Source organism: Cydia splendana, chromosome Z, assembly GCF_910591565.1.
Source record: "Cydia splendana chromosome Z, ilCydSple1.2, whole genome shotgun sequence".
In the NCBI taxonomy this organism is placed as follows: domain Eukaryota; kingdom Metazoa; phylum Arthropoda; class Insecta; order Lepidoptera; family Tortricidae; genus Cydia; species Cydia splendana.
Window position 1 is genome coordinate 12,855,666 of NC_085987.1, and position 246,401 is coordinate 13,102,066.

General features: G+C 37.1%; 5 protein-coding genes and 1 long non-coding RNA gene across 9 annotated transcripts; 2 read left to right on the plus strand and 4 right to left on the minus strand.

The window, feature by feature from the left end:
* Positions 1 to 11,305: 11,305 nt before the first annotated feature.
* LOC134805102 (potassium voltage-gated channel unc-103) lies at positions 11,306 to 52,941 on the minus strand. Of its 3 annotated transcripts, XM_063778400.1 has the most exons (18): positions 42,373 to 43,061; positions 35,731 to 36,242; positions 28,352 to 28,438; positions 27,843 to 27,990; positions 27,571 to 27,752; positions 19,031 to 19,185; positions 18,838 to 18,951; positions 18,646 to 18,767; positions 18,341 to 18,459; positions 18,068 to 18,258; positions 16,919 to 17,061; positions 16,545 to 16,738; positions 16,134 to 16,262; positions 15,065 to 15,209; positions 13,607 to 13,684; positions 12,967 to 13,373; positions 12,617 to 12,862; positions 11,306 to 12,522 (listed from the first exon to the last, which is right to left on the minus strand). In XM_063778400.1, exons 2-18 carry the CDS (start codon positions 35,980 to 35,982, stop codon positions 12,346 to 12,348), a joined length of 2,889 nt encoding a protein of 962 aa, XP_063634470.1. In that variant the 5' UTR covers positions 35,983 to 36,242; positions 42,373 to 43,061; the 3' UTR covers positions 11,306 to 12,345. The 3 variants fall into 3 exon arrangements, with proteins under 3 accessions (XP_063634470.1, XP_063634471.1, XP_063634472.1); XM_063778401.1 differs by lacking the exons at positions 35,731 to 36,242; positions 42,373 to 43,061 and adding an exon at positions 52,383 to 52,941; XM_063778402.1 differs by lacking the exon at positions 35,731 to 36,242 and having other exon boundaries at positions 42,373 to 43,059.
* Positions 52,942 to 62,486: 9,545 nt separating this feature from the next.
* LOC134804450 (ATP-binding cassette sub-family C member 4-like) lies at positions 62,487 to 105,366 on the plus strand. 2 transcript variants are annotated; one of them, XM_063777488.1, is made up of 26 exons: positions 62,487 to 63,127; positions 64,147 to 64,278; positions 65,766 to 65,970; positions 67,568 to 67,726; positions 68,234 to 68,459; positions 68,939 to 69,036; positions 70,495 to 70,692; positions 71,419 to 71,545; positions 73,719 to 73,847; positions 79,251 to 79,435; positions 84,077 to 84,241; positions 88,672 to 88,809; positions 90,291 to 90,458; positions 91,042 to 91,155; positions 91,269 to 91,513; positions 91,706 to 91,752; positions 93,588 to 93,797; positions 93,946 to 94,176; positions 95,844 to 95,950; positions 99,556 to 99,679; positions 101,580 to 101,753; positions 102,751 to 102,878; positions 103,302 to 103,424; positions 103,805 to 103,927; positions 104,029 to 104,189; positions 104,764 to 105,366. In XM_063777488.1, the coding sequence occupies exons 1-26, from the start codon at positions 62,910 to 62,912 to the stop codon at positions 105,041 to 105,043; spliced, it is 4,215 nt and encodes a 1,404-aa protein (XP_063633558.1). In that variant the 5' UTR covers positions 62,487 to 62,909; the 3' UTR covers positions 105,044 to 105,366. The 2 variants fall into 2 exon arrangements, with proteins under 2 accessions (XP_063633558.1, XP_063633560.1); XM_063777490.1 differs by lacking the exon at positions 67,568 to 67,726 and having other exon boundaries at positions 104,764 to 105,365.
* An 18,287-nt stretch (positions 105,367 to 123,653) lies between these two features.
* Positions 123,654 to 150,215, minus strand: LOC134804453 (ATP-binding cassette sub-family C member 4-like). The gene is made up of 25 exons (XM_063777494.1): positions 149,992 to 150,215; positions 147,634 to 147,765; positions 146,868 to 147,072; positions 145,158 to 145,383; positions 139,627 to 139,724; positions 136,929 to 137,126; positions 136,705 to 136,831; positions 136,126 to 136,272; positions 135,491 to 135,657; positions 135,193 to 135,357; positions 133,926 to 134,063; positions 133,611 to 133,778; positions 133,258 to 133,368; positions 132,353 to 132,594; positions 129,265 to 129,317; positions 128,954 to 129,163; positions 127,028 to 127,258; positions 126,829 to 126,935; positions 126,510 to 126,633; positions 126,262 to 126,435; positions 125,970 to 126,097; positions 125,491 to 125,613; positions 125,147 to 125,269; positions 124,580 to 124,740; positions 123,654 to 123,952 (listed from the first exon to the last, which is right to left on the minus strand). Exons 1-25 carry the CDS (start codon positions 150,183 to 150,185, stop codon positions 123,685 to 123,687), a joined length of 4,020 nt encoding a protein of 1,339 aa, XP_063633564.1. The 5' UTR covers positions 150,186 to 150,215; the 3' UTR covers positions 123,654 to 123,684.
* Positions 150,216 to 151,811: 1,596 nt separating this feature from the next.
* Positions 151,812 to 153,984, minus strand: LOC134805244 (uncharacterized). The gene is made up of 2 exons (XM_063778556.1): positions 152,541 to 153,984; positions 151,812 to 151,831 (listed from the first exon to the last, which is right to left on the minus strand). The coding sequence occupies exons 1-2, from the start codon at positions 153,892 to 153,894 to the stop codon at positions 151,812 to 151,814; spliced, it is 1,374 nt and encodes a 457-aa protein (XP_063634626.1). The 5' UTR covers positions 153,895 to 153,984.
* A 4,541-nt stretch (positions 153,985 to 158,525) lies between these two features.
* LOC134805246 (uncharacterized) lies at positions 158,526 to 177,353 on the minus strand. Its single transcript, XM_063778559.1, has 7 exons — positions 177,158 to 177,353; positions 169,679 to 169,801; positions 169,056 to 169,169; positions 162,924 to 163,109; positions 160,179 to 160,421; positions 158,917 to 159,171; positions 158,526 to 158,786 (listed from the first exon to the last, which is right to left on the minus strand). Exons 1-7 carry the CDS (start codon positions 177,344 to 177,346, stop codon positions 158,526 to 158,528), a joined length of 1,371 nt encoding a protein of 456 aa, XP_063634629.1. The 5' UTR covers positions 177,347 to 177,353.
* A 19,746-nt stretch (positions 177,354 to 197,099) lies between these two features.
* Positions 197,100 to 199,310, plus strand: LOC134804477 (uncharacterized). Its single transcript, XR_010146129.1, has 3 exons — positions 197,100 to 197,240; positions 197,589 to 197,687; positions 199,140 to 199,310. It is a non-coding gene; the product is annotated as an uncharacterized LOC134804477 (long non-coding RNA).
* Positions 199,311 to 246,401: the final 47,091 nt, after the last annotated feature.

The window sequence follows — 246,401 nt, forward strand, 5'->3', positions numbered from 1 at the left end:
GCACCAAGGTCATTGTGGGACGCACCCATAAGTAAGAGGGAGACAGCGATATCTCTTTCTCCCTCTTACTTATGGGTGCGTCCCACAATGACCTTGGTGCGGTGCGATAGTGTGTTAGCTACTTAAGTCATAATTTCATAGAAGTTTGAAGTTTAAAATGACCCTTCCACTGCGTGGGCTATCAAAATCACTGTAGACTTTTCTCGGTCTGACTCTAATAATAATACTGGTGCGCACCGTACCAATTTCCCTAGTGTGTAAGCTGCATCGCACCGTTTGACAGCTGTCATTTTCAAATTATGACAGTGGATTATGTCAATGTCAAACTGGACGGCAATGTAGCCAGTTGATGAAATAACAAAAATGCGGAAGCAGTGCTTTAAAGACGCAGATTTCCAAAGTTTTTCATGGAAAAAGGTGGATTATATTATCTCCAGCCCTTCATCTACCTCTAAAAAGCGGAGTCACATTAATTTAAATAAAATCTTACAGGATTCCATGGCAAAAATTCATTGAAAAACACGGAAATATGGGACACTTGGCAACACTGGCGCACTTGGCGAGTGCGGCAGCCTGTAAGCTAGGATCGCACCGTTTTGATGGTTCGGTGCGATAGTGTGGAAGCCCACGTCAGTACGAGCTATTCCTAGAACCGCTCCAAGGTCCGGTGCGATAGTCTGTTACAGCCTTTACTGGCACATCCAAATTCTAAATTCCCTTTTTAAATTCAAATCCTTCTTTAAATTCCATTCCATGATTTTTATTTTGAGTTCTTGACTTCTTGTTCAGTTCGATCCAATACTTCGATTGATAAACGTATTTTTATTTTAACGGACTGTACTTCCTTTCCTACATAGTTTTCTAAGTTTTATTTTATCGTAATTGTGATCTAAATAGTTAATACAATATGAAAAGTGAAGTGACTAGTGTGCACGATTACCTAGTACCCAAGCGCAACTCCAGATCTATACCCACACATTAATTGTAAGTTTTTAGTAATATGTAAGTAATTTACGAAAGTGTTTTATACATATGTGTAACTGCATCACAGGGCTAACCCTTGACCTGTATTGTTACAGGTGCCTTTTTATTTAAATAAATAAATACCCATCGTCGTCCTGGATCCTGCCTTTGATTTCCAGCATCCCATGTGAGGCTCATTATCTGCCCCCTCACAATTATCTTACCATATCTGTAGGGCTAAGATGGTTGGCTCTTTATCATTTGTCACCATGCCTGTCACGTTCTAACAAATAAGTATGTGCGAAAGTGACGCAAGGCATGACAGGTGATAAAAATGCGACCATGATACCGTTTCTGGATCCATTTTTTCTGCCGAATGAGCCTCCCCCCACCGAGTGGTGGCACTACTAATCTCCTCGACAAAAATTTTGGTGTTTAGACACGTTTAATAACTATATGTATAGGTACCTACTCGCTACACGACTAAATTACTGTAGTTCGAACCAGCCTTTCATTTTGAAACTCTACCTCACTTACCCTTTGTCGGGTTATTCCCACTAGTTACCACCAAGTTCTTACCAGTGGTAACTACTGGGAATTTTTTCCCACCTTTTACCACTGGTAACTACTGGGAAAAAAAAATCCCAGAAGTTACCACCAACTCGGTTTGGTACCAACCGCAATTTTATTATGTTACTTGCTGCTACGGAACCCTTCATGGGCGACTCCGACTCGCACTTGGCCGCTTTTTAAATGGGCTGTGACGTGCAATTTGACTGGTCTGATGTTGATATTTGTATGGTAGAAGCATTTTTTTCGCGATTTCGGTATTGGTTCCACGGTAAAACTTGTTTAGTATGACCTACATATCCTCCTCGTAAATTATTGCAGGTGACTATAAAAAAAAACCGGACAAGTGCGAGCTGGACTCGCCCACCGAGGGTTTCGTACTTTTTAGTATTTGTTGTTATAGCGGCAACAGAAATACATCATCTGTGAACATTTCAACTGTCTAGCTATCACGGTTCGTGAGATACAGCCTGGTGACAGACGGACGGACAGCGGAGTCTTAGTAATAGGGCCCGATTCGGATTTTGACATCTATTAGACATCTTTTAGACATCACCAAGATACGATAACGATATGTTTAAGATCTAACCTGTCAAATTTGACATTTGCGCGATTTTGGAGATACTGTTGAACGATTTCCACAGGATATGACTTAGAGATCCAATTCACATCTAATAGATATCTTACTCTATCTAACGTAAAAGTGACATTGGTTGCCCGAATTGCGCTGCAAAAGAGAACTAGTTGATATAACGTATCCAGAATGGATCTAGTACGTGTCGTCTCTTGTGAATATCTTGAAGTTCGAATATGGCAGATAACCCGGACTCGGACCCGGACTCCGACCCGGACTCGGACCCGGACTCGGGCCCGGACTCGGACCCGGACTCGGACCCGGACTAGGGTCCCGTTTTACCCTTTGGGTACGGAACCCTAAAAAACACCCTGTACATATTTATACTGTTTTTATTAGTATTGAACTGTAGCAATATTTTGGTGGTAACTACTGCCTGTCAGTTAAACGCAAAATTTGACAGCTCCGAACAACTGACAGACTGATATCGTCCGGCGAACTGGTAATCTGGGGGTGGGGGCCCCTTTAATTCCGCCCTAAGGCGGTAAAGTACACAATAAATACTATAATAGTACATTACACACCCAGGGCGATGAATTCGCGAATGCCCCAGATCGCAGGTGTTATGCGACATACATAAATATGCGATCTGGAGCTTTACGAATTACCGCCCGTGGTTTGTCTAAAGTTTTACGTCTTGCCTTGGTCAGGAAGTGAGATTTTCTGCTCGCGTAGCAGGCGAAAAATCCCACTTACGGCCTAGGGTGACGTAAAACATATTAAAGGCAGGTATTTGGGTCGTGTACTCGTCATCGAGTAAATAAAACAACACAAATGTCGCATGTGCGTGATCTTTTATTAATTTCACTGAACTTTATACTCCACAATATATTTGCGCTGTTCAATGAAGGCAAAATTTCAGTTAACTATGTGACTAAGTAATGTGCTTTGTTTAAAATGACTAGTACATACAAATGTTTAGCATGTACGACTTGTATAGGTACTCATAACAATATTTATTTAATGAACAATTGTTCAACAATAATGTTGTATAAAAAGTATAAAGCATGATTTTTGTGATTTATTCGTAAACAAACTATTACAATTATCGTTTCCAGTCAGTTGATAAATTAATTCTGAATATTATTCGTTAGGGAGCTACCTAACCGTGAAATGAAGTAAGTAGTTGAACAGTTAATCTAGCCACGACTCAATTACAAAATACCTAGATACCTACCTCATAAGAAAGCGTAAAATAGCATCGTTGGTGAATCCCTTATAGTTACTTAATGAAATCCAGCACCATGCAGGCACTACTTCTTGACATCTAAGTAGGTATGTGCGCATGAGTAGGTAACTAATATTTTGATAATGGGAAATACAGCAGACCGAATAGGTACCTGAAAATCCTACTCTTCCGGGTTACATGTACAAGGTTGTAGAACAGAAAGGAACAGGTAGTAGTTTCAAAATTGATATGATACAAATCTAGTGATAGTGATGTTAACTAGTCGCAATCTACACTACTTGATAGTCCAACGAATATTATTAAATTACTTCCTAAATCGGCAACCTGATAAGAGAAATTAACATGGTTTGCATTCTGTAAGTACCAGAAGTACCTACCTATACCACGATAGTGTCAAACTATAAACATCGGCTCTTCTAATTGAAAAATGGTAGGTATGCTTCATAAATATGTACCACATACTGAATTAAAACAATATACCTATGTAATACAAGGCTGCAAATCAATTAGTAGACGAGAAGTATTCACTAGTTAGCATTGTATTGTCAAGCAAGCGATGTTTCCTGGACACAATAAAAAATGACCAACTTTGCTGAGCTATTTACCAACTTTGACATTCAAAGATACGATATGCTAAATGTACCTAAATATTAACATTGTAGCCGTGCAAATAAACATTTATTTCATTTACCCACTGCAAATAATATACTGGGGGCCGATTTTTGAATTTCAATCGCTCGATTTCGTCACTCAAAAATCGGTGGAAAACGGCGAAATGCTAATATTTGAAATACGAGCGATCGAAATTGGGAATCTAGTGTTATTGACCATTCGATTTCAATTCAATTAGTAGAATTTAATCGCCTAGTAGTGGAGATATCCTTTAACGAAATACACGAAATCGAGTGGTCGAATTTCAAAAATCGGCCCCCTGTACAGTAGATATTAAATTGGAAATTAGGTAAAATTTGTCCTGATCCGTGACTAGTATATACATATAAGTACCCGGCAAGTTTGGACTACGCAGTTATAACTAACATTATAGTAGTTTAATAGCAACACGCAACATGCTACGATACAACATTTTTGTAAATAACAAAATATTACATTGTAGGTATTATTGCCACAACAATAATTAGAGAGATTTAATAATTCGAAGTGTTCTCCTATGATACCTAAGTAAATAATTCAATCGATATACATATATACATTCTGCAAGTTTTGACTTACAATAGTCTACACGCTTTGCAAGCGCTTGACAAGGTGATCAAACGTAGCCGAAGCTATAGAGCCAGCACATACAGAGAACGGTCTGGAGTTCCGCGTTCTGCGTTCTTGGCAATGTAGGTCGCACCTAACTAACTACTTATAATCCACACTGGCTTTACTACTTATATTCATTTTTGATCGTTTGACTAGAAAACAGACAGATTGATTTGGTACAAACTTGATGCTATAACGAAATAACGTAATCATAATCAATTTGTATAATTACTTCAAGTTTCTATTTTTAGTTTTAAGTTTTGTTATGAGAGACTCAGCATTCTGCAAGACTCGTTGCTGTTTGGCGAAACACTAGCTAAACAATTTTTCATTTCTCATGCTCTGAAAGAGGGTCATTGTTATTCTAAAAAGTGTGCAGAAAGTGATACGTTTCTGCACTAGAGCATATTACTTTCCAGAACTACGTAAAAAAATTTTCAAATAAATATAATTATTTTCCAAATCGGTTCAGAAATGACGGAGTTTGATCTGAAATCTGATGTACCTAACATACGTAAAACATACGGTAACAATTGATGGGCTCTTTCTTTTCTTGAAGTTGCTACCCGAGGCTTTCATCGATTTTTGACAAGTTTTGAATCGTATCTCCTTTTTTTGCACTACAGATAGAATTATAAGACAAACGGTTGTCGGTTCTTCAATATTTTATCTCCAGTTTTGTCTACCGGATTTTGAAAGAAATGAATAGTAGGTACTTGCTTATTATTTTTATGAATTTTTAAACATTGTCTAAAAAACACTTTTTTCGTATCTAGTTTGCTGGGAAGGATCTTACATGTAGATAGACCTTACATCTACATATTTGGGTTCGTCTTTGACGTCTCGAAAAACGTGTCTCAGCAACGGCTTTAAGCAATATAGTATCCAATATTTACTTCAAAGTTCATTGTCTTCGAGATATTAGGCTTCAAAGTTGAACAATTTTAGGCTAAAAACTGGTTTTCTGGCCATAACTTTTGTGTTAATTAGTTTAAAATTAAAACCCTGGACACGTTTTTCGAGACGTCAAAGACGAACCCAAATATGTAGATTTCGTACATATAAGATCCTTCACTGCTAACTAGATAGGAAAAAAGTGTTTTAGAGACAATGTTTAAAAAATTCATAAAAAAATAAGTATTCATTTCTTTCAAAATCCGGTGGACAAAACCGGAGATAAAAGATTGAAAAATCGATAACCGTTTGTCTATAATTCTATCTGCAGTGCAAAAAAAGGAGATACGATTCAAAACTTGTAAAAAATCGATGAAAACCTCGGGTAGGCCCTTAAAAACGGAACGCAAGATTTGCTTTCGTAAATCAAACGGTCAGCAGAACGCGGAACTCTTGAACGGTGTGCGCGAGTTCTTATTATTACGTGCAGGTATTTTTTTTAAATTATAATAACCAACATAATATCAATCTGAGTCCGTCTTTTTCACACGAATATAATTATATATTAGGTCTAATAGAACGCATAGAGAGATTGGCATTGTTTGGTAGGTAATGTTGGTATCATAATATTGTTACAGTGTGAGGATTACCTGTATGTCCTCTTAAAGGACATACAGGTATAATAGGCTAATAAGATTTGAGCATAGAGGAGTCCTCTATGCTCAAATCTTATTAGAAACCGGACGAAGCTAACACTGCATGGCTTTAGCAATGACAGAGTATGGCAATGTCATCAGTAATGTCACATTTCTGTTCAAGTCTGTGCAAAGTTAGCTTAGCTTAGACGTAAATTAAGCATCAACTCACAGAATGTAGGTATAGGCATACAATGTTTAGCTAAGTATCAAAACAATAATCGGTATAACGTGCGCTTAGTCTTCAGCTTAATAATATAAAATTTCGATCACAGACAAAATTACATTTTATAATGATGCACGATTTAAATTTGCGCATATTGTTGAAATATAAAACACTTAACGTATCGTTACAATATTCTAATAAGTATAATTGTGAGATCATTCAAAGCTGAAACAACCAGTCCTCGGTGACTAGATAATATTTCAAGGCAACAATTTCCAAATGATTAAGCGAATAACTTTTCGCTAGGTGAAATAGGCGACTTTACGTTAACAGTTATGACGTAATACATTAACTTTAAGAGTACTTAAGGATTACTTTATAGATAGGTAAACCTATAGGTTTTAATAAGAGCGCCTGCTAGAACCGCGATGACTAGGTATATCGATTTATACATTATAATATTAACATTCAATAATTTTCTTAGTACAGAAAGATCATCAGCATTCGATGAAACAAGACAATGAGCATCTCTTCGCACAAGTCGTCAGCGATGTTCTTCTACGTTCTGCCGAGACCAGCCCGGGCCCCCGGGCCTCGGGGCCCGGGCCTTGCACGGGGCCCGTGCCTCGCCCGGGGCCAGCGCCCAAACTCGCTCCTTGCTATGTACACTGCTCTATTACTATTAATGCGCCTAACTTACCTTAATAGTAAGTGGTAACTGATTTCGTTCCTTTGTAAAATTTCTACTAATGCACATGAATGACTCTTCGATTATTAAGCACGCTAGAAAGCACTTTTATTGTATTTAGGGTTAAGGTATATAACGTTTCTACTTTTTAAAGAATGAGTATTTACATGAAAATTAGATACTATGTTGATATATTCAATAGAGTACACAGGAGTGTTGCGTGCAGGCCAGCTTTCTAATTAGAGTAAATTTCTACGAGAAGCAGCGTGTTAGTAGAATTATTGCATATAATTAAGATTCCTCTAAAAACTATGCTAAAATTAATAATATTATTCATAAAATTAAAACACTGACAGCGCAGCGCAGTAGCTTAGCTAGGCAATCATCGGCGTTACTCGCCATGGCAAACATCGCCAGTTTGTAGTCGTAAGCTTCAATAATGTTGCCACGCCTTGCTACTCACGCCACATTGGTGAGCAGACAAGAGAGGATTAAGCAACGTATTAACGTTGTCCCTTTTATGTAGAGAGCAGGAAGCTTATAATTTAATAAGGCTATATGAACTCATTCATGTTCGGTGGTCGTGAGCAGTCAAATGCAATAGTAATAATATCACCTAATTGATTCTTGAAAGTTACATATATACACAAGTTCTAATTCATTAAATTAGGGTGACCCAGTGTAATGAACAACTCCGTCTACAGCCTTACTCCAACGTCAATATCAAAAACATATAATTTGTTTTGTCGCTTGTGAAAATATAATATAGTTCTAAACGCAGAAGAACAACTTTGCAGATCAACGGAAGTGATTCAAAATTAGGAGCCCTATAGAGTTTAACACACCGTCGATTAGCGCGCATGTTTCGAGCAAACCGATGTACGCTCTGAAGTAAATAACTTCAGCGGGAGCTGTCACAGAGATTATCAACTATGTTGACTTGTATATTTTACAACATGATATTAATACCTGGGCGTTCCTCACCTACTGGGTGCGAAGACAAGATGCCAATCGTTAGCGCTCCGTAGCGTAGCGTAGCGTCGCCAATACTTGTGTCAAAATTTCGTATTCTTGCATCTTCACCTCCATTTTACCGGTAACTAGCGACCCGCCCCGGCTTCGCACGGGTTAACAAATTATACACATAAACCTTCCTCAAGAATTACTCTATCGATAAGTGAAAACCGTAAGAAAATCCGTTCAGTGAGTTTATCGCGAACAAACACACAAACAGACAGACGCGGCGGGGGACTTTGTTTTATAGGTGTAGTGATATCGGTCATAATCGTCATATGATCGTCAGTGAGATATAGCCCAGTAGGTGACACATCATATTATAAGTTTCTGCTCCGTTTTGAAATGCTTTACTTAGTTTACCTATTTTTATTTATATTCAGGTTAGGTGTGACAAGCAAGTAAGCAAGCTCCTAATTACGAACAGTGAGCAAAATGATTAATGGTATTATTTGAAATTTGTATATTTACAAATTTTAAAATAACATTTGTGTGGAATTATTAATTAAAAAGCTTTTAAAGCCTTCAATCACTTTGAATTAAAAATCCCACCAGTACTTACAGTATTCAGATCGATTGGGATTACACACGGATTACAGATCGAGTCGCGTATCATGATCATGAATGAAAATAACTAAGTACCTATTAGTTATTTATTTTTCTGTTCTAGGTTAGTTTACCTTGGTGATGTACCTACTACTATTTTGGCGGATCCTGGACCGAAGCAGTAGCTGAGGGTGCAACAGTGGGACATTACGCTATGGAAAATGAGAAAGAGAGGTGATTTTTAGTTGTCAATCGATTAGGTAGGTTTAGTTATTAGGTACCTACCGACTATCAAATTGCTGTCGTCCTGCGTAACGCAAGGGAGGGTATGTGTAAATATTTCTTAATTTCTAGCTGAACTAATCACAAATCTGGAAGTACTTAACGGTGACTCAGTCTTGCTGTGATCAAGAATTTAAGTAAATAGGTACAGAAGTAAGGGGTAAAGCTAATTTAACGTGTTTAGCTACATTTTTGGGTAATCAACTAGGTATACGTATCACTGTTTAATTGGAAATTATATTATGTTCATGTTTTATAACGATGAGTCAAATGAAAGAGAAAACTATGGTGGTGACAGACGAGACGGCAATTGACAAACTTACGAACCTATAATGTCTACTACTATATACATTATTTAATTATTTATAAATAAAGCAATAGTAGGCATCGCTTTATTTGTTTGTTTTGTTTGGTGAAATGATGAAGCTTATGGGTAGCATAGTTCTAATATATATTTTTAATTATTCGTATTGTATAATTTACATAAATCTTTCAAATTTAACTCACTGTTAAGCGGAGGTAAAAGCCAATGTGGAGATACATTTTTAAATTTAGTATTGTCAACTTAAACACTAAGCAATCATTCTAATTCGCTTCCAACCGTACTACATCCGTGGCATTCATAAATTCATATTCAAGATATGTTTTAATCTAGCGGGTGGTGACCCTGACTCGAGTCAGACTGCAACATCACAGTTTTAACGTAGGAAGGTACGCGGAATTCTGTCTTGTATTCCACATTTATTTTCGATAAGTACTTCCTCTCTATATTTTTTTTTAATCCAATTATCCAATATACTTAAACTAATTAATATATAATATATCTACCAACAAAAAACCAGGTGTACCTACACTTAATGTTTGCAAGAAAAATTTATCACCGTCTAATTCATTTCAGTTTCTTTGATATGAACTGATTACCACCGCTTATATTATGAGCACATATTGTCACAAGTAGGTAAATAAAATTTAAACAAGAACAAATATAGTAATTTTAACATCCCGCAGGAAGACAACAAGTAAGTAGGTATTATTTTATGCATGCATACTAGGATAAGGCTCATACCCGATCTTAAATCAATAATCGGAATCTAAGGTTATTGTATAAATGTTAGGATCATTTTATTACATAGGTAATATCGTGTATCGTGTGTGGGTAGAATAATATCGTGTGATTTGAGCATGACACTAAAAGTTTTTAGAATATTAAAATATGGATTTATATGGCATCTAGTCTGCGGGAAATTCATCTGCATCTGCATCAAATGTTCTTGCCTACGCCTAAAATATTCACGTAGAAATTTTATTCTTTGACTCATATAGGAAAACCTAGGACTACCCAGATCTGACGATATGCAACTCCTTTGTTAGTCTCTAATTAATTCCTATGTAATTAATAAGCAGGTGTATTCCATGTTATTTTCGGTCATCGCTAAGCTAAAATGAAGATCGTTAAGGCCGCCTTTCTCAATCGCCATATGTAGTAGGTAGTACGAAAGATTTTAATAAATAGTAATGAAGAAAAGAACAAAGAACGACAAAACATTTTGCTGGACCGGAACACAAATTCCTTGATTTGCTCCCACTTTTACTTGTATGTGGTGTACCTTTTTGACAAAGCGCTCGTGCTCGACTGACGTGAAACTTATGACCAAGAGGCGTATTCTGATGATCTTCAACCAGAAACGTCACTTTTGACACTGACAGATTAATATCCTTAACAAATCCAGATCAAATTGACAACCTGTTATTACAATCAAAATGCGCCTCCAGTACTTACCAATATTTTCAACAAGTAGGTAGCTACTTGTTGAAAATATTTAATACAGCGTATATCTATAATTAAAAAGGGTACTCTATATTTGTTATTAGTGCCTACATAGCTGATGTTGATATCACTTGGAAGTTTTATTTTACTAGTAACAATACAGGTAGTAAGAACTAAGTAATGATTGTACCTAGTATGTAGGTATAGCAATAGTTCTAGCTGTTTTCTTAAATTAAATTATTAGGTACAGATGTTAAATAAGATAGTAATATTCACAGTGAACCCTTAAAGTATGATGGATTTATTATTGCTTATATGACATATTATTGGCAATTTCTTAATGTACCCGTAACTAGGTTAAATTAGAACATAAGTGTTGTTGAGCTGCCTCCGCAGGCGCGCGAGCGCCTGCGCCTAGTCCCCGCCGAACGGAAGTGTGGTTATCTAGTTCCTTATAATAATTAAATAAGTAATGCACTTTGATTTAAATTTCGTCGGAGCCTTAGAGTCTGTACTCAAACGTATGCACAGACTGTACATACCTCGAGTTATCATAACATACCTACTTCTATGAACATATATACTCGTATAGTAACCTGTTTGTTATTTTTATCGAGTACCTAGGTCAGATAAGATAACCGTGATTCACAGAGGTGAGGTTTTAAGATTAGCCATTAAATTATAGAGTTTAGAAGTAAAAAATATGTTCATATCATATTGTTAGACTATGTAAGCATCTTTGAAGACATCTTTGGTTAATACGAGTATACGTTATATGCGAATTGAACTTCATTTGCACGTAAGTATTACCATAGAGAAGAAGACTTTACCTAGCTATATGTAAAGGCAAGAAGCAAGGACGGGTAGAAAGCGTTTATAGTTCCTCGCTTCCGGAAAAGTTCACGGTAGTTACGTAGTCTCTCAGTCTTATTAGCCTCATTCTGATCAGCTGACATCTAAAATTATTACATGTATTTACCTAACCTTAAATAATTTGAAACTTTTACATTTTTTGCTGGTACTTAGTAAGCCTCATAAATGGTCACCATGTCGACGGATAATACTGTCCAATAAGTGCTATTGTATATGTCATTTCATTTTATTTAAGTATGCATACTTAATTTTATTGTGTAAAGAGCTTTCTTATAAGCCATTTAAAAACCAACAAAACATAAAGCACTCAGTTTTAGGTACTATAAATACCTATTCACCACTAATCGTAACACTTCTGCTACATCACATAACAAAGATGCTTCCTCAATTAGCTCCAGCCCGTGATTTTTTTAGGTGCCTACCATCAACAGAGCTTTGTCACTGTATGTTTTTTTTTATTTAGGTACTAATCGGTTTTTGAGATATATTAGTCCTATACTTTATTACAAATGGACTTGGTACGAGTGTATCCACCCGCTCGCACAGTGCGAGGACGTGTTTATTTAGTTGTAATGGAAGTACAAAATTGGTCCATGGTGGGGGCCGGAACGGCTTCAGAGGAAGCCGCGAGCGTCATCATGGCGCGCGCGCATGATGCGCCTGCAGAAGTGGAAGCGGGCGCGCGGCAGCGGGGGCGCGGGCGCGCCGGGCGGGCCGGCCAGCGAGCCGCACGACGCGGACTCGGCGAGCGAGCGCGTCGAGCGCCGGCAGCGGGAAGCGCTCGTCTCGCCTGCCTCCCACTACCTATAGAAGGAGTGCGAGTGCGGGGGTGGCGGCAGCACCGGCGGCACGGGCGCATGCGGCTCAGACGCCGACCGCTGCACTACCGGCGTGCGCTCGCGTTCTGTTCGCCCGCCGCGACCGCACCGTAAGCTACCCTTCTCGCGGTCACCGTTCCAATTCCAATCCCATTGATTCTGTACACAAAATTACGCAAACGATGTTAGTAACTTGATCACTTTGTTGATTGTCGGTTTCAATTGAGTCTCAAGCCCTTTTTATGATACTTACATCATGTGGCACGGACAATGAGGTCTTTTGAATCGGTTGCGATGGAGTGTGCACCGGTTGAGAGTTCTGATGCGGCGCCTGGTCTCGTGTCTGCAAAAGATGCAGAATCCGACGCACGTCAGCGGTAAGGCCGCTTTCCAGTGTGGCTACTCGACGGCTCAGTTCATCCAGTCTCGTCAGAACCGTCGCTACCGACGCGGCCGTAGCTGCGGTACCCACGTTCTGATATTGAGGCGAAATACTATCCTGCAATAAATAAACAACATTTGAAACGAACAGCAATATAGGTACCAGCTCACGACACGACTCACTATTAACGAGGTTAATCGGCTTGTGAATTTAACACTGACCTGTAAAGAGGCGTTTTGGCGTTCGGCTGTGAAGATGAGCGCTGTAGGACGCCCGGCTTGATGCAGGTTAAGGGCGGAATGAGGCGCAGATCTAGAAGAGGGCGTGGGTGCAGTGGGCGGTGGCGCCGCCGGCGTGAGGATGTCGTCGCAGGAGATGTGGACCGGCGCGGGCGGCGCGGGCACGGCGGGCGGGCTGGGAGACGCATTCGTGTAGTAGGAGCTGGGGTTGGTGCTGAGGCTGGAGACGGGCAGCGTGGCGCTATGCGCGGGCGTGCTCACCGCCGCCTCCCCCGCGCCCGCGCCCGCTCCTGCCCCGCCAGTCAGGGGCGAAGTGTCGTTCAGTGGCCCCACTGACGACTGCCGCCTGACACCTGCTCTACTTCTATAAGTTTGCGGCGTAGATTGGGCTGAAATTGTGAATACAATTGGTAATTGGTAAAATATTATATAAGTTAGTCTTATTTAATAAGTATAAAAAAGGTGAATCACAGTTTAAAAAATATATTAATTTAGAGTAATGTATTATTCTGGTAAACACATATAATTTTGGAAAAGTAGGGTTGGTTGCAATCAATGTATGGCGAAAGTCTTTAAGGTGAATTTGAATTGAAACATGCACTAACAGGTTATGCATACTTACAGTACTTGTTGTGCAGCGGCTGATGTGTTTTATGGTGGTACAGGTCTGGGAAGCTCCGTTTAAGTTGCGCTAGCATGCCTGCACACAAGGGCCGCGCTCAGAGCGGGCACGGGACAGGGCGCGCGGCAGAGGGGGCCGGAGCGCAAAACCATTTTTTATAGATACTTGGCTCACAGATATTATTTATACTTTTTATTGACCAAAGGGTCACATTTACACAGTGCTCAAAGTCCTCTCCGCTTACCCTTTGCCCACGTTGCCCATAATCAGGAGTAAACAAATAATAAGTAGTAAGAAATAAGCTTCAAACATGCTGCTGTTAATAAGATTTTATGACAATAAAATTAGTACCCTTTTGATCACTTGCATAATACTACAGGTTTCGAATTTTTAGCAGGTACCCCATTAAAGTTATGTTCTGGCGATTATAATCGGTCATTCGATATGAGTAAAAATACTACTACGAGCAACAGAATAAATGTACGAAGACGGCACTGAAAGGAGGAAGTTCTCAATTCATCGGAATGTTTTTTATTAGTAGGTATGTATGTTCGCTGATTATTCGGAGAAAAATACTAGACCGATCTTGATTTATTTTTTGTTTGAATGGGTATGCTTTCTAGTTGGTCCCATTGATTGTCATCAAGTTAGTATCTGATCACGGGATTCTGGAGAAATCGAGGGAATTCCTCAAACTTTAATTGGCATACCTATAGCGATTTCAATATTCTTTAAAGTACCACGCACTTTGCTCTCAAAAAGTACCAATTTGCGATGTAAACCTGTTCAAATGATGGCATTTTAAACTGTTTAGTGAAGTAAGTTCTTATAAAATAATAATATTTTAAAATATCAGATAGTTGACTTAGGTATGTACTTATAAGTTTTTAACGTTACCCGTTACGTTACGTTATTTACATGTATATTATATGCAGAAGAATTTTTGTCTATTTTATTGTAAAAAATATTCTATTGCTCGCTATATACCTACACATTTTTTTAATAAAAATGGTACATAAAATTTCTTTAACTCAAATCAATGTATGTTAACAAATAAATAAATTAAAAAAAAGTTCGAACTATTAATAAATAAATGTCTCTAATTTTATTTAAGTTCTACCTTTGGAGTGTACATTATATTTGAATAGATCGAACTTTTTGATTTATCATTTTGTAATTTATGGTAACATTGTTCAAAAAATGAGAAAAGTATCAAATCTGAAAAAAATATAAACAGAGGACAGAAAGGATTTGTTTCAAAAGGGTTTGCCATCTTACATGTGTAACTACTCTATGAGAAGGGTCGCATTATATTGAATAACACCACGAATTCCTGGGAATTTATTAATAATTATTACAATTTATTAAAAGGAATGGAAGTGGTGTCAGTTCAATATTGAAGTATATTATTTGTAAAATAAATGATTTCATTCCAGTAGTTTGGGCGGGAGGTCTCACCGGTGATGGAGTTGAGCGTGGTGGAGCGCTGCTTGGAGAAGTTGAAGTTGAGCGGGGTGACGTCCTGCCCCGCCTTCTCGGCCGAGAACTCCAGGATGCCGCGGCTCGGCGGCGACTCCGTGTCGTCGTCACTGCACTGCGAGTCCTGTTTGGTAAGGTTAATATACCTTTTACGCCGGTATTTCATCTGCCGGAAGCCAATTTACTTCCAATTCTACGAATCAATCCTAATTCTTGGAGTCAGTTAAAGCGTATGTTTTTTAGAAACATTTATTAATTGGTTTATCGTATGCTTGTACAAGAAACTGCTTAGTTATTCAAGTATCAAGAAGTGCCTATTTACTTCGAATGCATTGAGTTTGTGGCGAACCTTTTTCCCTTCGAAAAGTGTACTGAATCTTTTTTGTTCAATATTTTGTGTAGATTATTAACGTTTAACAACATTTTTTGATATTGGCCACCGTTTATGAGTTATTTAAGAAAAACTAAAAAAGGGACCTTAGAAGTGATTATAATTAAATTTCCCGCGTTAATATCTCTTTGAATATTGATCCTAGCGAAAAATTGTACTGAATCTTTCTTGTAGGCAATTTTATGCAGATTACTTATGTAATATAAAATTTTTTGCTATGCGCCACCGTTTAAGAGTTATTTACGAAAAACTAAAAAAAGGGACCTTTAATGTCAAATATCTCATTTCCGGTCAAGATTTCGATCGAATAACCGGAAAATTCGGATTCAGCCGGGTCTAATTAGGTTAAGAAATCCGGTTGCTTAAAAGTAATATGATTTGCCAGTCGCATCAAGAAGGAGAGCGATTTTGATTTTTTTTGTCTAGTCTAACTCGTATTTGTAGTTCATTTTTGCGTCTTTTGAAAGATTGAATAAACAACCTAATCGTTAAGGTTAGGTTCAGGTTAAGGGTGAAGCTATTTTAAAATACCAATTTTTCGTCAACGTCGGCTTTACTCTGAAATTAAGAGCTCATTGGGGATCATCTTTCGACCCACGTAGAGACAAATCCTATTTCCGTTTGGCTAAGGATGGAAATGTGGCATACAGAACGCACCACCTTTTCGGCGAAAGTCTCGGTGTGCGGGCGCCGAGTGGTGCGCGCGTATGCCTCGCGCAGCAGACGCGCATCGCACGGGTTCTCATAGCGCATGCGCCGTCGAGGCTCGATACCACCCAGCTCCTCCTGCATCCGCAAAAGTTGCAACATTAACTAATAATATATTTTTTTAAACATTTTAGGCATTTTTACATAAATGTACAATCAGCCTATTGTTTAAACTAAAATATGCGAAAGGCGAGGCGAATGCGAGTGCATGTCTAAATTGAGAAAAATTGGACAACTTGCTTCATCAATCGTCTCCCTTACGAGTGTGGAATGTACAACTGTCATAAGGCGTCAAAGAACGAGTTTGAATTTTACCTTGGCACATATTATAATGTGACTATGTATAAAGTATGTACTAACGTCACGCATGATGTAGGATATATCGAGATTGGTGACGAAGGAAGCGCGGAACTCCGGGTAGAAGTCCAGCACGTCGAGCAGATCATCGCGGTGCACCCGGTGCAGGTCGCAGTAGGTGAGAGCGCGCACGCGGCAGTTGCTGCGCCCGACGGTCGGGTACACGCATGGGTTCTCACCGAAGATGTCGTCCTTGCCTGTGAACAACAAGCAGGGCTGTTAACGACAACGCTTATACATTGCTACCGGTGAAACAAGTTTATTTGCACTAATTAGTATTAAGCTCATTTCAGAAGTAAAAAAACAATATCAAATCTAAAATAACACAACATTTTTGGATAGGTACCCTCTAAAATTCGCTACCAACTATTTCTTACCTAAAATAGCCATAACGATGTCATCTTTTAAAATTTCTATAGATCCTCTTGAAATGAAATAAAGAGAGGTGAGGACGTCACCCCGATGAACTAATGTTTCGCCCGGAGGTGCGTGCGTAGTTTTAAACCTCAGGGACAGTGCTCTGAAAACAGATTATAATTAATGGCACTTTTTAAGAACTGCATGCGAGGTACCAGTATAAGTATTTATTGAATAGTATAAATCGTAATCGTGTATCGTGGTATAAGGTCATTTTAAATTTAGAATTCTTATTAGTTTACCCTACTATTTGTACTCGTACAAATAGCAACACTCCTAACTGTACATCGGTGGACCTTATTACACAAGGCATAAGGTCCACCGATGTAAAGTTAACAGTGTGGGCTATGGTACAGTCATCAGAAATAGTATGTTACACAACTAGGGCCGCAAAAATATATAACGCGCTCTTATTGCGCTCCAAATAAGAACGTGTCACATATTTTTGCGGCCCTAGTTGTGTAACATACTATTGCTGATGACTGTACCTGTGTATGATTTTTTTACCTACTAGTAATATATCCTGAGCCCCCCGGCGAAGACCGTTGTAAGTGAAGGATGTAATATGTACTTAGGATTTATTATATTATTTTACTTAGTAAATAAATATTTTACCGTTTTATTAAATTCGTAAACTGGCACTTAGTAATACTTAGTATTTATTATATTCTTTTACTCAGTAAATAAATATTTTACCGTTTTATTAAATTCGTAAACTGGCACTTAGGTCGTGGCTGTGGGCTCTTTTACTTAAGAAATTAAAAGGAAGATATAAAAGAAAAAAAAATAAGAACGTGAAAAGAAAAGTGAATAGACGTTATAAATGTCTTGTCTTAAAATAAACAGTAAATACTAGTAGCGATGGTTTCTTTCCTAAAAATATTTAGCCTTAGTTGGTCTTATAAATTTGCTCATGAACAAAGTCGATTGACTCATTTTATGACACATTTATAGACGGGTCAATCGCGAATAAATTTGATTACCTTTATTTACCGACGTTTCAACACAGGTTTCACTGGTCTATAAATGTGAGTTAATATGTGTTCAAAACGCGAAAGTTTTAAATATTATAAAGTCGATTGAGTTAAGGTAAGATATAAGAAACACACCTTAGACAACCGGGGCTAGCACCGTCAAAAGCGGAACAATTGGCGAGTAGATTGCGATTAAGGTGCAAGCATATGTCTGCTTGAAGGCACTCCGGGAATCCTTTTAACAGGCTCGAGGTATCGATGCCGTTCGTGTAGCTCCATGCGTGTTGGAAGTACTCTTCTAACCTCTGCCGCAGTGGATTCGCAATCTATTTGCAAAGTGGAAGAAAACATTAGTTTCACCGAATTTTAGACATATTTTTTCATTACAATATAATAATTAGCCTTTACCTGATGAAATCGAATGAATTCTCTCACTCTTAATATCTGTGTATGATATCTAGCAGTCCCTGAGTACAATCGCTGTATAATCGCTGATACGTTTCCAAATATGCTGGCGTACATGAGAGCTGGAATACATATCAATAATAGTAAGAGGTAAAAACACTCGTAATAATACAATGCAATTGACTTTGACGTTAAAGCTTTTTGCCAGCGACACCCTTGCAATGAAATCGCTTTGCATTAAATTATTAAGAACTAGAATATATGTACAAGCTGGCAGAACGCTATAGAGTAAATAGGTAATTACTAACATCCAACCAGCATCACAAATATTGTGAAGCCCTTTTCCATGTCGGTGTTTGGAGCAACGTTCCCAAAACCGACACTCGTCAAAGATGTACAAGTGAAGTACAAAGCGGTGATGTATCGAGATCTGAAACCATAGAAACCTTCAATGTATTATTTATCCACAAGCAAAAAGTAAGACACCTTAAATTAATTACCTCATAGACGGGCCAGTAGAATTGTCGTAAGTAGCTTGGACATCGTTAGCGAGGGCATCCAGCCAGCCAATAGGAGCGTGAAGCTGAGGACGCTCCCAGCTGCCTATAGCATACCTATTGCGAAATAATTTCATAATTAACACGATGCGCTAGAAAACGGTGTACAATATGTTATTTAGATAAATGATCTCACCACAAACATGCTAGCCAGTGCGCAATGAGCACAAAAGTGGCCATAAGCAGAAGAAGGACGGCAGTGCCATATTCGGAGTACCGGTCAATTTTGCGCGCCACCCTCACTAGCCGAAGTAGGCGCGCTGTCTTCAGCAGACCGATGAGCGTCGTCGTCTGCAACCACCACAACCACACCTGAGAACCTGCGCTAGCGCCCCCAGCAAACTAACTTAGCCGCAAACCGAACTCAAGCGTTGTATGAATCGTTTGCGTATATTACTATAAATAGCATCAACGAGGCTTTGCAGCGAAAACCACGCTAACCAAGCAAGGTGAGAATTATTATAAAGTTGCCTATGATTATGCTATGCGAGAGTTTCTCGAGCTCAACCAAACTTAGACTTAAGGTTTTGCAGTAATACAAGCGATTAGTTCAAAACTATAAAATTAGCTGGCTTCATACAGAATGCAGTGCATGTAACCGTATTGTACTTGACAAACATTATGAATAAAGTTGTCTGTATTGGGTTCTGATATGAAAGAGTTATATGGATCGTATGGGCGGGGCGACTGAAGTTTATCATAAGCGGTTTTACTAAGTTTTGATATACATTTAGTATAATAGTGTTTTTATAGGTACTAATAAGGGATAATTACAATCAGTTTTGAATACAAGGAAACATACATATATTACTTAGGGCGGATAATATATATTATATTATAAGTACACAGCGGTCAGACCAAAAGATGACGGCTACTGAGACATTCAATATAATGATTAATTAGTTTTTTTTTAAATACATCCTGTTCTGTCTCCTGTTGTCTCTGTTCTGTGTGTTGTTAAGCAGATACACAATTACGATATTTATTATCAAATACAAAGGTGACTAACAGAAGTCGTCGATTAATTACTGTACTTTGCAATGCACTATCATTAATATCAAGTGTATCAATATCGGTTATATTGTATTATTTACCTACGCGTTTATTTAATATCACTACACATGCCGATGTAGTGCTCTCACAGACTTTAGGCAGAGACTGCTCATTTACCTGTGTTTTTGTAAGAGAGTTTTATTAATTAAATTGGAGAGAACTTTTAGGACCTGCGGTTTCAAAATATTCCTAAACATGTTGCTTTTGTCGTTGAATTGGTTAGATAAATATAAGAGCAGAGGCATTACCGCGAAAAATGGATATCGAAATTTCGTGATCTACCTCTCTATCACTCTTTCATATTGGTGCGGTAAAGACGCAGATAACGAAATTTCTAATTCGATGAAAAGTGATATTTATAACTTGGTCTTGCGCAGGTTTTAATTTTTAACTCACCAGCGTGAGAAATATTTTACTAGGTTATATAAAAAGTATTATACTTAGAACCTATAAAACGGTTTATTACAACTAATATCACCAAATTCACTACAATTTCGATACAAATAAATTGTGATTGAAACTCACGCCATAATCAACTATCTTCTTTAACAAGTCTTCTTCAGAAAACAAACCATACTTTCATATGTACTTTGTATAAGTCGATAATTTACATAGAGCGGAAAATAGGTGTGCCCACTTTTTTAGTAAAGCCACTATTCAGTTAATAAACAGAACCCGACTTAAAGAAATCGTAATCGTAATTTTTATTCTCAAATTCTCTTAATAAACAGTAGTTTAAAAGATTTGTTTACTCAGTTGATTGGATATCTGTAAACAAAATAGTTTAAGAAATGCTTCTTGTCCCAAACGCAATAAATTATTTAAGTAGGAAATCTTACTGTATTCTCGGTTCTGTACAAAATCTCTCATGTCTTATGTTATTAACAATCTTGAGCTTGTATTACCAGACAGCATCTATAAACTGACACTGCGCATTTCTGTGTTGTCTCTAGTGACCAGATTAATCACTATTAGTCCAAAGTTTGCTTTATAAGATTGAATGTCTTACAGGGATGTTGTTTTACATCTCATACTTGAAATGATACCGTTGTGATGTTTAGCTTGTTTAGCTTCTTGTGATGGAAGTACATATGAATACGGAATACTTACTAACAATTTTAGTAACTTTATTGCGTTTAAATATATAAGCTTGATAATATTAATAAATTTGACAAAAAAGTCACCCTTTATTATACCAAACCGAAAAAGTAACAAATATATTATGAGTTAAGTTAAACACTTTGACAAGCAAGTGTTTCCATCGGTAATAGTACTGCTTTTAGTAATTTTAGTAAAATTTATTCGACATAGGTACCCCGTCAAAGAGATAAAAAAACTACCTAACGAATCATAGTACCTACCTATTCCTTGACCTCGTTCGGTTCACACCCGGAGGCCAATTCAATCTTACATTTTGATGTCAAAATAATGTCATTTTGCTTTCATTTGCATGTTGCACGCGCGAATGTTAGCAAAATGACAGCATTTAGATATCATTTTGACATCAAAATGTATTTTCGAATTGGTCTCCCGGCCTCTCCGTCGACATTGCGCTTCGTTTTTAAATATTGGGTCCTTACCTATGAAATTGGCGTTTTTGTTCATAGATATAAGTCTGATCCTAGTTTTTTTTTTTTTACAAAAGTACATACACAATTACAATAAAACTACAGTGCACTCAATAAACAACGATTTTACATACAATTAATTGTTATTTTTTATTGTTAAGTGTTCAGAATTAAGCCTTGAAAATAGGTCTTTTCATGTGCTGTCGGTTCGAGTATTAAAATTACTTATATTTTTCTAATGGTACCAATTTTCAAGAAATGGAGATATTGAAAACATACCTTAAAGGTGTCAAAAATTACTGGAAAAATTTTGTTTGGTTTGAATTAGCCATCAAAAAAATATCCGCAAAATTAATTGTATGGAAATTCGTGTTTCGTTGAAATTCTCCGAACAAAACGCCAATTTCATAGGTAATGACCTAATATTAGTATTAGTGGATCTACCACCCAATTGACGCGCTTGATAAAAAGTAAAATTGTTTAACTGCTACCTATTCAACTGTTTTGTATTACGTTAAGTAGGTAAGTCAAAATATAACACCTAAACTAGATTTAAGCTAGGTTACTTTCTACTAGAAAATACCACGCAACTTGTTTCCACCGCCTGATATAGAGTCGTAGACCTATACTTATATTATCTAAATCCAAGTTTTATAGGTACTCTGTGAGATGAAGCGGTGGCAAATTTAGCAACCAGCCAGCCATTTTCTTAATTTCCATTAAATACATCCTAATAATAGCAACAAATAAAAAAAAACAAACTTCGAGATGTTCCTGATGCGATTCTTTTTTAATGCGCAACAATATTTGAAATGAGTTTGATAGAAAATATGTAGGTAACAAGATTTTAGTAAAAAAAACTGTAAGTAATGTAAAGATAACAGGTATGTCATACACGTTTATCAAACCAGTAGGTAACACATGAAAACCTAGTTTTTGAGTAGGTAGATCGAGTAATTAATTGTTTTTGTCTGGCATCATATGGATTTACGGAAAACCTTTTCAGTAGAAGGTACCTACATAATTACAAATATTGAGACTTTTTACTTAAAGATTTTTTATGGTATTAATTTTAGGGGTACCAGATACAAATTTAGAATTTCCTAACAAAATTCCTGATTTCCGAATATTTTTCCTGACATTCATATTTTGACGACGACAACGGGGGGGTCTAGCCGTTAGCGATGGCCACCCGATTGAGCCGATAGCCGCGTTTTATTACTTTAAGTTAATAAAAAGGTAGTATTCAAATAAATTCCTGACATTTTCGTGTTCCGTCCCCATTCCTGACAAAAGGCCAAAATTCCTGACATGTCAGGAAAATTCCTGTCATCTGGTAACCCTAAGTGGGTGGCCCTAAATCTACGGAGGCTTTCAGGTTGCAATTCCGATATAGGATAGGATAAATGTGCGAACGGCCCAATATTTTTCCCTGAGCTGTGGATGTTTTCAACGTATAGGTATAAATACATACTACATACTCGTATACGTATAACGTTGTTTAAGTACCCACAATTCGAGACTTAGTAAGCGTAATTAGAAAATTCATAAAACTAAATTCTTAGTGCTTAACGTCCGTACTTTATGTACAATACAATCAGATATTCAGACAGTTAAAAACGTAGTTTGATGAGGTGTTAAAAATGTTAAGATAGCCACTAAATTTGGGATAGTAACAAATGGACCAAAACGCCACTGGGACTCACTACGATTTTTCATAATCGGTAAAACTGTCGAGCCAATTAGGAAAACTTTTTAGGCTCTTGCGATTGCCAGTGAGCTCGGTTTATATTATGTAAGACAAGAGACATTTGTGTCCGGTTCAATATTACATATTATCCCATAACCATAATGAAATATAATGTTTTGTTTCGGGTAAAGTAGTTACAGTATTTAACAGTAAGTTACCTTAGGATACTATTGCTCTAATCAGGCATTACGTAGTTCAGATTCTCAAACATGCTTTGTATTATTTTGATACCAGCAGCCGCAGCAATTAGCCAGAATAAATATATATCCTGTTCTATCCAAGGCATCCAAATGCATCTAAATTAATACATGGTGGTCTGGAAGTCGCTGCAGCTGACGGTAATGTACCTAGGTACTAGAGTTTTCTTGGTTCGAGTAAGTACATACCTACTTATGTATAAGCGACTAACGCTACCAGAACATGCATAGTCGAGCAAACACCTTCTTTGTCGGTCTCTAAATTAACAGAATAATTCGGATTTTTTAATATAAATTGGTTTGATATGCCCAATTAAAGTTCTTCGTATAATACTCGTTAATGTTTGGCGAACCAAATAATAAAATGATATTTCAATTAAAAAGGAAAGGAAAGGTGTAAAATAATCGAAGATTTTAAAACAAAGGTTTATTTCGTTAAAATAATCTAATCTAAATAATACTAAATGGACTAGGAGACACTTAAAATAATTTGCAACTAAAATATAGTAATTACTTAATATATAGTGGGATAACAGCAGACTGTTTTCGTTTGCTGCCGCTCTCTTCTTGCAGCTCATAATATCATTTAGTCGTGAAAAGTAAGTGAGCGACGTGTTGTTTGTAAGTAAGTAATGCTTGCTTAAATCTTTAAAAACAGCCGAGAAGCTAAAGAAGCAAAAGATAATAGTAAATTTTCTGGCAGTGCAATGTTTTATTTATATATACCTATTTTTTATTAACATGAATGCGTCATTTTGGTTAACAGTCAGTGTGATGTGACGATTATAATCATAATGACTGACTATTATGTTGTCAAAAGAAATGAGAAAAAATATTTATAATTAACAAATGAAAACTATGTTTTTGGTGGAGTCTTGGGCAGTATGGTGCCATATATTTTAAAACTAGCAGAAATTAATGAAACGTCAAACTTGTACAGCTCTATGATTCTTGTTTGTGGTAAACTGTTGCCATAAACTGATGTTACATACTTATTTTACAGAATTTGTGAAATAGAGTCTGTGCGGAAATTAAGAGAATAGTCGTGAAATGTATCCCATACATTCCATGACTCTTCTCTTTCCGCACAGACTCTACCTACGTTAATTATTGCTGCCATTATAGAGGCTGTTCATTATAGAGGCGTTTACAATAGTTAGATAATTTGAAGAGTTCCCTCAAATTCTTCAGGTTCGCATTATCTGCTCCAGATGGGACGTGGGTGAAGTACGTATGCTCTTTTAAACAAAATATATTTAATCCCAAACTACCCAACCGCCTATGATAAAATGAGAACAAACAAAAAATATAAGTATATTTCATTCGGAAATCATGATAACAAAAAAACTGAAGCTTCTCAACATGTCGAAATATTTTTGTCTGATGTTATCCCCGTAGTAGAAAATTCCAATTGAAAAAACAAAACCGATTTAGTTAAAATAACAAACATGTTACAATATCGGGGGTTTCGGAAAAAAGTGTAGCATTTACTTTTTTTTTTTTTTTTTCGAAATTTTGGGTTATTTCGACGAAGAAATTCGTCATTGTCTGAGAATATGTCTGCGGTTGCATCTAATTTCTACGACTCTTTTATACATTTTGTATGGGTCATGGCAATTAGACCGCAGACATATTTTTTGAGAATGACCCAAATACGAGGACTAGTATTGAAACAAAGAAATAAAGTGTTCGCATGTATGTGAATATGCGTCACAAAACTGATATTTTTTCCTTTTTGAAACCTCGCGGTTCTGAGTAGAAATAACCCCCAAGTTGATTCGTTATTGGTTATTCGAAAAAAAAAAGTAAATGCTACACTTTTAACTGATAACTTCCATCTACATAACCTTAATAATAATACCACTTCGAAGGTGGGTGGGTACGTGAAATGTTGTCGAAATGCAGGAGCCAGTAGGTACTTATCGGGATACCCACTTCCACTAGAAGCTCACAGGCCGGAGCGGTCGGTCCAACCCGAGCTCAAGGAGGAAGTTTTATTTTCTTTAGTTTGAGGGTCATGTACAAAGATAGACAGAGAGGCTACAGGATAGATATTGACCTGCAGATATTAACACGGCGACAGTTTCAACACACATAATTATAAACGCATCAGAGTAAGCATTGATAGTGTCAGCGTACATCTAACATGGAAGAGTGATAGGTAGGTATTAAATTAAAACGTGTGGTTGAAATTGTTCTGCAAAACACTGTTCGCATAACTTGTGCTTTTTCATGTCGTGACTGCAGGCGACCGTATCGATTTGTACAAACAAAGGATCGTCTGCTGGGAAGTGTGAGCGTATTTGCTACGAAGCTCAGTGCGGTTTGTGAACTTGGCACTTTAACAAAGAGAAGCCCATGATGATGTTCCAAACTGTAGGTATATATGTTTAAAATGTGAACTCACTGCATCAAATATTTCAAATTAACAAGTAGATGTAGAGTCGATGGTGATCCATTAAATACGTAGGTTCTTGCACTTATTTGCTCTACATAGGCTCCTAGTATTGCTATTCCAGAACAATGTAGGTAATTCTGATGGTGTAGAGTTGATACGAAACTAAATTGTTATTCACGTATGCGTGAATTTAAATGAAAAGGTAAAGGCCCTCCCGCGGTGACCTTGCCTGCGACAGTTGCGACCGCGACGATCGTTACCACCCCGCCGCGGCCAAACTTTAGCTGTCCAAGTTATTTGAGTGTTACTCGTGTACGTACCTATATTATATTAGGCACCTACTTACTACACCAACCAGGTGCGTATTTGTATTATTTGATAATTTCAGTTTGAGATGATCTCTCATAATAACTTGTAAGTTTTAGCGTACAGATACGTGAATCGCACCCACTGATATTTAACTTTATACTCATATCTACGCTATCTAATTAATTAGGTATGTGCTACTCTAGTGAGTTGGAGTACAAGGCATTCTAACTATATAATTATAGTTGAGCAGTACTGCAGTCAAATAAGTACAAAGGTAAATTATATTAGTTCGGGAGGTGTGCGCCGCCGAGCGCGGGAGTAAGCGCAGCGCAGGAGCGGCCGAGCGCTGCTGCGGCGCAGTCCGCGCTGGCGGCTCGCGGGAAACGTACAAACATGTTGCTCAAGGGAAGCGTCCATATCTTCCATTAACGAAATGCTTAGTGGATTTAAACGGCTAGTGGAGATTATGAATAAAATGTCAACTAAAACTTATGTAAGAAAATCGAGTGGCAGCAACAAAAAAATAATTCTCAAAGATGGTATACCTCATCACTTTCCAGCCCCTGCTGTAACAAGAAATGGTATTACAAATTCAATACGCACCCACCTTTGGGTTTCACCACGAGCTTAACACCTAACATGAAACATCACTCAGATCTCTGCGTCCAAATCAAATAAAATTGCGTATTTATAAAATGGACGACTACTTGTAATAAAAGTACACTACTACACACAAATTATACAATGTTGCATACAAACAAAGTAGACACTGCTGATAAATAAAAATCTAGTGACTAAAGTTACATATTTGATAATTCATATATTATTAAATTGCCATAAATAATCAGTGGTATGAAGTGAATAACTGATATCGATTGATTTATAATAACTTTAGTTTTTGGATTGTGGTTGATTTTGCAAGGTGATAGTTGCAGAATATGCATTCACTACGGATACCTACGTGGTTATCATAACATCCAGAGTTCCGTTTGTCCGAAAACGCTCATTAATTTAGATTAATATGATTGCAATAAATTAAGATTACGATAGAAACATTCAGAAATGCATTGGGTTCGCCACCTTGTTGACCTAGTTTAAGTAGCGGGCCTTGCGACCCCTTCCTCCGTCCGGCGCATGAATCGCGAGCACCGCGCCGCGCTGCGTTGCCCTTCCTTAATCTTGTTGCTACTCGTATGGCTGCAGTTTTTAAGTAGGAGTGTTCAATTTGATTTAGAACTTATTTACGTAACTACGACCTCCATCGTGTACCTATTCAATCGTCAATCAATATTTCGGACAAAAGACAGTCTGGTGAGTTGCTGTCATCTAATTCTAATGTGTGTTCTGTGTGTGATATGAACTTAAAATGGTAATGGGTGGAAGGATGGAAATGCAGCTCACTTCGTCGGTGTCCGTGCCAAAGAGCAGCAGGTCGAAGGGGATGGCGGCCACCAGGTCGATGAGGAACCAGCCGCGCAAGTAGTGCATGGCGATCTTGGCCGGGTCCGACTCCACTTCGTCGGCCGCGTTCACATACGTAGTGCGAAAATTTATCAAAATGTCGATTATGAAGGTCACGTCCACTGTAAGCATATTAATACTCATTGAAATGGAGCCAAAAAATCCAATCTAATCCATTTTACGGTGTCTTAATTTAATGAAAATAATCATACCGATCATATCAATAATGACAATAGGATCCTCGCCAAAGCTCCGCGAGCGCTTATCGAAGTCAGGCTCGTTAAGTTGAAACGCGGCTACGTATGGAGTAAATATTGCAGTGTAGATGACCAATATTAGGATCAACCAATCCCAAGCGGCCTGAAATAAAAGATTATAAATAAAGTCACATAGAATTTCAAAAATATCGACAAGTAAACACTGTTCTTTAAGGTAAGGTTACCAAAGTTCTGTGAATGCGTGTAAGGATGACTCACGCTAGACCGGGCCGGAGCTACCGGAGCATCGTTTTCTATGGAAAGCACCACGTGATCTCCGATTAGCCGTCATAGAAATTGACATATCGGACGCCTCGGCCCGGGCACGGATCGGTCTAGCGTGAGTCCTCCTTTAATTGGCTTTGCTAAAATAAAATAAAAACTATCGAAAGTCTTCGATCATCACTATCATCAGTCAAGTGTGAAAGAAATGGAGGAACTGAAACATTGCAACCCTTACTTACCTTATAAGGAGAATGGTGAAGTATAGTACAGGGAGGAGAAGGCTGAGTAGTTCCCTTGTGGCCGGCCGCCGTACCCAGTGACAGTACCTGCGAACAATATCATCGCTACTTCATCAAGTATTATTTACTCAGTGGCGGATTTGCAGTCTTCGCCGCCCTAGGCCCCAGCCCCTATAGCTGCTCCTTTCGCAGCACCCATCATATTGACTACATTTTAAGTTATTTCTTGTTATCATCAGCAATTTTATTGTCACAATTTGCCGCCCCTAATTTTTTGCCGCATAGGCCCGGGCCTACTGGGCCTTAGGGCAAATCCGCCACTGTATTTACTCGTGTGACCGTGTTCTTGTACACGCTTAATTCATTTACGACTAGGATATATGCTCTTGCGGCTGAAACATTATTTATATATCAAAATTCTGTTAATGTATTTTATATATGAAAAATAAATATGTAACACATTCCTCTAATCAAAACACTACAGGGTATGCTAATTTTTACAGCATGCTCGCCTTAGTATGTTTACTGAGGTTTCATTATATACTAAATAACGGTAGCGAGGAGCGAAACTTAGAAATTTAAATATAATTACTGAGACTAATAAAGTTCAAAAACTTCAAAAACATTAATGAAACTCTATAGATTATTAAAATATAACGTTAAAAAACGCGAAACTAAACCTAAGCTCATTCTTAAAGGTACACAAAACTTAATAAAAAATGTGGAATTTTTATTGTATTTTTATAAATATGAATTATATGTAACTATTGTTTACTTTGAGATTACGCTGCAGGATTGTGAACCATTACACTTCACTAAATGGAGTGATAATCAGTGTAACACTAGTCAAGCACTTCTCTTAATAAGAGCATATGTTATTAAATACATTTAAGTAATTACGTTAAACAGTACTGTTCAAAACCAATAACACTTTTTAGTAAACCGCGTAGATTTGACAGCCATCTATCTGCTATCATCAATCTATAATGTAGGTAGATAATCATGTCCAAATTATAATTCCTTCTATGACGCTGGTTGGGCCAGCCAAGCTCGCTGTGCCCATACCATTTTCCTGAATAATAACTACATTGATTGTAATTATTAATGGAAATTAAAGATTCGTATTTGTAATCAAACCGTTAGTTAATCATTGACAATGGCATATACGAGTATTTCAGTATCTTACAAAACCTATCAAGTATAGTGCGTCAAGCAAATCTTGTCAGTAGCAATGTAAAGCAAACTAAAGTAGGGCAACACTCAAAGAGTAGTATTGCGCTAAGAAAAGCAGCAATGTACAATGTACATCGAACCAAAACTTTTTTTTTCCGCTGAGCGCGCCCGTCAATTCAAATTGTCACTCGCGGATTCTCTATTGAAAATGTTTGAAATTGTTATTAATAGGTATGGACGGACAATTTAAAAGCGGTGTGTGATGTTGATAAAAATGATTAACTAATTTGAAGATCTCAAAATAAAATTAGAAGTGGACTATGCAGAGGCGTATTTACAAATTTGGCGCCCCGGGCCATTTTGATTTGCCGCCCCCTTCATCAGTGACGATAAAGTACAATTTTATTTAAGAAAAAATAAACCTGCAACAGGTACCTTTGGGGTGTGAAATAAAAAAAAACTAAACATTTACCATTTACTCACATAGGCATTTACATTGTTTTCCTATGTACAAATTGGTTGACAAAATCATCATAACGCTAAAAAAAAAAATAAGCGCTGGTGGCTTAGCGGTAAGAGCGTGCGTCTTTCAATCCGGAGGTCGCGGGTTCGAACCCCGGCTCGTACCAATGAGTTTTTCGGAACTTATGTACGAAATGTCATTTGATATTTGCCAGTCGCTTTTCGGTGAAGGAAAACATCGTGAGGAAACCGGACTAATCCCAATAAGGCCTAGTTTCCCCTCTGGGTTGGAAGGTCAGATGGCAGTCGCTTTCGTAAAAACTAGTGCCTACGTCAAATCATGGGATTAGTTGTCAAGCGGACCCCAGGCTCCCATGAGCCGTGGCAAAGTGCCGGGATAACGCGAGGAAGTTTATCAATAACGCTGTCGTAATTTAAAACGTTTGTCAGCTCAGCTTCTATATTAAGAAGAGCTAAACTATTCAGGCGCTCTCCGCTGATAGTGGAACGTAGATAATTTTTTTATTCTTTTGAGTGCAGAAAGGTGACGTCACTAATGTCACTATTCTAGATACGGATTTATTTTATATGGGCCGTTTTTGTCACTCAATGACGATGCGACCTCGTTATATTTGCCTGATCTGATCGGTGACCGGTGGGTACTGCTGGGTTTTGGCCATTGAGAATCAAGGTGAGACATGGCAGTCAGGCTGGATATAGCTAAGGAGTTCGGTCGGGTCTGGCATCGAGTCTGCTCGAGGGACTATGTTATACAAATGGATCGCTAGCTTTTTTTCCGGTAGACGCACATGAGCCGTATAGTAGACGGAAGCTGCTCCGATAGTGTGGACATTACCGCTGGCGTTGCACTAGGTTCTGTGCTGTCATTGCTGCATATCAATGATAATCATTGCTATGCAGACGACAGTAGTAGGGATGCGTATTACACAGGCCGTACCATTATCCCTCATTCTGTGGTGCTGGAAAGTCATGAAAAGTATTGTATTTGTACCTGATATCGAGAGCACTCTATCTGTACTGAGTTTCGGCATGGGATCGGAACACTTTAGTGAGATTCAATACCACGAAGACACAAGAACCGCCCCGCCCGTATGTATATAGTCAGATGGGTCACAAATAATGTTAGGTACGTAAGTGAAAACGCGAGCGTAGCGAGCGCGAAATTTTTTCGAGAAAATAGTAGGTAAATTTTTAGGGTTTCGTACTTTAAAAGGAAAAAAACGGAACCCATATAAGATCACTTTGTTGTCCGTCCGGCCGTTTGTCTGTCTCAATATAAAGGGTCTTGACATGACAGAGGTCAGCAAAATCGACAAGGCTTGTTATTTAAATTTTACAAATAAATAGGGGAGCGACAAAATTCTGGTCGACCCTATCTGAACAGCTAATAAAATATTTTTTTGACCCAAATTTGCCGCCCCCTAAAATCTGCCGCCATAGGCTTCAGCCTACTCAGCCTAGTGGTAAATCCGGCACTGCGCCGTACTAATACTTCTTGAACGAAAATGTTGCTTAATTTAGGTACTTGTTGGTAGATATTTTTAGCAATTGGTGGGGTTTGAAGCGTTCGTTTGTTTATTAATTTAAATGTCAATTAAAATATAATAAAAAATATAGCTAAGTTTGATTATAAAAGGCGCCCAGAAAAAGCCGCAAGGGGGCGGCTTCGCCGCCCCCCTGCGGCCTGCCGCCCCGGGCCATGGCCCCCTTGGCCCTATGGTAAATACGCCCCTGGGACTATGCCGTTAAACAAGAATGTATGAATAAAATCATTGCTTCAGCAGGTAGATGTCCTACTACTGGATTTTAATATTTTATTAGATTTCTCAGTTGGCACTGTAGGCATTGTAGGCATCTTAGCTTTGATTAAGCACAATCTTATTTAATATATTGGTATTTAATGGCGACACAGCAGAAATATGTCTTGAAATAGAATCGATTCAGAATGTAAACAAAGATGATGGCTGTCATTCGCGATCCACATTCCACAGATAAAACACAGACGACACGCGATTTTCGAATTATTCGAACACAGTGTTGCTAACCCGCGATTTTTCAAATTTGCCGCCGTTTGCTACTGACAAGATTTGCTTGACCCAGTATACATACAAACGTATAACTAGCTAATAGAAAACATCGCTAGCGGCTAAAGGGGCCCACTGATTAACAGTCCGTCGGACGGTATCGGCCTGTCAGTTAGAACAAAATTTTGACAGTTCCGAACAACTGACAGGCCGATACCGTCCGGCGGACTGTTAATCAGTGGGCCCCTTAAGAACTTGATTATTTTTTCTTGTTTTATTGAGAATAAGTATTTTTAGTAGGAAGTATTTACAAGTTCAGTGTAATAATATACTTAATATACTGTTTTTTTTATCTGAATGCATTCAAACTTTTTTTATTTATCTAACTGGATTCTTAAAAAATGCAAATGTTTAATGATGGAGGCAGGGAGAGAGGGGCCCACTGATTAACAGTCCGCCGGACGGTATCGGCCTGTCAGTTGTTCGGAACTGTCAAAATTTTGTTCTAACTGACAGGCCGATACCGTCCGGCGGACTGTTAATCAGTGGGCAGTGGGCAATCTTTACAAATCACAGAAAAAAGCGTAAAGACGTTTTTCCTATTATAAACTATACTTTTATAGTTTATAATGTTTTATGGTGTCCGAGTGTTACGAGGAACTCTTTGAACTCTTAAGTAAGGTAGGTAAGTACGTGAAGGAGAAGTTAGAATGAACACTTGAACATTTTGCCTAGTCGAGGCAAAATGGTGGAGGCAAAAGTAATGGTTCTTTTTTAGCATTTAGTAAGTACCTATATTTTAGCAGTTACCTAGCGCATATGTTTCTATACGAGTAAGTACTGTTTGGCACGCTACATAAATATTTATCCCACAAATAGCTATTACATTTCACCATAATTTAACGCAGCTGGGGCATTCCATGAAAACGGCAAGATTTTTATGTAGCTTTTTTAACAAAATCCATTATTTAACCCTTTATAAGGCCCCAGTTATACAGATATGCTACGTGAAAGTTAAATACACTACCATGTTTGTAATGTACTGGGGAACACATCTACGGCAAAAAAAAAAACGAAATCATTAATAAAAACATGTGGTCAATATATGCACTCAGCCTGTTAGTGCACTTGAGTTTTCAAATGATCTGTTTCCAATACACCTATTCATTGACATTGACATAACAAACATAATGCTATTCATGTCTCTATGTTCATGATTTTAATTTGTTTTATTGTTTATTGATCTTTAAATTAGTATATTATCTCTTTGCCTGAGATACAGGATTATATTCCTAGTTCAGGCGCACGTAACAATGTACGTAAAATGTAAAAGTTCACGCATAATGTAACATTAGCAATAAGGTTTTCTTAATAAATTATTCTTATTCTTATTCTTATTCTTATTCTTATAACGTGCTCTGTACAGACTGGCGTTTAATTGACTACATACGGTAAATCGAACATTATTGTGTATCTTGTAGTGGGTAGGATTAATATACGAATATCACTGAAAAAATTATAACCTGTGGCCCGTTTCACGATACAATTTACAAGCGGAAGTCTCTTTCTATCAAGGAGTTAGAAAGAGACTTCCGCATAAAGTTCTAATTACAATACTTATCGATATAGCATGTAACCTTTTATAATTTTATTAATCTTAAAGTGGCAAATGATACACTTTCCTGACACTACAAACAACGTAGTACAGTTATTGCAATTCACGATGGAGAGTGAATTTATCAAAATTAGACCTTGTCATCATACCAATAAGAGTCTCGCCACTCGCCATCGTGAATTGCAAGAGCTCTCATTCAAATTATTAGATACAGCGACGTGTATATTTTTAATAGTATAATGGAAACAATGACGATAGCTTGCTTCCCTTGACAGGCATAGTGCATAAGTTGACCACATACTATAAATTAATTAATTACACTAAAATTAAATACTGACCGAAAAAGTATGAATGAGGAAAGAAAGCCTGATGTACTCGCTATATAATACCATTATAGTTAAATAAAAAAGAGGATGTTCTTCTCCGTAAATGTTTATTAACTAAGTGGTTTCCAAATCGTCTCTGCCTTATAAAGGGTTAAGCAATGACTAATTGTAGCTCAAAGTATTGGCGCAATTATGTGTTAGAGTCGCTTACGTAACATTTGCTTTAACGCCGAATTTCTTTGTCAACTTACGTATTATAGTAAAAGTAGGTTATAATTATAAGGTTTCTTAACAAAACAAGCTGCTTTAAGATAATACTAATAATAGGTACACGATAAAAAGACTAGCTAAGTCTCTAAAATAGTATTACTAGTCTAGAAAAGTCAAAAAAAAGTGTGCAGATGTTGATTTCGTAACGGTGGAATGCTCTAGCAGTGGTGATATTCCTACAATATAGGTGCCCCTGATGTTTACCCCAGGTTATTTAGGTACCTACTTGATTAACATAAAACATTTTCAACTATCTTCAACTGCCTAGTTAAACTAAGAAGTTTTTTTTTTGATGACTGTTAATGATATTTTAGGGTACCGTAAGTTAGACGTCTGTTTAAAAAAATCGGGCAAGTGCGAGTCGGATTCGCGCACGAAGGGTTCCGTACCATATAAAAAAAAAAACAAAAAAAAAGCAAAAAAAAAACGGTCACCCATCCAAGTACTGACCACTCCCGACGTTGCTTAACTTTGGTCAAAAATCACGTTTGTTGTATGGGAGCCCCATTTAAATCTTTATTTTATTCTGTTTTTAGTATTTGTTGTTATAGCGGCAACAGAAATACATAATCTGTGAAAATTTCAACTGTCTAGCTATCACGGTTCGTGAGATACAGCCTGGTGACAGACGGACGGACGGACGGACGGACGGACGGACGGACGGACGGACAGCGAAGTCTTAGTAATAGGGTCCCGTTTTACGGAACCCTAAAAACGATTATGGTATCACTAGCTTTTGCCGTCGACTTCATCCGCGTGTATTTATTTCCCGAATCCCACTTTCAACCACCTTTTAACCCTTTTACTCGTAGGGACCGAATTTTCTAATTGTGCCTTAGATTATTTTTTCGTATTTTTTAAAATTATCTGTTCCTACTAATTTCAAGTCCCTGCTAAAATCGTTCTCGTTACAAACTTTCAACCCCTTTTTAACCCTATTAGGGGATGAATTTTCAAATGCGCTGAAATTACTTTTTTAAACTTATGAAAATGTCTTAATCGGATAGTTTTTAATTTAATATACAACTTGATTCCCATACAAATGTTCATCCCCTTTTTGCTTCCTCCCTTAGGGGTTGAATTTCCAAAAAATGGTGCAATTACTTAACTTTTATTTTAATGTAGGTTGAAGAAGAAGTTTTAAGTTTCAAGTTCCTAACTTAAAATAAAACTTGATCCCCATACAAATTTTCACCCCCCCTTTAACCCCCTTAGGGGATGAATTTCCAAACACGCTGAAATTACATTTATTTTAATATAAGACTTGAATGTCATACAAACGTTCAACTCCTTTTTAACCTCCTTAGGGGTTGACTTTTTCAAAATCGCGTCTTATCTCTTGTACACTTTATAAATGCAACTTAATGTGCAACTATCCAGCTTTTGTAGCTTCGGCTCTGCGTTGATGAATGAGTCAGTCAGTCAGTCGGGACACACGCATTTATATATATAGATTAGGTAGGTAGTAAGCAAAGAGATTTCTATTACCTCCTTGCCGATAGTGGGTAGCCCGTTGAGACCATTACAGGGTGGTTCGAGACGTACGACGCTCTTGCGAGAGCCGCGGAAACCGGTGTCGCGCACACGGACTGAGGAGCGCCAAGCGGAGGGCAGCTGGTCGTCTCGAGAGCCGCGCGCGGACGCGGTGCGCCGCGAGGTGGTGAGCGCGGCGCCCGCGCCGGTGCCCGCGCCCGGCGGCGTCACGATCAGCGGCACGTCGGGGGGCCCGCGCTCTTCCATACCGCTGCCGCGCCAACGCTCTCACCGGAACCCCCCGTGCTCGGACGCCTCCAGGTGCTCACATTCCAGCACCGCCCTCTCGAATGCCGTGGCCGACTCCAGTAAAGCGATTGCCGAGTTTTGCATAGATGCGTGACTCGTGTCTCCGAATACTCACAAATTAAGTGTTCTTTAGTTTCTAGAGGATATTAAATCCCCAATGCTTAATGACCAGAACAGTGAAACTGAACTGTTTTTATACGTTTTAAAGTTTTTTGGCTCTGACAACAGTGATATTATGTATGTTTACAATGGTATGGTTTTATGATTCGATACATAAAATTTTCTAAAAAAAAATTGATTAGAAATGAATAAACCTAACCTGACTGTCCTGCACTATGACTGGAAGGCCATAGAGGAAGCGAGTTGCCCTGTCGTTTTAGAGAGCCTAGAGAGAGCAAGAATAAAAGGAGCTATGTAGACAATCTCTTCTTGGAAGGGGCTGTATGCCGGAAAACAACATAAAGCTCCATTGTTTACGGACGTTTGTCCGGTTTAACTATCTATGCGTACTATTTCAATAATATATATACGAGCAATGAATACACATGTCACTCAATATAAACATTTGATGTTTCTATTCGAAATGATATGAGGTACATACCTACGTTTTATGATATAACTAGAAATACGGTAAAATAATTATAATAATAACCTAATCTGCGCCAGTGGCTAATCTTAAACTGATTTATATAATAGCGACAGATTTTCTTTGATATAACTAGTGTACCAATAATATCTGGGTGACATATATGGCAACTCAAAAAATTAATTTTCTCTATAATGAAACTTTGGTTTTATGAGTATATCAATGCACACTACACATCAATACACATAAATACATTGTTTGTATTTTCAAGCATTTACCTATATTTCTAAGCTATATAACATAAGAGCTGTTTTTGAGAACTGATCATACTATGTAGAGAGACCTCAAAATTTTGAGAACTGATCATATGTAGAGAGACCTCAAAATTTTCTCCACGTTGATACCTTTGTTTTGTTATGGACGTTAGTAATTAAATAAGTTTTGTTGGTGGTTACCTAAGTAACTAGCATTTAATGTCAAGATAACCTATTATTTTTCCTTTTCATCTTTCAAGACCGTAAATATGTATATTAAGGCAGGTAAGGTCTTCTATAATTTGTGTCAGAATTAATGCGTCATATTTTAAGAAATGTCACGATAAGATATCTATTGTAGGTATGTTCAGTTATAAACCTGGTTGGCAAGCTGCCAGTAGCCAGTGGTGACACTTGTGGTTTCTACACCAAGATACAAATCGATTAATACTAGCCTGAGAGGCTGCAGATCTTTGCTGTTCATTTCGCGGTTTTGTGGACTTGCTGTCGTCATCTCTCACAATACATACTAAACGACTTAAAGGACTTGTAATCAAAATATTCACTTGAATGCGACGACGCATATTATAGTTATGACGTTACGTACACGCACATAGTCGCTACGAAGTGCTACGCCGTAGATGCCCATAGTAAGTATTTGACCGTGAAAACACGTTAAATCGTATATTTTTGTTATCTTAAGCCATTATTATAAATATTGTGAATTTTCAAAATATTGCCCTTTTCGAGAATTGATTTATTATATATATGATACATTACGCGTTATTTAGGTATATTATTGTGTATAGGTAATCATAAAGTTATATCAAAGATAATATGAAATAGAGAGTTACTATCATGGTAAATTATGTAGCTACAGTACATTTACTGCCATCTTTCGACAGACGATTAAAACTGTTAGAACGCCACTTGACGTTTATATTAATATTTAATAAGTTAACACATATCAGTGAAAGAATAAGGATCAAAGTCAAATGGCGCACGGTGGGCTGAAAATCGACCTCCATAGAAATAGAAACCTAAGTCTTAAATTTGGATTTTTTTTCTTGGAATAGCTTTTGTTGCGTATTATTATGTCCCAAAATGAATCTTAGTTAATTTGGTTGGAAAAATAATTAATTATATTTTTTTTTTCAAAATTATTGTATGTAGCGTATCAGAGAAATAAAATTTGCTTCGAAAATAATAAGTTAACCGTAATATCCTCGCAGATGCTTTTGGTACTAATTATTTATGATTTTTTGACATTATCAGAATCTTGCTACAGGGTGCACTTTTTTTTAAATTGATAGTTTTAATATTTTTATTTATTTTATATTTTTTATTGAAATACATTTATACTCATTATTTTGACTATAAGTAAAACATGAATCTGATTTTGTTTGAATCAACTAATCATAAGATGCAAATTAACTTCAAAGTGATTTTTAATTAAATGCCAAACAAATTCATTCTTAAGGCTTCTACAGACCTTGCATAACTGAAATAAATAAATAAATTAAATAAATTATGGTTGAAAATTATTATGCTACAAAACGTTATACATAAAAATATTATAAGTATCGATAAATATGCTTTTAGCTGGTATGACATTTAATTCATTATTATAACTTACGCGTAGTGAATTGTTGTTCGAATCAAATGTATAGAGCGTATGAGTAAAATGGTTTTATTTTCAATTGACTACTCTTAACTCTCGTAAGTTTATGACTCAATGATTCTTTTTAGTCAAAATAATGAAAAATTATATTTCAATATAAAAAAAGTCTTCGTTATTTTTTAATAAGTGCACACGGTAGTTCTGGTTATGTCAAAAGATCTTAAATGATTGGTTCTTTACACGGTTAACTTTAAATTTTTGAAGAAAATTCCGTTTTACTCATAGGGTGCACTTTTTATTTCATCGATGATTTTAATTTATTTTTATTGAAATACGTTTATACTCATTATTTTGACTAAAACATGAATCTGAGTTTGTTTGAATCAAAAACTTACGCGTCGTGGATTTTTGTTCGAATCAAATGTATGGAGTGTATGAATAAAACGGATTTTTCTTCAAAAATTAAAAATAATCCGAAATTAGTTGTCAATATGTTAATTTGTCAAACACCTATCTCTTTCATTAAGTACACAGATAATATAGAGGTTACATAGTAATAATGTATAAGGATTTAATGGTTTTATTTTCAATTGACTACTCGTAACTCTCGTAAGTTTATGACTCAATGATTCTTTTTAGTCAAAATAACGAAAAAAGCTATTTCAATATAAAAAAGAAAATAAATACGGGATTTTCTTCACAAATTTAAAGTAAACCGTAATATCCTTGCAGATGCTTAAAGTACCAATCATTTAAGATCTTTTGACATAACCAGGACTACCGTGTGCACTTATTAAAAAATAACCAAAGACTTTTTTTATATTGAAATATAATTTTTCATTATTTTGACTAAAAAGAATCATTGAGTCATAAACTTACGAGAGTTAAGAGTAGTAAATTGAAAATAAAACCATTTTACTCATACGCTCCATACATTTGATTCGAACAACAATTCACTACGCGTAAGTTTTTGATTCAAACAAACTCAGATTCATGTTTTATAGTCAAAATAATGAGTATAAACGCATTACAATAAAAAATAAAAAAATAAAAAAATATATTAAAATTATCGTTTTTTTTTTAAAGTGCATCCTGTAGCAAGATTCTGATAATGTCAAAAAAACATAAATAATTAGTACCAAAAGCACTTGCGAGGATATTACGGTTAACTTAATATTTTCGAAGAAAATCTTATTTTTCTGATACGCTTCATACAATATTTTTGAAAAAAAATATATAATTAATTATTTTCCTAACCAAATGAACTAAGATTCATTTTGGGACATAATAATACCCAACAAAAGCTATTCCAAGAAAAAAATCCAAATTTAAGACTTAGGTTTCTATTTCTATGGAGGTCGATTTTCAGCCCACCGTGCGCCATTTGACTTCTAGCTATTCCAAGAAAATTCGATTTTCAGCCCACCGTGTGGCATTCTAACAGGTTTATGTTCTGTCGAAAGGTGGCAGTTAATTTACAGTGGCTACATAATTTACTTTGACAATCCGTCTCTATACACTCTATTCTCTTTGGTTATATAAACACTAGAGCTGTTGCCCGCGATTTCGTATGCATGGATTTGTATGTTGGTGGTTAAATAACCACCAACATGCTCATGCAGAATAAATATTCTGCATGAGCATAGAACATTATGCAGGAAAAGATAGTTCACTATTTAGAAAAAAAAATCGTTTTCGATGGAAACTTTCAACCCATTTTTCACCAACTTAGGGAATGAATTTTCAAAACGGTGAAATCAGTTTTATTCCATTTTAATATAATGCCCTTTTACCAAGTTTCAAGTTCATAGCTTAAAAAAGAACTTGAACCCCATAAAACTCCCTTAGGGGTGGAATTTCTCAAATTCGCTTCTTATCTCTTGAACACATTATAAATGTAACCTAGTGTGCAAATTTCAACTTTCTTGCTTTTGTAGTTTCGGCTCTGCGTTGTTGAGTCAGTCAGGACACACGCATTTATATATATAAGTACATATGTAGATTTATTTCGGTTCCTAATGATTTCATACTTTCATAGTTCGTATTTTCCAAATTATATACCTACCGGCATAAAAATATTTAAGATTCTGAATTTCATATAACTTATTAAATTATTCATCATACCCCGACTGTTTTTACTTTTCTTTGCAACAATATACGATCAATAATTTATTTAAGGTACTGTTCTCAAGTTATCATTTGAAGTACCGTAGACCGGGGTGACTTTGGAAAATTTGGGGTTATTTTGATAGATTTAAAACGGGCATATTTTTTTTTTTTTTTTTTTTTTATTAGGGGACATCTTACACAGATCAACCTAGCCCCAAACTAAGCAAAGCTTGTACTATGGGTGCTAAGCGACGATATACATACTTATATAGATAAATACATACTTATATACATAGAAAACACCCATGACTCAGGAACAAATATTAGTGTTCATCACACAAATAAATGCCCTTACTGGGATTCGAACCCAGGACCATCGGCTTCGCAGGCAGGGTCACTATCCACTAGGCCAGAATGGTCGTCAAAATAAAAGCAAAATAATTACTATTATTCATTATTTACTGAAAATGTCCCTGTAACTAGTTAGATTACTATATATTCATATTCACCTACTGCAAAAAATCTCGCATAATTATATATTATGGATTAAAAACTAGAATTTTAAAGTCGCTCCTGCATTTGAAAGTCACCCCGGTCAATGGTACCAATAAGAGCAGTAAGCGGTAATTGTGTAAGCATTGCTAGATAAAGTTTTAGGGTTGATGTCGTTGAGTGGATTTACAAGCAGCAGCTGAAGTACTTAGTTATGCTTTAGCGAACAACACGATATGATAGGTATGAAGAGCAAGTGTACTTAGATAATTTTGAACGCCTCGTTCATTCAGCTGCATCTGCTGATTGTACCTCGCTTCTATAACTTCAATTTTATAAAGTACTATTATGTTATGAAAAATGCTACTATATGTAAAGATTTTGGCAACATGAATTGTGTGGTGGGAGTAGGGTGTGATGTATGATTGCGTAATGTTAGGCCGGGCCGGCGTCCGCGCGCCGCCAGTCGGTCTGCCAGCTCGGCGCCCTGCGACGCCATCGGCGACGCCGCGACGCCCGGGCAGGGGAGGACATATACCCGTTGAACACTTGCCAGCTCTACTTAAACAAGACGTACTAACTTGTACATTTCTTGCATCCACTTCGATATAAAGCCCTGAATGTCCGAATGCCTTGTTAAGTTTCGAAATTGAATGTTACACACGTAGAGTCTGTACGGAAAAAGAAGAGTCGTGGAATATAAGGGAAACAATATATTCTATGACTCTTCTCTTTCCGCACAGACTCTACACATGTGTTCTAAACGGACAAATGCTTTGACGGATGCAGATTTTGATACAACTTAGCAGAGCTTTGATGTGTTCTGTAGGCTGAGTAACTCCTTAGTATAGAAAAAACCTACACGTGCATCCAAAGAATTACTGAAGACCACCCCCTAAGCAACAAGCTGCATGATAACGTGCCTAGGTATATATCATATAGTTATCTATACCTAATATTAAATACGTATATACAATTAGAATAAAAAAGAGTAGGCAAAGTAAATGTATGGATATAAATATTAAATATGTGCGGAGAGTTGTTGCAAATGAATGTTTGGCTTCTATAATGCACACTATGTATTATGGATATATTAGAATAAACATACTTATACAAAATACAGTACTTTTATAAATCACGAGAAATGCAGTCCATAACTAATCACAAGGCCTATAAAATTTAAATAGATTTTATTTTCTATGGCGTAAGGACAAAGTATGACTAGATAGTGCAATAATTTCTCATGGTTTAAAAATCCTACATAACATAGACAAAGAAAACCATACCATGGTAGTCATAACTCCAAGCATGGATCGCGTTTTTCACAATTAAAGCAAATCAAAATAAACGTTAAACAAACGGAAAAATAATCGCTTAAGCGCGCAAGTAAAGAAACGACAAGGCAACGCTCTCGAGCTTTGACGCACTGAACACAGCCTGAGCTTTCACTGAGTCAACTAAGCACGGGACGACGCACTGGTTTATTTCTTAGATTCGGGCACACATCTCAATGTGTGTAAATAAAGTATTAAACGCCTATCGCAGTGCAACAAAAACCGCAAAGCTCGTCTGCAAAACGATAATAACAGTTTTACTTTTCAATGCGGTCGATCGATTAAGCACTTGACTATTTTAAGGTATGTTTTCACTTTAGAATTTGTAATGTATAATAAATTGTATAAATGCGTGGTAGTTAGCGTTAAAGATCGCGTCCGAGTTCTCTGGAGGCGCCCGGCCCAGGAACGATTTTTGATAACAATTGGATGGCAGTGTAAGAAACGGCGGAGTCCGGCAGCGTGGTCACCGGACGTAAACTGGAGGGAGGACTGTGGAGCTGGCGCAAGAGGTCGCTGCCGCGGCGCGGACGGGGGCGCGAACGGGGGCGCGACGGGCGCCGACGGCCGCCGGGCCCGCCCGAACAAGAGCGCCACGGCGCAAACTCGCGCTTCACGCACTCGCACTACAACCGATATTTTGGACAATAGGTACCTGCATGTAGCTATTAATGTTGCCATGTCAAACTGACTAGGTTTTATTTATAATCCTTTTAAGTAAACTAGGTCTATTAAATGGATTGCATAGTGCTTAAATTAGTTGTTTCAATTTGTGTAGTTACACTTTAGATTCTTGCCAAAACTGCATTAGGAACATGATGAGATTGAACAAGAATTTTACATTGATAAAATGCTATTTAATATGACATTATAAGTACAATATTAAGTAATCTTACTGAAGGAACTCAAGCTAGCCTATAAAACGTGATTGTTTCAGAAAGTATGAATCAGAGGATTAAATAATCAGGATGTCAGAATCTAGAACATTTAAATCCCTAAATGCGTACGGTACAAATGGTACAATACAGTTTATACATAACCAAAACATCAAATTATATTCGAAATTAGAACAATAGTTATTGGTTCAAACCAACAACCTTGCCAACAAGGCGGAAAAGCTGTTGTTTAACCCCTCGTGCTAATATTGATACCCGAGCAATCGACTGAATTTCAAAATTGAATCACGAGCGTAGCGTGTGATTCATCAATGTCACATTCAATAACGTCTATGTCAATTTAGGATCGAAGTACAGCTCGTAAGACGTTGGTCACTTCAAGATAAACGGTACGCGTAGGTTTAAATACGTAAACTTCTGTACAAAATGGGTGGGCAATGTTACCTAACCGATTTTCCTCTTTTTTCCTTATAAGTCGCATACAGCATTGCAAAAGTGTTAGATTTGTCACAATTGAGAAAATGTGTTAGAATAGTTTAATGGAAAACAATGAATTATGAATGAACAATGAATCCTGTATTTTTCACACGTCAAAGAGATAAAACATCTAAACGAAGGATAACGAGAGAAATGAAACACAGTATATTTATAAAGCTACTTTGGTGTACAAACATTACCTTCTTTTACTCACGCAGTTGTGTAAAACATTCGAAAGTGACAACCCGAAGCCGTTTTTAGTGATGGGCAATGTTGTCATTCATAGATCTGTAAATTACTGGGTTACATTGCACGCCGTCACCCTTTTGTGATTTTAGGCCTTTTTCGTTTAAACCATAAATATAACTAATCTACGCTTCATATTTTATATTTGAAACCCGGGAATATTTATCAAAGGGTTCTCCTATTATATACTTGCATCCAATGTTTAAACAAGGTTTTTTCCTCAAAAATTACCTTACATTTGTCATCTCGCTGAAAACTTCCAAGTTAAGCATGTGTCTTAGGGTAACATTCCATTTCTGACCGCAGCTGCACTACTAGTAGGAAACGCGTCGGTGTTATTGTCAATTTCCATAGTAAAATGAATGGTAGTGCTGCTGTCGTTGGAAATGGACTATCACCTTAACTCGTACATAGTGTTGTCACAAATTTAACCTACGTTCTGCTAAAAGTTACACATTTATCAACCAAAACGAATTTGTTTAAAAATGTGTTTTTTTTTCGTTTAGGTAGGTACATCAATGTAAAAAAACGGCAATACTACTTATGTTATGTATTCTTACCCTGTAACCTTAATGTATCAATTCAAAGTGTTGTGAATGCTAGCTTAGTACCAATTATGATGGCGTGTGAGTCAAATTATTGGGGAAGTAGTGGGTAACAGAAAAATGGGAAATTGTGGTACTTTAAACTCAATAAAATATTGTAGCTATGACAGGGTACGAATTCGAACTCATTTATTTATATTCGTGGATCTGTAGGCCTAGCACATGATTCGCGCCCACCCGTCTACCCAAGACTACCCGTCTATTTCTAACTATGTTAATTAAAGAGGGACGGGTAAGTAGTCTATCTCGCCGCGAGATACTGTCATGCCAATCATGTGCTAGCCCAGCTAGAGTTAGACCAAGAAAAGTCTGCAACGATTTTGGTAGCACACACAGTGCAAGTGTTAATTTAAACATCAAACTTCTATGAAATTATGACGTAGAAATAACACTTGCACTGCGTACTCTATCAAAATCGTTGCAGACTTTTCTTGGTCTAACTCTAGTTATGTTTCCTTACGCGTGTTTCTACAGTCGCGTCTCACAAATGTCTGTCTTAAAATCACTGTTTAATTGGTCAATCATTATCATAATATAAGTATATAGGTTCGCAGATTGAATAAGAAGTTAACGAATTTATCGACAAAGTAAGTTTTTAGTATATCGTATAATGTAGGTAACATTTGTTTGAAATGAATATGTATAATATTGTATATATATATTATATTCTTCAAATGTTGCTCCCCTTATAAAGGAAAAATCACCTGACCATGCTTGTTGTAAATGATAAGCTTTTTTTTTTTTAATAAACGGTAATCTCACTAATACCGGTACTAAACAGATGCTTTAATGTACTAACTATCTAAATCTCCTGAATCACCCTGAATAGTTTCTTTATTCGTATATAATAGATTTCATCATAATTAACTTTGCACTTCTCTGTCGTTGATAATGTATTTATCAGATATTTTCAAACTTTACTTGTAATATAGGTTAAAGATGCTTGTAAACTGATACATTCTTATCTGGAATGATTAATTAAATAGACATACGTGTGTGTATCTTAGATTACCGTCTTATCAATACTACGGTTATAAAGAAATAAAATAATTATCTGAACTGTGTAACGTCACGTCACGATGATATTTAAAATAAATTATTCGTCCTAAAAATGAGACATATATTTTTTTAACTTCTTCTTCTTCCTAGCCTTAATACCATCATTTGGGGTCGGCGCTCCTAGTAATTCTTCGCCAGGACTGTCTGTCCCGGGTCGTCTGGGCTGATATTTTTGATTTATTTAAGTCCCTATGTCCCTAAGTGATACCTTCGATTCGCAGGCAACGTTTCGCCGAACATCGTTTCGCAGAATGCTTTGCATTTGTAGATGTAACTTTTGATTAACTAACGTTTGACGTAGAGTCAGACCGTGAAAAATTTGCAGCGATTTTGATAGCCCACGCAGTGCAAGTGTCATTTTAAACGTCAAACTTCTATGAAATTATGACGTATAAATAACACTTACACTGCGTGGGCTATCAAATCCGCTGCAGACTTTTCTTGGTGCGACTTTAGACTCTTGACTCTTAGTTCAATTATCGGTCAGGGGCCGATTTTTGAATTTCGAGCGCTCGCTTTCATGTGGCTCCCTTCAATATATATATAAGCCATTCAAATTCTACTAATAGAATTGAAAACGGTCAACGGTTGGTCAATACCACTAGATTCCCAATTTCTATTGCTCGAAGGTAATTCAAAAATCGGCCCCGAGTTCGCTTCTGTGTAAATTAGCAGAACTATTATTGGAAAAATTACATTTAGTAGAGTACTTTTTTCGTTTAAGCAAATAATACAGTTTTTTTATGTTTTCATTAAGTACTCAAGTTATTTTCGATTGAAATATGTTGCACCTAGGTCAGTAATGTATCAAACATCGCATGCGATTTGTTGCAAGGTCTTTCGCACGAAAGATAAAACAATTTACGCTTTTAATCAGGTGCTGCCCCTACACTTCACGATGGCTCTATTTCGCATAGTAGGGCCTGTCATCTCGTGGTTTAAAACAAAAATGGAAACTTGACATAATGCTTCGCGCTAATGAATAGAGGGCTTCTGTGCTGCCATCTACAGTTCATGCACGCTCCTCATACTCTTGCAAAACGGCTAGGTACTCTGTGCAATGAAATTTTGCCAAACGTTACTCTGTTAAAGGACACGTCTGCGAATAAGTACTTTATTAATGAAATTCGGCCAAGTGCAAGTCTTGTTCTCGGCTCATGATGGATTCCAGGAGCACGCCCTAGTTTCCGTACCATAATGTAAACGTACTAGTGCTCGACATGCTAATGCCCAATAGATGACACCTTGCTGTCACCTCTATTGGCATTGACTTAAGTTTCAAGATGACACGTACTGGGACCGCGTCGAGCACCAGTACGTTTACCTTACACAATTTCAAACTTTGTTAATTACTGGGGTTACTAATGGATTACCGAATTTTTTTGCCAGATTTTCATATCCCAAACAATTTATCCCAAAAATATAAAAGTCAACTAATCATTTCCCAACTAAACAAGTCGCATTTAAATATTTTTCAAGAGAACGATATGCAAAAAAAATTTTGACATTTCCTTACTTTGGCAACATTTATTTTACCAAATTTTAATTACTTGAAATTATTAGTTGCCAAAGAATACAAAAACCATAACAAAACATGACAAATGTAACAGTTATCAAAAAAAGAAATAGCGAATTTTTATTTGAATAAATTTTAATTACTCCAAATGAGTACTTACCAAAGAATACAAAAACCGAAACAAAACGTGCTTTCTATTTTTTCAAACTTTCTTTTTTCTGCTCTGAGGAATACAAGGTAACTAACGAACCTATCTAGGTAAAAATATAGGTAGTCCTGTAGTGTTTTTTTTTCAATGCGGGGGCTCCGATAACAATACCTTTTTTTAAAGCAAGTGAGACCCGGCAGCCGGTCGACGAAGCCCCGCTTCGCGGGGCTTCTATTTTCTGCTCTGAGGAACACAAGGTAACTAACGAACCTATCTAGGTAAAAATATGTATAGGTTTTATTTTTGGTAGCTTTCGGGCTGTTTAATTTTACCAAACCAAACTAAGCACCCACTTTACCTAACCTAGCCGTAACACATTTTTAATACCTAACATAATGTTTGGGATAGACATAATTTGTCAACTAGTGGTTTTCTAAATTTTCTAATACATTTATTTGAACAAACATTTTTTAAGTAAAGATATTTTTGGACAAAATAATTTTGTCCAATGATTTATTTGACAAAAATAAATTCGAGCGAACATTTATAGTTTAAGTAAAACATTTGGGGAAAAAAATGATCTTATAAAAGATGTAAAGTAACAGTTTGGGAAATGATCATTTTTCGGAATTTAAGTTTGTCAAATGTTTATCTGGGTAAGATTGAGTTGACAAACGTGCAGTTGGTAAAATTTGGTTGGGAAACGAAATTTGGCCAAAAAAAGTTTCGGTAAATTAAAAGGATCCCTAATTACTGATATACTTTTCTAATATACATATAACCTACCTAAGCGCAAACCGGCATGTTATTCTGGTATTTATGCCATATCCCGTAATAGTTGTCCCTGCTATTGATATTGGGATTATGTATTTTTAGGGTCTAGCCAAGTTGACGATCACGCAAGTATTTCATACACTTTTTCATTTCTTTCATTACAAATTATTTTTTAATTCAATTTGGACTTGATTGTTTTTTACCAATATTTTACCATTCACTAAGGTACTAGTGCTCGACATGCTAATGCCCAATAGATGACTCCCTGCTGTCACTTCGGCTTAGGGATCGCGTCGAGCACCAGTACCACCACCTTATTGAAGTTTCGTTAGGCGATTTCGTACATAAATATTATGATGTAGGTATAAAAGCAAATGGTTTCACAGCTATTCTAGGACCTATGCAACGATAACTCCACTGCACCACACGATATGGCAAAAAGTCTCTGCAGTCTCAATGTGCAATAATTGGATAGCGTAGTTGGCGCGAGTAGCATAAAGCTCATATTATACTGAGGTACAAATGCACTCGGATTTACCGGTTCTGGTTTCTGGCAATATTTTTTGTCGCAAATACCTCGTCAACGTTCTGTTGTAAAGTTGTAAACTTAAAAACAGGTTGGGTTATTTCTACTTTTTTATTGACCTAAATTACGAATATACGAATAGAGAGAGTTAAGCAATTTAAGCATACAATAAAATGCGTATATGCCAGGTAAAATTGAAACTAGTTAACGTTTTCGCCGCCATTGAGTTTATATAAAGTCTGTGCATTTCGTGCCCCATACGCCACGACTTGATATGTTATACGGGTTGTCCACGTGCAATTTTTGACGTGGCGGCGAAAAGTTTAATCTCAACCTAGATTAATTTTATAGGTACAATTTGTTTCGTTGGTTGGTAAACTTGGTAACACATAACTTTCGCTTGGCAGGCAGAGAGGTAAGTCAGTTAATAACAACATGTAAATTTAGCAAAGCAACACTAAATTTCCTTCTGGAATTTATAGTTAAAAAAACACGTCGAAATTGATACAACAGGCCAAGTCGAACGTACACTGATATCAATTTATTTATAAGTTTTTAATTTAAGTGTTTTTATTATGTTTCAAAAATGACATCTAAGTAAATAATGTTATTCAGTTATCGTGCATTTCGCTCGTACTTGTCCGTACATATATTGGTGCGAGCGAGTCGCACGATAACTAAATGACATCATTCTGATGCAAGTGTACCTTCGAATTGGCCTGAGAGTTTGTGAAATGATAGTAACATACATAACATTTTTAGTTACACTCCGGTCACCTAAAGTGATCGTCAGTAGGCATAAAATTATCGCAGTGTTTTATTATTAACAACTACGTAAACATGTTAAGGTTTACCCTTTTTTACAGTTCTGCGCCAACACTTATTTTTCAAGAATGAAATCTATCTCGGTATTTATGTTTGAAAGACTTATGCTGAAAATTTTATCAATGTTGTCCATATTATTGTAGATATACAGTACGTACAGTCGCCATCAGATATATCGGAGCGTCCAAGGCGCTCACAAAAATCTGAACACGCCTCTGTTATCAAGGCGTTAGAGTTAGAGTGCGCAATAAAATTTGTTGGATAGATTTAGTAAATCGAATCAATATAAATTTTCTTTTTCTCAGTCACAACACGGGATTGTTATGCCATTTAGGGTTCTTGCTAAATTGGAAATTCTATAGCGTAAGTATTGAAAAACCAAATTAGCTAGGACCCTAAATGGCGCAACAATCGCGGAGCGTGATGGTACTAGTGAAATTATTAACATGAAAGATGTGTAGGTCGAATTGTGATATTTTCGATTGGTTTTTCATATCGATTAGCTAGTAAAGTCGTTAGTCAGGATGTTAAATTAGAGACATACACGATTGCATTAAAGAAATATATTGAATCGATAATACTATAAACCGGCTTGATACCTCACCCTAAGTAAAATAGCTAGGTAGTTGTTTAATAGTATGTATAGGTATACATACTTAAGTAAATTTTGTGAATATGTACTCAATCATGGTAAACTGGATCGGATTAAATATCCGCTGTAAGCTTAATAGCTGGAATCACATTTGTCTGATGTGTCGTGACGCATTCACATTTCTGTGATGCACGCTGCGTCAGAGAAATGTAAATGCAACCATAGTACCTAAATGTAAAACCGATTACCGTTATGCATCACTACACAACACATCACACAAATGTGAACTAGGCTTTAGGTTTCCAACTAATTATAGTAATCTTATTACGTCTAATTTTCTTTGACGTTTCCGCTATCACAAATAACTACTTGATAATAGTAGGCACTTTATCTGTAGGTAAGTAGGTAATGTTAAGTGTTATATAAACGCCGTTCAAGGATACTTACCAGGATTGACTGCAATGCAACACATTTAAATTATGCATACAATTTTATCTTCGCCAAGCAAGCACGCTATAGTACCTATAATATAGTCACGGTCTTTAATTGTTAATCCATTTAAGTTTTCTTTATATCGAATATTTCATGAAAAAGTACCTTTTGAACAACGAAATTACCGTTCACCCTAAATGGATCCACAATTAAAGAAAGAAATACCAAGTTGTCAGCTGGTAGATACAAAATTCGCTTTATAACATCGACCCGTTAGATTTGACGTTATATGTAAAATAGTGATGTTGCACAATACCTACATTAATAGTAATGTTGCACTTACGCCGGCGAAAACCCATTTTGCTATGTATAAAGGTTACTGCTGACTTATGATGGTCGCAGTTTTATCATTTGACATCGTAGCCATCACACGATAATAAACTTTTCGATATGATTTCTTAATGCTCTTTCAGTATCTTACTTGTCAGTGATTACCTACTGATTAACTGCCGTATTCGAACTTCAAGATATTCACAAGAGACGACATGTACTAGATCCATTCTAGATACGTTATAGTGTAGATATCAACTAGTTCTCTTGCAACGCAATTCGGGCAACCAATGTCACTTTTACGTTAGATAGAGTAAGATTGACGTGAATTGGATCTCTAAGGCATATCCTGTGGAAATCGTTCAAGAGTATCTCCAGAATCGCGCAAATGTCAAATTTGATAGGTTAGATCTTAAACATATCGTTATCGTATCTTGGTGAATGTCTAAAAGATATCTAATAGATGTCTATTTCAAAATCCGAATCGGGCCCTAGGTCAGTGTATGTGTTGTGTATACCTATTAAGTAGCATGTTAAAAATCGAATCTTTGAATTAAAACACAAAAATATTACAATTTATATATAACTATATTTTAAATAGAAGGAAAATTACCACAACGGGTAAGTGTAGGAACATTTTGTTAGACATCATATTTAAATAGAACTTACCTACGACCTACGTCGATACTAAAACGTTATCGACGACGTCTATTAGCTTTTGACATATATATTAGCGGGTAAAGGGTTACGGCTTGTACTTAAGAAATCAATGTAAAGTGGTGTTATGCAATGCTGTACTGTGGTTAATCTGCGCGAGGTCAGTGAGGTGTGCGAGTCCTTGAACTATGGCGTGCTAATCGCCACGTTCAGTGCTCATCCCTCTTCGATACCGCCGAGCGTAGGCTGCGTGACGTAGCCTATCTTACGAGTTGCCGACCATAAGTAGAACACTTTCGTTTATAACTTTCACTTAGCAATCCATGAATTACCCGCCCGAGCAAAGGAACTTAGGTAATTTTAATATAAATATTGTTTTCTAAAATTTAGATACCCTTACGATAGTAGGCGAGTCAACCACGTAAAGAATAAAGGTACTTACCTACGTAAGTGATGAATAAATCGATAGTTAAATAAACATAAATTGTAATCGTTAAAAAGAACCCCAAATTAATGTTGAAGCAGAAAAATAAATGGATTAGACCACTTGCTTTTTTGAAAATGATGTTTAAGGAAAAATGGAAAAAGACTTAGGTAGTAGTACCTACTATAAATCTGAATTTAAATCGTCCTACTTATGATTTATGAATAGCAAAAATCATTGCAGCATATGAAAAGACCCTTATGAGCCTGAACAATGAGCCTAACGGATGTTGAAAATAATAATTCGTGTTTCTTTTTTCTCGAAAACCACTCCTTCATAACTTTTGATAAATTTGACCTACAACCCTAAACGTAATGCCACTGTTTTAAATGAAAAATAAAAGTGTGACGTTTAAAGAAATGGAATAAATATGAGTTGTACTTGGTTGTACTCACCACCTTCTCCTCCGCGATCTCGTTATTGTTGTTGTTGCTCCCATATTTTAAGGCACCGTTTTCCATGACCACAACTGATCGTCGGGTTCCTTACTTATGTTTTCTATTAATACAGTATTGTATTCATGTGATATTTTTATTTAGGCAGTCTTTCATGTTTTACTTGTGAACCATGTGAATTGCGTTCGTTGTAACGACGTTTAGATTGATTACATTTTTAAACTAATGAAAAATCACTGAGCCTTCCAGTAGGTACATCAGCCCCTCGCGACTCCACATCGGCTTACCTAAATGTGATCTGAACTTAACTCACACGTTTTAAGTAACACACATATAATTAATAGTCATTTTTTGCTTAATATCACAGTTGACCCTAAAACTCTTCTGTTACCGAATTGAGGTCAACGAAGTTTGGTTCTCGTGGAACTAATATTAAGTAAAATAGAAGATGGAGTGGGCGATAAGGCCAAGTTCCTCCATATGTACGGTGGAGCATATACAACATATTATGTATATATATGTGTACAGTGTGTTATGAAATTCTTGACAGTAAAACCTAGATAATTTATATTTAGTGTGGAATTTTGCTACCTTGTGCGTGGGGAGATTTTTGCCCAATAGTCACCAAATTATGAAACTTTATAACTATATTACTTATATGTTAATTTATCCCATTGCACTTAAATATATTATGAATTCCTTTATTTTAATTGTTTGATAGAGAGGTAAGGTCAATCATGGACTTGTAATCTCCTACTCTGATATTTAGTAATAATATTTTATTGATACGATACTTATTTAAAAAACTTAAATGTGCGTTGCTACGTTACTTCCTTGTAAACAATGTCCTTTGTTCTTCTATAAGTAAATTATATTTACACATTGAACGGACAAATTTGTTTTAATTATTTAGCGTTTTTTATCAATTTAAGTTAAACACGTTACGTTAAAAAGGCATCTAGAAGTGGTTAATATTTAATATTCATTTAGAAAGCTTGTTGACGTGAATGATTATCATTAGCTTTTAACTGGAGTGATAAGCTACATTGAAAAGTTATAACATAGTAAATTAACTGAATAATGTTCAATATTGACAGAGAGTTTTCCACCGAGCTGAACTTTCTTAACTCTGCAACATGTTTTAGAAAAGATTACGTACCAGACACAGTTCACAAGATAACTTAACTACGAGCTTTTAGTTGTCTCAAGAAGCTAATGTTTCGTTGTATGTAACGAAAAGGCACTATTCCTAAAATTGTAGGCAACATGATAATTATAATATAAGGTCGTATCGGTTAAAGTCCGGTAAATGTTTATGTGGTAATCGCGCGAGCGAGGGCGGGCGGGCGACTCGCGAGCCGCGTCATACTGCGGCGGGCAGCGCCGCGCGCCGCCGCCGCCGCCGCCGCGCGCCCCGCCGACACGACCTCCCGTGCCTATGCTGTTCGCTACCCTACCCACAGCACAGCGACGTTTCGACCTGCGAAGTTACACCGATACACAAGACTTCTACATCTTAAGAAATGTTTCCAAGTGTATTGAATTACTATACCACTTGGTAACTACTTAGTTATATATGTATTTATATACAATTATACATTCATAGCACACGGTACTAGTGCTATATTAAAAGTTACGAAAAGTATTCATTAAATTGCGCCTGATTTACTTAAAAAGTAAAATTTCGGCAACATATGAGTTGTAGTATTCTTTTGGATGATAACGACTTAAGTTTAACTGTGGTAGAAAGAGGGTTGAAGGCAGCAGAGCAGGGCGGGGCGGGGCGGCGCGGGGCGCGAGCCGCATGCCCTTACTCGCTGCCACCGCCTGCCTATACCATCGCCGCGATACGCACCATCACTTTTTTGTATCGATACACGACCTTGGACTATATTTTAATATTAATTAGTTTACATTTAGGTACCTTTCGGTCGCAGGGGGTAAACGAGCGCATTATATTTGGAAACAAAAGTCCTTTCAGAAAAATATGTTTTTGTGGTAAATTATTATAATGTACCTATAAGTATAGATTATGTAAAATAATGTTTATGTTGGAATTTTTATAATAAGCAAATAATCTTGAATAGATAGAAATCTTACTAGGTAGGCACCTACTTCTAAGAGTGTAAATTCTGTTTTAACCATTATCGTAACTTATTTTTATCAACAATTTTTTATGTGATTTATATTAAGGTTAAAATAAATACTAATAGTATTGATACCAGAAACCAAGTAATTTTCAATAAAATGAGTAAGATCAATACGACTATGGCTGCACCACTTGTGTTGGTTACATATCAGAATACCGAAAGTTGATTTACCTAATGTCGAATCACCTATGCTCGATTCACCTATTTTTTTAAACACCTAATGGTTTATTAACCTAAGCTACTACACCTAATGAACGAATTACCTAATGCACGTTTCACCTATAATTGTTTTACCTAAGCTCAGAATACCTATGGTCGATCTACCTAAACTTGATACACCTAATGCTTAAAATACCTAAAACCGATTTACCTAATACATGAAATACCTAAAGTTAATATACCTAATACACGAAACACCTAATTTTGATATACCTAATGCACAAATTACCTAAAGCTGACATACCGACTGCATGAATTACCTAAAGCTGTTACACTTAACGAACCAAACACCTAAAGTCGATATACCTAATGCACGGAATACCTAAAGTCGATATACCTAATCCACGTAATACCGAAAGTCGATATACCTAATGTCCGATATCCCTAAAGTTGATTTACCTATTGAACGAAATACCTAAAGTTAATATACCTAATGCACGTAACACATACAGTTGATATACCCATTAGGTACAGTCAACTGTAAAAATATGGGTGCACAAATCATCTCAAAAATATGTCCCATAGCTCTTATGTCAGCGAATTAAGAACTATGGGACATATTTTTAAATAAGTTGGCTACACCCATATTTTTACAGTTGACTGTATCTAATCAACGAAATACCTAAAGTCATTATAAAAAATCATTTACTGCAGATAATTTAAGTAAATATAGCATTAAGAATAAAAATAAAAATAATATTGTAATAATGTAAGTAATTAATAGATACCTATAATAAAATTATTAAATTAAAAATGATAACATCTATACATTTATTAATTAAATTTAGATTAAAATTAAAAACTCTAAAACAAAAAGCAAAAAATAGTTTAAATCGTATAATGTTACGCGCAGTCAAAAATAAATTAGAATGTCAAACTTAAATTAATTTATAATACAATCCTATTTTTTAGGGTTCCGTAGTCAACTAGGAACCCTTATAGTTTCGCCATGTCCGTCTGTCTGTCTGTCCGTCTGTCCGAGGCCTTGATCCGTGATCGTTAGTGCTAGAAAGCTGCAATTTGACATAAATATATAAATCAATAAATCCAACAAACTCGTAGAAAATAATCTTTAAAAAACCTCGTCTACACGTAAAGTGGGGATGGAATTTTTTTTCGCTTCAACCCTATAGTGTGAGGTATCGTTGGATAGGTTTTTAAAACGAATAGGGGTTTTCAACCAACATTTTTTGACAAACTGAATATTTTCGGCAATAACCGCTCCGAAACAAAAAATAAATGTGTCCCCCTCTAACATTTGAACAATGAATCCAAAAAATATAAAAAAAACCGTGTAACTAGAGCTTAAGAAAGACATTCAAAGAAAACTATAGCAAACATGATAAATTTATCCGTTTTAAGTTATCGCAAAAAGTCTCCGCTTCATAGTAAAAACTAGAGATGCCACGAATATTCGGCAACTATTCGGTATTCGGCCTATTCGCCCATTTTGCCGAATATTCGATATTCGGCCGAATACCGAATATCGAATTGCACCTACCTAAAACGAAAAATTACATAAAAAATAACCAAAAGCTAGGTATATTTAATATTTAAAATGAATTCTTGGAAAGTAGTTAAATACGAAGACACGTTTGTTAGCATTTATTTTGTTGATTACAAAATATTTTATTTTTAATATGGATCTGATTTGATTGACTCTAACTACATTAATTAATTCTGTTCAACATAAAAATATATCTTCGCAAACGTTGTGCTTAGTTGGCGAACAGTTTTCATAATAATTGTGACTCAAAATATTCGCATGTCATGCCGAAAATTCGGTCGCCCAATATTCGGTATTCGGTATTCGGCCAAATTCACTATTCGGGGCATCTCTAGTAAAAACTTAAAAAGACGTAATGCCACAGTTACACGTTATTATGGCATCAAATGGTGGTGGCAGCTGAGCCCGCTGGTATTTCCATTTAATAGGTCATGGTAACCGTGGTAACCAATATGTCACTGTAAACGAAGTCATTCGGCCATGTTACAAAACTTACAGTAGGTATTTTCGTTCGTTAAAACATATACCAACCTTAGGTATTTCGTGCATTAGGTATATCGACTTTAGGTGTTACGTGCATTAGGTATATTAGCTCTAGGTATTTCGTTCAATAGGTAAATCAACTTTAGGCATATCGTCCATTAGGTATATCGACTTTCGGTATAACATGCATTAGGTATATCGATTTTAGGTATTCCGTCCTTTAGGTATATCGACTTTAGGTATTTCGTTCGTTAGGTATAACAGTTTTAGGTACTTATGTTATCCTTTAGGTAAATCAACTTTAGGTATATCGTTCATTAGGTATATCAGCTTTAGGTGGATCGTCCATTAGGTATGTCAGCTTTAGGTGTTTCATGCATTAGGTATAATAGCTTTAGGTAAAACGTGCGTTAGGTAAAATGTGCATTAGGTAAAACGTTAATTAGGTGTTTCATCCATTAGGTTAATTGAGATTAGGTATTATAAACTTAGGTCATTCAATATTTAGGTAAAATGATCGTTAGGTAATTTAAAAATAGGTGAATCAAGCATAGGTGATTCGACATTAGGTAAGTTAATTTTCGGTATTCTGATATGTAACCCTTGTGTTTAGTAACAAATTTATGAAGACAAAATAAACACTAATATATACTATAAACGGGCCCCAATGTGAAAACCAGCCACACGTATCCCACAGCCATACTTACCCGTATTGACCTCACTTCTAATATAAGAGATGGATGCAGTGGCAGAGGCTGGATCTTACAAGTTGTTAGCTGTAGGTACAACTTCGACTTCTGTACACCGTAAATGAATACAATAGCAATAGTAAATTGTAGAAAATTGTCACTGTAATGACACATCGTCTTTCTCTTTAGGTGTTTTATACGGAAACTTTCTTATCGTATTGTATTATGTATTTACGAATTATGATGTGAAAATTACTAAAATAATTGGTGGATTAATTGGATGGAAATATTGTCTGCTGAGATATATTACTAGCTTCGCACGGGTTACACAAAACCATTACAAATTACACACCTAAACCATCCTTAATAATCACTCTATTGATAGGTGAAATCCGTTTAGTAGTTTTTGAGATTATCGCGAACATATACAGACGCGGCGAGGGACTTTGTTTTATAAGGTGTAGTTATTTAGAGGTTTTTATCGTATAATGTATAATTTAGAAATGTTACTTATTGAATGACATCCTAAATTGCATTATAAAGAACCATTTATTTAATTTTTTTGTCGATTCAGTTATTAGAAATTTTTCAAAATGGCGGAGCCTTACATTTGTTTAGTTATAATTAATCAAATATATATAATTAAAGCTTAATTAAGGCCTTGCATTGCACATCGGTTGACGAAAGCTGGCGCGTAATTTCAATGAAAATATTGATAATTCAGTGCAAACACATCTCAACCCAAATCTTATAATTCCCAGATTTTCAAATATCGCAACAAAATATCTGACATTTAAATAAAGCCCCTATTCCATGTAACTAAGTGTGTAACAAAAACGCATTGGATAAATTATTTAGCAACAATGACAGCTTTATACTGCATTGTTGGTCTGGCAAACTGTAGGTAAACTCCCCTGGCAACCGCAATCGCGACATAGTGTACATACATAGCCTTGACAACATACTAGGTACTTATTAAATATTTACAAGTGCAGGTGTGTTATAATCGATACGAACTTAGATTTCAGCGGTTATTTTTAATTTTTCAGTTATACTATTTGTGAATAATTTATGATGTTTTTTTGGGAATGAGTAAAAAGTAGGTATGCATTAGATACATATTAAGTTTCTAATCTAGTATAGTGAGACTCCAGTAGGGTTTAAAATCTAGCTACATTACCTATGTATGTACGGAATATCCGTCGGATTTCAGCACAATTTTGGATATTTATTTCCAGGTTGGATAATTGATCCTAACTTGATCCTAACACTCCACTAATCAACACATTTCGACGAGTTCGCCGCGAGCGCGCAATGATTTCGCAAATAAATATACTGGGATTCTTTGAAAATACGTTGCGCGCTCTCGGCTAACTCACTGCGCGCTTGTCTCGTTCGTAAATCGCCAATGTGATAAGGCCCATACAGCGGCTGGTCGCATAAAGGAAAAGTGGAGGGAACCAGATCGCGCAGAAGGCCACCAATGTGCTAGACTAATCAAATAAAATCCGCAGTTGGAAACCCCATATCTGACTGTGCCAGACAGTCTACCCACAGGGAGAGATCCCAGGAGATTGCGGGAAGAGCTGCGTCTGCTTCAACAACCGATGCGGACGCCTCAACGTTGCCACGACCGCTCTGTCAAGAGCAAAACGACAGAGAAGAAGAGACACACAATACCCCTATAATGGATGTGGCGTCAATAATGAGACGTAAAACACAAATCATGTAAATAAAGTATTTAACATCAGTTTTTAAACACTGGTAACATTTTACCATACCTATGTACATAAGAATCTTAGACGAGTAATAAGGGCTGATTTAGACGGCGCATGAACTCGCATGCGATTTTAGTTACATTGCGGACTGTTGGTTACGTCGATTTCAACCGACCGATCAAAACCCGCTTTAGTTTGACGTTTTATTAAATTATTTCTATTTAAAAAGAAATAACGACAAAATCCATGGCTGGAGAAATAAAAAACAATTTTAGTTTGTTAATTATGTGGAAACCAATTAAAGTATCAGGGGGCCGATTTTAGATAATCGGGCGCTCGATTTCGTATCTCGAAAATCGGTGGAAAACAGCGAAATGCTAATTTTTGAAATACGAGCGATAGAATTGGGAATCGAGTGGTATTGACCACTCGTTTTCAATTCTATTAGTAGAGTTTAAATGCCGGGTACTGGAGATATTATTGAACGAAATACACGAAATCGAGTGGTCGAAATTCAAAAATCGGCCCCCATGTCTTATATATCACTAGCGACCCGCAGCGGCTTCGCACGGGTTACACAAAACCTTAACCAAATATACATCTAAACCTTCCTCAACAAACCCGCGTGAAAATCCGTTCAGTAGTTTATCGCGAACATACATACACACAAACAGACTGACGGGGCGGAGGACTTTGTTTTTAAAGGTGTAGTGTTATAATGCAAACTTTATATATTTTGGGGAGCTCGGAATCGGTTCGTAGAAATTTGCTATATGGGGGTTTTCGGGGGCGAAAAATCGATCTTATCTCTGGGGAAAACGCTCATTTTTGTGTTTTTATGTTTTCCGAGCAAAGCTCGGTCTCCCAGATATTATTATTTACCACCATACAATATCTCGCGATACGCATGTGAGGATCAAGTGCGGCTTAGGACTAGATATGAGCGCCGATAGGCATTTAGCCGGCGGCGGCGCGCCGGTCAAAATCGGTCGGCGGCGGCGGCGAATCGGCGGCGTGGCCTTGAAACACCTTTGATTAATGAAAAAATAATTAAAACCAAAATTTTACCGAATTTACACGTTTTTACTGTAAGAAAGTTATAAAATAAGTGCATTTTTGAATTGCAAGCAAAATTTATTGAATAAAGGTACGAAAAAAGTTTTATATATAAACGGTATCGAGCGGCATCAGAGGCGGTCTTAATCTTGGCGAGGCCCTGGCCGGAAGATCTTTGCGAGGCCCTTATCTATTGTGCTAAGGGGTCATCCATTAATTACGTCACACGAATTTCTAGGTTTTTTTACCCCTCCCCCCTCCTTGTCACACTTGGTCACATTTGGCAAGCCCCTCCCCCCTGGTGTGACGTCACATTTCTTCAACGAAATCGGCAAATATTTATTTAATATTTTATCAAAATATTTTTGACAAAAGAAATATTAGTAATTTTATAACCCAAACTGATTAAGAAATAAAATTAAACGAATAAAAACGATTCTCGTTTCAAAAACTTGTTATTTAAATGTATATTAGCGTATAAAATAATTTAAATAAATTTTCGATTACTGATGAAGTTAAAGTGACGTCACAAAGTTTGTGACTCCTCCTCCCCCTTGTCACACATGTCACATTTTCTTGACCCCCTCCCTCCCCCTAAACGTGTGATGTAATAAATGGATGACCCCTAAGTAAAAAGTAGCGGATTGACTGTATCAGGAAACATCTGGTCGACTGTCCAAAGAGCCGAAGTGAGGAAAATCAAGCTCCGTTATTAACCAATATCGACCCAACAAACCGGTTTATGTCAAAAAGTGAGGCCCAAGGCCGAGCTCCACCTAACACCGAAGACCAGATTCGGACGCCTTCCCATCCGAGGCCAGAGGCTGAGCTGCAGGTAAGCATACAGCTTAGAATCGAACGCCAAGTGTGAGCTTGGCTGACGGCCGAATGCGCGGAGTGCCGATTACGGCGCGCTTCTGTGCGAGGACGAAGGCCAAGCTGCAAGAGGGCAGAGCTTGGAATTGGTCCAGTGTAAGCAAGACCGAAGGCCGATAAAGACCGTGGCCACAGTGTTAAAGACGTCTGGGGCTCTCCTGTAGCTGCATTCGTGGGAGGCCAAAGGCCGTGCTGCAGTGGAGCTAAGATTGGAGAAGAACCAAGCATTTTAAAGGCGAGGCCAAAAGTTACGCTCCAAACAGGGCCGAAAACTTGGAGGTTCAGATAGCGGCTTACTTCTATGCGAGCGATGCGAGGCCAAAGATTGGTCTGCGAGAGAGCAAAGCTTGAAATTTGAACAATGGCCAAGCTTAAAATGAGACCTGATTCCGTTTCCGATGCCTTCCGTGCAAAGCCAACGGCCGGACCTTTGGGCGTGAAAACGCTTAATATCTGAAATTAACCCCCTTTTACACCTTTTTAAGACATTTAAACCATGCTTGCAATAATTGAATTCGCGGTGAATGACGGATGAGCTAGCCAGCTGGCAAAATTAGTCATTTCGTTGCTCTAACACTAGTAGCGCGGTTACCAAACAGAAAAGTTTGAATTTACCATCGATATTTTAGAATTATATGGTCCTAAAATACCTTTTGAATGTCTATAAGCTATTCAGACTGGCGCCGTTAAAGATCTAAACTAGATAAAATATATATTATATGATTCTGAAAGTAGTAGTATCTAACAAGGTCACGCCGATGTCACGCCGATAGCGCAGCGTCGGCGGCGGCGGCGCGTAAATTTTGTCGGCGGCGGCGGCGCGCCGGCGCGGCGCTCATATCTACTTAGGACAAAAGAACATATATAAGGGTGTGGCTTGTAACACGAGCGAATAATTAAAACATAGATTGTAGGTAGGTACTCCTCAAACGGTGACACTTTCGTTCAAAAACTTTAAATAATTATGAAATCTTTAGACTTCCCATTTTTCATACAAATTAAATATTATTTTCAATGTAGGCCATTATCATTGTGATTGACGTTGCTTGTCGCCTTGTCGCGCCTTAAACATGACAAAATTCGCAATACATTGCGTTTTAGAATAAACTTGAAAGTGTACTAGAAATCAAAACAAAAGTTATTTTTAAAAGTAGCTGAACAAATATTAGTCAGTATGAGGAGTACAACCTACAGTTTAATTTTTTGCTTGTATTACAGGCCACAACTGGTATACGAGTACTGGGTGTGTCAAATATAGTACCAAGGTTTAACCATTGTTTAACTTTCCGGTTATTATAAACGTTCTATTTATCTTTATTATTTTATGATGTATAACAAATCTATAATTTTACACACTCTTATAATGAGTTTCTCTACCTGTGTAAGTATTATTTGGTTCAGCGGCGCCGGGAAACTGACATAATCGTACTACATAACGTGTTATCACTCAGGCGAACGCCTTGTACTTATCAATGATAAATAATAATTCAGGCGCTACCTACGGAGGAATTTTCATTAATTATGATAGTGATGAATTACGCGTGCTTTATGACAATCTGTATCACATTAACATTATAACGGCGAGGTTGAACCAGACGTGAGCACACGGCAAGGGCGTACAGACGTGTGCCAACTCCAATGTTCGGTTACTGAAGGGTCATTGTCTCAGAACAACAATATAATGTAAAATTTAGGGAAATTTGGTAGATATTTTTAATTTTCTGACTATGGTTTTCATGATAACGCCTACTACATAATTAATTATACATAACTGAAGAAATTTGTACAGCGTTATAATAATATTTGTGAAGTGCTAGATTTTGCCTAAAATGACCAAGAAACAAAAGGAAGTGAATGAACACCCGCCGAAAAAGAAAATGGAGGAGAAGACTTCAATACAGGATCCACCCGGGTTAATTGCAAGACTTGGGTTCTTCTGGATGATACCTGCGTTTTTTAACGGTAATCGCAGGGACTTGGAAGAATATGATTTAATAGCAGCAAAGAGCATTTATGATTCAAAAATAGTTGGAGACAAACTGGAACGGTAAGTAAATAAATACATATTGGACAATCTTACACATATCGACCTAGTCTCCCATATAGTTTAATGAATACAATATACATAATACATATATACACGGTGGCTAAAAAATAACTGCATTCCTGTTGCCAGGGAGGTTTTGGGATTATGAAAAAATCAACGATGGTCAACCCTGGCCAGCGTGGGACTCGAACCCACATCCTTGGATTGACGGTTGATCATCGTTTATTTTTTCATTGTGATTGACATCTGTATTTACAATTTATAGATTGTCATTCCTCTTTCTTTGCTTATCCTAGCTTATCTTAATGCAGCGCTTTATACTTATCTCCAATCCTTTTTTTTTTCAAAAAGAATTGCAAAAAAGGTTTTACAGGCTGAATATATTTCATAATTCAGCCTGTAAAACTGACTTACTTGATTATTTAGTGATTTTTATTGAGACATTAAGGAGCAAATAAATATAAATATTGTATAAAAACTAATAAACTGAACGTAACTAAATTATAGTATCCTAAATTGATAAAAATAAAACATTCCTAAAGGTGTCGTAGATGGCACGATTATTAATATTTCATATGTGATGCATTTACACACATTTTTTTGTCATTTATTTCCATTTTTTAATGAAATGTAATAATGAGAATGATTTTCGTTTGTTCTATGTCTGTGTTACATTGAATATCTACGAAAGCTTAAAAACTTTTAATATTATTTTGTGCAATATATAATGCTATATAATTTTGAGCATAATAAGGATCCTTAAAATTCAAGGGCCGACGTTACAAAACTAGACGAAACATAAATAGATGTCATTTAAAAGCCACCCAGTGGTGATAAACGTGTCAAACCATTGTAAATAATCAAGAATTGTTCTCGTTTGAGTACTTACCTAAATCTTCTTTAAATATTATCTACATTAACCTTTGGCAGTATACTTCGTTAATGTACAAAACAATAACAATCCGATTAACTCTCAAGGATGACTCTAATTATGTCGACATTTGTTTTCAATTCAACAGGGTGTGGTACGAAGAGGAATTCAGAGCAAAAGCAGCTGGCAAAAAACCGTCCTTCTTAAGAGCACTCATTAAAGCTTTTGGTTGGTCTTTCTTGCCCGGCGGGTTAATGCAGCTCACCGCTGAAGCTATAAGGTCCGTATAACTAATTTTCATCATAACATCTAGCTAACTGTGTACCGTCTATGGACACTTGGACAGTTGACATAAATATGTAGTAACATACTTTTGTACCAACTGATACGATCGACGGTATAAAATATTCAGCGTCTCAACGTATGATTCTTAATGTTTCTAATAATTCCAAAGGGCTCTCCAAATATCCCCAAGTAATCTATTATCGCTTATTTAGATGTTCTTACCATTGTTGGTAGAATACATTGTATATGTCACCGTAAAATTGTAAACACAAGTCAGTTTACAATCTCGCTAGTGAAATTACACTGACAGTAGGAAGATTACATACTAACGTAACCAGATATAAATGTATTCAGAATAATGATAATATGTACTACTCCTTTTATACAACGAAACCCATCCATCTTTTATCAATCTGTCACATATTTGCAAGGAACGCCAACCTGAAATAAACCTTATTATTATTTAAAGAAGTATTACAAATAATGAGGCTAGAAAATAACCTAAATTATTTAATGAATAATTAAAACAGAGATTAAATAACAAAATAAATAATTTATAAATCTAGCCCTAAATTAGCCTGAGGCATTGTTCCCAGGACGCTGGCCGCGTTCCCCCTATGCACAGTGAGGCTGAGTTTTAGTGCAAAAAATGCGCCAGCTCGTAGGTCGCCAGACACCCAGACTAGTTTGGTAGAAATTTCTTTTACTAGTTTTTTGGTGTCTGACGACCAAGGACCGAGAGTTTCAATTGCAAGTGCCGCAAATACATAATTCGTTTTCAAGAATGCATATTTGCGACAATTGGTAATTTGGGCGTCGTCTGCTGCCGTCCCTGGCCTCCTGGCAGAGCCCCGGACGTGGGATGGGGCCAGCGTATCAACACATGTTACATCCCACGCCAGGGGCCGCCCCAGGAACCAAGGTACGAGCGAGCAGCCGTCGGGCCTTTTGCCATCCGCCGCAGATAGACCAACTGGCTCCAGGGTTGCTGGTATGGAGGCGGTACCGAGTGCTCTGCGGATTAGGTCGTTTAGAGCCGTGTGTCTATAAAATCGGCCGGCGCTTGATTGGCAGTGGAGTCCGTGGTGCCCATAAGCGTTAGATTATAGACTCACGGACGCACAAATCTTACGGTGTTTCTTAGCCTAACATTATTTTAACCGATAAGTGGTAACTTAAGAAACCAACTATCTTGTCTTATTTCAGTTTTTGCAAGCAAATGGATCTCCATTCAAACAGGCTAGGCTGTTTTAATTGAACTGGCCAATTCGAGTTTTAGTTATTAGATCTGTTTCCAACATGACACTGGCAGATCAGTATCATATCGGAAACAAATCTAATAGGTAACTAAAACTCGAATTGGCCTGTAAGAATTTGTTTTCCTGGTTTGGAAACATGAGCAAGAGCGGTGCGTGGTGGTAGCGTATTGTATTCGTTCTAGGTAATTTTATTGTACATACATATATTGCCTGTTCCAAACAGAACGGGAACCCCGCTTCTCTTCGCGCAGCTGCTGAGCTATTGGCAGGTGGACTCGACTATGACCGCACAAACGGCGTCATACTACGCCGGCGGCGTGATCGTGGCCAACTGGGTTGCAGCCTTCTGCAATCATCACGGGAATTTGTTCTGCCAACAGTTTGGAATGAAACTTAGAATTGCGACGAGTTCTTTGATGTTTAGAAAGGTAAAGGGATATAACTAGTTAAAATTAGTTATGCAACGAATAGAACATGATCTTGTACTAATACGAATATGAATAATGTCATTTATTTACATACAAGATATATACAGTGGTATAATCTTGTAAACAGGTGGTGGTCAAAAAATAAGTGCATTCCCGTTGCCAGGGAGGCTTTGGGATTATACTGAGCAACTTTTACTATGGGACCAACCCCGAAATCGCGAATAAAAAATTTGGCTGTTTCATACATTTTGGCTGGTCCATTTTCTATGGCCAATGTCATACACTCTTTGCCGTTGTCGTGATACAAATATCTAGACACGCGGTAGCGTGTCCAGCCAAGTTCAAAGAAAAAGGAACTGGCGACGCAGCAACCGTGTGTAATATTACACGAACCATTTTGAGCTACTTTTGACCCCTTCACAACTTGAAACTTACTTAACCTACACACATGAAATTTGGCACATGTATTCAAGCCCCTTAGCTTGTCCAAAATACAAAATTTCATAAACGTAGCTCAAACAGTTATTGATAAATTAACGTTTAAAAACCGGCATTTTTGTGACTGACTGACATATAGATCATAAACCTAACCCACTTCCAGATAATCTAGAAACTTGAAATTTGGCATCAAGGTAGACTATTAGGTGTATATAGAGGGAAAAATCTGAAAACTGAAAATTATTGATATTTCGATGGAAAAAAAATAATTAATACTTATAGACCAAAAACCTAACCCATTTCTAGATCACTTAGAAACTTGATATTTGGCATCAAGGTAGACTATTAGGTGTATATAGAGGAAAAAATCTGAAAACTGGAAATTATTGATATTTCGATGGAAAAAAAATAATTAATACTTATAGACCAAAAACCTAACCCACGTCTAGATCACTTAGAAACTTGATATTTGGCGTCAAGGTAGACTATTAGGTGTATATAGAGGGAAAAATCTGAAAACTGGAAATTATTGATATTTCGATGGAAAAAATAATAATAAATACTTATAGACCAAAAACCTAACCCACTTCCAGATAACCTAGAAACTTGATATTTGGCATCAAGGTAGACTATTAGGTGTATATAGAGGAAAAAATCTGAAAACTGGAAATTATTGATATTTCGAAGGAAAAAAAAAATTAATACTTATAGACCAAAAACCTAACCCACTTCTAGATCACTTAGAAACTTGATATTTGGCGTCAAGGTAAACTATTAGGTGTATATAGAGGGAAAAATCTGAAAACTGGAAATTATTGATATTTCGATGGAAAAAATAATAATAAATACTTATAGACCAAAAACCTAACCCATTTCTAGTTCACTTAGAAACTTGATATTTGGCATCAAGGTAGACTATTAGGTGTATATAGAGGGAAAAATCTGAAAACTGGAAATTATCGATATTTCGATGAAAAAAAAAAGAATTAATACTTATAGACCAAAAACCTAACCCACTTCTAGATCACTTAGAAACTTAATATTTGGCATCAAGGTAGACTATTAGGTGTATATAGAGGGAAAAATCTGACAACTGGAAATAATTGATATTTCGATGGAAAAATAAAATACTTGATGATATCCTGTTATCCCTCATCAGGGACATAGGGCTCTCAGAAGGGATTTCCATTCTTCGCGGTCCAGCGCGGCCTCTTCCAGCTCCGCCCAGCCGAGGCCAACTGATGCCGCCTCTTTTTCCACTGTGCGCCTCCAGGTGGTACGTGGGCGACCTTGTCCTCTTTTTCCGGGAATTTTCCAGGTCAGCCCTTGCTTGGATAGGTGATTGTTTGGCCTTCGTAAAACATGTCCTATCCAGCGCCATTTCCGCAGAAGTATCTCCTTAGCTAAAGGGTTTTGGCCAGTCAGTTCCCATAGTTTAACATTGGAGATGGTCCGTCATCAATAAAATCAATAAAATGAAATATTTTGATATCAGTGACAACCGTACAAAGTTATTTACATTTTAAATTGACACATGTCATGTCATACTATAGGATCTACTTGCTAGGGTTGAAACATACAAATTTTTGCACTAGTGTTTAACAAACTGTATCTCAAAAACGGTTAGAAATATTAACGTGATTTATAAGTGAAAAATAAAGTACGTAGCCTAAACAATACCCCGTTTGCGTAAAAGTCCTTCGTTCTGTTCCACCCGATATTTAGAAGAAGAAGTTATAAGACATTATGCGCAACATGCGAGATTCGTGGGACAACTCAACTCACTATCCAAAGGACGCTAAACAAAGCGTTTATATACTTTTAGGTCATGGTAATGAATAACGGCGCCCTCGGCGGGACGACTGTGGGTAAAATCGTCAATATTTTATCAAACGATTTGCTGCGTTTCGACTTGGCGCTCCTCTTCCTGCACTATGTTTGGATTATACCCCTGCAGTATGCTGCTGTGTTGTACCTGGGCTATTTGCAGGCAGGATCTTCCGCATTTGTCGGTTTCGCCGCGTTACTGATCATCGCCATCCCCATACAAAGTAAGATCTTTGATTTTTAAATACATATATGCTAAAAAACCGAGAAACAAGTAGGTGAGGTGCGGTGACCTAGCGGTGAGTCATGCGACTTGCAAACCAGAGGTTGTTGTGGGAATCCGGTACGAATCGAAAAGCTTATTGATCCATTATCAATTATCATTATGAAATATTATTTAATATTTACGTATTCGATGCAGGAAAACATGGTGAGGAAAGCGGATTAATTCCGATAAAGCCTAAGTAGATTCGCCTTTAAATTGGAAGGTCAGATTAGATGGCAGTAGATTTAAAATACTTTCGCCAATCAGACCTTGGGCTAATCTGGGATATAACCGGGAATACGCTACGATAAGATTTTACTTGAAAACAAATTGATCCTTTACTTAAAGTTCGTGATATACGAGTATGAATATTTAACACAAATCTTTAATCTCTACTTCCTTTTACTGATGATTGAATTATAAAATTGTTTGTTTTAGGTGGCCTCAGTCGACTCATAGCCAAGGTTAGGTTCCGCACAGCTGAAAAAACAGACGACAGAGTTAAGACAATGAGCGAAGTTATTAATGGAATACAGGTAAGATGCACAGGATAAGTATCCCTTGAAAGTATATATAAATCTTCATCGACGTTACTGTCTCTGTACTCGGGTCGGAACTACTTTCATTTAATAGTATGGTTAACTCGTTCGCGTCTTTCCTGTAGACATCGCAAAGTTAAGGAAATCTAAATACTCATTTTTAAGCTGCACTCTGACATGCGGGGTATATTATTTCGGTACTTAAGACTCAAATCAGAAAAACGGGATAAATAAGTACCAGAGTCGATAACTTTGTTAATATTGTCAACAAAAGTGACTTTTTTCTAAAATTGTTACTCCTGACGATTAATCCCTGTAATTTTTGTGGATGAGACGGCTTGGGCTAAGTATATGTAGTTTGCACGCTAGCCCTAATCCATCCATAATCAGGGTGGAAACTTCTTTACCATCTTTTAAATTTTTAGCATTTATGTTCATTTAGCTTAACCGATACCTAAGTTTGTACACATACCAAATTACCTATAATCGGAACATAAATTAAAGCTATAAGATAAGTCAGAATTCAAAATCATGGCCTTCATAATAATAATAAAATGTATTTCGGTTCCTCTCTCTGCGGCCCTGACCACACAGCTTAGGCCCTGCTCCGCTGCCGGCGGCACCCTAGGTTAGGTTTTTTATAATGTGTTTAGGTATATGTATTTTTTATTGTTTTGTTAGTATTTTCATATTTTACTTTTATATTCATATTATAAAACCCTAACCTAAGACCCAAAATAAATAAGGAAATGTATTTCATCGTTAAAATAAAAAAATATATATATATATGAACTAGTCAACGATGTGCAAAAGCTGCTAGATAATCCAATGTTTACGATGTCACGATAAAACTACAAAGCACAATAATAATCACGAAACTAAAACCCATCAATGCACTCGATACTATCTCGTGTTATTATGACTAGATTAATCTCAGTCAAATAATATACTCTCACTATAAGTGATCTACCAATACAGGTGTTCAAGTAATCAACTTCTATATCGGTATCTAAGCGTGATAACCAAAGCTACCATAAATATATTGATAAATAGGACTTGAGTTGATTATAATTTTAAACGATGGATAAGTCACCGTGAAATTTGAGTTAGCAACTTTAGGTAAACAAAATGTTACATATATTTTACAGTAGTCAGCGCTTACTCTTCTTTGTTACAAAGACTTCGAGTTATGACGTGCAAGTAACTTATTTTACTTATTTATTTAAACGTTATTACAAAAAATATATAGGTACAACAATGTACAAACGTCGGACTTAACGCCAAGTGGTATTCTCTACCAGTCAACCATAACTTGCAATGAGATATCTCTCATACAATTGGTGCGAAGGAAATAGGAAATTGAATGAAATGAAACAAAACGGAAATTTTCATGCATGGTTAATATGAAAATACTATATATATACCTACCTACAAATATCTTATATAATATTTCAGGTGATTAAAATGTATGCTTGGGAGATACCATTCCAAAAAGTAATTAGTAAAAAGAGAAGCTTAGAGTTAAAAGAAGTGAGAATTGCAACCATTCTGAAGACAGTTTTCCTTGGCTTCTTGATGTTCACGGAGAGGACAGCGCTGTTCATCGCTATCCTAGTGTATATCCTGCTGGGGAACACGATGTCGGCATCTGTGGTAAGTTCAATATGTACTTAGTATATACCCACTTTTACATGTTGTATACATATTTACACTGCTCTTATCTCTCGCGCCACATTTGTATCGATTTCTATTGAAGATATTATAAGATATTTATTTTGTTTTTGATGATCATTATGAGTATTATAACATTGCAATATATCCACTCAATTAGTAAAATATCTACTATAATTGATGTAGGTAGTATTTAGCTCGGCTATGCCGTTAAAATGATAATTATCGATTCTTGATGACAACCGTTAATTTGTGTGGTTTGGATTAATCTATCCAGGTTATTACAATTTCTATATAGTTAATAGTTTCTTCAATTACATTGTCGCGTAAACATCAGCATACAATAAAATGGCTTAATTACGTAACAAATTGTATTAAGATATAAAACCATGATGTTTATGATCCTCAAGAAGTATTACGTACTGTTTATATATGTATATAAATAGACGTATATACCTAGACACAAATAATATGTTGTTGGTTGGCTAGTTAGTAAATATTCTTCGTTCTTCCTGCACATCATTTTTGGCATGCTTAGTTATATGCCAGCTGGTAATTGCTCTATAATATTATGATTTCAATAACCAGTTTCTAAAATATCCAGATTATCCAGAAGCATATAGCGATACGGGCTGAGATGAGAGAGGTGTAAATGTAGTCAGGAGCAGTTCGGGCGTTCAAATGATTTTAATTTCTTGGTCTTGTCAGATATATCCGCTGCAGCAATTCATGAACACAACGAGCGTGAAAGTGACTCTGATCCTGCCTTTGGTGCTGTCCTTTACGGCCGAGATGCGCGTCACGATTAAACGAGTCGAGGAATTCCTCGCATTTGGTAAGTTCCCAAATCTGCCTTTAAAATAAAGTGCCTTCAATAACCTTAAAAATAACCGAGGGCATTTACTTAGGTCTTAGGGTTAATGTCAAAAATTTTGTAGTAGTTCAGGAAAAACTTACTCTGATCCAGGCGTTTACGTACTTAGTTTGACTGCTGATAGTTAGCACACGAGCTATTGTTATTTTTTCATAGTGCGAATGTGTATAAATACCTGCAGTTTTCTAATTAATCCTTATACGTACAAGTTTAAAAAGTATGGGTAACTGTAGGGTTAAACGGTTAACTCTGAGTTAGTTGGCTAACCCGGGAACGCGCAAGTGGCTCTAAAAGAATTCTGAATTGCAATTTATAAATGGTATTTTCGAAAAAGTAACGGTAGCATTTATACATATTCGTTTGTTTATATACAATGTCATACTATGCTTAATTTAAAAGTTAGGTAAATTACATTATTAAAATCTGATTTTTTTAAACGTTGTTTAACACTTTGACAATATATCTACCTCATATGTGGGTCACCGGTAGCAACTATTTAAAATCAATAAGGTCCACACCTTTGGCACGCACATCTGCACGCACTGCGTTAACTACTTTCTGAACTCTCTAGGCTATTTATTGGTTTATAAATTCACTTATATTGAACCTTTGACTCACAATATATATATACAGTGGTACTACTAAACGAGGCCCTTGAGGCATTGTACCAAGGATGCTGGCGGCATTTCCTCGCTGTATCGCAATGCTGATACGTTGTGCGAGGTAGCCGCCAGCTCTTCGGTCACCAGTTACGTCAACCAGACGCTTCGCGATTTCTGCGAACAACTTATGCGCGCTGGGACCCCATTGACTCTATAGATGAGAAGTACTTTGGCGGTAAGAAGGTACCTACTACCTAGCTGAGTATTGAGACTCAAAGTAGTTAAAAAATGTTGGAAACCAAAAACATAATTAATAACAAAGTTAGAATAACATGTATCCTAAAATAAAAAGAAAGTACTTACAAAACTAATACCTAAAAAATAAAACATTCAGCTTGTAACATAAATACTGGTGATCCATGATTTAAGAATATACTTTCAGTATGGTGTTCTGATTAAGAAAAACTAGAGGAAAAATTAAACCACTATCTTTGTTGCACCTTATAGGTCACCACAGTTTATATTTATGTATAAATAATTACGGTCTCCAAAAAGTTAAAAAAATGCATAATCTAGATAGCTTGTCAGAAGGTTTACCTACGTTCTGAAAGTGACGAATCTATACATCGATTGTAGGACAGCATAAGACACATGCAGCACTAACGCAATCAAATTGGGTTACATTTGTGATTCGCCAGAGTGCTCCTGGGAATTAGACCCGCATTCCAGAATACCAATTCTTGGGGTTGTTACTTGTTACATATATGTATGTAAGTACCTATCTGTTTACTACAAGCTGCTTAATTCTCTTTGCCTATATGCACTCGTAACGTACCTATACATTCACTCTTTAAGTACCCAACAAGCCGCGACCAAGCCAGTCAATTGGTTTTTTCTTATGAGTTAAAGTACCTAAGTATGTACTTAAAATACATCATAGCTGTGGATATAATAAAATAAAAATTGGCTTTAAAGTACATTTTTTTTGTCGCTATACCTCGTTTTTTTCAGCATTAGAAAAATAGTAAACAATTTTAACTTGTCTTTTTATTGAAAAACGCTTTAAAAATTTTGTGATGACTAGATACTCGTACTTATGAAACCAAAAGAATGTAAATAGATATCCTTACTATTATAATTGTTACTTATTTGCTGTAACTTCTTTTTCAAAAGTGTTTTTCATTAAAAATACACATCAAAATGTTTACCTTTTTTCTAATGCTAAAAAATCGAGGTTTATGGCACATTGTATATTTCTTAAAAGTTGTATAAGGAAAGCCTTAGAAAATTGAACCAGTTTCGTTAACTATCGTATTGTCCACAGACTCTCATTTTCCAGAACGTTTTTGACCCAATTGTTCTTAACAAAGAGTAAAGTAAGTAATAGATAGGTCCTTAATTTGAATGACCATATAAAAAGTTACGTATCGCACTAAAAGCTTGGATTACTGTACAAAGTTTTGTTGTTTTAAAGATACAAGACACTTCTGGTGCAGTTGCCAAATGCAGTAGGTACTTACATATATTTCCAGAGGACCGGGCCGACTTGGTGGCGAGCCAGCCGGCCACGCAGCTCCACTTCCCGCGCCGCAAGAGCGAGCGGCCCGTCAGCGCGCTGTCCTACCGACTCACCACTGACGACTTCCTTGATCCTTCCAACGGTAAACTCTCAACGTAATTTGTCCATTAAAGGGGCCCACTGATTAACAGTCAGCCGGACGGTATCGGCCTGTCGGTTAGAACAAAATTTTGACAGTTCCGAACAACTGACAGGCCGATACCAAGGCGACGGTAGCGGTGGGTAAAATATCAGATTCTGTCAATTTACCCCATTTCACACACAAGCGCACTTCACGCACACTACCTCACTTTACTGGGACAGGTCAGTGACCCATCATGTTTTTTTAAGATTGGACTTTTAGTTTAGTATTGACCACTAGCCTCCTTTGAGGGTAAAAGCATTCCATTTAAAGATGAAAGAGAAACAATGCATTTAATCTTGCTTTCCTTGTCTGTTCATGTCACACGTGACGTACCTATTTAATTCATTTGATTGTTGACTGTTTTACTACCTACTATTGCTTTGTCGAGATACGCGTTTTGTACAATTAAAGCGAATAAAACAAGATGTCATTAAGTCAGATGTAAAATGTTATTTACTACTCTATACGGTTTTTCATAAGGTGCATAATCCATTCAATAGGAATTTAAATAAATAAAGTTTCAGCAGGGTGGCAATTCCATTTTGGCGGATAAAGCGAAACAGAATAGTTCTATCGAACCTGCTTACAAATTTTTACGAGAATCTGTTGAGAAATGTGATCTGCAAAGGAGAACATACAAAAGCATTTTTGCCCAAGCTGAAACGGAGACCTTTGCTAACGCTCGGCCAATGATGGTTTAGGTACACCTATAAAAAATGATTGTCCCTGCTGTAATTTTAATATCTTTATATTTCAACCGGTATAGTTTTACCTTCAAAAATAATCGGTATCGCTAAACAATAGCGGTACCTTACTACTTATACGTTCACGAAATCGGTATCTGCATAACTTGATTGTTAGTAAACTAACCTGGAAAATAATCTCAAAATCACCGAAACATTTATGTACAGTCACCTGCAATAATATGTTACGTCATTAGCGCCAACTTTGCCTCCAGGGAAACTTTGCCCAAAACGACAATTTTAAACAAATTCGTTAATGTAGAAAAATTGATAATAGTTATGCCCTATTGATATACCCTGCTGTTTTTAGTAGAAAATTGGTTATATTTCTGACAAAGTATATGCCAAACTTGTGCATAACTTGACTTGGGAATTTTGAGTTTGAGCGAGTTGTCTAATATAGGGTATATTTCGGCGGGCAAAAAATTGATAAATAATGAATGCAAGTAGAAAAAATTGAGAACCCTTTGACAAATATTTCCGGGTTTCAGTTATAACACATGAAGCATAGATTATGTCTATTGAGATTTAAACTAATAAGGCCTAAATACACAAAAGTTTTAGCGGTGGGCAAAGTAATCCGGTAATTTGGCATCCATACCAACATTGCCCACCACCAAAAACGGATTAGGGTTGTCACTTTCATCTAATTTACCCAACTTCGCAAGTAAAAGAAGGTTATGTTTGTACACTAAAATAAGTTTATAAGTATATACTGTATTTAATTTCTCTTATTATCCTTTATTTAGATGTTTTATCCCGTTAAAAATCATATTTTTGGTCATTAAACTATTGTAACAGATTTTCTCAAAAGTGACAACCCTAGCCTTTGTAAAATGCTTAGGCGAGCCTTATTTGGAAATGGGCAAAAACGGGTAGGCAACATTGCCCAGCAAATTTATTTAAAAGTTTTTACACTTATCGCTAAGTTATTAACAGGGAATGGTAGGATTGCCCAAAACCTTTAAGTGATCCTTAGACATCATCATCATATATACGAGCTGTATTTGAATACCAAATTGACGTGGGCAATGTTGGCGAAAACCCCGGATATTTTTTTATTTGCCCGCCCTCTAAAACGCAAAAAAATGGGTAAAAACACGATAAAAAAATGTTTTCTTCACATAAACTGATGCGTTTGATCACAATGGACGTGCTGAGCAAAAAAAGTCATATGATGTGATTTTTTTTGAGAAATTCGTTTAAAAAAAAAAAGCGTTGTTTAAAAAAAAAGCGGGCAAAGTTGATGATAATGAGTAATGACGGTACCTACTCTTCGAAGGTCGCAAAAATATGTGACATGCTCTTATGGTTCTACAAATAAGATCGTGTCAGATATTTTTGCGGCCTTCGTTGTGTAACATAAATTGCAGGTGACTGTACATCTGGAATAATTATTTTATTTAGTTTCAACGAAAGTTTCAAGTTTAGTACGAAAATACTTCAGATATGCAATATGCACAAAATGTAGACCTAATCGAAATAAAACATTGCTTTTTATGGTAAATTTATAAAACATTCGATACATAGGTATACATAACAATAACCAGGCCACAACGCTATTGGCCTGTAAGCTTCATCTCGGTCTCCAAAGCCGCAAAAACTTGCTAGTACTTAGTGCTGGTCTAGCCTTTATTTTTTCTTGAAGATTTTCAGAGAACAGCCCGTACACGCATTATACATATAGACGGAACGAACGGCATAATCATAATAATTTATTCGTCGCAATCCATGGTATTACAGATCTAGTTACAAGACTTTCAGGTATTACTTATACGAATTACATAACTCTTCCTGTTAATATAGGCAATATTTTAATATAAAAGTTCTATAATATAATACAAGATTACAGTTGTCATCAAAATTCATTGACATACAGAAGTCAAATACGTTTTTAAAATGACGCAAAATGATACCAGCATAATAAAAATTGATCCCAATCAGTAAAGATGAGTCTTTAAACTTTTTTCATTTTAAGCGAGTTTTGAAGGAAGATAATACTTAAATTCGAGTGTAATCGTATTATTTTAAGATAGTTTACTGCGGTTTTCAACAATAATGACCCGTAAATAACAGCAAATGAAATTTAAATGAGACGCGAGCTGATATTTATTTACCCTATTTTTTGAAATACATTTTATCTACTGGTATGGTTTCTCGTGTGCGTATATGATTTAATGTCAATATAATTGTCAAAAGCAAGAAAATCAAGCTGTCATTTTCATTTGAAGAAGTACACGTGTGCTCCGGTGTAGCCCCAACGGGCATCTGACTTGAAGAAGAATTTTGAGTGATGTCGTCAATGTATGGAAACTGTTCGAAAGTTTACATTTGAGATTGAATTTCTGTGTTGTCTTTGTGAGTAAAAATATAAATCGATAATAAATTGGTAGCTGAATTATCTAGCTTCCAAAATCATACAATAATTCAATTACTGTCAAAGACAAAATTGTTTTGCTTCTGTCTCAAACGGAACTCCATATTTTGATTTTTTGATACTTTTAGTGTCGATTTGTAGAGAATAACAGCAAATTAAAAATATAATGGCATAAACAGTCGGTACACGGTTTCTTCGTGAATAAATTTACGTGTAATTTAATGCAATTATCAAACATTTATTGAACAAATTATGGTTACAAAGTGAGGTCTAAATCGAAAACGTCATATACCGGCCCCTTAATCAGTGGGCCCCTTTAGGATGACTCCCGTTAGAACGGCCCGGGTTCGTTACACATCTTTTTGTACGACAGGTGACCGGTGATCACGTGATGCATTTTATAGAAAAATGAAGTGTCGGTGCCTCGGCCGGCATGGACCCGGGCCGTTCTAAAGTGAGTCAACAATTCCGTCGGATTTCGTGATCATAATTAGTTTATATAGTTTAACTTTTTAGGCATCTACTCCTAACATGCGCGGGAATTAAATAAAATGAATGCTTTTAGAATGCTTTAAATAGGTACCTAGTAACTTCATAAAAAATGGTTGTGTTATATTATAGCTAACTGTGTTTAAAATACACGGTGGCTAAAAAATTACTGCCTTCCCGTTGCCAGGGAGGTTTTGGGATTATACTGAGCAACTTTTACTATGGGACCAACCCTGATATCGCGAAAAAAAAATTTACCCTCCCAAATGGACCAGCCAAAATGTATGAAACAGCCAATTTTTTTTCGCTTGTTCGGGGTTGGTCCCATACTTAGTAAAAGTTACTCACTATAATCCCAAAACCTCCCTGGCAACGGGAATGCAGTTATTTTTTGACCACCACCTGTATACAAGATTATACCACTGTATATATCTTGTATGTAAATAAATTAGTTAGACACTTTAACTAGAAACGTTTCTAAATATACTTATTTAAACAAAGAACCTTCGGTAGAAATCGAATCGAAAACACCTCAAACAATTCTGAGTCAATCCAGCCTAATAGTGTGCTCGAGAAACTGAAAACAGTGAAAAATAGAGATACTAATCCTAAAAATACGTGTGATACCTCATTAGATTCATCATGATGCCTAGAAAAATGTATTCGAAGCGTGTATTAGCAGACAAAAAATATCAAAAGTTATAAACAAAAAAAGGGGGAAAAAAGTAGATACTTTTTATTTCCCCAATATCTCAAAAAGTATTAATATTTAAGAAACCATAATTAATATTATAAAAGAAGAGGATATTTCCAATAAAACATTCCATACTTCCAGAACCGTATCTCTTTTATTTATACTTTTATTCAACGCTGAACACAGCCCTCCGCGCCTCATTTTCAGGAAACGCGCGCGGCGTGAAAAGTTTCAATAAAGTTAATACTTTGCTTAAAATAAGTTTTAGAATAACATAGAAAATTGACAAAAATCGAAAAATCTAGGTAAAATTAAAATTGTAAAATATAAAACAATATTATATCCAAACTATTATTTTTTTCTGAACTTTTATAACGTAGTCTTATTAACAATATATATGAGAAGGGCACTAGAAACCGGCAAAATTTTGCGATAGTTATTTATACATTTTATATCGTTTTCAACAACGACAGACGAGGTAGTTCGACAAAATTTTGTCAATTAAAAATTGCCTAACTTGTTGAAAAAAATACTTTAAGATAAATTACTGCAAGTAGTACATTTGTTTTAAATACACCATATATTTTTTAAATTTATCTATGAATATTTAGTACCCTTAAAATTATATTTAATGTTACGTACTCGCTTTTTCACGCCGCGCGCGTTTCCTGAAAATGAGGCGCGGAGGGCTGTGTTCAGCGTTGAATAAAAAGTATAAATAATGGAGATACGGTTCTGCAAGTATGGAATGTTTTATTGGAAATATCCTCTTCTTTTATAATATTAATTATGGTTTCTTAAATATTAATACTTATTGAGATATTGGGGAAATAAAAAGTATCTACTTTTTCCCCCTTTTTTTGTTTATAACTTTTGATATTTTTTGTCTGCTAATACACGCTTCGAATACATTTTTCTAGGCATCATGATGAATCTAATGAGGTATCACACGTATTTTTAGGATTAGTATCTCTATTTTTCACCGTTTCCAGTTTCTCGAGCACACTATAAATATGTGTCGTGCCCTTTTAGAGTCAACTTACTTACCTTTTTTTAAGGCTTCGCCCCGCACGACAGAAAGTTCAGCCGAAGCGTGTCCCAGCTGGACGACGTGGCGGTTGACGTCCGCGATGTCAGCGCCAGTTGGACGAATGATCCCAATATGCAAGCTCTTAAAAACATTACTTTACGCATTCGAAAAGGAAAGTTGTGCGCGATCATCGGATCGGTTGGGTGCGGAAAGGTAACATAATTAAATAAACTAGTATACTATTTTGTAGGCCTTAACATTATTTTTCTTTCATTGAATGTTTATTTAAAAACTAGGTACCGTAAAATGGGGTGAGTTGGGACAAAACTGACATTCAAACCTCGATAAAACTTTATTTATACATGTGGAACACTGATTTTTATACATAATAAATGTTCCAGTCGTTTGAATTTTAGTTTTTTTATGATAAACACGAAATAGTAGGAAATCCCAGCTCACCCCGTAGTTGGGGTGAGGAGGGATTTCCTACTAAGGTGAGTATTGAAAATTGTTGGACTGACACTTTGGGATTATGAACATTATAATAGCTTGATTTGTTATTAGAATATATAATTTACGTAGCAGTAGCCTGTTAAAACCAACTCACCCCTCTGTTATCCTTTCTCACCCCATTCATAACCCAACTGCCCTCGTAATACCTACTCACCCTTCGAGCAACACCGGCTTCCGACACATCGGAAGGGAGGGGCCCAAGCGATATCTCACCGTACAAATCTTTCTGCCATTTTTCGCGGGGGGAAAGGTGCACACAGTCGCACTTCTCACACACTTACATACAAAATCCAATCTGTAATGACGACACAAATACATAGAAAATGACACACGTCAAAGACAAATCTTGCAAACCTCGATCTCTTTTTGTGTACGGACGAGTGACAAGTGTCACAACACGCACACTAACACATTTTCGTTGAAGTATGTTATTGTATTCTGAGAGATGAGAAGTCGGATTTGTCGCTCGACCGATCCGCAATTTGTACTGTGCGAGCAAAATCGATAAATCCAACAATTACATGAGACTAAAATATAATAATTGTGTTTGAATGTAATTAAACGTATGATATGTAAAAAAAATATTACATGTGAAATGTAACACTTTCTTTTTGTAAATTTGATGTCCCCGACTTCTTTTTATAACAAAAAACCGAGCAAACAGCCATTTTTGTGCAGCAGTGTTCACGCGCGCATCTGGACTCGGTCTAGTGAAAAATCCAAGTGTCACTAGTTTTATTACCCGCGCTAGATTAGATTGACGTGCTAATCTTGTACCTCGGCAGAGGGGAAATAGTGCGAATGCCGCCTCCCTTCCGTGTTGCTCGTAGTACTCACCCCATTTTACGGTACCTACCTATATCAAAGATTGAAAAACTCCGTAAAACAACATCATGAGTTGTTCGCTTGTTCGCTGGCCTACATGCATTAGTTAATAGTACTAGCGGTTGACCAAAATCAGCTGCAAATGGTGTTAAAGGTATGAAAATCGGCTCGATTAATCTTTAGGCCATTTGAATCAATTTGACCCGAAGCACCAAAAAAATAAAACAAACGGAAAGGAGTTATGACGTCATCTATTTTTTGTATGGAATAAAAAAAAAATGTTCAGAAACCTATCGTGTGTGGTATTAAATGAAAGGGCATTTTGAGCCGGTTCTAAAAATATATCACATTATTATATTTCCGTCACTTGCATTCAATTAAAATAAAAATAATTTTCAAAACATACCAAGTTTGGCTCCTCCAGATACGAAACCGTTGAATTATTTTTTGTAAAATATACCTCAAGTAATACCCAATATCCTCATATCTAACCCCAAGAAATTAATTTCGAATATATTTATTTTTAGTATTTTTTTATTATTACGAATTGTGATCTATCAATTTATCACCGAAACGGCCTCCTAGCCTAGTCGATAGTGACCCTGCCTATGAAGCAGGAGGTCCCAGGACTCCCAGGTTCAAATCCTGGTAAGGGCATTTATTTGTGTGTTCATCATCATCATCATCACACAAATAAATGCCCTTACCAGGGCTTGTATATATGTGTATATTATATATATCGTCGTTATATGGGAACCATGATGATGATGAACACAAACAAAAGCCCTTACCAGAATTCGAACCTGGGACCTCCTGCTTCATAGGCAGGGTCACTATCGACTAGGCTAGGAGGCCGTTTCATTGATAGATTGATAGATCACAATTTGTAATAATAAAAAATAAAAAAAAAATACTAAAACTAAATATTTTCGAAATTAATTTCTTGGGGTTAGATATGAGGATATTGGGTATTACTTGAGGTATATTTTACAAAAAATAATGCAACGGTTTCGTATCTGGAGGAGCCCAAACTTGGTATGTTTTGAAAATTATTTTTATTTTAATTCAATGCAAGTGACGGAAATATAATAATGTGATATATTTTTAGAAGCGGCTCAAAATTCCCTTTCATATAATACCACACACGATAGGTTTCTGAACAAAAATTATTTTTTTACCATACAGAAAAAAATTGACGTCATAACTCCTTTCCGTTTTTTTTTGGTGCTACGGGTCAAATTGATTCAAATGGCCTAAAGATTAATCGTGCCGATTTTCATATCTTTAACACCATTTGCAGCTGATTCCCGAATTTCAGGGTGTACCGCTATCGCTATAAGCTTACATTTGTTTTTGCATTACTCGTTTTAAAAGGTTACAAACATGATTTATAAAATATTAATTACTCTTCTTTCTCTTCGACGAGTATACCTACTGTTCGAGCTTCATAACATCATAACATTCCATGATTGTTTCTGCAAAGTCGTTTACAGTCATTGTTTGTAAGGTAATTTTGAATCGATCCCACAATGTTTTACCCTTATACAGGATGTAATCGTTAAGTGTAGCCAGGCGATAATTCAGTAAATATAACAGATATCAGAAAACTTCAAATTGATATCGAAAGTGAGTTACCCAATGAGTAAAATTACATTAATAACTTTTTTAAATAAAAGCAGAAATATCCCAAACTTTAACTTCAAACCCTCCCACACATTTAGTACGACGACTCACCCCTCAAAGAACGCTGTCGGTGTCGTAAGAGATAAAACTGCTTGAGATTCATTATTTGCGATAGTAAACTGTAATAAAATAATAAAACTACCGTTTATGAAATAATAAATCTAACATTTAACTTTTTTTTTAAGGAAGTACATTTTTTGTTTACAGTAGTTGCTCGAAGTGACGCCCTTCTTGTGCGATACATTGACGGACTCTCTTAAATGTTTCTAAATGAACTTTTCTTAAAATTTACGTTGTGATTAAAAAATAAATGTTAGATTTATTATTTCATAAACGGTAGTTTTATTATTTTATTACAGTTTATTATCGCAAATAATGAATCTCAAGCACTTTCATCTCTAGGGGTGAGTCGTCGTACTAAATGTATGGGAGGGTTTGAAGTTAATGTTTGGGATATTTCTACGTTTATTTAAAAAAATATATTAATGTAATTTTACTCATTGGGTAACGCACTTTTGATATCAATTTGAAGTTTTCTGATATCTGTTATATTTACGGAATTATCGCCTGGCCACACTTAACGATTACACCCTGTATAACATAATAATATTATGTTTTTGAAAGGTCTTGATATGTTTAGAAAGCCATATTGAATCGCAAAGTTAGTATTCAATTAAGGCGAGTGTTTGTTTGGCTCGCTCTCAGAGCACGAGGCAGCTCAGGTGGCGCGTGGTCTTATCATGCGGACTCCCAGCCGCAGACTCCATATTGATTAAGTGCCGCCGCCTTTATAACCCTCACTGAAGATACGTGCCTTTAAATTAGTTTTATTAGCAAGACCTAGATAAAATACCTATCTACTTATAAAGTTTAAGATTAATATTGTCCGCCCGTGTTTCATTTAATCTCACCGGCGTAGCGGCCTTTCATTTAACGGGATGGCCGGGCGCGCGAGAGGCCTGTTTGGTCATTTATATGCTCATCCGGATGGCCATGTTAATGACCATCCCTTCTGGTTATGGCCTCGAGCGTGAAACGAGAAGTCAAAGCCTCATCGTAACCCAGTATAATGTAATAAACACAACATTAAACAATTAACGTTGTTAGGTATATTATTATGACAAGCTATATCTTGGTTAAGTATTCTTCTTTAGTGTTATTAGGGATCTATTTATCAAAAAGTTTTCGTGGTATGTTTGGTGCGAAAGGCGGTTATCATTTTATTTTATTACATTTATTTCATATATATATAAACCTCCATATACCTATATGTTATATTTTATGAACCTCCAGGTCTTTTCAGTATTAAGATTTATGTGCGTATTACGCACCTCTTACATATGTATCTTGTTCATTGACTGTATGTGTTCTGAATAAATAAAATAATAATAAAAATATAGTGCAATTAAGATAGATACATACAATCAATCGATCTCAGTGTTTGTTTAATTTTAACGTTCAAACGATTATTTTGTATGGAACCCTGTATTCACACCAGTTAATCATAAATCATAACATATTAATTTATGTTTATACATATATTTGCGGGGATTCATGTATAATTTGTTGATTTCCTACTAGATGCTAAATACTATAGGCCCGCCGTTCAATTGAAGCGGCTGATAAGAAGCTACGGGCTGGGTGAATGCTCGGTTGTATAAAGCTGATTGTATTATGTTAAGTAAATATAATGCCAACTTCTTTACCAAAGGCCTGAGATAAGAAATACAACTGTACATAATTATTTATAAGTCGTTTATCAATAGTTATGAAATAAGGGCAGCCTTAATTTCATACACATTCTTAGTGCAACAAATATGATATATTTTCCAGTCGTCGTTCCTGCAACTGCTGCTGAAGGAGCTGAGCCCGTCGTCTGGCAGCGTGTCAATATACGGCTCGCTGTCCTACGCGTGCCAAGAGGCGTGGCTCTTCCCCGCTACGGTCCGAGATAACATATTATTCGGATTGCCGTATATTCCAAGCAAATACAAAACCGTAAGTAGTTAGCCTATTTAGATACGTACAGCTATAATTCACTATCTAATAACACATACCTACGTACATACTCGTACAAACTGAGACACAATAAATATAAAGAGTAACGTTAAGCAAGAATAGTAGGTAGTATTTTTATCATATTATACAATTTTTTAAAATAATTACTGAATTTGGATTGGACGTCGATGTTTTGCGCCTTAAAATCAAATTAGGGCGCGTAGTGTTATAAAATCATAAAAGTAAATCTCACTTCTTGCCTGGAAGAACAATACAAGTGGTATTAATAAATACCACTTGTAATAACATTGCAATAATTTATGTAGGTACATCTTAGTTTACACACGATATATATATATATGTTTAAGGTAAAAAACTTTACTGAAGCCCCTCCAGCATGTGTGAGTGTTCGAGAGAATAGACATTCCATTTTTTTTATTTGTAAAATAACGTGTGATTTGCAAACACATTATCACAGAATTATAAGTACTTAATAGTACTACCGTACAGAAACTGTTATTTACGACACAAGTGTGATAAATAGGAAACGAGTGGAGAATTTAAAACACGACGGAAGGGAGTTTCGCCCCCTGACATTATTTACTATCCAATTGCTATCCCTTCAAGCTTGATTACCTATTTCTGTCGCATAATTTTATTGTCATGATAAGATAATAGTATTTTATACAATCGTGATATAATATAGAGTTTTTCAGTCGAGTACCGTGTTTAGGCAACGAAGCTTGCTGAGTTGCCTAAGTACCTAAGGTACGAGATTGAAAAACTTGGTTATATCACTATTGTATACAATACTTTTTCTACGAGTTAACTAAAATAAGTTATCAATAATACCATACTTTCTACTTCTACTACCTGACTTATTTTACTCAAGTTAACAGAAATAGTAAAACAGTTAATATAAAAAACTACTACGTACATTTTTTAAGGTGCATTGGGGTAATTACGGAAAAAAAACAAAAATATAGTGTTACCAAAATTAACCCAATGCAATACTTAGTTCTACTACTGAATACATAATGAATAATGCAACACTCAATCTAATCACGTTTCCTGAGTAGTGGGCAACATATTTTCATCGCTGTCACTCATTTTCATTTAGTATTTTTCACAGTTTCACTCACAAAACAAAAATTCACAGATTTCGTGCCTCACACGACTATCGAGCACATTGGAAATGAATCTACGGAATTCGAAAAAATATTGTCGCTGAGCGACGAGAAAGTCCGGATAAGGAAAAAGTTACAAAATAAAACTACAACGTTGAATGATAATTATTTTATTCTTAGATTAACACAAGTATCCTGGACATAACGCATGTGAACAAACAAATTGCAAAATTTCCACACGCGTATCGAAGTTTGAATAATTGTCGCCGTGGCGCATAAGTATAGGTACATATTTCATTTATCGATTAATAAGCAGGATATATTAATGTTCAAAGTACAAGAAAATTATTACACGACAAATCCGTAGTCAACTCGAGAAGTGGTAGCCACATCGCCGTTATCGTCACTCGAGTCTTGATCGGCAGCGGCCCATTTGCTGCAAGATATGAAATTTTCTTGACAGCAGTTTGACGCGACGAGAGATGACCATAACAGCGTTTGTCTATGTTGCACCAAACCTGAGTTCCAATAGGTACTACCAGGGTTCAGCATCAGCTATCTTGGGTAATGCTCTACCATGTGATCATCATGACGAATCGGATGTCCAAAACAGCGCGTGCCTATGTTGCACCAAACCTAAGTTCCGCTAGGTACAACCAGGGTTCAGCATCAGCTCTATCTTGGGTACTACTCTCCTAAGTGCTCATCAAGACGAGTCGGATGACCAAAACAGCGTGTGCCTATGTTGCAACAAACCTGAGTTCCTTTAGGTACAGCCAGGGTTCAGCATCAGCTCCATCTTGGGTACTACTCTCCTAAGTGCTCATCGAGACGAGTCCGATGACCAAAACAGCGTGTGCTTATGTTGTATTAAACTCGAGCTCCACTAGGTACTGCCAGGGTTCAGCATCAGCTATCTGCTAGCAGCCGCCAGCAACATGCTGAGGTGAGACCATTTCGGGGCACTTTTTCTTTTTTATGTTTCTCTGTATAAGTTTTTATTTTGTGTTTGTGCTCACGAATAAAATTATTTCTATCTCTATCTCTATCTCTATCTCTATCTCTATCTCTATCTCTATCTCTATCTCTATCTCTATCTCTATCTCTATCTCTATCTCTATCTCTATCTCTATCTCTATCTCTATCTCTATCTCTATCTCTATCTCTATCTCTATCTCTATCTCTATCTCTATCTCTATCTCTATCTCTATCTCTATCTCTATCTCTATCTCTATCTCTATCTCTATCTCTATCTCTATCTCTATCTCTATCTCTATCTCTATCTCTATCTCTATCTCTATCTCTATCTCTATCTCTATCTCTATCTCTATCTCTATCTCTATCTCTATCTCTATCTCTATCTCTATCTCTATCTCTATCTCTATCTCTATCTCTATCTCTATCTCTATCTCTATCTCTATCTCTATCTCTATCTCTATCTCTATCTCTATCTCTATCTCTACCTCTACCTCTACCTCTACCTCTACCTCTACCTCTACCTCTACCTCTACCTCTACCTCTACCTCTACCTCTACCTCTACCTCTACCTCTACCTCTACCTCTACCTCTACCTCTACCTCTACCTCTACCTCTACCTCTACCTCTACCTCTACCTCTACCTCTACCTCTACCTCTACCTCTACCTCTACCTCTACCTCTACCTCAACCTCTACCTCTACCTCTACCTCTACCTCTACCTCTACCTCTACCTCTACCTCTACCTCTACCTCTACCTCTACCTCTACCTCTACCTCTACCTCTACCTCTACCTCTACCTCTACCTCTACCTCTACCTCTACCTCTACCTCTACCTCTACCTCTACCTCTACCTCTACCTCTACCTCTACCTCTACCTCTACCTCTACCTCTACCTCTACCTCTACCTCTACCTCTACCTCTACCTCTACCTCTACCTCTACCTCTACCTCTACCTCTACCTCTACCTCTACCTCTACCTCTACCTCTACCTCTACCTCTACCTCTACCTCTACCTCTACCTCTACCTCTACCTCTACCTCTACCTCTACCTCTACCTCTACCTCTACCTCTACCTCTACCTCTACCTCTACCTCTACCTCTACCTCTACCTCTACCTCTACCTCTACCTCTACCTCTACCTCTACCTCTACCTCTACCTCTACCTCTACCTCTACCTCTACCTCTACCTCTACCTCTACCTCTACCTCTACCTCTACCTCTACCTCTACCTCTACCTCTACCTCTACCTCTACCTCTACCTCTACCTCTACCTCTACCTCTACCTCTACCTCTACCTCTACCTCTACCTCTACCTCTACCTCTACCTCTACCTCTACCTCTACCTCTACCTCTACCTCTACCTCTACCTCTACCTCTACCTCTACCTCTACCTCTACCTCTACCTCTACCTCTACCTCTACCTCTACCTCTACCTCTACCTCTACCTCTACCTCTACCTCTACCTCTACCTCTACCTCTACCTCTACCTCTACCTCTACCTCTACCTCTACCTCTACCTCTACCTCTACCTCTACCTCTACCTCTACCTCTATCTCTATTTATATTTCCACCACCACAAGAATGCATAGATTGTCGAATAGTGCGTTCTGACTTTTTGACTATTTTAAGGTTAGGCTACAGGGCAAACCCTTAACCCGATCGTCTTTGTTTTAGGCTCAAATTGTAGCTGACTAAATTGTCCAGAGCCGTTTTTCTCAAATTTTTGATATCATTCTTCGTTTCCAAATTATCGAGCACCAAAATCAAAAATTCGGAAAAAAGTGAATTTTATTTTCACTATTTCGACCATAACTTTTTTCGTTTTTGACTTTCTCGAATAATTATTTTTGCACCTTACAGCTCTCGTGATTATGCGTCTTTTGAGCCTATTTTTTAATATCATATCTTTACAACTTTTCCGAGATATAAGGGGATCGCATTTTTTCGTGAAATCGGACCCTATACTGGAGCGAACGAAAAGACATTTCCAATGTCAAAACTTTAATACTTACAAATGCAGAGTAAATCTCGTGGGCGTCCATTGTGGGAACGCGTCCATTCTATTTCTCTATGGTATAAGTTAGTTTATTTAAAAAAAATCTCGTACCTATCAAATCTGTTTATAAGAGCGCTACATTGTATGAGATCTATCGTTGAATGTACACTTAGGCCCACTTGCACCATCCCACTAACCCGGGGTTAAGCGGTTTAACCGTCAACCCAGTGTCTAATTGTACTAGTAACCATGGTAACTCTAGGTTTAACCGGTTAACCCCGGGTTAGTGGAATGGTGCAAGTGAGCCTTACATATATTACATGATACAGGTATGCAAAGTGTGCGCGCTCGAGAAGGATTTCAAGCAGTTTCCGTTCAGCGACCAGACGCTGGTGGGCGAGCGCGGCGTGTCGCTGTCGGGCGGGCAGCGCGCGCGCATCAATCTGGCCCGCGCTGTCTATCGTGAGGTAAAATAGTTAAAAAAACCGGGCAAGTGCGAGTCGGACTCGCGCACGAAGGGTTCCGTACCATAATGCAAAAAAAAAAGAAAAAAAACGGTCACCCATCCAAGAACTGACGACGTTGCTTAACTTCGGTCTTTTGTTGTATGGGAGCCCCACTTAAATCTTTATTTTATTCTGTTTTTAGTATTTGTTGTTATAGCGGCAACAGAAATACGTACATCATCTGTGAAAATTTCAACTGTCACGTTCGAGATACAGCCTGGTGACAGACGGACGGACGGACGGACGGACGGACAGCGGAGTCTTAGTAATAGGGTCCCGTTTTACCCTTTGGGTACGGAACCCTAAAAATCAGCTAAGTGCTAGTCGGACTCGTCACCTAAGGCTCCGTATAAATTAACCATTTTTTATTTTTTTACATATTTATAGTGTTCAAATTTTTTCCTGTACTTGTATGTAGTGTAAGACGATATTACTTGCCAAATTTCATACTAATAGGTCAACGGGAAGTACCCTATAAATTTTGATTCCCTTGAGAGTTACGAAATAAACGTTTTTTACGGCATAAACGGCTCTATCTTTTTTTTTACGTTAGCTTAGGAGTTGGATTTTTTGACAGCTTCAAGGGGCTGTAGACCTGAGTAACCTATATGGCTTTAATTTTAACTCGAACTTGTTTTAGGTTTTGTAAAGTCAAAATTATTCGTACCGCTAAGCAAACGGTGTGTCTCCAAATGTTTACGTGCACTTTAGTCACTAAACCTTAAGCTAACCCTCACCTAAAATTGAATTATATAAATCGCATTAGGTATTTTATCGCGCACTGCAAAGTGGATTTAATGTTTCACTAAACGCTCAGCTAAATTATGGTACACGGAGCTCGTCAAGTGGCTACGCCGTCGCTGATAACTATTGGCAGTAGGTTACGATTAATACTAAGATAATTTAACCCTTCGAAAAAATCTACATACCTTAAGACGATAGTTGACGACCGCTTCTCCATACAAACGTCGTTCCTCCCTGGGTATTAACATTACAGAATTTTTTTTACAAATTTTAATGTATATTTGCCACAGTTATGCTCCTTCGTTTATTTTTTTTTCTAATTTTAATTATTATAAGAGTTAGGTTAGTTTAGGCGGGCTAGTCCAACGCTCAAATAACCAATGTATTTATGTGCGCTCTCCGATAACGCGCGAATGACACATTTTAGACTGGTTCTGTAGCGTTTGACTCGCCGGCACTCAGTAACCGTAGAGTGACCTCATACAGCCTCGCAAAATATTTTTCCAGTAGTGCATTTTGAATTTTATTCCAATTAATATAGAGTCGTAATTCAATAACCGGTTAAAGCGATCCAACCTTTTTTTAAGCAGGTAAGTAGCACGTGCGGTTTTACTTAACAATAGGCAAAGGATTAGCCGTTCGGGGCCAGCTACAAATCGAACGACTATACATGAGTTTAATCTATTTTTATTTTGAAGGCGGACATCTACCTGCTAGACGACCCGCTGTCCGCGGTGGACGCGAACGTGGGCCGGCAGCTGTTCGAGGGCTGCATCAACGGCTACCTGCGCGGGCGCACACGCGTGCTCGTCACGCACCAGATACACTTCCTCAAGGCCGCCGACTACATCATCATCCTCAACGAGGTGGGATACAACATACACTACTACGAGAACATGTACACACCCGACTATTACTAAAATTCAACTTGCTTTCTAGTTTTACTTACCACCATGATAGTGGAAAACAAACTTACGATCTGCATGATGCTAAACGGAGTTTGTAATAATTTATCTATAGAATAAAATCTATGAACAAGATGATCCCATACTAATAACTCCACGGCCGATTCGGCCACGGCGACTGTTATCAACTCCGTTGCTGTCTCTGGTGTGCCCGCAAGTGGCTGACGTAGCCTATCTTATTACTTAAAGTTCGCAAACATTGCGGGCATGTGAGCACACCATATTTGTGTAATTATAATGTATTGCCGCAGGTGGTCTGGCTTTTACTTCGTCGCGCTTGGCATCCAGCTCTAAGCGCCGTCGCGATTCGTGGGATTGTATGATCCCATACAAAGTATACAAACACAGGATAATATTAATTATATGTATGACGCTGTATAATAAGTATAACTAGTAAAGTTGGGGTGAATATATGTAACACTAAAAGCATTTGCAATGTTGAATTGAGTATAAACCAATAATTTAGAAAATTTCCTTATTTCAGGGCAAAATCGAAAATATGGGAACATACCAAGAATTAATAAAGAGTGGGAGAGACTTGACAAGATTTTTGTCGGAAGATAAAGAAAAAGACAAAGACTCTGTCAATCTCAGCGCAGTAAGTTTGTCATCAAAATATATAGCTTTCAAAAATCAGCTTTAATTGAATTGAAGTTAAATTACTTAACTACTTAGGAAATACTGTCTCACAGATTTGTTTTTTTTTTTTAGAAAAGTGAGGACAAAGCAAGCTTGGTTAAGAGAAGTATATCTAGAGTGAGCGAAGCCGAAGAGCAGCCAGAATTCAAGGCTCAGGTAGCCGTGGCAGAGGAGCGGCAGTCGGGCAGCTTGCGGCTGGAGGTGATCGCCGCTTACTTCCTGTCCGGCAACAGCGTGTGTTACGTCCTGTTCACGGTGGCCGTGGTGCTGGCCGCCACCGCGGCCGCGGCCTCTGCCGACTATTGGGTCAGCAATTGGTAAGCTTATAATTAATATTAAAGTGAGTGAGGTCTAGTGTTAACTTACTCGTATATGCTACCGTTATTAAACATTAGATTTTATAGCAAACCGTTAGGTAGACTATTGTAGCTGTAAACAAGAAGATATCTAAGTAACTTAATGCATGTATAAATAGAAAGCAAAATTCAGTTATTTTGTCATTCTTACAGGACAAATGAAATGGCAAGATATGAAGCGGAAGCAGGAATCGACACGGGTAAATAAATTTGTTATTAAAAAAATCCATCTAGAAAAAAGAGAAGATTGGGGTCCCTTCATACCAAGCAAACAATTGTTTTATAAGTATGTCTAGCTACTAATTGTAAGTACTCGTAGTTTGATTTGTACATATCTGTGACAGCAATCAAGCAGATTAATTTCTGATTTTACGTTCATACCTATCATAGTAGGGGAGCCCATGAGGGGATTTTTGTGTTTACTCGAGCGCGTCAGATTAGGATATGAGTGATATTATATATATTATATATGATATATTAAAAAACAAAATTAAGATTTGGTTAAAATGATTAAGTTATACTGAAGCAGAAGAGCTATTACGAAGCGTGTTCTAGTACATACAATCTAAAATAACCAGACACACACGCGCGTAAACACACTGAAACACACACATATTCTAAAAATCAGACACACAGAATAGTCACACGCGCGCGCACACATCATCACAGTTTCATATTTCTTTAAATTTAATTTTAATATTGTTAAATATGTAATATAAAATGTATAACATTGTAACATTACCTACGCTTGTAATTGGAAAGGAACTGGCTCTTGAGACACAGGGAAACCTACTTTGAGAGCCAGGAACCAATGTTATGTAACAACTCAAAGTTGCAATAAAGATTATTTTTTTCACCACACCAGCTTGGAAAGGCTTACTTTGCACTTCAAAAACTGATAGCAAAGTTGCATTTTATTCACATGTGAGGCAAAGTAATCAAATGCAAATTCTGAGTTGTTTTGTTATGTTTGCTGGTAGAATTTACTTTTAAATGATGATTTAGGATGATAAATATTTAATAACATTCATTTGGATTTGGTTGGGTTTGATTTTGTTTGATATTTTACATTTAATATTTGCTTCGGGTCGGTGTGGTGAAAATTTTTGTGTTTCACTCAGGGGCAAATTTTGTTTAACCCTCGTGCTTTGAAACCCTCGCAACGCTCAAGATTCCATTTTTAGGCGTCAAACTTGTGTTTGTCAGATTAAGAAAATGCCTACAAATTAGGGTTATATTAAGATATAGAAAAAATATAGCATTAACGTGGACAAAAACGACCAAACCCACAAACTGCTTAACGATTTTTTAATCCTCCACCAACCTCCCGAAATTAAAAAAAAAATTGTAGACTCTTTATATAACTTTTTTTTTTCTTATCATCTAATATTTCGATTCCAATAGGTCTGTACGACGCTCGGGTAAGTACACATTTAGCATCGTCGGCTCCCCAACTATCATAAGTTATAAAAAATATATAAAGATGGCAGTTTTCGTACGCACAAAGCTAAAATACGAACCTAACAAGGATGATTGACAAGGCACGCGACGTTGTATGGTATCGTGGTTAATTGTCTCCAGATAAAGTTCTCTTGATTTATTTTATTTTATTTTTCATTTTTCAATATATTAAGCATTGACGACTGAATGGCCATAGATCGCGGATTCCAGTCTCGTACATGGCATACATATGCAATGAGTTTCTCGAATTGTCTACTATACCTACTATATATATAGTATGTACTTGTACGACGTTTTTGCTAGTAGACCGGGGGGCCGATTTTTGAGTTTCTACCGCTCGATTTCGTGTATTTCGTTCAATAATATCTCCACCCGGCATTTAAATTCTACTAATAGAATTGAAAACGAGTGGTCAATACCACTCGATTCCCAATTTCTATCGCTCGTATTTCAAAAATTAGCATTTCGCTGTTTTCCACCGATTTTCGAGTGACGAAATCGAACGCTCGAAATTCAAAAATCGGCCCCCAGGTAGAGACGTAGCATTAAGTTTGGTAAATGTTTGATCGTACAGATGGCGGGCTGGATGAGCAGGTGGGTCGGTTCACGACGCGGCAGTACCTGATCGTGCACGGCAGCATCGTCGCCGTGCTCATACTGCTCGTCAACGTTCGCGTGCTGCCCTTTGTGCAACTCTGCATCGCTTCATCCCGAAAACTGCACAACAAAATGTTTTCAGTCATGTTGAGGGGCATCATGCGCTTTTTTGACACTAGCTCTTCAGGTAACCCACATTCTAAGTACTTTCACCGTTTTATCTTCAATTTGCTAAATATATTGACGTTATTAAAAAACAAACAAATATTAAATGTAGCTGTGAGACGGGGGAGAAAGGCGCTAAGCTACGAGTATTACTTTGGAGCTTTTTGCAGGGCGTATCCTAAATCGCTTCACCAAGGATATCGGCGCGGTGGATGAGATTCTGCCGCGTACACTCCTCGACGTGTTCCAGATATACAGCACGCTGGGCGCCATCTTGACTCTTAATGCCATCGCCCTCTACTGGACTCTTATACCTTCTGCGGTGCTCATTGCCATATTCGGGATCTTCGTTAAAATCTACTTAAACGCTGCTCAGAGCATTAAGCGTCTAGAAGGCACAAGTAAGTAGTATTATTAAGCCGTAGGTATCATTGAGATTTTAGGGATCTAAGCAATGGTCACGATAATACATATATGTTATTCTCTCTATCTTTTAGCCCATATATCACGAAAATCAAACTTGACTTGCGAGTTTAAATGAATTGTTTTTAATACTTTTTACCTAACCCCCGACGCAAAAAAAGAAAGGTGTTTGAAGCCAACGTCTGTCTGTGGCATCGTTGCTCTCCAACGGATGGACCGATTATGATGCGCTTTTTTACGTGAAAGCTATTTTTCTCGGTGGTTCTTAGCTATGTTACTGTTTGATAGAGTCAGTCCATGAAAAGTCTGCAGCGGATTTGATAGCCCACGCAGTGCACGTGGTATTTTAAACGTCAAACTTCTATGAAATTATGACGTATAAATGACACTTGCACGCAGTCGTGGGCTATCAAATCCGCTGTAGACTTTTCTTGGTCCGACTATAGCTCTTTTCCAAAATTATATAAGGCATTTTTGTCATTTTTTTTGGCATATAGCGTAGAGGGCTTTTAAAATTTATGATTGAATAATTATTGAAACCTAATATAATTAGGTTTTAGGTACTTAACTTAAATTTGTATGTTTGAAGTAGACAAACTTGTTAATCTAAAAATATATTAAAACCTTATGCAACTGAGATGAAAGCATTGTTGAATTATTATTCTGATACTGATAGGTATATATATCAAAACCAGTAGGGCTACCGCCAATACCGAAAATCGTCAATTGCGGGCATTTTTCTCTGTCACTCTAATTACGCCTTCATTGGAGTAAAAGAGTAAGATCCCCGCAATTGACGATTTTCGGTATTCGCGGTAGCCCCACAGTACTTATATCATCGCTCTTCACTTATTAATGGTTCACCGTCCACTCGATATCGATACCACAATTTATATATTGCCAAAAAATCTGGAAACGCTGCACTCATTGGTTGTGTCCGTTGTAAAACAATGCAAATCAATACTTTGCTCTTGCTCCTTGGTGCCTTATAGCTCGTATAAGCTATATCGATAACAGTTTGGACGCATTGTTACAAACTAGGTACCTACTTAATAAGTACTACTTAATAATAAGGGTTTGTTATCTTTAAACTGTAAATCTAAATGAAACATTGAGAAAAGAAACATCGACAGATCTGTTAGCGATGAGTAATTAAACGTCACGTCATAAATGACTTTAAAATACTTATTAAACGACATCATATAACACTACGTCGCGCTTAGAGTTACTTAAAAAAAGTGTGCCTATTTTGATATGTTTTATTTTATCTTTGACATTAAAACTCATGTCAATATTTAACAGGTTTATCGATGTTTTATTTTATCAAGTTGCACTCGTTTCTGACAGGAAAAGTTCCAGCTAATTATGGTTATATCACCATAACGTTAATCATATAAACGCGTGATAGCTTGATTAGTTATATAAATTCGTTATATGTAGGATAGGTTTGTATGTAATTCGTTATGAATAGGTAACACGGTAATCGATTTTAAACTGTCGTGAGTAATAATACTACACTAATATAGTAATATTTTTACCTAATTATATGGTTTAACTCACGTATTTTAGTCACTCGCGCGATATGTTTTGGAGTGACACAGTAGATCTTGGGTAACACAGTATTTATTTTTTCGTTTATTTGCAGCAAAGAGTCCCGTATTCGGCTTAGTGACGTCTTCTCTTAGTGGCATTTCAACTATAAGATCTTGTGGAGCCCAAAAGAAACTAATTGAAGATTTTGATCGGCATCAGGTAACTGTTCAATTATTTAAAATATTTAAATGTTTTAGGAACCTACTTTAAGTAGTTTTTTATTTAAGCTTCAATTTTAATACTTATAGCAAAAATGAACCCGACCATCCTACCTATCCGTACGTCACAGCGATCTTACTCAACAAAATTATATATAAATGATATAAAGTATATGTAATTTGGAACATATTTTATTTATTTCAATTTTTGACCTTTGATTGCTCATAATTATACCGATTAAATAGGTACATAGTACAAAAAAAATACATAATTTAAATTTAATAATATCTATGACTAAATATTAAATGTTAATAGAATATTTGCCCTTCATATCAAGAGTTATATGTACTATGGTTTTCAAAAATTATACAATATTTTTGACCGAGCGTGCGCAAGGTGTCTCCGTTTCAGATTAGGCAAAAATGCTCTAGTATGTCTGTCCGACTGTCCGGCTGTTCTTCAGGTCTAAAGGTCGCATGTCTTAACCGTCATTACGAGTAAATTATTTCCTATTAAATTAAGATTTTAAATTACATGCCTGACTTAACTTATGTGAATTTTTTGGCTATTCTGTTTTTGAGATTTTTTTAGTGACGGCTACAATATCGTACTTAATGTTTGCGCGCGCTTCGTACAGTGAGGTCCCTTGTTTGTGCTAGCCCGGCAGAGCTGAATATGTGCCCAGGGTATCCTGTTGCTGACTATGTTTCAAAGCCAGTAGCTTGAAATCGAATATTGCGCCGTCGGCAATACCCTTTGTATGGAGTTAAATAAAATTGCAAAATTGAAGAGAAACTAACTGCGTGTCCGTCCAATATTTAGTTTACTGAGATAAAAGTCGTGCGTTTTATTCATACATTAACCCACTTTTGTGCTCAGTGCTCACTTCAGTGCTTCTTGCGTTTTATGTACCCGTAAAGCTAGGCAATTGATAGATGCCGTTTCAAGGTTCCTTTCGGATGTTAGGAACATGTATTTAAATTTTTTGAGTTACATCTAAGCATCCGTAACTTTGCTTACTGTTGACAGTTTACAGCCGTAACAAGTATCGAGTCGCAAGGAATCATTTCCGTAATACAACGGTATGTATGAGATCTTCATCTTCCTTTTTGTGGTTTGACAATATGCTGCCATGCGAACGGTTTGCACTGAGTCCCTCTTTTGTTATTTTAAAACTTTGTTGTAAAATAAAATAACTACATTGTAGAGGAAAATAGTGCGACGCGCGCACTCGCACCAATTAGAGCTAGGTACCTATTAGCTTTTAGCAGGGCTAGCACAATTGTCAGGGCACCAGTCTTTTCTTTGTCTAGCTTGAACAGATAAAATAATAAAACGGCCAAGTGCGAGTTGCATTCGCGTCCTAAGGATTCAGAGCCAACACACAATTTTTAATTCTTTTTTTAATTTGTTGCCTTTGTTGTTGGTTAGTAACTTATTATGCGGTATATTTCTCTACACCAAGTTTGAGGAGAGTATGTTTAACCGCTAAACATATACAGATTTTTTTATATTGTGTCTTCCTTGATGTTTAATGTAATTTAATTTTTATATTTGTTGTTGTATTAGGCATAATAAATAAATTTCAACTTTCTGCTTATTACCTCATGAGCGTGACCCCGCTGAGCTACACATAATAAATAAGAAATACTAAAAAATCTCGGTTTTGTTTGTTGTTTGTTAAAGCGATAATAGAAAAATACACACAGAAAATTCCAACTACCTATCTAAATAAATACTTATAAAAGTGATTGAGGTAGAGCCCGCTAACATACAGACGAACGGACGGACGAACAGCGTGAGCTTAGTAATTTCCTAATACGGTTCAGATTTTCACCCTTCAGGTAAGAAAGTATGCTGTAGAAAAAGCCAGTATGTTTTGGTTTAAGTACCTAAAAAACTTTGTACCACCACTTCCTACAATGTCAAATCCCAGGCATTAAGTCCGCCTGTTGTACTTTTTGTATGTGCAATAAAGTTTAAAAATAAATGTCCCGGGGGTCAAATTCAAATATTTTCTTCATGTTCAGACAGCGTGTTACAGTTTTACCTACGTTTAATGTCTTTCATAAATTGATTACGTAAGTCCAGGCTCCCACCTTCCCCGGGTTGTTTCCGGGTATTTTTTATTCAAATCCCTCCTCTTATTTGCAAATCGTAAGATTTTATGATCAGTCTGCACCGGTTTTTATTTTATATTTTTCAGTTTGCGATTGTGAATCGAAATGAAATGTACAAATATTAGAAACGTTTCGCTCTATAATAACTCTGCTTCGCACGGAATAACAACTTATAGTAGACTGAAAAACGTATATTTAGTGCTTATTAAATACGTACTTAATTTTTCAAAGAAACCAATAAACAATACACTCAAATTACTCGTCTTTATTGATTTGATCCTCTGAGGACAAAGCTCTCTAAATTGCATTGTGATCGTTGCCCTGAGGCGAACTACATATTTCGTTCGCTGTTCAATTACGCTGGTCGTTTGTGTTTGTGTCATAGTAGTAGCGGTTGACCAAAATCAGCTGCAAATGGTGTTAAAGGTATGAAAATCGGCACGATTAATCTTTAGGCCATTTGAATCAATTTGACCAGACCAAACGGAAAGGAGTTATGACGTCATCTTTTTTTGTATGGAAAATATAAAAAAAATAGTTCAGAAACCTATCGTGTGTGGTATTAAATAATTTTTTTATTATTACAAATTGTGATCTATCAATCTATCAATGAAACAGCCTCCTAGCCTAGTCGATAGTGACCCTGCCTATGAAGCAGGAGGTCCCAGGTTCGAATCCTGGTAAGGGCATTTATTTGTGTGTTCATCATCATCATCACACGAAAAAATGCCCTTACCAGGGCTTGTATATATGTGTATATGGGCATTGATAGATTGATAGATCACAATTTGTAATAATAAAAAATTTAAAACAAATACTAAAACTAAATATTTTCGAAATTAATTTCTTGGGGTTAGATATGAGGATATTGGGTATTACTTGAGGTATATTTTACAAAAAATAATTCAATGGTTTCGTATCTGGAGGAGCACTTGGTATGTTTTGAAAATTATTTTAATTTTAATTGAATGCAAGTGACGGAAATATAATAATGTGATATATTTTTAGAACCGGCTCAAAATGCCCTTTCATTTAATACCGCACACGATAGGTTTCTGAAAAAAAATTGTTTTTTTCCATACAAAAAAAAAGATGACGTCTTAACTCCTTTCCGTTTGTTTTTTTGTTTTGGTGCTACGGATCAAATTTATTCAAATGGCCTAAAGATCAATCGTACCGATTTTGATACCTTTAACACCATTTGCAGCTGATTCCCTAATTTCAGACTGTACCGCTATCACTATCATATATTTACTTCCAATCTGAAGCGCAACACAAAGTGGTTATATTTATTTGTATTTGACAATGAAAATGGTGGTTCCCTAGCACCCAAACTTTAGGATTTCCAGTGTTAAGTTTAAGTAGGATTTAAAAAATCAAATATTTAGCTAGAATGAAGCGACCCGGGCCACACCCATTAAATTTATAGGTTCAGTCTTCGATCTGTTGTGAGCAAAAAGATTAATATAGTAATAATAATTTCAGAATTTGCATACGGCTGCTTGGAATGGCTTCTTAGGAGGGGGTGCAACTTTCGGCTTTTATTTGGATACCCTATGCTGTATTTACTTGGCAACTATAATATTTGTCTTCTTATACGTTGACTTTGGTAAGTATCGGTTACGTTATCGCATTAAATGTCCAATTTTGGTAAATACAGTCACCACCCGGGATTGTTATGCCATTTAGGGTTCTTACTAAATTGGAAATAGGGTATTTTCCTACTAGTCAAATCAGTTACTTTTTTAGAATGGTCAAAACGATTTGCTAATATGGAATTTATATGAAACATTACATCGTGACGTCACGGTCAAGTCACCTACTTTTTATATTTCTATCCGATTTATTAAATAGAACTTGTGTTTAAAAATAACTTCTATCTGTGTTTTTCTAATAATTATCTGGTGCTTTATTTCATGCATGGTGTAAAATAATTTATTTTAAATGCAGTATAATACCCTATTCTATAGCGTAAGTATTGAACAACCAATTTAGCTAGGACCCTAGATGGCGCAACAATCGCGGAGCGTAATGGTACATCCCAACAAACAATTAAGCGACACTTAGCACTTATTTTATCACCTAAAGGCGTAGAACGGCTGTAGAATAGCTAGGTACATATTCTAAGCTTACAGGCTCTGGTGACATCAAGGTCTTTATTAAGACGTCCATGTATAGGTTTAAGATCCACAGTAGCCGTTTTGGCCGCTATAATGCATCTTAAGCCGCTAGTGTTATAGCTCAAAGTGAATTCTACCACCTTAACATCTATATGAGTAATAAGCAGCTGCAATTTTGCACTTAAGGTTCTATACAGGCGATAAAAAGTCTTTTATAGCTCCGTGTATCGCAATCGCTACTTAACTCTCATGTATCACTTACAGTCGAAAAGAGAAGTTATGAGTCACCATTATAGATCATGTAGTCGCAGACGAGCGTTATTCAATACCTTAGTACATCTTATACTGTTATTAGAGTCTTACTTATAACCTAAGCCTATACGCCATGTTAATGTCCGATGACCGATGTATCAATAAGCAAAACAAAAACTATTAATTAAAACGTAAATACTCAATAAAAATCGATACTTTTACTCCATATTGACCTAATGTTAGTATTGTTATATTTAAAACCGGACTTCACGTATATCGAATAATTTTTCGAAAATTAAATACGGTGGACCGCAAAGAAAAAAATATTATATTCAGATAAATATGCAAAGGATCAGAGGCCCTTTAAAATTTTGTTAGTAATACATATAGTTATTGACAGTGTAATTAATTTCGCCATCATAAATCCGCAGATAACACCGGCATCAGTGAGCTAAAATAATTATTTGCTTTTAATTATCCGCCATTACATTTCACTTCAAGCTGTCACAGAGCAAGCTTACGAATAATAATGGAAACATCTGCAACCAAAGCAGATAGGGCTAAGGAAAAATGTGCAATTACCTTCTTGAGTGTTACAAATATTGACTTTAAATGCTAATATACCATCTAAAGCTAAAAGTATCATCTATATGGCCCTACACTATTACTCAAATAGTTAGTAGTCGCTTATTTGGCACTAAGTAGTTAATCAACGCTATTACAGCACTACTTTAGCGCTCTTCTACCTCTTATTTCATCCTATAACTCTATTGTAGCGCCGTTTTACAACCCAAGGTGATAAAAATTGTGTCCAATCCGGGGGTATTAGGGAGTTATAGCCGGCTATAACTCCTATTTTTAGAACATCAATAGAACCTCTGGAGTAAACAAACGCTTATGTAGATCTCTTTTAACCCTTATATTTAGCGCCTAATGTTAGTTGGGGTATGCCTTTCACAATAGTTATTGGAGCCACTGTTTATATTCTGTGAACTCCTCCGTCCAAAGTGTCAGGATTTTCAGGTGTATCGGGTATCGGCTCCTACAGCGATATCGTATCGGATAATATTATTGAGCCTAATTATATTATAAAACATACATGTCCGTCGTTTAATACTAAAGGTAGGAACGTTGTAGGCGGAGCGATATCGATCGGCAGCGTGGGGCTGGCGGTGACGCAGAGCCTGACGCTGACCATGATGCTGCAGCACGGCGCGCGGATGTTGGTGGAGTTCCTCGCGCAGCTCACCAGCGTCGAGCGCGTGCTGGAGTACAGCCGCATCGACACCGAGACTAACCTATTTGAAGGACGTAAGTTAACATTCTGCAACAGGCTAGCTGCTCGATTCGGAAAATTAATTAGATTTCTACTAGACTTCAACAAGTTACGATACGGATAATTTAAAGATATTTGTAAGATAGATATGTCAAATTTGACGTTTCCGCGATTCTGGAGGTCCTCTTGAACGATTTCGACAAGTTATGACTTAGATATCCAAGTCACATCTAGTCGATATCTAATGTAGATCTAGTTGATCTCTAAATCGTCTCAAGATCTTGTGATTATCTCGAAATCCGAATAGGCCTGTAGGTACTTACACTGAGAAAAAAAATCATCGCCCAGAATCAAAAAATCATTTCTGTACCTAGTTGGGGAAAAATTAAGTTTTACTATTAATTATGGATGCTTTACGGTTTCTATGAGATTATGTACAGGATGTGGTAATGTGCAAATTATTGAAAGATTGGATAGTACAGTCACGTCCGAAAATATGGCTACAAAGTGCCAAAAATATGTATTGTACACGGCCGTATTGCCATAATGATTAAGGTAGCGAATACATATTTTTCGAACTTTTTCCATATCGATTTTTTTTTAATGTGACCGTACCTACGAGAAAAAAAGTACTATTTAGTACCTACCGTTTAAAAAAGTATCATCTCGTACTTGAGGTATCACTAAAATATTTAATAAAAAACATAAAACATAACAGGACAAAACAGTGGTACAGTCACCTGCAATAATATGTTACATAACGAAGGCCGCAATAATATCTGACACGACCTTATTTCTATTAGAGCCACAAGAGCGTGTCACATATTTTAGCGGCCTTCGAAGAGTAACATAATATTGCAGGTGACTGTACAGCAGTGGGCATAATTTTTTCTTGAGATATCCATGTCTGGTTTGGTGAGAGTTTTAGTCGGGCAGCCGGATACCTATTTAGTAATTATATGTAGGCACGGGGTGATTTAATGTAAATGATTTATTAATTAGGTACTTAAACTTATTTGTTTGGTTTTACAGAGGTGGCTACTCCTCACATCTGGCCATCACAGGGCAGGATCGTATTCCAAAACGTGAACATGCGTTATGCGCCCGACGAAGCCCCGATACTAAAGAACTTAAATATTACAGTCGAAAGTGGCTGGAAGGTTTGTACAAACTTTTAAAATGTTCTTGACCTACGTAAATAATGACATACCATTAGGATAATCTGAAGACAAGAAGAACGGCATGATAGTCTAACATAAACAATTATTGGTAACTTACTACAGTACGGTATCGAGTTTACTTTCTTTCGACGTCGTTATTACATAAAGCTGGCGACTTATTTATAACATTTGCTTGTAAGGTACCTTTTTAAGAAATGTTATTGTATAAAATATACCTACCTAAGTGCACTAGATGTGCGGAGCATCGAAAAATGGCCACATAAGGAACTCTCGCATTCGCTGCAGCTTTCATAATTATTCGTGACATAGGTAACCTAAGCTAACATTTACCTACACGATTTATAAACTGAAGGTTAATACGTGAAGATGGAATTTGGGTACTCACCGAATTATTTCTAACAGGTTGGTGTAGTGGGCAGAACTGGCGCTGGAAAATCGTCCCTAATTTCTGCATTATTCAGATTTGCATTTTTGGACGGCACTGTCACAATTGACGGACTGGATACATCGCTGATAGCTAGACAAGTAAGTTTTCATTCTTCCCGTTTTATGTGATGAGTGATTACACTTAGGATGAATTGCAAAAATAAATGTACATAGTTAAGGACCTGTAATTAGTCTTTAATATATTGAATCCATTGTGTTAAGACATTAAGCAGTTTCTCTTTAAGTTGCATGCATAAAACTGTGTTAGCATATGCTATACTTATACATTTATATTATTATATTATTAATATGTCATGTATTAAGTACTTACATTAAATACAATTTACATGCTTAATTTCCGTAAGGCCTGCATTACACATTGATTAATGATAAGCGCGACATCATATTTATATTTGCTATAGGCACTTGCGTTGAGTAACAAATAATGAATCTCTAAATGTACGAAATTTTGTTTTTAGGATCTCCGAACCAAAATTTCTATTATACCTCAAGAACCAGTCCTATTCTCTGCAACAATTCGTTATAATCTAGACCCGTTCAATGTGTACAGTGACGACGACCTCTGGAGAGCACTCGAACAGGTACGAGTACGATACTGTTATGTATACCATACCAATGTATTTTCAATGTATTGTACTGCTACTACGAGTACTACCTATAAACTAAATTTTATTCTTTTCAGGTGGACATGAAATCTGCAATACCGTCTCTGGATTTCCTAGTAACAGAAGGTGGATCTAATTTTTCTGTAGGGCAGCGGCAATTGATGTGTCTGGCCCGTGCTGTACTCAGATCGAATAAGATTTTGATTATGGATGAAGCCACTGCCAACGTAGACCCTCAGTAAGTAAAAGTATAATTTGCAATGCATTGGACGATTTGGACGGGCTTGTAGAATGTTGTAATCAATAAATAATGTGAAATGCAACTTTTAAAGTCATTCGGTTGGAGGGTTTTAGGGGTGGAGTAATATGCAATGTCAGGAATAATCCTATTATAAGACTACTAGCTTCTGTCAGCGACTTAGTCTGCGTGGAATGATGACGAAATGATGATAAAAACTATCCTATGTCCTTCCTCGGGCTTCAAACTACATATCTAAACACTAAATTTCATCTTAATCGTTTCAGCGGATTAAGCGTGAAGTAGTAACAGACAGACAACCAGAGTTACTTTCTCATTTATAATATTACAGGAAAACCTATGTAGGTTTTCCTAATAATACATAGGCATTTATTGCTTCATTGTATAATGTACGGAGATATTTTATTGGAAACCAGGTTATTAGTTCAAATCAATGAGCAATGTGTAATCAGTGACGACATTGTATATATAGGTACAACAAGAGCGAGTGCGAGTATAAAAAGATAAAACAAATTTAAAATAAGTATGTACCTTGGTTATCATTTATTTTCAGGACTGACAATTTTATACAGAAAACGATCCGCAGCAAATTCGCTTCATGTACGGTGTTGACGATCGCTCACCGGCTCAACACCATCATGGACTCGGACCGCGTGCTGGTGATGGACAGCGGCGAGGTGGCGGAGTTCGACTACCCCTACCACCTGCTCTCCGACCCCAACAGCCGGCTGTCCTCTATGGTCCGGGAGACTGGGGACTCGAACATGGCTCGTCTGTTTCAGATAGCCAAAGATGCCTATTTCCAAAGTAATCTGAAAGAAAACGCCTCATGAACTGAATCCAAAGTAATTATAACAAAACGCCTCATGAAAGTTACTAATACCAAAAGGCGAGTCGGTTTACGCTGTTGTCACGCTGATGTGGATCCACTCTGACAGACAACGCTATGCCCGTATCTATCACCGGCTACGTGCGGATGGAAATAGGCATCCAATGCGAAGACCGCTACACTGACTACTCTGACAGAGTACAAATGAAAGAGTACCTTTTTATTTAAAGAAGTATTTTTTTACAATTTAGTCAGATAATTAGTATCTAATTTAGTTAAAGGTATCTACTTTTAACGTATACATTTTACATAAAGAAATAAAATTTTCCATATATACACATGATATTTTTATTTTACACTGTGAGCATTCCTAAATCGCGATGTACCGATGTTGAAATCAAATTGGTATAAGATTAAATTTTCAGAATTAGGTTTTTTAACATACTTGCTCATAAAATATGGAATTCCACCCAAGTGTAGGAGTATTAGACCCTTCCCTAATGACATGATGCCCCTAAGTTATACTAACCAAGAGGTTATACCTAGATACCTACTGATCAATATTATTTAGCAAGGTAATTCAGTGTTTTATCATTATAAAACTTAAATTCGAATGATCTAGCTCTTATTCGTTTTTTTAAGTTAACAATAATCAAGATGAGTAATATGTTTAATTTAATTTCTAACCTTAGGTATTTACAATTTATTTGGCTATAAGTAAACTTTTTTTCGCAAGAGTAGGTACTGATGAAAATAATATTATAAAGAGGTAAGTACTTATAGCAAGGACTTAACCTTTTGGACGCCAATGACCGATATATCCGCACCGGTAGTTCAACGCCAAAGACTGATTAATCGGTCACAGACCACAGAGCAACATAGACCTACAGTAAAGGGCCATAAAGTTTGCACATCGGTATTTAGAAAGAGAATATTGGAGGCAACGAGAATGAAAGAGACAACGCTCTACGAAGCCGAAATTCCGATGTGCAAACTTTATGGCCCTTTACTGTACGTGCATATGCATAAAGTTCAGTTTTGACACATCGGTGACGTGGCGTCCGCGTGACAGCTTTTGTATTTGACACGGTGTCGAAAAGGTTAAAAATTACAAACTCGAGTCATATACAAATATTACAAGAACATAATTATCAGTATTATGGGCCGAAAATGTATCTACCTACCGTAAAACAGTCCTATCTTTGTTCCAATATTCGCTCCACTTTAAGGAAATTTTGAATAATTCTTAAAATATTCTTTATTCAATATTCAGACAAATTGATATTAAGAAGAACATCTTATGTAACATCTTTTTATCGGAAAAGCAACGTTCTATATGAAGCTATAAATAAGAAGCAAAAGATACTCATTGTTATATGTTTAGCGTACTTAGAGGCGCAAAGTTACCCCATTGTGCACCAAATTTGAAGACCCCGCCAAAAAAAGAGAGATTATACTAACGTAGCAATTCAATATATATATATATATATATATATATATATATATATATATAGGTATATACGATTTCATTTATCTGAGTATACATATAAATAATATATAAATATAGAAATATTGTTTGGATATATTAAACGTTGTCCTGTTTTTGAATTGGAGCATAGTTACCTACGCACCGGTGACTAAAGTAGGACCATTTTACGATACTTATGTCGTCGGCTGAGAATACGTTTGTGCCATATCCATTTTTGAGAAAATGTTTTTTAATTATTCCTAAAATACCAAAAAATATGCTATAATTGACACTAATCGGTTTTTGAAAAAAAAAACCATCTTTGAAAAATGTTATGCCATATCCGCAATTTACTATAGGATAATTACACTCTGTCAACAGAAAATTATCACAAAAGTGTGACATATCCACAACTTTTGTGTCATGTCATACATTATGCGTTTAACATTTACTCATCAAAACGGATATGGCAAAAATAAAAATGCCTTTATTTCATGATTACCACTGTATTCACAATATTTGTTTGGTACTATAAATAGTAAAGATATATGCCTAAATGATATATACGTTCAATATTTCCTAAATGTAAAACTTTCTGAAAAATATTTTTTTTTGCTTATTTTCGCTCTCCTGCAAACCATGTAAGTGGCGTATGGTATGGCACAAACGTATTCTCACCCGACGTGTATTGTTAAGCGCAGGCGCGTGGCGCGTCGGCGTCGCGTCTGCGGGGACGTGAAATTAGTATGATAACTGCAGCGTAGGCAAAAAATTCTGCGTAAAAATCTCATAAATACTTTTCTTCTTGCACCATTTTTATTACATCTCTATTTAGCCATATGGTTGACTGGTAGAGAATGCCTTTAGGCATTAAGTCCACTTTTGTACAGTTTATTTGTATTTTGTGCAATAAAGTTTAAATAAATAAATAAATCGAGGTTTCGTTCTCGTCATTTTTTTCCTCCAAAACTTAACCAGTCGTAACAAAATTATGGGAATGGAAGAAAAAAGAAATTATTTGTATCTGGCCGTTTTGATTTTTGTGTATATTGTTGCCGATTTTGAATGTTAGGCGTTTGTTTACGGCGCATTTATTTGGGCGTATTTAGCACTGTTTGAAGTAACCTAGTTCTTATAATAACAAGAATACTTATCGAAAAAAGCACATAAGTACTTATTAAAAAATCCATCCAGGGCAAAAATCCAGAGAGGAAAATGTCGAGAACGTTTGTATGAATGTTTCCTCCTAACGTTGACGGGATAAGCCTATCACAATTAGGGTGTTAAGGTTGTGGTAAGTGTTATTTAGTTATAGGGCATTTATTGACAATAAATTATAGTACATTATTACAGAGGGCGTGATATGAAGGATTGCCTGCGAATAAGGTAGATATACAGGTTGTAATCGTTAAGTGTAGCCAGGCGATAATTCCGTAAATATAACAGATATCAGAAAAATTCAAATTGATATCGAAAGTGCGTTACCCAATGAGTAAAATTACATTAATAACTTTTTTTAAATAAAAGCAGAAATATCCCAAACATTTACTTCAAACCCCCCCATACATTTAGTACGACGACTCACCCCTCAAAGAACGTCGCTGTCGTAAGAGACGTAAGAGATAAAACTGCTTGAGATTCGTTATTTGCGATAATAAACAGTAATAAAATAATAAAACTACCGTTTATGAAATAATAAATCTAACATTTATTTATTTATTTAGTTTTATTATTTTATTACAGTTAATTATCGCAAATAATGAATCTCAAGCATTTTTATCTCTTACAACACCGACGTTCTTTGAGGGGTGAGTCGTCGTACTAAATGTATGGAAGGGTTTGAAGTTAATGTTTGGGATATTTCTGCTTTTATTTAAAAAAAGTTATTAATGTAATTTTACTCATTGGGTAACGCACTTTCGATATCAATTTGAAGTTTTCTGATATTTGTTGTATTTACTAAATTATCGCCTGGCTACACTTAACGATTACACCCTGTATAGACGAATAGGGTTAGGTACGAGGCAATCCCTTATTAACGCCGAGGTATGAATAGTGTTTTTTCTTAAACAAATGTGCGGAAATAACCTTTACAGTACATATGGTGCTACTTTACCGCCCTAGATCGGTAATTTAGATTGGTCATATTTTTCATAAAATCGATTTCGACTGGGAAATCATATAACTTTTTGGCAACCGGGTTTTTTAACCTAATTAGACCCAGCTGAATCCGAATTTGCCGGTTGCTTGATCGAATTCTGGACCAGAAGTGAGATATTTGATATTAAAGGTCCCTTCTTTTAGTTTTTCGTAAATAACTTTTAAACGGTGGCGCATAGCAAAAAATGTTTTATTACATAAGTAATCTGCATACAATTTCCTACAAGAAATATTCAGTACAGTATTTCGTTAGGATCAATATTCAAAGAGATATTAACGCGGGAAATTTAATTATAATCACATCTAAGGTCCCTTTTTTAATTTTTCGTTAATAACTTGTAAACGGTGGCCAATATCAAAAAATGTTGTTAAACGTTAATAATCTACACAAAATTTTGTACAAAAAAGATTCAGTACACTTTTCGCAGGGTTCAATATTTAAAAAGATAATAAAGAGGGAAAGTTAATTATAATAAATTCTAAGGTTCCTTGTATTTATTTTTTCGTTAATAATTTGAAAAGTATAACTCATAGCAAAAACAATCTTATACATAAATAATAAACATAAAATTTCCATCAAGAAACATGTAGAACACTTTTCGCTAGGATCAATATTTAAAAAGAAAAGCAGCGGGAAAGTTAATTATAATCAATTTTAAAGTGCCTTTTTAGTTTTTTGTAAATAACTCGTAAACGGTGTCCCATAGCAAAATAGGTTTCAATGAATAAATATCATCATCATCATCATTCTCTTGCCCTTGTCCCATTCATTTGGGGTCGGCGCAGCATGTCTTTCTCTTCCACACCTCTCTGTCGCCCGTCATTTCATCACTCACTTGCGTTCGTTTCATATCATCTCTCACATAGTCCATCCACCTTTTCCTCGGTTTTCCTCTTCTCGTACTTCCCTCCACATTCATTCGTAATACCTTTCTCGTCACATGACTTTCATCCCTCCGCATCACATGCCCGTACCACGCTAGGCGATTTGCCCTTACTTTGTCTGTTATGGGTGCAACTTTCAGGCTTCCTCTTATATACTCATTCCTTATCCTATTCCTTATTCTCGTCACGCCACACATCCATCTTAACATTCTCATCTCCGCTACATGCAATCTCTTTTCATCCGTCACCTTTAGGGCTCAACACTCTGATCCATACATGACGACAGGTCTTATGATTGATTTATAAATTTTGCCCTTCAACCGAAGAGGCATTCGGGCGTCGCAAATGGTTCCCGTAACCTGTCGCCATTTTATCCATCCTGTGCTAATCCGGTTTTTCACGTCACGGTTAATATCGCCATCGCACTGTACTAGCGAACCGAGGTACTTAAAGTCGGAGCAGACCGGCAATGTAACGTCGTCGAGTTCAATGGCAGCAAAACTGGAGAGACCGCCAAAATCGCAGAACATGTGTTCTGTTTTAGATCTGCTGATCTACAGGCCAACATTCTCCAATTTTTGCCGCCATTCCTCAAGTCTGCTCTGCACCTCGAGTTCGTTTTCACCAACAAGCACAATGTCATCGGCAAACAGCATACACCTGGGTGCCTCCTCCTGTATGTCAGACGACAGAGCGTCCATAACAAGCACGAAGAGGTAAGGGTTTAAAGCCGATCCCTGGTGCAAACCTACCGTGACACTGAACTTGTCGGTGGTGCCAGCAGCTGACCGGACGCGTGTACAACATCGATTGTACATTGACCGAATTACCTCTACGTACTTCCCAGGCACGCATTTCTCTTTCAGAGCCCACCACAATACCTCTCGGGGTAGTCGGTCGTATGCTTTTTCGAGGTCAACAAATACCATATGCAGGTTCTTTTTGGCATGTCGGTATTTTTCGCACAGATGGCGAAGTGCAAAAATGGCGTCTGTTGTACCTCTCCCCGGCATAAACCCGAACTGGTTTTGTGTTATATCACTCTCATCTCTCATCGCGTCCCTCTATCACTTTTTCCCATATTTTCATGCTATGTGACATGAGCTTTATTCCTCTGTAGTTGTTACCTTTGTGTTGTGACCTGGAAATTGATTATAATTATTAACTTACCCCCTTTAATACCTCTTTAAATATTGATCGTAGCGAAAAGTGTACATAACCTTTTTTGTGGACTATTTTATGTTCAATATTTATGTATAATATTTTTTTGCAACGGGCCACCGTTTACGAGTTATTTACGAAAAACTAAAAAAAAAGTGATCTGTGAACTGATTGTAATTAACTTTCTTCCTTTAATATCGTTTTAAATATTGATCCTAGAGAAAAAGGGTTCAAGATATTTTTGGAGAAAATTTTATGTAGATTATTTATTCATTGAAACCTATTTTGCTATGGGACACCGTTTATGAGTTATTTACAAAAAACTAAAACGGGACTTTAAAATTGATTATAATTAACTTTCCCGCTGCTTTGTCTTTTTAAATATTGATCCTAGCGAAAAGTGTTCGACATGTTTCTTGTAGGAAATTTTATGTTTATTATTTATGTATAAGATTGTTTTTGCTATGAGTCATACTTTTCAAATTATTAACGAAAAAATAAAAACAAGGAATATTAGAATTTATTATAATTAACTTTCCCTCTTTATTATCTTTTTCAATATTGATCCCTGCGAAAAGTGTACTGAACTTTTTTGTACAATATTTTGTGTAGATTATTAACGTTTAACAACATTTTTTGATATTGGCCACCGTTTACGAGTTATTTACGAAAAACTAAAAAAAGGGACCTTAGAAGTGATTATAATTAATTTTCCCGCGTTAATATCTCTTTGAATATTGATTCTAGCGAAATATCGTACTGAATCTTTCTTGTAGGTAATTTTATGCAAATTACTTATGTAGTAGAACATTTTTTGCTATACGCCACCGTTTAAGAGTTATTTACGAAAAACTAAAAAAAGGGACCTTTAATATCAAATATCTCACTTCCGGTCAAGAATTCGATCAAGCAACCGGCAAATTCGGATTCAGCGGGGTCTAATTGGGTAATTCTTATTCTTATGCATTTTTTGTGTAACACGTAAGAATAGCATGTATTTTTGTGAAAATAAGTAAACTCTATATCAATATACTTAGAAATTTACGTCTAGTTTTAGGTCAACCTAAATGTATTGTCCTAAGAGTATTAGAAACATATAAAAAAAAATTACAAGTGCGAAATGTCACGGACCGTGTAGTGACTTCCCCAGATTTTGTGATATTTGATTTATTTTTGAAAAAATATGAAGTGATTTTGTAATAATTTATATCAAATATAAAACACTAATCCTAGTTCTACAACACTGTTTAAAAATTGTATGGATTTATAACGATTTTATATAATTTTAAACAACATACATTTTGTGATTAGTTTTCGCGTCACCACCGCGCGTGGTAATATAAACATGCGGTACTCGGTAGAAAATTATCTTTACTACTGGCAGCCTTATTAAAGTTTTTTTAGAACAGCAACACTGTGTTGTTGTCAGGTTTACAAATGGCTGAAGGGAGAAGTTTTGTCGAAAATTATTTATTTGTGTTTATTTGAAAATAACGGTCAACCGTAACGCGTCACCGCCGTGTTAGAGTTTTCAAAGTAAGTTGCAGTTTCACGTTATTATTTGTAACATAAGATATACCTCATACATTGCAGAGTAAGCTAATTATTTAACATTTGCAAAATCAAAGGAAATGTTTATGTAATATCGAACATGTTCCAAATTATCACGACCGTGGCCTTAAAAATCTGTCACCGCCACGGACTTTTGAGTCCACGTTCGTGACATATTGACACGTGGTCGTGTCATTCTTAATTCGTTTGATTAATTTAGAGGCACATGCACTTTTCAGAAATGCGTTTTTATTAGCTACAGATCATTTGCTATTATTGCCCGACTGCCAAAGCAAAAAAAATGTTTTTCGCTTGTATGTATGTATGTATGATGTGTATCGAATTCTTTGTCACGCTCTACAGCCTTTATAGTTTGACGGATTTCAACGTCTGAGCTGTCATTAGGTTTGTCATAGTCATAGGAGTGACTTAGGCTATGTTAAAATAACTATATAAATCAAAATAGCCGAGTTGGCCAGCAAAATGCCGAAATGTCACGACTGAGGAACACTTTGTCACAACCATGTTTATGTACTCATTTTATTTACCTTTCCTGAGGGTATTAAGCTTGACCATATGAATCAAAAAATTGCTTTTTGAATGTACTTTTGATATATGTAATAATATGTGAAAAATAAAAACGTTTATGAAAAAAAATTTTTTTTGGACACAAATTAAGAATCACCCAATTACGTTAAAAAACCCGGATGCCAAAAAGTAATATGATTTGCCAGTCGCATCAAGAAGGAGAGCGATTTTGAATTTTTTTGTCTAGTCTAATTAGCACAATACGTGCCTATGTCGAAATTTAAAAAGCCTGTAATACGTTGTACAATACACTTACGAAAAGGTAATGCCGAAAGGTGTGTGTTTATATCACAAATATTTGTTCCTGAGTTATGGGTGTTTTATGTGTATATAAGTATTTATATATATGTGTATATTATATATATCGTCGTCTAATACCCACAACACAATTGTAGCGCGGACTCCATCAGTATCACAAGAGCCGCGAGTGAGCTGGCCTGGCCTAAGCGCCGTACCTACGCTACGTGCAGCGAAGGACTACAATCCCGGCCTAGAGCAGAAATACGTTGTATTAAAATCGATTGGCAGCACGTTTCATTAAAGCGCATGTTGCTGTTGCAACATGATGTTTGGCAGCCGATTAAGTATCACAAACATAAAAATATTTCCGCATTGTTTGAGAAAAAGTTAAATTTTACAAAGGAAAATAGTTTCTAACCTTGTAATCGACTTTATACGACGAAAATTGCAGGACAAAAGGTTGCGCTCGGCGTTGCTGTTTCGTTGAAACTGTTACATAATCGTTCTTTACCTCATAATCGATTTAATTGTCCAAGTTATCGACGACGACAACGCTGACGACAGCGGTAACAAGCAATCACTTTGTAAGCTAGGCAATAGACAACCAAAAGCAATCCTGCCAAGAAAATGCGGGGCTTATATTTCTCAGCGTAACAATGGACGTAAGATAGCAACGAGGATAACGGGTTATCCCCGCAGGTTTTAGAGCAATAGACGTTAATATCCGAGCCTTCGAAAATGGTAATTAACGTCATTATTATAGACATCATTGATATACATTTTTATTCTTGAACATTTTTAGTTTGATTCTTTTTATTTTTATGTTGTTACTGTTAATCGTTTCATTGTTTCGTTTATTTAGGTTGACAATAAGCAAAGGTAACGTCATGATAATGTCATTCTACTCGTATAAGTGCAAGAAGGTTTTAAGGGAGATGGATTTAAACCAAAGAGGTAGTATATTATATAGGATTATATTAAACCCCCATCCGCACGAGAGCTTAAAAAGCGTTGCGTTAAAACCCGACGTTGACGGTAGAATAATATTTGTGTTCACATGAACGCTTAAAAATCGCTTGTGAATCGAACTTCCTGCGGATTACGCGGATTTAATTATGAATTTAAATCCAATAGTATTGCGAGAAGGCGAAAAAGTGAAAAACAAACATTATTTGTACATCCCTTTAATGATCAATGATATTTAAAAGAGCTGTTTGTGTCCTTTTTCAAGATTGGAGGCTTTTTTGATAACTTATTTAGCTATTTCTGCATGTCGATTAAGCATATTTGATGATCAACGCCGAAAATTCAACAGTGCTCGATAAAAAAGCGCCTTAGTGTGAGTATACATGGTTATCCATTTGTGCCATTCAAACGCTTTTTTAAGGCGCGTTGAAAAAGCTCTCGTGCGAATGGGGCCTTAAACTATTTTAGTCTGACTAAACTATGGGGCCTTAAACTATTTTAGTCTGACTAAACTTCAAAGTGCTAAACCTCCTAGTCAAAGAGAATGTAATCACTAAGGCCAAGCGAGCGCTACGATTTTTTGTCGTGCGATAATTGTGTCGCAGAAATGCAACGTATGTGTTTATATGTCAGTCAGTGCGCGCATTACCTATACCACAAAAATATGTATTGCAGCGCGATTCTAACATCGTGTCCCAAAAATTAAAATCGTAGTGTGCGCTTGGCCTAAATTAACACCACGCCGACTTTGACAGAACAAAGTGAGGGAGTGTCAATATAAACGTTTATGAAATTATGACGGCCGGCTTTTCCCGTTTTGTCGTAAGCTTGTTCCACACTTGGTTGCTGCTCATTTAGGCGACATAAGTGCCGCACACGCACACTGGTGGAATTCCGCCTTGTCGCTAAAATAATCACTTGGTAGTTTTTAGGGGTTCCGTACCTCAAACGAAAAAAACGGAATCTTTATACGATCACTTTGTTGTCCATCTGCCTGTCCATCTGTACGTCTGTTTGTCCAGACCCTTTACCTATGTCGGGAACGCGTGGAGGTATCGACTTGAAATGAAAACCATATATAGGTTTACAGTCCCTTAAAGCTGTGAAAAAAATATATTTAGAAGTTTAGTTTAATGCTAAAAGATACGGTCGTTTATAAATGCCACAAAAACGTACATTTCGACACTCTCAAGGGAATCAAAATGTATAGGGTAGGTACTTTCCGTTAACCTAGAACTATGAAATTTGGCAAGTAATACCGTCTTATACTACAAGTATAAAGCCGACCACTGACTAATAGGCCGCCGGACGATATTATCGGCCGGTCAGTTGTTCGGAACTGTCAAATCTAAAATGATGATGATGACCTTCACAATGATTCATGAATAATGGCGCGAAATTGGTTCCCACAAAAATATCACAGTTAAATACAAATCGCTTGCTAAGCTATAATAGCACTAGATGTCCAGCAATAATATGGATTTGTTTATTGCTAGATAGTTTTCACTTGTGACCACAGTGAGATCAGAAAGATTAGTCTGATTCCTGAAGAGACATCATTTCACGGTTCAAAGGTCCGTGATACAGTCAAAGATAAAATAAGAAATTAATACAAAGAACGGCGAGGAACATATAAAATCAACACTCGCGTTGGCATGTGTGTAATCTCTAGCTATTGAATAATATCACAATTATATTAAAAATCAAAACAAACTTTCCACCTATAAGCACATATCATCTTATTTCGCACCAATTATTTTAAGTTCTTGTATATGTTCCTTGTCTACGCACAAAAGTTTGGCGTACGGAGCGGCACACTAATTCACGCTTCCTCGCACATACAGGGTGTCCCATAAGTGACACGTCACAGTGACACTGGAGGTAGACCAGGCCAAGAGGACTCAAACCAACTTAACATGACCCCAGTAAAAGTGGCACGGTTTTCGAGTTATTGCCAAATTAAGGTTTTTCATGAATTTTGTCAGTTTTTAACATTGTTAGTGCCAGTGTGCACTCGGAAAGGTCTCGAAGTTAATTTTTTTAATGTGTACGGTATCATGAATAGTTAATTAAGATAACCGAATAGGTTTTTTATCGATAAACAATGTAAAATGCAAAAAAGTACTGGTTTAATCTTGAATTAAATTCACAGCGAAACATTAATATCGAATTTGACCACCTGTCGTGAAAAAAAAAAAAGCTAGAAAAGTAATGAGCTAATAACGTCAAGCTATTGAGCATGTTATGCAGATTCAAAAATGGTATGACACATGTACCTTCCTGCAATAAAATAGGAATTATTATCATCTTTCGAAAGCCTCATAAAAAACAAGTTAAAACTAGGCAATCTGCAATCCGTTGCTGCTAAGTAAAAATAACGATTTATGTTAAGATATCTAATTCTGGATACAGAAATAAAAAAAACGTCTATTCAGTATTTCCCGAATGCCTAAAAGAAAGAGATGGAAAATGGTTATCTCCCTTTTTAAGGATATCATTGAGTTGATAAAGGTTCAAAGAAAATAAAATACTGCAGGTTGAAGTTTAATCAATTTATTAAAATAATTTTATTTTACAATAGGTGCTCGAATTGTTTTACCCCGGCTCGTATGCACGCTTGGCACCGTCTTGTAAAACTTCAAGTTAATTTCCTTAAATTAATTTCGGATATGTTTCGTGCTGCCTCGAACATACGCCGCCGTAGTTCCTCTTGGGACCTTATTGGCTGGGAGTAAACTTTATCTTTTAAGCATTTTAAGCATCCCCAATGAAAAAAAAATAATAAGTTTAGGTCCGGGGAACGCGGCGGCCATGCCACTGGTCCCAATCGGCTGATCCATCTGGGAATGGTTACATATCAGAATACCGAAAATCGATTTACCTAATGTTGAATCACCTATGCTCGTTTCACTTATTTTTTTAAATACCTAATGATCAATTAGCCTAAGCTCATAACACCTAATGAACGAATTACCTATTGCACGTTTCACCTACAATTGGTTTACCTAAGCTCAGAATACCTATGGTCGATTTACCTAAAGTTGAAACACCTAATACTCAAAATACCTAAAGCTAATATACCTAATACACGAAACACCTAATGTTGATATACCTAATGCACGAAATACCTAAACTCGGTATACATAATGATCGAATTACCTAAAGTTAACATACCTACTGCACGAATTACCTAAAGTCGTTATACCTAATAATCGAATTACCCAAAGTTAACATATCTAATGAACGAAATACCTAAATTCGATACACCTAATGCACGAAATACCTGAAGTCGATTCACTTAATGAACGAAATACCTAAAATCAAAAATATAATTATTGTTTAGTAGAATATTATTAGGACATACAACATTTGTTATAATTTTTTTAGCCAAATCATTCAATTGGTTTACTAATTTTTTATTATAATATAAGGTCTAGTCATTTGACAGAGTCGAGATAGGTGCGACGACGAGCAAAGCGAGGAGGAGCGTGTTAGGTTACCTGCGACCAAACAGTGCCAAAACCGACTTTTATTTCTCGTCATGATGTTAACTTACAAAAATTAAGTTTTTGATAAGATAAGATAAGATAACGAATTTAGTATTAGACTTACGAATTCATTCTACTACCTAAAAAGTAGCGTTTCAAAAAGTGTATTTTTAAGTTGTTATCCAAACAAACAGTTTCTACTGTAAGGTTGGGAAATCATACGATTTATTGGGTGGAGTTGCCACTTAATCATTCGGCAAAATGATATGAATTTTGTGCTAGGTATATAGACTTTAGGTATTCTGTGCATTAGACATATCGACATTAGGTAATTAGTTCAGGAGGTATATCAACTTTAGGTATTTCGTGCGATAGGTTTAACGGTTTTAGGTATTTCGTCCATTAGGTAAATCAAGTTTAGGTACATCGTTCATTAGGTATATCAGCTTTAGGTGTATCGTCCATTAGGTATATCAGCTATAGGTGATTTGTGCATTAGGTATAATAGCTTTAGGTGAAACGTGCAGTAAGTAAAACGTGCATTAGGTATATCGTGCATTAGGTGTTTCGTCCATTAGGTTATTTGAGCTTAGGTATTATAAACTTAGGTCAGTCAATGTTTAGGTAAAATGATCGACAGGTAGTTTAAAAATAGGTGAATCAAGCGTAGGTGATTCAACATTAGGTAAATCAGTTTTCGGTATTCTGATATGTAACCCTGGGAATTTCTGTGTGAGGTGGTCGCGGACATCGCGAGTGTAGTGTTCTGGGCAGCCATCTTGCTGTGGTTCCAGCTCCAAGAAGATGGATCGGCCGACCAGTGGCATGGCCTAACGTTCCCCGGACCTAAGCCCATTAGATTTTTTATTGGGGATACTTAAAAGATAAATTTTACTCCAAGCCAATAACGTCCCAAGAGGAACTACGGCGGCATGTTCGAGGCACCACGAAACATATCCGAAATTTATTTAAGAAAATGAACTTGAAGTTTTACAAGACGGTGCCAAGCGCGCAAGCCGGGGTAAAACAATGCGAGCACCTATTGTAAAATAAAATTATTTTAATAAATTGATTAAACTTCAACCTGCAGTATTTTCTTTTCTTTGAACCTTTATCAACTCAATGATATCCTTAAAAAGGGAGATAACCATTTTCCATCTCTTTCTTTTAGGCATTCGGCAAATAGTGAATAGGTGTTTTTTTATTTCTGTATCCAGAATTAGATATTTTAACATAAATCGTTATTTTTACTAAGTAGCAACGGATTGCTGATTTCCTAGTTTTAACTTATTTTTATGAGGCTTTCGAAAGATGATAATAATTCCTATTTTATTGCAAGAAGGTACATGTGTCATACCATTTTTGAATCTGCATAAATAGCTTGACGTTATTTGCTCATTACTTTTCTACTAATTTTTTTTCACGACTGATGGTCAAAGTCGAAATTAATGTTTCGCTGTGAATTTAATTCAAGATTAAACCAGTACTTGTTTGCATTTTACATTGTTTATTGATAATTTATTCGGTTATCTTAATTAAATATTTATGATGCCGTACACATAAAAAAAAATTACTTTGAGACCTTTCCGAGTGCACATGGCACTAACAATGTTAAAAACGGTCAAAATTCATGAAAAACCTTAATTTGGCAATAACACGAAAACCGTGCCACTTTTACTGGGGTCATGTTAAGTTGGTTTGGGTCCTCTTGGCCTGGTCTACCTCCAGTGTCACTGTGACGTGTCACTTTGTCACTTATGGGACACCCTATGTTAATTTTTTATGATATAGGAAACGATCGCCTGATGGTAAGCGATTACCGTTGCCCATAGGCACCCGTAACACCAGAGGGGTTGTAAGTGCGTTGCCGGCCTTTAAGATGGAAGTACGCTATTTCTTGAAAGTTTGAGGGTCGCTGTCGAAGGTTGTTCGGCGCTCGTGCTCGTACATTAAGAACTTAATATATCCAGCCTCTTCCTACTGTGTTTGTTTGGCGTCGACTACATACTTGCAATAGCTTCATGCTTCACAACAAGTCGTATAGATCCAACATATGGCGAGGAGTATAATGAGTGTGACTAACACTATTGTAGCGTTCCAAACTTTAGGATTATCAAATATACTTGTGTTTTCACATGCGCAGAACATCTTACCACAGCAGCCCATATCTACCTATTGTTATCCTTTCATCGCGTTGTGTGGAATACTGGCCCTTATTGTATAAGCATTGTGTACCAAGTTTCCTTTAGGGTACATATTAATTTCTTTAGTAATTTTCCACCTCCATGCCATGTTTTTCCATCTCCATTTAGAGATAATATTTTTTGAAATATTTATGACATTCTTATCACAGCGTTTATATTATAGACGTTGACGTTTACGCCTATTACATTCTAGATCTGTGGTTATATGATGAGATGAGACCATATACTTAATTACTCTTTGGATGGGACCAAAGTTGGACCAAAGAATCTGTGGTTTATTTGTATAAAGTTTGCAGACGTTGCTGGGAAAATTTGGCCACCTAGTTGCCACCTAGACTCTGATCACGCTAAGGTTGCACAAACATGGTAGTAAAAATGCACACATGTCCTTATTCGCTTCGTGCATGACTCTGGCGCCACCCTAGTGGATGTGGGACATATTGCTTATTTATTTTGACAATTGGCAGCTGCCGAATAGTATGAAGATGTCCCACGATTATAGTTGGTCAGTCCGATTTGTCAGTCAGTAAGAACCAGGAAATCTATACTCTTGGGTGCTTTTGGGTGCTAGTACTAGTTTATGACAAAGATAGTATGATTATCTCTGTCTATGATTGAAATGAGACAGTCCTTTGACAAACTATAATATTTTCACCACGTCGTGCGTTGGCGCCGCTTGTTTCCCCCACCACCAACTTCGCACTTCAGTAGGGCTACCGCCAATACCGAAAATCGTCAATTGCGGGCATTTTTCTCTGTCACTCTAATTACGCCTTCATTGGAGTAAAAGAGTAAGATCCCCGCAATTTGCGAATTTCGGTTTTCGCGGTAGCCCCTCAGGTCAGGCATCGAATGCCCGAAAAATGCCCCAGTAGTTTTACCGATTAGTCTTACCAGTTGAACTAATGGGAATTTCCCAAGAATTTACTTCCCAATAGTCTTACTGATAGCAATGATAGTAAAACTTCGCGGCTGTCAGTTTTATCCCATTAGTTTTACTTTTTCAAACATACACCGACTAAGTAATGTAACCTTAAATTATGTAATCATGGTTGCCTTGCCCAATTCTGGAGGAGGCGGAATTGAAGGTCCCATTTTTCGGTTTTTCGATGATATCTCGGAAACTAAGTTAGAAGTTTTTCGATATCTTGAATAGTTTTTAGATATCCGCTCTTGGAAGTTTATTTAGGTACCTAAATACTTGCTAAATAGGTACCTAATGTTAAAGGCAATACATACTTTTTTTGTGGAACGGCTCTTCCATAATAGATGTATGAAGAATAATAAAATAACAGTTTATATATGAACATAATATTTATTATTATTAAATTCGCAACTATGTCACACAATAAAATATTACGAAATGCTATTTTTAACCCCCGACGCAATAAGAGGGGTGTTATATGTATGTCTGTCTGTCTGTGTCATCGTAGCTCTCCAACGGATTTTTTTACGTGAAAGCGAGTTTCCTTGCGGTCGTTCTTAGCTAGTATTAGACCAAGATAAGTCTGTAACTATTTTAATAGCACACGCAGTGCAACTGTTATTTTAAATGTCAAATGTCTATGAAATGATGACGTATAAATAACACTTGCACTGCGTATGCTAACAAAATCGTTGTAGACTTTTCTTGGTCTGTTTGATAGAAATCGATCCAGCAGTTTGACGAGTATCAGGCTGCCGATTTTTTGATTTCTTAATTATGAGCGCTGGATTTCGTCGATTCGATGTGTAAAACGGCGAATTGATATCTATCTAATAATACCTTTAAACGAGCAATTCTTGTTTATATATATATATATATATATTTCGGGGATCTCGGAAACGGCTCTAACGCTTTTGATGAAATTTGCTATATGGGGGTTTTCGGGGGCGATAAATCGATCTAGCTAGGTCTTATCTCTGGGAAAACGTGCATTTTTGAGTTTTTTGAAGTGAAAACTTCTTTAGCGGCGCTGAGCACTTTTTGAGGTGGGGAAAAAATGATAAACTCGATTCAGCGTCGCGTAACGTAACGCTGACGTCATGTGTCACGGACAATTCATCAAAGAACTTTAGTCATAACGTATCATAATCAGGTCAATTATTTAAAACTGGACATTTATATTAAGCAATAAAGCTCAATGTTCTAATCTTGTACGGGCTGAAATACGAGGATCTCACAGTTACATTCTAACTTTATATCACTCCAATATAATTCAATAAAGTCTCATCTTGATGAAATTGCTAATAAAAGTGAACTCTAGTACTGGTGAATAAAACTCAAAATATCTTGACCAAATATATTTAGATGCGAGGTCTGCAAGGTAACTTTACAATTTCTATTCGAATTTTAAACAATTAACGCTACAAATTTAAGCTCACTGGCCAGCAATTTCGGAACTAAAGTTTTTCAATAGAAAGGAGGATGGGTCAATTATTCATAGTGCTGCAGACATTTTGGACTAGTCATTGAGTTTTCACTTCTGTCGGCACTCCCGGAGTGCAACCCGTTGTTTTTTTGGGTCAAACAGATCACTGTGTTATGTCTTTCCTGTAGACATATACAGCTTGTGGGCATGTAAGTAATGATTTTATCATAGTTCTTTAAATAAAAGGAGGACCTTTTCACGTGGATAAGGGTTAAATAAGAAAAATAACCTTTATAGCCCTTAACTCTTGTGTATGTCTACAGGAAAGACATAACACAGTGATCTGTTTGACCCCTTTATATGTTTTTCGAGCAAAGCTCGATCTCCCAGATATTATTTTTGAAATACTAGCAATAAAAATTGGGAATCTAGTGGTATGGACCACACGATTTCAATTCTATTAGTAGAATTTAAATGCCTAGTAGTGGAGATATATTGAAGGGAGCCACACGAAATCGAGCGCTCCAAATTAAAAAATCGGCACCTGCACTTTTCCAGATGATTTAAGGCATTTTTGGCATACTGCTGTATGCCAAGGGGTTTCTTTTTACATTTTTAATATTTATTATATTATATATAATTAAATCAAACACATAACCGTTGGTCCAGGAAACATTTAGCTCCTAGTGAGGAAGTAATATTCACCACAATGGATTTATCTATATTTAGACTTAAAATTAAAGTTACTAAAATTATCAAAGTAAGAACACCAAAAGCCATACAGAGCAATCCACGAAATTGTCCTCCGTTGGCCCGTATAAAGGATAATTATATTTGATGAACATTTTCAGGTGTAGGAATTTTTTCTGTCATTATCATTATATTCATTATGTACAAAATCTATCTATCTAATAGGTAGTTTTGTTCAGTCTAAATCAGGTATACGTGGATTTTGGTGAAAAATGATTCGTCTAACTTTACTATACTTACGCAAAAGTCGGCCAAGAAGAAAAAAATTCTGTAGCCGGTTCAAACACACTCCAAACACATAAGTCATAATGCATCGCTCGACCGGTATAGACGCTATCGATCGTTGAGGATTGTCTGTACCTTGGCACAAATTGATCGTCTAGAACTCGAGAACAATCAATACCCTACTCGTAATAGTTTTCCAGTTTCCTTTTAAATTCGTTACATAAAGTTATACCGTATACCTATGGTTATAATTATAACGTAGATGTATCTGGGAAAATTAAATAATAAAAACGCTCACGGAATAGTTCCATAATATATGCGAGAGAATTACCAGTGATAGTTTGGTGTCTGCAAGTCAAAATGTGGTGGGTGACACTAAGTTCATTAGTTCTCTATACAATTAGAGATATAAGAAAAATATCGAGTCCAAGTAGCTAAGCTATCTTTGCACCGAACAGGGTAAGGGAGTATAATTATAAACGCCACATTTTAATGAAAATTTCAAATTAGTGATGATATTAGGTACGACAGTTTGTCATTGCAAATACCATAGGTACTACTGAATTAGCTTGTTCCGACTCTAACTACCTAGTAGGTATACATTCGCTTTAAGCAGGGGGATGATCACTGTCAAATTTAGCCTTGGCCATGTCGTTAAGAGCCCTGCCCATTTCGCCCGTCTCCTTGACCATAAAGTTGAGGAGGCTGTTGGGGTTCTTGAGCAGGATGTAGGGGTAGTCGTACTCGGCCACGCGGCCCTTGTCCATGACAAGCACTCGGTCCGAGTCCATCACGGTGTTGAGACGGTGCGCGATCGTGATCACCGTGCACGCCGAGAACACGCGTCGGATCGTCGACTGGATCAGTGCATCGGTTCTAAAAAAACAAAGTTTACCTAATTAAGTACAATACAGTGACCAAACACCGTTATCATTTTATCAATGTTGCAGTTAATTGGAAATAAGGGTTAGGTTAGAATACCAAATCTAAATTTCGCCTTCAGTGGATACATAACTTCGCCTTAAATTTAGTCATAAGTCAGCTGTAGCTCGTATCTTGGGCGTATTTCTACAACAAATATAGTTAGTACCTAAGCATAATTTTCATAATAATAAAATGATTAAGTAGGTGAAGTTGGAGGCGGGTGGCGAAGTAAGGTTATAGGTTTTTTTTAACTTTAATTCGCTATTTACGCAGATCTATTTATTGTGAATAGATATGTCTCTTGGTAAAATTAATACTTTTTTTTGGGCAAAGCAGGGCACCAATGTTAGGGTTCAGGCAAGGAAAAAGACCGGCTTGTTGTCGATACCGGCTCACTGAGTAGCTATAGACCTCCTTCTATATTTAATTTTATTTACCTAGATGCTGGCAAACCGTTGGTACCTAATAGAGATATCGCACTTTAAAACTACATTTGTGAAACAGTTTCTACTGCTTGCTGAATAAAATACCACATTGCTGATCATGAAAACGAAACACGGACGGCAAATGATGACTCACTGAGGGTCAACGTTGGCGGTGGCCTCATCCATCACCAACACCTTGTTGGAGCGCAGCACGGCGCGCGCCAGGCACAGTAGCTGCCGCTGCCCCACAGAGAAATTGCTGCCGCCTTCTGCGACCTTGTAGCTCAACGATGGTATAGCATCCTTCATCTCTACCTGTGAACCACATATGTCGAGTAAGAAACTTGAAGCAATATTCAACTGGGAATCGATAAAACTTACGGAACACAATTTAATCACATGACTTGAGGTCTGTACCTAATGACAGTAAAGTCGTAATTTACTCAATACAGCCTCCTATATGCTATGACTATTAAATCATATGTAGTTAGTGTATCGCAAATTAAAACTAATTGAAAAAAAAAGTTTAATCCTACCAAGGGTTCAAGTTACCTCGATACCCCTTACATAATTAAGTTGCACGACTACATTCGAATACTTCCATTACGACATTTCCAATATATAACTATATTGCTGCATAAGAATAATGCCAAATACGTGGTATCAGTTGCCATTCCAATATTTGCGTGATCCGAATGGCAAACTAAACATTAGTGCCTACCTGCTCCAAGGCTCTCCAAATATCGTCGTCACTGTAGGTATCGAAGGGGTCCAAGTTGTAACGCAATGTAGCGGAAAAAAGTATGGGTTCTTGAGGGATAATGGATATTTTCGATCTCAAGGCCTGAAAATTAAACGATGACATAAGTTTATTTTGTTGTCGTCTAGTCTGTATGAAATAATGAAGTTTTAGGACTTTTAGGACATTGGTCGAATAATACTTACTTCATACCAATTACGGCAAACACCATTTGCCCCAATAATTTATTGATTTGATTACCATGCAGTTGCAGGTACAACATTTTGGAGACGAGTAACAAATTGTAACGTAGTAATTTTTTTTACCTGTTTAGACAAGTCTTTGATGTTTACTCCATCAATTTTGATGTTCCCATCGATCTTATAAAGTTGAAATAGAGCTGAAATCAACGAAGATTTTCCTGCCCCAGTTCGGCCTACGACTCCCACCTAAAAATTATCAATAGGTACTAATAAAATTTCAAATCTTCCTTAGTTGAATTAATTCAAGTGTTTCTGCCCGATTAGAACTTTAAGATACGTCAATTAATAGATCTAGAAACGATAGATGCGTCAGTGTCAAAAGTGACGTTTTTGTTTGAAGAAACGTCACATTTGACACTGACATATCTAATCCATATCGTTTCTAGATCTATTAATTGACGTATCTTAAAGTTCGAATCGGGTCGTTAGATTCTTTTTTTTAACATATTCTAAAATGAACATATGAGAAAAACATTTACATCTTCAGCAGTTAAGCAAACCGGCCTGATACTTAATAATGTATACCTTAATTTTATATTTACCTTCCAGCCACTATTAATTTGGAAGCTCAAATCATTCAAAACTGGCGGATCTTCAGGTCCGTATTTCATAAAGACGTTTTCGAAGTGCACCTCCCCCTGAGATGGCCAAGTCGGTGGCGCCTGTATTTCTGACCGGATAATAAATAGATTAGTGTGCCGATATTTAAGATGTCCAATTTTGAATTAAAATTCATTATTGCGCTAATAAATATAAAATTATAAAAAAAAGAAACCGAATGATTATTAACTACTAAGAATCGTCACCCAAACTTATACAGCTATATATACTTACTTCCTTCATACATGTTTTCTTCCTTTGGCAGCTGACTGTACTCGACCACTCTCTCGACCGACGTCATTTGCGCCAAAAAGTCGGCTGTGAACCGGGCGGCCATTTGTAACATCACTGTGAGTATCATGGATTGACTAACGGCAAGACCCACGCTACCCACCGGGATCAATTCACCTGAAAATATTAAACATACTCGTTAAGTTTCACACTTGATAAGTAAAACTATTTTTTGTTGAGTTAAAACTTACCAAAATCCACAACGAGGAAAACGGCAATAATAGTGCCCAGGTACGCGAGACAAAGATAATCTAAATATAATCCAAATGCACTTTGAGCTCCCAAAAATGTATAAAAAGCACTTGAATGTAGATCCTAAAAAAATTTATATATTATAATTTTATAATAATGATGGTATTTAAGTATCATCTTATTAAGAGAAATCTAATATACAAATCATAAATATATATATTTATTTATCGTATGGCTTCGTTACATGTCACTGGATACAAAAAATTATTAGGAATGCTAACAATTGCTTGTTATGCTATAATATATATATGTACAAACCTGTGCAGCATCAAATAATTGGTTTAACCTATTTTCAGAACCCGAGCTCCTAATTGTAGACAAGCCCGATATTGTAGACGTAATCATACCGAAAACAGGACTCTTTGCTGTAACATAAAGTATTATTAGTATGTGAAGCAAATATTCTTAAAATTAACTTAATTTATCTATATACTTGTGTCTTTTTTTTAAATCTTACTTGTGCTTTCCAATCTCTTCACAGCTTGCGCTGCATTCAAGTACCATTTCAGGAGAACGATAAAAATGGTGACTAAAACGAAGGTCGGTATGATCGTCCACCATAGGGCCAACGCGTTCAGCACTAGGATGCTTATCATGGAGAGGTACATTTGGATGGTTTCCAGCATCGATCGCGGCAAGATTTCGTCCAACGCACCCATGTCTTTTGAGAATCTATTCAAAACTCGACCTGCCAATTAAACATTACTTCTGGATCATACTTGCAGTGTGCATATACACTTGTTGATGGACGGTAAAAAGTAGTTACTTATGCAATTATGTATTTCACTCTATATAACGGATTTTTTAAGAGAGGCTAACGCAATTTCTTTTTATTGAATTTTTATACGTTTTTTCAAAGCCACATTTTGATTGGGTCAAATTGTGTTTTTTGAAAAACTAATTATAGCCAGCCTTTTATGAATGTAGTATGATACCTTAGGGTATGGTGCTTTACGCACACTAGCGTCCCTTCCCCTCCCCCTGACGCAACCCCCCCTTTTTGCAAGAAATATGTCCCGGTTCACAGTTTTTTACATTTTTTGAGGAACGTATACATTACAGGAAAAAAGTGTCAATGAAAGAATATAATAATAAATTATTCTTCTCCTTAATAAATTCTTAATAAAAAAGGTTATATCCATTTTTTTTTATATGATGCACCATATTCATGAATTAGCTTGTCAAAATGCGAAATAACATAGTTTTTACTTAGGGTTCGAAACTCATTTATTATACACGGTGTAACATGAGGAAACTGAATAATTTTAACAGCGTATCCCTGATCATATTTAGAGACAAAAATGTCCTATAAACTTTTTTGAAATTCGCCTAGTTTCAGAGTTAATACCAATTAAAAAAAAAACAAGTTTTTATTGTTACATAGTACAAAACGCCTTTTTGATGGCGATGTTGCTCCTATGGGATTTAGTCTAAATATCCTTATTGACAGATGTCAAAAAGTGACAAGTAACACTTTGCAAAACCTAAGGTTTACGAAAAAAAAGTAAAAATCCATTTTGGGTGACAAGTTTACCAATAACCTTAATACCAATAAGTATCAAATATCTAATGATATTTGATACTAAAATTATATAGCCAAGGGATCTGACGAGTAATATTTTTAACGAATATATAATTTTCAGAGTAAGTAATTGAAATAAGAGGTACTTAACCCGCGCAACCGCGATATTGTCCATCACAAATTTCACGCGGCGCGCCGTATCTTTTGTTCCCTTTTAATTTTCTGGCTTTTTAAATATTTACTATACTTAAGGCTTCTACAATCGGTACAACAAATGGAATGGTATTTTAGATAATTCCTAGCAAGCAAGAGCAAAGAATTCAATCGATCGATCAAATGTCGAAATGTATTGCAAATTGCATGCAATTATGGGTGACCTTTAGAAAAGCTTTTGATACACCTTAAATAATTCAAAATCATGAATAAACTTTAACAAGGTTTAACAAGTTGGTAAGTAAATAGCCTAGTAAGAGTAGTGTGACAGCCATTTTGATGAATATTCTTCTTCCTTGCGTTATCCCGGCATTTTGCCACGGCTCATGGGAGCCTGTCGGGTCCGCTTGACAACTAATCCCATGATTTGACGTAGGCACTAGTTTTTACGAAAGCGACTGCCATCTCACCTTCCCAGACCCAGATGGGAAACTAGGCCTTATTGAGATTAGTCCGGTTTCCTCACGATGTTTTCCTTCACCGAAAAGCGACTGGCAAATATCGAATGATATTTCGTACATAAGTTCCGAAAACTCATTGGTACGAGCCGAGGTTTGAACCCGCGACCTCCGGATTGAAAGTCGCACGCTTTTACCGCTAGGCTACCAGCGCTTCTTTTGATGAATATTACAAACATAAATAACTCACCAGATAAGTTTGTGTCAAAGAACCTCATCAAGGCATTGATAAGATTTTTAAATATAAGATTATGAATATTTCTTGAGGCTCGGACAGTCATTACAACAAAGGCGAAGATTCGAGTATGTAGGATCACGATGATGCCCAAAATTAAGCAGCCATAAGTGAGTAAATAATGCCAAGTTTGCAAGTTTCCAATTTCAGTATTCCAACCGGGATCTGAAATTGCACGTCACGTAAATGTAAAAAAAAACTTATGATCTGATCATATAATACAAAATTATAATATGTAACAAAGTGTGCATTATTAAGTTACTTACCGGGTTCCTCCCCAGCTGGCAAAGACTGTTCGTATGCGTCGACATTATTTGTCCTGCAAATTGCGTATTTTTATTAGATACCTTCTTATTCTTCTTATTATATGTTTTTTTTTTTGACTTGTAAGAATAGCATTATGTTTGTAATAATAACAATAACATTTTGCAAAATAATATAACAATTAAGTAAAATGAATCCTCGTTCTATACCTACAATAGAAAAATATATCATATTTTTTTTTATTAATTATTTCCCTTACGCCGCGTGGTCCGATCGCCTTGTTCGATCAATCGGACTACGAATATTTTTTTTTCCCGTTGGCTCGATCGATCGGGCAGTAAGGACTTCTTAAAGTCTTGTAGTCCTACTATCGGACTAACAGGATTTTAAAAGTTCATCTAGCCCGATTTATCGAACCACAAGGCTGTTTTATTTTCCTGTTGGATCGGTTGATCGGACATATTTTTATCGAAACTGTTAGAGAAGTCTAGTGAATGATTCCTTCATAGAGGTTATCTCATCTTAGTAGTGTCCGACCGAAACATGTTTTTTTGCCGAAACCGAAACCGAAACCGAATGTTCGGCTTTGGCTCTAGTTTCGGCCGAAACCGAAACCGAAACCGAAACTTTTGTAGACTTGTTAAAATCGTTGTTGAATGTTATAAAACCGCTTTTACACCCATATTATGGGGCTGTCAACACCCAATGTCCTTGAAATTGATGTTACTTAAGCAGTTTTTTAAGAAAATTACTAGAGTTAGACCAAGATAATTCTGCAACGATTTTGATAACACATGCAGTGCAAGTGTTACTTTAAACGTCAAAACTTCTATGAAATTATGACGTATAAATAACATTTGCACTAGTAGCACTGCGTATGCTATCAAAATCATTGCAGAATTTTCTTGGTCTAACTCTATTCATTCACCAGTCAAGCTGACATGTAGATACAGGGTCAACCAAAAACGCGAGCGCAGCGAGCGCGAAATTTTTTGTTAACAATATCGCAAGGCCGGGTACCGATCTTCACCTGGGCCTAAAAGTCCGAAGTGCCCCAGTGAGGCGAACTTTCATGCGAAGTCAAAGCCGTGCTTCAGGCTTCAGGATAAGTAGTTAAGCACAGACTCCAACCAATGTCCATTGTATTAAAAAGCGAGACCGCAGACCGAGCATGGCGCAGCGAGGCCAAAGGCTAAGCTGAAATAGAGGACATGTGCAACACAAACCAATGGTAAATTGAGGTATAAAGTGAAGCTAAGGTCGAGCATTCGTATGAAAAACTGTACTGGGGACACTTTTAAGGGTTTTTTCTTCGTTTTAATCAATAGTCAGCTGTTCAGCTTCGCAAAATATTAACTATTGAGAAAATCTACTTTGCGGCACTAGTTGAGCGTAGTAGCCTTTAGCCTCGCTTAAAATTTGCCATTAGAGGTAGATAGAAAAATGACTGAATAAGTGAGTGCATAAGAGCGAAAAAGACATCGTTCGACTCGGGCCGAGCTGATACTCGGCCAACGGTTACGTGCGACAGTGCTATCTCATTCACTCTGATACAATTAGACAGTGTGCGCGTTATAGGTATTGACAGCCTCTTAAGACTGCGTCGACCGTCCAGTGGCGCTCTCATTAGTGGAATTGTGTTTTATTAAGAAACCAATTAATTTCTGTACCTATACATGAATCAGTATATGTAGGTAGGTATGTATTAATATTGTTGTCCTCCTTATTCCCCAACTTTTGGTCTTTGTCCGAAGTACCATTTTGTAAGTTTCGGCCCGGCCGAAAGGTTCGGCCGTTTTTTGGCCGAAACCGAAACTACAGTCGAAACATGTTTTTTTGGCCGAAACTGGCCGAAACCGAAACCGAAACCGAACCTTCGGTCGGACACTACATCTTAGCTCATTAAGTACTAACTAGAAACTGGCACGAGATAAACTTTCTTATATTGTCTCCTATATGTTGGGTTCAAAAATGTCAATGTCTAATGTCTAATTTATTAATCTAATCTGGAAAGGCCTATTTCTTCATTAATAAGGAAGATTGACCGTTTTTAATATTTCATTTCGCCAAAGAGATGGCATTATATTTTATGTTATGTTATGTTTTTTGTTAGGAGTTTTAAAACATTGTTTTAGTTCACTCTTTTTTTTATTGTAATGGGTTGTGTTCGTATTATTATATTATTTTTATCCATTTAAGTTGTTTTATTTCGTTTCGAATTAAATTTAAAGTTTCGGCAACAAACGGTCTCCTAGCTCAGTCGGTATTGACGCTGCTTATAGTGCCAATCGTCTAAGCTGCGTTTTTCAAACTGCAAGACTAATTTTGTACACCATGCAATGTGCGTGGTGTACAAAATTAGTCTTGCAGTTTGAAAAATGCGACTTAAACAATTGCCACTGTCATAAGGCTACCACGAACATCGAAAATTGGCGGCCGTCGCTTCACCTCCCTATCGCTCGAATAAGAGACAGACATACAAAGACAGTAATTTTCGATCGATCGTCATTTGTGTGGTACCAATAATGTTACTATGACATAGTCCTACTGTGGTCTAGGGTTCCAAAATGGTTGACTGTACTGTAAAACGTTGTAAGCTACAGGTTCGTAACGTAATTCGGAACTCGTGTGGATTAAAATTAAATCGCCACAATACGAATTGTCTATCGTACTCGTATCGTAAATAACACAAAATAACCATAAAGGTGTCGGTCGAACTACCAGGAAAAATGAAATTTGTGTAATCGAAATAAGAGGATTTTACAAAGTCTCGTGGTTCGATAAATCGGGCTAGATGAACTTTTAAAATCCTGTTAGTCCGATAGTAGGACTACAAGACTTTGAGAAGTCCTTACTGCCCGATCGATCGAGCCAACGGGAAAAAAAAATATTCGTAGTCCGATTGATCGAACAAGGCGATCGGACCACGCGGCGTAAGGGAATTATTTCACATACTTTACACCTAGACAAAATTTAACGAATTACCACCTAGGTATAATAACATTTGAATAAGATAAATCAAAGTCCACAAAATTCAAATAACTAACATTAGTTATAACGAACTAAATAAGTAAGTCGAATCCTATTTACCATAGACTGAGCCAGTAGTCCGTGGCAGTAGCAGCCGCCTGGGTAGCCAAAACCACCATCATCGTGGTGGCTACGAGGCACCACGACTCCACTGAGGATAGGTAGGCCCAGAGGACCTTCCACTTCAGGTTGCCTTTGGCTCTTTCTTCAGCTTCTTGGATTTGCTCCCTTTCTATTTCACTACTTTCGCTTTTGATTGATACTCTCGAGATACCTCGTTTCATCGATGGTCTCGCTTCGAGCTACAGATAACGAGATACTTATATTAAATAACTAGCCAACTCCGTTTGTATGGGAAGGTGAAATTCGGCCGAGGTTGCTGGGGAATCTTAACCTGACAGGCCAATTCGAACGTGCAACTGACATCAAACCGATATTTGAATCATATTGGAAATATCGGAATCATATCAGAACAATAAAAATAACAAGACCTCAAAGTTTCAAAATCTAAGTTTTTTTTAAACATCCCAAGGAAAATAATAATGGTACCACCACCATTCGATTGCTTACATTTTGTTTATATATTATTATACGGCAACTATACATTTACAAAAACGCAATATTTCGCCGACAAAATTGCAATTTCCTTTAATAAAGTAAAGTAAATTTGATCCACAAAACAATGATACCATGGATAAAAACTTGTTAACTACCCTATAGAGGGTAAATAATAATAAACAAGATTTATTTAATTCAATTCATATAAATTATACATGACTATCAAATAGTAAAGAAATCAATTCGGATGGCATAAATAAAATGGTATTTATGGCTGCAAGTGCAAATTTCGAGTCCCAAGCAAGTAAAAGATTCTATACTTAAAAGCAGCTTAAAAGAGTCACGACTGTACCGAAGAAATGGCTTATACACAAACTAGGTTGTACACAATACACATTTGACATTACCTTAGTAGCTCCGGGTTCAGCAACGTTCTCGTCGGAGCTTGACAGGAGTAACGCAAATTCTTTCCCAGATTTGGTGAGTTCTCCGTAATTACCCACATTTTCAATAGCACCCTAAAAATTTTAAAAATAATATATATTAATGTTATAGGTATTTTATTACTTAAATTAACTTGTGTGCTTTAATAAATCTGGTAATAATTTTGCCTTTCAATACAGCCCGCAGGCAAATGGTACTCGGGCGTATAAAATAGGTAAGTACTCCGTGTGTACCAAGTTCTAATTATTTTTGTTTTGTTTTGCTAGTTTTGATACTCAGACAGAAGAGAGATACTTAAGGGAAAACGAACACTTACTTCATTCAATACTACTATAGTGTCCGCTGATTTGAGGAAGTGAATCTGATGGGTAACCAGAATCACAGTTTTACCGTGCAGGTAACCTTTAATACAATCTTCAAACAGAATCCTGCCGACATTGGCATCCACGGCAGACAAAGGGTCATCCAATAAGTAAATATCCGCCTAAAAGAAGGAAGCCATATAGTTGATAGCGAAATAAAAATAAATAAGTATATACAATGGATTATAATCCAAGCACTAGTTAGTATTCACCATGATTACTAGTTAGTATTCACTGTTCAATAGGTATGAATATAGCATTTTTTTTACCTCACGATAGACTGCTCTTGCTAAATTAATCCGGGCTTTTTGTCCTCCCGACAGAGACACTCCGCGTTCGCCTACGAGAGTAAGGTCACCGTATGGAAATTGTTTGAAATCTGGCAACAGGCAGCAAACCCGACAGACCTAGAATAAGCCGAAAAAATATACTTACTATTGCCCGCGTCATCGTACGCGTGCTAGTATGTTGGTTGTTATAATTATTCTAAATGAGCATAGATCCAGGACGTTTTATCAATGATCAAATTTGTCAGGTTGCATACGAGGCGTTTATCCAAGAAAAATACAACCCTGAAAGTCAGTTAAATTGACGCTTGGTGAACTGCTTGATGCAATGCTCGGATCGATAGAATAGCTCTTTATATGTTGCAAAAGAGCAAATAAACCAATTTTATATTTACCTATTACTCTTTAACCACCCACATTTTAAGAACAATAGTCGTCCTCATATATATATATTAGTTACACTCTCATTTTAAAACAACTAACTAGATTGCTCTGAAACGTTGTATGACAATAGAATAAAGTATATATATATATATAGTCCTCTATTTATTTTATGTAACTTTAGATACCAATAGTTTAAAAAATAGTGCGAATTTTTTATACAAAACTTGTTTTTGCTCTATTTCGTTTGTTTTATAAACTGGAGCTATATAAACACACGACTAGATGCCATGACTAGATCCTCATGCAATTGTATGTGCAAAGTTTCATTACAATCCAACACGTACATTTAAAATGAGAACGAAACTCCGTTTGTTTGGGAAGGTGGAATTCGGCCAAAAGTCAAACAAACTTCGTTTCAATATGAAATGATGTGTCCAAGTCACGAAGTGCACTATTACCTCCCTAAATGCCATTTTAGATGAACAATAAATAAATAAATATTATAGGACATTTTTACACAAATTGACTAAGCCCCACGGTAAGCTCAAGAAAGCTTGTATTATGGGTACTCAGACAACGATATATATAATATATACATACTTAAATACATAGAAAACAACCATGACTCAGGAACAAATATCTGTATCATCATACAAATAAATACCCTTACCAGGATTCGAACCCGGGACCATCGGCTTCATAGGCAGGGTCACTACCCACTAGACCAGACCGGTCGTTAAATGAACATGATTAATGTCAATGATAGGATAAATAAGGTTTGATGTTAATAATAATGATGAGTTACAGTAGTCGTCAGTTATAGAGGTAGGTACACTTGATGATTGTTGAGTGTTGATAACGATACCTCTTTATACTTATTGGAGTCATAAGGCAATCCAAACAAAATATTTTCTCGAACGGTTGCGGGGAACAACCAGGAATCCTGGCTGGCGTACGACAATCGTCCCTTTACATTGAGGTTGCCTTTGCTTATTGGCAACTCTCTGAGCAGCACTTGTAACAATGAAGACTGAAAGGCACAAAAAATATTTATCGTTATTATACTTATTATCATATATTTTTATTTAATTGTTTTTGTTTAAGCTGCATCTTTTACTCAGGGTGTGCCAAATGTATGTAATTTAAATGAAAAAAAAAATTACTTTTCCGGAGCCAACAGGGCCTATCATTGCACAAAGTTTGCCTTTGCGAATTCTTATCGACAAATTGGTAAGAGTGGTCTCGTCACCATTCGGCGTCCAGGAGGCGGTCACTCCCGCCAACTCTAAAGCGTAGTCGACGGCTACCGATGGACGTCTTATAGCAGTTTCTGCAACAACACAAAGCATAATTATTATACTTCTCGCGTCGGAGGATGGTCCCAATGACAGTATTTTTTTTTATAGGTATGTTTAATATTTGTAGACAATTTTTGGAAGTTTCTTTAATTTATTTAGAAGTGTAGCATTAAAGTAATACAAATAACTAAAAAAAATATGTTTTTAGCATATTTTTTTAGTTAAGGCCAACTGAAAGAGACTTCAAGGAACAGTCATAGGGACTATCATTCGATGCGAGAGGTAGAAGAGGGGGTGGGTATTAATGAAGAGATTCGGGATAACTTATTGTTATGAATTGTGAAAGCATCTATTGGAATAATATCCTTTCAATTGCATTACAGCAATATTGCACCAATTTTATGATAATTCACTCCACAAACAAATAGTTTTGACGTTGCGTAGAGCTTAGGTACCACAGTCGTATTTGGTTATAAACATTAAATTAAAAAAATATATACCCGGTTCTTGTCCAGTAAATTCATCGTTATGGGTATATTTCTTGGGTACAATAGAATTTGGCTCTTGTTTAATAGGATTAGAGTCAAATGAGACTGGTCTTACAGTATTATTTCCTCCTGGTATAGTATTAATATCTTCTCTTTCATCTGAAACATAATAAAAGGAGAATAAATGTAACGGTAAATCAATAAGAACTCTAATGCGCTGGCCGCGACCAAAGTTGACATAGTTTATTTTAACGTTAAACTTATTGCAATGAGAATATGTACAGTCGAGGTCAAAAATATGTTTACACTTTTTGCCTTATTACAATGGAGTAAAGTGCAAAAGTGTAAACATATTTTTGAAGTCGACTGTACCTACCAATGGTATTTAACGTTTTTTTCCTAAGCAGTCCAGCACAATAGCATTAAAATATCTAAGGCAGCCGTGGTCCACTAAATGACTTTATATTATCATTTATATTGTATAAAATAAAATATATCTCCAAATTTTAAAAGTCTTCTAGTCTTCTATATGTATTTATTTTGATAATGATTCACAGGTAGGTATATAAATGTAATAAATAACATACTGACCCATTACCAAAATTTCTTGAATACGGTCTAAGGAAACAAATAGTTCCGAGAGGTTGGCAATAGCAAACGGAAGAATTAGAGTCAAATTCATCTGGATAATCGCGAAATATTGTTGAATAGGATAAATCTGCAACGCAAACACTGGATTAGATGAATCTTTGTCTCACTGGCAGACACATTTTTAATAAGGTAGGTATAAGACGATAATACCTATTATTACATACCGTGGTTGCAGTGATCATTGACCCAGATAAAATGAGGGTCAAAGCTGTTAAGAACAAAATTGTCCTTTCAGTGAAAAGCATGAATCCAAGGAATATGCTACGAATAATCATGGCATTCTTTACTGAAGCTATTTCATGCGATCGGGTCATTTTCACTACTGCTTGGAACGGAATTTCCCAAGCATACATCTTTATAACCTGCAAATTACAGTTCAAAAGTATAAAATTACGTCCTGTTAGAAATTATTCTTGATTTCAATTTAAGTACAGGAAAAATAGAAAAAGTGAAATATAAAGTTAAATAGGCACAAAGTTCTGTAAAAAGTTGAAGGTACTTTTGATATAGTCTGTTGTTGTGACTTTACCTCATATCATCAAAATATCTGGACATTTTTCTCTGTAGAGTCCCTTTGTAGCCTAAGCAAATTAGAAAAATCTGCGGAAATAATTCGTGTAGTTTTGAAAATTGGTACAGGTATACTTTGTGGTGTCCAGATAACACTAAAACACATACTAAAAGTCCTCGAGGGTAGGGCGTGTGCTGAGGGTGTAGCGGGGGGGGGGGGGGGGGGTTGAAGGTACCTTTTTTCATATTTTTGCTCATATCTCGAACATCTGTACGAATAGCATTATAATTACTTCGGACCATACGTCGGACTTCAGCGGGGATTTTCGTGGCATGTCAGAATGATAGGTAAGGTTCGCAAATCAATCGATTCACTTTCCAGTATTTGTACTTAGTATTTGGTACCTAGTATTTATAATGTGAAATTCCAAATATAAGTATGAACAACAGTCATAATGACGCATGTCAGCTATTTATTTGTTTTTTAAGTGGCCACTTCAGTGGGCTACCAGTCATCACTTCAAAGAGTATTTACACATTAAAGATGAATAAATGATAACGGGTAACTAATTTAACTAACTATGTTACAAATACTAGGTACATTATAATACTCGTAAGTTAAGATTTTTTTTGTAAACCTTACCTTGCCCTCAAACTGCCCCCTATAGTCCGACGTTTGCTTCGGACAAAAGTTTTATCATAAAATTTACTACAAATTTAGTTATGTTTATTTTTACTCTACAATCAATACTTAAGGAGCTACAGGCTGTTAAAGTTAAATAAGAGATAAAAAATAGACGATTTAAGAAAACGTCGTATTTTTGTAATTGTTCAACATAAATAAAAATTTTAGTTTAGAGTATGCAAGCTAAGCGACCTGCTGATAAAATATAAAAAACAGGCCATGCTTAGTGTAGGGTTCCGTAGTTACCCGTCTGTCAAAATAGACTATTTGCCAAAACTCAAAAACAGTTATACCGATTAGGTTCGCTATATTTTTCTTTGAAAGTCTTTACTAAGCTATGTTTTCATGATTTTTTTCAAATTTTTTGGACTCATGGTTCAAAAGTTAGGGGAACTAAAGTGTAAAACACAACTTATTTTCTTTCAGATCGATTATTTCCGAAAATATTAAATTGATCAAAAAATGGTTCTTAAAGACCCTTATTCGTTTTACAAGACCTATCCAACGACACCCCACACTATAGGGTGGAAGCAAAAAAAATCTCATCCCCACTTTAATGTAGGGCAGCCACAATAAAAAAATATTTTTCTAGTTTTTATGATTAAATTTGACATGAATATATAAATCAGTTACGCTGACGAAGTCGTAAAATATAAACTAGAAAAAATATTTTTTTAGGGCGGCTCCCCTAAAGTGGGGATGAAATTTTTTTTCGCGTCAACCCTATAGTGTGGGGTGTCGTTAGATAGGTCTTTTAAAATGAATAAGGGTCTTTAAGGACCATTTTTTGATCAACTTAATATTTTCGGAAATAATCGATCTGAAAGAAAAAAAGTTGTGTTTTCCACTTTAGTTCCCCTAACATTTGTTCAAAAAATATGAAAAAAATCGTGAAAGTAAAGCTTAGTAAAAACTTACAAGGAAAAATATAGCGAACCTAAAATCGGTCTAGCAGTTTTTGAGTTTTTGCAAATAGTCTATTTTGACGGACGGGTAACTACGGAACCCTACACTGAGCATGGCCCGACATGCACTTGGCCGGTTTTTTTATATTTTATCAGCAGGTCGCTTAGCTTGCTTATTCTAAACTAATTTTTTTATTTATGATGAACAATTACGAAAAAACAACGTTTTCTTAAACCGTCAATTTTTAACTCTTATTTAACTTTAATAGCCTGCAGCTCCTAAAGTATTGATCGCAGAGTAAAAATAATCATAACCAAATTTGTAGGAAATTTAATGTTAAAACTTTTGTCCGAAGTAATTATAATGCTATTCGTACAGATATTCGAGATATGAGAAAAATATGAAAAAAGGTACCTTCAACCCCCCCCCCCCCCCCCCCCCGTACACCCTCAGCACACCCCCTACCCTCGAGGACTTTTAGTGTGTTTATCTGGACACCATAAGGTATACCTGTACCAATTTTCAAAACTACACGAATTATTTCCGCAGATTGCCCAAATTCGGCTTAATTTGACGTGGCTATTGGCAAATAAATCATAAATCATAAATCATCTCATTTATCGCAAACTACGAACAACATCATCAGATCATCGACAATAATCTGCATTTTACAGAGTGCAACTCTTCCATCGTCCCGCGAGTGACAAAAATGAATGTACATCTAAGGTACATAGCAAATTATATAATAAAATGTAGCAAACCTGAATCCCGTTTATTATTTCACTCATAAGTTTTATTCTCTTGTCGGTTCTGACAGCAGTTTTACGTCTTACAACAGCAGTGAATTTTGTAAGAACGGCTGAAAATGTATCGATCGATTAAATTTTATTTTTACCAGGTTGCAATGAATACCATTAACAAAATAATCGGTAGGTACATCATCATCAGATCAGTTATAGAAACTTCGAAACTGTAGAGATCATAAATATCGAACCATGGTCTCGGTTCTAGTACAAATTACCTCCAATCAAATTTAAATGATTATTTAATGGAACAAAGTTACAAATTATAACAAATAAATATGATTATAAGTGTTATGGGACATCCTTACACTAATTGACTAAGCCCCACAGTAAGCTCAAGAAGGCTTGTGTTGTGGGTACTTAGACAACGATACCTATATAATATAATATACAAATATTTAAATACGTAGAAAACATCCATGGTTCAGGAACAAATATTTGTGCTCGTCACACAAATAAGGTAAAGGGCCCCTGTTTCGGCAGGTTAAGGCTCTTGAGAGTTTGTATATTTTTTTTAAATATTACTAAGCATATCAATACCTTCAAAGCGGTTCTGGCCTCGAATGTCCAATTTTCCAAATGCCCAGTCCCCGTGCGTCCAATTCCTTGAACGACCAATCCCCGTATGTCTAATTACCTGAACGACCAATCCCCGTATGTCTAATTACCTGAACGTCCGATCCCTGTATGTCTAATTACCTGAACGTCCAATCCCCGTATGTCCAATTCCTTGAATGCCTCCTCCTCGTACGTCCAATTACCCGAATGTCTAATATCTGATTCCCTGTACGTCCAATCTTTGTATGTCTAATGACCCAATTGACCGTTTCGTCTGTGATGAAACATCAGAACCTGGCTGGACGTCTAGTAGAGTAACAAATAGTCCGTGTGCCTACGAAATTCGCCACATATTGTTGGCCTACTAATCAGGTGACACTAAAAACCGTTTATTTACGAAATTGTAGAAAATTAAGAAATAAAATATTTTTACGAAAATAAAACATGGCTTTTATCTTTATTTTCTGAATTTTTATAATAAGTAGTTGCATTTTTTCAAAGCAGTGATATAGAATAAGAGAACAGGATACACAATCAGCCCAAAAAAGTGGGGCCCATCGGAAGCTGCCCGGGCAGCTTACTGTCGCATTATTTTGTGGCATGGCTCAAACTGATACGAAAATATTTGCGGTTTATAAGGGGTTTATTTTAAATAATATTAATAATGTCTATACCGAGTGAGGTTCGCAAACTATTATTTAAGGTCGTAAATAATGACGACAATGTGCGAAGTCGACGTGTAGCGTTGTATACCGAAAAACTGCAATGTTTACAACTCCTAAACAAATGTAAACAAATTAGAAGGTTGGTGTCCTATAAATATTTTGATACTTAGCATTTAGCATATTTGGCATAGTACTTATGTATTTTTGAAGTGAAAACTTCTTTAGCGGCGCTAGGCACTTTTTGAAAATTATAAACTCGAGACAGCGTAAGGCGATCACGTGACCGTAAGGTTTAGATGGCCACTCATTTAGATGGCATTTAAATCAATAAAGAAAAACTCAATGACATTACATGAAAAAGGTTCTAATCTTGTACGGGTTGAAATACGAGGATCTCACAGTTACATTCTAACTGTATATCACTCAAATATAATTCAATAAAGCTACATCTTGATGAAATCGCTAATAAAAGTGAACTCTAGTACTGGTGAATAAAACTCAAAATATCATGACCAAATATATTTAGATGCGAGGTCTGCAAGGTAACTTTACAATTTCTATTCGAATTTTAAACAATTAAGGCTACAAATTTGAATTTCGAATTTTAAACAAGCTTACTGACCAGCAATTTCGGAACTAAAGTTTTTCAATAGAAAGGAAGATGGGTCAATTATACATAGTGCTGCAGACATTTTGGACTAGTCATTGAGTTTTCACTTCTGTCGGCACTCCCGGAGTGCGACCCGTTGTTTTTTTTTGGTGATGGATTAATATTAAGGTATTATCGAGATAGGTCTTATTTACACTACATTTCATTTTTCTTCTTGTTACAATGGTATGTGGTGAGAAAGTGTTCACATTATGTGTTTATCGTTGACTGTACTTTACATACTGGTAGAAACTATGTGAGCTGACTTTGAGTGCACGTCAACGTATATTTAGCTTTTAGGTACCTTACGTGTGCACAGAAAATCAAAAATATTTTCTAGTATCAAAACTATAATTCCTACTACACAAAGTGTGACCAGCCCAAGATTTTTTGAATTTCCCGCCAAACATTGTGCAATTCTTATCGCTATTCTAATGATCAGTAAGATAATAAAAACTTTTTATAATAGAAATGAAACCAACTTCAAAAAGGATGAAATAAAATATTATCCTTTTTATGTCTATGCGTTACCAACTGATATGTCTGAAGTCGGTGCCAAGCCAAATTTTGAAGCATACCATGACTTTGGTGCGATTCGATAAGGATTTACATACGTTGGATTGCCTTACAGGACGACAATGAACGTACTTTCTGTAGGTACAGTCGACGTTAAAAATATGTTTCCACTTTTCACCTTATTACAAATAAAAGGAGTAAGGTGCAAAAGTGTAAACATATCATTGACGTCGACTGGACCTAAGAACACACCTCAGAACACACGATCAAACCTTCTTGGCGCAGTCCGTACCATATTTGTCGGCACATTAGTGTAAATATAAATGCATTTTTTTGCCGTCGTATTTTTTAAAGAGCATTTCTTACTAATGCTCGAACAGTCTATAGCACGCAAGTGTGGGATTGGGACTGAGTTATTTCCCGTCCCTTATCCAGAGGACTACATTTCAAAATATAAAACAATTCAAGGAATTTACCTTCATGCCAAATTTCACCTAAAGCGGTTCAGTTGTTTAGCCATGAAAAGGCGACTAAGAGGCAGACAGAATTCTTTACACATTTATAATAGTTATTAGTACAGTTCTAATGGGATTTATAGCCATAAAGCTGATTATTTTTGACTGGTATTGTTACTACTTGGCTTGGCACCGACTTCAAACATATCACGAAAACGCCCAAAACACCATGCATGTGCCTTTAAAAATTGAGGAGTTCCCTCAATTCCTCATGGATCCCATCATCAGAACAGAACCAAATTAAAATGGGACCAACTCGGAGGTAGCTCCTTTCAAACAAAAAAATAATTACTCAAATCGGACTACGGATGTCGGAGTAAGCGGTGAACGTCCATAGAAAAAAAAAATAGTCACAACCGAATACAGAACCTCCTCCTTCTATGAAATTGAAGTCGGTTAAAAAGTAAGTTAAATGAGTGGTAAATGTACATTTCCATGAACGCATAAGACCGTGAAGTAAGTAAAATAAAGGTATCAACTAAAAAGGTATCCGTTGGTAATGGTACACAAATGAATAAAATTCAATACTAGGTACGAGTATATTTTTGAAACGGTACCGTTAGAGCAGCTTCGCACTACGTCCGATCCGACTCCGTGAAACCCAGTACCCGTTGTTGTAGCCGTAGATCTATTTCCATGGTGATATGGACATTCAGGGAATTGGACATTCAATAAACGGACATTCGGGAATTAGACATTCGAAGAAAATGGACATTTAAGGAATTGGACCTTCGAGCAAATGGACATTCCGGGAATTGGACCTTTGAGCAAATGGACATTCCGGGAATGGGACCTTCGAGCAAATGGACATTCGGGAAATTAGACATTCGAGGAAAATGGACATTTAAGGAATTGGACATTCGAGGCCAGAATAAGTAAGTAAGAGTAAGTTATATTAGTTCTTTGTTAATAATTTAATGTATAAAGTATAGGGTTTTAGTTGAAACTTTTTTTTATATGAATGTTTTCGTGAACCTCTTATTTGACTCCCATTTCGTGATACAAATTAAGCTCAGCTCCTAAGTTCGTGAATTCGTGTCCCCTGTTTCAGAATAAAGTTTTCTTAGAGTAATTGGTAATAATTTGCTGATAATCATTTTAAATATTTAACGATCTTACCTACTGACGAGTAATTGTAAGGTCAAATTAAAAATAATATTTAAAAAAAATGGTAAATTGAGAGTTAGCTTAAAGTTTTTTGTACTCGTCGACTTAAATGGTTGAATTAAGACTTTGTAAACCATATGGGTACTTAAATACTTGATTAAAAGCCGAACTATATAAATAAAATAAAAATTAAAAATTAAAAAAAAAATTACAAAAAAAATCTTATACTACTTATACATCTTATACGTTAAATATAAACATACACAAAAATAAATCAAATAAATTGAATTATAAATAAAATTGTGCTATTAGTTAATATGAGAATATACGTGAAATATACTTTGAAAATTTTAACTCGGGTCACATTCAAACTCGTTTTATGAGAATTCTAGTAAAAAAAACATATACCGAATTTCGCTCCTACTAAACTTCATGAAATACATTAATTGTTTTATAATTTATTTTTTTAATTATCATCGTTGTTATATTTAAAAACAAGCACTCAAAATGTATCTAGAAAATCCTTGATTCGTTAGTGGCACGAAATAGGAGACACGCGAAAAATAAAATGACCGCTATTTCGTGAGTCGATTTATTGCCATTTTAAGGTATTTCTATGCATATATTCAGTCTTTTTTCTTATCAAATCAATTACTAAGGAAACCACAGAAACACTCACAAAAACTTTTATTCGAATGGGTTTTCCGCTTGTCCTTTTCCTTTGCTTTTCCTTCCTATAAGCTTAACAAGTGAGAGCGCGCACCTTACGCCTAAAAAAAGTGCACGCATACAACACAGCTGTTCGCGGCCGTCTGACAGTTTCCACCGTCGTATTACTCTCAATTTAATCACTAAAATATTGGTTATTATTGTATTGAAGAGATTAAATAATACAGATTTTTTTCATAGGTATAATTTGAATAAAAAATATTTGAATTCCTTATTATTTGCGCCAGAAACAAAACTAACGAAATAACGTACTAACACGAACTTGGGGCCCTTTACCTTAAATGATCTTACCGGGATTCGAACCCGGCTTCATAGGCAGCACTTGGCCAGACCAACCGGTTAAAAATGCTTTGTACGTCGTTATTCTTTAAATATTTTTTGAAACTATATTACTCGTATTTTTGAAAACCTGTTTTTAATTATTCCGTCTTTCAATTAAGCAGACGTTATGCTTAATTCAAGACGGACCTTATAACCGTATCCTAACAAATGTTAGCACTTATTTCTTGCAGTTTCGAATGAATTATTAATGACTTATAAAAACCATGATGATTGTGATTGAGACCTGAGTACAAATATTTCACAAAGGTATAAACGATTAGTTTCTTTGTGATTTAAGTGACCCGTAGACTTGTGGTACTATTAGGCACAAGCTTTGCATACAGATCCAGATAATAACAATAAAAACGTGATGAAATATGTATGCTTATCTACTTATCTAAATCAAAGTATAAATGTAAAAATGTGAACCTTGCAAAGGTACGATAATGAGTATTACTCCAAACAGGCCGACGAATGGCGCCCACCCGGCGGCGATGTAGAGCAGGTACAGGACCACGGCCGCTTGCACCGGGATCACCCACAGCTGGTGCAGGAACATGATGGCATAGTCAAAGCGCGCCACGTCGTTGGACATCAGGTTCACCAGCTTGCCCGCCGCCACCTCGCCCACCGACACCTGGCTCATGCGCAGCAGCTACAATATTTACACGGAAATCACTTTGACCACTTGCATGTAGATAGGTAGAGAAAAAAGTCAAATGGTGTCAAAACTCAAAAGAAACGTGATTATTTTCATAGAAATTTGACATTAATGAGTACATTGCCGCACTTTGTTACTGCGAAGTGCGAATGCCATGCAGAGAAAGTTTGGTCCGATTTTATGCCATAGTTTGCATTCAAGTAATTGTTTTAGTACGTTAAATCCATTTTCAGACCGATAAAGTAAAATATTGTTGACATGACTACTTTCATATTTTACTGTTTATGCATATCGTAAGGTATACCCGGGTAAGATCGGAATATTTTTCGGCGAGTTGGAACGACGTCACAAAAAAATATATTACTCATTTCTCACTAACTCTTAGCTCCGAATGTTTATTGCAAATGATAAAAAAAAAACAAACATTTATAATTAATTCATTTAATGCTCCTTAATAAATAACTCAAAGTTGAATTTTTTCAAGATACTTAATCGAATCACCCTCTTGGACTAAGTTCGGAGTAATTGCTAATTTAAACTGTAAAGCAAGGAGAATAAGTTCCATACGTTGAAAAAATCCGGTCTTGATTTTCCATTAAATTTTAACTTTTCCGTACTTTTTTTAAACGTTCGTAACACACGCCTAACAAGACTTGTAGTAACCGCTCATACTAAAATGTGGCTAGAGGGGTGGGATGAAATTATGGCGTCAGACATTGTATTGCTATGTAAATCTTAACCGGGTATACCTTATTTGATCTCGGTCGAAAGAATTGGTTAACTTTCAATTCATAATATTCAGAATTAAATACAACTGACAGCAGTTTCAATAATAGGTTGTGCTTCAAGCATTTTTAGTACGTGCTAGTACTAGTTACAGTAAAGTGTAAAAAATATGGGTGCACTCATCATACTAAAAATATGTCCCATAGCTATTAAGAACAACGGGACATATTTTTGAGCAAGTTGTATGCACCCATATTTTTACACTTGACTGTACATACTTGAATCATGTAAACAAAAGCAACAAACATTCACAATAGGTATAAAATATAGGTTATTTATAGCATACGGGCAATATTAGCTTACTCCATCATCCCATGCATTCTTAGAACTGCAGTAACGAATGATTTAGGTACATGTCCGTCCATGTCACAGTCCATGATAATATAGATAATATTGATACCTAAAGACTGTATCGTTAATTATGGGGACAACTTTACTTCGCCGTTTTTTTTTGGTCTTATATTTTTATTTCAAACTTACACATGCGTTTAATTAGTGCTTTAATAAGGTACACCCTCTTAAAAATACCCTCGATCAAACTCTTGGATCATGTAATACAAAATAATACACACGCCAACAGTTAGACCAGGTTTTATCTGTCCCTATACTTAACGATACGGTCTTTAATAAATAACAATAAGTAATTACTCGTATGCCATAACATTATGTCAAAATCTTATTGTCTAAAGGACCTTTCTGTACAGGAGAGATGTAGCTGCCACTTTGACTCTTAAACTGAATCTATTAACAAATAAAGTGTTGTGATGATGACACATCATGGCGACGAAATTGAGTCCCAACATGCCCAAGGCGTAGTAGCCGGCTTCCAATCGAGTGATGGTGGAATCCGCAGACCAGTATGACAGAAGTGCAGTAAAAATTATCGGTTGAATCATCCTGAAAATGATTTAGGCAAAAGTCAATTCAGGAAAGCATTTTCGCAATAGGAGGGTTAAAGAGGTGGCTCCACACTAACGCCGTTTCTCCAGATTGTTATTGTAGTCTCTTGGCGACAATATACGAGTAGCTCCGTACTGACCTTAATTGATTTGATAAATTTGATTATCAATATTAAATGGCATGACTCATCATTATATAGTAGGAGTATCTACAATTTGTAAGGTCATTGATAAATATACGTATTCCACTCTTATCGCTTAATCAATGATACGGAAAATTTAATGTAACTGTTATAATTGTGTTTTTGGTGCGGCTAGAGTCCGTAGTAGTCGATTTGAAAACAAAAACCACTGAGCAATAATCAAAATACACGTATAATTTGCAATGTATTCAGTCAGAGCCAACTTAAAGCCAACGTATTCAGTCAGAATTGAAATTACGTTTTAGGTATATAATGCATAAAATCTAACAGAAACCCAATTGAATGAAAAAGTAGAGCATCATCGAAATATATCGACACTGGCTTCTTAAGCAAGGATTAATTAGCGATGATGTTACCTGGCTGCAGCGTTAACGGAGAGGTAGAAGGCTCCTGGCATGTATTGGAGCCAGTACGCACGACGTAATGCACTCCATAACGATGGTTTTCGGTTTTCTCTATTAGCTTTTTCGTACTCTTGTATCCAATAACTAAAAAATAACATTGTCCATAGATATATCATCAGACAGGCGCCTGATACAAAAATAGGTATGGAAGAATATGCATACATATATATTATATGAAAAACGCAACTCAAATTGGGCGTTTGCTTAATTATTTTATAAAACACTAGGTAAGTTACCTAATTATCTGTGACAGTTACGGCAATGATTTTTTGGGTTGTTCTGCCCGTTACTAATTTATTTTATTAATCCATTATTTTCAGAGATAGGTATTTATCGCGCACGTATTTTTGGTTTTTAGGGTTCCGTACCCAAAGGGTAAAACCCTATTACTAAGATTCCGCTGTCCGTCCGTCCGTCCGTCCGTCTGTCACCAGGCTGAATCTCGTGATCTGTGATAGCTAGACAGCTGAAATTCACAGATGATGTATTTCTGTTGCCGCTATAACAACAAATACTAAAAACAGAATAAAATAAAGATTTAAGTGGGACTCCCATACAACAAACGTGATTTTTGACCGAAGTTAAAAAGCAACGTCGGGCGGGGTCAGTACTTGGATGGGTGACCGTTTTTATAGATAATGGTACGGAACGCTTAGTGTGCGAGTCCGACTCGCACTTGCTCGGTTTTTTATCGTCATACAACCTTCGTCTGAAGCCTTATTACCAATGCGGAGTTCTTCAAACATTTAACCTGTTTATCATCATTTTCATTCAAATATCTACTTATTGTCTTATGATTTTATTGTCATGATAAGATATAAATAATTAAATATTTGTCAATTGTGAGCATGTTTTCGTATTAATTGTGTTGTCCATGAATATACAATACAGTTTGTCACAGAAGTACATTTAAAACTTCGAATTTAAATTCAACTAGGCAAAATAATAAATATGGCACCATTTCCTATACGCGGTAAGTACTTAGATGACGACCACTGCACATATTTTTATTGGATCGATTATTTCCGAAAACATTCACTTTATCAAAAAATGTTTGTTCATGACCCCTATTCGCTTTAAAAGGCCTACTCAACGACACCCCACGCCATAGGGTTGAACCGGGAAAAAAAAAACATTCCCTCTTCACGTGTAGGAGGTACCCTAAAAAAATATTTTAGATTTTATTCTACGACTTAGTCAGATATTTTGATTTATATGTCCATGGCAAATTGCGGCTTTCTAGCAGTAAGGACAGACAGACAGAAAGATAGACGGACATGGGTTCCTAGTTGACTACGGAACCCTAAAAACGAAAATCTTGCATTACAGTTGACAAATTTTATTCAATTTCTTATGCTTATGCAATGTTTTTTCCATGTGTACACAACTACATGCAAGAAGGGCTTTAGTAAAGTTTTTCACCGATATGTATGCGACAATGATAAAAGCTTACTGTGGCACAGGACTTATATAGACAAGATTCGCCGAGCAATGTAACAGGGGAGCTGGCCTTGTGATAATTGTGTATAAAAAAAGTTAATGTATGGAAATAATCACGTGACTTTTCGTTCGCATCTGCCATCTCGATACATTTTTACTCTTCGATTGGCATTTGTCGATTAGCGATGTCATCTTCGCTACTACGGTTTGTATTTCATTACTTTTTAACCTTTAACAACTAGAGCGGTAAAATAGAGGAAAAAATTAACAGCAGAAATAAAACTGCAACAAGCTTACTTTAACATTACAACAATATTAGAAGGTACATTACGATACAAGTGTGAAAAGTAACAAGCTCGCAACGAGTAGCGAGAAATTCCTCCTCCCTTCGGTCGTGTTTTAAATCGACACGAGTTGGGAATCAACTATTCGCACGTGTATCGTACAACATTTTACAGTACGCTATATAATATGGCCCTTTAAATATTCGACATAGGCACGTTAAGTGCTAATTACCGCACTAGGTACAAAGTAGCACCATTATGTCTGTAAAAAGTTTCTTTGCTTAGCTATAATAGTTATTTACGATACAAGTGCGGAAAAGAGGAAATTCGAAACGAGTGGCGATAAATTAAAACACGACCGAAGGGAGTGTTTTAAATCCACACGAGTTGCGAATTACCTATCCGCACGTGTATCGTACAACGTTTTACAGTACATATGGCCCTTTAAACTTTTGACATACGCACGAAAAGTGCTATTTTACGCACTAGTGCGGGAAAATAGGACCATATGTACTGTAAATTATGTTATGTCCCTGCAGTTACGGTGTGTGGTATAAAATATACAATTCGCAAAAGAACTCATTACCTTTCCAATATTTGGCCCTGTCGAATTGAATCATATTGTTTTCCAGGTATAATAAGATCTTCTTCTTCGACGTCTCTTCTATTTCCTTTCACGAGTACCGGACAAACCCAGCATATAAAGAAACGAGATATTATGTTAGGATCACTTCTTTTCTTTTCTGCTCCATCTTTAGGGACTTTACTCGAGTTGTCCATGATTATACAGGTACATTAATAATTATAATTTAATTACACTTTAACACTGTATTTGTTTACTTTAATTTTTGAAGTATAATTTACTTTCAACAGGACATACTAATTGAAAAGCTGATTCGAGTCTACTAATCTGTTAAACGATATGAACCATATATCGTTTATTAATTAGATTACTTATCGCCGTGACGCAATGGTTATCAGTCGTTGGATAATATCTACTATTTCTACGCCTGTTGGCAAATTCGGAAATCCTGACATCCAACTTCTTTGCCGTAAAAAATATATTTAATTCAGTTATTTTAACCCTTTATTAGGCTAAGGGATATATATTTCCCACATACGGCACTTCGAAGTTCGGCACTTAGAACACATGTTTGAAGTTCAAACATGTGTTCTATTTTCGATTAGTAAGACTGACATTCGGTTGTCATTTTAAACTGTCAGCCTGGTAAAGGATTACGAGTAACCTGGAAAAAGGGGTCAACCTCGGAAAGAGAGATAAGGTAAAAACTCATATGTACAACTTCATTATAGGTTATACAAAACCGACCAAATTAGACACAAAAGTGTTCTTAAATTAGTCACATTGCCTATTTTTTGCCCTGAGGCCTACCGCAAAAACCTAAATTCGTAAAATGCGGGGTTATTTCTCTTTTACTCCAATAAATAATAATATTAAATAATTACGAACTTCGAATTCACGGTTATAGCCCTGTTCCCCTTGCGAGTTCCGATGGTACCTAATTATTATTCTTTATAGGGAACACGGGGATACCCAATAAATAAATGGGTGAATGACTACATAAAGGCTTTAAAATTCAATGGGTTTGGACGGGCAAAAAAAGGTTTGCTAATTAAAGCTTTGCACCAAACCCATACACCATTTATAGCGGATCTGCCCTTGGGTTAAAGCAAAGAGTTATTAATTGTAGAACAGTTGTAAAGTCTAAGAAACAATTGAGACCGTGAGTTTGACAGCCAAACTAGATGGCGCTATAGTTTTTAATTTGCTGCAAGTGAACTGTTTAAGGCCCCTCTCACTCTTGAGCGTAAGCGTGAGCAAGATGAATGTGCGTGTTCGGGACCGCGGATATCATGTTTTTGAATTTTATTTTGCCAAACAGAGTTACAGATACAGATGTTGTGAATAATTACTTTCCTTCGTATTATCTCGGAAACTTTCGTATTTGTCATGGTACTCCAGTCAACCTCAGTACTTTTTGTACCGAGACTGACCGAAACAGCAAGACACGTTCGTACGTTTCCGTGAAAAAGCATAGGAAAATATACCTCATGGGATGGGCATCATTTACTGTTGTCAGAGTTGAGCCATGTTGTCAGCTACTATTAAGAACTCCTTGGTTAAAGAGAAGTTTCGTTGTTAATTAATTAGACGGTCTGTATATTATAATTTTACTTGTTACCAAATATATAACATGTCTTTATTTAATAACAGATTTTAAGAATGAATTGGACAAACTGATTTTAACGAATCACATGTACACTCAGCTTTAACCAGCTTATTTCCAATATTTTCCACAAGCATTTTGACGTGACATATAGGAACCATTGCGCAATCACAATCTGTCGACAAGGTATCTGACCTTTGCAATTCATGGTCAGCTATTAGTGCAGTATCACTATTGCTAAAAGACATTGGAACATGTTTGAATAACTCATGTGCCTTTCGTTTAAGGATGCCACGGTGTTTTGATTTAGGAGGCATATAATTAAATTGAAGAGAGGATTCATCTGTTAAAGTGTTAGCAGAATCATGAAATTCATTAATTATATCGAACCTTTGATTAGATTGATTTAAGTAAATATGGTCTTCTTCGCTGGCGTTAACCCTAGATTCGCATACTTTTGTTTCGCTTTCATGCACCAATTCTGCTTTGTAATCATCGTTAACTACGTGTACCGTTTGTTTACATCGACCAAAATAAATATTTTCCTCGACATTGGATTCGCGTCGATTTAGATTATTTGTTTTATTTTTTTCCGTTTCGTGAACATCTTCTGAATGATCTTCTATGGAGTTTACATTATTCGGCATTTTATTCGGTATGCTCTTTAGTATGTAAGAAACATTCTCGACTACACATTGTTTTTGTGTAAATGTTTTAAATATATCATTTGTTTTTAACCACTCAGTGTTCGATGGAACTGTTGACTTTGTGCAAACACAACCTAAGTCACGATCGCAGCAACAATTTATTGTACAACCAATATTTGCCAAAAATGGTTCGTCAAAGTTGTCGTCTTCGTTAACGACGTGGATCAGTTTTTTTGCATCCGGCAATTGGTCGTCGATTAAGTTATTTTTCATGGAACCATTTTCATTAATATTGTTACCTGGTGACATTACTATAGGCAATACTGTGATGTCTCTCTTTTTAAAAGGTTCTTTAGTAAGCCCGTTGTTTTGCATATCAGGGTGGAGATTTGACTTTTTCTCGGCTTTCTTGGTAGAACTATCGTTGTCTTGTTGGTTGGTGATTGGTTTAACATCATCACTTTCACTAGTAATATAATTATCTATAACAAGCTCAGTTTTCATTACGTCTAATGTTTGTACTCCAGAGTACTTACTATATATTTTTAAAGCATCGCATGACTTGGTTTCAACTGAATGATGAAGAAAAACTTGTGCTGATTTATTGTGCGACAACGAAACACCTTTAGCATAACTAACAAATTTGGATTCCACCACTTGAGACATTCGCATGTTATTTTTTTCAATAGCATTCGATATTATCATATTATTGTGATTGTTTAAATCATTAATACTACATTGAAGTTCATGCGTTATATGTGATTCCCGTTTACTGATGGTGTCTAATGTCTTATCATTGTATTTGCATATATTTTTAAGTCGCTGTAAATCATTTTCAATTAAGCAACTTATTTGACTTAAAACACGCGTCACCAAATTTTCATCTCTTCTATATTCGACCGAACTACAGATACATTTTACATCTTCTATTTTAGTTTTCAAATATTCATGTAATAAACTATATGCCCTGTTCCAGCTTCCACTGCTGGGTTGGTTATTTCTACCACATTTACAGGTAACTTTAGTCGCACTTTCCAGAATAAGTTTTTTAACCTTGACTATAGTATCACCCAAAATACTTTTTTCGTCCACGTTTGGTATGTAAGATGATTTACTGGCTGAACACCTCAATTCATCTAATTTACTTTTTAAATGTTCTTCCAACAATTGAAAAGCATTTACTTCCAAATCATTTGTATTGTCTGCCTTGGTTATCGGACAACATACACAAGGTTCATCAGGATTTAAGACGTCATTGCTATTATTTTGAACTTCTACAGACTTGTCTTCATTCGAATTTTCATCCTTGGTCCGCGGATAGACACATTTATTGTGAACATGTAACACATTCAATGCTTTAATTCGATTATCATCAAACGTATTTCTTCGATGATGTTTTTTATACTCTTTTTGGTTCTTAGATTTTTTTGCGTCCGTCTCCAATAATAGATTTACTTTTGCATTGTCAAGTGTAATGCCTAACAACTGAGTGTGATTTTGGCAGCGAGTGTTTGTATTTTCGGCAGGAAACTTTGCAACATCGCCAATTTCTGTAATGCCATGTTGATTGTTTAATGTACTTAAATTATTGCTGTTTCTTTGTTCAACATCCAAAATTTGTTTATCGTTTTTAATCAACGAATGTATGTGCATTACGTTTGAAAGTGTAGCTCCCAAAAATTGTATACAATTTTCACCATCTTGACACCGTACTGCAGAACATTCAGGGATATTATTTACAGGTAACTTTAATTCCGCATTATTATTTATGTTGATAGACGTATCGATTCCATTGTAATTATAGAGGTTTATTTTACTTATTATTGGAAAGGAGTTATCAATCGATTTCTTTTGTATATATGCTTCAACAGGTACAGATTTGACTGAAGGCATGATAGGTAATGGACGATTAGTGTTTGATTTGATAATTTTTACATTATCATCGCAATGGTACGAATCATCGTTTAAATTCATATCAATCAATAATTTAGACTGCTTTATCTGCATCTGGCTAGATACAATGGCTTTAGGACACTCATATACTTCATCGAGAGTTTTTTGGCTGTTTTTTGTTAGTAATTTAACATTCTTGTCGTCTTGTTGTTTTTCTGCACATTTTTCAAAAGTAGTTTTACTGTTTTTACATTCTGTTTGATCTGTTTTGTTATCTATTTGTCGTAGAATATTTACAATACTTGAATGAGTTATTTTAAACAAAGAATCTGTATTAATAATTTCATGGATACCACAATCTCGTGATTCAACTAAATTATCTTTCCATTTTGTTAAAACACTAATAAGTCTGTCTATAGACGTATTTGATGGTGTTTTGTGTAAGCAAGCACCTGTTTTCCTACACAAAGATAAACTAGTCTTGTCACTCTCCTGAAAACTATTCTCCCTAAAATCCAATCTGGGTTTCTGCTGTCTTAAATTTGAGACACTATTATAACTGCGACACAATTCCGATTTCATATTAAAGTTCTTATCAGGGTTATTAGAAGTAGATTCTTTTTTATTGTCGCATAAGCACATATTTACTGCATATTGTTGGGGCTCTCTAAACAATTTGTTGGGAGCGTTTATGCCTAGTTTATGTGGATTAGCTTTGTTCGTACATGATTTAAGTTTTTTCGCAGTAATATTTAGGACTCTTCGAGTTGTAGCAGGTTTGTAATTGCCTTTATTCGTCAATATCGATTCAGGCTTTCTATTATTAACATATTTTCTTCCTATTTTGTCTGTCGGATACACGTATTTTGGCAGAGTCGTCACAGTCCCATCCGCGTCCTGAAAAAACACTTGCAAGAAGTCAAAAAAATAACTAATAGTGCACCTACCTACAGTATGATTCGGTCAAGTTATGTTCCACCGTGTCAATGAAGTGATAGATATGGGGAAGACAAACTAATTATTACGAGTACCTTTCTAAAACTAATGTACTAGTCCCCCAACCACCCCCTGATGCAATCCCCCCTATTAGTATGAAAAATGTTTTATTAGATGTCATTTCCGATATTTTTAACTTCTTGTTTAAAAATTTCCGAACGTGATTTTTTCAAATAAGTATATTTTTTCCATTCATAGGCCTAAATTTAAATTTATTGTTAAAATAATATTTCGTCAACTATAACCCTAGATATTTTTTTGCCTTAGGCTGGTGTGGATGTCCTTAGCTATGAAGTTTTCCAGCATCGTGTGTGTAATGTTTTACAGCTACGGCTAGTATATTCCTCCCGTAAATGGTGAACATTTTTATCATCTCTCATGCCTTGCAACACTCGTAACGCTCAAGATTCCACTTTTTGAACTACTCGCGAGATTCAGTTTATAATTCATCTCGATATAAGCACGAGGACTATACAGCTAAGCTCCCTTGTTCCTAAAGAACTAGGTATTTGTTCAAATATCGATTTTTTCGAACTTCAACTTAACATGAAAATGGTGAATCTTATCAAAATCGTTGATAGAACTTTTTTAGTTTAGTTTAGAATTTATAGAAGAGGAAGAATGATAGGCCACCTGCTACGACACGACCACTTCATCAGAAACATCATAGAAGGGAAAATAAATGGAAAGAAAGGGAGGGGAAGACCAAGGAAGAGTTATATGAGCCAAGTAAAGGAGCATGTAGGGGCCGTGTCGTACCAGGACACTAAGGGGCTGGCTTTGGACCGACCAAGGTGGAGACAACTTCATCACGCTGCACCGACAAGAGCCTAGCTCTTAAATTGAAAGAAGAAGAAGAGAATTTATTAAGGATTATTTGTTTAAAATACTAACACTTTTTTTCTGATTGTAATACTTTTCTTAATCATTACTAAAAACCATCAACCAGGGGTGTTGCCACAGTAAGTGGGTGGGAGCTAGGGTGGTTCACGGTTGTATGGGAAAATTTCAACGTCTAGCCAGAAGAAGCGGCACCCCCTTCTATTGTTACACTTATTATGTTGATAAAATACGTCAAGTTTTTTAACTTTATCTCAACCACATGGGGGTGCTCAACCAAATTGCCTAGCCGTAAAACATATTATTTAATGACTACGCTGTTGAAAGTCATTACCAACCCATTTTAAAGGTTGGATAGATTATCAATTATCAACTCTCAGATCAGAAGAAAAAGACAAAGACAGATAGACTTGTTAATCCTTTGAACCTCGAACAACGACCAAAGTAAGGACGCCTTGCATGAAGATTATCATGCGCGTACGATAGAGTTAGGAAATGGCGGGTCAATGTACGAAATTCTTTGGGCTTAGCGTCCTTACACTACTTGTACGACATACTTGACGTGACGTGCACGTGCGCGTGCGCTAAAATGTTGGAGCCGCACACGCACACGTCACGCAAGCGGTGTGTCGTCTCTCATAAGGATCTGTATACTGCAACGCCGCACGCGCACGTGCACGTCACGCACACGGAGCCGGTGTGCACAGACCTTAATAATTTGTAAAAAAATCGACCTATAACCACTGTAGGAAATTATGTACGCACCAAAGAGAATTTGAAATAGAGGCGGATTGTCAAAGTAAATTAGGAAGCCACAGTAAATTTACTGCCATTTTTCGACAGAAGATAAAAACTTTTAGAACGCCATTTGACTTTGATCCTTATTCTTTCACTGATATGTGTTAAATTTGTTTATATCAAAAAGTAAAGCCATTTACTCGAGACTAGGCCAAAGTTATGGTGCAATATTTTCGAGCGACGGCGCCATACCTTTGGCCTAGTTTGGCAACATAATTAACCATGACAATAACTCTCTATACACTCTATTTTCTTTGGTACGCACATACTTTTTTGCATTAAAGCGGGATTTCACGAGTGTGCATTTTTGTACCTACTGAATATGCTTGTGCCTCACAGTACGGACGCGGTGAACACATTGTCATTATACTTACATTTCGTTAACGCATGCGTTCAACGCTGCGTTTATCGCATAAAACAACCGCGCTCTTTAGTGTATATGAGCGTGTGGATATAGTAGTTTGTGTTACAAGGGATCAAAATGATATATTTCCGTCAAGGGCGTACATTGAATCCTGAATGAAGCGATGGATTCTACAATAGAATCCTGAGCGTAATGAGGGATTCAAGTGTTAACGCCCAAGAAGAAATAATTTTGATACCGTGTGACACATACTGCTTTTCACATCAACTATGAGGAAAATAAAAAATCTTAAAGTGGTAACACACTATCGCACCGCACCGCGACCTTGGTGCGTCGCACACATAAGTGAGAGCGAGAAACAGATATCTCTTTCTCGCTCTCACTTATCGGTGCGACGCACCAAGATCGCGGTGCGGTGCGATAGTGTGTTACGGCCTTTAGTGTTGACACTACAGTGTTGCCACTTTTTAATTTTTACTCTTCTTTGCCAGGCTGTACATACGATGTTCATAGTTATAGTTGGTCAAGCAGATCTTGTCAGTAGAAAAAGGCGGCAAATTTGAAAAATGTAGGCGCGAAGGGATATCATCTCATTGAAAATTTGAAATTCACGCCATTTTCTACTGACAAGATTTGCTTGACCATCTATAATTATATTAATATTTTATCCTGGCAATGAAATGTCGTTGAACAGAAAAGTGCCACTTTGATCCCTCCTAGCAGGGAAGAAAAATCCATTTTCTGATTAGGTGATGTGAAAAATATATAATTTGGCATTGATGCATAGTTTCGATAAACATGTGATACCTCGTGCAGTTCAAAAATGGCACAATTTTTATGTTCGAAAAGGTCAATATTTAAAATTTCATACGACAAGACACACAATGAGACCACGGGAACAATGCCGTCCTCGAAACGTCGGAGGTAATTATAAAACTTAATTATCCGCGATTATGTCCCGTTTTATATTATTTTAATAATGTGTAAAAACCGTGAAAGGAATTTAAATCAGTGTAACTCAATATATGCATCAAATGCATTCTTAGAGGATGCAACTTTGTTTTCAAAACAAGCAGAGAGCCTTTCCGAGCAGGTGTGATGATAAAACCTTTATAAATGTGTAGTGTCTCACAACTAATATAGTATAAATTATAAACAACACTTACTTTTTTCGAAGACCTATTTTGCGTAATTTGAGGTATAGGATTATTTCTACACTGAACTTGGCTAGAAGCAACAATCACTCCATCCTTCATCTTATTTGGATAAGGTTGAACCAGGCAACGAAATAGGGCTAAGGACCAAAAATAATACGTCATAACATATAATACGTTAGTCTGATTTCATAGTTTAAAGTACCTATAGCGAAAGAACACTACGTATTAAGTAATTTTTAATAAGTGGGGCAGCAATAACCTGATGAATACTGTGGTGAGTTGATGAGGTCACATTCGCACGGAGGCCGACTATCTTGTAGCTCTTGTTGAGCTAGCTTGGCCAACTCTTTCGCTCTCTCTTTGAACATCTTTTCGGCTAGCTGATTAGCCAGTTTCTGCGTCTTCATCTGGAGCTCATGTTCTAGCCACCGTGAGCTGTGCCTGGAGTCTGGTGAAACTGACGACCTTTTCATATCAACGCAAGATTCACCCACCCACTGCAATTCAATATCATCATGTTAATAGGATTTATGGAATAGGCTGCGACATTAATACAAAAATTACTCGTGATATATCGCTTAAAACTATATTAACGAAGTAAATTACTTGTGAGTGCTGAATTACTACCTGTGCGCGGCTCCTTTCAATGACTGTTGCAATAGCGATGTCAAGTTCACTGAGCAAAAGTCGGGAAAAATAAGCACGAACGTTTTGTTTGACATCAGTATTTCGGTCCCAATTATGCTTGTCTTCAAGACACTTCAAGAGGTGACAAGGCATCTGAGAGCCGATGGTCTCCATTTCCGATTTTAGGCCGTTAAACAAATCCTTAAGGAGTGACGAGAGAAGGCGACTTCGTATTGACGTACACGAACACGATCCCTAAAAGAATGCAATTCTATAAAGGATTCTATTAATTGACGACCGATCTGGCCTAGCGGGTAGTGACCCTATCTATGAAGCCGATGGTCCCGGGTTCGAATACTGGTAAGGGCATTTATTTTTATGATGATACAGATATTTGTTCCTAAGTCATGGTTGTTTTCTATGTATTTGAGTATTTATATATTATATATATCGTTGCCTGAGTACCCACAACACAAGCCTTCTTGAGCTTACCGTGGGGCTTAGTCAATTTGTGTAAAAATGTCCTATAATATTTATTTATTATAGTGTACTTATAGTAATTGTAGTGGAAGGTATGCATACCTATTTGTGAAAATGTAATTACAAGTTAATTCTCTCGGCGTGTATCAAGAGCATAATACAACAAATATTTAAATACGATATTAAAGAATTTTACTACATCTGTAGTAGCAAGAAGAATTAGTGATCAGACGTCATAGAACCGAGCCACCAAGACCTTCACAGCGAATATTTCCACGATATCCTTCATACCTCATGCCTTGCAGTCGAAAACGCCGGTTCATTTACGTATACCGCGAGTATAAGGCTGCGTTTCCACCAAAGCTGTGCAACTGTAGCTGAGCGGTGCGGGGATGTGTAGTGTGCCGGCTGTTTTCAAATAAGCAAGCGGGGTGCGATGAAGTGGGAGCGGAGATTTGTGTGTTTTGCTCGCGTCTAACTCGCAAGACTCGCAACAGCAACACATCCCTCGCAACACATTTCTGGCAACACATCCCTCGCAATACATTCGTCGCTCACATCCTTTCCTTAATTTACGAGTATATGTACAAAAACCTCGATCCGTTGAGCTGTTTTCACTAGAGCTGCACTGAGCTAGGATAGGTAAATGAACTGTGTCTATTGGTTCATGCCGAACACATCACACAGCTTTGGTGGAAACGCAGCCTTAGTCATACCCGTATAAAGTCTACGCGCCCTTATTCCCAGCAATTGCACAGGCAGATTCGACCACTGATAATCACCTGAATCGTATCGCTCGGCGAGCACCTGCACAACACGGCCAGCGACGGCGTCCGCTTCACCTCCACCGCTCGCTCTACGGGCTCTTTGCAGCGGCAGTCCATCATCTTATCCTTTAACTCTGCAAGCTTATCTCTCTTACTCTTCAAATCTTTCACTAATGCTCCCATACGACCTTCACACTTTGTCTGACAAGCTTCTAAGTCTTCTATCATTCCATTTTTTTCTTGCATATAATCTTCGATCTAAAAAGAAAAAATTAGGATGTAGGTATTGTTTAATTAACAGAGAGGGTGATGAATATTAAACATGACTCGTTTTTGCTTATTTCCACAAGTTCAGATTTTTCCAATTACATAAACTTATTGTACAAGGAGTGGTCCAGTAAAAAAGTAGCTGTGAATTATATGGTTTGTTTTTGCTAATTATGAAGCAGTTTATTATTTTTTTATAATTTAGTTATATACTATAAAATAAAAATATAAAATAAAATAATATCGATAAATATGAGATTGTTTGAGTTTTCTCATTTTTATTGCAATGTAAAGTACATTGACTTTTTGAACAGTACAATTTGATAATATTTGTTGGCCGTTTTCTACAATGCCACAAATGAAGTTCCAGTTTTTATGCTTTTAAGAACATCAGCTAACAAATAAGCTATTCCAATAAACTGGAATTTATCTTGGGTAGTTAGGAAGTCTCTCCAATCTAACCTATGACAGAGGTTTTTCTATGGAAGACAAATCTCTGTAAAAATGGCAAATATACAAAACTAGAAATTCCATGAAACTACCTCAAAGTGAAGTCAAATAAAAAAAGTTTTATATGATGTGTATGAGAAATACCTTATAATTTCCTTTATAAAGACACTGTTCAAAAAGTGTCATGAGAGATGTAATATAAAACGCGAAAAGTCTAATTCACCCTTTTATATTAAATACGAGTGTATTTAATTGTAAAGAATAGTACCTATCTACAGATCACTATAGAAATGAACTGCTTACAAATTATTACAAAATAAAATTAATAATCCACATAATGTGCTGCTACTTTTTTCCGGACCACTCCTTAGTTTTAACAAAAGTGTCCTAACAAATTTAAAAGATCAAAGTACATACATATTACCAAGGTACATATTTTTCCATAAAATAAAATACGAATGAGTCTTAATGTATCATCATTATTGTTTAAAATATTTTGCCTTTATGCTACTTGTCATGATGCGGATAATTTTATCAAAAGATTAGTAATACCTACTCATATCATATCTTTAATCATATTTGTAACAGTAATAAGTACCTACTTACTATCTACTTATAAATTGAATATATCCGTAACTAAATATTTGATCATCATGAACATTTTTAAACATACCTACTTATAACAAATAGTTGCATTACCTTTCAAAATATGGTGAAATTGTGACTCAAAAAGTAAATTAATTTAGGTTCCCGTTCTTAAAGGACGCTTAGCGGACGCACGCTACCTATAGTTCGTTTTTTAACCGACTTCCAAATCTAAAAGAAGGAGGTTATCAATTCGGTTGTATTTTTTTTTTATTTTTTTTTTTAGTTTTTATGTTTGTTACTCCATATCTCCGTCATTACTGGACCGATTTTGAAAATTCTTTTTTTGATTGTATGTATATGTATACAGATTGGTCCCGTTTTTGTCAAAACCCAGTTCTGATGATGGAATCCATGAGGAATCGAGGGAACTCCTCAAATCTTAAAGGCATACGTATAGATTTTTTTGTATTTTCATCATAAAAGCATTTGATGAAGCGGAACTGCTGATGATGATCAGAACAGAACTCTTCAACGACGCATAGTACACGTTTGGTGATTTCGATTTTGACTTGGACTGGGACCCGGACTCGGACCCAGACCCGGACTCATACCCGGATCCGGACCTGGACTCGGACCCGGATTCGGACCCGGACTCGGAGCCTGGACTCGGACCTGGACTCGGACCCGGAGTCGGACCCGGACTCGTATCGTACTCAGACCCGGACCTTGACCCGGAAAACCACTATGATGCCTAAACTAAATAAACCACTATGATTACCTACCATAAAATGTAGGTATGTATAAAGTATGATGATGCCAATCTTACTAACCCCTCCCGCTCAAATCCCCGTACACCGCACCGTTAAGTGCGTTAGGTTAGGTTTGAACTGCGATCCTCACTGAACCGAACAAAAGTGGGTTAGGTTAGATTAGAACTGCGAGCTTTACAGAAACGAAATGCTACTAGAAAAGTGGGTTTGATTAGGTTCGAACTGCGATCCTCACAGAACCGAACTGCTATCAGAGAAGTGGGTTAGGTTAGGCTAGAACTACGACCCTTACAGAAACGAAATCCTACTAGAAAAGTGGGTGGTTTACCTCCTTTTCTACATAGTGCACCATCTACAATAATCTTTCACCGGCCCCCATAGAAGTAGGTTTTTTTTTCTTAAAAATATTTTAGCATTAGAAAGAAGGTAATCGATCTTGACGTGTCTTTTAATTGAAAAACGCTTTTTAAAAATCAGTAAGTATTACTTATGAAAGCAGAAGAATATAAATGATCGTATTAGGTTCATTATTGTTACATATTTGCCGTGACTTATTTTTAAACCGTGTTTTTCAATCAAAAGACACATCACGACAACCTTATTTCTAATGCTAAAAAAAACGAACTATAGTGCGTGGGCTACTCGTGGGCCGCCTACGCTCCTGCTATACACGAGGGATACGTACTCGTTTCTTCAACAGCCCCGTGCGAGCGTCCTCCTCCAGCAAGTCCTGTGACGCCTGCGCCACCTGCCCGCGCAGCGCCTCGAGTTCTGCGCGCTGCGCACACTCCGCCTCGTGCGTGAGCACCTTGGCCACCTCTGCCGCGTCCTCCAGCGCACGATTTTTACTACGCACGTGCTCCTCTTTCCACTGTCATACAATTTTAGATATAAACCAAATATACGAGTAACAAGAATAACGACCCGAATCGAACTTTAATATACGTAAATATTACGTCTAGACACGATATGGATTAGATAGAGTCTGTGCATAAAGAGCCGAGCGAAAAAAGCGGCCAAGTGCGAGTCGGACTCGCCCATGAAGGGTTCCGTAGCAGCAAGTATAGTTGAATCATCGAGAGCGTGGAATTGCATATGTAGTAGTATTGTTTGTTTACAGGCATTCTATATTTGAATTTTCTATTTTCTTGTACTATCAGCATACAACCACTACAAATGCAATTCCATCTTCTCGATAATTCAACTATATCATAATAAAATTGCGGTTTACGATTTAAAAAAATTACTACTTACTAGACTATAACGTATCTCGTTCAAACCAATCTTCGGTGGAAGTTTGCATGGTAATGTACATCAGATATTTTTTTTAGTTTTATCATTCTCTTATTTTAGAAGTTACAGGGGGGGGGGGGGGACACATTTTACCACTTTGGAAGTGTCTCTCGCGCAAACTATTCACTTTAAAAAAAATGATATTAATAACCTCAATATCATTTTTGAAGACATATCCCACACGTATTGGTTTGATGAAAAAAAAAATTGAGTTTCAGTTCTAAGTATGGCTTCGAGCAACACCGGCTTCCGACACATCGGAAGGGAGGGGCCCAAGCGATATCTTACCGTACAAATCTTTCTGCCATTTATTGCGGGGGGAAAGGTGCACACAGTCGCACTTCTCACACACTTACATACAAAATCCAATCTGTAATGACGACACAAATACATAGAAAATGACACACGTCAAAGACAAATCTTGCAAACCTCGATCTCTTTTTGTGTACGGACGAGTCACAAGTGTCACAACACGCACACTAACACATTTTCGTCGAAGTATTTTATTGTATTCTGACAGATGAGAAGTCGGATTTGTCGCTCGGCCGATCCGTAATTCGTACTGGGCGAGCAAAATCGATAAATCCAACAATTACATGAGACTAAAATATAATAATTGTGTTTAAATGTAATTAACGTATGATATGTAAAAAAAATATTACATGTGAAATGTAACACCTTCTTTTTGTAAATATGATGTCTCTGACCTCTTTTTACGACTAAAAACCGAGCAATTAGGCATTTTTTCTGCTGCTGTGTTCACGCGCGCGTCTGGATTCGGTCTAGTGAAAAATCCGAGCGCAACTAGTTTTATTACCCGCGCTAGATCAGTTGATCTTGTACCTAGGCAGAGGGGAAATAGTGCGAATGCCGCCTCCCTTCCGTGTTGCTCGAAGAAGTATGGGGAACCCCCAAAATTAATTGTTTTTTTTTTCTATTTTTGTGTGAAAATCTAATGCGGTTCACAGAATACATCTACTTACCAACTTTACCAAGTTTCAACAGTATAGTTCTTTTAGTTTCGGAAAAAAGTGGCTGTGACATACGGACGGACAGACAGACACACAGACAGACATGACGAATCCATAAGGGTTCCGTTTTTTGCCATTTGGCTACGGAACCCTGAAAAGGCACTTTAGACCAAAGAGTAAAGTAAGTATCTTTAGAAACTGACATATCGAATACTTACTCTAGGCCAGGGATGTTGCGGATGCAGATTTTTTGACATCCGCGGATGCGGATGCGGATGCGGATATTTTAAGCCTCACATCCGCGGATGCGGATGTCAAGATTCGGTACTTAAAAAACGTCAAATATAACATTTTTAGTAATTTATATTTAAAAAAAACGAAACGTTTAGTATTTATATAGGTGCGTTTTATTAACCGACTTCAAAAAAAAGGAGGTTCTCTATTTGACCCGTATGTATGTATATATATTTGTTCGCGATTATCTCGCGTTTGGCTGAACCGATTTTGATGTGGTTTTCAGAAAAGTGTTTGTTACATTGTGGAGAAGGTTTGAGTATACATAGATCTGAGCTGATGCTGAACCCTGGCTGTACCCAAGATAGAGCTGATGCTGAACCTTGCCTGTACCTAGTGGAACTTAGGTTTGGTGCAACATTGATACACTCTGTTTTTGTCATCCGACACGCCTTGATGAGCACTTGGGAGAGCAGTACCCAAGATAGAGCTGATGCTGAACCCTGGCTGTACCTAGTGGAACCCAGGTTCGGTGCAACATAGGCCCACGCTATTTTGGTCATCCGTCACATCTTGATGAGCACTTGGGAGAGCAGTACCCAAGATACAGCTGATGCTGAACCCTGGCTGTACCTAGTGGAACCCAGGTTTGGTGCAACATAGGCCCACGCTATTTTGGTCATCCGTCACATCTTGATGAGCACTTGGGAGAGCAGTATCCAAGATAGAGCTGATGAGCTGATACTGAACCCTGGCTGTACCTAGTGGAACTCAGGTTTGGTGCAACATAAGCCCACGCTATTTTGGTCATCCGTCACATCTTGATGAGCACTTGGGAGAGCAGTACCCAAGATAGAGCTGATGCTGAACCCTGGCTGTACCTAGTGGAACTCAGGTTTGGTGCAACCTTGGTTTGGTTTGGACTTATTGTCGTCGTGTGCCTATGTTGCAGAGTTCCACTAGGTGGGTCAATCAACTTTTTTCTAACCGCCTTTAAAAAAAGGAGGTTCTCACTGTTCTCAGTTTGATCTGTATGTTTGTATGTATGTATATTTGTTCGTGATTATCCCGTGTTTGGCTGAACCGATTTTGATGCAGTTTTCAGAAAATTGTTACATTCTAGAGAAGGTTTTAGTGTCCAAACGTGATGAGCTTAAGGCTCGGCCGCCAACCTCAATTTCCTACAACTATGTAGGTGGTGTGCTGACGTGCCCAAAATGCGCTCGAGTATTTAGCAAGAAGATAGGGTACGTGAGCCACCTAAGAGCGCATCAGAGAGTGGATCAGCTACATTCTAATAACACGAGCTAAAAATTGCCTAGTCCAGAGCACACAGTCGCTGGGGCCGAAATCGGTCAGGAAAAGCATCATCATCATTCATTCATTCAGTGTCCAGTACATGAATGGTTTGGAAAACCAATTGGACCCGGTAGGTGGCGATGATATCGGTATACCTACCAACAAATTTAAGTTGCTGAAACCGATTTAGTCTTTTGTCCGGGTCTGGCTAAAACGTAGTCTGACTAATTCGCGTTATGACAAGACTTCATTTGAAATTCGCTATTCGTCTAAATCGCTATTGACCTATTACTTATATCACCTATTTCGCAATATGTCCCAAACGTAGTAAGCCTAAGTAGCTGTTTGTCCATTTCGCGATACGCCTAATTATCAGTTAGGCTAAAACACGTTACGCCTATAAGGTAACAGTGGTGCTGTCATGGGACATTTAAGAGGAAATTTGGAGTATTTGTGATATTTCCCTGATACATGTAAATGGTCTACCGCTTAGCGTGTTAAAAGATGAATGTACTATCCGTCTTTCATGTGTCAGGCGTGTTGTATCAAAGATACTGCAATGAGTTTCCACATACTTAACAAATTAAAACTATGTTTTTTTTCTCTAGTCATGGACACCAAAGCTCCAGTAATGGAACCCCGGTAATGGACGTGGATCCAGTAATGGGCCCCCTATAATGGACATTGCTCTATCAGTATAAAATATTGAAATAGGGAATAAGTTATGGCAAACAAAATCAATTTTTGGTATAAGCTTTTATCGCTGAATGTATTTTTCTTTCCACAGCCAATTATGAACCCATCGAGACAATTCTAAAAAACCCTAACACAATAAGGTTGCGCTGTTTCATCACAGAGTTCCTATGGCCACCTCCTGTCCCCATCACCAGATCAGCTCGATGGTACCATAATATTGCATTGTCATCCGATTTATACATGCATGCAAAATTTCAGCTCAATCGGAAACCGGGAAGTGGATCAAATTTAACTTGCAAGATTTGATTAAAGACAGACAGACAACGGTCAGGTGAAACTAAATAAAAGCTTGTAAAAACGATCTCGTGTCAAATTCGCTTTTAGACCAATACATAATAAGTCTAAGTCTCACACTGCCAATTTCGCTTTTGCACAAAATCGTCATACGTCCGAGTCTCACTGTGCCAAGTTCGCTTTAGGACAAAAACTCATTAGGCCTAAGTCTTAGTGCGACTATTTCTCGGTTGGTCTAGGCATAACGCGAATTAGTCAGACTACGTTTTAGGCAGACCCGGACAAAAGGGTTACTAGCCCAAAACTAAATGGAGAAGATAACAAACTAGTATTTTAGCCCAAAACCTAAAATAAATGAAGTACTTACCGATCACTAAAAAGTAAAAGTAAAATAAAATATATAAAACAGAATAAAAAAAATTAAAATAAACAAAAAGAAAACTAAAGCTAAATAACTTAATACTAAATTACACTAAAACTAAATGGAGAGCCTAACAAACTAGTATTTTAGCTCAAAACCTAAAATAAATGAAGTACCTATCACTAAAAAGTAAAGAATAAAATAAAAAAATATAAAAAATAAAAATAAACAAAAAGAAAACCAAAATAAAATAACTTAATATAATTTCTTTTTTAACAAAAGGGAACCGCCTTCAAAAAACCAACCCACTGAAAAGCACAAAATATTTTTTATAAGGCACCCCTATACGTGTCCAGTCCCTATCCCGTCGTAAACCAAATTTCTGCCAAAAAGTAATTAATACCTAATAATAAGAAAATTAATAATCATCCGGGTAATTACTTAGTTTTTGAAGGCGGTGCCAAACCAACAAAAACATTCTTTGCTGCCAATCAGAAAAAAAATACGAGTTTGTAGTACCTACAAGAACTAAAATAATAAATAAACTAAGTATTTATGTCTTTTTAATGCAAGTAAGTGCAGCGTTCTTTGTTGTCTAAAATATCGGTTCTGTAAAATTTTGGTTTGGCACCGACTTCAAAAACGAAATAATTACCCGGATGATTATTAATTTTCTTATTATTAGGTATTAATTACTTTTTGGCTAAAATTTGGTTTACGACGGGATAGGGACTGGACACGTATAGGGGTGCCATATAAAAAATATTTTGTGCTTTTCAGTGGGTTGGTTTTATGAAGGCGGTTCCCTTTTTTTAAAAGGGAAATTATATTAAGTTATTTTATTTTGGTTTTCTTTTTGTTTATTTAATAAACAGTAATTTGGCCGACTTTTCGGGATCTAGACGATTTCGTTATATATAATGACGAAATTACCTAGCACTTACGGCGCCGCTAAGACGTTCCTGTTACCGACTTGGTCGACATCCGCATCCGCATGAGCTCCGCATCGATTTTATGCAGATGCGGATTCAGATGCGGATGTTGAAAATAATGCGAATGTTCCGCGGATGCGGATGCGGATGCGGATGCGTATATTCGCAACATCCCTGCTCTAGACGTAATAATTTGACGAACCGGATCGGGCAATAAGTCCTAATCTGTTTCTTTCTGATTTTGGAATACCGGCAACAAAATTTTCAGAGATAAGAACTGTATATCTTTCTTACTTATTGAATGTAAAAAATGCAATACAAAGAAGATGGCTATGTATTTTCTGATGGATAGGACACATCTATTAAAAAAATCCAAAATGAAATCTATACCCACTTGACGATCCATGCATGAGATGTATGTCGACTAAAGGGGCGCACTGATTAACAGTCCGCCGAACGGTATCGGCCTGTCAGTTAGAACAAAATGTTGACAGTTCCGAACAACTGACAGGCCGATACCGTCCGGCGGACTGTTAATCAGTGGGCCCCTTAAGGGTCGGTTGCACCATACCGTCTGTCACCGTTAAAGCGATCGCAAAATGTTATTGTATGTGAAGTTACATAGATCACTGCTGCGTGACGTTGATCAGGCTGTTAACTGTGGTTGGTACAGCTGGCCCTAAGTAAAATCAAGCTTCAACCAAATAACATGTAACGGAAAATAAGCTAAACAGTACCGCTAAGTTTCTGTCAAGCTGGGAACTTTTGCACTGCTGTTCCGTGAGCTGCGCGCTGACGCGCGCAGCGTTTTCGGCCAGCTGGGCTCGTTCGCACGCTCGCGCGCACATCTCCTGCGCACAACACTTGTAAAATTATGCCTTGCTAATAAGTCCGAAGTTGTGACTGTTACAGAGTGCGTAAAACTACAGGAAACGTAAAGTCAGCAAAACAGTTTGCTTAGCACCCCTTCAACCCTGCATATATATATTTGCTGACTGTACATGAACTGTAGAGGCAGCACAGGAGCTCCCAGGCCGCGTAGCCAACACGCCAATCGCTTACGCTTCGTAGCGATAGAAACGCAACTGTCACTGTCGCACTAATTTGGAAGAGTGATAGAGAGACACAAAGCGTTTCGTTGTCGTAGCGATAGCGATTGTCACCTTGGCTAGGCCGGCTGGTATTTGACCCTAAAAGGCCCATGACATAGACGTAAAGCATTAGAGTTTAAGAATCAGGTCCCCGAGACAGGCCCTCTAACGCGCACGGTCCCTGCGGTACACCTGCATGAAATATGATATTTTTCGATCAAGTATGATGAAAACGATTATATCAACAATCTGTTTAGCATACACCCCACCTTCTCGAGCTGCTTCAATGTTTTTTGATCTTGCTCCGCCACTGAGCTTCTCTTCTTCAGCGCGTCCACCAGCGGTATACACGCCAGCTTGTATTTGTTCCTCTCATCCAAAACTCTTTCCATCTGGTATTTAAATATAAGTATTAAAGACCGCATCTACCGTCCAGTGGCGCCCTCATTAGGGGAATTGTGTTTTCTAATAAACCAATTAATTTATGTATATATCAGTATAATTATGAATTATGAATATTGTTGTCCTACTAATTTCCCAACTTTTGGTCTTTTATAGCCCTCGCTCTTCGTTGGTATAAAAACGTAGACGTTAATGGCCGACTGAATGTAAAACGAAATTATAATAAAGTGCAAAGTTAATTAATCTGATGTATCATTTCTCAAATATCACAGTCACATACCTAGTTGTATTTCGTTATATTTTGCTTTATCACCTAATCGATAAAATGTGGCCAACATTTGCCGTTTTGTTGACAAAGCGAAAAGTAAGCAAAATAAAACTAAGAATGACAATAAGACAACAATTGTAATATACTGATTTATACATTAATTAATTGGTTTATTAGAAAACACAATTCCCCCAATGGGGGCGCCACTGAACGGTCGATGCAGTCTTAATTACGTGATTGTGTGACTATCTTATATTCGTATTTGAACATATATTATGATATGTAATTAATTATGGTGGATATTCTAATTTTTGCTTAGTTTTATGATTAATGTGTTGAAGTTTTAGTTTTCTGTTAGAAGATGCAACACGTACGGCCACGAAATTTGATTTGTGGGTAACTTCGTGCCTTGTCATTGATAATAAATAATATCTATTACAGTCCATAATAGTAATTATTACATTACGTATGGTCCGCTGAACAACATTGAATTAGATTTAGATTTAAGATAATTAAGATATGATAGGTGTTACTATCTGAGTACCTACCACACTTTATACTAGGGCTCGCGGTCGTGTCCGGGTTTCGTGTACACGTGTTCGGTACCCGTTTCCGAACTACACGTACACGGTTTTCTGACCCGTTCTACACGTGTAGTCGTGCACACGTGTAATTAAGATCCGTGTATCCGGGTACCCATGTACCCGTGTACACGGCGAAACGGACCTTAAATACACGCGGGCCTAACCCGTCCTTGGCGTGTAGCGGAGATTGTAGTAATGTATATATGGATGTTCAATGTGATTGATATGTGTTGTACCAATTTAATTTATTTTTCACCTCAGCAGCTCGAACAAGGGTACTTTGCTAACAGTGAGCAAAATGCGATTTTGTTAAAGGAAAATATAACATATTCCGTTCGTGGTAGTTTCAGTCAGAGATGGGCAAAATTCATTTGAATGACGAATTACGAATGAGAATTACCAAATCATTCGCGAATGACGAATAATTTTTTCGAATGATCATTCGTGTTCAATTCATTCGCGAATAATTTATTCGGCGAATAAAATAGCCCACGAATAAATTATTTGCGAATAATATTGTCGAATAGCTTACAAAATAACTATTTAGCTGTTTTATATCCCAATAGTAAAAAGAAAATGTTTTCTATCGGTTTATCTGGTTGGTTGATTTGAGGTGTGGAAACTGGGAATACGCCTCATGTATTGGCGGTCACGTGGGGCGAGAACAACTGGAAATACACCAATAATGGGGGTATTCCCGTTTGTCCCCTTCGGGAACATGTGGGAAAAGACAAACAATCTTTCCCATTTGTCCCCACTTCATTGAAGCAGGGACAAATAGGAACACACCATTAACGGGTGTATTCTTATTGTTCCCCGCCGGGAACAGATGGGAATAGGCGCTGCATATAAAACATTTCCATTTGTCCCTCATGTATGGCGTAGGTCACGTGGATAGGGGACAAATGGGATTACATCAATAATGCACCCATTATAACCAATAATGGGTGTATGCCCATTTGTCCCCGCGGGGAACATATAGGAAAAAAAGCCGCATATAAATATTTCCCATTTGTTCCCACCTTATTTTTGTAAGGACAAAAGGGAACACACCATTTTCGGATGTATTCCCATTTGTCCCCGCCGGGTACAGAAGTGATAGGATTTGCATATAAATATTTCCCATCTGTACCCTCCATATTGGTGTGGGGAAAAATGGGAACACACTATTTTCGGAAGAATTCCTATTTGTCCACGCCGCGAGAGACATTTGGGAAAAGACGCTGCATAGAAATCTTTTGTATCGGCACCAAATGGGAACACCAATATCGGGGACAAATGGGAACACCAAAACTCATATAAAACATTCCCATTTGTTCCCGCCTCATGTATGGCGTAGGTCACGTGAATCGGGGACAAATGGGAATACACCAATAATGCACCCATCATTACCAATAATGGGTGAATTCCCATTTGTCTCCGCGGGGAACATATGTGAAGACCCTGCATAAAAATATTTTCCATTTTTCCCCACCTTATTGGGGTGGGGATAATTGGGAACACAATTTTCGGATGTATTCCCATTTGTCTACGTCGGGAACTGATGGAATAGGTGCTGCATATAAATCGTACCCATTTGTCTCCGCCTCGGGGACAAATGGGAACACCAATATCGGGGACAAATGGGAACACCAAAACTCATATAGAACATTCCCATTTGTCCCCGCCTCATGTATGGTGTAGGTCACGTGAATCGGGGACAAATGGGAATACACAAATAATGCACCCATCATTACCAATAATGGTCGAATTCCCATTTGTCTCCGCGGGGAACATATGTGAAGACCTTAAAATCGAAATATCGTCCGCGAACAGTATACATAGGTCATCCAAATTCCCAGGGAGATTATTTATATATATTAAAAATAGTAAGCATCCGATACACGATCCTTGGGGAATGGAATGCTGGACTGATTGAGAATCCGATTTAACATAATCGATCATTCCAGTTTGGTAGTCTAGGTGTTGTATCTCGACGTATTGTTTACGGATCTCTAAGTACGAGGTGAACCATTTATGAGCTGTACCTCTTATACCTATTTCGTATAGCTTGTCTAGGAGAATTTTGTATTGTACTCTGTCGTAGGCTTTCGACATATCTAGTAAAATACCGACCGCATATTGTTTGTTATTTGAAATATTTAGCGCTTCTTGGATATATTTATATGTGGCCAGTACCGTTGAACGGTTCCTTCGGAAACCATTCTGACGTCATTAAAAATTGAATATTTTTCGCAAAATGAGTTCAGACGTTTGCACATTGCAAGTTCGAAGATCTTTGATGAAGTCGGTAGTAGGGCAATAAGTCTGTAATTGTTGGGATCTGACTTAGTACCTTTTTTATGGATCGGCTTTATAATAGAAGTCTTTAGTTTGTCGGGGAATACTCCATCAAAAAAGGATTGGTTAACGAGCAGATAATAAGGTAAGGTCAGTTCATCAGCACAGCTCTTAATTAATTTAGGATATGGATAGATAGATAAATGGGAATTCACCCATTATTGGTAATTATTAGTAATATGGGAATACACCAATAATGGGTGCATTATTGGTGTATTCCCATTTGTCTCCAATTCACGTGACCTACGCCATGCACGAGGCGGGGACAAATGGGAATGTTTATATGAATTTTGGTGTTCCCATTTGTCCCCCTCCCACCACCACATTCACCCTCCTTGGTTTGAATATTGATATGCACATCAATTGGAAATCACATATCCAGAAATTAGCCAGTAAACTTTCGACATTTTTATATGCTCTAAGAGAATTAAAACGATCAACGAACTTCGAATGCGCTCTGGCGGCTTATTACGCATACGCCTTTTCGTGGCTTAATTACGGGATAATCCTTTGGGGAAATAGTACAGATATAGAGGAAATATTCATATTGCAAAAAAAATTCATACGCACACTAGCTAATATCACAGTACCGGACAGTTGTAGACCCTATTTTATTAAATATAAAATCCTGACATTAACATCAATCTACATATTTGAAATTTGTAAGTTCGTCAGAAAATATCCTCATTTTTTTCCAAAATTTGCCGACCGTCCTCGACGATATGAAAGTAGGTACAAGCATAACCTGGCGCCACCCGAACGTTCAGAACTACAGCTACACAAAACAAGCCCAAAAATGATGGCCATTAAAATATACAATAAACTCAGCGACGACATTAAACTTCAGACATCAGATAAACAATTCAATAAACTGTTGAAGAACTTATTAGTTAACAAGTGCTACTATAAATTGGATGATTTATTGGAAGACAAAATTGATCACGAATGTTATTAGCTTTAATTATTTATTACTAATTTTATTATTTTTATTTCATTTATCTTTTACATATTATGATTATTAAACATTGTGTGACATACAATTTCTAAATCTTGACATAACTATTAAATAAATTAATATTATATACCTACCTACCCTACAATTTCAATGTTAACTTCAATTATCAATAATATCTACCAGACATTAATAAATTTGTGCTATTAAAATTTAAATTACAATCTCCTAACCATTGTTATAAGACCTAAATTATATAACTATTTCATTAACACTGTCTAGTACCTAGCATAATTATTTTAGATTTAAGACTATTGCTGTGCCCTACCAGGGCCCATGTGAAACTTACTTTTACCATGTAACACCAAATGTAACCATGGATGCAATAAATAAACTGAATAAACTGAATCTCCGCGGGGAACATATGGGTAGACCCTACATAATAATATTTTACACAAATATCGGATGTATTCTCACTTGTCCCGGCCGGGAACAAATGGGAATAGGCGCTGCATATAAACAATTCCCATTTGTCCCCACCATGGATGGCGACGGTCAGTTGGGGCCTTTCCCAAAATTTTCCTTGGCTCTAAAATACGCTGCAGTTGCATACCTATTCAGATTTGCCATCTGAGTGTGTATTACAAAAATCCTTCGTGTAATTTATTCGAATAATTCATTTCTTATTCGAAATTCTAAGCGAATGGTTTATTCGCGAATAATTTATTCGCGAATATTAATCTCACCATAATTATTTAGATTAAAAATGATTCGAATAATGCCCAACTCTGGTTTCAGTAAGCATAACTATCTACTTTTGTATTAAATAATCATTTAGGTTTATATAACACTTTAAACTCTCGCGTTTTGTACACATATTTAATTACACAAACGGGTCTACCGCGATATAATTTCATTGTTTTTACCTTTAATTCCGACGTTTCAGCTGAGTTGCACCAGCTGTGGTCACGGAAAGACTGACGTCCCAACAAATGGTAACATGGTGGTGGTGGTATTTAGGTTTACTTTAATTATCAAAAAACTACATCAATGAAGAAACTGAAATACCAACAATGAAGTCAACGGTTACTGAGATATTGTTAATTTTAATCTTATGATTATTGAAACAAATTGTACTTACCTACCTATTATTGACATTACAAATCAATCCAGTAAAACTGCAAAGTAGGTAATCGAATCTTCCTAACCTTCCACATATTCAATCGTATGTCTTCATAGCACGAATCTCCGCTACACGAGAGTGAAGGGTCGAACCGGCGGGTAAATAAGATCCGTTATTTCGTGTATCCGTGTACCCGTATTGTATACACGGGTACCCGTGTAAACGTTTCCGAATCCGGGCGGGTTCGTGTAGTTCGGGTTCTTAAGCCCGGCGGGCTTAAGAACACGGGTACCCGTGTCAGCGTGTAACACGTGTATCGGGAGCTCTACTTTATACGCCCGTAGCAGGGAACTGTTGAGACATGTAATTATAAGCAATAGCCAACTATGTACGGATAAAGGGCCAATATCTATACACTAGCTTAATGTCTTGGTATGTAGGTAATAGTAATAGGGTAGTGCGTATATTTTTGGTGCTTTGTCCGTGTCGATATTATAGACCTTGATTGTATACAGATATACAATAATAGTTATTTACGATACAAGTGCGTAAAGTGCCTATTCGCACGTGTATACAACGTTTTACAATACATATATCCCTTTAAATTTTCGACGTAGTTACGTAATGTGCTTATAGCACCTATACGGCTACCACCAGTTTTGACGTTGACATAACGCTCACGTCTACGTAATTTACTTTCTATACATCTCGCTTGCACTAATATGCGAGTACAAGCGAGATGCATAGAAAGTAAGTTACTTAGACGTGAGTGAATATGTCAATGTCAAAACTGGTGGTAGTGGTACTGGTATCGTAATGTGGCACCACATCCTGTAATAATCATACGTCGCACTCCAGCGGGCATTTTGCGGGCATGTCATTGGTAAGGTTCACAGATCAATTTTCGAGTTAGAATAAAGTATTTGTACTTAGTATTTGGTACCTAGTATTTGTATGTGCAATTCCAAATACCTTAGTAACTAAGGTTGTACGTTAGTTAGGTATCTATTTTTTTATATCCATTCAATATTAAATAAAAATAAGGTTGAATAATATGTAGTATATTTGATATAACAACTTACTTAAGCATATTATGCGAATACGAGCGACATACTAAATTGACGTTTCGTATCGATAACTGTTTTAATATCTATGGATACTAGAATAGAGACCTACTTGAGTTTTGACTGCTGTTCCAAATTTAAACTCATAACCTACAAAAATCTATAACGTTATGTACATTAAAGTACAAATTTTCCTACTACCACAGATAAGAAAGTTCTCATAGTAAAATTGGTTGTAATAAAGCTTGTAATTTCCTACGGTTTCTGAACACATTATAGAGCACTAATGACATGTGTGTAGATAAATCATATTGCAATCGCATGAGTAGAGCCGGAGCAAGTAACAACTATCGGATCAGCCCTCGTATATTATTAATATTTTTTCAAAAAATTTGGCAAAAGGTTCTTTGACATGTCAGCTATTTATTAGATTTTATATATATAAGTTATTACACCAAATAGGCTTATCACTTCAAAGAGTATTTACACATTTAAGATTGATAGGTACATGATAACGGGTATGTTACAAATACTAAGTAGATACATCATAATTATACCCGTAAGTAAAAATGTTTTTTTGTAAACCTTACCAAATGACATGCCCCCAAAATGCCCGCTGGAGTGCGACGTATGGTAATAATTATTATTATATTATATTCTATTGAACACAGATTGATACATAATTCATAAGGAAATATGAACGCCTACCGGTAATAGCCGGTACAGGCGGACTGCAACTTGTATGGGACTACAACGTCGGCGTGCAGTCGGCGTGCAGTTCCCATACAAATTGCAGTCGGGTTGCAGTCCGTCTGTGTCGGCCCTAAGCATTATACATTTTGAAGGAGTTGTCCCACTGCAGTCGACGATAAGCAAGAAGCGCGTAAACGATGAACCAGTTTATTTTTGCGACCGACTGCTTTCTCCAAGAACAAGCTCTTGTGGCAAGGTGATAGGTCCTCAGCTCCTCACTGACTGAACAAGAGTGTAGCATCTTTGCTTTAGCTTGACTAACCTGTTTTTGATACTCCTCCTCCTTTTCCTTGGCGGCCCGCAGCCGGCGCTGGTAGCACGCGTCGAGGTCTCGCCAGGCCATCTCGGCGCGCTCCAGCTGCTCGGCGCGCTGTCTCACGCGGCACGCGAACTGCCCGGCGCGATTGTTCAGCTCCTTCGTCTCCGCCTCTATGTTCGTCAGCCGCTCCATGCACTTTTTGTCCGGGCAACATGCCTAAACATCGTGCGAGTTGAATGCTATATTTAATACTTAAACCCAAAGCAGATTACTCAGGGAGCAACATTGATAACACTTTTAGGCTTAGAACGCACTGCGATTAATTACTTGCGTTTTCAGTCTAATTTCTTGCGGTTTCAGTCTTGAAAGTGCGTGCGCTATCAAGCATGCCGTACGTTACACTTTTTGGTGTTCTGGAACAGCAATAAATAACCGCAGTGCGTTCTAAGCCTTATTAAGATTTTGTAAAATGAGTCAACCGTTGCAAAAATTATAAAAGTAAGTATGAAGGTACTCTCCGATCGCTTGATGGCAGGTTTGTTAAATTGAATGAATATTTAACCCTTTTGTATGCCTTTATCAAATATTTGCTACTGTTACTGTCCAAATTGTGTGGTACAAACAGCAACACTCCTAACTAACTAACCTGACATCGGAGGACCTCATTACAAAAGGCACAAGGTCCACCGATGTACAGTTAACAGTGTTGGCGATGGTAGGTACGTATACGGGACAAGGCACACGAAAGGTTAAGACTTAGCACGCACTGAAATTAATGTCTCGCGTTTTCCGTCCTGAAACCGCCGAACTGCGTAGGTAGTCACACATCGGTTTGTGTTTTCGCGTTTTTCACATTTCGAAAACGAATTTCCTCAGAGTAACATGTATTATGGCCTTACCCATACAACCATTTCCAGTCGCCGTTACGACGCGGTGTTGACACATCTTGTGTCGACACCGTCTGTTTCGGTCACAATTCCAGTCGCAGAGTCGTCGCCGTGTCGACACAGTTACCAGAAATGGGGAAGGGTCGACACATGACACAAAGTGACATAAAGTGTGGTCGCCGTGTGCACACATTGTTTCGGGTTTGCGACTACTTTATGCCAAAATCATTCGTTCATTCGTTCATTTTGTTCCTGTCAAATGGAAACTGTCAGATGGAAAAATACTTAAATAAAAATAAGTGACATTAATACGCCATCTCTAAAACGGATTACAAGACGTAATTATATATTGTTTGCATTTATATTACAATATGACTTAAATTATTATGGGGAATTAAACTGCTCGAGTGATTTGATAAACTAAGTGTAATATAATCAACGCGCCACCACATTGTTTTAGTTTAGCCGGAAATGAAATTGTTTACTTCTCAGTGCCTGTGTTCATAACTATATTATTTGAAGCATTTTTAGTACTTCGATGCGTATACTATACTTAAATAACAGAAATAACGCTTTACATACTACGAAACTTGTTAATTATGATGTATAAATATGGTTTAAGGCTGAGAAATATTGCAGTCACAAAGTAGTTGCAATGTTTCGACTTTGTGTCGACTCTGTGTGGACACATGACACGCGCTGTCAAAAGTAATAACAAAGTTACTGGATTTGCAAAATGGCTCCTTGTGTTGATTTGTTTTCAGATATTCTCAAAGTGTAAAAATGCCGTGGTCAGAGATGGGCATTAATCGATTAACTGTTTATTCGACTAATTAATGGAATAAAAAAGTTAATTCTCAAATTTTAATCGCGATTACTTTAGTCGACCTAACATAGATTGAAATTGAATTAATCTGAATATTAATCGAATAAATTATAATATTTTTGTACGTAAAAATAATAGAAATGTCTTGCATGCAGATGGTAGCAAAACACTTTGTCATAAAAGTCGAGATGGGTGTCGATATATAGGTTTTAGGGAGTGCCGATTTCGAAAATAATGACCATTTTGGAATCCGAAATGGCGGCCATGCACTGTGTCATAAAAGTCGTCATGGATGTCGTTTTATACGTTTTAGGGGGCCCCAATTTTGAAAATGATGACCATTTTGGAATCCAAAATGGCGGCCATGCACTATGCCATAAAAGTCGTCATGGGTGTCGTTTTATAGGTTTTAGGGGGCGCAGATTTCGAAAATGATAACCATTTTGGATTCCAAGATGGCGGCCATGCACTATGTCATAAAAGTCGTCATGGATGTCGTTTTATAGGTTTTAGGGGGCCCCGATTTAGAAAATGATGACCATTTTGAAATCCAAAATGGCGGCCATGCACTATGTCATAAAAGTCGTCATGGGTGTCGTTTTATAGGTTTTGGGGGGCGCAGATTTAGAAAATGATAACCATTTTGGATTCCAAAATGGCGGCCATGCACTATGTCATAAAAGTCGTCATGGGTGTCGTTTTATAGGTTTTAGGGGGCGCAGATTTCGAAAATGATGACCATTTTGGATTCCAAGATGGCGGCCATGCACTATGTCATAAAAGTCGTCATGTATGTCGTTTTATAGGTTTTAGGGGGCCCCGCTTTCGAAAATGATGACCATTTTGGAATCCAAAATGGCGGCCATGCACTATGTCATAAAAGTCGTCATGGGTGTCGTTTTATAGGTTTTGGGGGGCGCAGATTTCGAAAATGATAACATTTTCAATTTAAAAATGGCGGCAATGCACTATGTCATAAAAGTCGTCATGGATATCGTTTTATAGGTTTTAGGGGGCGCAGATTTCGAAAATGATGACTATTTTGGATTCCAAGATGGCGGCCATGCACTATGTCATAAAAGTCGTCATGGATGTCGTTTTATAGGTTTTAGGGGGCGCAGATTTCGAAAATGATGACTATTTTGGATTCCACTTTTATGACAAAATACGTAGCCGCCATCATGGATTATAAAATGATCATCGTTTTCGAATTCTGCACTCCCTAAAACCTATAAATCGACATCCGTGACGACGCAAGTTATCTTTATTTTCAGATCTAACAAATTGCTACAGAATACAAAGGACAAAAAAGAAGCGAGGAGGTAATGAAACAAGCAAAAATACAGATGATTCCTCGACGCAATTGGGTGATTCTTAAATTGCGTCCAGATTTTTTTTGTCATAAAAGTTTATATTTTTCACATATTACTCTCACAAGTTCCGTGACATTTCGACCTTGTAATTTTTTAAGTAAATGTTTTTGTTTATCTATGAGGATCTCACTAGAATAGTATAATCAAGGTATGTTTATATTTGATGAATGAAATAGTAACGCAAAAAAAAAAAATATATTTGTGTCTTATATTCCTGCCGAAGACTTTTATTTTACCTTTTCCTTCTACACAAGTTTGGCCAAGTAATAAGAATTTAGGGCTCTCAATTTTATTTTGACTTCTACAACAGTAAAGCTACGAGGCCATGTTTTGGTATCGTTTTCGTATAAATTCGCAGTACCAAATTTAGTTAAGGTATCACATTGACACCATTCCGAAGTAAAAACATATAAACTTATTAAAATACTTTCTTTTAAACTCCTCTTCACGCTTAAACTGCTGAACAGTTTTAATTTAAATTTGGTACACATATATTTTGAGTCCCGAGACAGGATATAATAAGTTATCTCAAAAATCATCCTTTAAAGGTGTGAAATGAGGTGTAGGGGGGGAATTCAGAATTGACTTCTTGAAGTTAATACTGTTTAAGTTTAGGTTTGAAGTCATGTTTTTTCATCATTTTTAACTAAATCAAAGATGTAGACCATCCCAAATTTCATATAAATCGGTTCAGCGGTTATTGATTTCCCGTACAAATTTCCACGCCACTTTTCATACCTTCAAAAGATGATTTTGGTTATAAGATCTATCCTATGTCCTGTTCCGGGACGCAAACTATTCCTATACCAAATTTCAACGAAATCGGTTCAGCGGTTAAGCGTCAAGAAGAGTTTCAAAAAAACCGGCCAAGTGCGAGTCGGACTCGCGTATTAAGGGTTCCGTACATTAAGTCCGACTCGCGCTTGACTGCACATTTCTAATAGGTTTTCCTGTCATCTATAGGTAAAGAACTATTTTGTGTATTCAGACGGACATACATACAGACGCACGAGTGATCCTATAAGGGTTCCGTTTTTTCCTTTTGAGGTACGGAACCCTAAAAAGATTTATTTTATTTTGTGGAATGGTGTCAATGTGATATCATAAATGGATTCAGCACCCCAGATTTATACGAAAACGATACCAAACACGGCCTAGCACCTTCACTGATATAGATATATCAAGATAAAATTTAGAGCCCTAAATAAACTTTCAAGAGCGGATATCTCAAAAACTATTCAACATATCGAAAAAATTGACTGAATAAACTTGTAACAAATTAAATTAACTTTCATTTTGTATAAGTGGCCATGTCGCTGAGATGCATAGTTTCCGAGATATAATCGAAAAACGGGAAAATGGGACCTTCAAAGCCCCCTCTCTCCCCCCCGCTCAAGGGCTACGGCCGGGGACTTTTGATATGTTCACCTCCTAACTTGTCAAACCGAGTTACGGAGTCAAAAATTGTGTTCCGAGCATTTCCCTCTACAACTTTTGGAGCATTCGTTGCCTGACCTAAGTAGCTTATTGAATTTCTTTAAAAACTTTTCTGTAAAAGGTTGACGGGTGTTGGGTGTTTATATGGTTTCGGTCGATTATTATCATTTGCATTGCCCATGATGACTTACTAGAATTACGAGCACACGAGACACTAATAGTAGTTTGACAAACCTTGGTTTTCAAGAGGTATTTTATATTGACATTTGCTGTCACAAATTTGCTGTCAGATTTAGTCGCAAACCGCACGCAAAGTGCACACAAATGTGTCGACACCTTGTTACGGAAAAGTGTAGACACGGCGACGACACTTTGTTTCGAAACAATTCTAGACACATTGTGTGGACTCTGTTACGACACATCTGACATTTAGTTACCACTTTGTGATTCTGCGACTGGAATGGTTATATGGGTAGTGATTAAAAATAGAAAACATAGAAAACGTCGCCAACATAAAGTCTATGTTTTTATTCGGTAGACTAAAATGACATTTCCTAGTAAGAACATAAAATGACATTTCATAGTATGAAATGTCATTTTAGTCTACCGAATAAAAAAATAGACTTTAGGTACTGGGTGTTTCCTCTAACAAATCAAAGAGTTCTGAAACTGCCAAAAAATTATCGCAGTGCGTGCTAAGCCTAATAGGTGAAATGGCAAAAAGGGTATACAAAAACAATTTTCACGCGGTCACGCACTTTTAAAAAACGAATATGGTAAGTTAAGTACTATCAATAATACTCGTATTTATTATAATTATAATGTTAGTAAAAACATTGCCTATGTGTAGACTTGTAATAGTATCTGTTAATTTGGTGCACTTTTTGCAGTATCAATTGAATACTATTTTACCTTTTTTTCACTAATAATAGGGAGTATTACTGCAATGTTCTGCCGCCAGAGTGCAGCAATAACACAAATTGTAAACCATAGAGTAACATTAAACAATTTTTTGACAAATTCTCACAGATAATTTGTTACGAATAAATATGACATACCTACCAAGACGGTTTGTTTGCCTACCACAAAACGTGAAAATCGAAATATCGTTATAGTACTGTGTGGCTAGAAGAGTCGAGGAATGTATGGGGCAGAATACATTCCACGACTCTTTCCGAACAGACTCTACCTATCTGCCTATCTATCGCTCAAATATGCAAGCGTGATGGAGAGGCAGAAAACGAAAGTTCGATTTTCGTGTTTAGCGGTAAGGCCCCCTAGGCAGAGTTTGGCGTAATATTCCCTATTTAATTACCTACGTGCGTAACTTTAGACTGACTAAATGGCGAATACTCGTAGCATGTTCGCATCACTTAATGGCACGTATTATTGAACAACATATAAAAACGAAAAGCATAAAATCCAGAACCCTTAAGAAAGTAGGTACCAAATGAATTTAGGTAGGTACATACTAAAACTGTGGAGTGTATGTGTGGTTATGCCGCCGTAAGAAAGAACCTAGATAAGGTAATTGCGTCAGTACACCGTTCAGTGCCTGTTTCCGTCCACTTGGCGGAGTTGCTACAAAGAATTGCGTATAATTTGAATATAATCCTACCTTACCACACAATTTTAGACTTATTACAATCCTCAATGTCTAAACAATAGATCTATCTACATAAAAAAGATATCTAGCAAGTAGGAAATTAAAAATAAAACATATTAGTTGCAGCTTCACATCCGTGCATTTCAGAGGTCATAAAACCAAGAAAAAAAGTTTAGGCGGAAAATGTGCATGGTATGTTTATTAACTGTTCTAACTATTTTAAGTAATATTTTTAGCACGTATGTATACTTAGATTAATTAATGTATACTTGATGTATGAAAAACGCTGTGGTGGCCGAGTGGATATGACGCCCGACTTTCAATCCGGAGGTCGCGGGTTCAAATCCTGGCTCGTACCAATGAGTTTTTCGGAACTTATGTACGAAATATCATTTGATATTTACCACTAGCTTTTCGGTGAAGGAAAACATCGTGAGGAAACCTGCATACATCTGCGAAGAAATTCAGAGGTGTATGTGAAGTCCCCAATCCGCATTGGGCTAGCGTGGGGACTATAGCCCAAGCCCTCTCGCGCATGAGAGGAGGCCTGTGCCCAGCAGTGGGACGTATATAGGCTGAATTATTATTATTATTTTAATGTATACTTAGTGGTTCGCGGTGGAATTTATACGTTTGTTGCAAATGCGTTTTATTACTTTCTATTGGTGGCAATCTTGCAATTTTTACTCAAGTATAAGTAGTTTTTAACCGACTTCGATTTCATAGAAGGAGGAGTTCTGTATTCGGTTGTGGCTATGTTTTTTTTTTTATGTATGTTCACCGATTACTCCGAGACCCGTGGGCCCTTCGAGCAACACGGAAGGGAGGCGGCATTCGCACTATTTCCCCTCTGCCGAGGTACAAGATTAGCGCGTCAATCTAATCTAGCGCGGGTAATAAAACTAGTTGCACTTGGATTTTTCACTAGACCGAGTCCAGACGCGCGCGTGAACACTGCTGCACAAAAATTCCTGTTTGCTCGGTTTTTTGTTTTAAAAAGAGATCGGGGACATCAAATTTACAAAAAGAAAGTGTTACATTTCACATGTAATATTTTTTTTTACATATCATACGTTTAATTACATTCAAACACAATTATTATATTTTAGTCTCATGTAATTGTTGGATTTATCGATTTTGCTCGCTCAGTACAAATTACGGATCGGTCGAGCGACAAATCCGACTTCTCATCTCTCAGAATACAATAACATACTTCAACGAAAATGTGTTAGTGCACTGAGAAAAATTTGCTACTTATGAAGCTAAAAATTGTAAGTAGCTTGCAATTTGCTACTTACTACGGGTGCAGCATACTTAATACAGCTGCCGCATACTGCTTAATGGTGCAAGCTACTTACGCGTTTAGGAGATACACAATGTTGCGTACGGGCATTGGAATTTTGTACGTATAATGTCAGCTCCTACGTAATAAGTATGTTATACCCGTACAATACGTAGTTGTTTAAGGAACTTGAATGTAAGTAGCTGCCACCATTACCCATACATATTCGGGTACATTATCCAGTTCAACCTCCTACTTATAAGTAGCTTATACCTTTACATTAAGTAGTTTTCAACAGAACATGAACATAAGTAGAAAACATCTTTATTCATACATGTATTGGTTATCATATAGAGTTGTTTAAACGTACACCTCCTACTTTTTTAAAGGCTTTACTTACACGATATCCGTATCTTTACGAATACGTAGGCGAGTTACGAGAGTTGTAATACAAATACGACCTACTATACAGTCCCATGATGAGTAAATATGCATATTCATTATACGTGTGCGGTCTACTGTTATACATGTAGCAGCTACGTATCTTACGTAGCCCATGCCAGTACGTAAGGACCCAGTCACCTGATGCTAGCACGCAAGCTACGTAAAATACGTAGACAGTGCCATGATGAGTGAATATGCCGATTCATTATACGTGTGCGGTCTACTGTCATACATGTAGCAGCTACGTATCTTACGTAGCCCATACCAGTACGTAAGGACCCAGCCACCTGACGCTAGCACGCAAGCTACGTGAAATACGTAGACAGTGCTATGATGAGTGAATATGACGATTCATTATACGTGTGCGATCTACTGTTATACATGTAGCAGCTACGTATCTTACGTAGCCCATACCAGTACGTAAGGACCCAGCCACCTGACGCTAGCACGCAAGCTACGTGAAATACGTAGACAGTGCTATGATGAGTGAATTTGCCGATTCATTATACGTGTGCGGTCTACTGTTATACATGTAGCAGCTACCTATCTTACGTAGCCCATGCCAGTACGTAAGGACCCAGTCACCTGATGCTAGCACGCAAGCTACGTAAAATACGTAGACAGTGCCATGATGAGTGAATATGCCGATTCATTATACGTGTGCGGTCTACTGTCATACATGTAGCAGCTACGTATCTTACGTAGCCCATACCAGTACGTAAGGACCCAGCCACCTGACGCTAGCACGCAAGCTACGTGAAATACGTAGACAGTGCTATGATGAGTGAATATGACGATTCATTATACGTGTGCGATCTACTGTTATACATGTAGCAGCTACCTATCTTACGTAGCCCATGCTAGTACGTAAGGACCCAGTCACCTGATGCTAGCACGCAAGCTACGTAAAATACGTAAACAGTGCCATGATGAGTAAATATGCATATTCATTATACGTGTGCGGTCTACTGTTATACGTGTAGCAGCTACGTATGTTACGTAGCCCATGCCAGTACGTAAGGACCCAGTCACCTGATGCTAGCACGCAAGCTACGTAAAATACGTAGACAGTGCTATGATGAGTGAATATGACGATTCATTATACGTGTGCGGTCTACTGTTATACATGTAGCAGCTACCTATCTTACGTAGCCCATGCCAGTACGTAAGGACCCAGTCACCTGACGCTAGCACGCAAGCTACGTAAAATACGTAGACAGTGCCATGATGAGTAAATATACCGATTCATTATACGTGTGCGGTCTACTGTTATACATGTAGCAGCTACGTATGTTACGTAGCCCATGCCAGTACGTAAGGACCCAGTCACCTGATGCTAGCACGCAAGCTACGTAAAATATGTATACAGTGCCATGATGAGTGAATATACCGATTCATTACACGTGTGCGGTCTACTGTTATACATGTAGTAGCTACCTATCTTACGTAGCCCATGCCAGTACGTAAGGACCTAGACACCTGACGCCAGCACGCAAGTTACGTAAAATACGTAGACAGTGCCATGATGAGTAAATATACCGATTCATTATAAGTGTGCGGTCTACTGTTATACATGTAGCAGCTACGTATGTTACGTAGCCCATGCCAGTACGTAAGGACCCAGTCACCTGATGCTAGCACGCAAGCTACGTAAAATACGTAGACAGTGCCATGATGAGTAAATATGCATATTCATTATACGTGTGCAGTCTATTGTTATACATGTAGCAGCTACTTATCTTACGTAGCTCATGCCAGTACGTAAGGACCCAGTCACCTGATGCTAGCACGCAAGCTACGTATAATACGTAGACAGTGCCATGATTAGTAAATATGCATATTCATTATACGTCTGCGGTCTACTGTTATACATGTAGCAGCTGCGTATCTTATGTAGCCCATGCCAGTACGTAAGGACCCAGTCACCTGACGCTAGCACGCAAGCTACGTATAATACGTAGACAGTGCCATGATTAGTAAATATGCATATTCATTATATGTGTGCAGTCTACTGTTATACATGTAGCAGCTACGTCTCTTACGTAGCCCATACTAGCACGTAAGGAGCCAGTCACCTGATGCTAGTACGCAAGCTACGTAAAATACTTAGACAGTGCCATGTTGAGTAAATGGGTATCGTCTTGGGTCGTCCCATTAGGTTTTTGCCAAGTTCTTAAATTAGTCCTATTCTGCTTTCGTCACCCATTCTACATTCGTCACTTTTGTCGGTGGGCTTTCTCATCTTTGGTCATATTTGTTGTTTGCCTTTTTCTTATTCCGACCCATTCCGGTATTATTCATTATCTTGTTTGGGCATGTTCGATATTAGTCTATCTCGTATTCAGTCTCATTCATTATTCGTCTTTTTCTTCGACACGTTCGATATTGGTCCCATTCGGTTATTGACAAGTTCTTAATTTGTCTTATTCTATATTCTGTCATATTCTTCATTCGTCACTTTCGCTGGTAGTCTTTGTCATCTTTGGCCATATTTGTTGATTGTCTTTTTCCCAGTGTGGTTATCAATTTCATCATCCCTTCCCTCCCGTGAGCATCATAGAAGTCGCCCTGAAGAAGGTTGACAGCAGTTACCAAAGCTTTAATCAGTCTGAAACTATCTAAGTAGCCATACTACTGTGCCCTGGTCTAAGACCAGGCACGGCACGACGTAGTAAGCCCCGTGTCCCCGTTTTGGATTAATCTCCCCTACAATCCCTACATGTGTATTGTTTAGGATACATTTAATTAATATTTAAGTATAAGGATTATTGTTTATGGAATCAAAACAAAAAACAAGACAAATAGTAAATGGGACGAATATCGAATGGGACGAATATCGAACGGGACGAATATTTAACGTGACAAATAGAGAATGTGTCCAAATTTCAAAAGATCCTAAATAATAAAAATACGAAATTAGAATAAGACCAAAGACGATATTACGAATAACGAATGAGACTAAAAAAAGAAATTGACTAACATCGAACATGCCCAAAAAAGATGATGACGAATACCGGAATAAGCCGAAATAAGAAAAAGGCAAACAACCAAGTATAACCAAATATGAAAAAGACCACCGATGAACTTGACGAATGTAGAATGGGTGACGAAAGCAGAATGGGACTAATTTAAGAACTTGACAAAAAACTAATGGGACGACCCAAGAGTATACCAGTAAATGGGTCATTCCACCGTTTCGGGTGTTACACTTGAACTCATAAAATAAGGTTTTATTCGATATAGTAACAGGAACTAGGAGGTTAAACTATTAATTCATCTACTACTTTGATAATATTTTCTTTTCCTGAACACACATAATTTAAAGTATAAGAGCAATAACGAGAGACTCACTAAAAAGTAGCTGTTTCGGGTGTTACGCGAATTGGCCTATAGCTTCTGACCATCAGTACCAAAATGCATAAATTAGCGAATTTTCTCAAGTAAACTCCAGTTTTATTTATGTCAAGTAATAATAGTCCTTATAGTCTACTGAAACACTAAAGTAACACTTAGTATCACTTTTTATTTAATTTTAATAAAATAAATTACCTGTTTCGGGTGTTACTCATGGTTCGTTTCGGGTGTTACGAGTACGAATCTAAGACAGATTTATACGAAATCAGGGCTCATTTTATTGAAAATATTGTCTTTTTAATAAATTCGATTAAAAACATAAGTATTATATGCTGAATTATTATAAAATACATTAGTCTTAACAATAAAAACTGTTTCTCGTAGATATCATAATTATTTTTCTTTCAATGCGAATATTTCCGAAAATATTCCCTTAATCAAAAAATGGTTGATGGTGACACCTATTCATTTTGAAAAATCTATCCAACGACACCCCACATCACAGGATTAAAGGCGAAAATAAATAAAAAATATGTTGTACAGGAGCTACCCTAAAAAAAAATTTTTTTTTTGTAATTTTTGTGTTACTACTTTGTCGCCATGATTGATTTATGTATCCATGCCCAATTTCAGCTTTCTAGCACTAACCACCACGGAGAAAAGCCGGGGAGAGACAGGCGGACGTTTCGGGTGCTACACAACTTCAAACTTTAAAACATACGATTAAAGAAGACGCTAAAACAATAATTACTACACATTTGAATAGATTCACATCATAGCCTTTCTTTGGCAAAACATGTTTGGCTATAGTTAATTACGGGGAAAGTTACACATATTTTTGTCTTTTTTCGTTTCGGGTGTTACTTTGAGACCACAGTCTAGAATACTCTTCTAAAAACCAAGCACGCAAGCTACGTAAAATACGTAGACAGTGCCATGATGAGTAAATATGCATATTCATTATACGTGTGCGGTCTACTGTTATACATGTAACAGCTACGTATCTTACGTAGCCCATGCCAGTACGTAAGGACCAGTCACCTGACGCTAACACGCAAGCTACGTATAATACGTAGACAGTGCCATGATGAGTAAATATGCCGATTCATTATACGTGTGCGGTCTACTGTTATACATGTAGCAGCTACGTATCTTACGTAGCCCATGCCAGTACGTAAGGACCCAGTCACCTGATGCTAGCACGCAAGCTACGTAAAATACGTAGGCAGTGCCATGATGAGTAAATATGCATATTCATTATACGTGTTCGGTCTACTGTTATACATGTAGCAGCTACGTATCTTACGTAGCCCATGCCAGTACGTAAGGACCAGTCACCTGACGCTAACACGCAAGCTACGTATAATACGTAGACAGTGCCATAATGAGTAAATATGCCGATTCATTATACGTGTGCGGTCTACTGTTATACATGTAGCAGCTACGTATGTTACGTAGCCCATGCCAGTACGTAAGGACCCAGTCACCTGATGCTAGCACGCAAGCTATACCCCCAAATATATACCCCAGGGGAGAATCTCTGCATAGACGAATCTTTAATTTTGTCTAGAGGCCGGAGTGGCATTCGCCAATATATTAAAGGTAAACGCCACAAATATGGCATCAAAATGTATGTGTTAGCCACTCCTGGTGGCCTTGTCCTCCAATCTCATATGTACAGAGGGAAAAATGATATTGAAATTGGAGGGCAAGGCCATACAGGCAAGGTAGTGGCTAAACTTCTCCAGCCATATTTAGAAAAGGGCCGTCATATTTTCATGGACAATTTTTATAAGTGTCGGGCTCGCAAAAATTTTAATGGCAAAAAAAACTAATGTTACCTACCGGAACGTTGCGATCTCGATGAAAAAATTGGGCAAAGGAGGCAGCTTATATATTAGGTTCGATAAGAATGGGATTTGTGTTTGCAAGTGGAAAGACTATTTATGACTTAAATTCTATGTTTTTATCATCTAATGACTACAAAATCCTGCCTTTTTTGGTTGTGACGCCTGTGACTATATTTTTTGTCATTCGTGTACTTTAATAATGAAAATATACCAAATTTACTTCCTTTAAGGTAAAGGGCCCCTGTTTCGGCAGGTTAAGGCTCTTGAGAGTTTGTATATTTTTTTTAAATATTACTAAGCATATACCTTGAAAGCTTTTGAGTAAGTTAAATTAGTTCTTTATTTCGAATTTTTTCGTGAACCTCTTATTTGGCTCCCATTTCGTGATACAAATTTAGGTCAGCTCCTAAGTTCGTGAATTCGTGTCCCCTGTTTCGGAATAAAGTTTTCTTAGAGTAATTACCTACCCTACCTACTTACGAGTACTTGTAAGGTCAAATTAAAAGTAATATTTAAAAATAATGTTAAATTGAGAGCTAGCTTAAAGTTTTTTGTACTCGTCGACTTTAATGGTTGAATTAAGACTTTGTAAACCATATGGGTACTTTAATACTTGATTAAAAGCCGAACTATATAAATTAAAAAAATATAATAATAATAATTAAACTGAAACCGGTTCACGGGTATCTATTGATGTACCCGTGAATGGGTTCCAGCAGGCGTTCTATATGAAATCAAATTTCTCCAAACGAACTCTACGTGTTGGATCCATATCCCCACGCACGCCTTTGTAAATGACCGGGCTTCGAAAGACCCGAGAGTTTTAAAACGGAGATACAAATAATAATTATTTTCAAAAAAAATGTACTATCTTATACGTTAAATATAAACATAGACAATAATAAATCAAATAAATTGAATTATAAATAAAATTGTGCTAGTAGTTAATATGAGAATATACGTGGAATATACCTTAAATTTTTTAACTCGGGTCACATTCAAACTCGTTTTATGAGAATTCTAGTGAAAAAAACGTATACCGAATTTCGCTCAAACGAAACTTGATGAAATACATTAATTGTTTTCTAATTTATTTTTTTAATTTTATTCGATGTTATATTTAAAAACAAGCACTCATAATGTATCTAGAAAAACCTTGATTCGTTAGTGGCACGAAATAGGAGACACACGAAAAATAAAATGACCGCTATTTCGTGAGTCGATTTATTGCAATTTTAAGGTATTTCTATGCATATATTCAGTTTTTTTTCTTATTAAATCAATTACTAAGGAACCCACAGAAACACTCCCAAAAACTTTTATTCGAATGGGTTTAGCTTTTCCTTCCTATAAGCTTAACAAGTGAGAGCGCGCACCTTACGCCTAAAAAAAGTGCACGCATACAACACAGCTGCTCGCGGCCGTCTGACAGTTTCGACCGTCGTATTACTCTCAGTTTAATCACTAAAATATTGGTTATTATTTTATTGAAGAGATTAAATAATACTTTTTTTTTTCATATGTATAATTTGAATAAAAAATATTTGAATTCCTTATTATTTGCGCCAGAAACAAAACTAACGAAATAACGTACTAACACGAACTTGGGGCCCTTTACCTTATTTATGAAATATTTTTATTGAATATTGTATCACGTCCAAGGTCATATTTTACTTTTACAGTATTTTGTATGTTTTATTAAAAACGAAGACTTATACTCACATTCCCTAATACTGTACCTTTATTTTCGTAATTTTTTAATGACTTCATTGTAAATTTATAATTTTTTGTTGAAAATAACCGTAACCGATTCTAACCGATATTCGGTTATTTTTCGGGCATAACCGTAACCGAAACTGGTTATGAAGTTCGGCCGGTTATTGCATTCCCTACAGGGCAAGCTATGCTGGCGCCATCTGCTAAATACTTTGACCGGTCAACCCCATTTGTGGCGTTTTCCTTGGATATGACACCGTAGGATTGTGAACCCGTTAGTTTATAATCTAACGTAGGTTAGGTTAGGTTAGATTGTAATCTCCCTACCGTCCGTTTATAATTTAACTAGCGATATTATAAACTGACGACTGACGAGTGTTTACAATTTTACGGTGACATATAATTATATTGCCTAATCCCACTGCGACCTCTCGATAAAATCATGGATTCGTCAATCGATAAATTAATATTCTCCCAGGACTATACAATTCAGTCATTCTATGATTAAAATAACTAAACAATGAATCTAAATTGTCCTGTCCAAACCTTAACCATCTAAAGATAATTAAAAATCTGTTACGCGAAATATAAAATGTACGAACTATATCTTTCTATTTTCGCACCGTGAACCACGTTCGATGTGTTGCCTCCCTGTCACACTTACGTACGAATTTACAAGTGCGACAGAGAGGCAATACGTCGAACGCGTTTTGCGGTTGGTCTTGGTGTAGGTACGTCAAGGTACGTATTTTTACGTAGCTGGCGTACTTAAATAAAGATGCGTTATTAGAAAGCGTGTCCTTGGCGAGTGTTGCCAACATAACGCATTTCATGTCAAATCTAGCGGATTAGAATAAATCGTATCAGGGTGGATTTCAAAATCCAGCGAAAACTTATGGTTCGGTCTTTATAAAAAAAACTAGTAGGTTGTGCGAGTTGCAACTTTTTTATATGTTTTTAAGAACTATTATCTTCATGTTCCTTCAATTACCATCTCCAATAACTTAATAGTTTTTTTTATATAAAATGTTTTATGTGTCTAAAATCATCACCGTCGACCGGAAAAATCTGAACCTTTTTGTTTGCAGTGAAAATTATAGCATACCTATCGTACGATTGCGATTTTTCTTTTACTTATATCTTTTCCATGTTGTTGTTTAACACATGAAAAAATATGCAATAATTCCTTCACCGAGAAAGTACATTTAAAAATATTTAAAATTTTGTCACGAATATTCGTCAACACCGTCATGGTAATGTCAATGTGAACTTATCTCCGTGTATGAACAACGAAATACCGCTAAAGGTCCTTGCCCTATTTTTCACTTTAGTATAGAATGCCAAAAATGATTTCACTATAAAGTCACATCACTGAATCGTGAGAAATATTACGAACAAATTTGTAAAACGTAGTTTGTCACAACAGAGCATCATCACCGTTATGCTTTGGTTTAAAAAAGTTACAAATGATATATTAGAAATAATTACTGAAATGAATAGCAAACTACATGAAGTTTATTGTGTAGCATAGACATTAACTACTATTATTCGTATTCTAGAAATAAAAACAAGAAACTCTCAAATCGTCAACACCATACCCATCATCACCGGGAAAAAATGACGACCGGTGATGATTTCATGTGTATGGTGATGACGGTTCTCAGAAACTTTTCTAGTTATTTTGCTATAATTCATTATGAAATTAAGCTGTATGTTTGAAAAACGTTCTCTATGTCTTCTAACACTATATAATGTCTACCTTATAAATGTAGAATATATGTAGAAGAAGATATAACTATTTCTTTCACACTAGAGGATGCTTAGTTTTTAATTAACATTTTGACTGAAGTAGGCAAAATTTAGGTCATTTAGAACTTAGAACATACAAATTTTTTTTTTTATAATCTAATAATGTAAATCGTGCAACTTAGAGTCTATAATTGCATGTTAGTCGTGTTAAAACAAAGTATTTAAACAAGCAACATATATTAAGTTTTAAGCGACCATAGGCTACGGTACTGGCTCACTATCGTGATGGCTTTATGTTTTTTGGTAATATTATATTAATTGATGTATATAATAACAGCAATTAATAATTATACCATTGGGTAGTCACCGGACCCAATACCTAACATTTTGTAACTTATGACATGCATTACAAGTAGGGGTCTTGCAACTTATAAAACACTGATTATATATTAATGTTTAGCTATTAAACAACATATATATGGATTTAAATCATTATAGCTATTTTTAAAGTTAATTAATAAAACAACAAAAATACAAACTTGTGCAATGAATCAAACTATCAAAAAAAAGTAATATATCATAAAAATTAAGCTCATTGGTAAGCCAGTAATTTTATAATATGACATAAATACCAAGTTATGCAGTAGATAAAAGAAGATGCGGGTTTAAACTGATAATAAGAGTACAATATTGTTAATATGATTTAACATTGAAAAAACCCAAAAAAATTAATGAATACATAAATTGCCTATTTCGGAAAATAAATTATTTAAAATTATACAATAAAAATACTTGTTATATATTTATTTATATGAATAAAATGTATTTTTTATAATTTTCTAAAAATAATTTATGTAGCTAGTCTTATGTTCAAAAACATGTTATTTGTAATGTTTATTAAAGTTCTAAAGTCTTACAATTAAAAAAGTTTTTGTTTTTTTAATACGTTTTTAATACATATGTAAATTAGTTCCCAAATCGTCATTACCGTACATGCAGTGTCATTACCGTCTATAAAAGAGTCATTACCATACCATGGTTGTCATCACCATCTTGCGTTTTTATTTTCCGAAAGCGATAACTTCAAATATAAGCCACAAATGATTGTATAAATACCATACATATCCTCAATATACAGCCCCCCATTACTTTACCCAGCTAGAATCGTGTTAAATTAAACATTAAAAAAAATTAATTTTTTGTATGGTGAATTTTTTTGCGCTGAAATCCACCCATCCCACCCATGACTCGTGGGATTGGGGATTGGAAAGCGCTCAGGCCCGGTGTATTTGCCTTTCTTTTGCTAGAATAATACGCAAGAGCGATAGAGAGGCAAATAGACGATCGAACGATAGAAATTGTTCGCGGTAGCTTACCCCCAGGTCGAGTCAAAGGGCCTACCGAGAAACACTAAAATCGAAATTTCGTTGTCTGCCTCTCTATCACTCTTAAAGAGGCAGATAACTACATTTTTTAATTACCTATATAAAGTTTTAGCATTTTTTTAGCACATTTCAAAATTATCTAGCATATTTCTGGCATAATCTAGAATCTAGACATAAGTCTGGTATTTTTTTAAATTCCGAGTTGGCAACACCGTGGAAGAAAAGGGAAACCACTGATACCAGTCGCAAGAGAAAACAAACGAGCGTCGGCACGTTTTTGCTATGGCGGTGTATTAAAAATTGTTTAATTGTGAAAAGACTATCTGTGACGGTTCTGTGTCTGTGTATTAAGTGCCAGGAACCTCGGAACATTAAATTGAAGCATCAACAAGAGCGGGGGCTCTGCCCCTGACCACCTTTGGAGCCGGCTTCCATCCCATCGAGAGGCGGTTAGCAACAGGTAATTACTGTGTTATTTGTTTGTGTAAGTACCTAGTTGATGATATGTAATTGCCTGAACATATATATCTATGGGTTGGTGATAGGTAATTAAATTAAAATAATAGTTGTTAACAGAATAATTATTTAATTTTGTTCTATACTAAAATCATTCATTTTCATAAAAGATTTTCGTCAAATCTATTATCCATTTAAAAGTTTAAATGGTAGGCTTGTCTGGGGAAGAATGTGTCGCGGCCATTTTGACGTGAAATGTGGTTTGCTAATTTGCAAATGATTAAAAACCGGCCAAATGCGAGTCGGACTCGCGCACGGAGGGTTCCGCACCATCAAAAAAAATAGAGCAAAAAGATCCCTTCAATATTTATTTTATTTTATTTTTAGTATTTGTTGTTATAGCGGCAACTGAGATACATCATTTGTGAAAATTTCAACTGTCTAGCTATCGCGGTTCATGAGATACAGCCTGGTGACAGACGGACGGACGGACGGACAGCGAAGTCTTAGTAACAGAGTCCCGTTTTTTACCCTTTGGGTACGGAACCCTAAAAAACTGACTGATTAAAGGCTTCGTCACACAGGCGCGTTTTCCGGGCGGGGCGTGAGCGTTTTATATGTAAAAGCGGATGGATAGGAATCATTCTAGATTATATCTTCATAATTTTTCATACTTAAAAACACTGAATTAATAAAATTATACTAATGTAGCAGGTGCCCAAAATATAATAAGCAGACAGGTGGTTATCTACCTTGTTTGGTTGATACCTTGCTATTAACAATTAGCATAAACATTGTCAGAAATGATTAAATTGTAAAAAGTCTCAACTGAGCTGGCATCTTTCTTGCCACCATACACTTACTATAAGTATATATTAGAAAGGGAATATACTATTAGAAAGGGAGTGCTGCCATATCCTTAGCACCATCCCATAGGTGCCATTTTAGAAATGAAATTTAGCTTAGAGTCTATTCGGAAAGAGAAGAATAGTGAAACATATAAAAAATAACTACAAATGTATTTTACATGACTGAAACCATTTTTTTATTTTTTGTTACAATTTAAATTCTTTAAGTAATATTTTACAGGCGTTTAGAAATTTACAACATGAACTGGTCCATGGATGAGGGCCTAGACAACATGATCATCAGTGGAGCCCTGTACGGAGTGCCTATTGCTGTGGTGCGGGACCGGAAGCAGTTTGGCAGGATTGCAACCATTGCCAAACCTGTCATAACAATTTACAACTGTGTAGGGAATGTTATATCAAAGATTTTGGTAAGTAATTTATTTAATATCTTAATTCCCTTTTTAAAATCTTGTTAACAGTAAGTTAAAAATGTTGTTAACCACACATTTTCAAGTGTCCTGTTAACCTCTGTATTCTTATATCCCTGATGCTTAATCCCTAAATAATATTAGAAATGCTAAAGAGGTACCTACTCTCAGTCTGTCTGTCTTCACGCTTAAACATCTGAATCAATTAGCATATTACACAAATGAAAAATGCCTTTACAAGGATTTGACCCAGGCATTGTAGTTTGAAACATACCATCATCTGTGATATTTGCAGTGGAACAGCGGAGTCCTGGTCCACATGGGCTGGTCGGACGGGGAGCAGCTGCTGTGTGTGCAGGAGAGCGGAGATGTGCTCGTTTATGACATGTTTGGCGCCTACCAGAAGACATTCAATATGGGGCAAGAAATTAGGGACACTAAGGTACCTATCATATTCTACTTATACATAAGGATATATTTATGTGTGGGTGTGGGGTAAGTGTGGCTGGCCTTTACAACTTTAATTTGAATTAGATATTTCTATGAACAAAAAAAATTACTTAGCTAAACACACTGAATTTAACTAAATGGACTACTGTGTTTATGTAGAAATAACTATATAAAATAAAATGACTCGATTTTATTACTCTTTACTTAACTAAGAATGTACTAGAATGAATGGTACTTATATAATGCACAGTTATACTCGTATTATATGTGCCGATGCATTTTTCCTCCCCTACTCTACTATTATATTCCCTACTATATTGTTTATACTGTTTGTGAACAGGTCAGCAAAGCACAGCTGTTCCCAAATAGGACTGGCTCTAACACCAACCGCTGAGCAACATCTCCGAGCCCAAAGTCAGGCCCGTACCAGATCTGCCACGTAAGTTGTTCAATTTGTTATATCTATTAAAATAAAAAGTGTAATATAACATTTCTTTTTATGTTCAACTTGTTTTTAGGATACCCCAAAACAAAAGGAAACAACTAAACCCTTATAGGATAACTATATTGTCCGTCCGTCCGTCTGTCTGTCAACGTACAATTATCCTTATTACAATAATCCGTACTATGAATATTTTAAACATACTAGAAAGTTAAATGGTGGGGACTAGAGACAGGTTTATTCCTATACACAACTTGTTCTGTGCGTGGCTTCTCTTGTTTCTATGTATACCTGGCAGTACTGAAAGAGAATGAGCTAAGTATTTATTATTTATGACTGTGACTGTTTTAGATTCAATTTGTTTACCCCAAAATCAAGCAAAGTTACTATCCGGTATCACAGAATAAGTAATAGTATTATCATACAGAACGGCCACGCACCGCCCCGCCCCGACTCTCATTACCTCGCCCCGCGACATGAATTTTTATCATTTTATTTGTTATGAAATGGAATTTTGATGTTTAATTATAGTAAGTCGGTTTGCTGCTGACGACACATATTGCTGATTTTTGACAGGAAGTACCACCCGGAAAATTTTGATGTTCTGGCAAATAGTAGACCAGTCGGTCATAACCTACGATCCGAAAAAAATCTAGGGGTGTCACTACTTAACAATCGCAAAAAAAAAATTGAACTTTTAATTTTGTCTTAGTTTTCTATTTTTTATGACAATAAAAAAACATTTAAAGTGAAAAACTGTCACAATGTCACAAATAGGATGTTGATACTTAGCATAAATATTCGTCACTAGAAGAGGTAGCCATAAAAAAAAACAACAGGTTGCACTCCGGGAGTGCCGACAGAAGTGAAAACTCAATGACTAGTCCAAAATGTCTGCAGCACTATGTATAATTGATCCATCCTCCTTTCTATTGAAAAACTTTAGTTACGAAATTGCTGGTCGCAGGTTGTTGGTGAGCTTGTTTAAAATTTGAAATTCAAATTTATAGCGTTAATTGTTTAAAATTCGAATAGAAATTGTAAAGTTACCTTGCAGACCTCGCATCTTAATATATTTGGTCATGATATTTTGAGTTTTATTCACCAGTACTAGAGTTCACTTTTATTAGCGATATCATCAAGATGTCGCTTTATTGAATTATGTCATTGAGTTTTTCTTTATTGATTTAAATGCCATCTAAATGAGTGGCCATCTAAACCTTACGGTCACATGATCGCCTTACGGTCACGTGATCGCCTTACGCTGTCTTGAGTTTATCATTTTTTCCCCACCTCAAAAAGTGCCCAGCGCCGCTACAGAAGTTTTCACTTCAAAAAAACAGTCTGTTTAACGCAAGGGCCGATTTACTATGGAAAGCCGACTATGGCCTTTATACGATTTTATGATCTTTTGTTACTTTTTAAAATAACCATTGCCAATTGTTTCAGATGACGACACAGAGACTGTAAGGAACGTTTGTCTTATGCTTCTGGCATATGTCAGAAACGTATCGCCGGCTCGAAAACGGAAAGGCGCAGTGGCTCTGAAGTTTTCTCGCGCGGAAATATGCGACGGATTTTTCAAACAAGTGTCATCAGAAGCACATGTCATTAGCTACATAATCGAGAAGAGAAAACAATACATGAAATAGAAGTGGACTATGCAGCCATTTGTTATTTTACTATTTTTTGTTACTATTCGTACACTCAGTATTTTTTTGTATTTGTCTATTATTCTTTTGGAACATATGTACACCCTTAAAACATGTCTTAAATCAGAAATAATAGTAACACAATTTACAATTACAGAAGTAACAAGTGAATGTCATTATTGTTTTAGTCACTAGAGTCCTAGATCAGTCAACAGAGTGATCACTACCTGTGAGCGTCTATCAAATGGTGTTCTTATGTTGTAGAATCCCAATTGGATAAAAACCCACAGATCATTACATTCTTCGGGATAGCAAGCTCCGGTTGATTGGTATATTTTAAAGACACAGTCTATGGCAGTTACAAGTTTTTCGAAACGGTAAACAGTTTCGTTGACGACAACGTATGCAGCGTTTACATTCGAGATTAAAAAAATACCCAGTAGTTACCACTATCTTAGTTTGGTGGTAAAAGGTGGGGAAAAAAATCCCAGTAGTTACCACTGGTAACAACGTGGTGGTAACTAGTGGGAATAAGCCTTGATCTTAAGCATAGTATTAATATAGTACTTTTGTTTGTAATAGGTATTAAAATAATGGTCAACAATAATCTGTCATAAAATGTTGTAAAATAATACAGTTTCAAACTGATTAGTTTATGTTAGTTTGTTTGTAATATTTCTATTGACATAAACATTGGAAACACTCAAATGCATATTTTTTTCTAATAGCTCACTTCAATTAGCAGTCCTTTACCTAAAAAAATTGTATCGTACTTGAATAGGTTTGCTTAAATAGGTACTTAATATTTGTAAAGCTCCAAGTAATTATAAGTTAATCCGGTTTTTTACTTTATTAAATTGAAGAATCATGGAAAACTACGTTTACGTAATCTGCCATGTAATTCTCTAAGCAATGTCGTTCGTGAAATCCATACTTGCATTGATATTAAACCTAAAATTTGTTGTCAATGATGTTGATAGGAGAATGTCATGGCTGGACAGGTGCGATAATGGCTCAGGATCAGTAAATAAAATGTCATCCTACGTATGTTGATAAGTTGGCCAGGTACCGTACCGTATAATATTTATTGTACTATTATCGTGTATCCTAATAGGTCTACATAGTAGCTTTGTATAATTATAATGGTATAGGGAGTATTACTGCAATGTTCTGCCGCCAGAGTGCAGCACTAGCACAAACTGTAAACCATATAAGAGTAGCTTATAATATACTATGCCGTAAACAGTTTTTAGACCAGTTTTCACAGATTATTTGTTACGAACAAATATGACATTGATGCATCGAGGAGGTTTGTTTACTGTTTGTTCTAGTGGCGCCCCCCACGCAGTTTTGCGTAATATTGCCTATTATACTTAATACTTACACTAGATAATATTTATGCTGGTCAGTTGTCGTACTGATTTGGGTTCTAGCCTCCCGAGTCCCGCTTGTCATTTTTGCAGTTTTGAATTTGGAACCTTGTAGGTACCTATTTTATTTTAATCTAAAATTCGATTTGGATTAAAGCCTTTATAAAGGCCTCAGGGACTCAGGAGGCTAGAGTCTGATGAGCGAAAAAAAATGAGTTTTGACATGACGATAGTATCAACCTTCAAGTTAGTTCCTTTACCCTAAGGGTAACGGGAGTACAGGTCCCCAACGAACAGGCCGCGGGCACCTCCGAGCAGAGCAAGTCTGTCTCCGGGGAGAAAGTTGCCCCCCTGCCTCTACCCAAGCCGACGATACCCGAACTCTCGGAGGATGAGCTCCTTGGCACTGGTGAGGGACCAGCCGGGTCATCATCCGAGGGTGAGGACTTGTCGGCTTGGATAGTGTCGGGGTTGGCCGACATGTTCAAGGAGGGAGGGGAGATGCAAGATGCCGCCCCCACCACCGACAACATGGACACCAACTAGTGTCATCCAAGCAAACCTCCAGCACAGCGTGGCCGCTACGGCCCAACTCAGACGCTGCCTGGTAGGTTTGCCAACAGCCGTTGCCCTCCTACAAGAACCATGGGCGGGCAATGGATACATACGCGGGCTGTCCGACACGAAAGGTAAGCTCTACTACTCCACGGTACATGCCGTCCCTAGGGCATGTATCCTAACTACTAACAATATTATTGCACAACCGCTCACTGAATTCTGTTCCAGAGACCTGTGTGCGATTAAACTACAAGTTCCACTGCCAACAGGCTGTCGCGACCTAGTCCTCGCCTCGGCGTACATGCCCGGAGAGGACGAGCCACCGCCTGCCGAACTACAACGACTGGTCAGCCACTGCGAGAGATCAGGCCTCGCAATAATCATCGGGGCCGACTCCAACGCACACCACCCACTGTGGGGAATGGAGACCAGCAACAACAGAGGTAAGACACTTGTTGAATATCTTGTGACTACTAATCTAAACATTCTAAATATAGGCGCTGAACCAACATTTGTAAACAAACGATGCAGGACGATTATCGACCTGACTCTGGCTTCGGAGGAGGTCAGTGAACTAATTATGGGATGGCAAGTCTCCCAGGAGGCCTCCTGCTCAGACCATAGATGGATTCGCTTCAATCTACTAGCATCTAGAGACACACCAACCGCCCGGAGGAATCCCAGGAAAACGGACCGAGCCACTTTTAGGAAGGTCCTAGGGGAAAGCCTTGACCGGCTTCCACCGAGGGATGACCTTCGGGAACCGGCTCAGATAGAACAGCAGGTAAATATCTTAACTGATACCCTCGTAGACAGCTACCACAAGGCGTGCCCCTTAAAACCACCGGCAAAGACTGCCATAAAGGGTCACCAGTGGTGGGGCCCAGAACTGGAGAGACTCCGGGGGAAAACCAGAAGACTCTTCAACAGGGCCATGAACACAACGGCTGAGGTGGACTGGGATAACTACTACGAAGCCAAGGCCAGGTACAAAAAGAGATTGCGGTACTGGAGATCCCTGTCATGGAGGAACTTCTGCAGCAGCATTGAAACACTTGACCACGCCAACCGGGTAAGGAAAACCTTAGCGCACAAGCCCACATCACAATTGGGCTCACTGCGTAAACCCGATGGCACATACACATCTAGCCCTGCAGAGACCCAACGCCTTCTCCTGGTAACTCACTTTCCAGGATGCGTAAGTCTCGCCGATGCAGATCAGCAGGACGAGGAATACAGTACAACGGACAACAACTGGCAAATGGCGCACAGAGTCGTCACCGCTGAGAAACTCAGGTGGGCCATAGACAGCTTCCATCCCTTCAAGGCGGCTGGTCCGGATGGGATCTTCCCCGCTCTCCTACAGTGGGGTCTAGGACTCATCCAGGAAACCCTGACCGACATCATGGCAGCCTGCCTAGCCTGGGGGTACGTGCCCAGGAGATGGAGAGATGTAAATGTGGTATTCATACCTAAACCAGGTAAGAACGACTACACAGCTGCCAAATCCTTTAGGCCCATCAGTCTCACATCATTCCTGCTGAAGACCTTGGAAAAACTGTGCGACAGGGACCTGAGGGACCGAGCGCTAAAGAACATACCGATGCACAACAACCAGCACGCGTACAGCTCAGGTAAATCTACGGAGTCGGCTCTACACATGGTTGTAAGCCGCATTGAGAGGGCCATCCACGGCAAAGAAATGTGCCTCGGCACTTTCATTGACATAGAGGGCGCTTTTGACAAGACTCACTTTTCCAGTATAGGGAACGCCTTGGAAAGCCACGGCGCTGAACCCGGACTAGTAAAGTGGATCATGAACATGCTAAATCAAAGGACAATAAGGTATGTAGGTGAACCGCAGGCCGTAGCGGCGGTGCGAGGATGCCCTCAAGGGGGAGTTCTGTCACCTCTGTTGTGGAACCTAGTAGTCAACAACCTCATAACCAAACTGAACGAGGAACACTTCTACACAATAGGCTACGCTGATGATCTGGCAATATTAATATCGGGTAAATTTGCCAGTACAGTATGCGACCTCACCCAGGCAGCTCTTCGGATCGTAGAACGCTGGTGTAGAGATTTTGACCTATCAGTTAACCCCACCAAAACAGAAATGGTAATGTTCACCAATAAAAGGGCACTTGGCAACTTTACCAGACCAACACTTTTCCAGACTGAGCTACAGCTGACCGATGAAGTTAAGTACTTAGGGCTAACGCTCGACAGTAAACTCAACTGGAACAATCACATCAACAAACGCATAGACAAGGCGGGAGTAGTCTTCTGGCAGTGCAGAAGGATGATTGGTAGGAGGTGGGGACTCAACCCGAAAATTACCCTTTGGCTCTATAAGACTATAATCCGCCCCCTACTCTGTTACGGTGCTCTGGTTTGGTGGCCAAGAACAAACCTAGGCAACGTACGAGACAAGCTACAAAGACTCCAGAGGCTCGCATGCTCGGCCACCACTGGCTGCACGAGGTCCACTCCGACTGCAGCCATGGAGGTCATGCTAAACCTTTCACCGCTGCACCTACACATACAACAAGAGGCCAGTCTCTCAGCGGTAAGGTTACGAACCCTCAATATATGGTCTAACACCACAGGAGCTCTTCACACAGCATGCCTGGAAAAAGTATACAGCGAATTTCCAGTGCTCATGGCGGGCACGGATCGAATTCACAAACAAGCCATCTTTGACAAAAGGTACAAAATACAATTATTTGAGGACGACAACTACGAAGGACTCAATCCCCGGGAGCTGAGAATCTTCACTGATGGGTCCAAAACAGACAGCGGATCAGGCTCTGGAACCTTTTCAGAAGACCTGAACATGTCAATCACCACTCCGCTAGGAGCCCATAACTCGGTATTCCAGGCTGAGTGCATGGGCATCATTAACGCGGCGGCTGCCATCACTGCAAGGAAGGTAGTAGGATCCTCCATCCGCATACTCTCCGACAGTAGAGCAGTCTTAATGGCCCTAAAAAGCCATATAGTCACATCCAAACTCATACACGAATGCCACGAACGACTAATGGAGGTATGTCAGAACAATAAGATCACCTTACAATGGATCAAAGGACACAGTGGATCCCGAGGTAACGACGCCGCGGACGAGCTCGCCAGACAAGGATCGGGTGCGGGGGCGATTGGCCCGGAACCGATCCTCCCGATACCGTTTAGTAAGGTACGCTCAATGCTGCTGGCACGTACAGGGAAACTACACACAGAACACTGGCTAAACCAAACTGGATGCAGACAGGCCAAGCAAGCCATGCCGAGCATGAACGGTAAGCTCACAAGGGCGCTCCTTCAACTAGGAAAGGTTCGACTGAGTATGGTAACCAGTGTCATAACAGGTCATGGACTTTTTAACAAACATCTTTTTATAACAGGTGTCACAGACAGTCCCCTATGCCGTGGATGCATGGAGGAAGAAGAAACAGCCTCTCACGTGGTGTTGGAATGCAGCGGATTGGCCCCATACAGGGCAAAACATCTCGGATCCCCGAGTGACCTCCCCGAGGTCCTACTCAACATCAAAGGTCTGATAGGATTCCTCGAGGAGCTGGGCTGGCAAGACTAGTCCACCCCCTATCACGCAAAATAGGCGCAAGACGTCGAGTTGCGGAAAATCGCCCGAACTACAATACAATACAATAGTTCCTTTACCTACCACGACTCATGTTTTTTCGCACAAACTCTTAATAATTGTGTTTTACGTATGTACATACACTGTGACAGGTACTGTACTTGCTCAGGCAAAGTATATAACGGTGCGGCCTATGTATGTATGTATCGACAGGTACCGTAATTGCTCAGGCAAAGTATATAATGGTGCGGCCTACGTATACTTAAACGTATGCCTGACAGGTAACTTACTGGCTCAGATCCAGTGTATAATAGAACATCCTACGTACGTAGCGTAGATATGCCGGTGAGGTACCGTACTGATTCTTGTCCAGTATATAATGGAATATCCCACGTATGTAGTACAGTCGTCATCAGATATATCTGAGCGGCCAGCGAGCTAACAAATATCTGAACATGCCTTTATTGTCAAGGTGTTACAGTGCGTGTTCAGACATTTTTGACCACCTCGTCCGCCCCGATATATCTGATGGCGACTGTACTACGTACGTGGGATATTCCATTACATACTGGACCAGAATCAGTACGGTACCTCACCGGCATATCATCGTACGTAGGATGTTCTATTACACACTGGATCTGAGCCAGTAAGTTACCTGTCCGGCATACGTATATACGTAGACCGCACCATTATATACTTTACCTGATCAAGTACGGTACCTGTCCGGCATACGTACATATGTAGGCCGCACCATTATATACTTTACCTGAACAAGTACGGTACCTGTCCGGCATACGTACATACGTAGACCGCACCATTATATACTTTACCTGATCAAGTACGGTACCTCTCCGGCATACGTACATATGTAGGCCGCACCATTATATAGTTTACCTGAACAAGTACGGTACCTGTCCGGCATACGTACATACGTAGACCGCACCATTATATACTTTACTTGATCAAGTACGATACCTGTCCGGCATACGTACATATGTAGACCGCACCATTATATACTTTACCTGATCAAGTACGATACCTGTCCGGCATACGTACATATGTAGGCCGCACAATTATATACTTTACCTGAACAAGTACGGTACCTGTCCGGCACACGTACATACGTAGGCCGCACCGTTATATACTTTACCTGAGCAAGTACAGTACCTGTCCGGCATACGTACATACGTAGGCCGCACCATTATATACTTTACCTGATCAAGTACGGTACCTGTCCGGCATACGTAAATACGTAGGCTGCACCATTATATACTTTACCTGAACAAGTACGTTACCTGTCCGGCATACGTACATACATAGGCCCCACCGTTATATACATTACCTGAGCAAGTACAGTACCTGTCCGGCATACGTACATACGTAGGCCGCACCATTATATACTTTACCTGATCAAGTACGGTACCTGACTGGCATACGTAAATACGTAGGCTGCACCATTATATACGTTACCTGAACAAGTACGTTACCTGTCCGGCATACGTACATACATAGGCCGCACCGTTATATACTTTACCTGCGCAAGTATAGTACCTGTCCGGCATACGTACATACGTGGGCCGCACCATTATGTACTTTACCTGAGCAATTACAGTACCTGTCCGGCATACGTACATACGTAGGCCGCACCATTATATACTTCACCTGAGCAAGTACATTACGTGTCCGGCATACGTACATACGTAGGCCGCACCATTATGTACTTTACCTGAGCAACTACAGTACCTGTCCGGCATACGTATATACGTAGGCCGCACCATTATATACTTTACCTGATCAAGTACGGTACCTGTCCGCCATACGTAAATACGTAGGCTGCACCATTATATACTTTGCCTGAACAAGTACGTTACCTGTCCGGCATACGTACATACGTAGGCCGCACCATTATGTACTTTACCTGAGCAACTACAGTACCTGTCCGGCATACGTATATACGTAGGCCGCACCATTATATACTTTACCTGATCAAGTACGGTACCTGTCCGGCATACGTAAATACGTAGGCTGCACCATTATATACTTTACCTGAACAAGTACGTTACCTGTCCGGCATACGTACATACATAGGCCGCACCGTTATATACTATACCTGAGCAAGTACAGTACCTGTCCGGCGTACGTACATACGTAGGCTGCACCATTATATACTTAACCTGAGCAAGTACATTACCTGTCCGGCATACGTACATACGTAGGCCGCACCATTATGTACTTTACCTGAGCAAGTACAGTACCTGTCCGGCATACGTATATACGTAGGCCGCACCATTATGTACTTTACCTGAGCAACTACAGTACCTGTCCGGCATACGTACATACGTAGACCACACCATTATAAACTTTACCTGATCAAGTACGTTACCTGTCCGGCATACGTACATACGTAGGCCGCACCATTATATACTTTACCTAAGCAACTACAGTACCTGTCCGGCATACGTACATACGTAGACCACACCATTATAAACTTTACCTGATCAAGTAGGTTACCTGTCGCCATACGTACATACGTAGGCCGCACCATTATATACTTTACCTAAGCAACTACAGTACCTGTCCGGCATACGTAAATACGTAGGCAATACAATTATTTACTGCACCTGACCCTAACCAAACCTACACATACGTAATATACACCGTGCTTTCATGGATAATTTTGGGCGTATCGACAGCTACTTATTGTAAGTAGCTAACACCCTACCTACTTATTGTACGTAGGAAAACGTGCCAGTGGTAAATTACGTAGCCGTACCAATTACTTTTATCAGTAGCGCGGCTACTTACGCTTAACTACGTACGCAACATTGTGCCGGCTACAAACGTCATGCTGTATCATTTTTCCATGTATTTTCCGTATGCGGGCTACTTAAAATTTTCTCCGTGTGTGCGTGTTGTGACACTTGTCACTCGTCCGTACACAAAAAGAGATCGAGGTTTGCAAGATTTGTCTTTGACGTGTGTCATTTTCTATGTATTTGTGTCGTTATTACAGATTGGATTTTGTATGTAAGTGTGTGAGAAGTGCGACTGTGTGCACCTTTCCCCCCGCGAAAAATGGCAGAAAGATTTGTACGGTGAGATATCACTTGGGCCTCTCCCTTCCGATGTGTCGGAAGCCGGTGTTGCTCGAAGCGTGGGCCGATTTGAGCAGTGAATGCATATAACCATGGAAACATTCTGTCCGCTCAATTATGACCCAACGCAAACTACCCCGCGATAGGCGGTACTTACAAACTGCTCGATTGGCAATCTCAGTACGACCGAGATGACAGTCAGTGACAAATGGCTAAATTGATTTATAAAAACAACGTTTTTTTGTAATTAAAAATATCTTCATGTGTCGTGAAGTGGTGCAGAAGTTATTTTAGTTCATACCAAGGACAGTGGAATCACTTTTCACTTGTAGTAAACAGATAACTTCAGTAAAATTTGGAATAAACATGACGATATTTTTTCAATACTACCGTGCTAAGCTAAAACGTAACAACTGCATACGACTTTCATAATAACATACGACTTTTCAAATTGCGAGGATAATAGGGATGGTTTTATGCCTAATGAAGTAGACTATTTTATTAATTTATGTTTGGTTTAGGTATTTTCTATATATAAAGATAGTAATAAATTCCTTCTTACAGATGTGTATTTTCCTTTTTATTTCATGAGATGGAGCTATAAAAAAACTACCTAGTTATATCAAATTAATAATCAAAGGTATTGTCATTTTACATTACTTTCCATTCAGATTCCCACAAGATGCTATTCGCAGAGAACTATGGAAAAAAGCTGTCCAATTAGAGAGACATGAAATTGAGTGGATGCCTGGCAAGATATCTAGAATATGTTCTATTCATGAGATAATCCGTGAGGTAATCATACCCGGTCTCCTATATGTAGAATATGTAGATACATTAAACATACTTGATCGGCTATATACATATAAAATATTTCCATTGGAACTGAAAGTGGGGATTTATTGTGACTCCGCCTGTTCAAATATTTTTGACCCGATTCGTGTACCCATGTAAATTTTGCAGGCTGTATAGCCAGTCCGATTTCTAAGATCAAGTTCGCCATACCTGTACTATGGCGTACTTGATCTTAGAAAAACGGACAGACTATACCTGAACGTGACTTCGCACTGCCATATAGATTGATAATAAAATATACAAAATACTTATTATAGCGGAATACATTTATACAACAATGAATATTTACTTATGTTGAGTTAGTCTGTCATTTCACAACAACATTTTAACTAGTTATCTTTTAATCTGCATTAAATTATTATACGTGAATTATTTGACTGGTTCTTCAATGTATGGCATAAACCTATCCCTGTCCAAGTCATTCTAATCAAATATGAACCGCGAACTCTCAGCGGCCAGTACATACAGCAAGAAGGTTATTAGCGGATTAATGTCGTTGATTGGTAGTTATTGACATTATATGCATTTCATCTCCACTTAGCTGTGTACGTTAGTGTAATAGAGATGACTATTATTTCGTTTACCAGCTTTGATTACAGGCTCTGTAAACGTATCGTCATATTTAAATGTAGGCGTAATTGTGTATGTGTGCTAATTTGGCCCGAGAATTTGAACGGTAATGTTCCCAAAGGCGGTATCCATGGTTATATGCGATCACTGGATTTGAGTAATTCTTCTTTTGTTTGAAAGAAGGTACTTCCAAGGTGGTCCCACATTAATCTGGTGTTGTTCTGATGATGGGACCCATGAGGAATTGAGGGAACTCCTAAATTTTTAAAGGCACTTGTATGGTGATATGGGTGTTTTCTTAAACAACTCGAGCACTTTCTCTAGAAAACCACCAATTTGATGAAGTGGATCTGATGATGATGATTGTTTTGATGATAATGATGATGAATTTTTTAAAATGTAGGATGTTCAGCGATTACTCCGAGACCTGTGGTCCGATTTGAGCAATTCTTTTTTTATTTGAAAGTAATGACCTTTAAGGTGGTCCCACATTAATCTGGTGCTGTTCTGATGATGGGATTAATGAGTAATTGAGGGTACTCCTCAATATTTAAAGGCACGAGTATGGTGATTTCGGAGTTTTCAAAAGTAACTCAAGCATTTCCTTCAGAAAACCACCAATTTGATGGAGTGCATCTGTAGCCTTACCACGAGTTTGACACTGGCATATTAGCTAATAGAGTGTACGTAACTTACTTTCTATACATCTCGCTCGCACTAATAGGATGCCCGTACGAGCGAGACGCATAGAAAGTAAGTTACGCACTGTTAGACTTATGGTAAGGCTACTGAGGAGTCGGGAAATGGCGGTTGAAGGATTGGTGGTTCAGGATTCAGGGTCGAGGCGTTCCGTGATCCGGGGTTGATGTGCTGTGAGGTTGAGTGATCGGGGTGTTGAGGGATTGGGTCAGTGGCGGGGGATGGATTTTGTGTTTGTGTAGTGACAGGAATGATTTCGAATTTAGTGATACGCATTATTACGCTTTTCATTCATGCGTCACGCGTCACTCATAAGCTTTTAACAGTGCCTTAAAAGTAAAAATGGGAAAATAAAAACTTTTACAAAAAAAAAACCGACTTCAAAATAGATAAAATAAAATATTATCCGTTTTTAAGTATGTGCGTTACCAACTGATATGTTTGAAGTCGGTGCCAAGACAAATAGTAACAATACCGGTCAAAAATAATCAGCTTTATGCTTACAACTGTACTAATATTATAATGGTAAAAGTAATTCTATATGTCTCTTTGTCACCTTTTCGGCTAAACAACTGCCATGTAAACTGGTGAAATTTTCTATGCAGGTAAAAAGTTAAAGCCCTGTAGATGGTCCTTGAATTGTTTTATATTTTGCAATCAAGTTCCTTGGATAAGAGGCGGGAAATAACTCAGTCCTAATTCCACACCTGATAGTAGTAGCGGTTGACCAAAATCAGCTGCAAATGGTGTTAAAGGTATGAAAATCTAAATATTTTCGAAATTAATTTCTTGGGGTTAGATATGAGGATATTGGGTATTACTTGAGGAATATTTTACAAAAAAATAATTCAACTGTTTCCTATCTGGAGGAGCCCAAACTTGGTATGTTTTGAAAATTATTTTAATTTTAATTGAATGCAAGTGACGGAAATATAATAATGTGATATATTTTTAGAACCGGCTCAAAATGCCCTTTCATTTAATACCACACACGATAGGTTTCTGAACAATTTTTTTTATTTTTCCATACAAAAATAAGATGACGTCATAACTCCTTTCCGTTTGTTTTTTTTTTTCGTGCTACAGGTCAAATTGATTCAAATGGCCTAAAGATTAATCGTGCCGATTTTCATACCTTTAACACCATTTGCAGCTGATTCCCGAATTTCAGGTTGAACCGCTATCACTATGAGTGCTATGGACAGTTCTAAAATTAGTAAAAATTGCTCTTTAAAAACAGACTGTCCGGCACAGTCAGATACGCGGTTTCCCACTGCGGATTTTAAACATGCCGACATGTTTAAAATCGCATTGGTTTTATATTAGTACCGACAAACATGGTACGGACTGCGCCAAGTTGGATTGACAGTGTGTTCTTAGGTATCTACATAAAGTATGATCATTGCTGCCGTGTAAGAGGCAATCCAACGTACATACATACACCCACATTCTTATCAAATCGCCCTAAAATCATGGTATGCTTCAAATTTGGCTTGGCTTGACTTCAAACATATCAGTTGGTAACGCATATACCTACTTAAAAACGGATAATATTTTATTTTATCCTTTTTGAAGTCGGTTTTCTTTTTTTTTGTAAAAGTGTTTATTGATATGTACATGCTTTGTAAAATCTGCCTACGATTTTGTCTAATCTTAAAATGGTATAAAAAGTACTCACGGGATCTTTTTTTTTGGCGGGTGTGACACAAGAACAACTTCTATTAGACTTTTCCGGAGCTCTGGCGGGATTAGAGAGGTACATTAGCATTTGAGGCTCTCTGGGCAGGTTTACCACGAGCCCAATGGAACTGCTGAAATTAATCTTGGTAGGACTACCCCACTGACAGCCTGGCATGAGGCTTGAATTTTTCGACCCAGGTATATTAAGAGGCGATATAACAGAGCGGGTAGGATTATTACTTTCGTAACTAGTCCTTTTAGATAGACTTTCTATATTTCCTTCAAGCTCACATTCTTCTTCTTTTAGAGTTTTAATAAACCTGTAAGAAAACAACTAAAAACATTAATAATACCTAGAAGAATGTTTGTCCACAACCACATGAACGTGCAACGTAGCACTAAAACTTCATTTCGGCATAAACCGTGATGCTTATTTCGAAAGCGGTATGTAGTAATTAAATTCGCCTTGAATCATATGTAATTAAATGCTACCATTAGGTACTAAAATGTAAAACTGCATTTCAAAGTAATTTCTTGCTCGTCCTCTGACCCGCATCAATTTTGATCATCTATTATATTTAATCAGACTCGCGTGACTTTCAGCGCTCTGTCTGCTGACTTTGCCGTGAACTCATTAAAGTACCAAGATCACAGCGTGTCCTTCTTTTATAGAGTCGCTTTCTTAGTCTCAACATCAGCTTTGTGGTATTCAAACTAAGCCTAAACATGTAATCATCCAGAAAGACCAACGAGAGTGAGAGTGAAGAAGAAAGAAGTGAAGTGTCAATTCAACAATTAGTTAGGTAGTTACTTGTATAAGCTATCGGCTCTACGGTGGCCGAGCTGCTGCCAGGCCAGGACGGCGCAGCAAAGGTTGCGCGCGTCTGGAGACTCCAACGCCTTCGCATCGCGCACCTCGTCCAACCGCTCTTCAGCTTCTCGCAACGCTACCTGTCCAGTCAATTATATTTAGATTATTGTGTTCACAAACCACAATTTACTGACTCTAAATACTATTAACAGCATTTTGATTAATAATCAATAATCACTTTGATATACTAAGCCGGGAAGTGTAATCTAAAGTTATAAATAACTACAGCGAGTTTTGATTTCAGGTTTTATTTTGCCACACAATGTGCAATTCATGTAATTAAATTTGAATTAGGCAACGAGGCATATATTTCAAATACCTTATTTACTAACATACGAGTACATATACTTATAAATTTCATAAACTGAAACACTATGGCGACATAACGACGTGCCTCTGTTGAATCCATTAAAATAGGTATTTCTGGCGCTAATTAAGGCCCAGGTTGAAATCTGCTTAATTAATATAAAATCAAACCAATAAAGGCTTAGGTAATCATATTTATTAGCCTGTGGTATTTTTATAACCCTATTAAATTTCAAGATTAAAATATTACGACTTGGTAACTAAAAATGTACTGTAATAGTATTTAGCTTTAGATCGCCTTTTGAATCTGGACATTAACTTATCTGCTTTCCTGAAAGTTGACTGGTAGAGAATAATATCATGGAGCTCGCCTTTGTACGATGAGTTTATGCAGGAAAGATTAAATAAGTAAAGGTGAAGGAAACAGCAAGCGCCTTGAATTCCCGACGTCTCTGCCGCGGTCTGCTCCGGTTGCGGAAAGCTTCTACCAGGAGCAGGCGCCATTAAGCAACTTGACAAGAGCAGTCTTTGTTACAGGTAAATTTTGCGAATATTTTTATAACCTTGTAACTAATATATTTATCATCGTAAGATATTATGACGATCATTGAATGTTGTAATAGGTATATTTTTTGTCAATATCTACGGTCTACAGCATATATATATATATATATATATATATATATATATATATATATATATATATATATATTAAAAAAGAATTAAAAAAGGAGTTCTTGTTAAAATTTAGCACAAACACCAATTAAAAGTATAATCCACGGTATATTACTTAAGTAAATTAAAAAGGAACTAAATATTTGCGGAACTATCAAGAAACATTCTTTTTTCTGGAGAGGGAACTCCTCAAACTTAATATTCAGTTTTTTTAAAGTAACACGTAACTACAATAAATTTGCTGAGTACAAAAAAGTGTCATTTATCAAAGAAGTTCTGTAAAACTAGACCCCTTTATTACTAACTAAATTATTATGTACCTACAGTCAACTGTAAAAATATGGGTACCCACATCATACTCAAAAATATGTCCCATAGCTCATGTCTGCGAATTAAGAACTATGGGACATATTTTTGAGTAAGTAATATGCACCCATATTTTTACACTTGACTGTACCGTAAAACCTCCCGACTATAGTCCAAAGCTAAAGCTCCCAACTATGGTCCAAAATTAACTGTATTTTTTTCGTTCTGGTGTGTCTTTCACTGTGACTTACAGTAAGTAGTTCTAAGGTGAGGTTTATAAATGGAAGAAAAAACTCAGAGTAAACCAAAAGGAACGTTGGTTTCCTTTTGAACTTGTTGGACCATAGTTGCACTATTGGACTATAGTTGGGAGGTTTTACCTATAACTAAATTAATCATATTACGAACTAAAAGATAATACTAAAAATAAAATTAATGTGAAAATAAACGTAAAAATATTTATAGGTACGTAAAAGGAACTTCAAAATTTTGCCCCCTAGGCAAGGTGCCCATCACCCAGGCGGCATACCCGCGCTGGATTGCTAAGGCCAATCTTTGCGCAAGAAAGTCGCCCGCGCGAGTGTCACGTGCGGCCTCCCTTAGGCGTTTGCTGAGTGCCTTGTGGAGCCCCGTGCCCCCCTACCCCACGGGTCTAGTGTCTCAACACCAAAGGCTACAAACTTGTAGTGTGCGCCGAAGCAACTATGTATATATATTTATTTGCCTTGAAGCCTAACCGGACGTCAGCCGCCGCCCCGGCCTGTTTGCTGGTAGCTGAAATGTAGGACGCTGCCAACGTATATCTGCGCAGGTGGCGTCCCACACTAGCGCGCGGCTCATCCGCCAGGGGATCAAAACATCCCGTCGGGGAACTTGCCGTCATCCCTTGCGATCTGGGGCTCTGGAGATAATTTGACCACTTCTGGGTAATCGATAGAGCTGAAAATTGGCTTACCGTCTAAACAGCCTTAGAAAATCAGCAAAAAATCGATGAAACCTCATTGAGTTTGGACTCATAAGAAGCGTCTGGATAATGAGTACCTACTAGATGGCAGAGTGAAGAAAAGTAGTTTATAAGTATTTTTTGCGACCAGAGCGCATTTTATTGCATCGTAACAAAAACACATGGCGAAGGGATGTGACGGACGACCCCATCGCCCGCTGGTTTTTCCAGTGTAATCAGTCAACACAGGGCAGTTTGTGGCGAGCTGTTGGGGAGTACTTAACGATCCCACGTACCCGAGTGCTCTTGGAGAGTTCTGTCATCCAACTGTTGGATGGGTGCGTGTTGGCTTCGGCTCCGCGCACGCCTTTCAAATGTCCAAAACACCAAGTGTTCCGAGATGGCGAAAGACATAACTTATTTATGTGAGCCACGATACGTGTAAATAAAGGTTCTTTAATAACGGTACAAGAAAAAAACGCATTAAATCCGCTTGAGTGTAATTGCTGTCATAAATAGAATTAATACGCTTCAGACACTACCAGCTAATGGCGCTGGCAGTCTGACACGAAAAAAGAAAGTGGAACTTGTTTCTTATAATATAATAAACGATCAAAATCCGCAAAAGTAAAAGCCTGGTTGTAAATGAACAATACTTAAATAATTACAGCTATAAACAGGAGTTTCAAATAAATGTTTTCTGACCAGGCAAGATACAACCTGTTAGTGAATGTTATGAGTAATATAAGTTTTAAGGATATTGCTATATCTAGAAGGTTTTCTAGCAAAAACGAGCAGTGGTTGATAGAAATATGAAATTAGGCTATGTTGTCGTATAGACATAATTGCTGTGTGTGTATATACAGTCAGCATCAAAAGTAATGTATCAGAATATGAGTCAAAAATAAGTTTTTGGCAAAAATTTCATTTTTGGTACAGTCACCTGCAATAATATGTTACTCTTCGAAGGCCGCAAAAATATGTGACACGCTCTAATGGCTCTACGAATAAGATCGTGTCAGATATTTTTGCGGCCTTCGTTGTGTATCATATTATTGCAGGTGACTGTACAAGCTTTTATCGCTGACTGTACTTTTCTTACGACAGACAACTAATACTCATCGAGACAATTCTAAAAACCCCTAACACAATTAGGTTGCGTTGTTTCATCACAGAGTTCCTATGGCCACCTCCTGTCTCCATCATCAGATCAGTTCGACAGTACCATATTATTGTATTGTCATCAGAACTACATACAGCTGCCAATTTTCATGACGCTACGATCCTTGAAGATGGTTATATTAGTTACCTTAGATTCCATTACATAGTTACATACAGGTCGACCTAATAAAAGCTTGTTAATATCTACCATTCTCTAATACTCGTAGCTTAACATAAATAGTCTGTATTTATGTAGAACAATTATACGGCAGCAGATACATTTGAACGCAAACTGTACAGATAGATAGAGCAACGCTTTTTATCGATATTATAAGACCGTTACTGTATCAATGTGGTTAAGCTATTTAAATAAAATAACAGGGATGTGTCATTTTTTTTTAGTTAAGGCTTATTATTAACCGGGCAACTAAAATATTAAACAGGAACTTTCATTGGCCATATAATAATATAATTTGGCTTTGCATTAATATTTTAGCACCAATAAATTTATATTAGCCTCAAATATAAGCATCATATTATTAAAAAACTGGCAGCAAAATCAAGCCACCCAAATCATTTATAGGGAACTTGAAGTGATAAGTTGGTGTCTAAAATAATAAGTTGGCAACTAATATTGAAAAGCGATCATAAAATTTGGTTGTCATCTAGTTGTTCACATCTAAGTACCTAATCATATTGAGCATATCGTTTCAGGTAGTATTTTAATACGAAAGCAGTTAAAAAATTTAATGAATAATGTCTATTTATACAAAACACCTCAAATTAATTTACCAATGCGTAATGGTCAGTAGGTATACTTATAGTCGAAATTCCTAATCATGAAACACCTAATGGCCATTATACCATTAGATCATTCAATTTTTAATTACTAATTTAAATAGTTACCACTGTATTCTACCAGAGCCAAAAGATAGGTGCGACGACGAGCGAAGCGAAGAGGAGCGTGTTAGGTTGACCGTGTAGTGACCAAACAAAATATTTTAAAAGAACTTCATTTTTGAATTAATAGATAGCCGTTTTCTTTTTAAAATGTGCTTCATAAATGGTCTCGAATATAATAAAAATAATCAAAAGCTGTAACGGCATTAAAATACAACTCATATTGATATATTTTAAGCCTCCGTTTTGTTGCCAATCTATTAATTTTAGTACCCATATCAATTTTTTTAAGTACCTAAATTCGATTAATTAGTTGACTGGTTAAATACGTGCTGTTATAAAATATAAAGGTTTTGAAGCCATTTAAACATCCGATTTAAACAGATTAAACTTTCTGATATTTTGATTTTTTTTATCATTGCCCGTTGAAAAGAGTACGTGTAGGATAGTTTGATGCATTGTATGTATATCGTTTGAGGTTTTATTTGATAAAAAGACTAATAAAAAAATTATCGTTCGTATGTTCTCTCCCTACAATCCGCACCCAAAATTCCGGTATAATCGTACAGAATAATATAATTAAGCTCAATATGGCTAATTCCGTTATAGGGACTATTCCGTCCAGCGTTTTTCTCGAACAACCAACAACGATTGCTTTTAATTTCAGCAATCAAAAGCAAATGGTTTTTTTCCTACGATTGAAAATCAAAGAAATATACGCTCCTGGACGAAATAGTCCCTATGACGGAATTAGCCACATTCACCTTATTGAAAAATTCTTGACAAACTCGTACCTTCAAGTCAATTTGAGGATTACTTTTTAGTGCTTTGGATATATTCCAGTTGATCAGTGTTTTCAACGATGGCGTTTTTGTATTTGCTCTTTGTATATCCTTCTGTTTCGTGCTATCTAGATCATCATACTTATCTCTGGAAAAAAATGCACGGCAACATAAATATTTTGTATTACGTGAACGGAGGCACTGTGTGTGCCACGAAATCTAGTGAATAAGTGTGCCGCTGTAATGCCGGCCGAGAGCGAGTGTGTACAGACTGCTCTCGTCTTGTCTCAGTCTTCCTTGTCTCGTCTCGCCGTTCCCCGATTGCAGTCGGTTTCTTGCGGCCGAGTCAAAGAGTCTCGCTGCCCCCGCGAAGGCAGCGAGGCAGAGCATGTACACACTCATTGTTAAAACAGAGATCTGTGTAACTACCCGACAAAACTCTATGAACAAATTAGGGGTAGACGTCACAAATGCAAATTACCACCACACGTATGTTAAATATTATTATCAATAATTACCCGGTGTGTTTCTGTAAAGACGCCTTTTGATGATCAGCCGTTAAAATGTGGTCCAACAAGACTGAATTGCAGTTTTTAGAAATTTATCAAATGGATCCAGTCCTATGGAACCAAAAAGATGTGAAACATAAAGATAAGCAATATATCTACGACGCTTGGGTCCGAATAAGTGAGCTAATTGATTTGGGTTCTTTTGCGGTGCATAGTAACCATCCACCACCTCTTTTCTTCTCCATGGCTTAGTATATTTTTTTTATGATATACGCCTAAATCATTATAGTAGCTAGCAGCACAGAGGCAAATCGCAGCAACAGTTTCTATGTCCATCGTGGCGGGCAGCCGCGGTTTAACTGATTCAACGAGTGTGTACATGGTGTGCTCTCGTCGACAGCTTCTCGCCCGAGACTCTCGGCAAGAGGCCCTCGCCGAGCGTGTACAGCCGGCATGACAATAAGTGTGTACATGCTTTGCCTCGCTGCCGACACGAGAACAGCGAGACCCTTTGACTCGGCCCCAAGAAACCGACCGCAATCGGGGAACAGCGAGACGAGACAAGGAAGACCGAGACAAGACGAGAGCAGTATGTACACACTCGCTCTCGGCCTGTCTCGGAGTGTCTCAACCAGGGTGTACAGCCGACATAAGAGATAACTGATCAAGTGCGGGTCGGACTCGCGCCACGACGGCTCCGTACAAACTAACCTATGTAAATAGTTCAATTCCCGATCCTCTAACAAAATTGTTGTCTCCATACATCGACATAGGTCGCGGTTTGTTAACCAACTGTTAATAAGTTTAAAATCGTAAAAAAAATTATGGATTATGGTTACATACGTAAATACTAGGGTCATTGCGTCAGTTCACCGTCCAGTGCCTGTTTCCGTCCACTTGGCATAGTTGCCACAAAGAATTGCGTATAATTAAAAAAAAATCAAGAATTTAAGAATTGCGTATAATTTCAATATAAAGGTATATATTAAAACTAGCTGAGGTACCCGGCTTCGCTCACATGAGAGCTAACATGAGAATTGTGTGGTTGTTGTAATAAAAGAATAATAAACTTTAAAATATATTTAGGTTTTTTTTTTCTCACTACAATACCTATACCTACTTCTATGTAATTTTTTTTATTTCCAACTCGAGAGCAACCTACGTATAGTTGACCGTGAAAAAAGCATAAGGAATAGGGATAACTGGAAGTGTTTGTCGAAAATCTCCTGAGAGTATGAAGGCTTCGAATAGTCCACAATGTTCTAGAATATTCCACAACATTTGAGTGTGATCTGGAACACTCCACAATGATCTGAGATCCTGGATTCTAGGCGATTTACGAATATTTGATAACATTCTAGAATATTCCGGAATGTTCTCGAACATTCGAACCTCACAACTGTCTTGCTTTAATAATATACCTACCCCTACCAATAGTTAGCTCCAACCCTATAAAAAAAGGCTTCGAATGGTCCACATTTGAAAGTGTTCCGGAATGTTCCACAATGATCTAGAATGTTCTCGAATATTCGCCAACATTCCAGAATGTTCTGAATTCTGATATGCTATGGAATGCTCGCCAATACTCTCGAATGTTCTGGACTGTTCTAGAAATATCTAGCCTCCGAGACCCGAGACACCTCACCAGGTACAATTTTTTGTAGGTAGGTATATATTTCACGATCTATTCTAAGTTAAGGTTCAAAATTCAAAAACAAAAACAACTGCTTCTGGGTCTACGAAGGCGAAACTTTCAGCCCTTATATCTTAAAAAGCACACCCTTCAGGTAAAAACGGAAAACTTCTTCATGGACGTGACTGACGTGAAATAGAGGGCTAACACCCCATATAGCTTCCTTAATCGTATCGGGACTCATTTCTGAGTTTTAGCGGCACGAACATTGTACACTTTCTTTTAATATATAAATATTGATTATACCCAATTATTTGTGGCAACTACGCTAAGTAGACGGAAACAGGCACTGGACGGTGAACTGACGCAATGACCCTATAAAGAACTAATTCTTGAGATTAGCGGCAGTACACAAAACAATTAAATTTGTGTTCTGTGATATTATTTCGATAACAATATCTTAACTAACGATACGTTATAAGTTGGTTCCAAATCAAAAGAGCCTAAGGGCTCAAATGTTAAGACATATATAGGTAGTACAAAATGTTTGACGAATGTATCATGTACGCGTGCAAAATTACGTAAATGAAACCTCGACAAAAGTTAAAATAATAGTAGCGCTGATAATGTCACACTCACATCCATAAAAAAGTATGTTGCGTGCGTTGTTACGTTCTCGTCTTACGGTGCACTACCGGTGTGAAATTGACCGAGTTTTGACTGTTACTAAAACAAAAACGGAAAGGGCTCACTTACCGGTGGATTTTCTGCATTGTGCTTACTGTTCATTAAGTACTATATTTGCTGACGTCTTTTCGCATTGGATTCACGGATATATGTTTTTTAATTGTGCGCTTCTATTTCTAGAAGGGCATTACTAATACCACAGTAATTTGTCCCGCATACATTCATACGTGATGATTTTTTTTAATCTAATGACTGTTACACGTTCCTTACGTTTTCTATTGTACAAATTTATTCGATCGAGACTAAAACTTTTAGGATACCATGATGAGTGACGTTTTTTTGATGTATTAAAAAGAGAAATTAACAGCCACCAAGGTTCAAATTTGTTCTTACCAGCCTTCGTTTTGCCAAAGAAGTTTCTAGTTGGTATCTGTGACAAAGATTACAATATATTATCAAACTGGAAAGTATTATGATACCTATTTTAGATGTCAATTCATATAATTCATATCATTCTAGAAATTTGCGACATTTGGCATTATTAGGTTATAAATTATGTGGAGATGACATCTAGTTCTATCATCGCATCTTACCCTACCAGTTTGGAAAATATTATATATACCGGGTGTGGCCTGTAACATGAGCAAAAAATTTTACTGTAGGCTGTACTTCTCGTACTGCCCAACATTTGTTCAGTACCTTTAAAAAATAACTTGTGGTTTGATTTTTAATACACTTTAAAGTTTATTCTAAGACGCAATGTATTGCGAATTTTGTTATGTTTAAGGCGTGACAAGCAACGTCAATCACAATGATATGGCGTGGCGATGGCGTCCATTGAAGAAAATATTTATTTTGTATGAAAAATAGGGAGTCTAAATACTTCATAATTTTTAAAAGTTGTTGAACAAAAGTGTCACGGTTTGAGGAGTACAATCTATGTTTTAATTATATGCTCGTGTTACAGGCCACACCCGGTATAATACCTACTCAAGCAAGTAGCTAAGTACAACCTAATGGCGAGTTGTTAGTTAAAAAAATATGGCACACATAGACTGACGGCCTGATTCGAACTTTAAGATAGATTTTTAGAAGAAGAGAACTTTCTTCAAACAAAAACGTCACTTTTGACACTGACATATCTAATCCATATCGTACCTATCTAGACGTAATATTTGACGTATCTTAAAGTTCGAATCGGACCAATAAAACTTTACAGTTCTTATTATTATACATCTGTGGTTCCATCATTGCCACAGAGCAACAACCTCTTTAGTGTGACAGACTATAGGCCAACTAAAGGCGGGCGCAAGTCGCAGTTCATCTTTCAATTTCATTGATGTACATCATACATGTCATACATAATATGTACACAATTTCATAATAATTATTATTACATTTATTACTTCATATCACTCAGTGTGCCGGCAGATTGAACTATTGTACTATTTTGCTTGGTTAGAGAAACATAAATGTAGTTAGTATGTATGGAAAAAATACAAAATATGTAATTAATTCCTTATCGTTTATCACTACACCTTATAAAAAGAGATGAGATGTAAAATTTTTCAAGCGCGTGTAAGGAACATACCTAATTATGTGGATATCAATTCAGTTATAAAATCCATTTTATCTAATGCATCGTTAATTGAGTTAAGTAATCAATCGATCTGCGTTTTCCTTATGGGTAGGCTTTTTTCTTAACATATATATTTATTAATACCTACATAGCATACAATAAATATTATCAGATATATAACTAATATTTTATTTATGTCAAACGGTATACACCCACTTGCCAGAATTTCATTTGCCATAATTTCATTTGCCATAATAGTCAACAGCCATTATATTGTTTCCCATAATATACATATGCAATACTTATTGTTTACTATATTAGTCACGTGCCAGAAACATTGTTTCCCATAAAATCAATTTCAATAATATCATTTGTCATCATCATTGTAAGCCATAATTATCACTAGCCATAATATAATTTGCCATTCAAATTGCTTCCCAGAAAGTAGGTTAGGTTAGGTTAGAACTGTGACCTCCTACAAAATAAAACGGCTACCAGAAAGTAGGTTAGGTTAGGTTAGAACTGCGAACAAGCGAGCGAGCGAAGCGAGCGAGCAAGACTTTCCGGGGCACTCCGACTCGGATAGGTTAGGTTCAGAAGTCTAAGGCGGGAGCGAAGCGAAGCGGAGCTCCCGCCTTAGACTTCGATGTTAGGTCTTTTTTTTGCGCGCCTTGCTCCGGCTCTTTTTACAAAATAAAACGGCTACCAGAAAGTAGGTTAGGTTAGGTTAGAACTGCGAACAAGCGAGCGAGCGAAGCGAGCGAGCAAGACTTTCCGGGGCACTCCGACTCGGATAGGTTAGGTTCAGAAGTCTAAGGCGGGAGCGAAGCGAAGCGGGAGCGAAGCGAAGCGGAGCTCCCGCCTTAGACTTCGATGTTAGGTCTTTTTTTTTGCGCGCCTTGCTCCGGCTCTTTTTACAAAATAAAACGGCTACCAGAAAGTAGGTTAGGTTAGGTTAGAACTGCGAACAAGCGAGCGAGCGAAGCGAGCAAGCAAGACTTTCCGGGGCACTCCGACTCGGATAGGTTAGGTTCAGAAGTCTAAGGCGGGAGCGAAGCGAAGCGGAGCGGAGACTCAACAGCGAACTATTGCACCAAGCACATATCAATGTCAATTAATATCGCCTACGAAATGTAATGCATACCCACCACATATTTAATAATTACAAGTTTATAAATATTTTTAGAGCGCCTACAGGAATATAGTGAGTAAATGCATTGTTTGCATGCATGGATTCGGGGAAAAACCATATTTAGTATGGCGTTTAAATATTCTATTAAATAATATTATTACAATTAATAATATGGACAACAACACGTATGGCACTCGTACGTTCTGGAATCGAATAATCGGGTAAACAAAGAGTATGTCACATAATTTTTATGGTAAACAAACAATTCGGGCAAATGAAATTCGGGCAAGTAAAATTCGGGCATATGAGTATTATTTTATATAATTTTCGGACAAACAATAGACAACCCTGAACTTGTGTGGCGAAAGATATTTTTAGCAGAGTAAATCATTCCGAAGGAGGAAATTCTCAAATCCTCGAGATATTTTTAATGTTTTAAGTATTCTCCCAGATTTCTTTAAGAGGAAGTACCAGCTGAGCCCCTTCTCAGTTTTGTTATTTTTAGGTAAAAATCTCCGTCGCGCTGACGGGGACGGCTGCGATAAAGACAACTGCAGTTTAGACGAAAATTCCTGCGTAAAAATCTCAGAAATTGAGGTTTTCTTCTCAGCATTTTCCTCCTCCAAAACTTAATCAATCGTAACGAAATTTTAGGAACGAAATGTAAAAAGAAATATCTGTGGCTTAGACATTTGATTTTTGCGCTTATTGTTGCCGATTTTGTATGCTAGGCGTTTGTTTACGGCACATTTATTTGGCCTTTTAGCGCTGTTTGAAGGAGGTAACCTAGTTCTTATAAAAACAAGAACATCAAAACAACCGGCCAAGTGCGAATCGCAATCGCGCACGAAGGGTTCCTTACCATTACGCAAAAAACGGCAAAAAAATCACGTTTGTGGTATGGGCCCCACTTATTTATTCTTTTCTGTTTTTAGTATTTGTTGTTATAGCGGCAACAGAAATACATTATCTGTGAAAATTTCAACTGTCTAGCTATTACGGATCATGAGATACAGCCTGGTGACAGACAGACGGATAGACAGACGGACAGACAGACAGATGGACAGCGGAGTCTTAGTAATAGGGTCCCTTTGGATACGGAACCCTAAAAAGCAAAACCTACAGATACAGGTACTGGTAGGTAATATTGAAATCATAAAAGAAAATATTCATCTAAGGGCCAAACGTTTACTGTATGGAAAAAATGACCACTAATGCTTCCTAATTAAGACGGTTGGACCGATTTGAATAATTATTATCTTTACTTATTTGAAACAAATAACAAGAAAAAAAGGTTAATAATAATGCAACTAATAATGATATACATATATTCAATCTTATTTTTATAGTAGGTATCTTGACGGGTATTCGCTTTTGAAAAACACCATTTTGGTGAAGTGGACTGCTGGTAAAGACCATAATATGTTGGCATTTTAAACTGTTTATAAAAGTCGGTTCTCGTTTCTTGAGTATTAAATGGTAAAAATATGTTGCATACCATGGTTGGCGATACACAGAGCCGACCGTTACTTTTAACATATAACCATTTATTAAATGTTAGCAATGTAAATAACTAGAGCTATGTGAAAGTGCGAGCAGTCAGTAGCTATATCCTCAATGATCCCAAGATAAAAAGCAAAAGAGAAGGGTCGATACACCCCAGCCGCCGGCGGCATGGGCGCCGGCGCCGCCGGCCGGTTCCCACCGCTAACGGTCCGAGCCTTCCAAGTATAGCCAGCATTAGCTCCGATGTGGTTACTATTTTTAGCCAGAGCTCCGCGTCAACACTTGCGCGGAGGCACAGAGCCGCGCGCGCTGCGTCTCGTCTTCCTAATCCAACTAGGTACGTCGGATCCGATCATCTGGTCCACATATGTTAGATTAAACCACACAACTTCTTCATAAAGAATTGTAAAGCACTGGCCAGTAGCCACCGCGAGTGAGGCGCGAATTTTTGTTCTATTTCAGCACCGAGTGACGTATAATCTGGTAATACTACTGAAGTCATAAACTATGATGGTATAAAAAAATCAAGAGTATTGAGATACAGTAAGGATGGACAGCCCAGTGAGGAGAGTTGAAGTTGAACCACCACATACGGTTTTAAATTTTTATTTGTAAACCGTATGTGGTGTCGTAGGCTTATTACAGAGTCCAGGACTATTTGACAGACAAACATGCATGGCCCAAACCAGAAACATTAACAAAATCGACTACCCACTGCTATATTAAAATACTCAGCTTTAGTCATAACGCCTTTGCTGACTCATCTTATTAACATGTCTTTTGCGCGGGGTATATTCCCGGAGAAATTAAAAATCTCCGTAATCAAACCCTTATACAAAAAAGGAGATAAGCAAAATATTGAGAACTACAGACCCATCGCCCTACTTTCCGTCATATCAAAAGTCTTCGAAAAAGCCATGCACGCCCGTATCGTAAGCTTTATAAATAAATTCAATGTCCTAAAACCAGAGCAATACGGGTTTCAAAAGGGAAAATCCACTACATTAGCGGTTTTCAATTTAGTCCATAAGATATTAGAACATGTAGATAAGAAAGTGCCATGCACATGTATTTTCTTTGATATGAGTAAGGCGTTTGATTTCGTGGAGCATAACTTACTTCTTTTCAAGTGTTACCAATATGGTCTTCGTGGTAAAACCCATGAATGGCTGAAAAGTTATCTTTGCGATAGAATACAACATGTAGATATAAGTACTCTATCCGATAAAAATGAGCTGTGTTCGGTAAGATCCAAAAACAGACATAATAGAGTAGGCGTCCCACAGGGCAGCATCTTAGGCCCGTTACTCTTCTTAATTTATATTAACGACTTACCTGATGTATCAAATCACGATTGTACCTTATTTGCCGATGACATTTCTTTGATAGTACCCCTTAATGATAATTATAATAATGAAGAATATAATAATGACATAAACAATACTATTTATACAATAATTAAATGGCTTAAATGTAATAATTTGAATGTAAATATTAATAAAACTACTTATGTGCAATTTCACAACATATATGGCAAAAAACAGGACCTAAAAGTTGAATATGATGGAAAAACTTTAGTAGAGAATAAGCAAGTGCCATTTCTTGGAATACTTTTAGATGATAAGTGCTCTTGGAAATCGCACATCGACAAAGTATGTGGAAGAACAAACAGCTTTGCCTATGCTCTTTGGCGTTTGACTAAAGTAACAGATAGACAAACTGCTATTCAAGCATATCATGGCTACATTTGCTCAATACTTAGATACGGGATTTTGATATGGGGTAACTCGGTGCATATAAATAGACTTTTTATCGCACAAAAACAATGCATACGCAATATTTGTGATGTATGACAGCATGTATCTTGTAAACCTTTATTCAAAGAGCTTAAACTTTTAACATTACCATCACTGTATATCTATGAAATGTGTATTTTTGTAAAGACAAATCCAAACCTATTTAAAAAGGTGAGTGATGTGTGGAGCTTTAATACCCGTTACCCAGATAACTTGTACTTGCCGAGAATAAAAACGAAATTATTTAAGAACAGCTGCTATCCAATGGCCATCAGATTATTTAATGCTCTACCGAACAGTCTCAAAAACTTGTCTTTAAGGGAACTGAAAAGAAAACTTTCGCAATGGTTGCTAGAAGAATGCTTCTATTCTGTTAACGAATTCCTGAAGAGAAATGAAATTGCCCGTAGCTATTAAGTATTTATGTAATTAAATGTATTGATTATGGTTTTGTAAAAATAGTTTAGACTAGAATAAGTGTTTATATTTGCATGTCTTTACTGACAAAGCATGTGAGACTCAATACCTCTGTTGTAAATACCTTTGTAATGACCATGTTTTTAGCAAATAAATTTCTGATTTCTGATTTCTGATTTCTGATAGCTAAATATTTTGTCTTAATTAATATTACTGAAGACTGCTAGGCTCAAATGGGACTGGGCCGGTCACGTCTGCCGCATGCATCCAGACAGATGGGCTGGTGTAGCTACCAAGTGGTTGCCAGAAGAAGAGCGCGGACGCGGCAGGCCCAGACGGAGATGGCGGGACGACATAGACACCTTCCTCAGTAACTGGCCAGAGCAGGCGTTATGTCGGGAGTCGTGGAAGATAAGGGGAGAGGCCTTTGCCCAGCAGTGGAGTGGGACACCGTTATAGGCTAGCAAAAAAAAATATTGATTTGTTGTAACACGTCGAAATGGCTTGCTATGTCCACCAATCTTCCCAACACGCCGTCCGGGTCGGAGCCGATGTAGGAACCAGCTCGATAGGTGCTGGATGAACAGCAGTACATGCAAGAAGAAAAGACATAGACGCACCTCCCCCATATAAGGAGAGACGGCATAGTAGTAGACCGGGAGAGCTTAAACACTTAGGTACTTCTCGAATGCTACCGCAAAATTGAAACCGCAGACGCTATTGGTAGAGTATAACAGCTGGCGCGAGATTTGTGTTGAACTGTCAAAATTCTCAAATAAAATACGCGCCAGCCATCGCAGCGTACAAGTTCTGTAGTTAATCATGAGATCATGACATGTGGCTATTAGTTTTGACAAACCTTACAATATAATAATAATGTACTTAAAAGCATTAAATTTCGTATAACATAGAAAATAAGTTAATTAGCCAAAGATAACTTGACCCTAAATTGGCCCACTGATTAACAGTCTATCGGACGGTATCGGCCTGTCAGTTAGAACAAAATTTTGACAGTTCCGAACAACTGACAGGCCGACACCGTCCGGCGGACTGTTAATCAGTGGGCCCCTTAAGTAAGTCTCCTGAGTGAAAGCAAATTTACTATAGCAGGCCCCTCTATACTATCTATTCTCTTTGGTGAAAGTAAATAACATAATTCATATTATGGAACTTCTTTGACATAAGTAGACGTATGGAGAATTTCGTTGACAATGTGCACTGTTTTATTTTCACCGTTGACCCGCTCGGAAAAGCTCTCTTTATTCTGTGAAATCATTGTGTCTGAGGTACCCGTCTTTTTCTAAAGCCGACCACTGACTAACAGGCCGCCGCCGCCGGACGATATCGGCCTATCAGTTAGAACAAAAATTTGACAGTTCCGAACAACTGACCGGCCGATATCGTCCGGCGGACTGTTAGTCAGTGGTCGGCTTTAATTAAAGAGGGGCGGGTAGTCTATCTCGCGGGTGAGATACTGTCGCACCAATCATGTGCTAGTCCAGCGGGTCTCAAAATAATCACGATATCCTGTAAATATCTTTTGTTCCCTTTTTAAATAAATAAAAAATAATAATGTATGATCGCGATAATACAAAGACAGAAAAAAGAACACAAGGATCAAAAATATCAAAAAACGTAATCCTCGATAAATTCAGGGTCCAGAGGTCTATGGGTCCGCCATTAAAGCTCGAGCCATTACTTCAATTCAGGTGCAGTCAGGAACCGGAGGCATATTATTATGTGTTTTCTTTTTATTTGCCCTGTTAGGCCAAGCACTGCGAGTTTAATTTTTGCGACACGATTATAGAATTGCGCTGTTATATATATTGTTTTGTCATATATGTGCACACTGACATATAAACACACATAGTGACCCGCCCCGGCTTCGCACGGGTTACACAAAACGTTAACAAACTATACTCCTAAACCTTCCTCAAGAATCACTCTGTCGATAGCTGAAAACCGCATGAAAATGCGTTCAGTAGTATTTGAGTTTATCGCGAACATACAAACACACAAACAGACAGACGCGGCTGGGGACTTTGTTTTATAAGGTGTAGTGATAGGTAGGTTGCATTTCAGCGACAAAAATATCACACGACATAAAATCGTAGTGCGCGCTTGGCCTTAGTATGTATGTTTGTTTGTTAGTAAGTGTGGGTCGAATCTCGGAAGTTAAATTAGACCCCCTTCCCGATTTCCGATTGAGCTGAAATTTTGAATACATAGGTATGTTTAAATCGAATGACAATGCAATATTATGTATGATGATATGGAGCTGATCTGATAATGGAGACAGGAGGTGGGCATGGGAACAATAAGAAAACAACGCAAATTGTGTTTGGGGTTTGTAGAAATTTTTCAATAAGTATTAGTTGCCTTGCCTCTGGAAAGAAAAGTACAAACAGCGATAAAAGCCTGTAACAAAAATGATAATTTTGGCAAAAACATATTTAATCTATTTTACAAGCTTTTATTTAGTTTCACCTGTCCCGTTGTCTGTCTGTCTGTAATCAAATCTTGCAAGTTAAATTTGACCAATTCCCGGTTTCCGATGAAGATGAATATTTGCGTAGGCACATATGTAAGTCGGGTGACCATGCAATATTATGGTACCATCGAGCTGACCTGATGATGGAGATAAGAGGTGGCCATAGGAACGCTGTGACAAAACCACGGAACCTAATTGTGTTAGGGGTTGTTAGAATTGTCTCGATGAGTATTCGTTGGCTGTGAATAGAAAAGTACCTACAGTCAGCGATAAAAGCTTGGACCTAAAATTATCTTTTGAAAAGTGTAGGTAAAGTGTGCAAACACCCAATTGTTCTGTGTTTATGCAATTGTTGTGTTCTCTTATGCAGGCGGACTAAAGATTAACAGATAAGTATAACAGATTGCATTATAGTGATAAAGTCACTTTTCATTACCTTGTTATGTTGGGTAGTTTTCCTGTATTGTAGTCGGTGTAAGTTAAGAAGTCAATTTTGACAGTTATGAATTGACCCTTATATGTATGACACTAAGGCTATCAGTTAAATGGTATATCTTAGCTTCGTAAATATAAGGGTCAATTCAAAACTGTCAAAATTGACTTCTTAACTTACCCAGACTATAGTTGAACTTTAAAAAAGTATGTACATACATGTATAATAATAAAATAGTTCATATTGAGTTATACGGACCACGAGGTTCACCGTGAACCACAAAGTCCGTTTCTACCATAAATAACTAAATATCAATGACAATATCATTAACAGCATACGTATTTAGCCGCTAGCCGTGTGTGGTGCTAACTAATAGCTACGACGTACCTTGAAAACCTAGATTAGATTTTATTCCATCACCATCGTATCAGATATTAAAAACCTGCTAGGCCAAAACCACAACTTTCTGACGTCGGGCTATAAAATAAGCTAGTAGTTTCTCTTACTTTAGTCACAGAATAAGTATAAGTAGAATTTCATACTGACTGGTCACGCCAATTCAAATGTGTGGGTACCTATATAAACATGTCATGCGCACATATGTAGCTACTGTACGGATTCCCAATTAAAAACGCTTGTTATTTAAAACCACAGTTGTCTTTATTTATCAACTTTCACATATAATCAGATTTAACTAGATCTTTAACGCTGTTTCCATTTTCTGATGCAATCTATCTCTGGCTGTCAAAGTGACAGCTGTCAACCAGTGATGTTCCATCACTGAAGGACTCTACAATCTCTTTCTTTCTTAATAAAACAAAAGAATTCTAAAAGAAGTAATAACACATTTAAGAGATACACACATAGTATAAATTTAGATGCGGTTACAACATAATAACCAAAAGAATTGGAATATATTACTAAACAAACAAGTATGTTCTATCATATATATATGAAAGGCATTATAACACAAATTGAAAGAAATTAAAATACAGTTTAATTACCCTTGGCATCATTGAGATATTACATTTCAACACATGCTGAGTTTATCAGCACGTCCTACGGGTAGTTATAGATTGTACACTTTATTTGTTCATACATTCTAAGATGAGACTAAGGACAAAGTCTCGATATTTAACAGGTGCCTGTCTCTGTCGCTTCGGTACAGTACTAGTATTAGAGTCAGTAACAATGTCTGTGTCATTTGTCATGTCTGGTAAGCTTTTATTTTTCTTATCTGGTATAGTGTCCGTCATGTCCGGTAGATCCTCTTTCTTCTTATCTATTTTTCTTTCTGTAGATTCTGATAATGTTTTGTCTATGCCAAATCTGCTAAGGTCTCTATCCTTTATAGGTTTAAATTGTGAAGAGTTCCTTCTGACTATTTTTCCTTCTGGTGATTGAGCTGCTACCGAATTTCCACTTTTCCATATAACTGTGTGTTCACTTGGAGAAAATGTAGTACTTAATTTGTTCTCCTTTCTTTGTTTGACCAAGACTTTATCTCCAGGGTGAATTTCAGACTCTTTTACATGTCTTCTTTTGTCAGCATATTGCTTGAATTTGTCTTTTTTTAATCTGTCCATGTCACGCATTGCTTCATCTCCAAGGCAATTATTTTGTACTATTTCCGGTAATTTAGTTCTTATGCTCCTTCCCCGAAAAACATTTCCAGGAGGAAGTCCGGTGGTGCTGTGTGGAGTTGATCGGTAAGCAGATAGATAAATGAGCAGCTCTCTTTTCCAGTTTTGTTTTAGTCCCTGTGCAATTCGCAGTCTTCTCAAGATATTTTTATTCTGTCTTTCAATTTCTCCGTTGGCTTGGGGCCACAACGGGGTAGTATGCCTTAGCCGAATTCCATTGATGTCAAGGAATTCCTTGAACCTTTGGTCTATGAAAGCAGGACCATTATCACAGACTATTTCATCCATTATTCCTTCCCGATATATAATTTTTTCTAAAGTCTGTATTGTTACTTCAGCTGTTTGTTCGTTTAATATTTCCACTTCCAAGTATCTACTGTAGTAATCCACAATGCATAGAAGGTAATGCCCCGAGGGTAGTGGCCCAAGATAGTCAATTCCAACTAGTTGCCACACTTTAGTAGGTAATTCTGTGGGCATTATAGGTTCTGGTGGAGCTCCTCGTCCTACCAAGCGGCAACCTTCACATGTGTCACACCAGTATTCTATATCGCCATCCATGCCTTTCCACCATACCTTGCACCGTAGTTTAGCTTTCATAGAATTAGTAGCAAGATGTCCTTCATGCCCTATTTCCAGTATTGGTGGTACCAATTGTTTGGGTATGACTAGTCTAGTACCTCTGAGAATAACGTCATCCATTGTACATAGCTCTGCCTTTATTAGTTCGTATGCTCTCAGTTCTTTGGTCCAAATATCTCTTTCTATGGCATCCTTTAGCTGCATCAACTCTTCATCTTGTAGAGTGGCTTCTCTTACATTTTCTATAGTAGCAGCTTTTATGGAAGTTTCAGCTAATGCCAGTACCAGTCTATCTTCTTCATCTTCTGTACTTGGCGCTGGAGACTTGCTGCTGGTGTTAATCAGCCTTGAAGGTGCATCTGCAATATTGCTCTTCCCAGGCTTATATATGACTTTGAATGTAAATGGTTGGAGTCTTAACACCCAACGCTGTATACGGGCACTTGGCTTTGAATTTGTAGAGTAAATTATCTCCAACGGCTTATGATCTGATATAATTTTGAAGTCTTTACCAATCAGATACATGTATAAGGTTTCACAAGCCCATACGATGGCGAGGGCTTCTTTCTCAGTTTGTGAATATCTTTGTTCAGTTGGAGACAGAGCCTTGCTTATATATTTTATTATAATTGGCTGTTTCTCACTTTTTATTCTCTGATTTTGAATTAGTACTGCAGCTATGCCTATGGGACTAGCATCAGTCACTAAAATTGTTTCAGCATCTTTATCATAGAAGCCCAGTGCAGGAGCCGATGATATAAGTGTTTTCAGTTTTGCAAAAGCATTTTCATGTTCTTTGTTCCAAGTAAAGTCAGAGTCCTTTTTGGTAAGTTCTCGTAATGGTCCAGTAATTGTGCTAAAGTTGGGAATAAATCTAGCAGAGAAGTTAACAAGGCCCAAAAAGCTCCTTACTTCTGCTTTATTTTGCGGTTCTCTGAAATCCTGTACAATTTGTTGATTTGTCTCAGTCGGTCTTATTCCTTCAGCAGAAATGTGATGTCCTAAGAAGTTAATTTCAGTGACGCCAAATGAGCATTTCTTTTCATTCAGAGTTAAACCACTGTCGCTAAGTCGTCTAAGCACTTGGTGGAGTCGGGCATCATGTTCTTCTCTTGTTCGCCCACCTACACGAATATCGTCTTGGCTATTGGCAACACCCTCTATATCCTGTAAGAGATGTGCAATTACTCTTTGAAACATTTCGGATGCACATCTAATTCCAAAAAACAGACGCTTGTATCTAAACAGACCAAGGCTGCAGCTGAAGACCGTTATCTTTTTTGATTCCTCCTCAAGCTCCAGTTGGTGGTACCCTGCCTTGAGGTCCAGTGTAGAAAAGAATTTACATCCATTAAGATCCGCCAATAGTTCCTCAAATGTCGGTAAAGGAACACGCTCCCTCAATACCGCTTCGTTCGCTTTTCTCATGTCAATAACCAGTCTATACTGACCTTCTTCTTTTTTTCTTACCATGTGTGAAGGAGAGACACAGGGAGTAGGTCCAGTTACTGCCTCTATAATGTCATTGTCTACTAACTCTCTAATCAGGTCTTTCTCAATTTCCCTATTATGGAAAGGTTGTCTTCTAATATTTTGAGCTACCAACTTTACATTACGATCAATAGGTATTGACAATTTGAAGTCTTTAAGCTTCCCTATTCCGTTGAAAATGTTAGGATACTGCCTCAAAACATCATTGCCATTTAGAATATTATTAACATAGTTGACCTCCGGTCCCACTCTCAGCAACCCCAGCTGTATTGAAGTTTTCCTACTTAACAGAGATGGCCCACATCCATTAAAAACAAGAATCTCTGCATCTACTTTAATTTTACTGTCAGGAGAGTACAATACTGTTTTAAAAAATCCTGACCTTTGGATCTCTTGGCCTCCATAGGCGTAATATTTTTCATTTGTTTTATCAAAGAGTTCGCAATCCAACCCTGATCTCAAAAACTTTTTGAACATGTGTTTGTCTATAATATTTATTGGTGCGCCTGAATCTATAATAAAAGGCGAACTTACATGATCACCTACTATGATCTCGAACTTATTGTCCTTAGAAATGATCACTGTAAACACTGAATTTACACTTTTTGACACACTTTTATTGTCACCTTCATCATCTGAACTGTCCGAATCCTCTGAACAGGATTCAATTACATATTTAACCATCTTCTTCTTTTTCTTTATGTCTTTCTTTATTTTTGTTTTGCAGCACTTAGCAAAATGACCTTTTAACCCACATTTGTTACATATCTCATTTGCTGCATTGCACTCTGCACTTTTAGCAAAATGTCCTCTCCGTCCACACCGATAACATTCCACATTGCTGATCCGATTAACACTATCTTGTTCTTTGTCCTTTTCTTCTTTCTTTATATTTTGGTTGCTAACCACCTTTTCCATCTCATAGAGTCTAGATATTTCCATGATTTTATTAAGTGTCAGGTCCTTTCCTTTTTTTAAAAACTTGAGTTTTAGGGTTATGTCAGTACATTTCTCAATAACTTGATCTTTTATAGCATCTTCTTTTTCCTGAAAGTCGCAAAATATAGCTTGTTTTCTTAACTTCACTATAAATTGCTCCATCGTTTCTTCTTCTTCCTTTTTAATATTACGAAACTTCTGTCGTTCATAATTAATATTTACGTCTGGTTCAAAATACGAGTTTAGTCTTTTTATACATTTTTCGTAGTCTGTAGTGCTGTCGACCTGTTCGTCTTTTATGTTTTCGTATATTTCTTGGACCTCTGTCCCTGCTTGGTGTAGTAATCTTGCTACCTTTTGTTTATCGTTCAACCCGACCTGGCTTTCTATATAGTATTGGAAATTTCTTTTCCATAATCGCCATCTTTCCGGCAGTGTACTAGCCTCTTCGTAAGGGTCAAACTTCGGCCCCGATGACCCTGCTGCATAATCTTGAAACATTACTAATTAACCGCGTGCCTTCAAAGTGCGTGCGATGATAGGTTATGTATTTTGCATCCGCTTTAATCACCGACACACCGTAACATTCTCGTCGCCAAAATCGTTGTACGGATTCCCAATTAAAAACGCTTGTTATTTAAAACCACAGTTGTCTTTATTTATCAACTTTCACATATAATCAGATTTAACTAGATCTTTAACGCTGTTTCCATTTTCTGATGCAATCTATCTCTGGCTGTCAAAGTGACAGCTGTCAACCAGTGATGTTCCATCACTGAAGGACTCTACAGCTACTAAAACGATTTTCTTACTAGGGCGTGCTATAGGATTTCCTTAATATGGGGTGAGGGAAACAAAAGGATACTTCAGTGCAGCTACCACCAGTTTGGCACTAACATGAATAAAGGCTAGCGTGAATGTTACTTACTTTCTATGCATCTCGCTCGTACTGGCATATTAGTGCGAGCGAGATGTATAGAAAGTAAATTACGTAGACGTTAGCGTATATTTCAGTGTTGACCTGTGAGTGACTCATGGTACGAGTACAGGATACTTGTCAAAACCGCGTAAATAATCCCTAGCATTTTGTCTTAAATATTCGCGGTTTCGTTAACAACAACCGTGTTATAAGCTATCTAGCGGCCTGATATCTTCTAATAGAGATGTTGATGATCTTTAACAGAAAAACGACATTTTTTCCTAAAATATTAAAATACTTGTTGATGAGGTAGGTATTCCATTCAGGCCGCGTAGCCAAGATGCCAATCGCTTACGCTCCGCAGCGATCGAAACGAAACTGTCACTGTCACACTAATATGGAAGAGTGATAGAGAGATATAATGCTTTTCGTTGTCGAAGCGATAGCGATTGTAACCTTGAAGAGGCCGGCAGGTCTTTATCAGCAGTTCTATTTCACCAAATAGCACTGTTTAAATGCATATGCTGGATTTGTAAATAAAAATACAAAAATCGGTCTAAGTAAGAAATAAGACTTGAGTAGTTCCCTCAATTCCTCATGGAACTCATCATCAGAACTTACTTAACAAACTTAACGGAAAAGACAAGTCGAAATACATGCCAAACGTGAAATAAGTAGTTACGCCCCGTTAAGGAGTTCCGTTCAGGCCCCAATTTCACATCGGTGACAAGTGCGACAATTGTAAAACATCACTGTTGCTGACGTCACAGGCTACGGTTGGCGTACGTTGGCACATGGGCTACGATTACCACTTACCATCGGGCGGGCCGTATTCCTGTTTGCCACCGTAAGCGGGCATTTCCTGTAAGCGGTAACCGTAGCCCATGGATGCCTGTGACGTCAGCAACAGTGATGTTTTACAACTGTCCCACCTGTCACCGATGTGAAATTGGGGCCAGGTCTTCATCTGTAGTTCCAGTTTCATCAAATGTCACTTTTTAGCAGGTATGCTTGATTTGTTGATAAAAATACAAAAATCACTATAATACAATATATATATGCCTATAAGATTTAAGGAGTTCCCTCGATTCCTCATGGATTCCATCATCAGAACTGGATTTTGACTAAATGGGACCTTTGACATATATGGGGGACCAATTAGTACATAGGTATACATATAAATATTCAATAAAAAAAAGAATTTTCAAAAATTGGTTGTTAAACGGCGGAATACTGAGGTAACAAACTGAGGTAAAGAAAACCATAATACAACGGTATTGCGAACCTACACCTTTAAGAATTTTCAATTCTGTTAAAATACTGCACAGACTACAATTACAAAGAGTGGAGTGTCAGCATAAACGTCATGTAAATATGACTTTAATTTTGGCACTACACTTCGTCGGTATCGTCTTGGGTCGTCCCATTCGTTTTTCGTCAAGTTTTTAAATTAGTCCTATTCTGCTTTCGTCACGCATTGTGACGTGACGAATGTAGGTGACGAAAGCAGAATAGGACTAATTTAAGAACTTGATGAAAAACTAATGGGACGACCCAAGACGATACCACTTCGTCATCTCAAAGTCAGGACAGAGTTACCTCTGGGTCCGACTACTACTAGTCATACCAGAATCTAAGGATTTGTGTAGGGCTGTAGGCTATCGATCTCTTATAAAATATTCAAATGGATAAAACGCAAAGATAAGGTCGACACGCATTAGTTGGCTAATAAGCCTGCCGGTATTGGTTTATCCCAGACTTCCAAGAGCTCTATAAAAATATGTACTTATCGTACCAGATCGTACTATTGTAGTTAAGATTCCAGCAATAAATTATGCGTATCTATGAGTACATACAATATTTATGAACTTAACTGGTATCTAACACAACAGGTTGAATTAATTATTATTCCGAGGAAATACAGCGTATATTTATTGAGTTACACATACATAAGTACATTAAGTAGTAATACTCATTGTGATTGCTACTTAATTTGAATGTCCCTATTGTCGTAAAATGATAAAATTATTAAATCACTACGTGTACTTTCTCCCACAATTTAAATTCGAGGATGCGGTTGGATAGAAATTGCAATATTAGATTTAAAGAAAAAAACCTATCCTAACCAAAGTGAAATAAAGATGCCATTGTACAGGTTGTAATCGTTAAGTGTTTACAGGCGATTATTCTATAAATATAAAAGATATCAAAAAAACTTTTAGTTAATATCGAAAATACAAATCATAAACTAAAATAAACCTAAGAATGAGTAAAACTAACTTAACAAATAAAATATTGGCCCCCACTCTGATTGTCTCCCGGATCAAATGTAACAAAAATACTGGCGGCATTACCCCGCTGAATGGCCGGTGATATTTGTTGGACAAGGAAAGAACCAGAGCGAGGGTCGCAGCCCCTATCCCTGAAACGTCGCCCTATACCCTTATTAAAGGCTTTGGCCTCGGCACACCAAGGCCCCGCCGTCTCGACGGCAACCGGGACAAAATCGTACACCTGTTCAAGGTTCGCGTACTTGCTGTGCTTCAACCTATAGTTCGTTTTTTTTAGCATTAGAAATAAGGTAAACAATCTTGATGTGTATTTTAATTGAAAAACACATTTTAAAAATAAGTTACGGCAAATATGTAACAAATATGAATCTAATACGATCATTTATATTCTTCTGCTTTCATAACTAATAGTTACTGATTTTTAAAAAGCGTTTTTCAATTAAAAGACATGTCAAGATCGCTTACCTTCTTTCAAGTTCTGTCTAATGCTAAAAAAACGAACTATAGCAGCAGTTTCAGCCGCTGCACCTGCCTTGTTTACCGTGCGCGTGAGATGAGTGGGTGCAAAAGTACTCACACACGTGGCATCCCAAAGCAAGCTGCGGCCCTTCGCCCAAGGAACAAGTGTAAGACCATCCGGTCTCTTGCCGTCCAAACGACTTAGGCCCTGGGGCTCCATGATACATGGGACATTTGCCAACACCAAAGCTCGCCTTATTAATTCATTAAAATACGTTTTTCAATGAGTAAAATCACATCAATAACTTTTTAGTTAATATTAAATCTTAGGATTTATCACGAGGCCCGGTAAATGTTGTCATATATGTAAGGGACCGTTACCTGTTCTGGCACCTTAATTTTTTTTCAACCCGCTGGCGCAAAATATAACCTCATCAGGAAGAAGCGCTTTTCGCCTGAATATTTTTTCCCGTCTCTTCGTATTTTCGGCGTCGACAAGTAAGTAGCGATCTGGTTTCCAGCGATCACTTCATCAACGGTGTGACTAGCGGACAGCGGCAATACGTGGATTTAGATTGCTAAGCTAAGTGACGGATAACACGACGGCTATGAGATGCGCAGCATAAGGAGCTGCCGAGCTTGACCTATCTTCTGGGTCACAGGGTTAGTTACACGAGTCGCAGGTGCAGTCAGAGGGCCTACCGCGAACCACTTTCGACATGTTGCCTCTCTGTCGCACTTGTAAATTCGTACGTAACTGTGACTGGAAGGCAACACGTCGAACGTGCTTCGCAGTAGGCCTACAGGATCGGTTCATGGCGCAAATAGTTGAACGGGTGCGGGGTGGGAAACGCAGGAGAGAGGCGGGATGCGCAGCAGCAGCAAAGCAGGATGGTAACAGAACGAATACGACGTCGTGTGCTCCTTCTTCCTCATTTTTTCGGTAAGATCTTCATCTCACCAGGCCGGGTTCGAAATGGTCCTTCACGGTTTATGTGCTCTTACTTGAGGTTAATCACATAATTATTATATTAGTTAAATAAAATATGGCCTACTCTCAAAAGTAATGAAAAACTCCTCTTTAACCTCACCTGTTTTTATTATCCATACTAAGTCACGGACACCCAAGTAGCAAATATTATGTTAGTCAATTGATCACAGTTATCCATGTCACGAACAAATAAGCCTGCTTATTGGGGACAGTATTAAAATCCGTTATGAGAGGCAGTAAGAGTATGCTTGGAGCACTTGGTTTTTTCCAAACGCATTGATTAAACCTCACACACAACCACACCACACAACATACCTATAAATGGTCGTCATGAGCAGTAGGTAGGTATGATACTGCGCAACACTTGGCAGCGCGAAATGTACCCAAAGGCGTACACTTGAACTAACAAAATAAATTATGAAGGTCGCACGATAATGTGACATACGCTTACTTTTTTTATCATTCACGTCGCGAATCGATGAAACAGAAAGCATACGAAACAGGCCTAAAAATGAATGTGTCACGGTCGGGATGACTTCCTTTGTAAAACCGGAAAGTCTACTCGACCATCGAAGCTTTCTGGCAAACATACTGTGTAAAGCGAATAACCTATATTTTTGGCGACCTAGTCATAAGTACGTACTTGGTAATGCCGCGCCTAAGAAACTGATGGTCCCAGTCCCGGGTTCGAATCCGGGCAAGGGCGGTTAACGGTTTGCCATGGTTATGCACGATAAGCACAAAGTACCAATTTTTTAGTGAGTCATAAATATTCTGAAGTATTAAAGCGTTTAAGTGGCCAACTAAATATACACGGTGGTTTTATAGAATTCCGTTAACTATGGCCTATGGCTAAGTACATTTAGGGTCACTTACACCATCCAGGGTTAGCTACTAACTCGGAGTTAACCATTAACACAGGGTTAAATTGTACTGGTAACTCCGGGTTTAGCCGGTTAGCCCCGAGTAGGCTAACCCTGGATGGCGCAAGTGGCCCTTAAGGATACTAAATGGCATAAGGTACTCAGTTAAGAGGAAAGGGGACGATGTCACGTGGCCGCTTCTCCATCCATACAAACGTAGTCCTCTTTTTCGTCTCTAGACATTAATATTACAGAAAATATTAATATTGGGACGCAATTTTATGTATCATCATCATGATGTATTGTATGCATCAGATATATCAGAGCGGCCGAGGTGCTCAAAAATATCTGAACACGCGCCCTACCGCCTTAGCAATAGAGACGTGTTCAGATATTTGTGGGCACCTTGGCCGCTCCGATATAGTATCTGCTGGAAAACTGTACAATAACCACAGCTATGTCCCTTTGTTTGTTTATTTTTACCGATTATTTCATTATTACCTACCTACTAAATTACTAATAGTACATAGTTCGCATACATCGTTAATATTTATAAGGATTATTTGTATGATCTTAACATACAAATTACAAAAGCTATGGCTATAAAGTAACGAAAGTAACTTCAAAACTTACGAAAGGTAGATAATAATATTAAGTACACCACGGAAACTACAAGACTTGTCGATTTGAGTAAGAAATTCGAATATAAGTAATATACTATTTATTTATGTATTACCAATCATAAAATTAATATCGTGTTAAAGTTGGGATATAACGTGTATCATGATGGTAGTTATCCCTAAATGAATGATGGCGTGGCGGGAGCCGTCACGCGGCTGTCAATAGCTGCTCATTGTGCTCGCTGGACGAATTGTCACCGGCAATGCAACAATAGACGTTCAATGCGGGGATCATGTATACCATGTCACCGGAACATCAACTCTGTTATCTATTCAATCAATCAAACGCCTCGTACCTATTGGTTTCTTATTACATTGTTCATAAACGCACTACAAGCCTCAAACAGCTAATTATCGTTTGTCCTTGTCCGTCATTTTGACTTATTTTTTTGTGTATTTGTAAAATAGGGAAATAGAGATTCATAAATTAACTAAAATATGCTTGTTTTGTATGAATAATAGGGGTTAATCGATGGAGAGCTACATCTGTATAAGGCACAATTTGTTTACCAATGAAGTCCTACGTTATTGGGTTGCATTTTTGTTTCCGATAGTTTTCTGGTGTTCTGCTACTAAGTAGCTGTTTTTGCGTTCTATACAGGCTTATGAATAAACGGGCTGGGTGGATCTGAGACGTTCTACAAAAGAACAGCAAGTGAATGATTCATCAGTTGTTATGAAATTTATTGTCATCAGAAGATATCATAACATCTACTACTACAAATTACTGACGAAGAGTAAAACGAATTGACCGGTTGGACCTTGGCGGCGTGGTCTAAGCCTTGATTAAGGTGCAGCTAAGTAGATGAGGGGTCGGTTTTGCAACCTGCAATTCAAGGATTTCTTGTCAGCTTTTCCATTCTAGAGTTATTTTACTGTAGGTATCCTATATAGTACCTATCTATGGGTACACCATAAAATATTGCTAAAATAAAGGTTAGCTGGAAGAGATCCCTTAACGGAATAAGTTCGCCTTTGTACACATTTACTGTTTTCTCTCTGTATTATGTACCTGTTTTGTGCAATAAAGTGTTTACTACTACTACTAATATTGCGCCGTGATACAATTCAAAATCAGTATACCTACACTGATCTCTATTGATGGTTAATACGCATAAATACGACAAAGTTAATCTTTTTGTGTCAGCATTACACTAGCACTACACAAACAAAGTGAATTTTGTGCCAGCCTTCATTATACTGGGTACGAATTGGATGTTATTAAATCCGTCGCCAATCCTTTTATACTGATGCCTTATCGAAAATTGGAAATGGAAGGTACGAACGCCACAACTAATTTTAGTTCTATCCATATAGCGAATTCAATTTTTTGATAATAGTAAGTAATTTAAAAAACCGACCACTTTGAGTTGGACTCGCGCCCTATGGAAATCGCACAATCACCGGTTTTTAGGGTTCCGTAGTCAAAACGGTAAAATATAACCTGCAAAGAGTTTTTGACACGTAGTACGTTGATAGTAGGGTTGAATTTCTTTTTCGTTTTTTTCGTATGTCGTTCTGTCGTTTGAGAGGACTTTTAAAACGAATAAGAGGGTGTTCAAAAATATTTTTTATATAAGGCAAATATTTTCGAAAAGAATCGCTCTGAAAAGAATAAATGTGTGCTCTAACTTTTGAACCACGAGTCCAAGAAATATCGAAAAAAAATCGTGAAAATGAAAACTATAACAGACATGGGGGTCGATTTTTGAATTTCGGTCGCTCGATTTCGTCACTCGAAAATCGGTGGAAAACGGCGAAAGGCAAATTTTTGAAATTCGAGGGATCGAAATTTGGAATTTATTGATATTGACCACTCGATTTCAATTCTATTAGTAGAATTTAAATGCCTAGTACGGGAGATATTATTTAACGAAATACACGAAATCGAGTGGTCGAAATTCAAAAATCGGCCCCATGATCGCTTTAGTAGTTTTGAGTACCCGAAAAAAGTTTTACCTTCTTAGTAAAAAGACGTAGGTACAAGTGCTACGAAGGTAATCCCTTTTACTTGTTATAATAATAAATAAATAAATAAATTCATTTATTCGCGACCAACTTGGATCAATAGTGTTAGTGACAGTTTTTATCTTAAGGCTAATGTTAGTATCTATAATATAATATACACAATTATTTACTTACTAGCTAATTAACTACTACAATAACTATTTCTAATAAATAAATAAATAAGCAGATTTTCTCAATAAAAACAGTTTAGAGAAAATCCCCCCACCTACTTATTCCTGCGCACATGGATCATGGACATGATAACCACAAAATAGCCCTCGTTCAAGACACCTATTGTGACGGACGGGTAACTACAGAACCCTACACTGAGCATGGCCCGACATGCTCTTGGCCGGTTTTATTATTTGTTATTACGCCGTATATTTTTTTAAACTACACTTAGGTATTTAAGTGCTACAGATACAAACATACTGCCTATCCGTCCGCGACTTTGTTCCGTGATCGTTAGTACCTACTACAAAACTGCAATTTGGCATGAGTACCTACATAGGTGACACTGAAAGTTTTAAGAAAGGCCACTTAGAAATCACATAACTCACACATAAGTATCAAAAAGAGACATGTAATTTAGACATGGAAATACGGGATGTCGTTTTTTGAACACAGTTAACTTCGGCGTATATCTATTAAGTACATTAATTAAGGAAACTAAATGTACTAGATGATCCGCCTACCGGATGAAACTTATATTTTATAAAATAAAATATGTTCCTGAATATATATCAATAGGACTGCCAAAAAAATATGGTCACGGCTATATTAAACTAATTTTAGATAAATTTATTTTTTTCTTTAAATTTTACTGACAAACCTACCGCATGAACTAAGTTCCAATGGAAACTACACAACTTACATAATATGAATCAGTTAGGGTGCCTATCTTTTTCTGGTCTCTACTGTTGTAGGTTGTAGGGTAATTGCGTATGATCAATTGGTCATGTCATGATCCTCAGACAAGAGCAAGAGAACAGTTACTAGATTTTCACGAAAAAAAAGCCTTCATAACTAAAGTCTATTTTTTCTTTCCGTAGACTAAAATGACATTTCATGTGTTGCTAGTTTTTTACGTCTTATAAATAGTGATGTGCTACAACCGGTACTAACCGAAAATAAACTATTGGGAGGTACTTATATTTGTTGATGAAGCGTCTGTAACACAATGAATGGATAATCCGTGACGTGCTAAAAGGGGACACTAGGAGAGGTATTAGAAAGGGTGAAATAGTGTAGGTAAAAATGCCATCATTTTGAGGTATTTAGAAATTTTGTATCCAGGTCTATACACCGAGAGATTTGGCGTCGCGTCAGGTCGGCGATACGTCAATGTCATTTTTTTAATGTTTGAGTAGATTAGTAGTGAGTAGGTTTTATTTATTGTTTATTTCCTATCATGTAGCGATTGTAGCGAGTAGATTTCATTTATTGTTTATTTTGAATCTAAAATTAATTTAATATTTATCGGTTACTCACAAACCGAAATCAAAGATCAGCACTGTTTGTTTTAAACTGGTCACATTATTTCTACGTTTGACATTTCTGGTTGTCATTTTAGTCTACGGAATGAAAAAATAGACCATTCTCAAAAATGGACGGCAAAGTCGACTTTGTCGTTTAAAAAATAGGTCGCGAAGCGCGTAGTTTATGGTCAGTCAAAAATTAAAAAGTTAAAAACACTGCAGTCTCGATTTTGTGACTGCAAAGTTGCATACAAATTCCATTATTTGTCGAGTTCCAAACTTTTTAAAACTTGAAATGGCCATATCAAATTAAGGCACAGGCCCATTAAACAGCCAAACAGATGATTAGTACCGCGACTATTTAGCTGTCTCAAATAGGTTGACGTATTTTCGGCAGAAAAATACACTTCTATTTTTTTATTAAAAAAATAAAAAGCGCAAAGCTATTTTTTTCAATTGTTTCTACTTTTTTCTGTGAAAATATATACGTAAGAACGTTGCTTTTGTAAAATATTTCTATGATATTTATATTTCTTGCACCATTTTTGAGAAAAGCACTATATATGACTCGGCTGGAAGGCTACTTGCTGGCTTCGGATTCAATTAAACGGACTCCCAAGGTCGTCCGTTTAAAACGAATCCTCAGCCTGCAAGTAGCTACTTCCGAGCCTCGACAATAATGTACTATTACTTAAAAAATTATATGATCAAAAACTCTACAAAATGAAAAAGAAAGGATAGACGAAGTAATCTTGAAGAAAAAAAAAACCAAATTATTCTATTCATCAGTTAGCAGTTTATACTAGTACTTTATCGTTTATACAGTACATATAATATTATAGTTATGTACATAGGTAGTAAGCACCAGTAATGACATCGAGATTTCGAGGTTTAGACTATTTAGTTTAAACCCTTAACTGCATGTTTTTTATCCAAGCAAAATATATGCTACGGTGACTGCTTATTACCATCAGGCGGGCCGTATGCTTGTCTGCCATTGATGTGGTATAAAAAAATATATGTTAATGTTTACGCGACAACTAAATACCTGATTAACAATACATTACTTACAGGAAAACACCTTCCAGGGAAAATAACTAAAAAAATCTAGAGCCATTATTTGATTAATGATTACTATTTCCAATCCTGCGCAGCAGGCGGCAGCGGCAGGCTGCGCACTCTTCGTGCATCAAGCACCAGTACCGGTACCCATGAGTCACTGAGAGTGTCAAATTGTCATATACGTTAACGTCTACATAATTTACTTTCTATACATCTCGCTAGCACTCATATGCGAGTACGAGCGAGATACGTAGTAATAAGTTAGGTTCTCGATAGCGTTTATGTCAGTGCCAAACTGGTGGTAGCCACACAAATTAGGAGAAATATTTATTTTAATAATATATGTTATTCATTAGATATGTCTATTTTTTAAATGACATTGACACAACTTTAATTAAATCTAAAATCATTTATATAAATCAAATAACGTAGTACGTAGTTAAATTTTATTTTGAGAAATACCACAGCTTTGCCGCCCGTTAGACAATTAGCATGTCTAAGGAAAATTCTCATCACATGGTGACCCACTAAACAAATTATTAATAAACTTATATACGAATATATGTAATTACAATCTTAAAATTAAAAATCTTAATAATTTACGAACAATTAATGAGAAAGTTCTAGATCTTTTAAGTATAGCAAAGTTCATACAAAATGGATAGATGTACCTACCTACATTAGGAAAATAATATTATCAGTTAATCTGGGATTAAATTTGAAAGTCTTATGAACTACATCAGGCGGCTTAGCACGGTCGCGTTTTTATCCCTTGTCACCATGCCTGTCACGTTCTAACAAGTACGTAAGTGCGAAAGGGACGCGCATAGTAATAGACGATAAAAATGGAACCGTGCTGCGCCCACTGGACTCTAAATATCCCTGGCTGGTCCAATGGCAGAAAAACGTAAGTATGTTTTTTAAATAAAGGGCTTTAGCCTATGTATACTTGTATAGTTGAGTGCAATATAATAGCAGTCAATATAATAAAATGAAAATTAGGGGAAAACTATACCTTTAGATCAATTATATTTGATTTTTTTTTTATAATTCTTCTGCATTACTTGACATCATTTCAAAATTAACTGTAACCTTTACTTAA

What these genes read in the sequence shown, in the direction of transcription:
- LOC134805102 (XM_063778400.1), bottom strand. Translation starts at nt 35,982, where the DNA reads ATGGAAGAGCGCGGGCCCCCCGACGTGCCGCTGATCGTGACGCCGCCG. An exon ending in TATCCTACATCATGCGTGAC is followed by an intron (nt 16,263 to 16,544) that starts GTTAGTACATAC and finishes TTGCGGATGCAG; the next exon opens with GAGGAGCTGGGTGGTATCGA. An exon ending in GCCAAAACGCCTCTTTACAG is followed by an intron (nt 12,863 to 12,966) that starts GTCAGTGTTAAA and finishes TATTTATTGCAG; the next exon opens with GATAGTATTTCGCCTCAATA.
- LOC134805244 (XM_063778556.1), bottom strand. Translation starts at nt 153,894, where the DNA reads ATGCACATACATTCGTTGATTAAAAACGATAAACAAATTTTGGATGTT. An exon ending in GCCTATAGTAATGTCACCAG is followed by an intron (nt 151,832 to 152,540) that starts GTAACAATATTA and finishes AATGTCTTTTAG; the next exon opens with CAATAGTGATACTGCACTAA.
- LOC134805246 (XM_063778559.1), bottom strand. Translation starts at nt 177,346, where the DNA reads ATGGAGCGGCTGACGAACATAGAGGCGGAGACGAAGGAGCTGAACAAT. An exon ending in AGCTTGACAGAAACTTAGCG is followed by an intron (nt 163,110 to 169,055) that starts GTACTGTTTAGC and finishes ATTGTATGACAG; the next exon opens with TGGAAAGAGGAGCACGTGCG. An exon ending in CGCCGAGCGATACGATTCAG is followed by an intron (nt 159,172 to 160,178) that starts GTGATTATCAGT and finishes GCATTCTTTTAG; the next exon opens with GGATCGTGTTCGTGTACGTC.
- LOC134804453 (XM_063777494.1), bottom strand. Translation starts at nt 150,185, where the DNA reads ATGGACAACTCGAGTAAAGTCCCTAAAGATGGAGCAGAAAAGAAAAGA. An exon ending in CTTTGACACAAACTTATCTG is followed by an intron (nt 127,259 to 128,953) that starts GTGAGTTATTTA and finishes TTTAATTGGCAG; the next exon opens with GTCGAGTTTTGAATAGATTC. An exon ending in ACCGCCAACGTTGACCCTCA is followed by an intron (nt 123,953 to 124,579) that starts GTGAGTCATCAT and finishes TTGTTTTTTTAG; the next exon opens with AACCGATGCACTGATCCAGT.
- LOC134804450 (XM_063777488.1), top strand. Translation starts at nt 62,910, where the DNA reads ATGACCAAGAAACAAAAGGAAGTGAATGAACACCCGCCGAAAAAGAAA. An exon ending in CTTCCTTGATCCTTCCAACG is followed by an intron (nt 73,848 to 79,250) that starts GTAAACTCTCAA and finishes CCTTTTTTTAAG; the next exon opens with GCTTCGCCCCGCACGACAGA. An exon ending in ACATCATCATCCTCAACGAG is followed by an intron (nt 90,459 to 91,041) that starts GTGGGATACAAC and finishes TCCTTATTTCAG; the next exon opens with GGCAAAATCGAAAATATGGG.